The sequence below is a fragment of the Sarcophilus harrisii genome, chromosome 4 (assembly GCF_902635505.1).
Source record: "Sarcophilus harrisii chromosome 4, mSarHar1.11, whole genome shotgun sequence".
Taxonomy (NCBI): Eukaryota; Metazoa; Chordata; class Mammalia; order Dasyuromorphia; family Dasyuridae; genus Sarcophilus; species Sarcophilus harrisii.
This window is the reverse complement of record NC_045429.1, coordinates 370,522,341-370,727,340: the sequence shown is the minus strand read 5'-3', so window position 1 is coordinate 370,727,340 and position 205,000 is coordinate 370,522,341. Positions and strand designations below refer to the sequence as shown.

The 205,000-nt window shown below is 34.5% G+C and overlaps 1 protein-coding gene across 3 annotated transcripts; it reads right to left on the bottom strand.

The window, feature by feature from the left end:
- Positions 1-40,049: 40,049 nt before the first annotated feature.
- LOC100922822 (putative thiamine transporter SLC35F3) lies at positions 40,050-178,556 on the bottom strand. 3 transcript variants are annotated; one of them, XM_031966920.1, is made up of 8 exons: positions 178,206-178,556; positions 156,186-156,510; positions 67,865-68,084; positions 58,509-58,634; positions 54,620-54,812; positions 53,125-53,214; positions 45,292-45,544; positions 40,050-40,313 (listed from the first exon to the last, which is right to left on the bottom strand). In XM_031966920.1, exons 1-7 carry the CDS (start codon positions 178,279-178,281, stop codon positions 45,309-45,311), a joined length of 1,266 nt encoding a protein of 421 aa, XP_031822780.1. In that variant the 5' UTR covers positions 178,282-178,556; the 3' UTR covers positions 40,050-40,313; positions 45,292-45,308. The 3 variants fall into 3 exon arrangements, with proteins under 3 accessions (XP_031822780.1, XP_012403417.1, XP_023357831.1); XM_012547963.2 differs by lacking the exon at positions 40,050-40,313 and having other exon boundaries at positions 43,974-45,544; XM_023502063.2 differs by lacking the exons at positions 40,050-40,313; positions 178,206-178,556 and adding an exon at positions 173,700-174,099 and having other exon boundaries at positions 43,974-45,544.
- Between the last annotated feature and the right edge of the window lie 26,444 nt (positions 178,557-205,000).

Here is a 205,000-nt window from a genome sequence, read left to right as displayed (position 1 = left end):
GCTATCTCATTTTCTTGAATAGTTTGCCATGTGATCTAAAAAATATCCTTTATTTATTTTTAATACCCCTCTCTACTGATTCACTTCCCACCGCTTACAAACATGTCTATGTCTTTCTCCTGAAAAACACAAAACAAAATAACACCAACCTTCCTGTGATTCTTTTATCCCCATTATTATTGTAGTTAAATCCTTGAAAAGGCTTTCCATAGTAGATGCTCCCACTTTGTCTCTTTACTTTGTTCTTTAACCTTTACAATCTGATTTCTCTTAGTTGCCAGATCCAGTGGCATGATCCTCATTTTCATAATCCTCATTTTTTTTTTTTTGCAGCCTTTGACACTGTTGATAACTCTCTCCTTAATACTTCATTCTGTCTAGGTTTTCAGAATATCACTCTTGGTTTTCATCCTACCTAGCTGACATTTACTTTTCTCTCAGTCTCCTTTGTTAGATCCTCTTCCAGATCACACTCTCTAGGTGTCCTTCAGAGTTCTTAATAATAATAATAATCTGGCATTTATATAGTACTTCAAGCTTTTTTTTTTAAATTTTAATAGCCTTTTATTTACAGGTTATATGTATGGGTAACTTTACAGCATTGACAATTGCCAAACCTCTTGTTCCAATTTTTCCCCTTTTTCCCCCCACCCCCTCCCCCAGATGGCGTACTTCAAGCTTTTTAAAGCATATTGCAAATATTATCTCATTTTATTCTCACAACAACCCTGGGAGAAAGGTGCTATCATTATCAGAAACTGAGACAGAAAGAGATTAAATAACTTGCCTAGGATCATGTAAATAGGAAGTATCTGAGACTAGATTTGAACTCAGATCTTTCTGCCTCCAGTTCCAATGCTTTATCCAACTATATCACCTACTATGCTTATTATAGGTCATTTTTATAGAACATTTTTACCACTTCATATTCTCCAGTGATTTTTGATGGTATTTCCCCCCATAGATACAGTGTGCCCTATATGTATTAGTGCAATTTTAATCTTAAACTTCACTAAGATTTTTGGGACATCCCTCTACTTAAGAGCATTATAACATAACAAAAATCTTATGAAATAATGGTTCTTATTGCCTTTGTTTTTTATGCACAATAAAACCAGTTTCATTATGAAATTGAGTTCTTAATTTCACTATAATTTGTTTTGTTTCATTTATAAAGAGAATGTAAAAATTGTTAAGATACAGTTGTTCCTGTTGTCTGTCTAGTTGGTTATTGGATAAGGATTTTGCATTTAGATTTTCAAGATTTATAAATGGTTCAACAATATATTTAATTTTTAATATCCTGGTTTATTTGTAATAATTTCTTTTATATCTTGGATAGCAGATATTGATCTTTTCATTTTCATTTTACATACAGTTATTTGTTAGAACAGAAATTATCACTATGAATAACATGATAAAAGGAAACAATCCTGTCTTAAACCTGTTTGTAATATATGCCTAGCAATTGAATTTTTCTAAGTTGACTGTTGATAGGAGTTTTCATCTGTATTTTATGTGGTAGTTTTTTTTTTTTTAATTTGTTTGGAGGGGGGTTTGATAAAGATCTTATGTGATAAACCAATCTCTTTGAGACACACATAGCCCTCTTACTATACATTTTTACCTCATCCCTTTTTTTTTTTTTGAAAAGCTTTTATGCTAAAAATTCAGCTTCACGATTTATTCAATTGATCTTCATTGATTAATCTCTGGTATCTTCCTATGTGTGATATCAAAGATTTAGCAGATTTTTCTGCTTCAGTCCCCACCCTCTCTCTGTAAATCCTATGGCCTTCAATTGCTTTACTAAGGGGATGTGGCAAAGAGGACAGAACCTATATGTTGTCACATAAAAAAACTAGGACGTGAAGGTGGCCTCTCATAACTCTATCAGTATCTTTCTTCCTGTTATGGTCTGAATGCTCCTCTGTAATGAGGGGATTGATAGTCAGATATATCTTTTGCCCTGAAATTCTCTGTCTTTGCTCCTCTTCTCTTATACCATAGAAGTATCTAGTTAGGACTTATGTTTTCTTGCAGGAGTTAAAATATACCTGTAATAAAGGCTTATTTCTTAGTGTAACCTAGGGTTAACTATTTGCCTAAAACTCATTTGTAGACACTCAAGTTGTTGCCTATGGTGAAGGGAAGAGGTGACATGAGAGAGCTTTGGAGAAGAGAAATTTTCTTTTTCCCTCCCCTTTCTTACCTAGAGATAGGGGGAAAGACAGAGAGAAAGAGAAAGAGAAAGAGAGAGATTCAATCAAACTTCAAGAATAAATTCTCTGATTTCTCTAGAGAAATTAGGCTTACTGGAAATCAGGGACAAGTAGAAGTACCAACTCTTCTACATGTCTACTTCCCAAACTATTTTATCTTAAAACCGAAGGGAAACAAAATAATCTCTCTCTTCTCCCAAGCTATAGTAACCAATTCCGCCCCTCAAGCAAGGATGTTGTAATGAATCAGTATCCTCTTCACCAATGAAAATAATCTTATACAAATGATCCAGTCCCTGGGAATCTACACAAACATGCATCAGTATGTACACATAAACACACAAACACAAATATTTATTTTTTAACAGTTTTTTCTTTTTAAATTTTGAGCCCCAAATTCTTTCTTTCTCTACTCTTCTCTGCACAATAAGCTAGCGAGTAATATATCAATTATTCATGTGAAATCATGTAAAACATATTTCCACTTTGGCCATATTGCCAAAGAAAAAAAAGCAAAAAAAAGTGAGAAATTATGCTTCAATTTGTGCTCAGAATTTATCAGTTTTTCTCTGGAGGTGGATGGCATTTTTTTTTTTTAATTTTGAGTTCTTTGGAATTGTCTTAGATCATTATATTGCTCAGAATAGCCTAGTCTTTCACAGTTGATCATCATTACAACATTGCTGTTATTGTGCATAATTATTTCTCAGTTCTCACTTCACTTCACATTGTTCATAAAGGTTTTGCCATGTTTTCCTGAAACCATGCCCTTCCTCATTTCCTATAAAACTGTAGTACTCCATCACAATTGTATGCTACACTTTGTTCAATCATTCCCAGATTGTTGTTTCCCCTCAATTTCCAATCCTTTGCCACCATAAAAAGAATTAACACAAATATTTTTGTACATCACTGCAGGAGCCCAAAACTTTCTTAATCAAACCCACCCACCCATAACACCTCAGCCAGGGTGATTTAAGCACCACCCAAAAATTGCCCTTTTCTCCCAACACACTGTGCGACCAAATTCTCTAAGTCCCTGAACCTCAAAATTCCAAGTATCGCAGCCAGTGATACTTGACCTCCTTTGACCTCTTTGGAATCTGATAGTGCTATTAATGGATCAAAGTATAAATACAATTTTATAGTCTTTTTTGCCTAATTATTTATTATTCTCCAGAATGGGCTGGACTAGTTTAAAACTCCAAAAACAATTTTTTCCCTCATCTTCTCTAGTATTTGTTATTTCTGCAAGTGTGAATTGGTACTTCAGAGTTATTTTAGTTTGCATTTTTCTAATCAATAGTGATTTAGAACATTATTTTTACATGATTACAGATTTGAGTTTTTCTTCTGAAAAACTACCTATTTATTATTGAGGTCTAGATTTGGGGTACCTAAATGAAATTAGGGTTTAGTTGAGGTCTGGTGGCAACTTTGGGGTACAGGGAGTCAAATAGAGTTCCCCTGCAACCCCCCTTGGATTTGGCGCAAGGATACGGTGGTAAACAAGGTCTAGTAGCTGCACAAGTCCCCAATAAAGGCATTTATTGGCCTGAAAACTAAATTGATAAGAGGTTTATTATTGGGTTTAGAAGTAAGGAAATAGGTGAAGGTAGAAATAAGAAGGGCACCAGACAGAGGGTCCAGTGGACAGAGAATCCTGACATGACTAGCATGTTTAGGACCTCCGCAAAGAGTGGGGTCCCAGCGTGTCCCTTTTATAATGGGAGATTTAGCTATAGGGGTTTTTGGGTGTAGCCCCAAAGTTGGCTCAGATCCGATTGGGGGTTGGGACAAGTCTGGATCTTCTATTGGAATACAAAGGGACCAGGATTTGTGAGTCAAAGGGTAATTCCATTAACTGGTGGGGTTGGGAATCAGAAAGATAGGAATCTTTCCCACATCATTTATATCTTTTGACCATTTAACAATTGGGGAAGAGCTCTTATTTTGAAAAATTTGATTCCGTTTTTTACATAGTTGGGACATGGGACTTTATCAGAGAAATTGCTATAATTTTTTTATATTTATTGTCTATAGTATCTTTTAACAATGTAATTTCCCTGATTCTTTCTTTTAATTAGTTCCATTTTCATTTTTCACTTTTTTTACTTCAGCTGAAACATATTAGATTCTGTTCCATTCCTGTATTTTAATTTTGTATTCATTTTTCTGTTTCAATTTTGTCTTTTAGAATAGACTGGATAGAATGGACTAGTTTCTAATCCATTCTGCTGTCTACTTCCATTTTATGGATGAGCTCATCCCATTCACATTCATAGTTATGATTACTGACTCCATTCTATTTTCTTCTATTTATTCCTTTTTCTCTTTTCATGATGTCCTTTCTCAAAAGTCTATTTTGATTCTAACCACCGCTTCCTTTAATTAGCCCTTTCTTTTATTCTCCCTTAACCATTCTTTTCTTATTTTCTTATTGCCTAAGATAGATTTCTACATACAACTCTCTCCCCCTTTCTTTATCTCCCTCTATGTGTATGTATGCGTCTCTATATATTTTTCCCCTTCTTTGAAGCAATTCCAGTGAATGATGTTCAAGCATTATCCCCCCCCCCCATTTCCCCCTTCACTGTAAAAGTTCTTCTTTGAATCCTTCTTTTATATAAGAAAATTTCCTTCCTTCTACCTCTTCCTTATCCCTTCTTCCAGTGCATTCCTCTTTTTCACCTTCAATTTTTTCTTTTTTGACCATCATTCCTAAATAATTGACTCACAGTTGTCCTTTTTCTATGTAAATCACTTTTTTTTTTTTTTGCTGAGACAATTGGTGACTTGCCCAAGGCCACATAGCTAGGAAGTATTAAGTGTCTGAGGCCAGATTTTAATTCAGGTCCTCCTGATTTCAGGGCTGGTGCTCTATCCACTGTGCCATCTATCTGCCTCCATATAAATTACTTTTAACTGTCCTAGTTATGATTAAGTTTTTAGGAGTTACATATATTATCTATGATTTCTCTTTTATATTTACCTTTTTCATGCTTCTTTTCAATTTTGTGTTTGAATATCAGATTTTCTATGCAGCTCTGGTCTTTTCATCAGGAGTGCTTGAAAATCATTCTTCCTTTATTTAAATTTCCATTTTTTTCCCCTGAAAGATTATACTGCATTTTGTTGGATAGATTATTTTGGGGTTGAATTTTTGGCTTCTTTGTATTCTGGAATATCATATTCTAAGCCCTCTGCACCTTTAATATACAAGCCCCTAAATTTTGTGTGATCTTGAATGTGGCTCTATAATATTGAATTGTAGCTTTCTGGATGTTTACATTATTTTCTCCTTGACCTGGAAGCTTTGAAATTTAGTTGTAATATTCCAGAGAGTTTTCATTTTAGCATTTCTTTTAGGAGATGATCACTGGATTCATTCAATGTCTGTTTTGTCTTCTGGATCTAAGATATCTGGGTAGTTTTTGTTTATAATTTCTTGAAATATGTTTAGACTTTTTTTTAACCATGGTAGTCTAATATTTCTGAAGTCATCTTTCCTTGGTCTGTTGTCCAAGTCATTTGTTTTTCTGTTGAAATATTTCACATTTTCTTCTATTTTTTCTGCCTTTTAACTTTGATTTTTTTGTTTCTTGATGTCTCATGGAGTCATTAACTTCTTGCCCAATTCTAATTTTTAAGTAATTATTTTCTTCAGTGAACTTTTGTGCTTTTTCTTCATTTGGCTTATTCTCCTTTTTAAGGAGTTATTTTATTATATGAATTTTTGTGCCATTAGGTCAATTTTGTTTTTCAAAGTGTTATTTTCTTCAGCATTTTTTTGAGTCTCTCTTACCAAGCAGTTGTCTCTTTTCATAATTTTCTTGTATTTTTCTTATTTCTTTTCTTAATTTTTCCTCAATTGATCTTACCTATAAAACAAAACTCTTCTAGGAATTCTTGTTAGGCTTGAGTTCAATTAGCATTTGTCTTTGAGACTTTGCTTATAGATATTTTAATATTATTCTCTTCTTTTGAGTTTCTGTCTTGATTTTTCCTTCCATTGTAGTAGTTTTCATGGTCAAATTCTTTTTAGTTGTTTGCTCTTTTTTTTTTTTTTTAAAACTAAACCTATTGACTTTCAGCTTCATATTAAAGTAGATAGAGCTCTACTCACATGGGGGTGGAGAGTGGCACTGTTCCAAGCTTCAGGCTTTTTTTTGGTGCTGTTTTCAGAGTTAGTTCTGGGGGTCTGAAAGTTTCTACTGTTTCAAAAAATGGTGTGACGTAGGAAAAGGTGTGGTCACTACCTTTCTGTTTTCTTTATCCAGGAAGGGTGATTGTATTCCTGTAGCCATCAGCACACCTCTTGGCCCTGTAACTGTGACCAGATCTTCTGCTCTCCTATAGCCATAAATGCTAGCATTCTTTTCTGCCTTGGAACTGAGATCAGAGCCCCTGCTCCTTAGTGACTGATCACAAGATCTTTTCTCTACCTTGGAAGTGGGATACAAAACTACATATAGGTAATTTGTACCCATTGGGTAGCAATGGGTCATCTGTAATCTCTTTTTGACTAGTTGTCTAACTCCCTTATTACCTATGAACTGGGAGGTCCCAAATTTGCTATTGCTATCCCTATACTGCCACTGCATGTATATAGTCTGGATAGACCTCCATCCCTGTATCACAGACTTCTCCTGACCTCTTAAGTTTTCTTAGGATGGGAAAAATGTCTTCCCTGTGACTTTTTTTGCCTTTGCTGCTCCAAGATTTATTTGAAGCTTTATTTTAAAGTTTGGAGGAGAATGTTGAGAAAATTCAGTTGCCATCTTGGCTCGGCCCTTAAGTTTCTTTGGCTCTAGCTTATATTTGTCTCACTGTTTGGTCTGTATTTTTTGTCAAAACAGTTGTAACAAACCAGGATGATCTATTTTCTCAAATATGTTTCTTTTGTAATTCTAATTTATTTAATATTCCTCAAGTCCCAATAGTCACATACTTTACTACAATGAAAACATAATTTCTGTCCTCAGAAAACTTGGATTTTCTAAGGACAAGAATGAAAACCGATATATCTTTAACCAAACAGTTTTTTGTTGTTTAAGTATTTGGTAGTATTTCAACCCTGACAATCTGCCTGGGCCAAGGATTAGCAACTTTTCAGAGGTGATGCATTACATTTCTTTTTTCCTCTCAAGATTGGCATAGCCATTACTAGAAAACTCATTTCTCTTCTCCAGAAGCTGTTATGGAGTTCCTGGTCCAGTCTATCAGCATGGTTAATAATAATATAATTGATTGAGCCATCAAATTAATGGTAGCCACAATGATTTAAGGTGGATAAAAGAAGTGAGTGGGACCTCTTGGCAATGTGTACTATAGGGAATCACACCTTAATCAGTTAACATGTTAGGAACAAAGATTAAATATGTACAAGCTGGGCAATTAGATGGTGCAGTGGATAGAGCATTGGCCTCGGAGTCAGGAAGACTTGAGTTCAAATGAAGCCTCATATACTTAATACTTCCTAGCTGTGTGTCAAGTCACTTAACCTCAATTGGCTCACCAAAAAAATGTGTATAGCTATTTGAGAGCAAGAGAGTATCTAAGAAAGAGTTAGAACACAGGAATAAAGAAGAATTTAAAAAAAGATGAGTGAACCACAAAGGAAAAAAAAATCTATTACAATGTTGTCTAATGTTTGCTGAACCAATGCAGAATTTAAAAATATATAACTGGGGTCTTTATGTTCTCCTTATGAGATCCTGCAGAAGGTGGGCAAATAAAAGAATGTGGGTCCTCTAAGGTAATTAAAAACATACTGTGTTTTTATACAAAGATGTAAATCTCCTTCCCAGACTATGTTTGGAGAAGAGAGGAGGTGAGGAGAAGTCAATGTGAAGAATAGAAAACATTCTGTACTGGGTATTGTTATCCAAAGAAGGTATACTGTGGGGGTGTTCTCTGGACTGAACTACGCAGCTCTAAGAACTGTGGTAGTGGGTTGGGCCAGACACCCATTAGCAATTAAAACTGATGTGTTGTTGTTTTTCTGTTGCTGCCCACAGACTGTGCTATTTATAATATGTGCAATATTGCAAGGCAGTTGTCATAGACACCTACATAGAAACTCAAATAGGAAAAAAAGAATCCTTTGACTTGCATTACATAGCATTTTCCTGGCTTTCCTCTTATATCTCTGAGTATTCCTTTTCTTTCAACATTTCTAGATTACAGAATAATAAAGTTGAAAAGGATTTCAAAGGTCATCTAGTGTGAAACTTCTTAAGATATGAGACATGATCCCATGTGGAGTCACGTAAGTGAATGTAGAGGTTGTGAAATTATCATTGATTATCAGTAAATGTTTGATTTATATACCTATTATATATACCTATATACCTGGGGTCAAGTAAAAATTTCTCAGCCAAAAAGGATTCATGAATGGAAAAGTTTTAAGGTGAACAGGAATCCCTTCTGCAATATTTCTAAGAAGTCATCATCCAACTGTATTTGTCAGAAACCTTTTCCTTATACCAAATATTTCATTATGCTTGCTTTGCTTTTAGTACCTGTTGCTCTCAATTTTTTATCCTCTGGGCCAATCAGAACAATCTTAACACTTTAGATTGCTTTTAGAAGCAGTTAGGTGATGTAGTGGATAGACCTCTGGGGCTAGAACACAGGAAGAATTGAGTTCCAATCTGGGCCAAGGCACTTAATAGGTATATGATCCTTGACAAGTCCTTTAGCCTGTGTTTTGCCTCAGTTTTCTCATCTGCAAAATGGAGATAACCATTTGTTATCTCCCCCCTAATTGTTGTGAATAGCAAATGTGTAATGTTTAGGCCATAGCCTGGCACATAGTAGGTGTTGTATAAATGTTTATTCCCTTCCCAAGTAATATGGCAAGGTCATCAGATTTGCAGATGACAAAAACCTTATAGGAGTAACTAACAATTTAAATGATGCAAATTAAGATTCAAAAAGATCTTTGCAATCTAAAATATTAAACTAAATCTAGTAAGATGAAGTGTCATAGGGATAAATTCTTATACTTGGGTTCCCCACATCAATTTCATAAATATAGGAATTGAAGAGAACAGTGGTCTACAAGATCTGACATTGAAGGTTAGGAGAGAGATGGGATGATAATTTGAGAATGTGTTTCTTGTTTTTTTTTTTTTTTTTAGTATAGAGGAGACCTGAGCACGCTTGCAGGCTGAGGTAAAGGAGTTACCAGAGTGCGAGTGAAGAAAGAGAGACAGATACAAATAGAAATATGGAAAATATGTTGAGTACTTATGGGAGGAATAAAATGATACTCTGGCTTTCTTGTGACCAGTGCAGAATCATGTGGGACTGTTATTTACCTTAGGGAAGCTAAATAGTACAGTAAATAGAACTCCAGGTATGGGGTCAGTAATTCTTGAGTTCAAATAAGGTCTCAGATACTTATTAGTTATTTGGCCCTGAATAAATCACTTCCTTCTGTTCACCTTAGTTTGCTCATTTGTAAAATGAGTGGAGAAAAAAATGGCAAAACACCTTAGTATCTCTGCTAAGAAAACCTCAAATGGTCACAAGGAGAGAAGACTGAAATGACTGAAGAGCTAAATTATTTTCCCTGATATGGACACATTAATACAGGGTAAGATGTCTAAATCTTTTCTTTTGTAGTCCCTTTACAATATTAGCTTATTTTTAGCTTTTAGGGCAACTCAAGCTTCTTGTGACCTGTTTTTTAGTTGTCATTCTCCACAGAGCTCCTAACTGATTTCCCAATGCATAGGTCTGATCATGTCACTACCCTACTTGATAAACAACAATTCAAATATAAATTCCTTTATTTAGCTTTTAGCTAAAAAATCTACCCTGATCATACCTTTACATTTTTATTTTGCATTATTATGATGCATGAACTCTTTAGTTCAATCAAACTGGTCATCTTGTTATTTTTCCCTTGAATATTTTCTCTATATCTTTCTGTCTCCCATGCCTAGCATTATATTCCCTCCTTCTATCTACATCCCTCATTAGAATATAAGTGCCTTCATTTGGGGTCTATTTCACCATTGGTTTTATTGCTCTAGAGTCTAATGGTGGCCTGGCAATGGGGCAGTTAATAAAAGCTTGGAAAGAAAAATGCTTACAAGTGGAAAACTTTCTAAAGACTTTTTTGTTTAAGTATGTTGTTGTAAATAACTGAAACTTTCTTGGTTGAGTAGGATCTTTTACTGCTTCCAAGTAATTCAGGTGACTAATTATCATAGTAAAATACTATAGTTGTTAAAAAAAAACTCAGAAAAACAAAAAACAAACTTTATATTGATCCTAGGCTATAACTTGGAAGTTATCTTTTATTAATTTTAGATTATCTTCATAATCTAAATACAGAATTAATATTTATTCCTGTTAGGTTTTGAATTATTTGTATTGCCCCATTGTCTATTGAGTTTTATTTTGTTTTTTCTATTTTGATTTTGTTATCTAACACATAGTTAAACCTAAAAAACTAACATCACATTATGGAGATACTTGAGATACTCAGTTTAAGTCAAATTTCATTTAATATTAAACTTCAAATGAAAGGAGTCTTTGTTCCTGATGAATTAGTCCATTGAACTTTTCTTTTGGGCTTCTATCCATTTTTTGTCTCTCTTTACTATGACTGTATTTAGAGAAATAATTTTCAAAATTTTGGGAAAACTATTTTAGCAAATTATTTGACCATAAGATGCCCTAGGTCAGTATAGCTATCTTAATCCTTGATTATAATAATGATCTGAAGGATTTATACATGAAAAAGTTTTGTTTATTGGATTTTTAAAAAATTAGAGGGAATAAAGGATTAGATACTCAAGTATCATGACTTTTTTCTGAAGAGACTTGAAAAAAAATCTCATATTTTGTAATCTAATGGTGCCAGCATGAGCCCTCAGTTGCCTAGGCAATAGAGCTGGTTTCCATAGAAACCCATAGGGATGTAGCACTGAAGAACCTTAGATTTTAATGGTATAAAGAGAGTCATTTAAGAGATGCTGAAGCTTGATATAAAGTGAACATTCCCTGGTGTGATATTTGGCCTTTTATAGTCATATTTGTATGTCTCTTTACCTCTTCTTTCATCCATGCAAAAAAGGCCAGAACACTAAATGTTGCATTAAATCATCAGCCTGTCTAATGTTTTTTGTACTGTGTAGAATTCCAATGTCTTTCATAGTCACTGTCTATTCCTTACTATACAAAAAGGAAAGCTGATTTTAAAAAATAATCATTCTTTAATAAATCCAATTATATTTAATACTTTTCCAACTTCTTATCAAATATGGTAGGATTATATCCTAGTATGGAGATGATTAATATTATTTTGCTTCCCAGCACTTGTGGGCAATGTAATGAGGAACCTGGGTCCCACTTTTAGTACATATTTTGTAGCTTTTTTTTCCTTTTCTTTTTTTTTTTTTTTAGTAAGAATTCCCCATATCTCTATGAAAGCTTAGAATAGTATTAAATACTTAAAAATATTTATTGACTAAATTATTTGTGAATTGTACCTTGTATTGATAACTATTCCAATGTGATGCAATTCAATTCACTTTCAGATGATAAGCATTTATTGAGTACTTATATGTACCAGATACTATGGATAAACAAAGACAAAGAAGTGAGGGAGGAGGAAAGGGTCCCTGGTTCAAGAGACTGATATTCCATTATTGTATTTCACTAGTTAGTGAAAATAAAGGTGTATTTTTTTCCATGCAGTTTAATGGACCCCACTGAAATCTATTTATGGACCTTTTGGAGGGAAGTTGTCTTTGGTTTAATAATAATTGAGACCAATTTAGATACATTTTCTCATTTGAGGCTTTTAAAATGTTTTCAATATGTTTATTTTTATGTACAAATTTGTAAACTACCACTGTTCTTAAAAATTAAAACAAGTAAAACCAAAAATATCAACATGCAACTGAAAGTGCTTGCAATATTCTACATATGTAAAATCCTCCTCTATCTTTCTATTAGAAAAAATCAAACCAAACCAAATTTTTAGTTAAGAAAAATTTTCTCTCCCTCTCCTTTCATCTTATTAAAAAAAAAAGAAAACAAATTCCGTGTAACAGATATACATAAATTAATACAAATTTCCTCAGTGGCTGTTTATAATATGTATGTATACATGTGTATATACAATATATACGTGTAAATTATATATGTATATGTATTTATGTGTATATCTATCTTTATTCTATCCTCTAAGCCTATTATCTCTAGATAAGGTTAGAAAGATAGAGCTAGGCCTGTGATTTTATCACTTTAGGAAACTCTCAGTGTAATCTACTTATGCAGATCAGGAACCTGGCACTTAAACAACTTGTCTGTGGTCATATAGCTATTATTACCAGAAGTACTTGAACGCAGGCCTTCCTGAGTTCAAAGCTATCCATCTATCCATTACTATGTGCTGCCTCTCATTTTAAAATATAGTATAACTGAAAGATGTAATAATTGAAAATGAGAAATTTAAAATATCTTTATTTGACAATAGCATGATTGTCTACCAAGGAAATCTTAGACCAGCACTGACAAATTTAACTGAGATAATGAATTACTTTAGTGAAAAAGCAGCATCCATGTTAAACCCACAAAAGCCACTTATCTTTTTATATACTAAAAGAAACCATTAGAGAAATATCACTCGTAAAAATGATAAATTATATTAAATATTTTGGCATTTACTTATCAAAATTCTCAAAAGAATTATACAAAGATAACTTCAAAATAATATCAACAGAAATCATGAAATGAATAAATGGAAGGATATCTTCCTACTTCTACTAAGGTTAAGGAAAATATGGTAAAAATGCCAATATTTTACAAGCTAATTTACAAATTCAGTACAATAGCAATCAAAACATCAGTGAATTACTTCATAGAATTATCAAATGTTATAATATAATTAATATAGGAAATAAAAATATGAAAAATTATGAAAAAGAAAACTGGCAAAGAACATAAAAATACTATTTCTTATAATATACTTTAAATCAACAAATATAAAAACCAGTTCTGGAAAAAGAATAGAAAAATTGATCAACAGAAGAATGGGAGACACATAAATAGAATTCAATATATATAAAAGGTTAGTATTTGATAAAAAATACACTTCAAAAACAACGAATTGTAGAATTGATATCCTATAAAAACTACTAACAATGAACAATTGTATTGCAAAAATTTGTTTGGAACCCATACAATATTTTCTGATGGGACTAGTGATGTAACATTTTAAAAGATCATTAAAAACTAAGACACAGAAATAATACATTTATTTCATCTATAAATAGGGAGTGCTTTTAAAATAAATTGGTTGAAAACAAAAATCAGTAAAGATAATTATATCCTTGCCAAAGGAAAAATTAGTTTAAAATATAATTCCATAGTACAAGATTCTGATCAACATCACCTCATCAAACAGGAAGGGAATTTGGAAGGATAAACAAACCAATATGCAGAATACTTAATGACAGAAAGGGGCAACAAAGAGATGAGAAAAGGAAATAATTTGTAAACTCTTTTCACCATCAAGGTTAGCAGAGAAATCTCATTTGAAATCTACCTCTTCTATAAAAAGATGTATAGAGCAAGGAGCAAGACTTGAAAAAAATTACTTTTTACCACCAAAAAAAAAAAATGATTCAGAGAATACTAATATCTACGGACCCATATATTTCTCCCCTCTTTCTTTTTTCCTTTTAATTACAAAATTTTTATGAGAATTATGTACATATGCATTGAGAAAATTATTGATAAAAATTTGAAAAGGGAACAAGCAGGTTTTTGGCAAATAATGTTCCACAACAGATCTTATTTCTACAATTGTCTACGAGCTATGGAAAATGCAAGATTCCATTGTGTTGACTATTTGTTGACCATGGGACGCTGTGAGAATCAAATAAAATAATATTTGTAAAGCATCTGGCCCTTAATAAGTGCATATTTAATTTTTTTTTACTTAATTGAGCAAAACACTTCCTTAAAAGGCTTCCCCTTCAACAAAGTGTCTCTGCTATATGTGTCAAAAATCATGCAAGATCCTTTGAAGTTTGTAATGACAAATAACTTTGTTTGATGACCCTCTGATTGTTAATATCAAATAGCATAAAATAATATATATATGCATGCCAAAGGTATTGTCTGATATGGAAAATGTCCAACATAGAGTCCAAGTCAAAGACATTATTATTCATGGGGAGGCCCTCCAAATTCCACATATTATTTTGATTATACAGAGCCTAGAGCAATGAACTCCTTAACGAGCCCCATTTATTGTTTTTCAGTTGTATCTAACTCTTTGTGATCTCATTTTTTTTTTGGCAAAAATACTAGAGTGATTCAATTCATTTTACAATTGAGAAAATTGAAGCAAACAGAGCTAAGGGACTTATTCAAAGTCACACAGCTAGTAAATATCCTTTGACCTGGCAATACTTTTGCTAGGACTCCCCAAAATAGTATTAAAAAGAAAAAAGTCTCAATCCTTACAAATATATTCAAAGCTATTCCATTCATAGTAGCAACAAATTAAAAATTAGATCTATGTCCAACAACTGAAGAATATCTAAATTATAGTATATTAATGTAATGGAACATAATGATGCATGTAAAAATGATAACTATAGGACCTAAAAAATATGGAAAGAATCAGATAATTAGATCAGTAGAACCAGAATAGTATATGTGCTGATTATAATGATATCTCATAGCAAATAACAAAAGCTCCTCAATGTCAGGAATTATTTCATTTTTATCTTTGTATTTTTGCTACAATATTCAATACTGGAATATAGTATACACGTAAAAATATGTGTTGATTGGTCTTTTAAAGAGAAAGAAGGTGAAAAAAGGAGAGAAATGAATCAAACATAACAAAATTTGGGACTGGCCTGTAAGAGAATGTACAACAAAAGTTGCTTTTTGTTTTTGCATGTTAGTTGATTACTAACTTAATATGCCAGAGGTTTCATGTAAAATTTTATTTCTTGTTTTTATGCTGTTTTGATTGCTGTTTGGGCAGTTATTAATATATACAATAAAAATTGTAAAAATAGCATTGTTCAGATGTAGTAATGGTTTGTTTTCCTTTATGCTTGACCTATTTTAATAAAGAGCTTTATTTTTGATAAATGTAGCAGAGAACTCATGGCTACAAACTTGTAATAGCTTGAGAAAGAGTTCCATGTAGTTTGGACCATATAATCAAGGTACTACCATCTGATGGCAGCATATTCAATTTGTTCAGGTTTTGTAAGAGATAAAACTATAAATCTAAAGATATAATGTACTAAAAAATGTTATATTCTTGTTCCTTCATTAATGAGACAGGTAAGGATTATTATTCTTTGCCAATTAACTTTAAAAAATTAATTTTGCTTTGGCAGCAAATGTCTGCAAACATGAAGTCCGTAATAACATTTTAAAACTCTCAAATAGTTTCAAAATTGTGACAGAATTTTAATTTCACATACCTGTTGCAGAAATATTTGTAGTTTTTTAATCAAATAATTTCATTATAACAATAATCCAATCCTTTTAAAACATTTCCAAATATAACTTCCTATCTGTCAGTAAGTGAAAGTTGCCATGGAGATACAGAATGCAGAAAGCACCTAGGGCAAATGAATAGACTTTTACTCAGAGGTCACAGAAACTGTGGCTCTGAAATGTGATATTGAGAACCCTGGGAAAGCAATACAGATACACATAGTCTACTTATTGAAGCAAATGAAAAGTTGTAGTGTTGGGTACATCATTGTTATTATTTCTTCCAAAATCAACTGCCTTCCCAGCTAAATACTTTTTTGTACTGGGACTCCAAGATTGCTGTTGCAGCCTGGGGTGATGGGAAGCTGTGAACAGTATGATTGAAAGCAGTTGTGAAATGGGCCAGCAAACCTTACATGTGCGTGCACACACACACATGCGCACACACAGAGACTACACAACTCAGCCAAATCCTCTAAGTATGGCAAAAGTATTAATTTGCTGCATGCCACATACATCCTCAGCTTGTTTAGAATTAGTTGATCTTCATGTGGCCTCTGTAAAAGAAAAATAAATAGTGCTTACCTTTCTTTCTCTTTCCAGAGAACCCAATAGGTTCTGTACTCTGTGAGGCTAGAGAACTGTTAAATGGCATAGGTTTACAGTATCATAATGAGTTAGAAATGATCACAGGACCATTTAAAGTTAGAAGAAACCTAAAGGTTTTTGTTATCAGATCCAATCCTGTCATTTTTTAAACAGAAAAATTGAAGTCCAACATGAACTGATTTACTTAGGGGTCACACCACTAGTTAGTGGTGCAGCCAAAAATCAAAACTAAGTAATCCAGTTCCAAATCCAGTATTCTTTCCTGTTTATAAGAACCAAAAAGTAAAAGACCTTTTTGGGAAATGTTGCATTCAAAGCATAACTTGGAATCTAGATAATTGATGGAGATATTTTGATTATTTTAAAAGACATTAAAACAACCTATAATTATCTGCCTTTAGGATGCTCAGTGTGGTATTCAATGTTCAGCCTTTTTTGGTCCATTTCAGTTCCTGTTGTTTGTATGCTTCAATACTTTAAGGTGGCATTAATAGTTTCATAGTAATAAAAATTATTTTTAAAGCCTATTGGTTGCTGTTGTTGTTTTTGTTGTTTTTGTTGCTTTCTAGTATTATGGATCATCATGAAAAATAATTGTGGACCACATATGTGTGCTCTAGAGCATCAACTTTCCAACTTATACTCTTAAAGACAAATTGAGTTTCTAGAACTTGGCTTCATCTTTGCTTCAGAATTCTAGGAGTATCCCTTAAGGAGCCAGGAGCCAGTTCTCTAATGCCTGGGGCTCTTGGGTGCTTCCTAAGATTATAATTTGAGAATAATTTAGTCATCCAATTTATGTAATCAATATAAATCAATGTAAAAGAAGCTTTTAAAAAGGAGTGTTCATTAAGGAGATAAACAGTAAGAATTGTTTGTATAAAACATTCCTGCAAAAGTCTGTGATGCTTTCTCTCATAATTACATATTTACATAAATAGGCCAGGTAAAACTGGACTTAATCTTGAAGAGCACATATGTCCAAGGGGTAACTAACATTTTCTTTTCTTTTCTTTCTTTTTTTTTTTTTTTGCTGAGGCAATTGGGGTTAAGTGACTTGCCCTGGGTCATACAGATAGAAAGTAGTAAGAGTCTGAAGCCAGATTTGAACTCCGGTTCTCCTGACTTCAGGGCCGGTACTCTAACCACTATACCATCTACCTGCCCAGTAACTAACATTTTCTGCTTGTTACAAGTCTTTTTTCTTCCATCTGCAAAGTATTCAAAAAGTTCTTGACCCATATTGTATTCTCCCCAAAGAAGCAAATAACTCAAAACCCACCTATAATTAGAACCTCCCAGAAATACAAAATAACAACCTTAGTTTCTCTGCAAAAGTAAATAGTATTCGTTGAAGAAATGATTCCAGAGTTAAAAGACAAAAGAAATGAGCATCATGGAGGAAAACTTAGAAAGGGATCAACAGCTTAACAGAAGTCTAAAACCTTATCCTAATAACAAATGCCCTACAAATTAGAATGAAGCAAATAGAAACAACTAGGAGAAAACAAGAATTCTTAAAGAAAGAGAAAATAAAGGTAAATATAAGATATTTCATTTAAAAATACAACTATGCCAGAAAAAAGATCAAAAAAGATAATTTAAAAAATATAAGATTATTTGAAATCTATGACCAAAAAATATTTTGGCTAGATATCATATTTCAATAAACCATCAAAATAAATTGTTGAGATATACTAAAACAAGAGGATATTATGAAAAATAAAAGAATACAATTTCCTGAAAAAATTCCTAAAATAAATGTCATTGTCAAAATCCAGACCTTTTCCCCCCATGCTATAAACAACTAGAAAGATTTTAAATATTGATGAATCATAGTCGGGATCAAATGGGTAGACAACATGTAAACAGGTAAATTACATCCAAACACAGAAGAGCAGGCTTCATTTTACTGTCACTTTAACTCTCTAAAAAAGAGAGCAGATGTACACACAGAATTTAGTATAGGAAAACATTCAAATTAACAAATTAACACAATATGTGTGTGCGTGTGAAAGAGAGAGAGAGAGAGAGGAGAGAGAGAGAGAGAGAGGAGAGAGAGAGAGAGAGAAAGAGATAGAGAGAGAGAGAAAGAGAGAGAGAGAGAGAGAGAGAGAGAGAGAGAGAGAGAGAGAGAGAGAAAGAGATAGAGAGAGAGAGAGAAAGAAAAGTACATTCTTGGAGAGATTAGTCATAATTGCAACTAAAGCACTTAGAGTTTATAGAGCTTTCAGGTTTTTTCCTAGTACTTTACATGTTATCTCATAAACAAAGTAAACCCTTGCTTTCATAAGTAATAGTGAAGAAAAGCTTAAAAGAAAAAATGGAAAAGGTAACTTGAAATAAGCAAGAAGTAAGGAGTATGATGAAAAAAACTATAGGAAAACAGTTGGAATGAAGCAAAAATTAATTATTAAAACTGCAAACATCAATGGGATGAACTTGCCCATAAACTAGAACATGTTAGAAAAGGAGTAGGAAGCAAAATCTTATGATTTGTTGTTTATGAGAAATGTTTAAATAAGAATGTGGAACAGTATCTATTGTGCCTTTGCTAAAAACAACAACGTTCTAGTCCATCTGACCTAAATAAGTTTCATAATCACTCATAAGAGCTTGCCCTAACCATCTGCACAAGCAAAACAGAATGGATGAAAAATAAAAATGCTTATTGTCTAGACTATTATGTACAGTAGGGTAGACAATCTATAGAGTTCATATTTCAGGGCAGATGTTGCAAATGGACAATGAACCAAGTCTAAAACTAAATAAGAAGAGGAAAGTGGGAGGGATGACATTTGGGAAATTGTGGAAGGCTTTTATCTCAAGCTTCTTATTGAAACAAAAGTCTGTCTCTTTAAAAAAAAATCTATTTTTCCAGTAATACTATATGGGCTGCAATTTATGGAAAACAAATCTCTGAAAAATTAATATTGTGAGATGGCCAAAGGGCAATGGTCTGTGAATATGCTTTAACATATTATTAATGAAAATTATTCAAGATAAATAATATAAAGTATTTCATCAGAGAGGTGTACACTTACTTGGAAAAGGAAGTGAGATAGTCAGGTGTAGAGGATGAGGGATAAACAATTTCATCTTCCAAGAGATCTAGAGGAAAGTACCATTATAATGGGTAAATATCCATGGGGGATTTGAGGGAAGATATGGACAGGATACAGGTAGAAAATGCATAGGTGGGTTGTGATATACATTAATGGAGGAAGTGCTTATAGTGATGAGATTAAAGATCAGAGTATAAAAATGTATATGTGTGTGTATTTGTGTGTGTGTGTGTGTGTATTTAAATTAGCTCACTTTTATGTAGCACTGTACAATTTGTACATCTCTATGATCTTGGACTCTGGGACTTACTGTCATCTTTTATAAAATGATGGATTGAGGATAATTTCAATATTCTCTTTTAATGCAAAATCCTATGATTCTACCTGCAAGTAGAGTTAACACAGATTTGCTTGATATTTTAACAGGCTCTTAAGCCATATGTAAGTATTCATTGGCTCTAGGCAGCTCCCTTGAGAAAGAAACAGTATTTAGTTTAGCTTAAGTTAAATATCTGTCCTGGGTGAATATGATCTGTGCTACAGTTATGCTGAACATATTGTCCATCAGGGGGCATACACAGACTGGTAACAAACTCAGGATCCTGAGCTTTAGAGGAATGATTCTGATATCACTGCTTCTTTAGTGGGTAAATCCTTTCTAAGATCTCATTCCTGTTATCACAGATAGGTTTTCCTTCTGTATTGTACTACAGTGCCTCTGTAAGCTGGCTTCTCTATATTAAGTAAGTTCATTTTTGCACACATGATTATAACCAGTTGGGACTAATCCTGGGCAAAATTATCAAGTAGGCTTCTTCTCAAACATCCATTGTTTTCATGTTTATTTTATCTGCTCCATTTCTCCTAGGTTGGTGGCCCCTTGGGTATGCTTCTTCTAAGAGAAGTATATCCTATGTTCTTGTTATTTTATTTCCCCTAACTTCTCATACTGCCTTACTTTTTAAAGGTTTGGCTAGATGATTGCCTGGCCAATTTGATAATTTAAGATATCTGTGTAATGGTTTACTATTTGATGTTTTCCAAGAAAAAACTTTGTATTTTAAGGTCTGGTGGAAAAATGCCTTAGACTATTATTGAGGAAATCCAGTATGTGCCACTATTTTGTCTTGGGACAAAATAGTTCATCTTCTTTTATGTACAAAAGGGGTCCAGTGAGATTAGGGGGTTTTAAACCTTTTTATTTTTTCTGTCATGGCAGAATAGTGAAACCTATGGCTCTCTTTTCAGAATAACATCATTAAATAATTGAAGAAAATGCAAAATTTTAGATAGCATAGTGAAAAGAAATAATTTTTTTCCATCCATGTTCACAGATCCTTTGAAATCAATCCATAGACTTCCCCTATATATTCAAAACTTAGGTTAGGAAGTATTGGACTAGATTTTCTCCAAAGTTCCTTTTGGCTTTGAATCTATTATTCTAGAGGAATTTTGTTTAAATTAACAAGTGTGCCTTCAGTTCAGGCTGAGACTGAAGCTGGGCTGTATTGAGAGGCAGAGAAACTTTGGTCCACACTCCTCACATTGATTGTTCACTCTCTAAAGCTTGAACCTGTAATCTAGCACAGAGGTAAATGAAACTGCATATACCAATATTATCCATCATTGTCATTTTCTTGTTGCTACCTTTAGAATTTCAGTCTTCATTGCATGATTTCACTTTTAATTAAAGATAGTTAGAATTGATCATGTTCAACAAGATAAGGAAAGGATCATGTTTGCTGAAGTCTGTTTGAAAAAATTTCTAAAGACATTCTTAGGAGGAACAGGAAAGTGCCAAGGAAATTTTATGGGATAAAGTTTTTTATGCTGATATTATTCTTCTCTGCTAAGTCTTCCTTAATATGCACTGGAATTTTCAGAATTAGTTTCTTGACATCATTGAAGTAAAAAAGAAACTGGTGACAATCATTATAATCCTCCCTTTGGAGCATGGTTTTGGAATATAAAATATTTACAGCCAACATCCATTATGAATTCTCATCTTCATAGAGTTATCAATACAATAAATAATTCTGCTAGTTTCCTCAGAGGGTCAGAAAGGTCCTGTTTTGGGTTTTGATTTCTCCACTACACCATGCCCCTAACTTTTCATCAAAAATTCACACTGTACTCTTGCTATCAGGTGCTGAACTATGAACAGAGGTGACCTCTTAATTGATCTTTCTGTGTTTGCTCTGCCTGTTATTTGCCTGATCGATGTGATAACATCTCCAAATTTAAAACAGCTAAGTTCGAATTCCATTAGCTAATTGTGCATCTTTGTTGGAATCCATGTACAGATCTTGAGGGACTATTAGTAAAAAGGGCTTTCTGGTTTGTAAAGGATCACAGATTAAAGTAAAAAAAATACCTTAGAGGTTAGTTAGTTAATTAACCCCTTCATTTTATCATTTTACAAATGAAACTTAAGGTTCAGAAAGGTTAAGGGATTTTTGCTTAGTCACTTGGCTAGTGAGAGTTACAGAGGGCATTTAAACTATGTTTTCTTAACTTTGGGTTCAGAATTCAAACCACTGTAACAAATTGCCAAGAATTCAGATCTTTGCTCTCTCTCTCTCTCTCTACTCTTCCACTAAAGTGTCACCTTCTTTAGTGTTTATATTCTAAACACTGTTTATGTTCTATTGGTCTTCTGGGAAGGCCTCATTGTTGTCTATTATGTAGATTCATTGTTAAGGATTTTTTAATATTTACTTTGAATATTTACACACATATTATGCATATATTATGGATATGTACACGTGGAATATATGTGTATACACATATGTATTTCATATGTGTCTATATATGAGAAAAATAGAATTGTAAATCTAATTTGTGGTAAAAAATCACTGTTTAAGAAGATGCTAAACAAGTGAAAAGATAACCTTAAAGAACCATAATTATTCCAATTAGAACTGGAAAGGAACCTTAGAGATTGTCCAGTATTAACTGCCTCATTTTGCAGATGAAAAAAAAAAACTGAACCCAAGAAAAGTGAAGTACTTATCTAAGATAATTTATTAGTAATTTCTACTAGACTAGAATAATAAAGTTGAACCTGGGTATCTAGAAAGATGTGAAAATAATAAGAAAAACTAAGCAGAATGAATGGGAGAGAAGAAGAGTATGGGGATAAGACAATCAAAACCAAAAATGATGGAGTTCAGACAGAGTTGACTAAATACAATTAGCTGCTTCCTCATTGGTAAGAGCTTGCTAAGGAGCTACTCTTATTTAGTTCATATTTCCACAATTCTCTATGGTTCACAAAACACTTGTTTTTCAATTTCCCTATAGGGGAAGTAGCAGAAATATTACCAGGACGTGGTAACTGGGCCTTTCCCTTAGTGTTCAGAATTTAGAGGACAGCATTTGTATTCCCTTAGCAGAGTAGAAACAATAGAACATCATGCTTCATTAGCAAGAATAATTGGTTAAAATGGGAAGTTCTTAGATGGTAAGATCTAGGGTACGTTTCTCTCTCATATGTACTGCTCTTTTCTCCAGCTTTCAAACAATTGCTTCCTTTGCAGTGAGCCACAAGTCTTTTGATGTCATCTTTTCTGACAAAATGTGTTGTCCCATGTCCTAAGTGTTCCCTCAGATGACAAAACTCAGACCCAATGTCAGTTGATTTGCCCAAGTTCATATAGTTAAAATTCTGTTACCTATTTGACTACTTCTTAGTCTCCTTTGCATGGGTTTTCTTTGAGGTCATCTACTCTTCTTTCTCTATATTCTCTCCTCAGTGATTTTATCCCATAACCTCTAAATAGAAGAGATTGTTTTCATTTAAAACACCACTCTCCCTGTTTCTTTTGAGGACACAGCATGATCCATTCAATCACTAGTTTGTCATCTTATAACCATCCTTAACCCTTCCCTTTTCCTTTCTTCTTAAAACCATTCAATTATCAAGTCATGGAATTTCTACCTATATTGCATCTAAGAATATACCACCTTCTCTCTGCTAACATTGCCATCATCTTAGTTCAAGCTCTTCATTGCTTTTCCTGATTCTACTATTTTAGCCTATTTCATTAATCACAAAAATGCCAAAATCACACAAACCCCACCTTCCTAAGACACAACTCTGAATGTGTTACTTTCCTGTCTTTTAAAACAGCTCGATTCAAATTCCATTAGCTAATTGTGCATCTATAATGGAGTCCATGTACAGATCTTGAGGGATTATACTAAAAAAGGCATTCTGGTTTATAAAGGATCATAGATTAAGAGTAAAAAAATACTTCAGAAGCTCCAGCGGCTCCCTACTGTATCTAGATTAAAATACAAGTTATTTGGTTTGCAATGCAAATCTCTCCATAAGGTGGGTCCCAGCTAAATTGTCGGCATCATATCATATTACTCCTCTTCATATATTTCTGTTTCAGACAAGGGCTATTACTTGTGCCTGTAACAACATTCTATTTCCTGCCTTTATGTATTTACTTAAATCATACTCAAGATCCTTTTATTCCTTCAAGGTTTGACAAAAGAACCAACATTTCTGTTGCTTTTCTTGACTTTTTTGTGCTAATGATGTCTCTTTCCTCAAATTACTTTTTATTTACTTATTTGTATATGTGCTATATCCTCCCAGTAAAACATAGACTTCTAGGAAAGGAAATAGTTTAGTTTTTGCCTTTGTACCTTGAAAATACTAGATATTTTGTAAATGTTTGGGAAATTGATTTAAAGTGAGAGATCTAGAATTTGAATTCCAAGTTTAGTGGTTTTCCCATTTAAACAACGTTAGGGGAACAGCTAGATGATGCAATGAATAGAGCTGTTGTCTCTGGAAGCAGGAAGACCCCCGTTCAAATCCAACCTCAGATACTTACTAGCTGTGTGATCCTGGACAAGTCACACATCCTGCATTGTCTTTAACCTACCCCCAAACAAAACAAAAACCAATGCTACGTGGAGATAGAGAACCCCCAGGAATGTTTAAGTTTGGGGTACTGGGCAATGAAATCTCTTACAAAATATAATTTGGGTAGGGCTGAAGTTTGTAGCTATATTTCGTACCTATATTTTATTTGTCTATAACTTGGACAAATTCTTTAAATTACAATAGTTTCTTATATTTTAAATAAAAAGTGTCCAGAATTTATTATAGATGACTGATTCTCTATTGCTTTGCTTTTCCTATCATACCATTCTATGAGAGTATTGTGGCACCTGCTGTTTGTAATCCCAACCACATTAACTCTCATCATCATTTGCATTGGAAAGAAGATTGGAAAACATTTTCTTCCTTTGTAGTTAGCTAAAGCATACGTATGTGTTTACATGAGTGAACATGTTCTGGTTACCACTGCAAAATGAAGACATAACAGAGCTAGAGAAGGTACAGAGATGGGCAACTAATATGATACAGGGAATTAAAGTATTGCCATAAGACAACAAAAAGAGAAGAAATGCTTTATTTGAAAAGATAGTTGGAAGATGGATTTTCAGCTGATAGGTTCATTAAGGGGATGGAAGATGTGAAGAAAAAGTTCAATATTGCTGTCTGACCTGTCAAGTACAACTTATATTAACATGTTTCTCACTCTTTGAATATCCACTGGCCTCACTGCTTCTTTTCATTCAGGTGAGGGACATCAGATTTAGTAGGGAGTTTTTTCTTCATAGGTAAAATGATGATAATAATATTGAGGCTATGTACCATATAAGGGATGTTGTGAGGAAGTACACACTTCAAAGTGCTATATGAGTGTGAGTTGTTTTTTTAGGCCATGCAAGACACTATGCTCCATGATGTTGGTGATAAAAAAAAGATTATCATGGTCTTTTCTCTCAAGAATCCAGCTGAGGAAACAAGATATAAAAATGTTCAAAAATTTTAAAAATATCATGAAGTAAATAGTGATTCAAGATGACAAACTAAAAGTTATATTTGGTTGTGTCAAATGCATAAAAGATGTTATAAAAGACCTTCCATGGGGGACAGTTACAAGAACTCAACCAACAACATGTTAACAAAGATTCTAATAAATGTCTGAGTCACTCATATTTGTTTTCAAAGATAGATTTATGATAATAATTTGGAATCAAGTCATTGCCAATAATTACAAAATGATTGTCTTTAAGAAACCTGAAGTTATTGATTAATGAAGATTTAGCAGGAAAATGGTAGAATTTGTGCAGCATATCACTACCAGTTGTGAAAATTTGGCATCTACAATTATGTAGAAAGACATAACTGGACAGCCAAAATTATATGCTCTCTGTGCTTCAAAAGCTAACAACTGACACATACCTAAAGTACAGATACAAATCCCAAACTTTAGAACTCAACAAAAAATTGAACTTTGAGTATTATTACACTTAAAACCATTGCCTGTAGTTGCTAAACATAATATTGATTCATAAGCAAACAAAAACAAATGATGTTTTAATAGATGTTACCATAGAGAATACTCAGATCCCTAAACTACATGAAATTAAAAACTTTTAAAATATAGTGATCTAATGGAAAAATTAAAATCTTTTGAGAAGATGATGAAGCACCATGCTGTTTGCTGTGGGAGTTGTTCTAAAGATTTTTCAGTCATTCTACAAAAGATAAGCTTATATTCCAATATTTTAATTTAATTACAGAAAAACCTATCCATCTGTACAATATTCTATAGAAAATTAAACATAAAAGAATAAAGATCAGACTATCAAAAACACAATGAGAAATTAATGGTGATGATGACAGTCATTTATGTAAAAAAAATTTTGACTTGTAAAGTACTTTTCAAACATTTGGGTCTCATAACTTCCTTCTGAGATGGAGATACCAGATGTATTACTATTTTAATTTTGTAGATGATTAAATTGACAAGTTTGGTTGGATAACAGATAATATTTGAATCTGGGTCTCCTGACTAATTCTCAATCATGACCACTCAAGTTTTCAGTATTTGCATATATTTTAAAAGGTTTATAGGTAATAGAATAATTGAAAACAAAGGCTTAATGTTGCTGACTGTTATTTGACCTTCGTTGATTTTTGAATGCTAGGGTATTTTTTTTAAAGTTTGTAACCTGGTTTTGTTTAACTTTTTTGTGTTAGACTGATCATCAGAGAAGGCCAGGTGATAGGAACAACCATGTAAACATGAGCAATACAAGACCTTCCATGCATGTAAAGATCACTGTTCTTTGTTAAAAATGGAATTGAATGGGTTTCATACTGCATTACACTGTTATTTATTTCAAGTGTATTTTTCTTATTCTATCAGTATGATGGTAACTCTTTGAGAAAGGGCTTCCCTTATTCTTTCTTTAGACCTTCTACATTTAACATTCCATAGATTAAAAAAATAAAATTTAATTTTAATTTTCAATGAAGAAACATTTATTCTCTCTTCTTCCCATAATCCCCTTTCAGGGGAAGGAAAGAAAAAGAAAAAAAAAAAGATGGGATATATGTGTGTATATCTATCTATATTCTTTAATTTGAAGTTTTAGGAGAGTCACCTAAAGATTCAATCATTTAAAATATGTGCTGTTTTTGATGAGGTGACTTTTATTTACAGTAACTAATATTTCAAGGCATTAAATGATCACAAATATTTTAAGAAGATCTGTTTCCTAGACCTTTTCTTTCTTTTTCAATTTAAAACTAAGTAACTAAAAAAAAAAGTGCAGCTGTTGATTAAAATTCCACTAAGAAATCAGAACTGTCACAATTGGGAGAGAGAAATCTTCCGATCAAAAAACCAATAAAATTCAGTACAGTACAAATTACCTTCTTCCCTCATTTCAGATTCTAGCTTCCTGATAAAATAAACTCATGTACTCACCAGTTCAAAGAACTTGGCTGGGTAATATATAAAGTAAATTTAATAAAGAACAGCCTCTTATTATAGAAGGAATTTGCAAAGTAAAATAGCATAGACTCATACAATTAATGAGGATACAGTATACAGGTAGATAGAAAGGAGAAATATGTAGAATAGAAATCAAAAGATGAATCAAACATGGAGTTGAAATAAAAACAAATCAATAGATGTTTATTAAATGACTACTGCATTCAAGACAATGTTGTGGGATATTAATGTACTTAGTATCTGCTGCTCTGCTTGATTTCAGTTCTGTAGAATAGATAAGGATAAGTTAACCACTTCTAAACTCACCACCATGCTGCTAACTCAAATTCTGTTTGACTCCACCTTCTTCAGTCCTCTCCCTTCTGATTGGAGGGTTGAAGGTCAGAGTACCAAACTTCTTCCAATATCTTCCTTTACAGAGGACAGAAATTGTAATCAGCTCACTCCATTTTGCTCCTGCTGCTCTGCATGGTTTCAACTCCTGAGAACAAAATGCTTCTTCCAGAATAAGCTCATCACTCCTAAACTTACTGTCATGCTGCCAACTAAAACCCAGATTGACACCATGTACTTTAGTTTTCTCTCCCTTCTGACTGGAGAACTGGAGGGTAGAATACTAAATTTCTCCCAGTTCCTTTCTTTATAGAGGGCAATAACTGAACTCTCAACTCACTGTTTTGCATTCACTATTCCACTTGGTTTCAGCTCCTCAGAATAAGATGAACCTGCACTGGGTAGTTCCTGGTGTCTTATTTCCCACTTCCATTCACTACTTTCCTGCCTCTTTTTTTGTGTTGTCTCCCTCTTTAGACTGAAGTTCTTTGAGGACAGGGCTTGTCTTTTTTTTTTTTTTTTTTTTTTCTTTTTTTTAATTAATTGTATCCCCAGTGCTTAGCACAGTTCCTGGCACATAGTAGGCATTTAAGACATATTTATTGCTTTGGATTGGAAAATGACCCTTCTTTTATTGGCAATGGGAGTGGTCTATTATTACTTTGGGTGTGTTTTTTTTTTTTCCATTGTGAAAAAGTATTATAAAATGTAACAATCCTTAAATGGGGAAGAATTTCAGGAAGGAAAAAGGATGATCTGGATGAGAAGTTTGGGGTGGGGCATGAAATAATTTAAATGTGTTCTACTACTACTATGCTGGCAAATATTAAAATAATGTATCTTGGTCATCCTACTTATTAATATTCCCCATTCATAGGTCAAGGTGTTTGCTATAAAAGGACATTACACAAACATAAGAGAAACTTTCAATAAATGAGTAAAGTACAATGTTGGAAAAGTTTACTGGATATTATTTAAAGAGTCCATTTGGGAATTGCTGTGCCTTCCAAGAGGACTGTAAGAACTCACCTCCCCAGTCACCTAGTGAAGTCATTTAGTCTGTGTCATTAGTCTGTGAAGTACCTGGTTTTGAAATCTAATGGATTCAGAACCGATACTCCTTTGAAAGGGGGCACACTGGAGTCCAGAACTATGCAAGGATTTTAATTGAATTCTTTCTGAGTGAGGAGACCAGCCTAGACTCAAGAGCATCTACTTCTCAATGTCACACAAGCTATAAACTCCTTGTTTAATGCTTAGGTTTTCCTGAAAGCCTGTTCTTTTGTTTTGATAGCTTTCCAACATCACTCAAGCAATTTCATGAGATAAGCAGACATGCACATGTTTTTCTTTTCTGAGTTTCTAAAAATGTTTTTAGGGTTTATGGAAAAGTCTTCTGGCTACTCTGGAAATCAGAAACCTGTAAGAATCAGTAAGAATCAACTAAAACAATGAGTCATGCTAGAAAGAGGAAAATAAAGAACTGAGAGAAATGAATGAAGATAATTTTTCTTTGTATCCCCAACACTTAAAAGCTTGTTGACTCAACTTTCCTGCCATAATCATTCACTGGACTCAAGTCTAGTCTATTATCTTAGCTTTATGGGAAGCTGGAGGAATTTCTCAAATAGAAATTTAGTGAAAGGTCTAAATAATCAAGAAGAAATTGCTAAGAGCTCTCTCTGTGCCAAGCACTGTGCAGCAAGCCTACCAAAAATGAATGGAATTTTGTAAGTATAATGAATATTTAAAAAGGAAGAGAAGTTTGATTTTATGGGTGCCATTATCGAGAATAGATATGGGATTCCCTTATTTTGTGCTTTTATAATGCATTGCATCTATATTTTCATATGTTCATTAAAAAGTATCATATATTTGTATATGCAAATATGGCATATTGAATAGGAGTGCTGGGTTTTGAGAGTGGACACCTGGGTTTGAATTCTGTCTTTGATATAGTGATATGCACATAAGCAAAGTGATTTAATCTCTCTTATCCTCAGTTATCTTATCCATAAAAGGGAAATAATATCTAGCATTCATATAACAGTACAACATGACAGGTACTGTCACAAGCACTTTACAAATATTATTTCATTTGATCCTCACATTTGGGGGGTAGGTGCTATTATTAACTCCCTCTTTCAGCTCAGGAAACTAAGACACAGGTTAAGAGATTTGTCCAAAGTCATACAGCTAGTTAAGTATTTGAGTCTGGATTTGAACTCAGGTCTAGCAGTCTATCATCTGTGACACCCAGCTGACCCTGAATTATGATACTACAATCAACAAAGTAATACATCAAGCCCTGATTTACAGTTTGCCAATTTCTCAGGTTCACATTGAAAATTTGACAATTGACTTTCCTCAGTAAGTTCCAGGTGGCCTTGTTTTGCATTTGGGACTCTATGATCAGCTCTCTTAAGATTACTTTGTATACTTATATATATACTTTATATATATATATATATATATATATATATATATATATATATATATATATATACTTAAATGTATATATGTTGTATACTTCTCTGATGTCTATAATCTCCTTAAAGTTAAGAAATGTTTCAATTTTTATCTTTAGCACTTAGAAGGGAGGAAACTATTAAGGTGGGTGTACAACAGTGAGAATCCTGACACAGAGTAGGTGTTTGCTTAATTGAACTGAAATGAATCAAGAAATGCTCCAGGAAGGACAGATGAGGGAAGAAGGTAGTAGTATGAGTATTAAGGCAGAATTGAGGCTTTATCTTGTCAGCACTTAAGACTGTAACTTTTATTTTGCTATTTTGTATTTTTCTGTGGTGATTAACAATAATAATAAAAAAAAAAAACTTAGTCAAAGTAAAAGCAATAAAAAAGTGAAAAAGGATTATGTTTTAGTTCAGAGAGAAAGCATGGAATTTAAGGATTAGCTAGAAGAGGGGAGCCCAGAACTAAAAGAAATTACAGTAAAATAAAACCATAGAAGTGTCAGTGAGTCCAATGCTAGATCTTAAAGGGATATGAAAAGTTTGTATGCAGGGGAGAAGCAGCCTTTACTGGAATTCCAGATATGTTAAGTGGAATGCTGTGAGGTAGTGTAAGAAGAGTTCATTCAAGGGTGTGGTAGGGATGAAGCTCCTAAATGGGAGATACAGTTTTGTAAAGGAGGGGAAAACTGTATTCCTGAGGATACAGAATGCTAAAATTCTGGAAGAGCTAAGTAGCAACTAGACACATTGCTTACTGCTGTGTAGTAAATTGCTACTTATGTATATTTTGTTTTTGTTGTTCAGTTGTTTCTGACTCTTTGTGACTTCATTTGAGGGTTTTTTAAAAAAAAATTATTATTATTATTTTTTGGCAAAGATACTGAGATGATTTGTTATTTCCTTATTCCAGCACATTTTCCAATGAGGAAACTGAGGCAAAGAGAATTAAGGGTCTTGCCCTTAATTGCCCTTGCCCTTGCCCAGGGTCTGGGACTGGATTTAAACTCAGGTCTTTCTAGGGAAATAGTGCTTCATTTAGAGGAATTTTATTTAGGCAAATCTCATCCAGAGAATTACAATTCAAGTTCTTAATGTGTAATGAGAAACATTAGAAAGATATACATCTTAAATTTTTAGAATCAACATGGTGATAAAAGTTTTAAGCTTTTGCCCACTTCTAAATGGGGAAGGTAAAGGTGGGAAATATTGGCCTCATTATAGAATATTTCTTTGTAGGGTGCATTGAAAGAAAATTACCCAAAGAAATATAGCAAAATTTCCATTAAACTGGGTCTTCACTAATTCAAAACTACACTTGTTTTGAACCAGGGTTGGACTAGTTTTTCTTTGCTGTCTCTTTGAAAATAGGTTTACAAAGCAAACAAAATGTGTAAATAAAGAGGGGAAAGAGTATTATTTATTTTGCTGAAAGAACAAGCCATTTCTAAGCTCTTAGCAATGATCATTTACATTCAAATCATAATTGTATAGTGAAGAGATGGTGTCTAGATCTATTACAACATACCTCCTGACTCACAGCTCCCTGGCCCTGGGACTCTGGAATCATAAATGGTTGGTTTCTATCTTTCTGGCTTATTGTCCCAATGAGGAGTTCTTCAAGAAAATATATAAAATAAAGCTCATGTGTTCTTTATGCTAAGGTTTCCTCAAATGTGCATGTCATGATTCCCAGTTCCCACAAATGTACAACACTGGTACTGGGGATGGAGCAATCTTTCACCAAATGAAATTTCTAAGTTTGTTTCAGTTTCTTCAACTGAAAAATTGGGCATAATAACACCTTCTTCATGGGTTTGTGATGAGGATCAAGTGAGATAATGTTCATGAAAAGTGCTTAGCATAGTGCATTTTTACCTCTTTTCTTATAGAATCATAGATTTAGATAAGGATGGGATTTCACAGGTCATCTAGATCACTCCCTTCATTTAACAGATAATGAAAATAAGGGCCAGGGAGACTGACTTGCCCAGTATCATCCAGCTAGTTAAGAATCTGAGGTAGGATTTGAATTACTTACTGATTGCAAGCCCAGTCTCTTATCCATGATGTCCTACTGAAGAGGTATTGAGAAAGATAAGGTTGGAAAAGTAGTTTAGGTATAGATTATAGACAGTTTTGAAGGACAGGCTAAATAGACAACATCATTCGGTAGAGAGTGAGGAATCATGGAATGGTTTAGAAGAGGCAAGGGATATTATTAGATTATGATCACAGAGTCTTAGAACTGGGAGAGTCCTAGTAATTATTAAATTCAATCTCTAGGTGATCTTCGGAATGCTTTCTATAATCCCAACAACAACAACAACAACAACAAATAGCTTTTCACAACCTAGTGCCTTCACACTTCCCCATCATCTCAAGTTAGACTATAGTCAACTCAGGCAATCTTTTTAAAAGGATCTATTCAGTACTCAGTGGACAATGAACAATGGTGCCTAAAGGATTAGGGCAATCTCATCTAATGCAAGGACTTGCTGAATAACTACAGGGATTTATTTCTGAATGAAGAAATAAAAAGGGGAAAATAAACTAAATTACTAATGGTTTTTAACATGGGAGAAATAATATTTTCTTTCACAATATACATAAGTTAAAATAGAAGTAAATATAAAGAAATTGGGAGTGAGAAAAAGGATAAAAAATATGTATAGGAAGTGGTATCTGAATTTAGTCTTAAAGTATGCTAAGAAATTTAAGAGGAAGGTAGGAGAAAACATTTCACTATAGGGGAGCAGCCTGAGTTTGCCTTTGGGCATGGAACTGTGATTTATATAAGGAGTGCCAGGTAAATCATTTTGCCTAGAATTTAAGGGAACTTGAAATATTTCCAAAAAGGTAATCCTGAGCAAGTTTTTTTTTTTTTTTATTATTTTTTGCTGAGGCAATTGGGATTAAGTGACTTGCCCAGGATCATACAGGTAGGAAGTGTTAGGTGGCTGAGGTCACATTTGAACTCAGGTCCTCCTGACTTCAGGGTTGGAATTCTATCCATTACACCAACTAGCTGTTCCCTGAACAAGATTTTGAAGAACTTTCAATGCCACGCAAATGAATTTGTATCTTCTTGTGGGAACCATGGGAAGGGGCATGTTTGCTTCTTTAACAGAATTCAAAAAAAACCCTATGATTTAGGGCGACTATTCTAGATATTTTGTAAAGGATGGATTGGCGAGAAGAGGAACTAGTTATAGTCTAATTAGCTGGTTAAGGCTATATTCAAGGTCTGATATGATAAAGATTATGAGAGTGAAGAAAGGACAGGTGTTAGATATATGGAGGTATAGACAGGAAGATTTGGTAACTGATTATATATGGGAGTTGGGTGAGGGTGATTTAAGATGAGTATAAATGTAAGCTCTCAAACCTGGGAGAATGGAAGAATTTTGAGATTTTCAGTAGAAATCAGGATGTTTTAGGAGAGTTTAGAGTAGATTTAAGGGAAAGGTTAAGAAAAGGGAGAAGAAGAGGGGAAGAGGGAAGCAGAGGGAAAGGGAAAGAAGAAAAGGGAGGGAGAGGGAAACAGAGAGGGAAAGAGAAGGACAGGGAGAGGAAGAGAGTGAGGAGAAGGAAAGGCAAAGGAAGAAAAAATGTAGAGAGAGAAGGAAGAAGGCACATGACAAAGTCTTAAGAGCACAACCATATTTAAGAATTAGGACTTTGATAATGACCCTGTATTGATAACAAAGGAGTCAGGCAAGTAGTTGGAAAACTAGGGGAACAGTAACAGAAAATCAAAGGAGGAGAGGATATGCAAGAAAAAAAAGTTTATCAACATTGTCAAAAACTACAGAGAGGACAAGAAGATTGAGGACCAAGAAAAGAGCATTGGATCTAGCAGCAAAGAGATAACCACTTTAGTGAGAGCAGTTTCAGCTCAGTGGTAGGACCTGATGGTAGATTGCAAAGGGTTGAGAAGTAAGTGGAAGGAATGAAAGTAGAATAATTTTTCTAGCTGTTAGGCAAGGTCAAATGAAAATTTTCTAAGGATAGGGGAGATTTGGAAATGTTTGTTTAGGTAGTAGATAAAGGAGTTATATTTATGGAGGACACAGAGATCAAAGAACTACTGAGGGAAAAGATCCTTTTTTACAAAGTTCTAAGAAAACTCACAAGTTATAATTTATATGGAATTTTTTTGTCCTTTTTGTGTAGGGGTTAAAGCTTATAGACTGTGTAATACATTACTAAGGACTATTAGCTTTGGTATATTATAGAATATGTCAATCTTACCTCTGGTCTTTCAAGTAGTAACAAGCCCACCTTGGGCTACCAAAGGTCAATTTAGAATAAAATAACAACAAAGATTGGAATAATAACAATAGCTAGCATTTATATAGTAATTTAAGGTTTGCAAAGTATGTGTGTGTGTGTATGTGTGTGTGTGTGTGTGTGTGTGTGTGTGTATATATATATATATATATATATATATATACTCATTAGATTTAGAAGGGATAGAAGTAGTTTCCCTTGGAAGGAATCTATCATAATGACAGGTTGGAATTGTCCTGGATAGAGGTGGCATCTGATTGGAAAGTTTTATAACAAAAAGAACAAACAAGAAATTCTTTTAATGGGGAAGGAAATAAAGACCTAGTAGAATAGAAAAAGCACTGGAATGGCATTCAGAAAGCTTAAGAGTAGAGCTCCAACTCTACTATGATTGTGTACCTCCATCAGAAGAAGGAAAAATATATGGATCTCTTTACTGGTTCCATCTATGTCTCAGAGCCAAGCATACCTGTATTGATTCCATGTATTTTTATATCAACATTGAAAACAATTTTTGCTTTAAATTGTAATAGCTAAAAATACCTCATGGAATCTAGGCTTGTTGGGCCAGTTGGAAAAGATCCATTACAGAAGATCTTGGGGACTCCTAGATTTGGGGAGCTAGAAGGAATCTCAGAGACAATTTACTTCGAACTTCTTAAATTTTATAAAGAATGAGAAATTGGCATCTTCACTTAGCAGTGACTCCTAACAGTTAAGCTTCCTTCTTGTTCCTTATCCTTTTAGTCAAATAATTAATTTAATCATCTAAAAGGAAGCATTTCAATTCAGCAGGGAATTTGGTAGCTAAAGAAATTTGGAAGAGAATCTTTTGAAAATTGCACAATTCTCTTTATCTGCTTTGTTTTGTAAATTTCCATTTTAATGGATTGAGTTTCCTTAACTAAGGTCCAAATTTTTTTTTAAAGTTTGTCCTAGAAATTTGTGTTTTAGGAAGCTGCTCATATTCTTCTTGGCCACCCTTCTTAATATATTTCGCCCTTCTAGGTCATGAGTTCTTGAGAAAAGAAAATTTTTTAAAATGCTCTCCTGGCATTTAAATTTCATCTAAACCCTGGAAGCAAAGGGTTGATAGAAGGCAAAAATATATTCTTAAACTTCTGGAAACATCAAGAAAGATCCCTTGCTATAAGTAATGCCTAAAATTCACCAGATCACAATCTTATGGAATGGAGGCAATTAGAAAATTGAACTGTATGCTCTGTGATATTTTAGACAATGCTGAAATGTTTAGCTTTAACTGAGGGCACAGAACTATAGACATGATTAGGACTATGCAGCATAACCATATAACACAGAGGGAATCCTTTGTATACATTTCAAATATTTATAGGCACGTGGGGAAACCACTGTGTTACCTATGCTCAAAAAGATACATTCAGTTTGGATGTTTTTTGAAAATGAAGTGGGGAACCATAAGAGTTGAGAAAAGGAAAATTCCTTTAAAAATAGGTTTTGTTAGGAATTAGTTTCTAAAATTATATAGATCAGGAAAAAAAATCTTGGTGGTGATTTTGTATGAAGAACTTGGGTGATGGAGAAACTAGCTGCCAAGAGAAACTATTGGGGAAGAGTCTTTAAAATAATAATACCATGTAAGATACAAAATTCTTAACCCTCTGAGGTATATGAGTAAGAATTTCAGTGCTTGTATAATTTGTTTTCCTAATATGCTTCTTTTTAAAAAAAAAGTTAAATTAATTTGGGGGGTCGTATCAAAATCATTTCTGGATACCTACCTACCCCAAACAAAATAAAATATATTGTAACAAAAGAAAGAAGTTAAGTAAAGCCAATTGACATTTAATAAATGCCCAATTCTCTTCATTAATGATTAGGCTCTTCTTTGCAGGATAGTTTTTTGGGGGGGTTTACAATGTGATTTCCTTTGACTTTTGATTTGATATTCTAAATGTTTCTTTGATTTCTTACAAATAAGGAACAATTCTACATTATTTTAATAAGTTTTCTTTGGAATATGAAAAGCTATTTTCATAGATGATTAAACAGTTTCTTGTTTGATGTAAATTGGAAGTCTGTTCATTAAGTTTCTTAGGAAAACTTAAGGTTTCTCTTAAGGTCTCATTTCCAAGGTGAGTTCTCACCTTAAGAACAACTTAAGGTGTTCTATGTTTGCTTTCAGTTTCACTATATTGCCTTTCCCTAGTTTTTTTTTTTTTTTTTTTTTCTGGGCAATTTTCATGTATAATTTCTTGAATTATTTCCCCCCCACATGAAATTAGAAAAAGTGGTTCAGAAGAGCAATAAAGGAAATAAAGAAATAAAAAAAGAATAGACATTAGTGATGTGAAGGAAATTGCTTGGTTAAATCCAACAAATAGAGAATTTAGAAAAAAATTAAGGAACTCCTCAAAAAGAGTTGATTATTTGGCACTGATTTTAAAGCACCAGCCCTGAAGTCAGGAGGACTTAAGTTCAAATCTGGTCTCACACACTTAACACTTCCTAACTGTGTGACCCTAGGCAAGTCACTTAGCCCCAATTGCCTTACCACCTGTAATGGACCAGAACTCTGTACTTGAAACAAGGATTCTTACAAGGTGTTGACTCAGTGGAGTTGATAAGACAATGGTTATCTAGTTTAGCATGGTGATTAATAGTTCTCTAGTTCAGTATGATTTGACTTAATCTTACAACAAACAATGGTTCCCTAGTGATATAATGATTAATTTATACTCAGTATATTGCATATAAACTGGGACAAACTCAGCCAGAGACAGACTCAGAAGAGGATTGGAACAGACTGAGGGAAGACAGTGACTAGAGGCTGGAGTACAACCTCTCGGACTGAGACAGATTTCAAGATAGAGATCATCGTGATGTTCCTCCTGCCTCCCCCACAGAAACCAAGACACATTCCAGAGGACCTCAAGAAACCTGCCCCGGCCCCAGGCAAGGAGAGAAAACTTTGAAGGAGATAATAAAGAATTTGGACATTTTCCCTGGCTATTCTTGTGATGATTAATTACTCACCTGAAACTGAAGGCTGGTCTGGAGACCTCCAGAAAATCAACCAAGACACTACAGCCACCACCAACAAAAAACCATGAAGAAGTAAAAATAATTGAATAAAATCCAAAGCTATGACTAGAGATATAGGTAAAAGCTCCATGAAGCAAGAATGCTGAACTAAAAAATGTATTTTGGGATAATGTAAATATTATAAAACTTTCAGAAAAAAAGATGAAAAAAATTCTAACTACAGTAATTCAAGAAATTATGTAAGACAAATTACCCAGACATATTAGACATAGACTCTATAGTGGTTTGCTTGTTGTCCTTTCTCAATGAGGAGCAAAATGACATCACTATGTTAGAGTCAAGTTACAGTGTAAGCTCCAACTCCAACTTCAACTGCAGACCAATATGAGTTCAAAATGCTTTGTCACAGGTTAGACACAAGTTGTCCCTATGAACATTTGGGATGGATTCACTAAGTGTGCATCTCAAGTTTCTTCTGAGATAATTCAATTCTGCTTTGCTCATAGAGCACAGCATCTTCGCTGATGAGGGCATACCATGCTGGGCAGTGCTATGCTAGTGAATTCCATGTCATACAATCAGTTCTAAAGTTCTTAAGAGAAATGTTGAGAGTGTCCTTGCTTTTTCTGACCACCTTGTGAGTGCTTGTACTGTGTGGGTTCTTCATAAAATAATCCTTTTTGGCAAGTGTACATTTGGCATCTGAACAATGTGGCCACCTCAAAAGAGTTGTGGGAATCCTTGGTAGTTTAATTCAAGAAAGAACCTTAGGGTCTGGTATCTTATTCCAGGTGATCTTCAGAATCTTCCTAAAATAATTCAAATGGAAGCAATTTGGTTTGTTAGCACGGTGCTCATATACTATCCAGATTTCTTAGGAATACAACAATGAGGTCAACACAACTCTGTAGACCTTCAGTTTGGTAGTCAGTCTAATACATCTCCTCTCCCACACTTTTCTTCAAAGTCTTCCAAACACTGAGCTATATTCAAATGATGGAATACTCTAATCTACAATCAAAATCAGATTTGTAGGTGACAAACATCAAAATAGGATTGACATTCTGCAAATTACCCATTGTAATTATATGCCAGTCATATAGGAAACACAAAGATAGCTGATAGACAAATATGAGTATTGTCCTGTTACCCACAAAATATTTAAAGACCTACTTATTTACAATGTTTTGGGTGGATTTTCTATCAATATATTTGAGAGTGTGAAAAGACACCAAAAAGTTATGCTTCACATAGATGGAGGCAATATTCATAACAATGAGATATCAGACTGAAAAGAACTTTTTTTCAAAGGTTGGTATAGCTGTGTCCCCCAAATAATATTTTGTCTACTAGTGCTTCTACCTTAATTACTATCTTCTTTCAGATCCTAGTGGAAACAGCCCAGATTTCAGAGCCCAAGAACTGGGAACTGAGGTGCCTCTGACATCACTGGTCCTATTTCCAGCATACCCCATGTAGACACTTTTGACAGCAGCAACCTCTGTGGAGATCTGACCTGTCAGTTAGCTCTGCTGCAGAAATGGTAGCTTCTGCCTCCTTAGTAACTATAACTACTGGATTCCCCCTCCTCCCCCAACCAAAAGTTTTAGCTACAAAAATCCTTAGCATAGGAAATTGATCAATATCAATTTTGTCAACTAGAATCATATAAACAAAGATGCATTATGATGTGCTTTAGCACTGAACTCTGAGGAACACTATGCCTTTCCATCTGATTTGTAGCTGATACCATCTATATGTGTTATCTCCCTCTATAAGATTGTGAGTTCATTGAGAATAGGGATAGGAGGATCCAAGGTAGCAGAGCAAAGGCAGGAACTCAGCTGAGCTTCCCTAACATTCCTCTCCAAACAAGTTTAAAATACCTCCAACAGAATTCTGGGCTGTTGGAGCCCACAAAAGGTTGAGATGAGACATTTTTCTAGTCTAAGACAACTTAGGAGGTTGGTAGGAGAGCTCTGTGACTATATGACAGGTCTTGGAGACAGCTGCAATAGTGGCAGCAGCAGCTTTAGGAGCTCACAGATGGTAATGGGGTGACACAATTGATCAGAAAGAGGTTCCAATGGACCATTTACTGTTCTTGGATACATGACTCTGTTGTATAGTCCATATTGACTCCAGGTTGAACTCCATACTTCTAGTAGAGAGAATAGTGCATGTAGTCACTCACAAAGGAGTAGGGGCCCTGGTCTCATTTCCAAGGCTGAAGGAGAAAATAGAACAATAGTTCCAGGGCCAAAAGGAGTACTTGTGGACAACCTGAAAGCCATGATCAAAGAAAGAGGCTGGACATCATATTTCAAGAAATTATTAAAGAAAACTGTCTTGATATCCTAGAACCATAGAGTAAAATAGAAATTGAAAGAATCCATCCACTGAGTACCTCCTGAAAGAGACTCCCCAAATGAAAATTCCCAGGAATATTATAGTCAAATTCTAGAGTTCCCATGTTAAGGAGAAAATATTGCAAGTAACTAGAAAGAAACAATTCAAATATTATGGATACAAACAAAATAAGGGTCATACAAGCTTCATGATCCCCTTTGGGGTTTTATTCAGCAAAGATACTGGAGTGGTTTTCCATTTTCTTGTCCATAACATTTTATAGATGAGGAAAATGAGGCAAACAGGATTAATTGAATTGGCCAGGGTCACACAGCTAGCAAATATTTGAGATCAGCGTTGAACTCAGGTCTTCCTGACTCCTGGACTGGCACTTAGTTGCCCCTAAAACATGACTTACTTGGTTCTTAAGAAGAACTTCTTTGGTGCAGTTTCTAAAGGAATCTATTAGGATAAAGAGCCAGCCATATTAAAGTGATTAAATGCTAATTTCTCTTATCTCTGGTACTCACTTTGCAAGAAATGGAGAGGCCCATCAACACATTCTGAAGACGACAATCTGGGTTAAAACCCCAGGATCTCTCCAGGTTCTTCCTAAGTGGAAAGAAGAGTTATTTGCTTACTTTACACAAGGAGAGGAAATACAAAGAACATTGGATTTTGTATTAAAAGACCCAGGCTTAAGACTTGGCTCTGCTTGCCAGCTACAAGGCTTTCAGGGACAATCACTTAGTTTCTTGAGCTTTAGATTCCTGTATGACATGGGGGTAATGTTCCTTATACTACCTTTCTGGAAAAGGAAAGTGACTTGGAAAGAATATTTTTAAAAATTCATGGACTTCAGGGTAAGAATCCTACTCTAGTACACTGTGAATATTAGATTATAAGTATCTTAAAGGAAGTGATAGGCATGAAAGAGTTCCATAAATGATATTTAATATAAATTACTTCACAACTTCTTTCTTACCATACCATGATTTAATGATACATCAAGATTTTCTTTACAGTAGTACAACCACTAGGTGTCACTGTGAAATATAAGGTCTTTGCTCACTTTCCTACCATCTCCAATCAGAAAAAATTGGAGCAAAAAGTTCTCCATCTCTACCTCATTACTCCAGAAAACAAAACAAAACAAAACAAAAAACACACAAATTTTCCCCCCGATCTTGGACAGAAGAAGCATGGTGAACTATTCAGAGGACTAAGGGATTAGTCCTCAAAGTTTGCCCAGGGAACCTTACACAATGGTGATTTATGCCTTACTCTATCATGGTTTCAAGACACCCGAATTCTGCTTTTAAAATGTGGCGTCTATTTATGTTAGTAAACATATACTCATATCTGACATTTGGATTTATTCCTAGGTTCCTGATTTCACTGAAAATAAATCATTCATTCTTTGATAAAAGTGTCTCCTTTTGCAATGAGCATGAATTCTGACCCAGATTTCTGGAAAACATTGAAATTTATTTTATTAGATGAAGGATACAAGAAAGTCAATTTTAGAGAAAAAATCCACATAAATCATTCAGCATCACTGTGGTTCTAAAATCACCTTGGTTTGAATTAAAGGACAGAATATAGATAACTATAATTAAAAAAAACTTAGGAATTTAGATTTTTTTATAACTTGGACAAGGGATTCATGAATGGTACCATTATGAAGAAAGAGTTTGAGGCATAAAATGAATAATAAATCTTTGTTGGGAGAATGACAAAGAGATAATGTTAGTCTTTAAAATTACTTAAAAGAATCTGCTTTTTTGGCCCCTTACAATGCTTAATATGCTTTTTCTTTAGCAAGAATTAATTTTTTCTAATTATAAACCCCTTTTCCAAGGAACTCTGCCAATGCCACATTATTTGGATTTTATTATTTGTGAGTCATAAAACATCATTTCTTTTTAAAAGTATTCTAGTGGGGCAGCTAGGTGGTGCAGTGAATAAAGCACTAGCCCTGTAGTCAGGAGGACCTGAGTTCAAATTTGAGCTCAGGCATTTAATACTTCATAGCTGCTTGACCCAGGGCAAGTTCACTTAACCCCAATTATCTCAGGGGAAAAAAGTATTCTATAGTCTGGGTTTTTTCTACTTGATATGGGCTCTTCTTCAATGCAGTTCCAATGCAGGTAAATAGCCATCACATTTCTCGGTTGAACACTAGGAATTTCAATGGATGAAGACACCAAGCGTGAGATTTAATAACTTGTCAAGTTGGTGGCTATGGTGAATCTCAGATTAGTTTTCTATTCTGTTTTCTGCTTTTCCAATTCTTCCTAAAAAACCAAAAACTTAAGCAATGAACAAGTTGAGGTTCCAGCTGTCAAAGAAGATCCCTGAAGATAGCAGTAAATCAGTATAGTGGAACCAGTCATCAATAATCATTATCTGTATCATCATTAACAACAATAACCATTTATTAGAAGATTACTAACTATGCTAGGCATGGGTGATACAAAACCAAAACGAAACTGTCCTTGCTCTATAAAGGCTCACATTCTATTGAGGAGATGACATAAGCACAAATAAGTCTGGATGAAATAAATACAAGTTAATTTTGGTGGGAAGGCAGTAGAAGTAGAGGACATCAGGCAAGGCTCTTGAGAAGTAATATTTAAATGGAATTTTGAAGAAAACCAGGGATTCTCAAAGGCAGTGCTGAGAAGAAAGGGCATTCCAAGTCTAGGGTCAGCTTTTGCAAAGGCTTAATGATGAAAGATGGAGCGTGATGTGTGAGGAACGGCAAGAAGGCTAAAATGGCTCAGTTATATAATGAAAGAATAATGTACAATTAAAATAAGTAAATTGGGCAGGAATAGGAGGTTGAAGCCAGATTGTGATGGGCTTCAAATTCTATACAGAGGAGTCTGTCTTTTATTACAGGGGTAAGAAGGAGCCATTGCATATTGAACAGGAGATTCATAGAGTCAAATCTGCACTTTTGACATTTCATTTTAGCAGTTGTGTGGAAAATTAATTGGAGAAGGGAGATATTGAAAGCAGGGATCTGTTAAGAAGTCACTATAGTATTCTACGTGATGTGCAATGATAGAAAAGGAATTTTTACTCCCAATAAATGGATCATTCACATCAATCCCCTCCATATCCAACTGACCTGGTCCCATCACATAGGAAAGAGAGAAAGGGGACTTCCAAATAAGTTGGAAATTGCATTTTACATAGAGAAAACTTATTTTATTATAATGGACATATGCATGCTATGTAACATAAATTGGACCTTCACTGTTGCTTGATAGTCCTTTTACTCCATAGTGAATTTCTCATAAGGATTATTTCAAATCTTTCTGATTCTCATCATAGAGAATTTTAATTTCTTTTTGTTTGAAGGAAATGCCCTTTGAAACATTTAAAGTCTGAATTTCTCACCTATTTCTCCCTTCGTAGTCACAAAAAAAAAATTTGTATCATTCTTTACTAAAATTTTGGGGGCTAGAAGAGGTGAATATCCTCAATATCTCTACTCTAGTTTTTAAAACATCTCTTTATAATGCTCTCCTTTGCTGTTTCAGGGGCCTCATTGAATGCTTATGTGCCTAGAAGTTATTTTGATTTTAAAACCAACATCTTTTTTTTTTTTTTTTTTTTTTTTGTCAGCTATCTTCCCAAGCATCTGAAGAGTATAAACATTTCTTCGGATATAAAGAAATTGAAACTCACTATTTTATAACAAACATTTATCCCATGGCTTGGTGGAGAAGTGATCAAAGGTTGGTGGTTCCTATTGGTTTTCTCTTGTTTTAGATTACAATGAGTCCTGGAGATTAAATGAGTTATAATTTGAAGTAACAAGATACATTTAACTTGTCTATGTCCTCTTTATAGAGGACACCAAAATTCTTATGACAAGCAGAGATTCATTATGTCATGGAAAAGAATTTAGAGAGTTTTACCCATTTAAAATTCTCACTTTTCATAATCTCATGTTTTAAAGAAAGCATAAAAATTCAAAGCTATAGTCTAGAAGTCTTGAATGACCTGGTTTAAGAGAATTGGATTTTGCAGTTTTTTAAAAAATCAGATATAGCTGACAGGTATGTAATATATTTGACTCATGGGATGTCTTTTTGATCCCCAATGCAGTGAAAGAGAGGGACTTTTCTGAGGAAGAGGGATGAATATGTGTTTGTGTACCTGAAATTATGAGAGAAAGAGAGCTATAGAAAATATTTAATCTAGGACCATAAAAAAGAAACTTTACAAATGGAATGACGAATAAAAAGAGTGGATCACTAACTTTTTCCAATTTTTTCTTTTATTCATCTGTTTAACCAAACAGGTAATGGACTCTGAGTATTAATTTGCTAAAAAGTTCAATTCATGAATGCCCCTTTTCCCATGAAACAAAGAACTCCATGGTTACAGAATGCACCATTGGGTTATGACAACATTTCAAAATAATGTTTCCATTTCATATGTAACAATGTAAACTTCAAAAATAGTAAACTATAACCCCACCCCTTTTCTTCTTTACAGATCTATCACGGATAGAATTTTCTGGTAGACCTAAATTATATAAGTAAACAGCTCGTTGCTTAAAAGTTTCATAAAAAGGTTTACATTTTCAGTAAATCATTTTTAAAATATCTGATCATGAAGTCAAAGCAACCAGCAATTCACCATTTCTTAGTCTACCTTTTAATCATATTATACATCACAAACAGTATTCCTATATTTATATATATATGTACATATATAACTGGTTGTCAGCTTTGTGGTTTTGTATATTTATATGTATATTTATATAGAATTTATTTTTAAAGATCCCTACATCTACATTATAAGATGGTGCCTGGTGACTTATAATGTCACCTGGCTGCACAAAGGTAAAGATGAAAATTCTTTAGAAGGCACTGTAAGTTCTTTTGCATGATCTTAAATGGACACATGCAGAAAAAGACCAGCTGAGGCTCTGATATCTTTCTTCACAATTTCCCTCATGCAGAGCCTTTCTCTTCTAAACTGACTTCTCTTTCCAGACCAGTCACAGCTGATAGTCCAACATATGTCATCCTTTCTATTTTCTCTTCCCCACATCCTATATTCCAACCAAAACAAACTTTCAATTTTCTTTTGGTTCATTGAAACTCCATAAAATTAAGAGTAGAGCTCTGGTATAAAACAAAGTATGACTTACTCTAGCTTTAAAAAAAAGTCACAGTGTGTAATGTAATATATTCAGTTGCTAAGATTCAAAATGGCTGTCCCGGCTTGTCGTGAAAACCAGTTGCCTCGGCTTGTCGTGAAAACCTGTTGCTCAAACAATCGATACAAAGATAATCTTAATATTACATTCATTTAAAAAGAGCTGAGAGGTTCTTGTTTTGTTTTTGTTTTTTCCCTTTTTCTTTTTTCCTCCATATGCAAGTGGTATTCTTAAGTGAAAGGTCTGATGTGAAAAAAAGTGCAAGCAAATTGGACATGCCCATAAATACCGGGTGACTTACTTTAAGATACCAAAACTGTACACTTATGTACACCACATTGGACATATGTGCCCTTTTGCGAGATAAGACCTTTGAACCTTAAATAATATATTTGTTACCACTACCTCATGAGCGAGTGACATTAACGCGCAAAGGATGGACGGGTTCTTCTATGTTTGGCCTGCAGTCCAGAGCCTATGTCTCCATTGCCTTCAGCTGTCTCCTCCTTCTTCCTTACTTTGAGGCGCATGAGCAATTTGATCAACCATACATCCCACTCTTCTGGTAATAGCAGTAGGAGAAAGCCCAGGCCAATGATAACGATGGCGATGACCCGAACTCCATTGAAGACAATTTGGCTTGTATAGTGATCTACCACTGCATGAAATAATGAACTCTGGTTAGTTACTAAGTGATATTAATAACAAAGGCAGTATATGGAGTAGAGTAAGACACCCTTTCCCATTTAATTGGGCAAAGATGATAATGGAGGTGGATTCTTAACTTTTTTGACAGTCTTGAGCCTGTGTCCTCTTTTTGCCTAATTAATGTCTACCAAAGGCTATTAGAGCAGTGGTTTTCAAATGCTTCTGCTTTGGGACACATTTATTTACACTCACAAAACTTACTGAAGACCCCAAAGAACTTTTGTTTATAATGGCTATATCGGTTGATAGTTACTATATTAGAAATTTAAATTGAGATATTAAACTATTTATTAATCCATTTAAAACAATTACAAAACGAAAACATACTACTATAAATAACATTTGTTTTTGTGAAAAGCAAGCATATTTTCCAAAACAAAAGAAAACGAGGTAATGAAAAAAGTTGTATGGCTTTACATTTTTAAAAAACAAATCTTTTTAATGTTTGGCTTAGTAGCAGATGGTTGAATTCCTATATCTGTCTCTATATTCAATCTGCTGTAATATATTCTCTTTGTGGAAGTGTATGAAGAAAATCCAGCCTCATACAAATTTGTAGCTGGAAAAGGGAAGAGTATTTTAATAAATAAATAATGCTTAAGTTTTACTTTAAAAACAGTTTGATTTCATGGACCCCCAAAGGAGCTTGGAGACTCTTAGAAAGCCACATTTAGAGAATCATTACTTGAGAGGATTTTTCAGCATGTATTTTGTTAGTGTGGATTAAGGCAACTTCTACTAAACTTTGTTTAAAATAGCAAAACCTTTTTTTGTCACAAGCCCTTACATTTATGTGTTCACAATTTTACTCACAAAAATTATACCTGAACCTAAGTCTAAATAGTTATTTTTCCAGCAAAGACAAAGCAAGGCCCAGGAAGTTTAGATTTAGTCAATTTAATACTGGAAGACCTGGAAGAGAATTTTAAAATCCCTCTTAAAAATAAATAAAATAGGTTCATTTTTGGCCCAAGGGCACTGGCTAACTATAATGCCCTAAAGGTCATTATCATTGATTAACTTTTTTGAAAGCCATGGGGAGTAAGGCCCATTGAAGGCTTACATTGAAGATGGGTAGTACAAAATGAGGAACTAGTTTTAACAGCCTATAAAATTCAAGATCCACATTTTTTCAATAACCAATGATTAGATCTCTGTGATGCACACTTCCCACTCCCACCCGTTGAGTATTTTTTATTCCACATAACCTTATGAATATACTGTTCTAGCTGAGCAATTTTAGTTTTCTCACCTGTAAAATGGGGATAATAATAGCATCTATCTCTGTGGGTTGTTGTGAGGATCAAATGAAATAATACTTGTAAAGCTCTTAGCATAGTATTTGGTATATAATAGTTGTTATGCTTATATTAGCTATATTATTATTATTATTATTATTATTCTATGCAATCTTATTGTCCTTTTCAAAAAATTATAAGCTCCTTGAAGGCAGAGATTGTGCAACCTTTTATTTTTGTATTCCTAGGCCTTAGCATAGAGTAGGTACTTTACAAATGTTTATTGGATTAGATAAAAGATGATGCAAGTGAATATTGCACTGGACTGGAAGTCAGGAAGACCTGAGTTCAAATAGTCTCACACACTTTCTAGCTGAGTAACTATGGCCATATCATTTAACTTCTAATTGTCTCAGTTTTCTTATCTGTAAAACTGTTATAATAATAGCACTTTTATCTCAGGGTTGTTGTGAAAATCAAATTAGACAATATTTATAAAAGAATTAGAGCAGTGGCTAGCATGGAGTAAGTCCTTCAGTCATGTCTGACTCTTTGTGATCACATCTGAGATTTTCTTGGCAAAAATACTGGAATGGTTTGCCATATACTTTTTCAGATCATTTTACAGATGAGGAAATTGAGGCAATCAGGGTAAAGTGACTTGCTCAGGGTCATACAGATAGTAAATGTCTGAAGTCAAATTTGAACTAAGGAAGATGACTTTTCTTGACTCTAGACCCAGCACTTTATCCATAGTGCCACCTAGTTGCCCCTATGGTAAATACTATGTAATTGCATTGTATTGTATTGTGTTGTATTGTATGTACTTGTTATTACTTCACAGTCTTTTTACTTGATCTACTCTCATTAATTCCCTATCAAATGTTCCCCCATAACTATTGTTAATGTCTTCCATTTTGCAAAAACTTTTAACCTTTCCTGCAATGCTCACCTATTTTACTATGATTTTTGAGGCCACAGTGGATAAATTTCCTCATTTCCACTCCTATAGACTTAACTACCTTTTGGTATCTTGACTCCATTCTCTTCTTTTTTACCGTATCAAAAGATGACTCCATGCTCTGTGTTTCCTCTAGAATATTCCCAGAATGCATTCTCTATTCCAGCCAAAATGGCTTATTTGATGTTTCCTATGCACAACATTAATTGTCCCCATGCTTGGAATTATCTTCCTCATTTCCTCTTCCTCTTAGAATTCCTAGCTTCCTTCACTCATGCCATTTCCTATAATTGCCTTTCCTGGTTCCCTCAGTTCTTAAGACATTCCCTCACAATTACTTTACATTTTTATACATGTTTTTAAAAACTTCTCTCTGTATTTGTTATTTTATTTATTTATATTTGTAATATAGTGTACATTTATATATGTATATTTTATTTATGATATATATTTATAAAATAAGTAAATTTATGGCAGGGGTTGTTTTATTTTGGTTTTTGTAACCTTAGTGCCTGGCACAGTGCGTGGCACACAAGAAAGTTTGTTGGATTGAATGGGCTGGCCTCAGTCTAGCATCTGTTTTATTTTTTGTTGTTGCTGTTCATTCTTCATTCTCTCTCTTCACTTGTTCCTACCTTTCTGTCAACAAAAATAATTAGGTCTTCACTATCCTAAAAACAGTCACAGACATAAAGGTATACACACTCCAAAACTAACATGCCCTTTAACTTTATATCTTACCGAATTACCATTTTCTTTTTTTTTTTCCAATTTGATGAATTTTAGAATACACTTGATTTTTCCATTTCCTGACCACCTACTTATTCCTCATTCCCTTTTTAGCTATCATCTTCTTTCATAATTCTACCAAAATCATTCTCTGCCAGCCAGCCCATCCAGTATGCTAAAGATATTTTACTGCCAAATAAAATAGCTTTTTGTAAGTCTTCACTCTCCCACAATCCTTTGCAGTATCTGACTCTGTTGACCTCAATTTCCTCCTCAATATCCTCTCCCTTCTTCTCATTGACACTTTAAAATTTCCCCCTATATTTTTGCTCCCTCTCTGTATCAGTACTTTTCAGACTGCACTCCTGAGTCTCTGGACTTTCTACTATGCCCCAGAAGCCTCTGTACCTGGAAGCTTCACTTCACTCCTGGATTTCTCATATTAAGAGTGCCTTCAGCTCCTTGTGACTTCTCTCTTCTAGTTGTTTGGTTCTTTCCAGAACTTTATTTTCAGGAGGCCTTGCAGGTCAGCAATATCTTCAATTCTCTCTAGGTTCCTTTCCATAACCCTAAGATGGATACTTTCATTTCCCCATCTTTTCCCCTACCTACATTTTCAGCTTCTTTTTATGTGTTGTCTTCCCCTATTGGAATATAAGCTTCTTGAGAGTTTCTCTGAGTTACATTTTCCTCATCACTGAGTTATGAGTTAGATAATCTCAATATTCCTTTTTATCTCTATAGTCTCATGGGTATAATGTGTAGATGAAGGTTCAAAAATATAGATGTTGAAAGCAATTTTAAAATTCATTTTAGGGGCAGCTAGGTGGCACAGTGAATAGAGCACCAGCTCTGAAGTCAGGAGGACCTGAGTTCAAAATCTGGACTCAGACACTTAACACTTTCTAGCTGTGTGACTCTGGGCAAGTCACCTAACTCCAATTGCCTCAGCAGGGGAAAAAAAATTAATCTCAGCAGAGAATCTTGTCCTACTTGCATGAGAGAGGAGAGCTACATCCTGGATTCCTTGTTCTCCCTTTCTCCATATTTCAAAATGTTTCTATGCTATCCCCATTCTCTTCTACCTTTGCTATAGACTCTGAGAATAAAATGATGTTTTTCTTTTCTAAAACAAATCCCTTTACTTATTTGCAGGATCCTACCCCCTTATACTTCCTCTGCAAAATTTCCTCCTTTCTTGATCTCATTCTTAATCTCTTCTTTTCTACTGGCTCCTTTCTCGGAGTTTATAAACATGTCCACATATCCTTCAAAGATAAAAAAAGTTGCTTTTTTGACTTTGTCATACTTCCAAGTTATTTTCCTCTATATCTCCTTCTTTTCACATCCAAATTCTTGGAAGGGGTTGCTTATGTTCATTTAATTCATTTCTTCCTTTCCTACTCCTCAGTTTCTTACAATCAAACTTCTAAACTCACCACTCAACTTGGACTGTTCTCTAGCATTACCAGTGATCTATTAACTGTTAAATCTCATGGCCTTTACTCAGTCAATTCTCATTCTACTTGACTTTTCTATTGCTTTTTAAACCACTGACCACCACTTGTTCCTGGATATCTTATTATTCCTTGCCAAAATGACACTGTTCTCCTGCATGTCTGATTTCATCTTTGGCATGAGCTGTTAAACCCAGATGTCCTCCAAAACTAAATTCAATACATTTCCCTCCTTCCCACTTCATCTCAAGTTATCTCTTCTTTAAACTTATACCTCTGTCCTTTTTTTGTTGTTGAAGGCACCAATGATTTCACTATTCAGGTGGTATATTTTATGAGACACTTGATGGGATAAGAACTTGCTAACCCTAGGGAGATAAATTTTCTAATGATACCAGGGAGCTGGAGAAAGTCCAGGGCTGACTGAGAAGTTCCAGGTGCCTTGCCTGGGCAGAAGAAGAGCTTTTTATTGCTGGGAGGCAGGGAGGGTAAGTGAATCAAAGAAAACTGGGGAAAAACCCAGCTCTGAATCATACTGATGCAAGTGCTGACGTGATCAGCCTCACCCTGTATGCACTTCTCTGTAGATCTTTAAGTCTGGGATAGGCAAGATAGCAGATAATACAGGGAACTAATATGTGAGGCTGGAGTGGGCATAGAAACCCTCAAATTGGGAATAAAAGAGCAGTTAAGAGATGAGAGAGAAAATCCTTCTCAAAGGAGAAAGCAAATAGTCATTTGTGTTTGAATCAAAAGTCAGTGTGGAAAAAGGCTAAGTGGTATAGGGGATTAAAAGCTCACTTCTGAGTCAGGAAAAACTGGAATCAAATCCTGTCTCTGATACATAACATATAATATCTATATGCCTCTGAGAAAAGTCACCTCTAAGTGGCCCAGGCAATTATCTAAGACTATAAATTGCAGAGAAAGTACCAGAGATAGTTTTTCATTGGTGTAGAAATCACAGATTCAGGCCAAAAAAAAAAAAAAAAAAGCCATTATAAGATAGTGATTTTTAAATTCAAGAGAGAACTAGATTTATTTTTCCAGTTGTGGTATTTGCCAGTTATCTGACCATGGGCAAATTATTTCTGATCTCTGAACTTCAGTTACTTCAAAATGGAGATCTGTGCAGACATTTTCACTACCTATCACACAAAACTGTTGTAAGGAAACACATTGTAAATTATGACGAGATAAAAAAATGTGAACTATTATCTCTTTGCACATGTGTTAGCAGGAAGGATCATGTTGGGGTGATGGGCAATATGTAATTATAGCAAATAGGTATATAGATATAGATGTATCTATTTGATTGAGAGACATAAAATGAGAAAAAATATTTTGGTTAGAGCTGATTTCTTCTTGGGATTTACATTGTATATGTTTGCATTTATTTTACTATATAAGGTTTTATCTCTTTCTGCACGAACTTTCCTCCTGCCCCTGGAATATAATTTATTTGAGGGCAGGAACTATTTTTCTTTCTGGTCTTTAGAGCTCTATGCTTAGCACATAGTAGGTAATAACTAAATATTTGTTAAATTAAATTGTAATGTGAAATTTGTAAGCACCTTGAGGACAGGAACTGGGTCTTATTTTAGTTTTCTATCCCCATTATCTAATATAGTGTCTGGAGAATAATCATTATTGTACTGCACACATTCAGTAAGTGTTAAAGTGTCTGAGACTGAATTTGAAGTCAGATTCTCCTGACTTTAGGACTGATGCTCCATCCACTGTGCCATCTAGCTGCCCCCTTCAAGTTTTTAAAATTGCTTTTGATTTGAACCACAGTTAGAAATGAAAAAGGGGCTTTTAAAAAGTACTCCAGTTTGTTAATTATATTTCTTTCGTAAGTATATGCCATATTTTCTTTTATTATTCTACTGCTTCCTTCCCTCACCTTAAGAAAAACATCAGTCCACCTAGAGAAGTTAAAAAATAGTAATGGCATTTCTTCTAGGTTTGCAATGAAAGATTTGAGATTAGATTCCATTTACTACTAGCTCCGTAATCCTGGACTAATCATGAACCTTTTTGAGATTTAGTTTCTCTTTTTTAATATAAGTAAAACATTATTTTTCCTGACTAACTCAAGAATCAGAGGGAAAGGAAAAAAGGGAAGGAAATAAGCAATTATTAAGTACCTCGTGTTAGCCAAGTTTCTGAATTCTATCTAATCTGGTCTCAGAAACTTCCTAGTTGTGTGACCCTGGGCAAGTCACTTATTCTCATTTGCCTCAGTTTTCCCCACCTATAAGATAAACTCGAGAAAGAAATGGTAAACCACTCCAGTTTCTCTGCCACAAAAACCCCAAATGAGGTCATGAAGAGTCAAACAATTGAACAACAACAAAGTACCTTTTTTGTGCCAGATACGATGTTGGGTATTTTATTATCATTATCTCATTTGATCCTCAGAATAGTCTTAGAAGGCAGGTGATATTATTATACCTATTTTTACTGGAAGACACTGAGGCAGACAGAAGTTAAAGGATTTGTCCAGGATTACACATTTAGTAAGTTTCTAAGGCCAGAAGTCTTCCTGATTTGAGGTTCAGAATTCCAGACATTGTGCCATCTAATTTTACCAGTATAATATAAGCTTCTTCAGTGCAGAGACCATCTTAGCACATAGTAGGTGCTTAATGAATGTTTATTAAGCTCAATTTCATTTTATTGACATTAATTAAGTTTATTAAACTCAATTTTAAGCTCAAATTTAGCTTTAATTTTAAATTCAAATTTAATTTCTAGCTTGAAGAATAGTGAAAATTCCAGATTTGATATAAAGGCTTTGTATTTTAGAAAGATGCATGACTTTAACTGTTGGTTTGCATAGCACAAATCATAGTTATTAGAAACCTCTTTATAAAAAGCTTTCTAGTTGCCAGGTGCCTCAAGCTTCATTCCTACTTTGGGAAATCAAGCAAAATAAATGACAGAAGTGAAAACTTTCTAGTCTAATTAAAGTATTAAATTAAATTAAATTAAAAACATAGATTTATCAAAAACTTCAAATATCCCTATTCTTCCATGGGCAAAAATTACAATCTATTACCAGATGTAATAGTGTTTTTTTTTTTTTTTGTTGTTTTTGTTTTTTTTAATGAGAGATGTATAGAAAACTTTGTAATCTTACCTGCATTCACAGGTACACTTAGTACAACTCCAAGTGACATCAAAGTGGGATATGTAACAGCAATTCCAAAATTTAACACAATATTGAATGCTACAAAAAGAACAGAAAGCCATTCAGTTGCACATATTGACAGCATTTGGACAATAATAATGATGACAAGACCATATTTCATTGGTGCTTCTTCCAACCTTATTGGTAATAGTAGCATGGCAGTTGGGGGAAAGTTGGGCCTTTTTCTTCTGATCTACAGGATAGGAGCAGAGAGAATCTGGTGTTTAGAGCTCTATGATTACAGTTGTGTTGCTCAACTGCTGCTATTTTATTCTAAATAAGTGACTAGATTAATAAAATTAGAGCCTTCCTTAGCAGGAGTCTATGCCATCCACTGCTGGGAGGTACAAATTTTGGGGCAAATCAATGATATGAGTGTATCATATACCTTCTTCTATTCCTTATAATCCTTCTTTTCTCCTCCTTCCCCTCTCTCTCAATTTCCATTTTTATATACGTAAGTCAGATTAAATAATTAGTTTACAAACTGTAATCACTATTAAGGGTAATCTTGAAGGAGAAGATAAATCACAAAAGGACAGTCTCAGAGATAGTTTCATTTACTACTTTGTAGTGATATGAGATTATGGTGACTCAAGGCTTTTTTATATTTTAGCATCAGCTGATGAAGCTACATCTTTCTTCTCTAGTGTCTGCCTGAGTCATTGCCAAGTTACTAATTATTGTAGGGTCTCCCATGTGGTAGTCCCCTAAATTGGGGACATAGGATAATTGTCTTGATTTTTCATATGCTAGAAATGGCTCTGAGTTATCTAATTGTTGGACATTTACATTCAAAGAGAGTGGCAGATATGAGCCTTGTTGTAGTGGCTATATTTTTCTTTAGAGTCCCTCGCTGCTCACAGCTGCTTGGTTATAAGAAGAGATCAGAGTTCAAGATGATCTAAGCAGGTATATTCTTTTGATCCACACAGTTTTCCTTAAATACTGTGAGAATTGTGAGGGTACTTATAAAGAGTATTTGCTTTCTTTCTTTCTTTTTTTGAGAGGCAATTGGGATTAAGTGACTTGCCCAAGATCACACAACTAGGAAGTATAACTTCAAACTACTACCCGTCCTGTGGGTCAGATGCTGCAGCTGGGGACGTTTATCCCTCTCACCTAGGGCTATGAAGTTTCTTTATTTAAAGGCCACAAAACAAAGTTTTTGTTTTTACTATAGTCCGGCTCTCCAAAAGTCTGAGGGACAGTGAACTGGCCCCCTATTTAAAAAGTTTGAGGACCCCTGTAAGTGTCTGAGGCCACATTTGAACTCAGGTCCTTTTGACTCCAGGGCTGGTGCTCTATCCACAGCATTACCAGCTGCTCCCTAGAATATTTTTTCTAATGAGGCTAAAGCTTTAAAAAGACTTATATGTGTGGTAGGTATTGATATTGTCTATCATTGTTTTCAAGGGCTCCTAGTATGATCATAGTCACTTACTCAATAAGAGAACTGAGAATCCACAAAGGTTTCCCCATGGAATGTCATCGAAAGAGTTCCAGTATTCCACTTTGGTGAAGTAAAGAATGATAGGAATACAGGTGATGAAAAGGATATTGAATACACCCAATATGGACAAAAAAAGGGCTGCTTCTCCAAATTTAGCACTGCCTAGGAGAAGTTTGAATAAAACCTGCAAGACAAAAAAGTGATGAGCAAAAGATGTCTGTATTTTCCCCAAATTAGAATTTGTTTATAATGAGCAGAGTCCCTTTGTGAAGCTCAATAAATGATATATAAAATGATAAAATATATAAAATGATAGGACTAACCTCCATCGTAAAAACTTACCATTTCACAAGGTTTTTGCTATGACAGTATGTTTTAGAGGCTATGACTTGACCCATGGTATTTAAACTCACTTAGGTCTCTGATGAGTTTCATTGTAAAAGAGTGCTACTGCCATTGTCACCTCTGTCTACTGACTTCCTTTGAAACTCAGTTCAAATCCCATTTTCTTTAGATTTTTTCTAGTTTTCTCACTTGTCAGTGCCTTCCCGTTGAGAGTACTATCCATCTGCTCTGTATTTAATTTGCATATACATAGTTATTTCCATGTAGTTTTCCCCACTAGAATCCGAGCTCCTTAAGGGTAAAGATCATGTTTTTGCTTTTCTTTGTATCCCCAGCTCTTAGAAAAGTACTTGGCATATATTAAGTGCTTCAGAAATACTTTATGAACTCTTTGTATGTGTTTGTGTATTATAGTTCCTAAAAACAAATGATTTTCAGTGTTTGAAATTTTGGGTTAAGGGTCCTTTTGAGTTATTTTTTCATGGCTTAGTGATGCAATCTTGAGGATGTCAAGAGATGATAAACTGACACAGATAAAACAAGTATATGAATCAAATCTCCCTTATTTCAAGGGATCCCTTATAAACAGACACAGTTTGAAAATAAGTGCTATGGCTTTTACATCCTTTAACAAAGTAGTGTCATTCATTTCTATAATGGCTTTGAGAAATGGTTGGCGAGATGACATATACTGGAGATGAAAGCCAAATTTGTAGCTTCACTATGGATTCCATTTCTCAGTATTTTGGATTGATGATTTTTTATTAATTCATAGAGACAACAGAGGTTAGCTTAGCAATAGAGCTTTTCTGACTTTTCTTCATCTTGCCAATGATTCTAAAGCAGTTGTATACATTTTGAAGAATTTCAAGAGGTGTGTGTGTGTGTGTGTGTGTGTGTGTGTGTGTGTGTTTATGTATTGGGGATGTGAGGGATTGGAGATCGAGGTGACAGAAAGGAAGGAATGAGATCCAGCCTCATTTCTCCAACTACCTGCTAGACATCTCCATCTGGACTGTCTAACTAGCACCTTAAACTCAGCATGTATAATATTGAACTCTCCCGAATGGATGAACTTAAAAGCATTTATTAATCACTTACTATACCAATCAATTCCATCCCAACATGGCCTTTCTGCCAACTTTTCTTCTTCTCTTAATGGTGCCTCATTGCCTTTCTACTCCCCCAGTCTTGAAATCAAAAAATGATCTTTAGTTCTTCCATCACTGCCCCGCCCCCCATTCAACCATTTGCTAACTTTGTGGATCTTTTCAAAATTTCTCTCATATTAATCTCCTACTCTCTTCACTTATAGAGTTGCAACTTTAGTTTAGATTCTCATCACTTCTTGCTGGAACTAGTATAATCATTTCTTAACAGTCTACTTGACAAAGATCTGTCCCCCTTTCCAGTCTATTCTTCAGTTTACTGATAAAATGTTATTCTTACTGCATAAGTCCGATCTTGTTACTACTTTGTTCAGATAAGGTCAATCTCTCCCTGTTCCTCAGAGAATAAAATGCAAATTCCTTAACTTTCCCTAATTTTACTCAAACCTACCTTTCCAGGTCCATTTCATATTATTTTCCCTCACCAGATCTATAATCTATCTCAGTTGAACTACTGTTCTCTAATTTTGCCTTGTACATTCCCATTTGTGTACATTTGCCTTCTCTTTGCATCTCTACCTCAGTCTCAGAGAAAAAAAAATGGCTTTCTTTGCCAAGGCAGACTTCTCCACTTCTTCCCAAGAGCCAGTCACTTCCTGTCTCTTCTGGCACCTCATCCCATTTATAATTCCTTTTTTCTTTCCATATTTAAGCTTTCATTATTGTTTAATTATTCCTTCATGCTGCCTAAAAACATGATCAGTTAAATCTTTTCCTTAAAAAAAACCCAACCTTTATTTGACCCTGCTATTCCCCTAACTTCCATTCTATAACTGTTCTCTTTCACTGCCAAACTCTTAGAATGAATCATTTATGTTCACTCATTTGATGTCCTCAAAACCCACCTTGTTGTTGTTCATATGTTTCAGTCGTATCTGACTCTTCATGACTGCTTTGTTTCTCTCATTATATTCTTAGCATTCAGCACAGTGCCTCATATGTAGCAGGAACTTAAATAACCATTGAATTGTGTCTGTTGAATTGAAATCCTTTTCTTTTTGCAAGGTCTAGATCTATCTAGATGGTATTATGCTAAATCCTGGGAATACAGTGAAGGCCAAATTCTCAGTTCCCCTCCTTAAAGAGCTCACATTTTAAATGGAAGACAGCATGTAAACATAATCATGTATAATGAAGATATATAAAGAGTAGATGCAAAGTAATCCTAGAGGAAAAATACTGGGGAGAGATGGGAGATATGGGGGAAAATCTCCTGTGAAGGACAGGATTTATAGCTGTCTTGAAGAAAATCAGAGAAGCCAGTGGGAGAAAGTTAAGAATACCTCTGTGATTCCTTCTCTAAATAGTGTCCCCTCCCAATCCCAGGTACAAGAACTCTCTCCTTTCTCACAGAGCATACTTTGTATCTCCTATGCTCTTATAACATCCTCCCTCACATTAATTTCTTTTTACATGGGTCTATTGAATCCTCCAAATTCCAACAGATCACAAATAGACTATTATTGGTCTTCCTTTAAAGCAGGGGCAATACAAATTATTTGTCTTTTTATCTTTAGTACTTAATTTATTCCTTTGTATATAAAACATATAGTTAATAAATAATTATTGAAATCAAAAAATTAAATTATCATTAGAACTGATAAGGCAAACTATTGCAGACCTGATATTTAAATTCAGTTTTCTTTCTTCCTTTGAAGAAGGAACAATTTTAATCTACCAAGGATCAATAAGTCTTAATTCTGAAGCCAATTTCCCCCTTCTACCCTGACCCTCACTGTAACCTGTGGTCAATAAGCCTTTGCCACAAGTATGAGTAAAACTGGGAATAAGATTTATAAAATGTGTTGAATACCAATGGTAACAAACATCATGTAAGGAAGAGTTTAAATGATATTACACCACTCATTTTTACTAGAATTAGGGTGGAGAAATCCAGTGTAATCATATACTGAGTTCAGTGTGATCATAAACTGAATCCCTTTAGTCTCTGTGTCTTCTTTCAATTCTTTGACAAACCATTGGGCAAGCTATTCAGCTATTTCTGGGTCCCAAACATTTTTGTCCTTTGCTACACATAAAATGATTCATTTGAAAAAAAAATGAGAGGAAAAGCAAACAATGACTATGTGTACCCTGGTGTTGTCCACAATGAGAGCATATCTTTGTGTGGAATTTACAAGCAACTTTCATGCTCATCTCTAGGACTATCAAAAGCAAAGTCATATTCCTTTGTGGTCTACTTTCAAGAGGAATAGATGCCATGCAAGGTCCCTTCCATTAATAAGAACCAGGAAGGGTAAAATTTGAGGTAAAACTAAGGCCTTATCTTTATTCCCTAGGCCACAACTATTCTTGTCAAGGACAGCTGGGATAAATCCAAGAGACTATGCTCTACATGTATTTACCTTATAAAGAGCAGACATTGAAGCTGACCCCACCACCAATGCTATTCCTATCACAGAGTGGTTATGGAATCCATCTGCATAAGTCATCATCACGATCCCAGCAATTGCAAGAATGGCGGCCACAATCTGGACAGGAGAAAGTAAACTTGTGGTCAGAGAGGCACTGTGGAATCACATGGGTCAATTCAGGACTGACAACGGTAGTAATGAATGTATATATTGTAGTGGAAAGGGCACCAAAATTGAGAGTCAAGAGTTCTGAGTTCTAGTCCTTATCCTACCAATTACTAGACATAATCTTGCTCAGAACACTTAATATCTCTGGGCCTCAATTTCTTCATCTGTAAAAGGAGGGTAACAATATTTATATTATTTGCTTCACAGGGTGTAGGATCCTACACAAGATGGATGATCAAATGATAGATATTAAAGAATTTGAAAAATTAAAACAATAAACAAATGAAAAATATTATTGTTGCTGTGGTAGTTGTTATTATTCTTTAAATAGTAAAGGAGAAATTTGAACTTCAATTCTAGACTTACTATGTGGAGGAAATACCCAGAAAGTCCACTTCATTGATTATGAAACCAAAAACCAGGTTTCAGTGAGTGTTTACTATCCAAGAAAAAAACAAAGATCCATCTTTAATAGTGTGGCTTTTGAGAATGGAGCAGGAGGTATGTGTTATTGACAGTAAATTTACAGACCATGATAATTTTGTCATGATAAAATCTGCCTAATAATTATAGCATTTTGCAATTATCTACATCTTTCTCCCAAAGGATTCAGCAGACCTTAGGGGGACCTCATTTATCTTCTTCATATTTCAGGGACGAGATAAAGAAGAATGAGACATATGTATGGTTTCCATTTTATAGGACCCTGGGGCACAAATCATAGGGTTGCTTTGTTGTTGCAAACTAAGCAGTGGTGCATCCAAGGCTATGGATCTGGATGAAATGCTTTCTGCTTTTCCCTTCTGATATTATATGATTTTATAGGCATCCCAGAATGAGTGATATTTTGGAGAAGAAAGTCATCTTGCTAAAACCCAAGAAGGTCAACCAGTTGATAAGAACATTTCCCAACCTGACCGAAGGTAGCCAAAACTTTTAATGATAAAAAAACCAAATTACAGAGAATAATCTGTGGGTATGTATATGCAGAACTATGCAGATCTAATTTAGTCAGTATGGTACCCAAAATGCACTTAATAGGTATGAGATCTTTTTTTGTGTGTGTGTTTGGATTTCCTAATAGTTTGCTCCTTTTATAGACTTTTTTTAGCTAATAAAATTGTGAAAAGAATCAGAACTAAATGATTTAGTCTCTTGTTACACTTCTATTGTCAACCATAATCATTTGTGTAGACTGATCTACTTTAGAGGACTAGTGAACGTCATTAATCTTTGTCAGAATTTGTGAATTACTCATTCTTGTCCAAAAGGAAATCAGTCACTCGATATTTTAACATAATCATAGTTTCCATGAAAGGATAGAACCTACCTTAAGCCTACAAATGGTTCCCAATTAATGGTTATTCTAATTAAGATATTCTAATTGTCATTCCTAGATTAGGACTACTTACTTTAGTTAGGGATAATACTTAACATATATTGCAGATTCAATGGCTAATTATTTTCTGTCTATTCATTTATTTTCTATATACTTATAATCTATTTAATCTATCTAAATCTATTATCTATCTTTCTATTTATCTATCTATCTATCCACACAGAGAGAAACAGAGACAATATGTCAGCAAGACAAGAAAATAGCATGTATGCTTAATAGGCACTGCATTTTGCAAATGGTTAGTGAACAGAGTGGAGCAGAGGATGTCTTGGCTATTTGGTGGTTCCTTCTTTAGAGAATATAAGATACTGCTTAGGCTTCATTATTAGGTTAGGAATCAGTGGTGGAAAATCATCAGAAAGGCTATATTGAAAAATACCACTACTGATAATGAAAGAAAATTTTAAATGTCTTATTTTAGGTAGTTTGGTTTATGTCAAATATTTTTCTAGACCTTTTCAAACATGTGTCAGAAGTTAGAATAAATGAGACAATTCCATTGTGTGAGAGTTTCATTTAAAGACTATTGAGGACTATGAAGTCAACTGAGCCTAAATTAACTTTGCCAGAACCAATGCCCTTCTCTAGTACTTCATCATGAAACAGAAGTAGATTTAGGTTCTTGAGATTCCTTCAGTTCTTCCCAAGCTAGAAAGGCTGCAAGTTTGGACCCCAGTAATTTACTGTCTGATCTCTCAGAATCACTCTATATAAGTTTGGAAGGCTCATCACCAGACTGATCAAAACAAAGTGATGAATATTTTTAGCTGTGGCAATTCAGAGAGAAGATCTCCTGAACCTCAGAAAGAGGGGCTGCAATCTAAAAGTGTTGTGAGTACGCACACATTGGTAAAATAGCAAATTCTTGAAGTATAGATTTTAAGCAAAGACTTTCCAGGCTGATTTCCAGTAGCTGTCTTTCCCCATATTTTTAAAAAAATCAATTAAATATTAAAATTTTAAAAGTCTATGTGTGTTCAGGGTAGTGAGATGAGTTCTAGTGAAAGGTGTTAGATGGATTGCTCTGGAGGCTGCTGTTCTTTTTGCCGGCCAAGGAAAAGCAGCTCCATAAAACAACTTTATAATACCCTTTTAACTCAGGCCCTTTGGGTACAGGCTGGCAAGACATTCCCCCAGGAGAGAGATGGTAATTCACTTATTGAACACTTCAGGTTTTCCCATCAGTTGCAAAAGACCATCAACCATGGGCCAAAGAGGCAATTGATTGGGACATAAGCCATTTGCTGAGTATTCCATCGCCTCCTGTCTGTAGTTCAAGTTAGCCTATTTGGAACATTGTGGCTCTCCAGGCAACAATGTAGTGTTTACACATAAATTAAATAATTCAACTCATTAAATGAAATGGAAACTTTGGGAGATAATGTAACCTAGCTCAATGGAAACCTCAATTCTCTTCTGTTTTTTTTTTTTTTCTTTTATTAGGGTATCTTTTTTTTTTTTAAGTAAGTCTCCTCCCTCACCCCCCCACTTTAGCATTTTTTAACCAATGTGGGCAGGACATTTGTAAGCACAGCCATCTAACTTTTAACCTTGCCTCCTCCCCTTCCCTCCTTTCCCCACCACCCCAACTCCATTACCCTCATTGTACATCACTGAACTATTCCAAAGCAAGGTTTTCGGGAGATGTGGTGATTTAGCTTGCCAGCTCCACGCTTCCATGTAACAATGGCACCTAGATCAAGAGAGATGAGAGCTGTCATCTGTACTCTGGCTATGAAAGAATTAGCTTGCAACAGGAGGAAAGACCAAGGAGTGAGGCCAGTCAGCAGTCAGGAGAAGGTAGTAATCTTTTCCTGTTATCTCACTTAATAGCAGTGACCTGCTGTTTGATTCGGCAAAACCTTCAAGCTCCCAACACTAGCTCTCTACAATTCTAATCATGTAAGAAATGTAATCTATGTAAGGAAACTCTTAAAGAGGTTTGAGCCTTAGAAGGAAGTAGTCTGTCACAAAATTTAATTGTTCAAAGTCTTGCTAAAAGAGTTTTGAACTTGTAATCTGAAAATTTAGGATGAACTAACTCTGCCACTTAGGGATTGTAGCAGATTGCTTAATGCCATTGAGGGTCAGTTTTTTCACTTATAAAATGGGGATAAATATATTTGTTCTAGAGATAGGTAGGTAGTGCAGTGGATAAATTACCAAGCCTGAAGTCAGGAAGACATCTTTCTGAGTTGAAATTTGGCTTTAGACACTAACTAGCTGTGTGACTGTGGGTAATACACTTAATTCTGTTTGCTTCAGTTTCCTCATCTATAAAATGATCTTGAGAAGGAAATGGCAAATCACTCTAATATCTTTGCCAAAAAATCCCAAATGGGCTTTATCATAATACTGCTCAATTTTAAAGTTCTTTAAACTTTCAATATTTGACATGACCAAATAACAACAAATACTTGTACTGCCTTCCTCATAAGACTATTGAGCCAATAACAGAATGTGCATTGACATTATTTTGTAAAATCTTTGACAACTAAATTTATTAAATAATTTTTTGGTTAAGGCTCTGAAACTCCTCACCATTCATAAATCATAGGATCAGTGATGTTGGAGCTGGAAGGAAACTTAGAGGTGGTCATCAAATGGAATCTCCGCATTGTATGGATGACCTAACCAAGTCCTAGACTAGTTAGGTTACCTGTCCAAGTGCAAATACACATATTTTGTGAGTGAGAGTTGCCATATAAATCTAAGTCCTCTGCTGCTAAACCAATTGGATGGTTTTTGATTCTGATCTGAATTTTCAAAATATTTAGATTTCTCTTTCAAGCCATATGTTTTTATTTTTATTATCATTTACCAGTAGCAAGCTATTTTGAATGAGGATGAGATCAATTTGTCTTTTAAAATTCTACCTTATCTCTGAATTTTAGTTTTTTCCCTGAGGAAAAATTTTTTTTTATAGAATTAACTTTTTAGAGCCAGGTGTTGTATTGTAATGGAAAGGGGACTGGATGTGGCATAAGAAGTCCTGAGTACAATTTCTTGCTCTGCCATTAACTGTCTTTGTGATCTTGAACCAACTACTTCATTTCTTGGAACCCCATTTTCCTCCTCTATAAATTGAGGATAATAGTACTGATGCTTTGATTGTTAAGAAGTTTCAGTGACTTTGTGATTCAATTTTGGGGTTTTTCTTGGCAGAGATACTGGAGTGATTTGCCATTTCCTTCTCTACCTTAATTTATAGATGAGGAAACTGAGGCAGACAAGGTTAAGTGATTTGCCCAGCTAGTAATGTCTGAGACTAGATTTGAACTCATTAAAATGAATCTTCTTGATTCTAAGCCCAGTATTCTATTTCCTATGCCATCTAGATGGCCTAATACCTGTGCTGCCTATCTTGAAAGATCCTTGTGAATCTAAGCTTGTTGAAGGGAAGGGCTATTTCTTTTTTTTGTCATTATAGCTACAGTGCCTAGCAAAGGGCCTGGAATATGGTAGGTTTTCAAAAGAAGTACACTGAACTGAATTAAGGAATAAACGGAACAATATATAAATATGTGAAGGCCACATATTTATATGATAGGTACTATTATGATTTAATTTAATTCCTCATTTTGTAGCTGAAGAAAATTAAGTCCAGAGAACTTAGATAAATTATTTGAAGTCAAGTAAGTGACAAGACTGGGAATGGAACCCAGGTCTTGATTCCTGTCTTACCAGTATATCATGATACTGTCCATATTTCGCTTTAAATTTACAACATTAGCAACTATCTGACTCATCAATTTCTTCTAGGCAAAAGGAGCCCTCAATGAACCTAAAAGGTCCAAATTAACACATACAGAGAGCTGGAAGCCAAAATGACAACAAAACTGAAGATTCAAATGCTAAAAGGAAGAGAGGGATTCAGGTTTTTTTGTTTTGTTTGTTTGTTTTTGTGACTTGGATTGTTCTAGAAAGATACCCTTGCAACCTGTCTTACTCCAATGCCATAAGTAACTGGGACTTCTCAAATATTTTAAGATAAATTTGCTGCTTTTTGTGGCTTGGGAGGAAGTATTATGGAAAGCACAATGGATTTGGAGTCAGAAGACCTGGGTTAAACATTTTAGCTCTGTTATTTAATATTTGAGTGACCTTGGAAAACTCAGTCTTTCTGCATCTCAGATTCCTCTTATACAAAATCAAGGAGTTGGATAAAGTAATCTCAAGGGTCCCTTGCAGCTCTCTATCTAATGATTTTCTCCTTTCTGGAATAAAAAATTCTTAAGATGCCCTGACTTTTAGTATGGGGATGGAGCTTTATAATTGTTTTAATAATGCAGGAGCAAGCATGTTATTGATAATCTACCCCCAATATCTCTCCCATTTGATTGTGAGCAATAGAAAAAAGAAAAAGAAGAGAAAATACTATGTTGAGCCAGACAATTGTATATATGTGTATATGTGTGTGTGTTTTCTCCTTTTCTCCCCTCCTACTATCCTTCTACTCCTAACAATTCTAGAAGATCACCCTCTCATTTTTATATATAGAAGCAGCTTTTGTTTTCTTTATAATAAGAAAATAGGCACTGTAGTATCTTGGGAGGACTACTGGATGTGGCATTAGGAGACTAGGAATTCTGGCTCAGCCAAAACTAGTGTAGTAAGTACAGTAAGAACTAGTATAATATTGGATAAATTACTTCAAAGATCCATATATATATATTATACCTTGTACTTGGAGTCTAGCTGACTTTGAATTTTAGTGGGACCTTTATTATATGGGGTAATATGGAAAGAGACTTGGAGTTAGGAAGACCTTCCTCAGACACAAACTAGCTATGAGACCACTTAATTTTTTATGCCTCAGTTTCCTTACTTCTAAAATTCATGGGATAGGAATCTATAGCCTTTAAGAAACCATCTAGCCCTCAATCTATAACTCCAGGATCTTCCATAAACTTGGTCTCTTCCTTTGAAAATGAAAAAAAAAACCCTCTTATTTCTTGTACTAAGACTGCAAAAGAAGACACTCAGATTCAGAAGCATTATGGATTGCTTTGGGCTCCTGAGGTCAGCACTTAAATGGTGATGGAATGATCAGTGGAGTGTTTCAGAAGACATTTAAGACAAGCCTGACAACAATCACAGCTTATGAGACTTCAATGTCAAGTTATACAGCTAGATAGATTACATACTTTTAAGCGTACGCATCTCTTTCTGGTATATCTTGCATATTAACATGTTTTTAACAAGCTTTTCTGTTTAGAGGCACTGGAGGTAAATTTAAATTCCCAAATTAACACCAAGTCTCTCCACATACTCTGGATTAAAAACAAATCCTCCCCCCATATCCCACTGAAGGCTAAAAATAAAACCCAGTGGTTGACTCATGTCCCCACTGCGGTTAGCATAACCAGGTGGGTGTGAATCACTGATTAGGATGATGTAACTTGCTTAGTGTACTAGGAGAGAAGAACAGCACAAGGTTTGCAGTTGGCCCTTCCTAAGGTTATTTGCTTGGGGAGTTACTTCAAGGTCACTCAGTACCCATTAGTAATCTCTTAACTCCCTAGAATGCCAACTGGGTAAATGGGAGTTCTGCAATAATTTTGCAGAATGGATTTAGTGGAAAATACTTAAATGACAAGCTTGAAAGTTCAGTCAGCAGCTGCTAGGTACTAAATAGTGTAGCGAAGTTAGATTTCTAGAAAATGGAACTTAATTCAATGTATATATAGAGATATATAGATATTTGTATATATATATATATATATATGTGTGTGTGTGTGTATATATATATATAATCTATGTCTATTTATGTCTTTTTGTTTTTGCATGGCGTGAGGCAGTGATCTTTCCAGCCAGATTACTAGAGAATGTAGAAGTCTAACTAATTTTCCCTTCCACCAGAATGTCTATGGTACTATCTTCTCCAATTGAGGGAAAGTTTAAAAGCTTTTCAAGGTTAAAATCTTGGTTTAAGTTTGGAAAAGATCTCTGAGATTACTCAGTTCAATTCCTGATCTCATTCAGGATTCCCTTCTATGTCCTCTCTGATAGTTGGTTACCTAGCCTCTGCTTGAAGACATAATGTCTCAGGAAACTCACTACCTTATGAGGTTATTGGTTCTATTTTTGGATGGCTCTAATTGTTAATAGATTTATTTCTCTATCATTTTTGTCCATTGAACTTAGTTTAGGGGTTCTTAATCTGGATCTGTGAATTTTAAAAAATATTTTGATAATTTTATTTCAATGTAACTGTTTCCTTTGCAATCAATGTGTTTTATTTTATGTATTTAAAAATTTAAGGATCTAGATGTCAGCTAAAGTAGGTAAGAGCATTGGACTTAGTCAACATAACTAAGTTCAAGTTCTGCTTCAGATATTTACTAGAATCTATGTGACTTTTTGTGGTTTTGTATAATTTCTCTCAATCTTGGGCAAAGTTTTCTCAATTGTAAAATGGGAATAATAAAAACATCTCCCTCCTAGCATTATTGTGAGGATCAAATGAAATATATACAGTACTTTGTAAACTTTAAAATGCTATCTAAATGTTTATTATTACTATGACTATTTTAATGAAGAGTTTGCAGGCTTTACTACACTGAAATAAAATGTCTAAGATACAAAAAACTTTAAGAATTCTATCCTAGTTCTAACTCTTGGGGATAAGCATAATATTTAATCACCATTCTGCATCTCAATTCTTCAAATGTATGAAGAAAGCTCTCATGTCTTTCTTCTTTTCCCCAAGTCTTTCTCTTTTCCAGATTCTACATTCATAATTACTTCAGTCAATGTGGATATGACATTTTCCCTCAAGTCTCCTCACTGCCACAATCAGCTTTGGATGTGTTCCAGCTTGCTAGTGTTGCTCCTGATTGAACAAAACATTCCCGATATCATCTAACTAATACAGAACAGTTGGGGTACAATATATCTATCAATGCACTCTCAGCTTGCATTATGTTTGTGTTGTTTTGGCTATTATAACACATTGTTAACTCACATCAAACTTGTATTCCATGAAAATCCTTGGTCTTTTTTCAGTGGAAAAAGGATGTCTATTCATATATGCTGATACTTAATTATACACTAGTTATATTTCTCATAACTATTTATTAGAAAATTGTTTTTTCAATAAACTGGTTTGTAAATAATTTTTAGAGCCCTGGCTTTTAGAAATATATAATAATTTTTGGGACTTTATATCACTTAACTGGGTTTGATGAGGTGGAGAGAGAAAGTGGAACATCAGAATCAGACTTCCATTAAGGTGACCATCTTTGTAGGAATGTCTGACTCCCCTAAGGACCTGTAAATACAACTCAGGTTGGAACAACATGGAATATGAGCTAACAAGGCCTCAATTTCGTTGAAAAAAGGATTGTTTTTCAGGGAGCCAGAGTCCAGTGATTCCTAATAAAAAATGAATAGGCAAATGTTGATCAATAGTCTTGCAAGGCACAGAGAAGCAAGTTATTGATCTTGCTACACACTAGGCCAGCCAGTTGCTTGTGAAGCAGGTAAATAAGCAATGATGGTGGGTGACTGTTCCCTCTCCTGGCACTGGTACAGTGCTGGATACAGTCACAATTCAATGGTTGAGATGCTTCAAATGAAATGCTTGTTTATATGTTTTGCAAGTGAGGAGATTTTCAAGGTGCAACAGGCATTTGAATTCTTTGCCCTTTCTTCATAAGAGAAAAAAATGGTTAGTAGCCCCACTTGTGGTCCAGCCATGGGAGCTAAGCAAGACAGTGGGTAGACTTTTGTCTGATGCTATCAAATGAGGGAAGGAAAGAGAGAATAATGAACTTACCCTCACTCCCATGAACCTGTCTCTGAGAACGATCCACGAGAGCAAGAACACAAAGGCTTTGTTGCAGCAGAATAACACGGAAACATCTGTAGTATTTATTTTCTTTATTGCATGTAAGTATAGGTAGTTTGTGAGTGTCCAAAGAACGCCAAAAGGAGCTGCCTTGGTAAAAAACACCTTCACTGTCAAGCCATTATCTCCAAAAAATCGACAGCATTCTCTAAAACAATGGGAGAGAGGCAGAAAGTTATTACATGCTTGCATTGGAAACCAACACTCCTCTACCCCCACTCTTACCATTTTCTTTTCCATAGATGATGCCTTCTTCTTTAAGCTGGTTGACCTACTATGTCAGTCCTTGGCAAATTACTGTCACATTAACATGCTTGAGTCAATGTTTATTTTTTTTTTTCTATTCATGGAAAGTCTTGAATATATAGTTTAAATAGAAGTGAATCATATAATGTTGTGGCTGAGGGGTATCCTTAGGGATCATTTAGCTCAACTCCTCATTTACCCATGAAGAAACTGAGAGTGACTTGATTAAGGTCATATAGCTAGTAAGAGACAGAATTAAAACCCAAAGCTGGATTTTCTTTCCATCCAGTGCACCTTTCAATATATTACTTTAAATACTGGGATTATCTGAACAGATTGCCCAAGCCATAACAACATCATCATAAAAAATAACAGCAATGGTAATAAGAAATATTAACATTGTGCCTCAAAGTTTACAAACTGATTTACATATACATTTTACAATGTATTTACATATTATATTATACATTACATATATATTTTTGATAGGCTATAGTAAATAGAACACTGAATCTGAAGTTAGGAAAACCTGAGTTTCAAGTCACTTAACCTCTAACTGCCTCAGTTTCCTTATCTGTGAAATGGTAATGATAAATCTATCTTTCAGGGTTGTTGTGAAAACCAAATGAGATAACATTTAAATCTTTGCAAACTTTAAAGAGCTATGTAAATGCTATTATTAATTATTATTATTAATTTCTTACTTGAATCTTATAACCTTATGATGAAGATAATATTATTATTCACATTTTACAGAAGAAGAAACTGAAGCACATAGAGCTCAAATAATATGCCCAAGGTCATACAGCAAATAAGTGTCTGAGGCTGATAGAGATGTCAGATACAAGTTCAGTATGTAATCAATTATTTTATTTTGCTTATAATGAGAGAGGTGGCCAGAAATGCTAGTGCTAACTGCTTAAAGTAGTTAGCAAAATGCTTTTCTTCTCATAAGGGATTTTTGCATCTGATTCCTGTTTGAAACCATATTTCTCTGGAGTGTCTATCTTATAGAAATTTGCCTTGTGACTCTGTGAGGGTGTGTCTCATGGAATTCTATTATATTTGGTGAAATTTACATATAAGTTTTGTTGTAATGTGGCTGCTCCCATGTCCATGGATCATCAGTAAGAAGACAGATATCTCAGAGGATGTCTTTCCATACCTTCATCACCATCATAACAAATGTTTGTGAAGAGTGAGCAAGGTTTAGAAATAAATGTTATGAAAACAGAATGGAAGAAGAGAGTGATATAAGTTGGTGTTAGAGTTCCATTTTATAGAGAAGAATTATTTCAGTTTGGGAAAATGAAAACTCATGATGTTAGAAAGCAAACTTCCATGGCTAGGAGGAGGACTTTTGCAACAGAGCATGATGATATTAGCTATAATAAAAATATAGCAGGGAAAGGCATGGCCAAGGAGAAAATAGCTATTTTGATTTGCCTTTGGGGAAATTAGAATTATGGGTTTTTAATTTTTTAGATTTTGGGGTTTTTTGATGGGAAGAGGAAGGAACACAGGAGTATGTTAGAATGTTCATTTACCAGGATAATGGTACAGGCTCACAAATGGTCAGAAGTTTAGCTATATGTTGCTGATTGACTGAGGAACAGCAAAAGATAGTAGCTAAAGTGCTTTTCAGGACATTGAATTTGATTGCTATATTGCAGAAGAACAGATAAATGAAGAGGGCACAGGAAGAACCATTCTTAGAGCAGAACAAACATACTTAGGAATTGAGTGTGGCTCAAGATATTATGTAAGAATGTGGTAAAGTGGACAATGGAAACATGAGTTAAAACCAGAGCCTTTGCGAACTCAGTTGGTGTCAAACAAATCTTTGTAGCTGCTGTCAGTCTAAAATGCCATCTGCCTCCCTGCGTTACTAAACTATGGGTAACTGAGAACAGAAACACAAAATGCATTAAACTAAAATGAGGAAGAGTCTAAGGTTTTGTTAAGCTACACCTCGTGTGATATACTTTAATCAATATTTACAGGCAGATTCCAAATTCTTAGATTCCGTCTGATCACTGACATGTTCAAGGTCCTTCATCACTGAACAAAAAGCACTTTTACCACTGTTAACTCATTTGATGCTCACAATGACTTTGTGAGATATAGCAGCATAGGTGTCATCCTCATTTTGCAGATGGAAAAAATAACTTTGAGAGGCTAAATGACTTGGGGAAGCTAGTAAATGACAGAATCATTTAGTTCAGGGATATTTCAACTATACTGTGCTCAAATTATTTGCAATGACTTCCTAACTGGTCTCTTTTCATCAAATCTTTCCCTAATTTTGGAACATAGGATAGAATTATGGGTTTGGGGTCGGGAAGTTCTGAGTTCAAATTTGGCTTCAGATACTTTTTAGCTATGTCACCATGGACAAGTCATTTAACGTATTTGGCTCATTTTCCTCAAGTACAAAATGGGAATAAAATAGCACCTATCCCCCAAAGTTGTTGTGAAGGTTAAATGAGAAAATATGTGTACAGTGCCTGATACAGAGAAGTTGTTTAATAAATGTTTATTTCATTTGTTCCTTCTTTCCTATTCTAGTTCATCTTCAAATCAAGCAATAAGCATTTATTTGGACCTACTATGTGCCAGGAAGGGCAGATAGGTGGTGAAGTAGATAAGAGTGTTGGGCCTGAAACCAGAAGACTAGTTGTCCTGAGTTCAAATCTGGTATTTAATATTTGCTATTGTGTGAGCCTGGGAAAGTCACTTAACCCTATTTGCCTTAGTTTTCTCATCTATAAAATGACCTGGAGAAGGACATGGAAAACTAATCCAATATCTTTGCTATGAAAACCCCAAATGGGATTACAAAGAATTGGGCACAACTGAAATGGCTAAACAACTAAACAACAATGTGCCAGGCACTATACAAAGCATTGGGCATACAAAAAGAGGAAGAAGACAGTCCCTTACCTCAAGGAGTTCACAATCTTTTAAAAATGTATAATTTACTCATTTTTTAAACTTAAATAATAAGACACACAAAAGGGGAACATTTCCATGGATATAGAAAAAAAAGGAATTCAATATAGAACCATGCATTTCCATTTGACACTGTTTATTTTTTTTTGGAAAAACTGTGTAATAAATACTAGAAATCATTTTCAAAACTATGCTGCTTTTCTGTGTTTCTTTCAAGTTTTTTTTGTTCTCTACTGTATACTTTTTTTTTCTCCCTCCCTCCTTACCCTACCCTAAAGAAAGGTCACTATTAGACAATAATGTGTGTGGGTTTATATTGATTTATCAGTTTTTTTCTCTGGACATGAATAGTATTTTCCTTCATAGGTCCTTTGTAGTTTGAATATATATAATACTCAAAATAACTTAGCTGTTCAAAGTTGTTAGAACAATATTGCTGTTACTGTGCACAAGATTCACTTGGTTCTGCTTATTTTACTCCTCATTATTTTATATAAGGCTTTCCGTTTTTCCTAAAATCAACCCACTCATCATTTCTTATAGCACAACAGTATTCCATCACAACACAATCTAATGTAATCAATCTTTCATACTTCTGCCAAAGTGATTTTCCTTAAGGGTAGATCTTGACAGTGATCATGACACTCTCCAATTCAGTAAATTCCAGTGGCTTCCTATTGCTTTTACAATCTTTCATAACTTGCCCCTAACTTCATTTTCCAGCCTCGATGTGCATTATACTTTGCTTTGTTTTTCCATCTAGCCAAACTGGGCTTCTCTTGGTTCCTCATTCATAATGTTCCATTTTCTGTTTCATGCCACATGCCTGCAATGCAATCCTTTCTTACCCCTCTGCTTTTACTTCTTTTAAGATATACCTCAAGAACCATCTTCTCCATGAAGTCCATCAGTCTCATGTTCCAGCCTATCTCAGTGATACTCATGAGGTCTAATTAACTTCCTTGCATTAAGAACTATATAGTCAATTTAGCTTAATATCAAGTTCATTTGTATATGGCCATAAAAGACTTTATATATTTTGATTGCCTTCTTTCTTGGATTTTACATCTTATGAATTATTGGGTTCCTACACTGCTTTTCTTCCTGTGTTATACCTGTTATATGCTGAGATATCTGACTTAGTGATCATTTCTGATATGACTGGATACTTACATATTGTTGTTTCAAATAATAGCTTTTCATTTCTCCAAATACATGCAAAGATAGTTCTCAACATTTATCTTTGCAAAACCTTGTGTTCCAAATTTTTCTCCCTCCCTTCTTCCTTCTCCTTCCCCTAGATAGTAAGCAATACAGATTAAATATGTGCAATTTTCTAAACATTTTTCCATATTCATGCTATGTAAGAAAAAACCAGATCAAAAGGGAAAAAAGAAAACACGAGAAAGAAAAAACAAACAAGAAAACAAACAAACAAACAACAATAAATAATTTTGAGAGACTAAATGAATTGTGGAAGTTAATAAGTGACAGAGTGAGAACTTAAACTCATCCAATTCAGGTATATTTCCATAGTTCTCTCTCTGGATGTGGATGGCTCTTTTCATTACAAATCAATTGGAATTGCCTTGAATCATCCCATTGTTGAAAAGTCAAGTCCATCACAGTTGATTATCATATAATCTTGTTGTTGCTATGTACAATGTTCTCTTAATTCTACTCATTTCACTTAGAATTAGTTCATATAAGCTTTTCCAGGCTTTTCTAAAATAAGCCTGCTTGTCATTTCATAAAGAACAATGATATTCACATACCATAACTTATTCAGCCATTGCCTAACTGATGGACATCTACATCCATTTCCTTGCCATTAAAAAAAGGGGCTGTTACAAATATTTTGGACATGTGGGTCCTTTTCCCTTTTTTATGATCTTTTTGGGATACAGACCCAATAGAGACACTGCTGGATCAAAGGGTATGCACAGTTTGATAGCCTTTGAGCATAGTTTCAAGTTGCTCTCCAGAATTGTTGGTTCAGTTCACAAATTTACCAACAATGTACAAATGTCCCAGTTTTCCCATATCCTTTCTAGTAGTTATCACTATTTTTTGTGGTCATCTTAGCCAATCTGAGAGGTATGAAGTGGTACTTCAGAGTTTACACACTGGTTTGATGCACTTTACCTGTGGTCCAGATGTATCCACAGACCCGGTTTTGAAATCTTATTTTAAGATACAATCTTTTCTTTCTTTTTTTCTTTAAGTAGTGTTTGCTTAATAACTGCTAGGTGGCACAGTGGATAAGGTGCTGGGTCTGGAATAAGGAAAGACCCAAGTTCAAATCTGGACTCATATACTTATTAACTATGTGACCTAAGCAAGTCACTTAACCTTCTTAAGTTTCCTCATCTGTAAAATGAGCTGGAGAAATAAAATGGCAAACCATTTCAGTATCTTTGTCAAGAAAACCCCAAATGTTATCATGGAGAATTGAATGCAACTGAATGACAATAACAATCATAGGAAAAATTGTTCCAAATCTCTAGTGATAAAAGAAATGTAAATGAAGACAACTCTGTAGTTTTATCTCACACTCTGTAGATTGACAAAGATGACAAAAGATGGGAGTGTCAATATTTAAAGAGTGGAAGAAAGGCAGGCATACTTCTGGTGAAACTAAAAATCATTTTCAAATTCGGATTCCTATCCTTTGACTCCCAATACTGTTACTAGCCATATTTCTCTAGTTCAAAGAAAGAAAAGAAAAGTACAATATATACCAAAATCTTTAGAGCAGCACTTTTTTAATAGTAGAAAAGAATTGGAGACAAAGTTGATGTTCATTAATTGGTGCTAAAGAATGCTAAAGAAATTGTGTTACCTGAATATAATGGAATATTAATAAGTTGTAAAGAAATGTCAGATATGAAGAATATAGGAGTATGGGGAGACATATGAACTTATGTACAGTGAAATGGGAAGATCCAAAAAAGCTACCTATATGTATATACATATATATATGAACAAATGCACACATATACATAAAACATATATCTGTAAAATGACTACAATCATATAAATGGAAAAGAACACCAATGAAAACAATAAAACTTTAAATTATAGTTTGGCCCCAAAAGGAAAAAAAAACCATGAGAATGCTCCTCTCTTTTTTCTCTGCTGATCTAGGGACTATGGAAGTGGGACATAGCATACATTAGCAGAGAACATATGATGTATCATTTACCTTTACCATTTTGGCTCCCCACCTTATTTTTATTTTTTATTCTTTATTATAAGAGATGACTCTTTTGATGTATATGTCTGAGTTTATGAAGGATATATTGGTAAATGAAATTGGCAAATGAATTGGTAAATATGAAGGTAAATATTCATAATTGGTAAAAGATGATGGAAAAACAAAAGATTTCAATTTATTTTTTTTTTAAGTCCAGAGGACCAGCAGTTTTCTTCTAGCATGGCATTGCGAGAATACTACTAAGGTTCAGAGACAGAAGATCAAAGTTTGAGTTCTCATTCTAGAACCTTCTTAGTTGTATGATTCCTAGGAAGAGAGTTAATTATTCAGTTTCCTTTTCTATATAGTAAACTAAAAAGAGCTAAGAATCTGGGTTCATATCCTGTCTCTAATTCATATTTCCTGCATGACTTTTTAGGTCAGTATAGAATAAATAATTTGCTAGTTTTCTAATCTGTCAAGTGATAAGATTAGATCATATGACTTCTGAGGTCTTTTCTAGATCTAAATTTATGATATAATCTTTTGATTCTACTTGCATTTATTACTTTGCACTTACAACCTAGAATAGTTGGAAAGAAAGAAATTTGTTAAATTTCAAGTACTATGTAAATAAATTATTATTATTCACTGTTGTTATTCAGTTGTTTCAGTCATGGCCAATTCTTTGTGACCCATTTGGGATTCTCTTGGCAGAGATACTGGAGTAGTTTGCTATTTCCTTCTCCAACTCATTTTACAAATGAAGAAACAGAGGCAACTAGAGTTAAATGACTTGCCCAGGATCACAAAGCTAGTAAGTGTCTGAGACCAGATTTGACCTCAAGAAGAGGAGTCTTCCTGATTCCAAGTCCAATGTTCTATCTACCTAGCTGCCTTTTTTATTATTATCATTCCAAATCTTCCTTTTTCTTCTGAAAACTTTTTCACATAACTTTCTAGTGGGAAAGAAAATATCACTGGCTTATATAAGGGCTTCCATTTTGTATCCTTGACTCTGTAATCCCTAGAGAGGCTTTCTCAGCTCTCCTAGAAGTAGCATTTGTTCCTAGACATTAGTCACCAGAAGTAAATACTGTTTGTCAGTCTTGGAGGCTGTCATATCCTGGATATAAAGCTTGGGAAGATAGCTTATTTCTTGATTATTCTGCTTTGAATGACATATGGTTGTTTTGCTTCTCTCAGCAGAGAGCTGCCTTCCCATAGATTTCTCTTTCTCTCTCTCTCTCTTTCTCTCTCTCTCTCTCTCTCTCTCTCTCTCTCTCTCTCTCTCTCTCTCTCTCTCTCTCTCTCTCTCTCTCTCTCTCTCTCTCTCTCTCTCTCTCTCTCTCTCTCTCTCTCTTTTGAGACTAGCACTCTCCTGACAGATTATCACCATTCTTCATATGGCATCATTGAATCCCTTCTGGCCACTGAGTCAGCTAAGAAGATGACTAAAGATAAGATTACCTAGCTTTTCAGTGGAATCACTAAGGAGAACAAACATCAGATCAAATAGTCTGACATAAAAGTCATATAACACTGCTGTGACCAAGGTCAACATACCAATGTTTCCTCAAAAAGAGAAGAAAGCCTGCATTGACTTGTACCAGACTTTAGTGCTTTAGATGGTGCAAAAAATGGAATGATCAAATCCCTGTTCATATAGCCCATTTCGCAAACATATATTTCCTGCTTCATGTTAGGGCCAGGAATGGGAACAGGGTGCAAGCTTCAATATGACTACTGCTTTATCACTGGATTTTAGTCAACATCCTTTGTCACCATAGGCCCCATGGTATTTTTGAGAAACCTTTGCTTCCAAGGGACTCAGAAGGTGGCTGATTGAGGAAAAGCTAATTTACAAAGTTTTGAAAAACTGAAAAACTTGTCTGTCTAGTAATTATCCCCAGATAATAGAGAGGGATCTGCAAAAACTATTTACTATAATTACCTTTGGTCCATAGGAAAATTGATTGTATTTTCTAATGAGGAGGTATGAAGAAATGATAGACACTCACCTAAGTAAATATGGAGCAAAAATTCAGGTGTTGTATACTTTCTGAATCGGTTACAGACACTGAACAGAGTTAACTCTCCTTTCCCCCTAAAACTTCTAGAGAGATTTCTGATAAACAGATTCAATCCATGGAGATGATAAACTGATTTTTTTTGCCAGCTTCAATGGAGAAAACAAGTATATAATTATCTCAATGGTCAGTCCATTTCACCTACAAGTTCAGGTATAGGAGCAGAGAGAGTTCCATAGTCAAGGAAATTATGTAATTGGAGTGACTTAAATGATAAAGTGGATAGAATGTTAGACCAAAAGTCAGGATTCCAAATGCCATCTCAGACACTCCATAACTATGTTAATATTGGGCAATTTTTTTTATTCTTTTGCCTGCCTCAGTTTCTTCATCTGAAATATGGCAGTAATCAAGGCAACTACTTCCTAGGGTTGTTGTGAGGATCAATTAAGAAATATTAAAGTGCTTTGCATACCTTTGAGTATTACATAATACTATTTTTTATTGCTATTTTTTTTTTCATTTGTATCTGACTCTTTGTGATCCCATTTGGCCTTTTTTTTGTTTTGTTTTGTTTTTGTTTTGCAAAGATACTAGGGTAGTTTGCCTTTTCCAGGTCATTTTATAGATGAGGAATTGAGGCAAACAGGGTAAAGTAATTTGCCCCGAGGTCAGATTTGAACTCATGAAGATGAGTCTTCCTGATTTCAAGCCCAGTGCTCTATCCATTGTACTACTTGGCTGTCTTATTATTATTATTAATTATATCAGACCAATCACTAGGCTAAGGTAAACAAGAAGATATAGTTAACAACATGTGTGGGAGACAATATCAGAGTCTAAGTAAAGTATTCTTTGTTTCTCATTATATATGTTCATTGTGGTACATGATGATGATTGCATGCATATAGGAGGATGCTCATAATTATTTGACTATGTTTTGTATGTATACCCTAGTGATATCTGATAATTACCTTATATATTCACTGATGCTTATACTTAAGCTATTATTTTTATATAAACATTAATAGTGTTGTTTTGCCTTGTTAGTTATTCATGATTTACTTTGTAAAATTATGGTTGTCATGTCTCATAGATATGCATATATTTTTGATTGATGTATGTATTAGATCTGTATGTATTTAATCATGCTATCATTGAGGTATCTTATCAAATGATGTTCAGTGTAGTGTCATGTCAATTGTATGCAATCTTAATGGGTATTTTTTTTTTTTGTATCAGCAGAACCATAAGTGGTTACTGGGGACTCCAGAAAATCACCTTGTTGTTTTAAAGTACTGATTTTTGTATGTAGACACTCCAGTGATAGATTTTAAGCTTATCCTGGTTGATTTTTATAAAGGTTTGCAAAATTACAGCCCAAGGAAGGAATGTAACCTAGATTTCCAGTCAAATCTGTAATATTTTTCATGGAGGCTACCCTAATTGATAGGGAGAATACTTATTTGACACTGTGTGTGAGAGATAGAATTGGTAAGAGAATTTTGGAGAGAAGAGACATTCTTTATTTCTCCTTTAAGAGAGGACATTCATAGTAATAGATTTTATGTATGATCAACTCAAGGGAGGAGAAAGAGAGACTTTCTAGCAAATATATAAGAAAAAAACCATCATCTCAATATATTTCTTATATTAAGTTTATTTCCCTAGAGACTTTGAAGAATTTCCCCTTTGGTAAGATCTCAACTCTTCCATTTAAAGAGCTCACTTACTCTTGGTTGTATTTTCTGGTATATTATAATCTATAGAACTTTTCTAAATTCTTCTTGATACCTTGCTATTCATTATTTGTGATAATCTTTTGCATTTGGTGGGAAGGAGTCAAAGGCAGATATCTAAATGAAATAGATGGAATGCTGGCCTAAAATCTGGAAGAACTAATTCAAATCTAGTCTCAGACAATTACTAGTTGTGTGATTCTGGGCAAATCACTTAACTGTTGTTTGTTTCAGTTTCTTTTATTGTAAAATGAGAATAAAAAAGAACCTATTTTGCAAGATTAATAAAAAAATCAAATGAGATATTTATTTTTAAATTATTTTATAGCAACAAAAGACTTTATTGTCACAAAAGTAGATAGACCATATTTTGAGAGAGTTCAGCAATTAGAAAGTTTGAGAGAGCTTTATATTTGAAAATCTGAGGCTTTGGTCAGCTGGGTATGTGTAGAGAACAATGTACAGAGGGAAGACTCAGGATGTCTTTTCATTCTGGTAAGGAGATGAGATGTTTTAGCAAGGTATTATGAGATCAGAAGGGTATTTTGCAGGAGCCAAATAAGGAACAACAATTGAGAGGTTTTATTACTCCATATTCCTTAGATAAATGTAGTTTTGCATAGACCTGGGCTCTGACCCATTATCTTCCCCCTTTCTGTCTCTTGGGGAGAGGAAATTCTGGGGACATTATTCCTATGTAGACATAATTCCTACATATAAATATAGAAATCATATATACACATATGTATATATATATGAGTATATGTATATACTTGTATGAATACACACAGACACATATCTAGATATATGTATATAAATGATGTCCCCAAAGTCTTAGTGCAACTTTAAGCTTTAAAATTGCACCAAGACTTTTGTGATACTCAGTATATCAGGGGAATATAGTCTATACAACCATCATTATTGATTACCCATATTAACTAGGGACAGATATCAAATGAGATATTTGTAAAGCCCTTAGAATAGAGACTGGCACATATTCGGTATTTAATAAATAATAATTTTCTTCCCTATCCCTCCCCCCCCCCCAACCATTTAAGAAATATGGCCAGAGAAGTGGTGTTATGAACCTAAAATTTACATTCCTAGACCAACAATATCAAGAGAGGTAGATGGATATAATTCTAGTTTAATACCATTCATTCTTAAAAGAGAACTGAGTAACCAAATTCATAGCCCCTTCTCATGCTTTTCTCTACAAAAATTAGCCTTATTTAGAAAGGGATAAGCAATATTCCAAAGACATCTATGTCTATCTATGCTTTTCCTTGACCTACCTATCTATATGTTAAATACCCCCTTGGAGGCACACATCTTATGTGGTCAATGCACATCTTAGCTTTATCAACTCTTTACATAATCACAGTGACAACACTCCTGAAATGCAAACTCATTTCTCCTATCATTTTCCATACTGAACTGCCTCGCAATCTAGTTTGGGGAGACAACTTCGGTGAAATCATGACTGCACTTATTTGGGGTAGAGTGATGTTTTGCTAGAACCATAGGTTTTAATATAATCAATGAACTAGAAAAAGATAATATCTTGTGAGCCAAGATTTTGGAGTGGAAACAGTCATTCCTCTCCCAACAGTCCCCTTTAAAGAACTTTAAAATACTACTTCAAATTGAATTCTGGAGTGACAAAACCAACAAAAGATCAAGGCAAAACATTTTTCCAGATCAAGATAACTTAGGAAATTAGCAGGAGAGGTCTGAAACACTGGGGCCTAGCCTGCAATGCACACTATTGTAGGACCAATGGTGGAGGCAGCTGTGGCAATAGCAGCAACATTCAAAACTCAAGCCAGAGATGAATAGGGGATTGGAAAACTGGTAAGAAAGAAATTACAGGGAACCCTTTGCTGGTACTAAGTGCAGGACTAAGTACTGTGTGTAACTCTATTGCTCATATGCAGTTTTTTGATTGCAATTCCAGGGTCAAAAGAATGCTAGCTCTAGATTCTTCAGGACAGCAGCTGCCTTTCCTTGGTAAAGATCAGAGCACAGATCAGGAGAGCAGTAACCATATCTCTCCTTAGAATTCTGAAACAAAACAAACTTTTGAGAAGATACAGGGTAAAAAAAGAGAGAAGAGAATAAACAGAAAAAAATAGAAGGAAATTCAGTTAATAATCATAACTGTGAATATGAATGGGATAAATTCATCCATAAACCAGAAGATAGCAAAATGGATTAGAAATCAGAATTCAACAATATGTTGTTTATAAGAGAATACTTGAAACATAAAGATATATATACAAATGTGGAATTAGGGGCTGATGCAGAATCTGTTATGCTTCAGGTGAAGTAAAAAAAAAAAGCAGAAGTAGCAAAGATAATCTAAACAAAATGAAAACAAAAATTGACCTAATTAAAAAAGAATAGGGACATTATTACACTTTGTTAAACGGTATTATAGATAATGAAGTAATATAAAAATTTTTATAACAAGTTTCTTTGAAAAAGACATCATTTCTCCAAGATAAAAGAAAATGAATCAGATATATGAAAATTAGCTCCATTTTCCACCTGATAAATGGTCAAAGAATATGAACAGACACTTCAGAAAAATCCATCTTTTATCTAATCAACGCTAACTATAGTCATTTGAAAACATTCTCTAAATCACTAAAAGAGTAATGCAAATTAAAACCCCTCTGAGGTACCATGTCACATCTATTAGAAATGACAGATACTAGAGAGAATGTAGGGGAAAAGGTACATAAGTGAACTGTTGAAATTGTTAATTGGTGCAATTTTTCTGGAAAACAATCTAGAATAATTCCCCAAAGACTATAAAACTGTGCATACTCTTTAACTCAGCAATACCACCACTAGATCTGTATCCTATAGAGATCAAAGAAAAAAGGAAAATGACTGGTATGTAAAAAAAAAATATTTATAGCAGCTCTTTTTATGGTAATAAAGAATTGGAAATTCGGGGAGAGTCTATCAGCTGGGGAATAATTGAATAAATTTTGGCATATAATTTCAGTGGAATACTATTATCATTATGACCAAGGTGAATTTATACCAAGGATGCAAGGATGGTTCAACATTAGGAAAATAATTAAAACAATTTGTATTAAAGACAAGTGCAGCCATCTATGATGCAGTATGCTGGGAATGGATATCAAAAAGGATATTTCTCAAATTAATTTTTATAAATATACCTATTTCAAATGACAGAAAATTCAGGAGATTTAGGTTTAAGAGTAAGGCATGGGCCACTCAAGACCTTTTATGAGATAAATTAAGCCCTATCAACTAAACTAGGAAAGGATAAAGCATAAAAGTAGAACTATAAATCAATGTAATTAATCCATTTCAGTTCCAAAATTTGAAATAAAATCATGTCAAACAGACTACTGTCAGACAATTTTTCATAGTACTTAGGTATCTATTTTGTTTTGCAACGAAGATAACTAGGCCTCCTGCAGATAATAACCGTAAGGTCATAGATCTAGAGCTGAAAAAAACTTTGAAAGACATCTTAATCCAGCTTTTTAATTTATTGAGGAAATAGAGGCCCATGTGCCTTCTCCAGGTGACACAGATAATAAATATTAAAATCAGGATTTCAGCAGTAAGTCTTTTGCATCCAGGGCATAATTTTCAAGCCTTGACTAGGGAGGACTAAGTTTATTTGCTTTGGAAAGAAAAAGTCTTTGCTCCTTTTTCTTTGCTCTGAGTTTTGTGCTCTGACTCGACTTTTTTTTGTGTGTGTGTGGTGCCTATAGCTTAAATCTCTCATATAGTTATATCTAAACACAATTAAAGGAATACAAATCTTTAGATTAGTGGATCAATAAATAGATATTTATAGATTAATTATATACAAAGCACATTGTAGGTGCTTTAGTCCCTCCCCACAGCGAGCATTTAATCTGATAATACTAAAGTGCAGAGATGGCAACAGAGGCTACAAAATTCTTCATCGGGAATGGGCTGGACTAAATGGTCTCTGAGGTCCATGCCAACTTCTGAATGAAATTCTGTGGTTTACATTCTTATAAATGGATATTAGTTGAGTGATATATAAAGAAAGTAGTAAAATGAATTTAGAAGAATAAATTTTAGATTAGGCTTTCCCTTGGGACAAACTTAAATTGCATTTATAAAAAAAACAAAATTATGGCCTAGAAACATCAGTATAATCACAATAATAATTCATATGAATATAGTACTTTAGAATATATAAGCATTTTGTTCTCTAAACAACTCTTGAGGTAGGCAGTACATATATTATTTTTATCAGCATAAGATATAAAATTAAAGACATAAATTATGCTTATGCTTTCTTTTCATTTTTTTAAGGACTAGAGGTACTTGCTATAAAATACAGCAGATGTCTATATTTTGATATGCAAAAGAATGAAATGGAATTTGTAGTTTCTTGGCTCAAAAGCAATTAAGAGGAATGAGGAAATGGAAAATGCCATAAAATGAGTATTTAGAGACAAATAAATCAGCTAGAGGCTGTAATAAGAAAGAAATAGAAATTAGGATCTGAATAATCAAAACAGCAAGAACTATAATCTAGAAGTTGAGAAAGGAAATCAGGGTTAGGAAATGGATATCTGTCATCAGTGATAGTAAGCAGTATATATTCTAGTATTCTTTCAGATCCAATGAGGAGGCAGAATCTTATTTAAAAGCCTGATTGAACATCCTAAGAAAAATAAATTTTCTGGGAGAGGCAGAATGGATTTGGCAGGCAACACAATCCTGTGAGTCAAGGATGGAAATAGATATTATTTACAAGGACAATTCATCATCAGCAGCATCATCACCTTCAATCAATCAATCACTTCATCAGTTACCAAGTATTTTATTAGATATTTAATATTAAATACTTTGTGCTAGGTACTGTGCTTAATGCAAAGGAATACAAAGAAAGGCAAAAACCAATTCCCGTCCTCAAATAGTTTACATTCAAAAGGGAGAGATGCTACATGCAAAAAAGTTATCTATATAAAAGACCTGCATTAAGTTACTGTAGAGGGAAAGACTTCTAAACTAATTTTAAAACAGTTTTAAAAATATAATCTGCACATATATATATATATTTTCTCTCCTTCCTTTCCCTTCTTTAAAGCAAAGCAAAAACAAAAGCAAAACCTTATAATAAATATGCATAGACAAGCAAAACAATTCTTCAATTGGCTGTATCTAAAACAAGTTTCATTTTGAATTCTGGGTCTGTCACTTTGGTCAGGAGTTCTGGATGTTCTGGAATTGATCAGCATTCTCAAGTTTTTCAAAATTGTTTATCTTTATAATGTTGTCATTATTATATAAATTGTTGTCCTTGTACTGCTAACTTAATTCTGCAGACAAGTTTTCCCAAGATTTTCTGAACCCATCCCTTTTATAATTTCTTATAAAGTTATATTTCCCTTAATTCAAATGCCATGATTTGTTTAATCATTTCTTAATTGATGGGCAGATGGCTCCTTAGTTTCCAGGGTTTTTTGCCACCACAAAAAAGTTGGTATAAATATTTTGGTACATATATGGTTCTTTTGGGGGTGATATAACCCTCATGAGTCAGAGGATATGTAAAATTTAGTGATTTGGGGCATAGTTGTAAATAGCTTTAGAGAATGGGCTGAACAAATTCACAGTTCTATCAACAATGCATTAGTTCTTCCATTTAGTTTTACATGATTCCATGGTGAGCTATCTTCAAGGCTATTCCGCAAAATCAGAGGATTATTAAGGATTTAGAATTATAAAGGACTTCACAAGTTATCTAATATGATCTACTGACTTAATATATAATAAAAATGAATTCAGATGAAGTGAAATGACTTGCCCAAATTCACACAGATAGAGAGGAGACAAAGTCAAGATTTAATCTAGGTTTTTCTTATTCCAAATCAGTGTTATTTCTCCTGTATCATATTTGCTTTAAATTTTGGTCTTAGCTCTGAGCCTTAGTAAGTTATTTAGAAATGCACTAAGAATGGACTTACATGAACCTTATCCCGTGTTTTAGCATGAGGCACAAAAGAAGCTTAACAAATGGATATTGGTCTTTACTCAATACCTTTAAATGTCAATAATCCACATATACATATATATGTTATGGAAGTTTGTCAGATATGGGGGAAGATGGCTAGGTTTTGATTGTGGTAAATGCCTATGGAAGCCTAGAAACCAAATCTTATAGCTCTAACAAATGTGTTTATATATAATTCCCTAGAAGCCAACCATTTCCCCAAAAACTTTGTTAGTTGTTTTTTGTTTGTTTGTTTTTATAATCACACAAATAATTTATGTGGAAGACAGCTTTCTAATTCCAAATTGAGCTTTTCTACAAAGCCATACTGCTTCATAATAAAATTTGATAAGCACAAAGACAAATTCAGAAGAATAGAGAATAAATTCCTACTGCTCTTATCCTATTGAAATTTATATCTTATAAATGGTCAAAGGATATAAACAGGCAATTTTCAGATGAAGAAATTAAAACCATTTCTAGTCATATGAAAAGGTGCTCTAAATCATTGTTGATCAAAGAAATGCAAATTAAGATAACTCTGAGGTACTGTTACATACTTCTCAGATTGGCTAAAATGACAGGAAAAGATAATGGCGAATGTTAGAAGGGATGTGGGAAAACTGGGACACTTAAACATTGTTGGTGGAGTTGTGAATTGATTTAACCATTCTGGAGAGCAATTTGGAACTATGTCCAAAGGGCTATCAAACTATGCATACCCTTTGATCCAGCAGTGTTTCTATTGGTCTTGTATCCTAAAGAGATCATAAAGGAGGAAAAAGGACCCACATGTGCAAAAATGTTTGTGGCAGCCCTTTTTTTTTGTAGTGGCAAAAAACTGAAAACTGAGGGGATGATTGTTAGTTGGAGAATGGCTGAACAATTTATGGTATATGAATGATATGGAATATTATTGTTCTATAAGAAATGATCAGCAGTATGACATCAGAATGATCTGGAGAGACTTACATGAACTAATGCTAAATGAAATGAGCAGAACCAGGAGATCAATATACACAGGAACAGCAAGATTATATGATGATCAATTCTAATAGACATGGTTCTCTCCAACAATGAGGTGATTCAGACCAATTCCAATAGTCTTGTGATGAAGAAAGCCATCTGCATCCAGAGAGAGGATAGTGGAAACTGAATGTGGTTCACAACATAGTATTTTCATTCTTTTTGTTGTTGTTTGCTTGCATTTTGTTTTCTTTCTTATTTTTTTCCTTTCTGATCTGATTTTTCTTGTGCAGCATGATATTTGTGGAAATATGTGTAGAGGAATTGCACATGTTTAACATATATTGGATCACTTGCTGACTGGGGAAAGGGATGAGGAAAGGGAAAGAAAAAATAGAGCACAGGGTTTTGTAGGGGTGAATGTCAAAAATTATTTATCTATATATATAATGAAATAAAAAGCCATAATTAAAAAAATAAATTTATACCTTATTGTTATTTCTTCTAATATAAAAATAAATAGCTTAGATGTAAAGGTTTTGTTTGGAGATTTTCATAAAATCACAGAATCAGTGAATTTTCAAGTTAAAAAGTGCCCATCTAGTTCATTCCACATCTGCACTATATTTGAAAGAGGCCATCCACCCTTTTCTAGAAGAAAGACCAGATGAGAAAAGATTGAGGTGACATACTGATTAGGAGAAACTGGGTTTACAAGATATGCCATTTGCTTAATTTAGGTACCTAGAATAAAAGGGAGAATCAAAATGAGACAATCTCAGGTAGAAACCAAGGAGAAATATCTTAAGAATCATTGGAATTAACAAAAAATATATCTGGACACTATATTTTAAGAAATCTTAAATGAAAACTGCCCAGATCTATTAGAACTGGGACAAAATAAATGAACTCTACTCTTAATTGGGATAAACAAAGGAACATTAAACACAGGCAGACACACAAGTTGGTGTAGAAATACATCAAAGTTAAAAGGAAAATAGGAGGAACTAAAGAATATTAGGAGGATAATCATAGAAAGAAAATGGTAGGGAACTGAGAGAATAGTCAAAGGCAAAACAGATTCTTCATCTTAAAGAGGAAATTAAAAGGTGAGAAAAAAGGAAAGAACTATAATATAAGAAGAATAAGGGGTGCCATATTTCTTATTAGACCACTGGGGAGTGGATGAACAAATTACATGTATAGATGATTGTAATTTAATGCTATTAACTAGGTCAGAAAAAACATGAAAGAGGCAGTTTTGAAGAATAATGGGTAGGAGCACAATTAAGTGAACAAAACCAAAAGAACAAATTATTAAAAAAAAACAAACAAAAAAAATCAAATTATCCAAGGACAGCAACACTCTAAAGAAAACCAACTTTGAAAGATGTAAGAAATCTCATCAAAATTGTGGCCAGCTACAATAAATGACAAACCATGTCACCAGGGAGCTCAGATAAAGCATGAAAGATGGCTAATGATCAAGGTGATGGATACAAGTTATTGAGACACACATTTTTGAATCTGTTCACTATATGGATTCATTTTGTTTGACGATGGCAATTTGTTATGATGATAGCTTTCTCTTTTTTCTTTAGGTTAATTGTAAGGGGAATAAGGGAAATTGGAGGAGGGTTGGTGATAGTGATTCTAAAACAAAAAAAATGGGCCAATGAAATAATTTTTGAAATTCACAAAACATGAGAGAAGGAAGTTTGAAAGGAAGCACAGACAAGCATTTTTGAAAGTAATAGAATTTATTATATACTTTTAAAAAAGGAATTGATGTAAAATGGAGATTCTGTTTATATAGATAGAATCATGTCTTTGTGTTCTCTGTGTGTAGAGAGTCTCTTTTTTGATGAATCTAAAAATCTAAAATTAATTATACCTTTTAGTCAGAGATATTGTATTTATGTTGTGAAGTTAGAGAAGCCAGAGTTTTGGTTCCATATAAGAATGTTCTCACAATGGAATAGGTTGTCCCTCAAATTAGTGAAAGAGCTTTCATTGAGAGAGTTCAGACAGAGAATGGGTTTGCTGGGGACATTATACAGGTGATATGTTTACTGGACGGCTGACTATAAATAACTAGGTTATTTCTAAGACTTCTTATAAACTGAAGATTCTATGAGATTTTATGAATGGAAGGGAGAACTGCCAATGGTTAGAATCTGAGACCAACTCTAGATGGTTTTCCTTAGCAATGTTTGGAAAATTATTTTAACTTTTTATCCAAAACTGTTTTTCATCTGTGTAATGAAGTTGGTACTTCTAATCCTTTGACCTTCTACTGATTTGATTATGGAAGTAACTTGAGAGTAATAAATGCTAATATTTATATTAGCCTACTTCAATATTTACAAAGCACTTTACACATATCTCATTTCATTCTCACAACAATCTTAAGTGAGTCAACAAGATATTTATGTGCTTATTATGGGTCTGGCATTGTGCTAAGTGCTGGGGGAACAAAGAAAAGCAAAAATGGACACTGACCTCTAGGAACTTACATTCTAATGGGAGGACAGTATGTAAGCTATGAAATATAAATATAATATAATATAACATGTTATAGATAGATATAGATATACATATATATTTACATATAGATATATATCTTAAATGAAGGAAATCTGAAAAGGGGAATAGCATTAGTTGTTGTGAGACTAGAAAAGATCTATAGAAGGTAGTATTTAGTTGAATCTTGAAAGAAGCTAGAGAAATTCAGAGGTATTACTGAGGAAGCAACTCATTCTAGGTACCTGAGATTGCCAGAATAAAGGCAATGGAAGGTACTAGAATTAAGAGGAATAATGCAAGGCTTCTTGAAGAAGATGGGTTTTAGTGGAGACTTGAAGGAAGTCAAAGAAAGTAGGAGATGGAGATGAGGAGGAAAAGAATGTGGAGATGAGGAGGGACTTCCCAGGTGTGGGGGATAGCCCCACCCTTTATAGACGAGAAACTGAGACCCAGAGAAGTTAAATAACTTGTCCAGCAATAAACACCTAGTAAGTGAGGTGGGATTTGAAATTAGGTCTTTCAGATTCCAAGCATTTTGCTATATTGAGCTCTTTGATGGTTAACTTTTTCTTGAAGAAGAATTCTATTAACTAAGTTTAAGTTGATATGTTCATTTTGCATATATTAAGATCTATAGACAGAAAGCCCATCTGCAAATTGTCAGGCAGGACTTAACTCACAGACAAAGAAAGGCTCAATTTATGAGTTAATTAAGAACAAACAAGCCAGTGTATTTTTATTAACTTGAAAAACTATAGTTATTTGGTTTCTGTTATTGGTACTTAAAGTGTCTGGGTTTAAATTTCTTTCTTTTTTAAAACCTCTGTAAATCAATAAAAGAGATTTTTATAAACTAACTTCATTAATCAAGTTTTCCTCTGGAAGTTGACAGGTTTCACAATTTATGCATAAGGGTTTTACCTTTTAAGTGCTTTTCCACCTATATATAATTAAGTACAAATAAACATTTCATCTGATTGGAAGAAAAATGCTTAATATTAATAGTCTGGTTAAGTGGAAAATTTTCATCATACTCAGAGTAAGCAAGCTTCAGTTCTGCAGAACAAATAAAGCTGAGAAATTCAGAAGCAATCGGATTGCTTTAGGATCACTGATTTATCAAAGGTGCCTCCACAAAGACAAAACAAAAAACAAACAAACAAACAAAAAAAAACAAAACAAAACAAAAAAAAAACTGAGTATACAGATAAGCCTCCTAGACTGAAATGATGCTTACAAGGGAAGACCATTTGAATTTAAGGGAGATACCTTAAAACTATCACTAGAAGCAGTGTGGTACGGTAGATAGAGCCAATCTTATAGCTATGAAGACTTGAACTTCAGCTAAATTGTACAACCCCTGGCACAAACTGACTGGAAGATCCTAGAAAAATCACTTCATCTCTAAATGTTCTAAGCAACTCTTTGAGACTATAAGGTATTGAGAAGGTGCTAACATGTATCGGTAGAGGGAGTTTCTTTACCAGAAAATTCCCCATACTAATGAAATAACAGATCTAGTCCTTATCCTGTTCCTGGTACTAGTCATACAGATGTATGCATAGGACTTTTTGTTAGTACAAGAAGGTAGTTTCATGATTGCAGAAAGACAAGAACTTAGAAAGTTGTATACAGCTATTTCTCTGCCTTAGCTATAACAATACTACTAATGTTATTGATACCAACAGCTGGCATTTATGTAGCACTTTAAGAGTTACAAAACACTCTAAACATCATCTCATCTTATCCTTCCAACAACCCAGGAAGGTAGGTGCTATTATTATCTCTATTTTACTGATGATGTATTATTACTTCCTTTTACTTGGGAAACTGAGACAGACACATTAAGTGACTTGTCCAGGATCACAAAGATATTAAGTGTTTGAGGCTGGATTTGAATACAGGACTGCCTGACTCCAAATTCAATACTCAATACATTGAAATGTCTAGATGCCCAAGATCTAAGGATGTATGTATTTTCATTTGTCTACACTGGGGATTAGTTTGTTTGCAGGTATTTTACCAGACCTCATTTAACTTAGTCCCTTCTTTAAATAATTGTAAGAGGTCTCTTCTTTAATAAGTTAATCATAATGTATTTATGGAGTATCTACTCTTTGTCAAGTTCTGTGCCAGGTAATGGAAATACAAATATAAAGATGAAATAATCTTTACTTCCAAATAGCTTTTGTTCTTTTTTAAAAAAATTCAATTTTATTTAAAATTATTTTTATGATTAAAATTATATGATCATATATAGTTTATTTTTTAATTTAATAAATACATCCTATTCCTCTCTTCTCATTCATCTACTTCCCCCTTCTTCAAACGAAAAGCCTTATAACAAATAAGCATAATCAAGAAAAACAAATTCCTATTTTGACCATGTCACATATGTGTGTGTGTGTGTGTGTGTGTGTGTGTGTGTGTGTATATATATATATATATATATATATATATATACACATACACATCATACACATATACAAATAAGTCTATACCCTAGTCTATTTCATTTCTATTAGGAAGAGAGGAATTAGGAATAGAGAATGAGCTCTATTAGGAGATAGGTTGGTTTTTTGGAATCATGGTTTGCTATTTTGTTGATTAGCATTTTCAACCCTTTCAAAATTGATTACCTTTATAATGTTATTGTATAAATTTTTAATCTCTGCATCAGTTCATAAAAGTCTTCTAAGATTTCTCTGAAACCCTTTTTAAAAAAATCATTTCTTACAACATGATAGTATTCCATCATATTTTAATGTTATAATTTGTTTGTCATTTCCCATATGATAGACATCCCTATAATTTCTAGTTCTTTGTCACTACAAAGAATTATTATAAAAGTATAGTTCTAAAAGTAGTATCATTGGGTCAAAAAGTATACACAGAAAAAAAAGTATACACAGTTCATTAACTTTTGGCACATAGATCCAGATTGGCTTCCAGAACATCTGGGTCAAGTTTCAGCATGAAACTTACATTCTAATGTCTGTAAGATATGTGGTCTTGAGATAGAAACCTGGGACCCTCTATTCTGGCTAAAGTATTTCTATTTTCACCTTGAATCACTACTTCTAGCCACTGCAGTACTTTTCTCTAATTCTTTAGCTCCATTCTACATCTAAATTCTCACAGCTTTCAATGTTTGTGGTTCATGTACTGGCCTCTTTTTGAGACTCCTTCATCTGTTCAATATTTCTGATACTTTTGGTTACATACAAAGTGCTATACACAGCTATAGACAACTCCAGATGTGAGACAATGGCATAAATTACATAATTCTATGTAACTTTATCAAGGCAAGAAATTATCTTCATGTGTATGAGCTGGGTGGTGAATAGCCCACATACCCTCTGAAAGATCCACATCTTTATGGAGAATCTAGGACTTGAAGCATTATTATAGTCAATGTGTATGATTTATTTTGCTAAATAATCATTAACACTTGTAATGGTTGAGAAGTCAGTATCAGGCACAAGAAAAACATTTCCTTAAGGTATCCTTGCCCTTGTGGGAGATACATTATCTACATTTGGTCTTTCTTTGATTGATGGAGTAATCTGGAAGAAAAGACAGATATGGGCTGGCAATGGGATCAAGTATTGTACTTTAGAAATATAAGGACCATCCCAAATAGAATCAAACACTTCATCCAAGTGTACTGAGAGCATTGGACACTGGAGCTACTTAATGGATGTCAGCTGTCCCACTCTATCACATATTAGAAGCTATCAGCACTTTCTTATTCTTAGTAGCCCTTTTACTCTAGATGTAGGAGACAGGACCTCTGTATTATCACATCAGTCCATAAAAACTTGTTTTATGGGAGGAAGACATTGTGTTTTGGGTATTTATTCTCATTTTACCATACTTTTTCTCTTTGACTTAAAAAGCATCAAAATTGTTTGTTTCCCATGAGAAAGGTTGGAGAATGAAAGCTTCCTTGTCTTTGTTCTATATATATATCTCCAACAACAAGATACAACAGGGACTGCCACATAGGTGAGCAGAGATCTCCAATATAGAAGTTTTTGAGTTTTGAAAGTGACCTTAGCCACACTTTGGAAGAACAATGTCCTTTCTTTGTTGTTTTTAAGTTATGGAACAAAACTAGCATTTCCATAATATAATATGATAAAAAAATGAAGCAATAGAGATCATAATAGAAGGGAGTATTTGATGTGAGGCAGAAATTCTAGTTTTAGTCTCTATTTTGCCAATTACTAACTATCTGACTTTGGGCTCAGTTTCCTCATCTGTGAAAGATTTGATCTAAATCACTTGCAACTCAACTTAACAAACACTTATTATGTATTTTCTGTATATAAGAGAGGCAGTATGGTGTAGTGGATAGAGAGCTGGACTTTGGCTCAAAAACTGGGTTCATATCCTGCCTCTGATTCATCTTGGTTATGCGATCTGGGCAAGTTCCTTAAATTCTAAGCTGATTATTCTCAGAAGAGGTGCCAATATTCATTGGTAGAGGGAGTTTCATAATGAGGGTTCCCTACATTGCTGGAATAAAAAAATCAAACACAGAGATACCACAAACAAACCCATCCTTGCTTTCAAGGAGCTCATATTACATAAGTAAGGATAAAATATGCACACGTAATATAGACAAAACTATTTCAAGGCTGAGAAAATGCTAATAACTGTAAGAATTTGGGAAATTATTGTGTAGATGATGACACCCAGCCATATTTTGAAGGAAGTGAGCCTAGAAAGGAGTATTTTCTAGTCATGAGAGACCACTCATAATAAAGCATGGGGGTAGGAGATGGAATGTAGAGGGAACAATTTGTAGGGCAGTTTTACTGGAATGGAGGGTGTGTATAGAGGAATCACTAGCAATGTAATATACTGGCAAGGTAGACAGGAACCAGATTGTGATGGGTTTTTATTTTCTGGTTAAGTATTATATATTTTACTCTAGTGGTAGCTGGAAACAACCAGTGGTTTTTGAATGGGGAGGGAGTCTATGGTCAGTTTTTTGTCTTAGGAATATTAATTTGCTCAGACGTGAATGGGGGCTGTTTAATTTAAACAGCCTGAAAGCAGAGTGACTCATTAGGAATCTCTAGCAATGATCCACATGAGCAGTGGTAAAGTCATGAGCTAGGGAAGGAGGTAAATGTACAAAGAAAAGGGGTTGCTAGAGTTGTGAAGATAAGATGGACAAAACTTGACAGTTGATCAACTATAAGAGTTGAAGAAAAGGGTAGAATGGAAGATAATTTAAAATTTGAAAACCTTGGTGACTAGAAGAATGGTAATACTAATAATATACAATGAAAAAGGTTTGGAGGAGGGATGTTTTGTGGAAAACACGAGTTCCCATTAGACCAAGTTGAATTTTATACAGAGAAATCCAATAGGAAATTGGTACAATTTCAAGATCACAAGAGAGATTAAGACCAGATGTATAGATTTGAAAGTCATCTTAATAGAGGTAGTTATTGAACCCACTAGAGTTGATAAGATCACCAAGTGGTATAGTGAGGAGATGCGTAGATTTTTTTCTAATAATCTTTTTTTGGACCAATGTGAGATTAAGATTTAGCATTTATTATATAAAATTCTTTCAATAGTTCTTTGCTATTTGATCAGTTATAAGACACATTAAATGTTATTTATGCTTTCAAATTTAATATGGGCCACTGCTTCCCCCATCCCTGACTTTCAATGAGGAATGAATATTTTGATGGAAAGAAAAGAATTTAAGACCCAAACAGTTTCTCTTGTTGCCAGTGGATACAAAGTTAAACTTCATTAACAATTTTACTCTGAAGTACTGTAAGCATAGCTAATAGACTTATGACAATTTGGCAACTTTTATTAATAGTCCCTAAACCGCAAAAGTCATAAAGGGTTTTTAAGAAGAACTAAATACATAATGATTTATATCTGGAACACTTAATTAAGCTCTAAAAAATTCTAGACTTTATGTAGCAATCTCAATTTCTTAATAACTATAATTTTCTAATGGAGATTAATCCTCTTTGAAACTGTATGTTTCTTTACTTTATTCTACATTTTACTTAAGGCAACTTTATAAATGCGATGGGGACAGTCTACATTATCATTCACAATTGGGTATCCAAGAGTCAGAATATAACCAGAAGGGATCTCAGAAATCACTTGATTCAGCTTCCTCATTAACCACTAAGGAACCAGAGACCTAGAGAGGTAAAATAAGTTATACAAAGATACCTAATTAATAAATAACAAAATTGGGATCAAATTTTAATTTTCTCCTCTAAAGTCAAGGTCCCTTTTCCTAAATCATATTGCTAGCCATTTATGAAGCACAAAAGACCTGCCATAATCATCAGACCAAGTAAGTAACCATCATTCTTTCAGTAAATAAAGTTTTAAATTTAGATTAATGCTCTACTTTTATTCTTCCTACATCCTGATCCCTAAAATTCATTTGGTTGTTGTCTTGTTTATCCTATTTCTTCATCTCTTTCATCCAGTCTTTTCTCTCCGCTCAGGTCCTTTAAACTTGGATTGTTGCAATAGTCTCCTAACTAGTTTCCCTACTTCCTAATTATTTTCCTTACCTGCTCAATGCACTTCATTTATTTGTATTATTAGTCAGAGAAGGCAGAAAAATATACAGTCAGAGTGTTAGGGGCTACTGATAACTAATTAGATGAGAAGAAAAGGAGGCTAAGAAATTTCATTTGAATTGTAGGATATAGAACTGTTAGGAGCCTCAGAGATCATCATCTTGTCATCAGATCAAATGACTTTGAGATCCAGAAAGATAAGGTCACATGTCTTACATCACAAAAATGCTAACTGGCAAGGTTCTAATTTAATCCCAGGTTCTCTGACTCAAATCTAGAGTTCTTCAGACTTTCAAAGGAAAAACAGGATCTACTTGTCTAAAGTTATGAATTATAGGTAGTTCTACTAAAAAAAAACATAAATAAAGGAAATTCCTTTGGAGTTAATTTGTATTTGAGCCTACATTTTATTTAAGGCAATCATTGTTAATGGATTAACATGAATGAATCTAATAAATTTCACACTCCTTTAGCTACTCAATTAATATTTTTGGCTCTTACCATCTCCATAGACCAATCTGGGGGCTCCCAAGAACTCTGGTCAGGAGCTACTGGGAAGATGATGGTGACTTTAAAAATACATTGTGTCTTTTTCATGTCTTTAGAACATTCTATTTTCTAATATAACATTTGGGGCAGTGTGGTATAATGTCTATTTCTTCTAAAACTATAGTTTGCAACCCCATATGGGGTCTCATGACCTAATGTGAAATTATGAAATATGAAATCATGATTTTCAGTAAATATTTGATTTATATACCTATTTTATGTACTTATGTACTCAGAGTCATGTAAAAATTTCTTGGCAAAAAGGGATCATGAGTGGAAAAGATTTAAGAAGCCCTAGAAAAAGTGAGTTTCTCAGTCAGAAGGAATTGGCTTTAAATCCCGAATCTGTCTTTTATTTCTGGGTGGCTCTGGGCAAATCTCAACTTTTCAGTGCCACAGGCACTCTCTCTCTCTCTCTCTCTCTCTCTCTCTCTCTCTCTCTCTCTCTCTCTCTCTTGTAATTAATGAATGACGTGTATGATCTTAGGGAGATTGTAAATTGTTCTGAATATAATCTGATTACTGAAAATATATCCTACTCCTGTAAATCAGATTCTAGTTACCCTGAAGACTATTGTCTTTCAAATGTTCTGCTGTTATTTTGTTACTTCAAGTCACACAATCTATCTAAGCTCACTGTGGTTAACATTATTTAGAACAAAAGATTAGAACAAAAGGATCAATTAAACTTACTTTAAAACCCTAAATGCTACATTACAATCCTCTGTGTCCTCTAGACAGTGACAGATATACCTTAAATATACTAATTAGCAAGTTAGCAATGGGATGTGTTACTATTTTTTTTTAATTATTCATGGAAAAATCCATTAGATGGACATAAAAACACCATTCCTTTGTGCTTTTAAATGACTTCTCATGGCTATATTAGGAGAAATGTAATTTGAGAAGCATGACTTGTTTAAATCAGGCATCACTGAATTTGGGATGTGTTTGTTTTTAAAGACTTATTCAAAACTATACAATAATTATATTCCTCTGAAGGAGATTTAGATGGCTGGTTGACATAGTGATCTCACTCCTTTGAGAACCACAGTTCTCATTTAGGAATATCAATTAAATATTGAAGTACTGCTACTCAATATGTCTTCAGGCCTGAAAATGGAGGTAGCAAGATGAAAATCAATGAATTAGGATGCAGCCTAAAAGCCTGCAAAAAAAAAGCTAAATAGTATTTTTGATTGGCAGAAAGCCTATTCTTCACCTTTAATTCCTTTGAAGAAGCGGCTGGATATGGCTTTGAATGGACTTTAAAAGAAACTCAATGCCATCCTATACCTGGTAATCTATTCTAGACAAACAGATGTCCATTATTTTCTCCTAGAGCCCTAGAGGAGGGTTTCTGCCACACTGGATATAATTTGGGAAAGTGAATTTCAAACAATGGTTTAAAAAATAGCTCAGAGAAAGGATCAGGAGAGCAGGGTCTTATCAGGAGAGCAAAAATTTGATCAATGGAAGTCAGCTCAAAAGGTGTGGAATGATCTCAAGTATTAAATTCTGATGAGTAAATCAAATGAAAAGCATAAAAATAGTTGTCTAAGAAGAAAATATGATTGCACAAGGTATTCATCAGTTATCCTAGATTTTACAATGACATGTAGAGAAGATAGAAATATTAGAGAGAAACTTAGGTATGGTATGATCTTATAAAAAATTTGTCATTAATTGTTAAATTTAGAAAGAAATGATTATGGTGATGCTTTTACTTCTCAAATTTTATTTTAATTTATTGATACTTTTTGTTTTTATATAGGGGGAGGGAGAAGGAAATAAATATTAACATGTAGTGCCTAATATGTTCCAGATACTGTACTAAGAACTTTACAAATATCTCATTTGATCCTCACAACAACCTTGCAATATGGATACTGTTATTATTCCCATTTTACAATTGAAGAAACTGTTGCAAATAGGGGTTAAGTGACACAGCCAGTCAATTTTTGTGGCCATATTTGAATTGAAGTCTTCTTGACTCCAGGCTCACTGCACCAACTAGTTCAGACTTTCTAACAAAGATTTTAAAAAAGAGAGACCAAATTGTTTAAAACAAAACAAAATAAAACAAAAATTAACATACTTAATATGTCTGAGAGTGCATAGATATAGCATATCTGTAGTTCTCCCATCTCAGCAATGAAATGAGGAAATATTTTCTCAACTCTTTTCTGGCATGTATTATAATTACCCAACATCTTGTTTTTTCTTTCTCTTTCTATCTCCATGGTTGGGTGATGGATTTTAAGGACAAAACAAACAAATAAACAAAAAACCTTTGAAAAAAGCAATGCTGTAATAAGGGTAAGATCAAAGGAGAGATAAAATTACAGCTTCAGGGGGTGGATGGACCAGTGACAATGAATAGAGGAGAAGCAGAGTTGTACAATTTTCATTTATATTTTACCTTTGTTTTCTCTATCAAAGATAATGATCTTTGGATTGGGAACAATAAAACCGAAATGTGTAACAAGAAATAAATAACTGAGTTGGTTTAAGGACACAAAGCTACCCTCAGTAAGTTGACATTATTAGGCTCTGACAGACTTGTAGGTCACCTTAAGATATTTAAAGAATCTGTAGCTGAGCATGGATATGGATCTCACTGTCATGTGCTTCTTCTATAAGGTATCATTACTTCTGGAAGTAAGGAATGAGAACTCTCCTCTCCAACCTTGCTATAAATTCAAGGGAAAGTAAGCATGAGATGAGAGAGAAGGATCTTAAAGGGGGTGGATGGAACACACTTATAGACAAAGACAATAAGTTGGGGTGACTTTTATGAAGGAATCTATCCCACGGGTCTCCATCAATATCCATCAGTTATTTGGAGGTAACCCAAGTTATTAGAGGTCAACCAAAGAAGTTAATTGAGTTTTGAAGAGAGGTTCATATCCTTCAGCAATTTGCCAGTATGTCTGGCTCAAAGGTGACTTTCTGACAAAGATCCGTATTCTATAATCTTTGGCACCCATAAAATTGATCAGGTGTTCTGATCATTCCTGCTATTAACAAGAGCACTTTCATTTGGAAGAGCAAAAATTTGAATTTTCATCAGCAGGCCTTTTTCATTACTGTACTAAGCTGGCAATATTTGAACTTAATTCTAATTGCTCTAAAAACCAATCTATCCATGAGGGACTTAACAAATTGTAATACCAGGATGAGTATATTCATTGAACAGTTCTCAAAGTTTCAGTAACCTAAGAGTCAGCTTTACCTCTCCACTGTAATTGTCAGACAATCAAAAATATCCTTAATCTAATTATACAGTAACAATTATCTGGTTCTATTCCATCTCTTCCCTTTTTCAGGAGTGTTCCTTTAGTTCAGAAAACTATGATTTTCAGATTTCTAGAGCATTATTTGCTATTCTTCTCTTTGCAGACTTCCTAATAAGAATACTGGCACATTGGGTACATTCATTTAATGACTCCATAGAAAGGCTAAAAGGGAGCAATTTGTTACTTTAATTATAGTCCCTTATCTACATTGCTAATGTGCTTAGGCATCAAAAACTGAAGAGAGAAAGGATAATGTGGAGATGAAGTTGTGCTGGTCTGCAAAAAAGAAATCCATTTGTTATTTAATGTGGCGGTGAGCATCCCTATAATTGAAAATGAAATTGACTCAATGGAGAGGAACTTAAAGGTAAATTCATTCTCATTCTTTCTCTCTCTCTCTCTCTCTCTCTCTCTCTCTCTCTCTCTCTCTCTTCTCTTCTCTCTCTCTCTCTCTCTCTCTCTCTCTCTCTCTCTCTCTCTCTCTCTTTCTCTCTTTCTGTGTCTCTGTGTCTGTCTGTCTACTTCCCTCCTTCTTTGTCTCTTTCTCTCTGTCTCCTTGTGAAGAAAGACTGAAAATCAAATTGGAAAGTACTGATTTAAGGTCTTAGTGAGTTCTTTGAAAAAGACTAATTATTTGTTAATTAAAGGAAGATGATAAACTGCCAAGTACTGTGAAAATGTTCAGTTCAGTCCTTGTTGGTTCAGTTCAGTCCTTGTTGTTTAAAGATAAGAAAATTCAAATGTAGCTTTGGTATTTAAGTACACATTATCATTATTCAGTGAAAGGAAGCTGGTGTTAAAGTGGACAGAGCTTTTGGTCCGGAGTTAGGAAGAACGGAGTTCAAATTTCACCTGAGAAAGGTACTAGCCATGTGATCCTAGGAAATTCACTTAAACTCTCTTTGTCTCAGCTTCCCACAAAATGAGAATAATAATGACACCTATCTTTCACGATTGTTGTGAGGATCAAATAAGATAATATTTATAAAAATCACTTAGCACAGTGCATGGCAATACTCTGCACTACATAATGCTTATTCCCTTCCTTCCTCCATGCTTCAGAAAATATCTGAAAGAACAAACAGTTCTGGAAATATAAACAGGGGTCTAATTTATGAATTGATTTTTTGTTTGTCCCTGCTGTTTGATGATCTTTGGTTGTACTACAACAAATATTTCAGGAGTGTTCAAGTTGTAGGTTCTTTTTTCCTTTGACTCTTTGCCCTCTCTCCATTGCCATGCAAGACTACTTTGGAGTTAGCTAAGATAGAAATGTTAGTCAATTCTTTCTTCTCTCAAAAAAACTTAATCTAAATTAGTTTTCTCTCTTTCTCCTCCACTGAAGTGCTTACTGCTGAAAGCCTCATGCTAGTCTGAAGGTGACCTTACTTATCCCAGAAGTGTCAACCATTGTCAGGTCCTATCAAATTGGACAGATTTCAAGTTTTGTTGGCTCAACAACAGATTAAGTTTGAGACCTGTCATTGGAGAACCAGTCTCATTAATTTAGAAAGGCTGGTTTATTGCCAAAATGTTGGGCACAAGTGATAAATGAGGGGCAGCTTGGCATAATAGACATATGTGTTAGATCCAATTAGAGTAAGAAAGATCTGTGTTAAAATATATTCCTCATAAAGCTCTGAGATCTTGGGTAAGACAATTATCCTTTTTATATTTGTTTCCTTATTTGCAAAACGAAGGTAATAAGATTTATTTCACATGTCATTCTTGGGAAAATAATTTTAAAAGCTTAACATTCAATGGGCATATGAGCAATTTTTGTGTAAGAGAAGGCTGAAAAGGTAAGCCATAATTCCCATATACTTTATTGGCTTGTAACTTTTATTGATGCCTTTTGTTTTTATATTATAGCTTTCCCCGCCCCCATGTATACCACCGTCACTGATTCTTCTCTTATAACAAAGATAAACCCAAACCACTAAGAGACCAGATCTGCTAACATAAGCAATACTGTATTCCCATAGTGCCCCATTTTTCTAACAAGATAATAGAGTATGTTTTGTCCTTCCAGGTTGATCATTACAATTATTAGAAATTCGGCCATCTATAAGTATTTCTTTCCTTATATTACAGCAGTTATTAACTATAGTAACTCCTCATAGTTTTGCTAGCTTTATTCTACATCTATTAATGTTTCTCCCCATATTTTTTGAATTCTTTAGGCATTATTCCTTTAAATACATATGACTTAATCTGTTTAGGCATTCTTCAAAAGAGAGGCATTCACTCTGTTTCCAGCATTTTATTATTATAAAAAAATTCTAGGAATATATTACTACATATGGACCTTTAAAAAATTTCATCTACTTGGGACCATGTGATGAACAGTTATTTCTGTCAACACAATGACACAAGTACATTAAAATACTGAAAACAAGTTTTCCAAGTGGAAACAGGCTAGCAACACAAACACTTTCTAACAAAGCCAGTTTGAAAACAAAACATTATTTAACAAGGGACACAATTTGAAATATAGATTTTTAAACTATTTTTGTGATATGGACCCCTTTGGCATTCTGGTAATGTCTATGAATTGTTTCTCAGAACAATGTTTTTAAATGCACAAAATGAGCAGGATTATAAAGGAAGCTAAAGATTTCTTTATAATCCTGAGAATAAAGGTGCAATTTCCCCCCCCCCCCCATCCAAGTACATGGATTCTCACAAATCTCTCCATAGACAATTTGATGACTCGTGTACTTAAGATTAAGAATCTCTCATTTAGAGTAATATATAAGTAGAGTAAAATATCAATAAAATGTGGTCTGGATTCTTAAGGTCATAGACACATGAATTTGAGGCAACTACTAATTGCCTAAGGTAAGATTTGAATCCAGGCTACCTTGATTCCAAGTCCAATGTCCTATTAAATATATTATTCTGCCACCTATTCTACTTTAATATACTGGCTTCTATTTGTGAAAAGAAGAACCCAGTACCATTTTGATTCAGTCATTCATTTAAAGACACATTTCCTGAACATTTATTACATAAAAGGAACTGTAGGGAGTTGTTCATAATTGTGCTTTTCCTAGGGATTAATATTTTAGGTCTCCCTGGTACTGGCTGGTTGAAACTGTTATTGTTTGAGATAATATCAAATATGAAGCAAACTGAACAACAACAACTCATTTACTGTGTGCATCAGATTATAACGCACTTTTTTCATGATTCATGAGATAGATAATTTAATTGGTTGTCCTTAGAGGAATTGAGATACAATGATGTTTGATGTACTGGAAAGACTACTTGCTAAGCACATCACTTTATTTAATAAAGAAAAATCATTTTGACCTCATTATTTGAGATAAAATGAAATGATAAACTTCAGCATCAAACTATTCATCATTTGATAGAAAACAACTACTTAATTGTTATAGAAATACCTAAAGGTTTTCAGCCTGAGAGAAACAAAAAACTGAAGTTCTGCTACATAATTTAATGGTATTTTTCTATACTGCAGAGAATCAAATCTTCACATTAACAATTTTAACTGTGAGAATTGAATAAATTGCTCACTTTAGCCCACTTAAGTGACAAGGTTATAAACCCCAAACTAAAGCAATACAACATGTAAAAGTGTATATGGAATCAGAAATTGGTACTCAAGTATGGTTAGTGAGGGATTTTAGTGTAAAGGCCTTAAGTAAACCTGATATAAAACTAGGAACTAAGAAAAAAAAATACTTATTTACTTTTCATGTAGATTTGTAAAGCTGAAAGGAACTTTAGAGTCCTCATTATACAGAAGAAGAAAGTAAATCTCAGAAAGTTTAATGATTTGCCCAAAGTCACAAAGATAAACAACAAACTTAAATCCAAGTCTTTTGATTTCAAGTTCAATTGAAATCTTTTATAAAGCAAGTTCCCTAGTGTATTTAAAATGATTTAGCTCCAGAAAATTAATTTTCACTAAATTAAAAAAAAAAAAGAAATGTGTTACATAAAATGGAGTATACCTGTAATGGTCTTTTGTTGTGGGAGATAGAGAGGCTATCTTTTGTCAAATCTTCTCATTTCAAATGAAGTGCTTATTCTCCCCTGGTCTGTGCTACTAAGAGCTAAGTCCATGAGATATCTCATTCAGGTGAGAAAAAAGGTTGTTGTACTATGGGAAGATTGCAATGGATGTGCCAAGGTATTGATTATTGTCTTATGATCATTTGTATTATATTTTATAGCATAAAAAGTACTGGACTCCATCAAGAAGGTCTGAGTTCAAATCCAGCCATAGATACTTATTAAATGGGATATGATCCAGGGATGTTAATTCACTTAACCTTTCTGTGCCTCAGTTTTTTTTCTCAAATATAAAATGGGGGAAATAATTACTTTACCTAACTTTCAAGGTTGTGAAAATCAAAGTGCTTTGTAAACCTTAGCTATGTATGAGTTCATGCTTATTGTTATGGAACTTAGCTTTATTTATACCTAACAGGTATAATTTTTCTTTACACACTGGAGGAAAAACCCACTAAAGAACTTTCATAGAGCTTCAGAACCAGCAAACTGAAGAAGATGGGAAAATTGTTGTTTAATTAATGGGCTGTGGAGACCAGAATGTTCCTCCTCTTTTTCTGAGGGATCATTGCAGAAAGAAGTAGTGGGTCATGGAAGGAATAGAAAACACCAACAACAAAATCAAAAATAAGAAAGCATATAATTCTAAATAAAGGGGCAGCTAGGTGGTACAGTGGATGGAGCACTGGGTTTGGAATCAAGAAGACTCATCCTCATGAGTTCAAATCTACCTCAGAAATTTACTACATTTACTAGTATCTCTGGGCAAATCACTTAACCCTCTCTATCTCAGTTTCCCCACCTGTAAAATTAGCCGGAGAAGGAAATGGCAAATCATTTTAGTATTTATACCACTCTAGCATGCTGTTTTTAGGAAGAGTTAAGGGATTTCCCAACATTGTGCTATAGTCCCAACATTGTGCTATAGTGCTATAGAAAATTACTCTATTCAATAAGGGAAGAAACTCTGACACTTAACTGAATTTTTCCCACTCCTTACTCTTAAACTAACATATATCTATATCTCTATTACTCTATCTCTATCTTTATCTGTATCGAAACCATTTCTACATCTATATCTGTCTTTATATATGTTTTTGTCAAGGCTAATGAAATAATAAATATCAGACTTGAGAATTATCTTTGAGATGCTGTTTTTGAATTTCAGTTTCATAAATTTCAGAGCCAATTGCGTCTTTCCCTAATATTAAGAATGAAACAAAGACCTAGTTAGTTTCACCTAACAGAAATTGCATTTACCTAACTTGTTTAGCTCAAAATTAGCCCCAAATAATTTCTTCCTTTTTCTCCTCCACTTCAGACATTTTCTGAGTGTCTTCTGTGAATATCACATTATTCGAGGTGCTACAGTAATGCCCTCTTTAATTTCTCACATCTCCATCAACTCCAGCTGCTACATTTCTTTTTCTGGCATTTATTTGAATATCCTGTCAAGGGTTTCTTAGAGAGCTAAATGGAGTGACCCAGATCTTTTTCTTCTAATCTGTCAGAGATGGAATATCTTGTCCCCAAAGATGAGTGAGAAATCCTTTTCATTACAATGAACCCCAAAACAAACAAAAAAAGGTATTTTTCCCTTGTCTTACTCAATAAGTGGAAAATTACTCTATTCAATAATAAATGTTCAGCTTGAACTGGGAGGTAAGTTGAGGAATAAGCTGAATCCCCTAAAGCCTTGTGGCATCAACATTTACAGATTACTCTGCTGGGGAAGCTAGATGGAGCAGGCACTAGTGTAGTGGCATAAAGTCATAAAGACCTGAGTTCAAATCTGATCCTAGAGACTTTTTAACTGTGTGACCCTGGAAAAGTCCTGTTTGTCTCATCTTCCCTAATTGTAAAATGGGGATAATAATAGTACCAACCCCTCAGGATTCTTATAAGGATTAAAGACACAATATTTGTAAAGCATGAAATAAAATTTATGGTGTATTTACTATGTGGAAGGCATTGTCTTTATCACAAATATTATTTTATTTTATTTTATTCATTATTCATTTACTTTTTATTCATTATTTCATTCTCATAGCAACCATAAGAGGTAAGTGCTATTTTTATCATCCCTATTTTATAGATGAGGAAATTGAAGCAGACAGAGGTTAAGTGATTGCCCAAGTAAGTGTTTGAGGCCAAGTTTAAATTTGGATTTTCCTGACCCCAAGCTCAGTGCTCTATCTACTAAGCCACCTACCTGCTACAGAGAGTTCACCTGATTAGCAGATTTATATAATTTAGTGGGTAGATTTCTCTGGCATTTAAGATAATTTTAAACTTTTAATTTAACTAAAATTCCTTGCTAATACTTCTCTTAAGACTGCCCTTAATATCTTCCTTCCCACTTAAATAACAGAATTACAGTAGCTCAGAAAATGTCAAATAATTACTATCTAACTTGAAACAAAAAGAATGTGCATTCTGATATTCTTCTCATTGTTAAATGTAGCACATAAGATCACTGAAGAAAATGCTGGTGGAAACTTGGTATCTTACTTTACTGTTCTCTGAGCTCTTTGTGGCACACTTTGGAGGTATCATAACAAATATTCATACAGTGTCCCTGAGAGCAGTGATATGCTAGTAAATGCTTAACAACTGATTCCAAAATATACACCCTTAACACACTTTTAAATTAAAAAGTTTAAATATATTATTAAAGTTTTCCCCATCACTTATTTAAGTCCATAAATCAACATATAATAAATCAAGTTCTGATTTGTATGTTGGATTTATGAGATCTAAATGCTCTTACTGAAAATTTGACAATCAACTTGAGTAAGAGCAAGTTCCACTATACTCTTGCCTGGGGAGTGTATGTATGTACGTATGTATGTGTGTGTGTTTGTATCTAACCAGAATTTTCTTTCCAAAATATAAATCTGAAGCATAGAATAGTTAAATAATGTTTCTGATTAGACTGAAGGCTCCTAAGTGATAAGGACTGTGCCTAATTTCTTTTTTTTAACTCCAGTGCCTAGCACAGGATCCTGTCCATAGCAGGTCCCTAATCAATTGCTTATCTGAATTTCTAAGTTTAGCAGACTTCATGAAAGATTGATGATTCAGAGTTAGCAGGCATCTGAAAGATAATTTAATCCAATTCCCTCATTTTACATATCATATAATTGAGATTCAGGGATGGATTGTTCAAGTCATACAATAAATAAGATGATAGAATTAGAAACTACAAGAAAATTTGATGCCTTATAATTTCTCTCAACCCTCTCCCATATAATTGTTGAAAAGAAACAACATTGTTCTAAATACTCATTAGAAAACAGTGAACAAATATAATAAAGATGTTGAATATAATTTTTAAAATATGGAGTAAGATTCATCAATTCAAGCTAAAACTTCAAGAAAATCAAGAGAAAAATGTTAAAAGAAAGACATATTGAAGTAATATCAGGTAAGAAACACCAGTATCAAGTTAAGAAGGTAAGAAAGTGCAAGAAATACAATCAAATTTATAATACCAGAATTCAGAAATAAACTAACATCTAAACAAAACCCTGAAGGGTAAGAAAAAGAACTGGATATTACTCAAAAATCCCTCAAGAATTAAAAGAAGAACAAAATGTAGTTTAAAAATGCCAGGAAGAAATGATGACAAAGCTGAACAAAAAAGAAAATTGAAGAGAATTTGAAAATATTTATGGAAAATCTAAAATTGTAATTTAGAAGATGAGAGGCAGAAAGCATGTGAAATAGAAAAAGTGGCTAGACAATCACTCATTGAAATTACTGAGAAGCCATAGAGATAAAAGTGATGAATCTTCAGGAAAGATCAAAGAGAAGATACTTTAGAATCACTGGGTTCCTGGAAAGTACTGAAGAATAAAATAACTTTGTCACCATATTTCAGGAAGTTGTACAAGAAAATTTCCCAGATCCAAGTCAATCCAAGCAATATTCTGAAAATAGAAACAGGTTATAAAAACTCACAAAGAGAAACTAAACATTCAAGTCACTGAAGCATCACATCCTTAGATTTCAAAACTATAATGATAAAGGGGAAAAAAACAAAGGAAAAATCTGCTGCTATAAGGAAAATGTTATGTAGTGTGTATATATATGTGTGTACATGAATATATACATATGTGTCTGCACATATACACACGCAGAACAACCAGACTCACAAAATTTTTTTGTAAAATCAGAAATGGCCAAAGAATAAGGGATGTGATATACATTAAATTTAAAAACATGGAAACTGGATTTAAGAAACGGTTTCTGATCAAATCTAAGCATTCTGTTTGAGAACAAAAGATGGACATTTAAAAACCCCTAAGAACTGAGAAGGGCATCTAGATGGTGCAGTAAGTAGAGTGCTGGAACCAGAATCAGAAAGATTCATCTTCTGAGCTCAATCTGGCCTCAGACACTTAGTAGCTGTGTGATCCTGGGCAAGTCACTTAACTCTATTTGTTTCAATTTCCTCAGATGTAAAATGAGCAGGAGAAGCAAATAGCAAATCACTCTAGTATCTTTACCAAGAAAACCCCAAATAGATTGGTGAAGAACTGAAACAATTAAACAAGACTTTAGAGAATAAATAGAAGGAAAAAAAAAAAAACTACTTCAAAAAGAACTGTAGGAACTGAGCTAGATACATCTCTAGTGATTAAAGTTTAGAAATACATACACATACAGGTAGATGCAAATATATTGATATAGCTGTGTATCAATATGTATTTCTATCAACTCATGATTAGTTGTTATCTTAATGTATATCATCCTTCTGGATGAGGAAACTGAGAATCAGAAAAATTAAAAGACTTGCCCAAAGTCATTAACTAATGAATTCTGGAGATGAAATTCAAATCTAGGATCATAAGTTTATAGAGTTAGAGCTAAAATGGAACTTAAGAATTATCCACACTAACTTTCTTTTTAAAGATGAGAAAACTGAGGCTCCGAGAAGCTAAGTAATTTGTTTAAAATTGCACAGTGGTAGAGCAAGGATTAGAAATGAGTGTCACTAATTTCAAACCCAGCACTTTCTATTCTACTACATTGTTATGGATGAGTAGATTGGCTGGGTGAGAAGTTGGATTAAGTGTAGTTTCAAATTATTTAATGTTTCACAAATAAATTTATCACTTTAATGCAATATAGACTGAAATACCAGTGAGTTATTGTACAGAAAGAGAAAAAACCTGTTAAAAGTACATACAAAATCAAATGAACAAGAAACTGGAAAAAAATGAAATGGAACTTTCCCTTTCAATTTTCTAAATATGTTTTATTCAACATATGCTACTTGGTAATTGTTAAAACCTGTCTAGTGCAGGATTTAAGAAAAATAAGAGAAAGCATAATGTAACAGAACAGAGAATACAGAATCAGAAACAAAATATATTAGAAACTAGCACTTGATAAACCCAATTTTATAAAATATTGAATGAAGGAATCACTATCCAATACAATTTGTCAGAAAAACTAGACAATAGCATGAATCAAATGAATTTAGATCCACGCTTCATACCCTATAGTACAATAAACCTTAATTAGATTAATGATTAACCATTAAACAAATCATTAAATATTTCAAGAATAGGAATAATGTATTTATTTTAATTGTGGACCAAAAGAAAAAAAATGATCTAGCAAGAAATTATTGGGTTTTTAAAATTTAGTTATTTTTAATACACATTGCTTTATGAATTATTTTGGAAGAGAAAAATCAGAGCAAAAAGGAAAAACTATGGGAGAGATAAAAAAACAGAAAAAAGAAGTGAACATAGTATGTGCTGATTTACATTTATTTTCTTTAATTCTTTTTCTGGATATAGATGGCATTTTCTGTCCAAAGTCTACTGGGATTTCTTTAGATCACCGAACCACTGAGAAGAACCAAGACTTTCATAGTTAATCATTGTACAAGCAAGAAATTATTGTTTTTTTTTAAAGAAATTATTGTTAACAAATAGATTTGATTATATAAAAATGATTTTTTAAACAACAAAAGCCAATGTATTCAAAATAAGAAAAAATAAATATACTGGGGAAACCAAGTGGTAAATTTATCTGACAGCAATATGACATCTAGAATATATATGGAACTGATGGATATTTATAAGAATATTATTAATTTCCCAATGTATAGTTTAAAATAATTTGATTTTTTGAAGAAGATGCAAAAATTAAAATATTTTGAAGGTGCTATATAATGCCTATCAAGTAGAAAACAATTGAAAATAATAAACTTTTATGTTGGGTATGTTGTGAAAGAACTGACAGTATTACATAAATCATGTTGCTATAGTGGTGCAGGTAATACCTTGTATTCTTTCTAGATTGCACTATAAAATAAGAATTTAAAAAATTAATCATAATTTTTGATTCAGTGATATTAGTATCAGAACTATTTGCTAGTATCCTAAGGATTACATGGGTAATAAAAAGATCTCTATAAAATCATCAAAAGCTATTTTATTTGTAATAACAAAATACCTGGAAAAACTTAGATGTGCAAAGATTGGAAAATGATTGAATATATTATGTCATAGCAATATGATAAAATTGTTTTCCATAAGAAATGAATAATATGAAAAATACAAGAAAATATAGAAATACCTTTATAAAATAATAATGATAATAATATTACTTAAAGCTCCCTATGGTATCTCCCCCTTCTGAAGTCAGAGCCTCTATTGTCTGAACCATTCTTTCAGCAATTGAACAGATGCTACCTTGTGACATTTTGGATAGTTTTCTAATTTGTATCCTTCACTTAGTTTTGCATAGATGTATGTTTTGTCCCTCTAGTTCACTTTTAAGTTTCCTTAAATCAAAGACCTAGTCATTTGTTGTTGTTACCAGCATTTACCATGCATGTTACCAGCATGTTGTTACCTAGGATGATGAAGAATAACAGTCACAAAGACAGAGATGAGAAAATTTGCAGGAGGAGAGAAAGGTTAATCATGACAAATGCAACAAGAAGTTGGGAAAGAATGAGGTTGAGAAAAGACCATTAGATTTGACAACTAAGTGACTGATGCTAATTTTGGTGAGAGCAATTTCAGTTTAGTGATGAAGTACTAAGCCAGACTGTGAAAGGTTGAGGAGTGAATGAAAATAGGAAAAACACAGGGTAGTAAATAGAGACTCCCTCCCACTTTTTCCTTTATTCTTTCCTTCTAGTTAGGAGAGACTTGAAAACTAGAAAAGAACTAGTAGAGAGAAGTTAAAGATTATAGAGTAAGTATATGACTGATATAGTCTGGTAGAGAAGATGAGAAAGGGTAGTCTTGGAAAGGAGAATTGCTATATTACTTCCAGAAGCTGGCATAAAGGAAAGGAATTGGGAAATTATTTCCAGGAACTTTGAGATGAAGAAAATAGGAGAAGAGGGAGTCTTCCTTTATTTGACCTCCATTTCCCAAGTAAAATAAAAGGCAAGGGGCTCAACTGAGTGGGAGATGGATGGGAATGGGTGTGGGGCTTGAAGAGAGGAGAATATTCTCCCTTACTTGAAGAGCCAAGTAAAAGAATTACCCCCCCCCAAAAAAAAACACCAAAAAATCCAACTGAATGTAATGAATAATAGGTAATTATTCATTAATCCAATAATCATTTAAGAAATAGCAGCTATCAAAAAGCCTTATGGTAGGCCTTAAGGGAAGATAACTAAGACACCATCCCTGATCTTATTTTTTTTTTTCCTAGAGATATAAAAGTTGCCAGGCGATTATGTTTGTAAAAGAATAATTACCTATTAAAGTTATTAATCTTGCCAAGAACCTTATTTTGATATTCAAATGAATTTCATTAAAAGAAACAAAAAGATAGACTGCATGGGGAACAAAGTATAAATACATTGTTGATGTATCTTTTAATCATTTAAATTCATTAGTGTCCTGCAGTTTCCTTTGTATTATTGGTATGTTAAGCATTTGGTTCTATTAAGCATCTTTGGGAAAGAGAACATAGCATAAAAGAGAGAATTGTTCATGACAGGACAGGAAGAACTGCTTAGTTTCAAGACCTATCTCTAAAAGATATTGACTATTTGGTCTTGGGGAAAATATAATTTTTTAGTATCTCATCCAACTCACTATGATAGGTTTTTTTTAAACTAGATCTGTGGGTTGATTTGTGAGGGTTCACAAATTTGAATGGCAAAAAATTACATCTTCACTTTTCACTAACTTCTAAATGAAATTTATTATTTCCTTCGATTTTGAATGAAAGCAACAAACATTGTAGGAGAATAGTTTGGAACTATGCTCAAAAAGTTATCAAACTGTGCATACCCTTTGATCCAGCAGTGTTATTACTTGGATTATATCCCAAAGAGATTATAAAGAAGGGAAAGGGACCTGTATGTGCACGAATGTTTGTGGCAGCCCTTTTTGTAGTGGCTAGAAACTGGAAACTGAATGGATGTCCATCAGTTGGAGAATGGCTGAATAAATTGTGGTATATGAATATTATGGAATATTACTGTTCTGTAAGAAATGATCAACAGGATAATTTCAGAAAGGCCTGGAGAGACTTATACGAACTGATGCTGAGTGAAATGAGCAGGACCAGGAGATCATTATATACTTCAACAACAATACTATATGATGACCAGTTCTGATGGACCTGGCCATCCTCAGCAACGAGATCAACCAAATCATTTCTAATGGAGCAGTAATGAACTGAACTAGCTATACCCAGAAAAAGAACTCTGGGAGATGACTAAAAACCATTACATTGAATTCCCAATCCCTATATTTATGCACATCTGCATTTTTGATTTCCTTCACAAGCTAATTGTACAATATTTCAGAGTCTGATTCTTTTTGTACAGCAAAATAACGTTTTGGTCATGTATACTTATTGTGTATCTAATTTATATTTTAATATATTTAACATCTACGTCATCCTGCCATCTAGGGGAGGGGGTGGGGGGGGTAAGAGGTGAAAAATTGGAACAAGAGGTTTGGCAATTGTTAATGCTGTAAAGTTACCCATGCATACATCCTGTAAATAAAAGGCTATTAAATAAAAAAAAAATAAAAAAGAATGAGCCAGTAGACTTCACCAGATTGTCAGAGGGATTCAGGACACACAAAAAATGTAATGAGTCTCTGGCCTAAGACTATACTTTCAGAGCAAATATTGTCTGGCATTGATTGAGTGTATTGGGGGTTTTCTATGCCAGTCAAAAGTTCTGATTTTAAAAAAAGAATATTTAGACATTATTTGCTCAGAAGTCATCCTGATATAGCTACTTCCCCAGAATCATTTATGGGATGGAGTGGGGCACTACAAGTTACTATATTTTCCCTCTCCAGGACCTAGAGAGATTTGGGAAGGAGAGATGCTACCTTAACGACAGAAACTGGAATAAAGGAAAGAGAGTACATTACATCATAATAATACATGATAATATAACATTATGCAAAATAAATACAGGGCAATGTTAAATGAGAGGCATTACTGAAAGGGGGAAGGGGAGAGATCATTTCAGAAAAGCCTACCTCTGAAAATAGATATTTAACAAAAATATCAACAAAAAAATGCCCACTACTCTATGGGATTATAAAACATAAGGAACCTTAGGAAGCTGTGATAATCTATTTCTTTCAAATATGTTCCATTCAAATAAATAAATCTCATATCTAATCTTTAGCCATTCACTGCCTCATCATTCTTAGTAGTTCTGGGATACACTCATGACTGACCCACTCTTTTTATTTCTTTTTTAGTTTGAGAACTCTTGCTCCCTTTGCTGTCCTGTGATAGCCAATTGAATCTAATAATTCACAAGAGACAGTATGGCAACAAGAAAGAAAATAACAGTACATATGATCTCAAGTATTTATGGAGAATATGAACAATATGTTGAATATAGGTAATGAAAAAAATGAGGTAAAAATGATCCCATTGAGAATTAATGGGAGGTGACAAAACTGTTGGAAAACTATGGAATGTTGTGTCTTGTTCAGAGTGAATGGGTTACATTAAAAAGATGATAGAGGAGCATTTATGTAAAGAAGATAAATTTCTATGTGGAAATCCAAGAATATGAAGAGAGTAGGGGGAAGCATGGCAAAGGGAATTTGGATGGAAATTGAAAGATCAAGAAAGAGAAGCAGTATAATGAAAGGGCTTGGGTTATTTATCCTAGAGAAGACAAGATTTGGGGATGGTCATAATTGCTAAAGAGGCAGATTGGCCTAGAGAGCCTGTAATAGAATTTGGACAATCTGAGTTGAAGTTTCAACACAAACTAATTCTATGACTTCGAGTGAGCCACTTAAGAAGCCCTAGACACTTCTCTAAGACTATAAATGGAAGACAAAATGCCAATCTACATTTGTAAAGGAAATTTTTTTGGGGGGGACTCTCTATGCCAGTGGAAATACAGACCTAGATCCCCTCAAAATGATAATCATATTCCAATATTTGAAGGTCTGTCATATCAAGATATAAGGCTTATTTCTATTGGCCCTAAAAGGTAGAACTAGAGTCCATAGGTGTTTAAATCCACTTAGCCACTGAGATCCCTTTCTAAATTCTTTGAATCTGTGGATTTCTAAAGCATCAATGAATAGAATTCACTTCGAGGAAGATTTGTGATTAAAATAAGGAAGAATATCCAAAAAATTAGAGATGGGTAAAAGTGGACTGGGCTACCTTGAGTTCATGAACTTTACAACACTAGAATTCTTCAAGAAGATGACCATTTTTATGGGATGTTTTAGGATTCTTGATTCAGACATAGGTTGGACCAAATGATCATGGTGCTGCTTTCCAACTCTGAAACAATATGATTTTATGATGGAAAAACCAGACATATGTTAAAAAGAAAAATTGCTTTCCTCCTCTTTCCCTCCCATTACTTAAGGATCAACTTCATCAAAAAAACTTTAGAATTATAGAATACAGAATACTGTTTTAGAAGAAAGATATAAGCAAAGGAGTACACTGACGCTTTCTGAAAAATGCTGAACCTTTTTAGGCTCTTGCCTCTTCTTAGACAACTCAGGCTTTTTGGAAACCAGCCAGGGCTCATGTGATGGATAAGATGGATGCTGCTCAGCCTGCAGGATGTGGAGCAACATTTTAGTGTCAAGGACAGCTGCCATATTCTTCCACTTCAATGTAAGCTATTAGAGGAAGTCAATAGTAATGAATGCTTCAAAAGAAATTGATTATTGGGTTTCAGAAGGTGCTGTACTCATTTAAGAAAAGCATAACATGCTCTAATCCAAATGAAAAGCTACAGAAATAAAATCAGTGAGGTTTACTTAAAGGAAAACTGGCAAGGAATAACAAGATGATCAGATGTTTATGTTCTATTTAGCTACAAGTCATTGATAGTGTTGACCAAATTATTCATTGTGACAAATTAGGAAAGTAGAGATAAATGGCAAAGGAACAGTGGATAGGATCTTGGACTATAACAAGGAGGAAACCCAGATCCTAGTTCAGTCTTAATAATAGCTTTGGAACAATAGGCAAATTTATTTAATTTTTTGTGTCCCAGTGTTTTCAGTAGTTAAATGGGCAGATTTGGACCATGATTTCTAAGATCTCTCTCAGTAATAAAAATTTATTTCCACAAAAAAGTTGTGATAAAGACCAGAATATGAACTCTAGGTGCCAATTTGGGTCCCCTCAGCATGAGGATTTGCAAAGAATACTTTAGACTCACAAAGCTTCAGAGCAGAAATGAACCTTAGAGATTGTGTATTCTAACACTCTCTTATAATAGCAGCAGCAGCAGCAGCAGAATCTTACAGTTGAGATTTAAAAAATTGCAAAGCAGGTCAGAGGATTCTAGTAAAACAGTGGAATAAGGCAAGAAATTACTTGGCTTCCTGAAATTCTCCCATAAATAATTTAAAATAATGCTCAAGGTGAACTTTAGAGTTGTGGAAATAATTAAAAGTTCACATTAAGCCTAAGGCAACTTGTCTAGTTTAAGGCAACTTGGAGGATATTAGAATAGAAGTGACTCCTCCCTTCCAGCCAGTTTGTGCTGGACTAGAGATCTGGCCAGATAGGAATACAGATACTTGGGGTAGAAACCATCTAAAATCAACAAAGCTTGGGGCAGCTGTGTTAGCAGCAGCCTTAGCTTCAGGAACTTTCACTCCACTGATGCTATGGGGGTTAGATGGCTGATCAGGAGAAGATTGTAGGGTCCTCTGCTGGTACTAGATGTGGCTCAGGAGCACTGACCAGATGCAATCCTAGACTGTGGCTTTAGGTGAGGAGGAATGGGTACATACAAGTCTATGTGAGGAGTGGAGGCTCTGATGGCTATGCTCACTTTGCAGGAGCATGAAGTTCCTATTTTCATTTTCAGGACAGAGGAGTGAGCTGAAGCTTGCAACTATGGGAGGGATTATAGGGAGTGCATGTCTTCTGAGGTTAGCCCCACCTCCTCCAATAGGGTTCAGAAAACCACCATAGTATGGAAAACATGAAATTTAAGATATTTTACCCCATTACTTGAGATGAAAGCTCAACTAACACAAAGTTAATAGCCAAAAAATAAACTGCCAAAGAAAAAAGTAAGAGAGAAGTTAAGGAGATGAATAGAATCATAGATATTTAGAGATAATTAAATGAGAATAGAAATGGCAAATGGTATCTTTATAAAAATTGACCATATATAAGGGCATAAAACTTTATTGTTAAATGCAGAAAATTGAAATATTAAATGCATCTTTTTCAGATCACAATGCAATAAAATTATATTTTAAAAGGGACATGATGAAGATTAATTGGAGACTAAATAATACAATCTTAATGAATGAGTGGGTTAATAATGAACAAGTCATAGAAACGATAAATAATTTTATTAAAGTGATTGATAATAATGAAAAATATATACTAAAACCTGTGGGATTTAGCAAAAGCAGTTATCAGGTGAAAATTTATAGCTCTAAATGTTTACATCAATAAAAGAGAAAAAGCAGATCAATGAATTGGGTCTGGAATCGGAAAATTGAGTTCAGATCTGGCATCAGATCTTTACTAGCTGTGTTATCACAGGCAAGTCACTTAACCTCTATTTACCTCAGCTTCCTCATTTGTAAAATGGGGATAATAACAGCATCTACTAGAGCTGTTTTGTGGACCAAATAAGATAATAATTATTAAGTTATTAGCAGAGTACCTGGCATATTGTAAATGCTATATAAGTGATAGCTATTATTATTGTAATTGTTATAGGATAATTGATCACAAGACCATAGATTTATAGCTAAAAAGGACCTTACAGTTCAGGAACTTGAACCCCTTCATTTTACATATAAGGAAACTGAGAAAAAATGAAGTAGGATGACTAAGGATTCGAACTCAGATCTACATTACTACAGGTCTAGTGTTCTACTCACTTCCATAAGATGCTCTCATTGAGGACCATGGGAACTAAATGGGGATCACAATATAGTATTTTTACCATTGTTGCTATTGTTGTTTGCTTGCTTTTTGTTTTCTTTCTCATTAAAAAAATTATTTGATATTTCTTGTGCAGTGTGATAAATGTGGAAATATTTAGAAAAACTGCCCATGTTTAACCTATATTTACTTGCTCTCTAGGGGAGGGGGGAAAGGAAGAGGGAAGGAGAAAAATTAGCAACACAAGATTTTGTGAGGCTGAATGTTGAAAACTATTTTGAAAAATAAAAAGCTATTATTATTATCTTGTAACAAGATAATTACAATCAGGAGATAAAATACCAGCGATAGTTAAATAAAAATAAAGCATAGTACAGTGAAAAGAACATTAGATTTGAAGGCCTAAGACCCATGCTGAAAATGTGAGAAATCTGATGAATTACTCCCTATATTAGAATTGTCCCTTTTGAACTTCAGCTAAATTGAAGGCTGTTAGGGGCAAGGACAAACTTGAAGAGATGTAACCCTGAGTTCCTTTCAGGTATGATTCAATTGTGCACTTCATTAAAAATATAAGACTTTGTAAACTCATTTGCATGTGAAAAGTCAAGAGGAAAGCCTAGCAGGGCTACCATAGGGCACAGAGTAAGGCCCATCACTCTCCCATCCCAGTATCCCCCACCATCCCTCAGCCATTTATTTGCATACACCAAAGGAGAACATCAGAATTGGAAAAACTGAGAAATCATGAACTCCAGAACTTGCTGCTGATTGGGCAAATGATGATTATCTGATAATAGACTAGCTTTCTGAAATAAAGATCTAGGGGAGGGGGTGGGGAAATGTAATAGAAGGCCACCAAAAGTTAGTGTGAGATCTCTCAGGTAACAGAATCCTAAAGGAAGCAGAGTTGTTGAGAGAAATAGGTTATATCTTTTTTCCTTCCAAGAGTTAACAAATGTTAGAGTCCTTGAAAGAAAAAAAAATTGGAGAATTATAGAATTGGAGAAACTTTTGCTAATTATAGGGTATCTCTATTCCTTCTGAAAGAGCACAACAGCATCCTATAACAGGATTGTAGCTAGATCTAAAACTTTAGGAAATGGGGAGTACAGCTTTCCATTGAGCAGGAAATTCAGTAAATTAATTAACTTATCCATTGAAAACACTGCTCTGTGAGAAGCAAGTTTAATTGAATAGCAGAACCATTTAGGCTAGGTGCAATATAGTCTAGGAACTAAGCAATTTATCACAGCATGAGTGTCATGCTCAGTAATGGATTTCCTAAGGACTTAAGAGGACTTAAGATTTTGAATGCTTTACTTCTAGAGAGAGGAAAGGAATTCTAGATCTAGTAGTAACAGAAGATATGAACTATTCTTTGTCACATATAAAACCTTCATATTTGTCTTACTACTAATGTACTTCAAGTCTGTATTCACTTTCTCCATGGATGCTATGTATATTTATAGGATAGAGTACCCCAGGTGTATGGGGAACAACGTTTGGTAAATGTATTTTTTGCCATGCCATTTGAGTGAATGCTTTTGAGGAAAGTTAAAACTAATCTACAGGTGTTTGTTAAAGGCATGTACATTGGTGGGGGGTCATAAATTAGAGTAGTGGGGTTACAGAAGAAACCCAATTTGTAAGTATGAACACAGTTTTGGGGAAAAGCCCAGAATGAATATGACTTTAAGTACGTCAATTCACCTTTTTAGTGTTCTCTTTGATAAAATGAGGTGATTGACCAAATGACTTTTATAATCCCTTCTAACTCTAAATCTATAATTCTATTTTCTAATGCCACTGGGTCAGGAAATAGAACAACCTGGAGAAATAAAATCTAGAATTTCGTTTATTAACTGTGTCTGTCAGAAATCTGAGCTGACAAAAAGTTATCAAACTGTGCATACCCTTTGATCCAGCAGTGTTACTACTGGGCTTATATCCCAAAGAGATTATAAAGAAGGGAAAGGGACCTGTATGTGCACGAATGTTTGTGGCAGCCCTTTTTGTAGTGGCTAGAAACTGGAAACTGAATGGATGTCCATCAGTTGGAGAATGGCTGAATAAATTGTGGTATATGAATATTATGGAATATTACTGTTCTGTAAGAAATGACCAACAGGATGATTTCAGAAAGGCCTGGAGAGACTTACACGAACTGATGCTGAGTGAAATGAGCAGGACCAAGAGATCATTATATACTTCAAGAACAATACTATATGATGACCAGTTCTGATGGACCTGACCATCCTCAGCAACGAGATCAACCAAATCATTTCCAATGGAGCAGTAGTGAACTGAACCAACTATGCCCAGAGAAAGAACTTTGGGATATAACTAAAAACCATTACATTGATTTCCCAATCCCTATATTTATGCCCACATGCATTTTTGATTTCCTTCACAAGCTAATTGTACAATATTTCAGAGTCTGATTCTTTTTATACAGCAAAATAATGTTTTGGTCATGTATACTTATTGGGTATCTAATTTATATTTTAATGTATTTAACATCTACTGGTCATCCTGCCATCTAGGGGAGGGGGTGGGGGGTAAGAGGTGAAAAATTGGAACAAGAGGTTTGGCAATTGTTAATGCTGTAAAGTTATCCATGCATATAACCTGTAAATAAAAGGCTATTAAATAAAAAAGAAAAAGAAATCTGAGCTGAACTTATTCTCTATTAGTCATCCAAAGAAAAGGTTAACAACATCAACCACATCAAAATGACTAATAAAATCATTTTATGATCTAGCTTTCACCTGGTTGGCAACCAACCTGAATTCAACCTTTCAACAACTAAAACACCCACACCTGGATGAGGTATTCATTACAACTATTAACAACTCAATATTTAAGTGTTATCTAAAGCTTTTGTGGTACTATAAAAATCAGTCCTGGAAAAGTATTTTAAATATTTTACAGCCTATAAAATCTTCTTTTAATAATGACTAAATGATTTCAGTGAATGATATTTCATATTGGAATATTCATTATCTCAAAAAAAGAAAAAAAAACTTGTGTTTTTGGGTCTGTTAGATCTTTCAGTTACCCTTTTGTGTGTGTGTGTAGTTGAAGAACTTCCAGCAGCTGTATGTAGTCAAGATAAGGTGAAGAACTTCCAGCAGCTGAACTTCCAAGGACATTTAACTTCCTCTTCTGTATTTTTAGTTTCTCTAGGTCTCTGTGACCTGCATGAGTATGTTGAGTGGTAGCCAATATATACTTAGATTTTAGACATATGTATTTAACCTCGAATGATGGCATTTATCACTGTTCAAGTTACCAACATCTGGCCAATTAGTTGCCTGATGTATGGTTCCTCCCACGAATAACATCCAATTAAGGGGTGGGGGGGGCACCTATCTCTTAATGTTCTCCAACTCATGATGTAATCCTTTGTATCTAAACCCTATAAAAACTGTATACCTTATCCCCTTCTTTAGCCCTTCTACCATGAGCTCACTCTCTTTCCCTCCTTGCGGTGGAACTGCTCATTCTCATGAGAATTAATTAAATAAACAACTTTTCTGCTTTTTACTTCGAGAGGTCTCTGAGTAATCATTTTTGGATAGGATTTCTATCCCTCACAGTTTTATCCCAACCAAGAACACACATCAACAAGGTAAAAATAAGGTTATCACTAGGAATTGCAATATTAAGAATGCTTTAGACTGTACATTGTGGAGCCAATCAGTAGATTATTACTCTATATTCTCTTCTCCTCCTTTTCCCCTTTTTCTGTCCTTAAAATTCATTGTCCTCTTTGTTTTTAGGAGGATTAAGATTATTTTATTTTTCAAAATAATAATAATAAACCAGAATTTATATAGTACTTTTAAAGTTTGCTAAGTTCCTTACAGATGTGATCTCATTTGATCCTCACAATAACCCTGGGATGAATAAACTGAGGCACTGAGTGGTTAAGTGACTTGCCTAGTACTTAACTAGCAGCTAGCATTTGAAACAGTATTTGAACTTAGGTCTTCCAAACTCTAAGCCCAGCACTCTATGCCTTGTGCTACTTGATGCCTTCAAAGATTTTTTCGACTAAAATATAAAAGACTTAGAAGTAGTAAAAATATATGCCATTGTTCATGATGAATCTTGTTTGTGGCCTTGAATAATTGAAGTATTGGAGAAAAGAAAATCCTTTGCTTGGATTTAAAACATACATTGTCAGTTTTCAGGACTGCTTGGAATTCCAGGCAGACAAGCAATGAATATGGAAGCATTGTAAATCAACTTATGGCTGGCTTCATTTGTATGGGATCCATCTAGCCCATGATCTGCTTACAAATACAAGCTCAGAGTAGATTGCATTTATTATTGCTTTATTGCATAAGTTTCTAAATGAAAATCAGAAACCATCCCTTTATTCTTCTGCCCAGATAGTTTTTCTTTTTTTACCTCAGTTTGAAAAGGGCATCAATTATGATTAGAATGCCTTGGCACTGTTTGTTTGTCCAGAATGTTCAATGAGCTTTGTAGGCTATATTACTAGTTTCTCCATGAGTTCTGCATGTTAAGGGTGAAATGAATGTCATTCATACAGGAGGCATTTAGAATTGGAAAGTATTTTGCTTCCACAGAACATTACCATGAAACATTTGAATAAGCAAATACTTATTTATTTTTATTAGTGGGTCACATTGTGCCCAAAGCCATTATGCACAAAGTAAACCACCTGAAAAGGTAATTAATCAAGTGTCTGAAAGGCAAATTTGCCAGGACAATCTCTACAAAGAATAATCAGCTTGAATACTTTTTCTAGGAGTGATAATGTAATGGGAAGGATAACCAAATCCTCACTGACTACAAATACTCTCTTCCCAAGCTAAAATGTCTGAAATTCACAGTATTATCAGAAACTCCTTTAAGTATTAAAAAGCACAGAATCACACACAATCACACACTGCTAGTGATGGAAAAGAATTTAGGGACAATTTAGTTCAACCCTTTTATTTTACAAGTTATGAAACTGAGTCTCAAAGTGGTTATAAGTCTTGGCAGCTAACTATTGGTATTGCTAAGTAGTAAATAATATACCTTTGTCTTCATATCTAAATCTATCTATCTTCCCCCCCCCCAATCACAAAAATGTTCTATAGATTAGATTATTTGCTTCATCCAATAGATCCCATTTCTAGTAATTTAATGGTTGCTGGTTTTGTTATGTTCATTGTAATATGAGGAGAACATTGATTGGGAAGGGAAGGGGAAAGGTCAAAATCAAGACCTCCAATAAGTAATGTCAAATGGTGGGCGTTGGGTAGGCAAAGAGCTTAGGAAGCCACTAGGTGCCCTTATTGAAAGCTATGTAATCAGGGAAAAGGCAGAAGGTGTTGGGGCTATAGTGGTATCAAAGGAAGACTTCTTCTCTTTCAAAAGAAGGTATTTTTGTATATCCTTTTGCTCAGCACATGATTTAGCGTGCTGGCCTCTATGATCCCAGCACCTTATATTCCTTCCCTCCATTTAGCCTCACTTTACGCATCACCTTTTGGAAAGAAACCTTATGTTCACATTCAAAGAGCCAAAGACCTAGAAGAGACTCAAATTCAAATTGGGGATAATTTTAGGTGGACAGAAATGATTATCCTCTAAAGCTTCTGCCAAATTAAACCTGGAAATATTTATAAATCTACTAGTCCCAACTTTTTAAGGCAGAAATTTCAGAGGAGAAAGACAGAAAATAAGATTCTTTATAATATTGGTTGGAAAACAGTAAACTAAGTGCAGTGGATCAAGGGAATGTTGCTATCAGGAACCATAATATTTACTAATCCATAATTACAACATGTTCTCCCTGTGTACTATATAATGGTGTCATCATTAATCTAAAGAGTGTGTTAGATGTTACTCTAAACTAGAGGCTTATGGAGTGGTACACAATACTATGGTCTTATGCAGAGATTCTTACCTGAAAACTCCTATATTTTTGCCCAGTGACATGGGAGAGCATTGAGCCTCTAACTTCCTGTTTTGATGGAACCATAGCTACTATCTCCCTGCAGATCTGCTCTTTACTGAGTTAATCAGTATGTTCAGTTACTATGCATAAAGTACAATAAGAGTACACCTAGTATAAGTGTTATTTGTTTCTTCATTTTTGAAAAGGACCATTGATATCATGGATAATGTCTTCACTTGCGCATGAGTTGGTTTTCAGTGTGGCAGAGCTATACAAAGACATCAGCATCTCTCTTTCTTCTAGATATCAAAGTCCAGTGACAAGACAAAAGTTTGGATGATGGTCCAGAATGCAGTGGATGACCTTGATGTCCTCAAAATCTGATCATGCTCTAAACTCTCCCTAGTCCCTGCTTCCTTTTTAGCCATTGGAATGAATTGTTCTCATCTGCACCTTGCACCAGGGGAAATCATTACATGCTTAATGCAGACATCCCCATAACTTGCCTATTAGTTTGAAAGTTGTCAGTTACCCTAAATCTACTGACTTAGTTTGATACATGCCATTTATATACATGGATTTACAGAATCTGATTTTCCTGATTCTTGTGTCTAACTAGTAATAGATGCAGCATTTATTGAAGTAGATAAATTGCCAATAGCAGTGAGAATTCCCAGCTAATGAATACAAAGCGGTGGTTAAATGTTTAAGAGTATTCATATATATCCAGGGGTGTTGTGAGACTCAAATGAGAAAATGGATGTAAAACACTTTGTAAACTTTAAAGTATTATATAAATGCTTATTATTATTATTATTAGCCTGCAGTCCTCAGGCCTCCATTGTGGTGGTGACTTCATTTCTTGAGTTTTTTATTGCACTCATATTGAGCTCAAGCCATGCTGATAAAGTAATACAGGAGTGTGCTGATTTAACAACAGGGGTCTCAAAAAAAAAAAAAAACTAAAACAAAACAAAAGGAGTATTTATATAAAACCAAGAGCAAGCATTTTGTATAGTAAGGATAGACTAGTAGCCTTCCCAATAAGATTAGGGGTGAAGAAAGGATATCCATTATTCTAACTATTTTTTAATATTGTATTAGAAATGATAATTATTGGAATGAGACATGAAAAAAAATTGAAAGAACAAAAATAAGCAATGAGGAAACTAAACTATTAGTCTTTGCAGATGATATGATGGTGTATTTAGAGAATTATAAAGAATCAACTAAAAAACTACTTTAAACAATTAATAACTTCATCAAATTTGCAGAATATAAAATACACCCATTAAAATTATCAGCATTTCTATATATTACTAACAAAACTTAATAGGAAGAAATATTTAAAACATTTAAATTTAATTTAAATTTAAAACATTTAAAACAACTGCAGACAATATAAAATATTTGCAAGTGTTCTTGCCAAAACAAATCCAGGAACTATACAATCACAGCTATAAAATACTTTTCACATAAATAAAAACATCTAACAATATCAATTGCCCATGGGTAGGTCAAGACAAGATAATAAAAATGACAATTCTACCAAAATTAATATACTTATTCGGCGACATGCTAATCAAATTAACAAATAATTATTATTGTAGTGCTGGAAACATTTATAAAATTTGGCTGGAAGAACAAAAACTCAAGAATATCAAAGGTATCAATGAAAAATACATGGAGGAAGGTGAACTAGCAGTACTTGATTTCAGATTGTATTATAAAGTGGAAAAGGCCCTGATGTTGGGAGAAATTGAAGGAAAGGATGTAGAGGATGACATAGTGTTATGGAAATAGCAAACATGAGATTAGACAGACTATAGGAGACAGAGCAGCCTGACATGATATGATCCATGAGATCATGACGAGTCAGACATGACAAAGTGAACAATAACACATCATGAAAACAAACAGGAACTGATAGAGTGGTAGATCAATGGAATAGATTAGGTACATAATACATAATAATAAATAGAAATCTGTTGATTGATAAACCCAAAGATCTAAGTTTGGGGACAAGAATTCATTATTTAACAAAATTGCTGGAAAAACTAGAAATTGTTTGGCAGAAAATATTTATAGACCAGGGTAGCTAGGATACACAGTAAATAGAGCACTGGATCTGGAGTCAGGAAGACTTGGCTTCAGACACTTATTAGCTGTGTGACTCTGGGCAAGTTTGCCTCTGACCCTGTTTGCCTCAGTTTCTTCATCTGTAAAATAAGATGGAGAAGAAAATGGCAAACCATCCAAGGTTCTTTGCTAAGAAAATCCCAAATGAGGTCTCAAAGAGTAGAACATAACTGAAAAATGTCTAAACTAAAAGAAACCAACATCTCACACTGTATACCAAGATAAGATAATTTATTTAGACATAAAGGGAGATATCATAAGTAAGGTAGGGGAACATGGGAAAATGTACTTGTTAGATCTATGGACAAGGGAAGAATTTATGATCAAACAAGAGATAGAGAGGATTATGGGCAGTAAAGTGGGTAGTTTTGATTCCATGACATAAAAGAAGTTTTGCACAAAGAAAATAATCTAATAAAAATTAACATAAAAACAGAAAACTGGGAAAAGCAAATTTCTCACCTATAATATAAATATTCACATATATATATATGCTTGTATATATGTATATGTACAATCTATTATAGTATATATATTTTATATATACATATATACTATGTATTTATATCTTTATACATATCTCTATACAAATATATATATGCATATACCTATGTACAAATATACATACATATATGTATCTATAACTGCAAAAAGATAGCAAGATGTGACAAGAATTAAATAAAAGAAAATAGATTGCTTTTGGAAAACTATCCGTTTTTAGTTATCCTCACATTCTTGAAACAAAAACCCATTATTTTAATGTTGCTGTTTTATTGGTGTTGTTTAGCTTCAAGTTAAAATAACATAGTTAATGAAGAAATGAAATGAAAATGAGCATCAGCCAGTGGGCAATGGCTTTATAGCCTTATAGCCAGGTACCAGTCTTCATACTGTATACTTTTTCCTTTCCAGTTTCTCTTAATTCTAAAAGTTCAGAGCTGAGTTGCATAGGAAGCAGTTGTAGCTGCTCTTGTGTTTCCATGATTTGTTTGTCAAGATGGGGTAAAATACATGAAGGTATTTATGTCTCAATATTCTCAGATATTCAGAGATAATGCATCTCTTGGTTTCTTCACTATCTGGAACAAAACCACATATGTATCCTTCTAGAAATTCTCTTTTCTTCTAAATAATTATAATTCCCCCTCCCCACTTGACATCATGTTCTTGTTAATGTTTTTTAATTTCATTTATTATTTCACTCATTCCAACTTGTATTGTTTTCTTCCAGCTCTCCACTTACCAGACTTCCTTTCAAAAAAGCTTAGTGGGTGTATCATTATCATCATTATTATTACCACTAATAATAAATTGCACCTGTGAATTTTTTGCTGTAGGGGACACTCATTGGTGTCTATCAATGAAGTGCAACCTGCTCTGCAGTTTATAATTGCAGTGAATTGCTTGGGACACTGAGAGGTTAAGTTACCTGCTCAGGGTCACACAGTCATGCTGACTAAATGTCAGAGGCAAGATTCCCAGGAACCAGATTTTTTTGACCCTGAGTTGAGCCAGATCTTCCTGCTTTTGAAACTGACTTTCTATTTGCTATTCTCTGGGTTTTTCACTGAATCTTTATAGAGGAAAATGTTGGGATTTATAACAACTTCCACCTCTAGAAGGAATGCACAGATGTTACCATCATAGGTCACAATGTAAGAAGGAAAAATGAAATGGTCTACCCTGATTGTATCAATCGATTAAAAAGCATTTATTAGGGATCTCTATGTTACAGATGTTAAGAGTACAAACACAAAGAGAGGAGAGAGGGAGGGGGGGGATAGAGAGAGAGAGAAAGAGAGAGAGAGAGAGAGGAGGGAGAGAGGGGGGAGAGAGAGAGAGACGAGAGAGAGAAGAGAGAGAGAGAGAGAGAGAGAGAGAGAGAGAGAGAGAGAGAGAGAGAGACAGAGAGAGAGAGAGAGAGAGAGAGAAGCATTTATTTTGTGGTGCCGGTGCAGTGATTGGAGAACTGGGCCAGAAATCAGAAAGATGCCTTTTCTGGAGTTTAAATCTAGCCTCAGAAACTTACTAGCTGTGTGACCCTGGGCAAGTCACTTAACCCTGTTTTCCTCAATTTCTTCATTTGTAAAATGATCTGAAGAAGGAAATAGTAAACCACTCCAATATCTTTGCAAAAAAGAAACAAAGAAAAAAAAAAAAACCAAATAGAATCACAAAGAAATGAATAAGACTAATAAAACTCAGCAACAAAAATAATATGTACCAGGTACCATGCTGAGTACTTTTTACAAATATGATCTCATTAGATCTACCTGAAAGGAAGGTGATATTATAACCCCCATTCTATACCTGGGAAAACAGGCAAATAGAGATTAAAAGATTGATCCAGAATCACACAGTACTTAGTGACAGAGACTGATTTGAACTCATCTCTTTCTAATTCTAAGTCTAGGACTGTATCTACTACTCTAGCTTTTAGCTAGAATAGTACTTTAAATTTGTTTGTTGACTGACTGAATGGCTAACTAGCCCGGGGCACTAGGATTATACAATCAGAAGATTTTAAGAGACTGGATTTGAATTCATTCCCCCCTCCCCCCAACTTTAAAGCTGTCTTTCATTTTATGTTTAAGTGGTTTAAAAATCCTATTTTTTTTTTTTTTCTTTATACTGATCATTCATTTAGCAAGTCTTCTCTTCAAAGACTAAGCAGAGGGAAACTTTCACCCAGCCCCTGCAAATATGGTCACAATTAATAGAAGATGAATTTACAAGGCCCTCTTGTATTGAAACTCTCCTTTGTTTTTTTTTAGGTAAAGACATTAGAAACAAAATAAGATTTTAACTATCACCATACAGTCTAATTCAGAATCATTCTCTATGATCCTAAAAAGTGTTCTGAGACAGATACTCGGAAAGGCACAGAGAAGAACAGCTTGCAGAACAGCATCAATAGAAAATGACTATGGCTGATGACATTTTGATACTGTACTTACCTAAGTTAAATGTTTATCAAAATGGACTGAATAAATACTCACTTCTATTCTCTCTCCTTAAAGTTGAATTCAATTAGCTGATGGTAGTTGGGAAGTAATTAGCTCATTATAAAACTGTACAGGGAAATGCTGTTGTTTAAGGCTTAATATACTACATTGGGGGAAAGAAGGTCATGTATCTCTCTTTGTTTTACTTATTTATTTTTTAAAATTTTATTTATTTTATTTTGAACTTAAGAAATGTAATAAACATTTCAATAACATAATAAAGTAGAAAAAGATGACTTGCACATGAGAGTATAAGGAAATGATGAGCTAAATGAGGTTAGAAAAACATAGACTTGCATGAAAAAATGAAGAGTAAAATAAGTAGAATCAAGATAATGTTGCATACAGTATCTTTCTTTAAAATGAAATGAATGGATAAAGTACCAGCCCTGAAGTCAGGAGGACCTGAGTTCAAATATGACCTCAGACACTTGTCAATTCCTAGCTGTGTGATCCTGGGCAAGTCACTTAACCCCAATTGCCTCAGGAAAAAAAGGAATAAAAACTGCAGTGAGAACTGAACTTAGAGCTAAAAAGGAACACACAAATCAATTTCTTACCCAATGTGGAATCTTGCATATAATATCAAGCAATCAATAGCATTTATTAAACACCTAATGTGTGCCAAGCACTATACTAGAGTCTGGAGGATACACAGAAAAGATAAAAGTATCATTGTTTCTAAGAATATAGGGCAGCTACATGGCACAGCAGGGAACACTGGGCCTGGAGTCAAGAAAACCTGAGTCTGAACCCGGCCTGAGACACTCACTGTCTGACCCTGGGCAAGTCATTTAATCCTGTTTGCCTCAATTTTCCTCACCTATGAAATAAGATGGAGAAGGGAATGGTAGATCATTCTAGTATCTTTGCCAAGAAAACCCCAACAAAGAGTTGGACATAACTAAAAAATGACTGAACAACATTTTCAAGAAATTTATCCTTGACAGAAATTTATTCAATCTCTGCTCTTACACTTTAAATGACAGAGAGCTTGTTACTTGAGGAGGAAGCTTGTCATATTGTCAGTTCTAATTGCTAGATAGCTTTTCCACATATTGAGCCAAAATCTTTTGACCTATATTTTCTTTCTTCTACATAAAATCCCTTCAGATATTTGTAACATCTGTCATGTCTTCAAGTTATTTTTTCTTTGAAATAAAATAAATCTCCTTAGGTTCTTGCAAAGAGAGCCATGTAGGCTGTGGTTTTTAAGACCCTCACCATTCTCAGTATCTTCTTCTGGGTACTTTCTATTTTGTCAATTTCCTCTTAAAATATAGTATCCAAAACTGGACCTGGTTTTTCATGTCTGGTCTGACAAATGTAGAGTATTATTGTAATCCGCAGATTCTAGATACATAGGTTTTTAAACAGTTGAACTCATTAAGGAGCTCCCTTGCAAAATTACATTGGTTTCTTTAGCTGTCTCTCCCTTTCAATTCAATGCAACTTTTAGTTGTTCTTCAGTGGTTTTCAGTTGTGTTTGGCTCTTCATGACTCTATTTGGGATATCTCTTGGCAAAAATACTGGAGAAGTTTGCCATTTCCTTCTCCAGCTCATTTAACAAATGAGGAAACAGAGGCAAATGGGGTTAAATGATTTGTCCAGGGATCACACAGCTTATGAATATCTGAGGCTAGATCTGAATTTTGGAAGAGGAGCCTTCCTGATTCCAGGCCCATCACCTTATCCACTGAGCCAACTAGCTATCTTCAATACATTTTTACAAACATTTATGAAATGCCTCCAATGAGCTAGGTATTAGGGATAGGAAGAAAAGTACCTTTACCTTGAAAGAAGAAACAATATACATAGATTATTTATAATTTGCTACTAAGACTTTTCCCATTTTAGAGCTCTCTATCCCTCTTATGCCAAATTCTACTCTCTATAAAAAAATCGGCTTTTGGAAAGGCTCAGCGATATATTTATGTTAAACATTCCCTTCACTCTTACAAATTATAAGGGTAGCAAAGAAAAGACGGACAGTCATGAACACAGTGTCTTCTGTTATTATATATACTTTCTTGAAATGGAAATTTATTGTTATATATTTTGAATCCTTCATGATGTTCTGCTGGGCACATGACAATTTTTTCTTTCTTTTTCTATTTTGTTTTTTTCTTATTTTGCACTTAAGTTTTAAATAAATAAACACATTAAAAATATAAGAATTTACAAGGGAATATTGAAATGTTCTCCTAAGGTTTTCTTGTCACATCTCCATCACTAACCAGTTTTTTGTTGGTCACAATTTGTTCTGGAGTAGCAGCTTCCTTCATTCTTCCTCCCCTTAAAATAGTCAAGAAAGCAAGTCATGACATTATTTTATGCACTTACTTTCTACAGAATGAGACTCTGAGTCAATGTCAGGTTAGGTCACTGATTGCCATTATATTTTAAGCTATGTTTTAAAAAGCATGAGGAAAACATCTAAGTCTTCATCTGAATAGTTGTACAATTGGTAGGTTGTTTCTACATGATTCTCATTTTTGTTTCTTTCCACTCATTACGAAAATTTTCATTACCATGCACGTATCCTTAGCTTCATGGATTGCCACACAGATATAGATTTTTAAAATATATAACACTATTATATCTGTTCTCCTCTTATACTATCTTTCTTTTGAATAGGCATACTCTTCCACTATCTTATTTGAGTTTTGTTTTTCTTTCTACACATTCTTAATTATCTCTATGGAATTAGATATTTTCTTTTATGTTAAAATGTCAAATCCATTTTGCTTATTAACTATTATCTATATACACAGATATACTGATACCTATTTCTAATATATATACATATATATATAGCTATGTGTGGCAGTAATATATGGAATATAATTGATGCTAAAAGAATTAAGAATAAAACTACAAAGAGGGTGAAAAGAGACGTATTTGGGGTTGATGTGTAAATAGCTTGCGATTTATAAGTAATGAGAAGCTCTGAAGAAGAGCAGGATTCAAAGATATCACCAAGGAAATACATGAGGGAAAGAGAAGATGGACTAATCATGTAGTGAGGTCAGGGGATGACAGATGGACAACTAAATTGTTCCACTGATATCTTGGCAATGCCTTAAGAAAGTGAAGAATAGCATTATGATGAATAGATACCTAGTTGTGAACTTCTGAGAGGACAAGGATAAGAATCACAGAATGGGAAAACTTGGATGAATGGTGACCAGTTTTGTTGGGGAAAGAAAAAGAGGAAGGGAAGAGAAGGAAAGAAGTAGGAAAGAAGGAAGAAAAGAAGGATAGAGACAGAGGCAGACAGAAACAGACATGAAAAGATTATAGGGAAGGGAGGAAGAGAGGGGAAAGAGAGAGACAGAAAGAGACAGAGACAGAAAGGGGGAGAGAGAGAGGGAGGGAGGGAGAGAAAGAGACATAAACAGAGAGAGACACACACACACAGACAGAAAAACAGAAAGGTTGTGTAGTCCGGGAGGCAGGGGGGAAGGGAGGAAGAGAGGGAAAGAGACTAAGGAATTGAGAAACAGATCGAGAGACATAGAGACACAGAGTCACAGACACATACACAAAGAGATAAGAAAAACAGAAAGTCTACATACTGGCATTTAGACAACTGAGACAATATGGTCTAGTACAATAATCAGGATAATACAATTGATTCTTAAGGGCAAAAAAACAGTAACTTCAACCAATAGTTCTGAGAAATGCACCTATATTTCTCTTCTGTCATGATTTCCTGCAACCATAACATTACATAGAGAAGGAGAAAGAGACATGGCATGCCTTTTTACAAGAGAGCAGGATTATTGGGGTGAAGGGGATTATTGGGCTGAGATGTTCCTCCATAATTTTCCCTTTGTGCTTATGTTTCCCATATGTTGTATTGTTAGGGTTCCTCTTGGGTCAATTAGACCCAATTTAGGGTCTAATGTTTGTAATGTTTAGTTACATTACAGGTAATGTTTGTGTTATCAGTCAGCCAGCCAATTTATTAAATACTTACTTTGTGTGAGAGATATTATGCAAAGTACTGGCTATACAAAAACCCCCCAACAAATATGAACCCCTGCCCTCAAGGAGCTATTATTGAAATGAAGGAGGGGACAAAGTATGCAAGCAAAAGGATTTACAATTATTTTCTTACTTGATCCTCACAGCAACCCTAGGAGGAAAGTGCTGCTATTACCCCACTTTTACAGACAAGGAAACCGAGGCAAATTGAAATTAAGTGACTTAACAGGATCATATAGCTAGGAAGTATTTGAAGTCAAAATTTGAACTCAGATCTTCTTTATTTCAAGACAAAGAAAGATGGACATCTTTCAATACTGCTGACCACTCTTTTCTTACTACTTTCTCTCTTTTTATCAGAGATCTCCCATTCTCTTGATTCTTGGCCCTATCTCTCCATGATCCCTTCCTTATCTTTTTCAAAGATTTCTTAACCTCTTCCTGATTCTGTAGGCTTTCCAGGAGAATCTATTCTTTGGCCTGCTTATCTTTTCTCTTAATGTTCTTTTCTTTGGTGATCTTATTCACTATTATAGCTTCAATTCTGACCTCTACGGATAACTTCAGATTCATATTTCCAATCCTTGTTTCCATTCTGAGCTCTAGACTGGCACCTCTAACTGTCTTCAAGTATCCAGGCACTCATTGAAGTGCTTTCTGCCAAAAGCTGATAAATTATTGACTTGCCTTAATAATTTCATGGTTGAAAAGGTTCAATGAAGGTACAATGAAATCTGTTATTCTGAAACTAATTCTTAATCACCAAAGAGGAATGTATTGTCAAAATAAAAATTATAGCAATTTTGGGGGCAAGTGACCACTTCAGCAATCATCTGATGTATGGATTTGAGGAGGAACACCTGCAAAAGGTTCAGGACCTTCAGTTGCTGAAAAAGAATAGGAAGCTCTCAAGAATGGGGAGAGACAAATGCAGATGACTGATAAGAAGGGAAAAGGGAATTTTCCTGTAATGATTAATACAACTATGCACTGAAAATCATGAACAAAGTTGATTTTAAAGACAGAAAATGGAAATGCGGATGAAGAACCAAGACAAAAGAACATGCTTGATAGTGTTTGGAGTAAGAAGCTCAAAGAAAGAATGGGACTACTACTTAGTCTAGATAGAATCAAATAATGGTGTATACTGAGAAGGAAAAACTGTTCTACCCTTAATTTGCTTTTTTTTTCTTCTATGAAATAGGATAAGCTTTTGACTTGGAAGGATAGAATAACAAAAGCGTAATAGAAAATTGAAAGTCAAGACAAGTCAGAGGTGATACAAGTGAATTTAGCAGCCTTCAAGGATTTCAAGACAGGAAGTCTAGATTAACTGCATCTCAAGATATTCAAAGAACTGGGAGATGTGATTACTGGGCTAATATTGGTGGTTTTTAAAAGGCTATAGAGATGAGAGGTGGGCAAACTTTGAGATCATATAACTAGCAAAATGGTGGATGAATCAATTTCTCCAAACCACTTCAGACTTCCACAAAAAGGAATTATGTACCAGAAGTAATATAATTATAGTTAAATCCACAGAAGGAAGCCAGAACCCTGACAAGGTAAAATCTTTATGAAGTAACACTAAAGAATTCCAGTTGTTAAGCACTAACTCAGCAATCTCTTCCCAGGAGCCTCTATCTCCTATAATAGGACAAGAAACTTACTTCCAGGTTTGTTCAGGGACTCATTATAGGATCCTCTGATACTGAAGAACTCAAATAGAAATTCCTCCCCTCCCCTAATCCTGAAAAAAGCTTCAGATACTCACTCTGCCAGTCACAAGATAAGATAGAGGAGGAAGAAGGCACTGAAAATAGTACATCATGACTTGAGTCTAGCCTTGGGTAAGGGCTCTAAGACTACAGAGACTCTTCTTTGAATCCTTCCTCTACTCTAAAAATGTTCATTTTATTTAAAACAACAGAAGAAAAGAAGAAGGGAAGAAGAAGTCAGGATGTGATATCAATGTTGGTGGCTTTATACCCCTAGGAAACACTCAGAGAAGGGAGCAAGTTGATGAACGTAAAAGCTTCCAAATTGAGGAGGTTGAGGAAACTTTACAGCCCAATCCTGGGTGTCTGCATTGGAAAAGAGTGAGGGGCTGGAATGTAAATGACAAAAGAATACAAACAACATTGAAACATCAAAAATTATTTCAAGAATAAAAAATCTGCATGTAAGCCTAGGATACATGCTAATAAATATAAAATATTTTAAAACCAGAAAGGATGAGTAAATCACAGCAAATAAGGTGGTAGATTAATACTTCCCTTCCTCCAACCACTTCAACCTTCCACAAAGGAATTATATGTTAGAGAGAGTACATCCTTAGAGAAAATACAAATTCTCAACAAATAATATAGCACAAATACAAGTGAACCAATTCCTGATGAAATCCAGAATCTTGTAGACTTTGAATGTAGTATGTAAAAATTATAAGAAGCCCTTGAGAGAAGCAAAATCCAAATAAAGAAGGAATTAGGAATGAACCCAGATCAGAGTTTAGAGGTTTCAATGTAAAAATTTTAAAACTCAGTTATCAGACTAGGAAAAATTGAACAGATGATGGGATTATTCTCTCTAAAAAGTAAAAAGTGATGAAAAGATTTGGGACATAAAATGAATGAAGTGGAGAAAAATCTCTCTATTCATTATACTACATAGCCTCTTCCGGAGAACATCTGGTATTTCAGCAAGCATCTGACAAAACCATTGATGCTATTCTTAAGAACAAGTTGAAGAGACAGGCTTGATAGTAGTATTATGCAGGCATTAAGTCACTTTGGAACTGGTTAATAACTGGAAGCAAAAAAAAGTCATTAATGAATCAATGTCAATATCAACCTAGGAAGAGGAGTACCCCAGAAATCCATCTTTAGCCTTATGTTATTTAATATTTTTTCCCAATAACTTTGTTGTTTTTGTTGTTCAGTTTTGAAGTTGTATCCAACTCTTTGTCACTTTCATTTGGAATTTTCTTGGCAAAGGTACTGATAGCTGTTTACTATTTCCTTCTCCAACTCATTTTGCGTATGAGAAAACTAAGATAGAGGATAATTAAGTAATTTACTCAGGGTCACATAGCTAGTAAGTGTCAGAAGATGGATTTGAATTCTGGTCTTCCCTGATTTCAGGCCCAGTGTTCTATTAACTGCACCACCTAGCTGCCTTGTATCTGGGACTTAAATGAAGGCATAGATGGTAGATTACATGAAATAAAGAGAAAGTTAGGATCCACAAAGATCTTTCCACAGAATACATTGATGGGCCAAATCCAATAAAATAAAATTGAATTGGAATAAATGTAAAATTATATACTTGTATTCAAAAAATCGACTCAACACATTGACAAGAAGTGTAGATGGGGAAAGCATGCCCAGGCAGCAGTTCAATCTGACAAAAGTTATTGGGCATAGATTCTTAATCTAGGCTCCATGGACTTTAAGAAAATATTTTAATTAATATATTTTAATATAATTGATTTTTTGTGACCCTATGCATTTTATCTTAGGCATTTAACACGTTATTCTGAAAAGGAAACTATAGCATTCAAAGGAATCCATGACACACAAAAAAGTTAAGAACTCTGACCTGGGAATTTTCATAAAATGCTAATTTAGGGAGCCCCAAACTCCATTGCTAAGTCAAGCTACATTGAGAGAAGTAGAATATAGTGAAAGAAAGGTGATGGTTTATGAGTCATAGAATATAGAATAATTTCATTCAATTCTTTGTTGCTATATTTTAGGAACTACATTGACAAGATAGGCTATATTCAGCTTTTCAGCAATGAGGTGATTCAGGCCAATTCCAAAAGAATTGTGATGAAGAGAGTCATCTGCATCCAGAGAAAGGATTATGGGGATTGAATGTATATCACGACAGAGTATTTTTGCCTAACAAGTTGTTGTTGTTTGCTTAGTTGTTTTTTTTTTCTTTCTCTTTTTTTTCTTTTTGATCTGATTTTTCTTGTGCAGCATGATAGATGTGGAAATATGTTTAGAAGAATTGCACATGCTTAACCTATATTGGATTGCTTGCTCTCTGGGGGAGGAGGGAAGTGGGAAGGGAGGGAGAAAAATTTGGAACACAGAGTTTTGCAAGGGTGAATGTTAAAAACTATCTTTGTATGTATATTGAAAAATAAAAAGCTATTATATAAAAATATTATATCCAGAGAAAAGCAATCAAGTTAGTGAAAGCCTCAGCTATCATAACATTTGAGGAATGATTGAAGATTTGAGAAGTATTGAGAAGAAAAATCTTAGAGGGGCATGATCACGGTATTCAGGAATTTGAAGAACTATTACCTGGAAGAGGGAATTTTGTTTATTATTCTTTGTTCTCCTTGACTCCAAGAGCAGAAGTAGGAGCAATGGGAATTAACCGAGGACATATTTTAATTTAACATAAGGAAAAACAATTAGAATTGTCCCAGAGTGTAATAGATTGTGTGCATCAGTAGCATGAAGAGTTCCTTGTCACCGGAGACTCTCAAATGGAAACTGGATAGTCATAGAAATGATTTTTTTTTCCAGGTCCAAGATGGACCAGATGACTTCTTAGATATTGTGATTCTGATAACACCACACACTTTCTTCAATTAGTCTTCACACAGCACGATTTCATATCCTCACATCTGGGTTGTAGTACCATAGAGAGCTGGAACAGAACTCAGATCCTACCTAGTTTAACCCTTTAACTTTATGGATGAGGAACATAAGATCCAGATAGGTCAAGTAATTTGCCTAAGATGGAATAGGGAGTAAGGGTGACAAGTAAGGTTTGAAATCAGGACCAGTATTCTTTCCATTGTATTGAAGTCTCTCTTGAAGTCTATTCTAAGGTAGTGGTGTCGAGCTCAAATTCAACCCAGAGCCACTAAACCACCCATAAGGATCCCTGCAGCACATATAGTGACTTTGAAAACTATGTAGTAACATTTGCTATTACATAATTTTAATAGCTGTAACAAAATAAATGAAAATACAATAGAACATTGAAAATATAATAGATATTATACAATCTATTATACAATCATACAATGTTACTAATATTACTAAATCAGAAAACCATTTTCAACATTCCATCGTATTTTCATTTATTTTATTGCATCTTTTACAATTATGTAATAGCATAATTACATAAGTTTTTTTACATCTATTATCAATTATGTAACAACAATATTATTTTATAGCAATGAAGTTGTGTTTTTGTCCCTTCTGCTTGGGAGTGTCCACATCATCTTTAAAATAAGCATCCCTACAGAAGTATGTCTCAAGCCTTTTTATCTTCTCTTTGAGCAAGAAGGATCTTGTGTTTGTACTACATATAACTGAGTCTTAGAGGGTAGCTAGGTGGTGCAGTGGATAGAGTTGGACCTGGAGTCAGAAGGACCAGTGTTCAAATCTGGCCTCAGACACTAGCTCTATGATTTTGAGCAAGTCACATAATCCTGTTTACCTCAGTTTCTCATTTGTAAAATGAATTGGAGAAGAAAGTGGTAAAGCACTTCAGTACTTTTGCCAAGAAGAACTGAATGGGGTCAGGGCTAATTGAAATAACTCAACAACAGCTGAGTCTCAGTCTAGGAGACATATAGGACGCATAGGAAAGCCTGAACTCAAATCTCACTGTGTGCTCTTGGGAAAAATCACCTAATTCCTGACTCTCTCAAATTTCTCAACCATAAAATGGGTGTATCAATAGCAACTACCTCAAGGAGTTATTATGAGGATTAAAAGAGATAATATTTGTAAAGCACTTAGCACACTGCCTAGCACATGGTTGGTACTATGTAAGTGGTACCTATTCTTATTCTTATCTGTTATACAACCATTGAGCACTCAAAAGAACCTGTCAAAAGAATTTCTTAGTAGAATCTCTCAGAATGTCTCTGATCTTCTGATCTAATTTGATAAATAGTATCTTGCTGATCAACCTTTTCATTTATAACATCCCATTTATGTCAGTCTTTTATAAATGATGGATTCCATGGTTCTTCAGTGCATGAAAGTACATGGCTATCAATCACCAGGGGGCTAGTAATCTCAAATATCAATGTGTTCAGGGGCCATTGAATAATAGTAATTTATATATATATATATATATATATATATATATATATATATATATATATATATGCTAATCAACAGGAGGAAAGATTTTAAGACATTAAGTAAATAGCTTGGCTATTTTTTCTTAATTGTAGGTATTTACAATAGTTATTTTTTTCCTTTAGTGCTCAATGATTTATTATCAGTTTTATTATGTATTTCTCCTAAACCAGGTGAGAATTTTATCCTCTGTGTTTCAGATATGGAAAATAGAACAGAGAGAAAGCATGACTTTCCCTGTACCTCACCCAGAGTTAGTTGCAGATTTAGGAACAATACACTGTATTACACTGAAAATTTAGCTGGTTCCTTACTTCCCTCTGACAAGCTTCCAATGCCAGAAATCATTTAAGTCAGAAAAATTTCATCCTCATAGAAGGCAACTCTTGACAAAGTTCTCTTTTATATGCAGCTGCAAGGAACGTTTTCAACTTATGTAATTTCTCTCTTTGAGATGGAATGAAAAAGAAAAGAATAATTTTCTATGGGTATTCAGGACTCCATGCAGGCTAGAATACATGCAAAACTTTAATGATTTGAAATCCACAAGTCAAACCAAAACAAATTCTTCCTTTCTCATGGCAGATATGTGATGCAGTTCTAGAATCTGATGACTAACCAATTTAAAACTCGAATGGACATTTCTTGAGGCTTTTCCTTGAAATTCCCTTTCAGTTGGCTGTCTCCTTACCACTGAACCTTCCCAATGGTGGATGAAACTGTCCACTTCAGTACCAAAAGGACAAAGACTGTAAAATAATTTTCATAACTAAATCCACTTGCTGGAAAAAAAGTTTTACAATTTTAAACCATTTAAAGAGTCAAAACATCCCTCCTCTCAGCACACTGGACAACTCTGTAAGGCCAGAAATGATAGATGAGTTCGTCAATCTGCCCTTCTGATCTTTAAAAAAAACAGACTTTTAATCATCTGGAGTGATTTAGGAATACTTTTATTTCTATGTTGGCATTTCTGACTCTAGATTTAGTGCCCTATTCATGATACTACTTTCTGGTGATAGCATCTTGACATCTGATAGATGATAGTTTAATGTTTTACAGTTTACATAGTACTGTTTTCAAAGAGGGTCCTAGAACTGTCTTTAATGCAGATCAGAAATCACAATTTCAGATTACAAAGATCTAGGGAAGACTAGAAAGCAGCAATGTCTTTTTTGTCATACCCTAGGAATGTTTTTTCCCTGTCTTATGTTTACATGCATATTCTCTAGTATAGTCATATTGTAAGGTCTAACCTTTGCCCATATTGCACAGGAGAAAGACCAGTTCAGGTCCCTCAAGCAGGTATCTACAGTCAATCACTTTCCTTGAAAACTTTCATCAGGCCTTAAAAAGCAGTGACTTAAAAAATAACCAATCAGCATTATTATTAATAATGAAATATTAGTAGCATGTTTCCCACCCATTCTGAATCTGGCATGTTTAAACTAATTCTTTCATCAATTTACTTCCATCTTCTCCCTGGAGAAACTTGGAACAAAATAATACAGCTCTAATTGTACTTTTCCTGCAATGAGGGAGCTTTAATTTCCAGGGCTTTTAATTTATTTTAGTTTCTAAATTAATAATATGTGCATGATTGAGAGTAACTCATTAAATTTAAGTGTCATGTAGTAGCCTCTTAGAGGAAAAAGTACGAAGTGATCCTGATGTACTCCTAAATGTTACATTAGACTCATAAATCATATTTGTTATCTCTCTGCTTATAGTAGAAAATAGCTGAGGAGGTAAACTTAATTACTATAATTCTATTTCAACAAAGGCCACTCTCCTCCAGGAAGCCCAAGAATAGAATGTTCCACAAACAGATCAGACCTGACAGCTTTTCTGACCAATCAGAACCTTTTGTGTGGTTCTACTGGAAAACACAGGGTTTAGCCTTAGAATCAATAATTTTTATATATAACCGAGTTGCTTCCAAGGCAATTATGCAGGTTCTGAGTCTCAGAAACCCATCAGCATAGTCTGATTCATTTTCAGAGGATAATCACCTAGATTAAAGTGAACACTCCTGACATCCCCATAGAGCCTGATCTGGAGACTCACTAATGCTTGCTAGGATAAGCACCATACCCTTGTTGGAATCAGAGGTAGTTATCCTGGAACACATTGCAGGATTAATGGGAAGAAGGACTTCAAACAGTTATACTTTAATTTAAAAATAGGTTATAAAATACAAAGAATATTGTTTCTCTGGTAACATGCCTATGGGTGATCTTTGGCAATAGACTAGTCAATTAGTAAACATTTATTAAGAACTGATTATGTGTTGGGCACTGCACCAGAGATAAAAATATAAAAATCAGTTTCCCCCTTCAAGGAATTTACATTTCTGTAGGGGAAATGATATGTCTACACATATAAGTATATGCATAGTACAAATAAGAAAATACAAAGTAATTTTGGTTGAGGTTGTGAGATACATCAGAATTTACATTTGAAGGAAGCTAGGGATTCCACAGTGTCCAAGTGAGAAGGGAAGGCATTCCAAGAAGGGAGGACCAACTGCACAAAGGCACAGAGACCGGAGAGGTAGTGCCACATATGAAAAATAGCAAGGTTGGTTTGGCTGAATTCTACTTTATACAAGGGAATAAAATAAAATGCACTTGGTAATGTAGTTTGGAGCAAGATTGTGAAAGGCTTTAAAATCTTTGCCTCAAGTGACTATGGATATGAAGGGCATTTGTCCCAGTTTTGTTTTTTAAAATAAGGTATCTAGGCAGTAAAAAATAATGATGAATGTTGGAGGGGATGTGGGAAAACTGGAACACTGATATATTGTTGGTGGAATTGTGAACAGATCCAATCATTCTGGAGAGTAATCTGGAACTATGCTCAAAACGTTATCCAAATGTGCATACCTTTTGATCTAGCAGTGTTTCTACTGGGATTATATTCCAAAGAGATAGAGCTTAAGGGAGGGAAAGGGACCCACATGTGCAAAAATGTTTGTGGCAGCCCTGTTTGTAGTAGCAAGAAAATGGAAAGTGAATGGATGCCTGTCAAATGGAGAATGGCTAAATAAGTTATGGTATATGAATGTCATGGAATATTATTGTTCTGAAAGTGAAATGAGCAGAACCAGGAGATCATTGGACACAGAAACAACAAGATTATATGATGATCAGTTCTAATGGATGTGGCTCTCTTCAACAATGGGATGATTCAAACCAAAGTGATGAAAAGAGCCATCTACACCCAAAGAGAGGGCTGTGGGAGGTGAGTGTAGACCACAATATGGCACTCTCACTCTTTCTGTTGTTGTTTGCTTGCATTTTGTTTTCTTTCCTAGTTTTTTTCCTTCTTGATCCGATTTGTCTTGTGCAGCAAGATAACTGTATAAATATGTACACATATATTGAATTTAACATATATTTTTAACATATTTAACATGTATTGGACTACCTGCCATATAGAGGAAGGGGTGGGGGGAAAGAGGGGATAATTGGAAAAGAAAGCTTTGCAAGCAAGGGTCAATGTTGAAAAATTACCCATGCATATGTTTTGTAAATAAAAAGTTTTAATAAAAAATAAAATAAAAATGAATGAAAATAAAATAAAATAAAATAAGGTATCTATCAACCATGATTCGAAATAAATGATAAACTCTGCTACCCATATCTTGTTGGAGAGCTGGTGAAATTCAAGATGTTCAATAAGACATAGATTTTTAGAAATGCTCGATTTATGAATTTGTTGACAATGTATTTTTGTTATAAAGTTTTTTTTTTCCTTTTTAATGGGGGAAGGGGACTGGGAGGGAAAGAAAATAAATGTTCATTAACTGAAAAATAAAATTAAATTAAGAAAACATACACACAAATAAAGTAAATTATAAAGCTTCCTGGAATATCTGTAGCTCACAGAATTACAAACCTTATTGAAGAAGCAGTAGTTCAACACATAGCTGAATGGAAATCTACCCTACACATTGAGCTTGTGGCTCACTAATAATCATAATTCTTTTTTAGACCAACTGCTGTTAAGCTAATTTTCTTAACTACAGTACTGTATAGGGCTTTATATTTATTCCTATAAAGTCTATTCTTGTTAGATATAGATCAACATTCACCTGTCAATATCATAGCATCATAGAATCAGAGACTTCACATTGTTACAAGACCCCATATGGGGCTGTGACCCACAGGGAGATTCTCATCCAACAGCTGCATTTTATAGATTAAAAAATTGAAGCCCAGATAGACTGTGTTCTTTCCGTGGTATCATATGGGCATAAACTGGATACTCCTAACTTTGAGGAAATGGATTATGCTGATTTAACTATTGCTGTTGTTTACTTGTGTTCCACTCTCTGTGACTTCATTTAGGGTTTTCTTGGCAAAGATTCTGGAGTGGTTTGTCATATACTTCTCTAGCTCATTTTGCAGATGAGGAAATGGAGGCAAACAGGGTTAAGTGATTTGCCCAGTGTCATATAAACGTGAAGAAAGATTTGAATCAAGTCTTTGCTGACTCCAGGTCTAGTGTTCTATCCATTTCACTATCTAGCTGCCTCTGACTTAATCATAGTAAAGTTAAAGTTGTGTTAATATTAAATTAACAACATTAAAGCTTGAAGTGATATTAGAGGCCATCTAAGACAATACCTTCACTAGAAAGAGAAAGAGACTGAAGTTCAAAGAGGTACAAATTCGGAATTAATGTGTTACTGAGCTAGAATGAGACCTATTTGGACTCTTAGAACTTCTCACTACATCATCCTTTTTCAAGTGCTTTCCAATATGAGAAAAGTCATTATAATGCACAGTAGAAAGAAGAGAAGTCCAGATCCGTATAAGTGTTCTATGAAACAAATGCAAAGATGAAAACATAGTTGCTTGGGAAGTATGTCCTGGCCTTCTGGAAAGATCAACTTTTGAAAACTGTTTTAATTTTCAAAAACAAACATTAAGAAGATTTGACAGCACATTGCTTTCAAGATAAATGAGTCATCTCATGTTCCTGTCTAGCTTTCAGCTTAACTTCTAGAATAAAGTGACAGTGGTATATACCACACAAGCTCCTTACTCTCCTCCCCTCTGCCAAAACTTGCCTTAATTCTCGCCTCTTCCAAGAAATCTACCATGATTAGTAATTATGAAAAGAATGCCTGACATTCATTATAAGGATTTTGCTTCTATTTTATTTGAGGGGAGCAGAAAAGTGGGGTGGGATAAAGAAAAAATAAATGGTTGATAATTGAAAAAATAAATACAATCAAAAAATAAAGAATGCCTTCTTAACCTGACATTAGCATCACCCTAATTATATATCCCATTTCCAGGAAAACTAAAAGTTAAAGGAATAAGTTTCTTGGGGTATGACTTGTTTACTTTTACTAAGAACCAAAAGAAAAAATAAAACATAACAACAAACCTTATTCTTTTTAGAGAGCAGGAATTATTGCTTTTTGTATTATTAATAGAGAGCCTATCACACTACAGATACTTATATTCTGGGTCCAATAAACAAGTTCAAGAAACTCTTTCTACTATCCTTATACTCCACTGCCTTTAATCTGGCTCTCCTTATATGGGTTTAAGCTAGCTCACATCCTTAGCAAAGACTCAGTAACCACTTTGGGGAGTCAGAGTGTTATAGAATTTGAGATATAGAAGGAACCTAAATGATCACCTTGTCTAACCCATATCCAAAGGCAATTCCTACTACCAGATTCTTCTCAAATACTTCTCCAACATGTGCTTGGGAATTTCCTAAAAGAAGGAAGCCACCCCATTTCAATGTAACCCATTCTACTTTTGGTTATTTCTTAGTATTATAAAAATTTTCCAGCTATCACCCATTGCTCCTGATTCTATTAGAATAAGACATATTTCTTATATATAGTCAAGTCTCTTTTGTGGGGGCTTTGGCCCTAGAAAATGATGCAAAAGTAAAAAATGAGAATGTTGATACATTGAACCTAAGGGAAATAGGAGATTGGGTTCCCATGACCACCAAAAATTGGAATCTTTCACTTGATATTGCTGAAAACATATTTTTCTACATACAGTTCTTTATACAAAACAAGAATTCTGATAATACACATTTTTTCTAACACAATGACCATGAAATAACCCATAAAATGCAGTTCATAAAATGAAATTAGTAACATTTCCCCACTAATAATTCCCTAGAATTCTGTGACCTTTTGTGCTAACATCTCAATAAAAAACATTGATTCCAGATAATATTCACTTTTCATAACATGTGAAATCTATAGTACTGTTTATTTCAATAAGTTGTATAATTTTTATAACTGTATATTATATAACTGTGTATTTTTATAATTGTATATTATTGTATATAATTGAATAAATTAACAATTTATAATTGCACATTGTAAATGCTTTTAAAACTGTACTTTCTACTATATCAGATGATAGTGTGAGGGTATTATATTGTACATTCTATTGCTGGGAAACCTCTTTACCTTGGTTGCCTTCTAAAAACCAAAGGAGAAATTGTTGGTACTTCAGTAATTGCTATTGGAAGACCCTGAGATTGGAGACATCTTAATATTGCCTCTAATACTTTGTCTTTCATGGCTGGGAGATGGCATGGAGATCCTGAATTATCTCAGAGTGTGAGATCATAGTGGAAGTGAGCTGAAATTTAATCTTGAGGTTGCAAACCAGGTTGGGATCAGTAGCTTCAAAGTTTCTAGTTAGATAATCAAAAAGTCCTACAGTGATTGCAGACTTTCTGGCACTAAGTTTATCTTTTCTCACTGAGCCACATCAATGACTTTGTACTTGGATTTAGAGCCTGAAAATCTTACACTTTCCATATTGCAACACAAATCTTGAGTTTTAAAGTCAAACAATGAAAATCTGCAATGTATGCATGGAGAGTGCTTTACAACTGTAGAGTGAACAAGATCAGTAAAATGCCTAGTAGGATACCAGCTACTCTACAAACCTGCATCAGTCATACCTCTTATTTTTTCTCTACTGTGTATAGCCGCAGAAATGCCTGGTTGCCAGTGTGAAAATGAATATCTAGGTACTTATAAAATCATGCGAATGCTTGAAGTCAAGAAAGTTAAATGCCTAAATGTTGAGAACTGAATATACTTAAGACTTTATAATTGTATCTAAAGACCTCAGATACTTGAAGATAGCAATCAGGTCCCTGTGTCTTCTCTTCTCCAGACTTAGCATCCTCAGTTCCTTCAAATAGTCCTCACATATCAAAGACTCAATCCCACTCACCATACTGGTTGTCTTGCTGGGTGAGAAAAAGAAGAGGAGGTCACCATTTTATCAATACTCTCTTTAATCCATTGGTTCCAAATTGAATATAACACCCTATTTAAATTCTTGCAAGGGCAGAAGACAGAAGCATTACTCCCTCTTTATTCCTAGATGCTATATTCCTTTTAACATCACCCTGAAAAAAAAAATATATATATATATATATATATATATATATATATATATATATATATATATATCAAAGGCACTAGATGGCTTATGAGATCCCTTTCAACTTTGAAATGATCTAATTTATGTGATTCTGTAACTTTGGCAATATATGTCATTCTCTATTTATTTTTCTCATCTGAATGAAACTTGGTACCCTTTCTTCTTTGGATATTTTATTTATTGAAATAAACAAAAACAACGACAGCTGTGTGAGAAAATTAAGAAAGGCAATCCTTAGTCAAAAAAGTTATAGAAGGTTGAGATGGATGATTTACATAGGACTATACAGGAATTTTAAAGATTTTGAGGTTGGTAACTGGCAAATGCTAATAACTAGAACTTTTTGACAAGTATAAAACACTTGTATTTTGCCTATCTTGGATGTTTCTAACAGAAATATGAATTTTGTTTCACAGAGGTGAGTCATTTTACATAAAGAAATTCTGCTTTGAGGCAGGAGTCAGAAACTGAAGATAGAAGATTGAAAAAGCAGAGGAAGGGAAAAGAAATTGAATTTTATTTTGATTGAAAGGAGATAAGCTCAGCTAAGTCCATCCTAATAACTGGTTCATAGAAAAACAACTAATTGGAGAGTTAAGAAAAAAGTTTAGAAGTCACATTACCTCCCTATTCAGCTGATTGGAAGAAAAACTGCTGCTTAGGGCTGATTGGAGAAATGAAGACTCATCAGCTGCCAAGCAGGGTGGGAAAAAAGGAGGCTTTTCAGCCATTTTTTTTTTTTTTAACATATAGGACTTTTTGTTTATTTCTTTATGTTGGCAATCACACAGTATACTTGAATGGATCTGTGATTTGATTAATTTCCAGATTTTCTTCAGAGATGCAACCCATCCATGCCTAACCAGCCTGTCTAATTCTTTTTATCCCATAGTAAATCCCAATGAATACTAAAGCTATCTGCCTATCATTCCTCACTAAGGGAACAGAGCCCATCTCTTCCTGTCCTATTTTCTGATGACACTCTTTACTCTTGTAATTTTTCAGAATTTCATATTGTCTGTATATTATAATTTCTTCTTTGTATCTTACTATTGCCCTCTGTGTGATGCTTATGTTTAATCCTTCAAATGCAGTGATATTCCAAGTTGTTGTTTGTCCTTCATTTTTGAAGATCTAAAGACATAATGGATGATTCCAAGTATTATTACTATTTTAATCTACCTTGTTTTTTTTTTTTTGTTGTTGTTGTTTGTTTGTTTTTTGCTAATGAAAGGGGAACAAACCATCCAGAATTTGTCTGTTTTTATTGCCACTTCTAGTTTAAGAGTATGTTTGAATAGCTTTGCAAATCTCTAACTTGGAGGAACTGCTTTTGACTAAAATAACATAATTCTGCATACCAAAGGATGCGTTTGAATATTCAAATCAGTAGGGAAGATGTGATTTTTTTAATGCCATCCAGCAGGTGATTTTTAGTGCCAGCTATTCTCTAAGAAGACCAAGGACCTGGTGTAGACCAGAGCTGTCCCTATACACAGAGATTTCCTTATTCATATGTCTCTGTTACATTTCTGTAAGTTTGCGAGTGAGTGTTCTACTGGTGGGAGAGAATGCCCCATATTTTTGGTTGGACTATAATGTTATGATTAATCTTAATATTATATTTAATATAATTAAGACTAAGTGGTGCCATCATAGCTGATTCATTCAAGTAGGAATCATACCTATAGGGGGTTGGAAGCTGCAGTTGTAAGTAGTAAATATATAGTTTTCTTTACTACATTTACAATTAGGACACTAAAACTGAGTGGTGTTAGTGAGTGGCCACTCTTATCTAGGAACACTCCCAACTGCCAGCAAATTGATGGTATTCTTAAGGAAAGTTAGGAGAGAGAGAGAGAGAGAGAGAGAGAGAGAGAGAGAGAGAGAGAGAGAGAGAGAGAAGTCATCCTAAAAAGAACAGGTACCTGTTCATGTTCAAGCTGCATGCAACATAAGACATCTGTTTAGACTCCTTCTGTAATTCCAGGATTCTATTGATTGATTTAAAGGTAGTTTTTGAATGAGGCACTTATATCTTTATGCTATAGAGAAAGTAATGGATTTGAAACTGGACTGCTTGTTACCTCTGAGAATTTAGGTAAATTATTCAGCCTCTCAATTACCTCATCTGTAAAGTGAAGGAAACCCTGGGTGTGGTATCACACCCCTATCTATAATCTCTGCTACTATAGAGAGAGACTGAAATGGTTGCATTTCTTGATCTTGGAAGTCATGAGCTACAGTGGGTGAGGCTGTTTAAGTGCCCACACTAAGTCTAGCAACTGTGTGGTGAACTTCCCAGAGAAGAGGTGTGGGTGTGTAGAGGAGTTGGGCAGAAATGAGACCAGGCTAAGGAGGGTCAAATTAGATCAGGTTAGAAATGGAGCAAGTCAAAGCTTCCATGACGATTAACATCTGTGGCACATTTAGCCCAGGCAAGATAGGAAGACCCAGTCTCTAAAATAAAATTAAATGAAAGCATCAGAGTAGGTGACTTCTAAAGTCCCTCCCAGCTCCAAAGATACAATGCTATAAAAAGGTGATTTGTGAAATTTCAGTGCAAAATGGATGATAGGACTGAATTATTTTTAACTCTCTGGGAGTTGTGTAAAACCGCAAGCAATAAACTCTAATAGCTAGGGATTCAGGAGTGGGGAGTATTGTTTATTTCCCTTATCCTTAATTTATACCACCCCTCTTTCTCTCTGTCCCTTAATATATACTCCATTTTTTATAATCCCAACATGTCCAATTTCTTTGATCATATCATTCTTTGATCACTCTGTTTTCTGTGCCTATCTAAAACTGATGCATTTTTTAAGGCTAAACTTTAGGCTTCATGAACAAATCTATTTTATAATCACCATTTCTTCCACTAGACTCGTCTTGCTGTTGTTGCTGTTTGTCTTTTGTTCTCCAAGAGGACCGTGACATCAAGAGGGGATGCCATGATATGCAAATGAATTAGATTTAAGTGAGGGAGGGCTGTTCAATGTCAGCTACCTCATTTTCCCCTTCATAGTCATCTGAGTCCAGTGACCAGATATAGTTCAGGATGACTGGAGATGGCCCTGGAAGAAATAGGAGATCTCGGCTTTTTTAAGCTAAGATCTTCCAACAGGTCTCAGTTTGACTGAGATCTCAACCATTCAATGATTAAGACTAGGTAGCAATTGCTTCTTTGATCTAATTTAAAAAAAAATCTGATGCCTAACCTGCCATCTTGTCTTGGATGTTGAAAATATTCAAAGAAGTCTGGAGCTTTTATCTATATATGTGACTAGCTTTCTTGGTTGAAGTCAAAACCAGGGCACTCAGCAACAAAGCAAACTGCATTGATACTAATTATCATTAGGTAAATAGCTGTCACCATTACAACATCATTAATGTACTAAAATTTAAAGAAATGGCAATATAAACAATATAACAGAGCTATAATAGAAGCTTTACATAGACTGAAAATTGTAAGATTAAAAATGATAATTCATCTCCTCTTTTCCTATGGGTTGGAACATCAGCATTAGAATTATCTGAGGATGGAGTTTAGAAAGACTCCAAACAACTTGCTGCCCTATAGAGTTGGTCCAAATAAACAATCACTGAAGTTGAGACTATGCAATGATGAATAATTCTGCCTCATTTCAGAGAAAATCTAAACTTAGTTACTTGGGGACTATTTTGGGGGTGTCTGTGGGGGGGTGTGGCCTTTTATTCTATTTTACTGTATCAAATCAGCAGCTGTCTACTGGTTTTGAGGAAAAACACTCACAAGTTATATTTACTATTAATATCAACACAGGCCAATGGCACTAAAGACAGAGCCAAGCAAGCAGCATCTGAGGGCCATTTGATAAATGTATACTGATAAAAGCATCTTGAAGTAAATAAATAATGCTCTGTGTTTGATTTTTTAAACTGAAATATCAGCTTATGTTTCTAACTGAATCTTAAGCAGGACTGGAATTTCCAAAGGAATTATCAAAATAACCCTCTACTCTCCTACACACCACACATATCTCATTTCTCTTCCATATCTTTTACTGGAGATGCTGAACACCATTGTAATTTTCTACATTTCAGACTCAGGGCATTAACTGGATTATGTACTGTCTTCATACCATTTGTTTGCTTCTTATATATGGATGCCTATTCTCTGGTTATAGAATTCCTTGAGAGCAGTGATTTCTTTTGTTTTCCTTTTTATCCATTCATTTGTTTGTTTCTGTGAGACATTTGGGGTTAGGTGACTTGCCTTGGGTCACACAGCTAATAAATGTTAAATGTCTGAGGTCAAATTTGAATTCATGTTCTTTGGATTCCAGGGCCAATGCTCTGTTTCTTATTTTTAAGTCCTCAATGAATAAGAAACCTGACCTTAGAGTCAGGAAGTTGTAGGTTCAAGTCCTTTCTTTACACATATTGGCTGTGTGACCTTGGGTAAGTTACTTGATTTAGTCCTTTCTAGGATTATAAATTGTAAAGAAGATGCTAACTTACATCATAGAGAGGTTACTCTGTACTAGAAATCAGAGCTATCATCATATTTCACATATAGGAGAAAGTTGCTGTTGATTGATTGATTGAAGGGGTCAGGTCATATATGTCTATCCTTTTCTAAGTCCTGAATATGATCAAATACTTCTGGCTTAAGAATATTTATTTGTCACCATCATTATTTACCATCACGTAGGAAACTTTAAGGAAACATTTAAGAGATCCTTTAAACCTTAAGGAAACTTAAGGAAACATTTAAGAGATCCTTTAAAACTTGAGCACCTAAATATAAACTATGACCGTCTTCCTAAGTTGTCCATTACAGAGAATCATAACAATCAACATGACCTAAAGACCTAATGAGAGATGAAGGTATGACAACTGGCAACCAGTTTTGCTTGTTGGCTTGGAAGTTGCTTAAAATTAAGTCAACTTGAACCCTCAAATCTAGACTTGGCTCTCTTAAGCCAAAAATAAACTTGAAAATAAAAGATGAACTGAACATTGGAAATTCTCCAGAAATGCCTGAACTCAACAGTTTCAGTGTAGTGGAAACCATAGTCAATTATGGTGGTTCTATGAAGTGAGTTCATTAACCTGGGCATTGATCCATCCTCACCCCCAGATTCAAAGTCCCCTTGGGCCATCTCAGTGGTTTGGAAACCATGGGTTAGAGGAAGTATCAATGGATCCACAATAAGAAGACAGGATTTTAATTCCAATTTTTTAAAATGACTATCTTTGCAAACACTTGATCCCAGTTTCCACATTGATAAAAACAATAGGGTTGGAGTAGACAATTTCCAATTTACATTAATTCTCTAAATCTAAGTTTCTCTGTTTGGTGTTGGAGAATATCTGAGGGGGTATGATAACGTTGCCTAGAGAGCCAGGAAGATTTACAGTCTGAAAAAATCTGTTGGACTCAAACTTAAGGGATGGCATGACTCATTTTACCTCTTAATTTCTGGAGTAGTTCTGGTATAGAAAGTAGACTTTTGAGTAATTCTCTAGAGTAATTTACAGGAAATTATGTATTGTAGGATTCAGAAATAAGGGTTTGAAATGGATTTATTACCCCTAGTTCCAAACCAGCTTGAGGTTTTTGTGATAGGAAGACTGGTACGTCTTAGGAGAGGCAAAAGGAAATGAAATGTCATATTTCCACTTGTTTGGGTTGATTGAGTTGTGATTTGCCATTTGTCATAGTACCTGGACTAAAATGCACCAGAATTTTCCCAGCAGATTTTCTCATATTTTGGAGACAGAGGGAAAGGAAATGGAAATGTTTCATTGATACAAGGATTTGCTGCAGGCTGGGAATCCTGTATGTTGACAGTTTAAAGCAAGAAACTTGACATTAGTAATATTTCACATTTTTGCCCCACAACTTGCTGGCTTTTGTTGATGAACTAAAAAACTATCAAGAGTTCTAGAAATTAGGAATAGTTATTCCTGCTCCTACCACCACCACCACCACTACCACCACCACCATCACCACCACCACCACAACAACAACAAAACAACAACTATTACTACTACTACTACTACTACTACTACTACTACTACTACTATTACTACTACTACTACTACTGCTGCTACTATTACTTGTTCAGGATCACAGAGGTGACAAGAATCTGAAGCAGATCTTTCTGATTAGAAATCCAGTGCTCTCTCTACTACATTGCTAATAGGAATTATACAATGAGCAGGATTTAGAACTTCATAGTGGGAGGAGACTGGCTTAGATTATAATTTGGAAATGCTTTAATATTCTCTATTATTCTAAACCTTTTGCTATCAACAAGAGCATTAAAAAAATACAAATATCTCTTTAAAGAGGATATACAGAGATAAATCATGGAACATCCTGATCTTAGAGAATGAAAATGACAAACAATCCCCAAAGCAATAAAAAGTTACAGGATGAGCATAGATTGCACCATGATGCCAAAGGATATGCTTTTGCAGCCAAGACCAGAAACAAAAAATTGGTTATGCATGTTGCAAGAGAGGCAATAGATGGACAATACAAGTGGCATATGGTATCCCTGAGATATTAAAAGTAGAAAGAGTGATTTTCTACTAGTAGATCAATTTGGGATTAATGAAAAGCAAGGACACATGTCACATGGATTAGGAAGGGTTACAATATTCATCAGTTGAAAAGATAGTTTCTTGGGCCAGCTAGATGGTGCAGTGGATAGAGCACCAGCCCTGAAATCAGAAGGACCTGAATTCAAATCTGGTCTCAGACACTTAACACTGGGCAAGTCACTTAGTCCCAATTGCCTCAACAATAAAAACAAAAACATAAGTTGGTTTTCCTAATGAAATCACAGCTCTACTAAAGTATAAAAACATTTTTTGCAAGTAGTTTTGCAAGTAGATGGTACTTAATAAATGACTAATCAACTGAATTATGTGACAGACATAAATAATCTATAAGTCTCCTTATTAATATTTTAGGGATGTTAAAATGCATAAGAACTTCTGAATCCCAACTTATAAAGCAACCTACCATATGTATTTTGTTTCTATTGTCACTCAGAGTAATTAAATAGATCTTTGTTAAAGATCTACAAGGAGCAAGGTACTTAAATAAAAAAGCAAAATAAAAGCCTCCGATTCAAAGTAGTTTACAAAATTTTGAAGAGACAAAATATAATGATGATGATAATTATAATTAGCATTTACATAGTGTTTTGAGGTTTGCAAAATGTTTTCACAAATTTGATCCTCACATTAGCCCCATTTTACAGATGAGGCAATTGAGGCAGAGAAAAATTAAGTGGCTTACCCAGGGTCACACTGCTAGTGTATGAGACTGGATTTGGATTCAGATATCGACTACAAATCCATCCTTCTATTTATTGTACCATCTACCTGCCTCAAATAAAAACACATACAGAATAATACAGAATAATTTTAAGAGGGGCTGAGCTCTGACAATGGGGGTATCAGTAAGGAACTAGTGTGGGAGGTGGATCTGAACTAGATTCTGAAAGAAACTTGGGAAATATTTACTTAAGTTAAAAATAAGGGCTATTTAAAAAAATAGCAGTGGTGACAATAGTCATTATTAGAAACATGTTCACTTTTACTGCTTTTGTTCAGGGCCAGTGCTAAATGGGGCAGTTAGATAACTCACTGGGCTTAGAATCAGGGAGAACTAAGTTCAAATCTAGCCTCAGGCACAAATAACTTACCCTCTCTTTGCCTCAGTTTACTCAGTTGAAAAATGGGGACACATATGATTTTCAGGGAGTCCCAAAGAGAAGTAACATTGATAGCAGGATTATCTGCTCCATTCAGGAATCTCAAAACATTGTAAAAAATTAAAAAGGAGTTTCTCTTTCTGAGATAATTTGGGGAGTATGTCTTAGAAATGAATTCAGAGAAGTAAAAACATTTCATGTACAACCTCAATTTTTTTCCTCTCAAAACATCTCTTTCAGCAATATCAGTATGATCTTTTAAAATATTACTAATCACAATGATGCCTAACGAATGTGAAACACCAAATTGTGGAATCCTAAGTATCTCTGTATACTGTAGTATCATACATGTCACAAGCTAGCATAAAAATCTGTAATAAAGATGAGGAACGAAGAGGGCTGATAGTCCTGGAATCTACTGTCATTGGGAATGTGTTAAAGATGGAGCAATACATACATATATATACAATACATAAAAGGAATGGGATAAAGGGAAATAATGATAAGAGGGCAAAAGGATAGGGGGTGGGGAAGATAAGGGAGGGATACCTTCATTTGGTGGTTTAAATAATAGAATGGCAAGGGAGTGGAGAGAAGTAAAGTAGATGAGTCAGGAGGGACAGGAATGGGGTGAGGGGCAGAAGCAAAGGAGAAGAGTGAGGAAGAATAAGAATAGGGTGAGAAGGATAATGAGGAAATTAAGAAAGAGGAAAATAAACAAGTAATTATAGCTTAAAATGTGAATTGGATGAATTCATCCATAAAATGGAAACAGATAATGGATTAAAAATTTGAACTGAAGAATATGTTGCTTTCAGGAAATGCTATAAAAATAAGAGATAAACACAAACATAAAAAAAAATCAGGAGTAGAATTTGGTATGTAAAAAAAGGCAGGGTTATTGATCATGATCTCAGATAAAATTAAAGCTAAAACAGACTCAATCAAGGGAGAAAACTAGGGAAACTACACCAAATGCCAGCCATATTAATCAATATTGTTTTAGATGATTTAAAATAACTAGGGTTGGAATGGAATGATGAGTAGAATTTAGAAACATAAGGAAAGACTTGGACTTATGAAGGAAGATGTTATCCATCTTCAAAGAAACAGAAGACAGTGTGGAAATGTTTAGTAAGGTCTTACATATATGCATATGATTATATATGTGTATATATATATATATATAAATATCAATATCTATCTCTATGTATAATATATGTATGATGTGTATATATATGTGTGTGTGTGTGTATGTATAAATGTGTATGTATATGTATACACACACAAATATATCCTCACTTAATTGTAATCTTCTTTGATGGGGATGATGATGAGGAAAACAGTAAAGTAAATTATGCATAACTGAGAACAAAAGTAAACCCACAAAGAAAAAGAAAAGTGGACTCTGAACACAAGGTGTAGTTTTATTATATTTACTTTCTTGAAATGAAAATTTATTGTTTTGTATTCATGTGCTGCTATGCACATGGCAATGTTTTTTCTTTTCTTATTTTGTATTTATGCTTTAAATAAAATAAAAATCCCCAGTGAAACACTAAATAGGAATTATTTATAAAATTAAAAATGAGATTCTTGAGTGTAAGAAAAACATTGAAGCAATAAATAAAACTGGGAGATGATTTTATATAAAAATCCAATAAAATAGATGAACCATTGGTTAATATTATTTTAAAAAGAGAGAAGACCAAGTCACTAATATTAAAAATTGTTAAGGACAATTAATGATTGTCCTTAGTGAAGGGGCAGGTTAATTCTCCGAGAGCCTTTACAGGTATGAATCATAACATCTGAAGGAGTTGCAAAGCAGCCTTTACTAACAGAAATTCCTTGTGGATTGGGAATGAAATAAATTGGAGGCAAGAGGGAAGAGGAGAGAGGTCAGAGAACAGCAACTGTCTCTCAGTCTCTTTGTATCATCATCATCCTCTCACATGAAGAGATCCATTCTACAGATCTGAGTTAGACCTCCAGCAGCCACTGGTAGGTAGCTTCCAAATCACAACAAAAAATGAAAAGGTTGAATATACAACTAATGAAAATGAAATCAAAGCAATTACAAGGAGTTATTTTGTCTAATTATATGCAGCTAAATTTAACAACTTAAATGAAATGGAATGATAGGGATGAAATACTACTAACTATAAGAAATGATGAGCTAGTTGATTTTAGAAAAATAAGGAAAGACTTGAACGAAGCAATGGAGAATGAAATGAGCAGAATCAAGAGAACATTGTACACAGGAAAAGCAAAATACTTCTAAGAATTACTTTGAATGGCTAAGTCAATTTAAGTATAATATATACTCAAATCATCTACCTATGAAGATGCTATCTACATACAGAGAAAGAACTGACAAATAGATGCATAACATGCTTTTGTCTCCTACCTACCTACCTATCTATCTAGAGATATAGTTATCCATACACACACACACACACACACACACACACACACACGCATGTTTGAGTTTAATGATACCCTTCTCTAGGGTAGGATGAGGAGGGAAAGAAAAAAAAAAGTGCATAGCAGAGAACATAAGAAAATTTGGAAGCACAGAAAAACAGGATAGTTTTGAAAATGATGTATAGTTTTTTCAAGTAAAAAAAGTGTGAAAGGGAAATTAATAGTTTTCTGTTGAATCCTTTCTTCATATTGTTTATAAGAAATTTATACAATTTATAATAGTAACACTGTAGAAACAACTTTGTAAAATCTAAGAACTCTGATCAATGTAAATAGTTTAAATAACTAAACAAAACAAAACAAGGTAATGCAAGCGAATGCAAGTTACTTTGTACTTTAAATGCCTATCTTGAAAGGAGTTGATGTTTGTAAGTAGTCAAATGAGAATTACTATCTTGTTTTGTACTTTTGACTCAAATCGAATCTTTGATTGAGTTCTTACATGAAGGGGAAGAAGTGCTTCTGGTCTCTGATGTCTAGTTTCTTTAGATTATATATTCTTGATAAATTGTTGCAATGAAATCAAAAGGAGAAAACATCAAAGAAGTTTAGAAGCTGTTTAGTTTTCACAGCACCAGAACAATTAAATGTAACTTGTTTTGGAGAGAAAAAATAATTCCATTTCCATTTTCAAGAAAATCTCATGAAAACTTTATGGAAAGAAAACATTACTGCCATAGTGTGCATATGTGTGCAGCCCCAGACACCAAAGGCCAACAATGATCCAATCATAACATTTTTTTTTCACCTTTCCTGGGTTCTTTGTGGGATTCAGCCAAGGTGAAGTGTGGAAGAATCTTTGAGGCTGATTTCAGAGCTTGAAGCAAAGAAAAGCAAGAATGTCTTATGGGAAGATGATAATACTGATTCTCCACAGTCTAGGTTCTTTTCATTCCACCATTTCAAACCAGTGTCATGCTCTTTTCTTGCCTTTCCATGATCCATCCCACGAGAGATATTGGAGAACATACAAGAGAATTTGGATAAAGGCCAAATTATGGCAAATTTGTCTTACAAAGGAATTTTGAAGTTATGTTCCTGTGACTTCACAGGATTATAGCTATAGTACTACAGGAAGCCTCACAGGCCATTCAATCTGCCTTTCCTCCCCCAATTTACTAACAGGGAAATTTAGGCACAGTGAATTTACATGACTTGTCCAGGACCGCAGAGGTTGTAAGTATCAAAAATAGGATTTGCATCCAGGTCCTCTGTCTCTAGAGCAAGTATTCTGAAAAAAAAACCCTCTGTACTCAGAGTAAGAAAGTCCTAAGTTTGAATCCTGACTGGATTCAAAATAAGCTACTTATATTTATTATATTTATTCATTATTATATATTATATAACTATATATTATATGTAATATTATATTATAAATATTGTATTTATATATATTTATAACTGTGATCTTGGACAAAGCACATAATCTATCTTAACCTTTTCAAGGTGGGGATAATGATAGTGCCAATTCACAATGTCTTTGTGAAGATCAAATCAGATTGCAAATATCTATGTATAAATATATCTTGCTATATATCACTTTGTAAATCTTAATGGGCTATATGTGATAGTTTTTTTTATTATTTTTAATAGTCAACTAGCTTCCTATGCAATCCTTGTGAGAAGATCAAGTAAGACATGATATAATAAGCCCTTTGCAAACCTTAGACTATATATAAATATTATCATCATTATCATCATTTTCATTTTTTATTATTTACCATTAATGAACCTAAAGCTTTCCCTCTTACAGAGAGTAAGCAGCAAATTCAGATGTAACACCAAGGAGAGAATAGTTCTTTCATTGTCAGTTTTTAAAGATGAGTACCAGTTCTTATTCAGTTCCCTAAAAGCACAAGATCATGAAATGGATTAGATCGTTAAGTCCTTCTTACCTGTATCTTTGTTTTAAAGACTGTTTCTCTGCAGATTTGCAAACATGCCCGATGTAGTATAAAGGAAAGAATAAAAAGTTCCAGTTGGTGGCAAACCATGTCAGGGTAAAAGGGGCATCAAATTTCTTGAAGGTCAGCTTGGCAAGTTGTGTGGAACCTGCCCATGAAGAACAGATGCACAAAACCACTGCCACACCCCAGAAAAACTTCTTGAGCTGCTCTCTGGAGCATTTCCAACAGCAATAGCTGGCTCTCCCTCCAGTCTCCACTCCAGCTGGCATTTGAGTCTCTGTTGGGGCTGGAGAGTCCCGAGGGCGCTCATCCCCTGGAGAGAGGTGAAAAAATGAAGTGAAGGTTAATAGGGATTTGTGGACAGCACCTGAGTCACCCTTCTCTCAAGACTTTCTATCTCCATAAAGTTGGGAATGGAATAGGCTGGGGGTTGAGCAAGTGCCTATAAGCTAGAATTCAATTGCAAAAGGGTGCTGGTGATGGATGCTGTGAGAACAGAAACACTTGACCAATGTCATGTTCCTCTGTATTCAGAACACACACACATTAACTATCAATTATTGATCCATGTATCTTCATGTATGCTATTTAAGGAAGCTGCAAGAAAGATCCACACTGTGCATAAATATACCTAATTAGCAAAAAATCACACTTTTCTTTCTTTCTTTTTTTTTTAAATTTTAATAGCCTTTTATTTACAGGTTATATGTATGGGTAACTTTACAGCATCGACAATTGCCGAACCTCTTGTTCCAATTTTCCCCCTCCTTCCCCCGACCCTCTCCCCCAGATGGCAGGATGACCAGTAGATGTTAAATATATTAAAATATAAATTAGGTACACAATAAGTATACATGATCAAACTGTTATTTTGTTGTACAAAAAGAATCGAACTCTGAAATATTGTACAATTAGCCTGTGAAGGAAATCCAAAATGCAGGTGGGCAAAAATATAGGGACTGGGAATTCAATGTAATGGTTTTTAGTCATCTCCCAGAGTTCTTTCGCTGGACATAGCTGGTTCAGTTCATTACTGTTCCACTGGAAATGATTTGGTTGATCTCATTGCTGAGGATGGCCAGGTCCATCAGAACTGGTCATCATATAGTATTGTTGTTGAAGTATATAATGATCTCTTGGCTCTGCTCGTTTCACTCAGCATCAGTTCATGTAAGTCTCTCCAGGCCTTTCTGAAATCATCCTGTTGGTCATTTCTTACAGAACAGTAATATTCCATAATATTCATATACCACAATTTATTCAGCCATTCTCCAACTGATGGGCATCCACTCAGTTTCTAGTTTCTAGCCACTACAAAGAGGGCTGCCACAAACATTCGTGCACATACAGGTCCCTTTCCCTTCTTTATGATCTCTTCGGGATATAAGCCCAGTAGTAACACTGCTGGATCAAAGGGTATGCACAGTTTGATAACTTTTTGAGCATAGTTCCAAATTGCTCTCCAGAATGGTTGGATGCAGTCACAGTTCCACCAACAATGTATTAGTGTCCCTGTTTTCCCACATCCCCTCCAACATTCCGTATTATCTTTCCCTGTCATTCTAGCCAGTCTGACAGGTGTGTAGTGGTATCTCAGTTGTCTTGATTTGCATTTCTCTGATTAATAATGACTTGGAGCATCTTTTTATATGGGTAGAAATAGTTTCAATTTCTTCATCTGAGAATTGTCTGTTCATATCCTTTGACCATTTATCAATTGGAGAATGGCTTGATTTTTTATAAATTAGAGTCAATTCTCTATATATATTGGAAATGAGGCCTTTATCAGAACCTTGCCTGTAAAAATATGTTCCCAGTTTATTGCTTCCCTTCTAATCTTGTCTGCATTAGTTTTGTTTGTACAAAAACTTTTCAGTTTGGTATAGTTGAAATTTTCTATTTTATGATCAGTAATGATCTCTAGTTCTTCTTTGGTCACAAATTCCTTCCTCTTCCACAGGTCTGAGAGGTAAACTATCCTGTGTTCCTCTAATTTATTTATAATCTCATTCTTTATGCCTAGGTCATGAACCCAAAAAATCACACTTTTCAATTGATCTAACAAGTCTCCTATACAAACAGACCCCCAGAAATTCCCTTCATTGTATTTCTTCTTTAAAATCACAGTATCATAAACCTAATCAGTTTGTTTTTAGAGCAAAAGTTTCTAACCTTTTTTGGATCATGGATTCCTTTGGTAATCTGAGGAAGACTATGAACTCTTTTTTTAAAGAATAATGTTTTTGAGTTGATAAATAATATATTTTGTTGATGTTCAGTTGTTTTCAGTTATCTGACTTTGTAACCCTGTTTGGAGTTTTCTTGGCAAAGATAGTAGAATGGTTTGCCTCTCTTTCAGTTCATTTCACAGATGAGAAAACTGAGACAAACAGGGTTAGGGACTTTCCCAAAGTTATATAGTTAATAAGTGTCTAAGCTCAGATTTAAACTCAGGGAGATGAATCTTCCTGACTCTAGACCTGACACTATCCCCTGTGTCGTTTAGGTACCCCGAATGAAATATGTACAATTAGAATAAAACCTATTATTTCGAAATAAAGATGCAGTTTTCCCTCCCATTCAAGTTCAAAGACTCTCTGAAATCTATTCATGAAACACTTGAATTAAGAACCTTTGTTTAAAGGGGTTCTTGTCTCTAGGAATGAAGATAAACATTAATCCATGATACCAATCTGGCTCCCAAAATTTGGCATTGATTCATGTGCTATTCAATCAGGTTACAGGAAGGTGGAAATTGAACAATTTCTCTATTACTACTTTTTATTCATGCTGAAGATTTAAATAGCATTATTGCTTTATTCATGGCAAATTTTTTTTTTATTCATTTATCATCTTTACAGCCGTCCCAGGTTCGCCACCTAAACATTGTCCTGGAACTGCTGGAAAATAACTAAAAAAAGTTCCATATGTATCAGATTTCTTTGTATGGAATTGGTAATAGTTATATTGGCAGTAGTTATATTCATATAAATACTTCTACTAGAAGTAGAAGGTTTTCTACTTCTAGTAAAGCATCAAGTGAAAAACATAGTATCAAAATTCAGTTTTGCAAATCCTGTTTTCTGGATTACTTGCATTACTCAAAGACTTTTTGTTATTGTTGTTGTTGAGGGTTTATCGATTTCTTTGCTTGTAGCCTAAATATCCTTCCAAGTCTACCCATTTAATCAGCCTTAGGGAAGGGCTGATATAGAGCAGTATTTTGAACAATTCAGGTTGGTGTTTGGAGTGGATTAAGAAAACAACAAATTGCATTTCAGGTCCTCTTAAGTCACACATTCACTGTATGGGATTTTTTCATTGCCTTGGAACAAAAGACCAGATTCTAAGGAAGAGCTACTTTCAGGTATAAACTCAAAATACAGCATAATTTGTTTATAGATTACCTAACACTTTGGATTATCCAGTCTCCACTTCTCTCAGCATATATAAATAAAAGTGTGATGATTTAGTTGGGTAAAAACACCCTTTGCTATATTGTTTTACATAGGGATAAATGAGCATTTTTATGATGCCAGGTTTGTTGTTAAAAATCTATATCTGAGCCATAATTGGAGGAAGCAAAAATCAATGTATAAATAAAAGACTATTTTATGGTACAAGTATGTATAAGAATGCATTTTTGCTGAACTTGAAAAAAAATCTATGGCTAGAGTAAGTGTGTTTCTTGGTTTAGCTGCCTTATATTTTTAGAAGTAAAATGTATGGACAATTTCTATTATGATCTAATAAATTTATAACAACAGAAGCGATTGATTCTGTGGAGGCATCTAAATGAAGGCAGTGGGCATTAAATAATTTAATTTGCTGTTACTAAAATGTTTAGATTATAGAAGTTATTCTCTAGTGGGCATTTTTCTAGTCATTTTACCAAAAGAAATATTAAAAATACACAAATGCTAACTGTAAAGAAATTCATAGCTAAAATGAACACTCTATCCTTTTAAAATAATAATAAGTAAGTAGAATGGATTCTCATGAAAAGAGTCAAAGGAAAACAAGCAAATACAGCCCACCCCAACCATTCTCCAGGGATAGAACTTAATTCCAGTCCTAAGTACTTATTATCAGATTTATAGACGACAGGAAGCTGGAAGCAGTGACCAAAATTCTGGATGTGAAAATAGGAATTGTGTTCACTTGTGGATAACACATCTTTGGAAGGATAATAACAAGCTGGAGTGTGTCCAGAGGAGGATAACCTTAATAGTAAAGAGAATGAAGATAATTTCATCTGAGGAATTGTCAAAGGAAAAAAAGGGAAGAAAGGATGCTTATCCTGGAGAGCATGACTTCTGGATCAGTTAGAAAGACTATAGTTATCTTCAAGCAGCTTATGGGCTGTCATATGGAAGAGAGGTTAGACCCAGATGCAAATAGGTGGATGTTAAAAAGAAGTTAAAGAGGATGCTAAAGATATTTGAACTCAAATCTACATATTAATTACTCTATAAAAATATATTACATATATTATATCTACATATAACATATATACTATATTATTTATATGCTATATTACAAGTCACATAAAAGTATATATATGATATACTAGATAAGATATAAACTATATTATAAATTATAAATCCTAATAATTAGTCCAATCCCAAAATGGAAAGAACTGCTGTATGAAGTTGTGGAGTCTTTCTCATTACAGTTTTTTAAAATTAATTTATGAAATAACACTAGCATTTCCATTAAACAGTAGAAAAGAAAAAGAAGATTGCATATAAAACTTTGATATTTCTTTAAAATATATAGTTCTTATTGTCTAACTTTTTTCCTTTTCCTTTTTTTTTCTTTCTGTTCCCACACACACCCCACTACCACTGGACAGATGAAGGATGGATAGCTACTTATTGGGTATCTCACAGAAATATCCTTGTTTTAGATACAGTGTAGATTAGATGGCCTCCAGTTTCTTCCTCTGGGACACAAGTTTCTATGAATCAAAAAAAAATTGCAATGATGGACAAATCTAAAGACACAAAATTTAATCATCCTACAATTAGGTTCAAATAACTAACTACAATTACATAATGGAGAACAGGATACAGGTACTTGATCAGTGTCTTTCATGTAGATGAATATCTATGAATAAAATCCTTGACTTCAAAAGAATGTAATCAGATCCTATATTCAACTTTATCTGATCTACTCAAGAAGGCGCTCAAAGTTCATTAACCTTAGCATGAAGTTTCTAACTCCCTTTGTCCATGTGAGTATCAGATCCCATGACTCTAATACTTTTGGTCTTAGAATTGGTGAGTTAACTGAGCCCACTTGGTTGCCTGGAATTCAGTTATAATGAATTCACTTGCCTAGATACAGGCAATCAGGGAAAGGGATGGTATAAGTCTTGTTCCTTTCTTATGAGTGTTTATCTATGTATATCACATAAAATTCAATTAACTTTGTAATGATCTTAAAATGGAATGAGGATTTTCTTTTTTTTTTTCCCTTTGAAATACCAAGCCTAACCAATAAAAAGGGCATGCATGGTTAGATAATAGTTTAAATTAGATAATAGTCCATGTGAAAAGAGCCATTTAGCAGATTTCAAATTTAAAGGCTTAGTTGTAATATGGCAGGGAAAAAAAAATCTAATGTGATCTTAGGTTTCCTGAAATGTTTTCTTTCTCATTTTTGTTTCCTTTTTGATCTGATTTTTCTTGTGCTGCAAGATAATCTTATAAATATGAATATATATATTGGATTTAGCATATATTTTTAATATGTTTAATATATACTGGATTACTTGTCATCTAGAGGAGAGGATGGGGGGGGGAATTTGGAACACAAGGTTTTGCAAGGGTCAATGTTGAAAAATTATCCATGCATATGTTTTGAAAATAAAAAAGGTTTAATAATAATACAAAAGAAAGTGCAGGAAGAGGGAGGGATTAGATCCTGTTATATCCTATTTTTCTTAGGTTGCATTTTGGATACTGTATTTAGTATTGGAGACAATATTTTATGAAGTATTATGGCAAACTGGAATATATCCAGGGAGGGGAAAAAAGGATGGGTGGGCCAAGTGAAAAATCTGCAGACTAAAAATTCAAGAAAGATGGGTAAAGGAGGGAGAAGAAAACATTTAATGGTGTGGGGGAGTTGGAGGGAATTCGACATCTCTGGATGTCTTTAAGCAAAGTTGGATGACCACTTTTTATGAATGTTGTGGAGGAGATTACTGTTTCAGGTATAGTATGGAATAGATCAGAGATGACAAATTCAAATAAAAATGGAGGCCACTAAATGGCACATTTGTATTTGTATTTATGTTGTTAACTATTACCCAATTACATTTTAATGTGATTAGAGCTCAAGTTGGCTGCATGTTTCATACCTCTGCCCTACATGATTTTGTAAGGTCTTTCTGAAGATTTTACAAGATTTTATGAACTCTCAGATTTTACAAAATTGTGTCTTCTCTCCTCACCAGACTATAAGCTTCTTGAGAGCAAGGTGTTAATTTCATTATCTGAGATATGAATATGACATAAACTAATAATTCATCTCAAATTATTAGTTCATATTTTGTTATATACTAAGTTACATAATATATTTTATATATTACATATAATTCAAATATAGTACATTGCTATAAACTATTACTTAATACAATAGATTACCATGTTATATAATGTATACTAATTATGTCAATTATGAATCTTATACTATTCTATCATTAATAAATATATAATGCATGTAATACATATCATTATAAATATGTACACATATGTATTGAGAATATGTCCTTTTGAGTGTTTCAAATAAATAAATAAGCATTTATTAATGGCATATTATTAATAATATTTATTATTAATAACATATGACAATGACTATATCTTGATCATTTTTTAAGTATTCATAGCCTCTAGTATAGTTCTTTGAACAGCAAAGGCATTAAAAAAAATTATTGAATGGAATTCAACCCAAAAGATTTCAGAAAGGATCTTAACTTCTCTGACTACAGACAGAAAGCTAATTTGAATTAGAATGTCTTATATTTTTTGGAAGTTCAGACTGTCTGTTCTTTGTGATCCTCATCCATTTAAGTAGGATAAAGATAAGGTCAGGACTTGAAATGTCATTCAAGGAACTTTGGCCTAAAGAAACTCTGTCTACCAGTGCTTATAACATCATCTATATGCTGGTAGTAAGACTTGAATGACTTTGAAGATGGCTCTGTATCTACTACCCCATTCTTCCTCCCAGAATTGTATTAATCACAAACACTATTAGTCTTATTCTCCTCATCTATAAAATGAGCTGAAAAGGAAATAGAAATCCATTTATTTATCTTTGCCAAGAAAACATCAAATGGGTCACCAAGAATTTGACATGATTGAAAAATAACTAAACAACTGCAATATCATTTATATAGAACATTACTGCTACAAAGCACTTTATAAATATTTTTATTCTCATAACAACATCGGTAGTTTATTTATCCTCATTTTGAGGCAGTCAGAGGTTTAATAAATTGTTTCACAGTACTTCTAAGTGTCTGAGATCATATTTGAGCTCATATTTTCTTGACTCAATCCATTAAGTTTAAAAGCTTAACTGGTACACAATGTTAATATAAAAAATGTTAAGTTGAAGAGAAGTTATAGGTTCAAGGTGCTTTGTATATTAATTATGAATAAATTAGCTTTTAGTTTACTTCTCTTTTCTACTCCTTTAAAATTTGCCTATGAGACTCTCAAATTGGGAGTCAGTTTCATTAAATTCTGGCCCTTCCACTTCTCAGAAGTACACAGAGTAGGAACAAAGACATTTTTGTGTCCTATATCTACTCTTTTTCTCCCTCATTACACATTCTTCCTATTCTAAGATTAGAATAAATAAAATTTTAAATAGAATATTAGCAAGGAGATTAGAAGAATATATCATAAGGAAAATATACTATATCCAGGTGGTATTTATGCTAGAAATGAAAAACTGGTTCAATATTAGGAAAATTACCAGTATAATTGACTTTATCAATAATAAAACTAATAGTAATCATATGATTATCTCAATAGACACAGAAAAGACAAAATCCAACACTTATTCTTATTAAAAAACACTAAAGAGCATAGGAATAAATGGAGCTTTCCTTAAAATGGTAAGAAGTACTTACCTAAAACTATCCATAAGCATGATTTATAATGGGAATAAGCTACAAGCCTTCCCAATAAAATCAGGGATGAAACAAGGAAGCTCATTATCACCACTATTATTCAATATCATACTAGAAATGTTAGCTATATAAATTAGGGAAGAAAAAGAAATTGAAGGAAGTAAAACAGGCAATGAGAAAACAAAGCTCCCTCTTTGTAAATGATATGATGGCATACTTAGAGAATAGGCAACTTGAAATAATAAACTATGTTAGCAAAGATACAGGATGCATAATAAACTCACATAACCAACATTTCTATACTTATATTACCAACAAAGCCCAGCAGCAAGAGATGGAAAGAGAAACTCCATTTAAAATAAATGTAGAAAATATAAAATACTTGGGAGTTTAACTGCCAAAACAAATTTAGGAACTATATGAATGCAATTACAAAACACTTTTTGTACAAATAAAGTCAGACCTAAACAATTGGAAAAATATTAATTGTTCATAGGTAGGCAAACTGATATGATGAAAATAACAATTCTATTAAATACATTTATTTATTTAGTACCACAACAATCAAGCTATCAAAAATTATTTCATAGAGCTAGAAAAAATACTTGTAGTTTTGGAGAGTTTCTTGAAAACATGAATATATTAAATGACCTGGCAATGGTCACAGTTTGTATCAGAAGTAGAACTTGACTCTGATCTTCCTCAATCTAAGGCTGACCCTTGATTTAGTATACTATGCTGCTTCTTAGTATGAAGATTCACAAAATGAACACAAGATACTTGTTTTCAAGCACTTTATGTTATATTGGGAAGGGCAAAATGAAAAAGGCGAATAAAAAAGCAAAACTAACATAATTTGAGAAGGAAAAGGAAAGACTTTTTAGAGAATGTGGCATTTCAGGTGAGCCTTGAAGGAAGCTAAGATTTTTAATCAATCAACAAACATTTATTAAACACTTACTATGTGTTATGCACTGTATTAGTGCTGGAGATCCAAAAAAAGGACAAAACACAATCCTTGTCCTCAAGGAGATTATGATCTAATGGGGGAGACAATGTACAAACAAAGCAAGCCATATATAGACTAAAAAGAAGATGATCAATAAGGGGTAAGCACTGAAACTAAGAGGGGTTGAGAAATGTTTCCTTTAGAAGACAGAACTTTTAATGGAACTTGAATGTGGGGAAGTCAGTATTTATATTGGAGAAGGAAAGTGTTCTAAGCATGAAGTATAGCCAGAGAATGAGAGCCAGAGAATCTCTAAGCCCCAAGCGAAAAGATGGAAATCTTCTTTATGGAACAACCAAGAGGTCACTGTTAATGGATCTAAGAGTACATATGTTAGAGTAAGGTACAAAAAATCCTGGAAAGATAGCAGGGAAATAGTTTATGAGGGTTTTGAATGCCAAAGAGAACATTTTGTATTTGTTCTTAAAGGCAATAGGGAGCCAGTGGAGTTTATTGATTAGTAACTTATTAAGAGGTAGAGGTGAGGCATTATTTCATTATAGGCATGGAACTTGGCTATGAGTACAAGAAAACAGAGAAAAAAGACATGTGTGAACTAGACTCAGGAAATCCCCATAACCTCTTCCTTGCCTCCCTACCTCTGAATATTGACATTGGGTAAGAAGGGTACCTTTTAAGAAGACTGAATCAAGGAGAAGAGGCAATACCCTGATTCTTTTGTTTCCAGAGGCTGGTTTCTGTTGGAGGAATTCCATGTGTCTGGGATGTGGCCCCAAAGAAACCTTTTAATCTGAAACTTCAATTGTGAAAGAGAATGAAAAGTTGCATTTCGATTTGAATGGAATTTGACTCCTTTTTTTAATTTGGAAAAGAGTTTTCAAAGATGAATCTTGGCTATGAGAAGGAAATGAGACACTATGGTTTGCTTTGAAAATATGTATTTTGGTGCTTACTAAGGTGATAATAGTTGAGTTGACTATATTGGGTATATCATTGATTTTGTTCATCTAATTCTTTTGAACCTTAGTTTCCTCATTGTTAAAGGATTAGATGAGCTCTATATTTCTTTGTAGGAGTCTGACTTGGATAAAGTTGCGTAAATTAGAATTGTTTTTGTTGTAAAGCGAGTCTATAAGATCTCAAGTAGAACTAGGAAGAAAAAGGGAAGCTGTTTTTATTACATTACATGATATTACATTAGTATATTACATGATAAAAGCACTTCCTATTTATGAAGTTCTCTGGTGAGTTCTCAGCCAGAACAGTTCTTCAAAGCCTGAGAAAGATACTTGATTTCCTTTTACATGAAGTCCAGTAAGGCTTGCCTGAGGTTCCCCAGTGAGCCAAGATGAAAGCTAGAATTAGAATTCAAATTCTGATCCTAGAAGCCTTGGTTAAATCTGCTGGATATACTGCATTGGCAAAAAGCCATTTTTGTATTGTTCTTTCTTTCTTCTTTTTTAATCTCCCAAGGGATACCTGAATGACTTTCAAATGTTCAAATAGCATGCTTTCATTCATCAATATTAAGACAACTTTGTGTCCAGTACATGCTGAAAGATATGGATTATTGGCCCATGAAAAACTGAATGGATGTAGCTTAAACTTTAAATTATGCTGAAAGAGTCAGGGGACCATATCTTGAGGGAAAAAATTGATTACTTTATCTTGATGTCTAGACTGAATAATACATTTTGGCTTTAAATTAAGGGGATTAAAAAAAAAAACTCTGCTTGATATTCACATAGTAGGTATTCATTAAATGTTGACTGATGTTATAGGAACTAAAACACACACACACACACACACACACACACACACACACACCTAAAACCTAAACCTAAACGAAACCTAAAAGGGTTTGAGTATTTTGGGATGCATTTACAAAAAAAGGGAATTGAGATGAGAGTCTGCATGGACTTCCTATATGTAGAGCAAATTTCTGGCAGCTGCTTCATTCCTACAATCAACAAGTTGCTAAGGGGTTGCATGCCCAGTCATTCTTCTTGGAAGTCATTCTTCTAGCTCCAATCAGGACCTTTTCAAAAAGCAGAAGGGAATCACACCCTACAGGGACATAACAGCTGCTAGCTACTGCTCAGTGGTTTTCTGTTCAAACTGGGTAGGCACACCAGTTAGAACTAGAACAAAGATCTGAGATAAACAAATTAAGAAGAGAATAAGACAGAATGATAACTGATTGAAGGAGATTTGCAATGTATCCTTGAATTCAAATCCTATTTCAGAAAGTTAGTAGCTGTGTGAATCTGTAAGTCATTCAACATCTCTAAACTTGTTTCCTCAAATGTAAAATAATGGGATTGGACTCAATGACCTCTAAATTATAACTGAACTCACAATCTATGGAGGTGGAGTAAGGGATAGACTCCTGACTTTCAAGTCAGGAGACCTAAAATCAAAATTTTCCTCAGATATGTATTAGTTCTGTTATTATCCCACAATTCTCTTTTATTGTCCTGACTCAGTTTCCCTACTTATCCTGACCCAGTCCTGATTCAGTTTCTCTGCTTCAGTTTATAATTATCAGCTCAAAGTTCAGTCCTACAAAACCTCCCCTCCCTCTTTATCAGAATATTTGATAAAGGATAAAAGATCTTATGTTTTAGAATATCAGAATGCCTCTCCCCATCCAAAACTATCAGAATGTCAGATACCATCTTATCAAGATGCCTCTCCCCATGTCCGGGGTGCCTACCCCTATTATGTCATCCCTCTCCAGAAGCTCACTCCACCCTGTCAGAGTCCCATTCCTGCTCTCAATACCCTGATTCCTCCCTTGCCTCAGTATACCTCCTGAGTATGAGCCATGTGTATATAGGTCATTGAGAATTCAAATTGTTTGCTGGATTCTTGGAGACGATAGTCTCATTCAGCCCTGGGACCAAACCATGGTTCCATTTGGTCCCAGTATATCTCTCTATTTAATAAACTATTAAATACTCTCTAATCTCTATCTTGCCTCTGTTTCTCAGGCATTACACCATGAATAGCAATTGGTTTTGGTTCTGGCCAGAAACTTTGAGGATCTTGCCCTTTTAGCATGATATTTTGTGATGGTAAATTAGGTCATTTTTTTCCCCTCAATTCTTATCAAGCACTTACTCATTGAATGGGCATTGACTCAGTGGGAAAGGCCTTAATAATAATAAGCCACGGCCACCCACTGCATCCTGGGCCATCACCACTTATCTTGACTTTGATGACTCTCAAGGAGGAAGTGAGGCTGATGACTTTGTGCGACTCTGCCTCTCAAATCCAATGAGTAAGTCAAGACATCATCCTTGTGATGTCATTGGTTCTCTTTGAGAATGAAGGATGAACAACAATGAACCTGGATCAAACATTTCACATCTACTTGCCTCATTTTCCTCATTTGTAAACTGAGGACAATAATAGAACCTTCCTCCCCGGATTTTTGTGATAAGAAAAATGCTGACTTCAAAAGCATTCTTCCTTCCCCAAATCTTTTGCCTCCAGTTGATACAGGAATTGAGCATCCATAATGATGTGTTGAGCTTTTTTTCTTAAAAGGTGATTGGCTTTTATATCTTATGGCAAACATCATTTCATAAACTGCTAACTAGCACTTAAGAATGAGTATTTATTACAGTTAGTGGTGAGGTTACTTTTACTATAAACCATTCATAATTAGTGCAAGTCACAAACAAAACTGTTTAGCAGGAAAAAGTTATTGCTAGCACCTTTCTTGTACCCAGTCTTCTTTCTATGAAGTCATTTCAATCAATCAAGAAATATTTAGTAAGTCCCTCCCATGCCCTGAGCTAGGAGTTGAGAATACAAAAACAAAAAGAAAGAAACAGTCCTTATATTCAATTTATTTACATTTTGTGGTGAGAGACAATATGTATTTGCTTAAGGATAAAAAACAAATACATAAACATGATTTTTGACAAGGAGTGGTTAGGAGCAACAGATGGTGATTAGGAAGTCCTCATGAAGAAGCTGGCACTTAAGTTGAGCTTGAAAGGAAATTAGGTATTGTAAGAGGAAAAGGACGTGAGGAGAGCAGAGGGACATCCTTTTCCAAAAGAGGATGAGAGAAGTGTCAGTTTGGTTAGATTGCAGAATACAGGAAGGGACATAGCATATAACAAAGTTGGAAAAGTAGTTTGGTATGGATCTGGTTGTGAAAGGGCTTAAATGTCACAATTTTCAGGTATTCACTGCTCTCATTTTCTCCCATCACTGACTTCTGGCATGGACCTAACATAGTAATGGCCATGTGTTTGAGTAGTACCCCATATACTTGATTTTGCCCAATTCTAATTCCTTTTTCTCTAGTTATGGGCAGTTAGGTGACATAATAGATAAGAGTGCAGGGTCTGTGGTCAGGAATTAAAATACAGCTTTAGATACCTACTAGTTGTGTTATCCTGAACAAGCTACTTAACCTTTGCTTGCCTCAGTTTCCTGAACCATTAAAATGGGGACAAAAATAGTACCTATTCTTCAAGATTGTTGTAAATGAAATAATAGTTGAAATGAAATTTGTAATATAATGAAAATTATAATGAAATAAAATAATTGTAAAAAGCTTAACATGCCTGGCAATAGTAAGCAGTATATAAATGTTAACTATTGTTATTCTAAGAACTTTTCTGAACTGTATCCCATTACCTCACCATCTTGATCTCTGATGTAAGACAAAAAGCATTAATTAGGCAAACCAATCCTGACAAAGAGACAAAGAAAAAAAATCTAATCTTTTTATTCCTAACCTTAGATAGGGTCTTCCCTTTGAGGATAGGGTCTTTTCATATGTCAATATGAAAATGATTTCAAATTTAAGATGTTATAAAATCTTCAACTGCATAAGCCCAATACTCATGGGGAGTTTTCTGTTCTCTGCTTCTTTTCCTGGCATTTTTTTTTAATAGCTAGATATTACTACATTCCAACTGAGGTACCTAAGGAATGAATCTAATGGTAGGAACTCCAAGTTTGGCAAGAAGTCAGAGGAGCAGGTATTTTGAGCTCAAGGTGCCTATAAGTAGTGTTTCTAAAATTATTGCAAGAGGTATCATAGAGCAGTGGCTAAACCATGGTAAATAGTGTTCCTCAGGGCTGAGTCCAAATCCTGTCTCTTACATATACTTGCTATTTGCCTTTGGATAAGCCATGCTCCAGGAAATTCTTTAAGACTAAGTTGCAATGAAGGCATCTGTTTTATTGGTAGAGAAAGTCTTCATACTCAGATATTCTCAGAGAAATTTATGAGTCCAGGTCTTATGGTTATTTACCACACAGAAGATTGCCAATTAAGATGACAGAAGTAGGGCTGACTCTGCTAATGCCACAGGAAGGAAAAGTAGCCAATATTATCAAGATAGGATATATCCATGAGAGTAACAATAACAGACATGCTGCCCTCCCTTGGAACTGAGATGTAACAATCTTACTGGGGCAAAAGCTTCAGGAAGAGTTTGAAAAACAGTTGTAAATAGTAATAGATCCCGCAAATGTGTATACAACCCCAAACCAAAGGTCAACCATTCCTTGAGAATGTCTGGTGTCATAACCAATTTAATTATGCCCAATTATTGCTTCTTAATACAGGAATGGATGCTTAGTGGGAGGTTTGGGGGAGAAGTATCAGATTTGGAATCTCATTGGTAGAAAGGCAGCTAGCATTATGGAGAGAGTGATACCACTGGAGTCAGGAAGACTTGAATTCAAATCCAGCCTCAGACAGTTATGAGTTGTATGGCAGTGGGCAAGTCACCTAACATCAGTTTTCTCAAATATAAAATGGGCATAATAATAGCATAGATCTTGCAGGGTTGTTGTGAGGCTCAAACAAGTTATTTGTAAAAAATACTTAGCACAGTGCCTGGAACAGAGTAGGAGCTATATAAATGTTTATTCTCTTCCCTTAGGCAGGAAACTCCTAATGTAGATTGGTTCCCGTAATTTACAGCTTTTGAGAGTTGTCTCTAATGGCAACTTGCCCAGAGTTAAAAAGCCAATGTATGTGAGTGATAGGATTGAGTCTAGTATTCCTGATTAGGAGGCTAGTTCCCTATTCACTACACCATATTACTTCACTATTTTTATTTTTTAAACTTAATGTGAATGAGAGATTTTAAATATTGATGACCTAGGTACCTACTGGTTTTGTAAAAACCTTTCTCTCTTCCACTCTGAGGATCACAGAACATCCAAGACTTAGAAGCCAAGAGTGAGAAATGGCAATACTCACCTCATTTATTCTCCTTTGAGTCATTCATATCTTTATTCTGATCAGCACTTAGAAATGAAGATTTCATTTCTAAATTTGTTTCCTATGGTCCATACAATGGTGCCTTCATGATGTATATTGGGAGACTCATTACACAGTCTAATAAATAGTCTTTGTAAGTTGAATTCCCTCTCTGTAGCCTTGTCTCTCATCCAAACAGAAACACCACAATATGGGAACTACCTAGCATCAAGCATCCAAGGCAAAACAAAATGATTCACTGCTTCCAAAACAAGCACACAAAATGCAAATTATTAAAAAATAGAACTAAAGCCAAACTCAACATGAAGAGAGAATCATAAATAATGTATGTGGGTAATGAGTTTATTATAGAGAAGAATATGTAGGATCTTTTTTTTTTTCCCTTTTTCTTCTAATAGGCTTAAGACATTGAGAAATGGGTCCTAATATGCTAGGAGGAAAGGGATTAGATCTCTTTTCTTTCATGTTAAAGGGAAGGAAAGAAGGAAATATTTAAGTTTTTATTAAGCACCCATATTATCTCACTTGATCTTCATAACAACCCTGGGAAGTAGGTGCAGTTATTATTCCCATTTTACCTTTGAGGAAATTGAGGCTGGGAAATGTTAAGACTTGCCCAGTGTCACACAATAAGCATCTAAAACCATATTCAAGCTCTTGTCTTCTTGACTACAGGCCCAATGTACTATCTACTGCAGCTGTCTCCATGCAGCACTCTGTATATGCACAGAAAGCATATTTAATCCAAAATAACACCTTACTTATTTTATCTCAGTACATCAAGTAGAATTTGGTAAAAACAGCTACTATATTGAAATATGATTCAAGAAATCAGTTCCCATGTGGGATTCTTGTTGGGCTATAAGTTTATCAATCACAATGGGAGACATTATAGAAATCTAAATAGTGCCATGTAAAGATTACTTAAAAACAAATATATTAGTGATAAAGAAAACCCATGGAGCATGAGCAATGCTGAATTGATACCCGTCTTCACTTTCAGGGACATGTGTACTTAGAACTAATGAATTTCAGAATGATGAAGCAGTCCCTTAGTCCCCATGATTGGCCATAGGGGAAGAGGGGGCTTCATCATTAAAGAAGATTTACCATTTAACCAAGAAGAGCCACCTAGTCATAGGTTTAAAAGGGAGAGATGATTTCTACTTTTGCTTTTTTTCTTCCTATATTCTAAATATGTAGCTTGGAATTCTCTCTGAAGCTTCTTGTCCTTCAGTAAAGAGTGTCTCTCCTGAACCCTTGTAGCAATGACAATTGCTTTCACATGGCATTGAACACATGTATAGCTTAACTGAGCATAAGCCTGAATAGCAAGGCTCTGTATGTTCCTTCTGTCTTATATTTCTTTCCCTCATCATAGGCAAGAGGATGGGTTCAAGCCATGAAATGGCTTGCACGAAGACAAAAGCCTTAAGGGAGTTTTTCAGAGAATGCAGGGTTATGGGGAAGGTGAAATATCTGTTCAGCTGGACACATTTTTGTTTTAAGTGTTGACTTCTCAGAAGAGTATAATAGGAGGTATGGGTTACTACTTTCTATTTTGGTTGTAGAAAGAATAAATAGCAGTCTCATATTGAACCTTTGTATAATAATAATGGTTACCTCTCTAATACCTTTTGGAGAGACCCTAGGCATGAACCAATCCTAAGCTTTGTTTAAGTAATTGTCTTCATGGTTCTGCTCTGGGGTTGGAGTATGATGAGCCAGAAACAATAAGAAAGAATCTGACTCCTTTCTTTATGAGATTAGCTTATCTCAAGACTGAACATGGTCTGCGTGTAAACTCAGAGATGGGACATGTTAGTGGGAGAGGGTCCCTAGTCTCCTGAGTCATCAGCAGGTCTGTTAAATAAACATTTTAATTCATTAACACTTGAAGGACTAGGCATATCAATTGACACTAGAATTTCATTATAATTTTCCTTTAAAAATAATAATTTTGAACCTATATTTTTCTTTGCCTTATTGATTAAAAAATGCTCTGTGTAAGTTTATACAGCTTGATCTTTCAAGATATTCTTACATTTCAATCCTTCTAGTAAGGAAAAGCTTGAGGGTGTTCCCCAATGGGTGCAACTCCACTGTTGGTACCTCACTCACCACTCAAGTGTTTGTCGCACAGCGCATCTACAGCCATACTGCTCAGCTCAGGCCTGTTTAACAACTCCATGTCCAGCCTCATTCCCAGCTTGTCTCAGGATTTGAAGCACCTGTTCACAAAGTGGGGGAGAGGAGGCCACATTTCATAACCTCAGGCCTTATATGGATCTAAGCATTAGAGCAGGTGAATAATATCAATAGTTGACATTTATAGAATATTCTAAGATTTGGAAAGAATGATATATACACTATCTCATTAGAGCATCACAACAACCTTGTAAGGTAGAACATCCAGGTATTATTATTCCAATTTTACAAATTAATAAACTGAGGCTAGGAAGAGATCAAGTCAATTGCCAATAGTCACACTGCTAAGTGTCAAAAGTGAGATTCAATACCAGGTTTTTCTGACTCTAAGGCCAGTACTTTACCTGTTAGGATAAGGGTTCTTAACCTTGTATAGATCATAGACTCCTTTGATGGCAGTCAGGTAAAGGTTATGAACCCCTTCTCTAAATCATGCTTTTAAATACAAGCATGACATACATTGGATTATAAATCAAAACATTCTATTGAAATACAGTTTTATATATATATATATATATATATATATATATATATAGACACATGTGTATATATAAAACTATTACATTTACATATATGCATCTATATACATACATATCATATATATAGATATTTCAACATAATTGTTTCAAACATATTATGTGTGATATATATTTTATATTATTTGTATATATAATATATTCATATTATTTATACACACGTATATCTAGATGATAGAGCATCATGGATTTTGGTTTATGGACCACTGTATTAAATCATGTCATTTCACCAAGGTGTAATTAAAAGAACAGTAGAGCTAGTTCTACATATGGGACAAAGGTAGAAGGTTCTTTACAGGATATAATTTCAGGAGTTTGGGAAACCTTTCTCCTCTAATATTTCCCTTATTTATTCACTGATAACTCAAAATTACTTTAAAAAAGCTACCTATGAGAGATAATAAACTAATTAATTTACACTAAGGTCTAAATTACTGACAACAGATTCTGAGGACAGATTTTATAGAGACAGATGGTAACAGGTTAAAAAAAAAAAAGCTTTGGGTACCTGCGTATGGTGGAAGTGGTGGGATGGGGAATAGGAAAAGGGTCATAAAAGGCAAACTTCATTTACTTCATAGTTTTAGATAGTGCTGGGCTAGCAGAATAAACATGATACATATTCTTTACTTGGGGCAAGGAAAAGGTTGGCTATCTATGTCACTCTTTCACTTAGACCAGGATCACTGCCACATAGAATTTTAATTCAGTTCAATTAAACAAACATTTATCAAACACTACTGTTGTCAGAGAAATTTCTGTCTTTGACATCTTATCATGTGTTCTTTCACCACCTACATACCTTCTGCTTTTCTACCTCTTGCTCTGGGAATGGTCATCAAATTGATGCTACCATTATTTCTAAAATGGACTTGATAATTAACTGATTTATGGTTTTGTTCATCAACTCTACTCCCCAGAGCCAAAGTCCATTCTCTAACTATAATCTCCATTTAATTTTAGCCTTCCATCACTACAAGAATGTAAGATTCTTGGGGGTTTGTACTGTATTTTGTATATGTATCCTAAGCATTAAGTATAGTGTTTGACACGATAGTAATTAATAGGGACTTATTTACTTAAATGGAGTCTCTGCTATCATGAAGCTTACAGCCTAGTAGAGTGGACTCAAATTAAAATGTACTGCTCCACACATGTCATAATAAGAGCTAATACCTATAGCTAATACCTAAATTGCATGGGCATATGGATCTTTGTTTCAGACAAGGCAGTTCCATCCTTTCCTTATTCCTGTGTGACTAGAGGTTAGTCACTTGTTCTTTATGTAGGCAGGAAAAATCAATTTTTCAAGGACAGAAAATTACCAGAAATAGGAAGGAGACTTTCATTGCACTTGAGCAACACTCTGAGTATTTGGTGTCACAGGTAAGCTAATGGAGAGCATTATATTTTCCACTGAGAATCATCTGTAAAAAATTCAGTGAATATATATTAAGCAGTTTTAGGAGTTCTTAGAAGTGGCAGTTCTATAAGTGGTAGACAGAAGAGAGACTACTGAAGCATATGGTAATGAGGATTAGGAACATGTAGGCACCCTTCTTGGCTGAGTAGTGTATCCACTCTGGTTATGTAATTTCATTGCTCAACATCTTCCAGAAAGGGGACTCCCTACTTTCCTGCCATAAAACAGACACACTTTGGAAATAAAATTGTTTGTTCTCATCAGTGGCAATGATTCATAGAGATATGAAGACTGGGGCAAGGCAGCCTAAGAGTTGGATTAATTAGAATTTACGGTCATCTCCCATAATCTTAATGAGTTAATTTTGGATCTTGGATGGCAACAGAAAGAAAGCATTGACAGTCTGGAACCAGGAAAGTGAGAAGACTATAGACATGTTACATTCAACTCATTTCAATAAGCATGCATTGATATGAGGATCATTTGGAGGAAGTAGAGATATTTAGACTGAAGATGAGAAAAATCAGTAGGGTCATGATAGCCTTTTTGAAAAAAAAAAAGAAAAGCATTCTAAGTGCTTTCATGAGGAAGAGAAATCAGATTGGTTCTCTTTGGCTCCAGAGAGCAGAATTAACAGTAAATGGATAAAGCCTACAGAAAAGTATTTTTAGATTTAATGTAAGGAATAAACTTTCTAACAATTAGAGCTGTCAAAAAGTAGATTAGTATGCCTTGGAAAGTGCCCAATCCTCTTCAATGGAATTATTTAAACACAGATTGGATGATGACTTGTCAGGGATATTGTAGAGCAGAATTTCTGTTCAGGTAGATATTGAATTAGATCACTTCCAATGTCCCTTTCATCTCCAAGAATATGATTCTTTCTGACTGGTCTTGTGCCAAGTTTTTTTTCGAGGGCCTGTAGCAACTTTATATCTGTTATATCTGAAACTGACTGAGGAAGCTTTTTTTTTTTTACTGCTTTTATGAGGTTCCTTGGAGGAAAATGGAGTTGGGGAAACAATTTACCAGCTTCTTGGCTAGTGGTTTGCAATGTCATTAATACTAAAGTTTCTCTAGGCCTGCCTGCATGATGTAGAGTAGATAGCAAAGAATAAGGGAAATCTCTGTGAAATTGGTGGTGGTGATTGGTGTCAGTATGGGGATAAAAACTGAATTGTTGCTTATGGGAGAGAAAGAAGAGGATATCTGTCAGCCTTCCCATGTGAAGGAGTTCTGATTCATGAAGAGTTAATTATAGTTGTATCTTGTGGGAGATGGCCCATTTCCTTGTAAGATCATAGAGTGGAAGGAGTTAAAGAAACCAAACAGGCATTTGACTACATTTAGTCCTGTCCTTCTCCACATGAAGGCAATTTCCCTCCCCTCACTTTAGCAAAATTAGAGAGGAATCTGAATGAGACATCTCTTCAGGGATTCAGAGGACGCTTTCCTTGCTGTTCCTCCCTCTCCTCCTTCATGTATACATGCCCAGTGCTGTGAAGAACTGCTGCATTTCATAAGTGAAGGCCAATACTGTGACAGTGTCATGTAACAAAGGGTCTCCCGTTAGCCTGATGCACATAGAGGATGCTGAGGAATTCAGGAGCAGGAGAAGATTTTTTGAGAGCTCATCCCCGTGGCTTCGGAGAAAGAGGCCACGAAGGCAGAGCAGCCTCTGAGATAGCATAGAAAATCCAACTTGGAGAGAAGCCAGTTACACTCATTGCCTTGCCCATTCCTGCAGAGTTTAGCATCTGTTGGGAATGACACCAGTGTAGACAAAATTTCCCAACCATCTGATTTCACTGCAGTATCTCTGTCATCCCAACCCCCAATATCATCCCGGTCTGCCACAGTGTGGATGCTTAAAACTTAATGGCAACTTAAGGGGGAAAGTTCTCTCAGGGATTACCTGCTATCTGGTGGGCAGGTGTCCCAAAGCAGGTAGGGGCAGGTCAGCTTACTAGAGGGGTGCAAGAACTAGGGGGGCAACAAGACAGAGCCAGATGGGCTAGGTCTGAACCAAGGATTCCCTTTCCTGTAATCCCAGTAGAAAGTCAAGTATCTGCAGTTTAGCCTGCACCCCAGAGGCCAACACTCCTCCAAAATCACTGCAGCAAATCGGCTGCTCCTGAAGTCTGAGTGCGGGGGAGCCTTGGGGCGGCAGCAGCAACAGCAGCAGCTGGTGCCAACTGATCCACCCCACACAGTCCCACGCATTGCACTGCAGACTCAGGTCTCCGTCAATGGAGCAGATTTTACATTCCCACCTGCTCCCAGGGAACCTAAGGGAGGCATGGCTCAGGCCACAGTGGGCCAGGTCTGGCTGAATGAGATATAGCATCTCCTCACAGAAGACTCCCCGAATGTCTGCGGACGACTTAAGGGCTTCCATCTCCCTGAACTCTTCCCTTCTCCCCTCCCCCCCCCCACAGGGCAGTGGGATACATGCGTTACCTTCCACTTTGGTTAGAGTAAGGACCGGACTGTTGCAAGCGCTGAGAGGGGCTACCCTGGCTGAATGTTTCTTCATGATGAGCCCGTCTGCCTGCAGGAGCTCTTCAGCTGATTGCCTACATCCTGGAGCCGGCTGCAGCAGGAGTCCCTCTCCTTTCCCTATTTTCAACACAACCACTCCTTCTTATAGAAGTGTGAGTGTGGGAGCTTCTTGCGTGTTTCGTGTTTCTATCTCTTCTCTCTCCCTTTCTTTTCTCCTCTTCTCTCTCTCTTTGTCTTTCTCTCTTTCTCCCTTTCTCTCTCCTTTCTTTTCTTCTTTTCTCTTCTCTTTTCTCCCTTTCTCTTCCTTCTTTCTCTACTTCTCTCTCTCTCTCTCTCTCTCTCTCTCTCTCTCTCTCTCTCTCTCTCTCTCTTTCTTCCCCTCTCTTTTTCTCTCCCTCTCTCCCTCCCTCTTCTCCCTCCCTCTTCTCCCTCTCTTCTCTTTCGTTCCCTCTGCTGCCTGTTTTGGATACCCTGACTGTTCTCGCTGCAGCAACAGTACAGCAGCTCCTCCTTGGGCTCTCACACACGTACACACTCACACATACCACACACACTCACACAATCTCCTACTTTGAGGTTGCTATAAACCACAACGTCACAGGCAAATTCTTTCTTCACTTCAACCCCACAGCCTCATCTGCTCCACCCTAGGCATTTAGGAGTAAAGATACATCCAGTGACCCTGAAGCTCTGGGTTCTGCAGATGAAGGAGGAAGCCACCTTACAGGGGCGGGAACATTCCCCACCCCACCCCTGTCTCCATCTGTACAACAGTGGCAGCTTCTTAAGAGCTCCCAGACCAATTTTCAAAGGGGATCAGCTCACCAATGGGATGGTGGTGGACACCCACTATTTATAATATTTAAACCAGATGATTTTGCCGTTGCTGTTCATAGATAGTAGCTAGATTAGTTAGACAGATAGATAGATAGGTAGGTAGGTAAGTAGTTACAATTTTGGATTGGTAGAATTAACAATACTTCAGGCAGATTCCTGAAATAATATCTCACAGGGGAACACAAAGGAAATGAAACAGTAGGTCCACAGGACCTTCTTTACTACCAAGAGTGATATATTATCATTTTTTATTCTATAGAAAGTTGTCTTCCAGAAGGCAAGGGCAAAAAAAAAAAATTAGAGAAGCTTGGAGAACCGTTAAGTAGAAAGGGTCTGAACTAATACACCTCTGATCCCTAAGTCCTTCCTATCCATGGAGTCTCACTCCCTTTGTGAAGCTTACTCAGGATAGAGTTTCTTATTATAATTACTTGCCAAGGGGCTTGTGGATAAGAAAGATGTTGGACTTTTGTGGGACAGACATTGTGACCAATAGCATCCATTCACAAGTCTTCAAGCTGCTAGCCAATGAAGATTTACAAACTGCTAGAAGCTGTAGTGGATAGACGACAGGACTTGGAATCAAAATGTCTCATCTCAGACACTTATTAGCTGTGTGACTCTCAGTAAGTGACTTAACTAACTTCCCTGAGGCTCAGTTTCCTTCTCTGTAAAATAAGGATAGTAAGAACCTACCTCACAGAATTATTATGAGGACCAAATGAGTTAATATGTGTAAGACTTTATAAGACTTAAGGAGCTATATAAATGCTAGCTATTATTAGATGGTAATGATTTTATTATTGCATCAACATCATAGATAAGTATTGAGGGCCCAGATTATTCATAAATTCAGGGAGTTCCAAAAGTTCTAGTAAGTTGAAAGCTCTTAAAGCTTAAAGTTGAAAAATCCAACTATCCTCATCACCTTGCTTCACTTTTAAGCTGTCAAAGCTTAAAACTGTATTAAGACTCCCAAGGCAGCTGGTACAGTGGTCACAAAGTGTTTTACTTTTTCAGCCCAGCATGGTAGGAATTGAGCAAGAGATGCTATTGCTTCCCAAGTTCTTCAAATGTTGTTCCATTAATTTTCACATCTAGGGAGGTGGAAGGCTCAGGTATTTAGGAACCTGTTATAAAGATGTGATCACTAAGTATAGATTGGCCATGGGGTTTGGACAAGGTCAGGCAGTGAAACCTGTGGCAGCAGAAGCAATAGTAATGATGTCCTCCCTCACCCCCCTCAGATTTCCCAGAAGCTTTGTTGTTTCTTTGAGTTTTTTGGTCAGGGCCTAAAGGAAGTGATCTTTTACCAAAAGAGGATGCTTTTCAGGCCTCCCTTCTACCTAGAGCTCCTGAACTATTCCTTTTTGAAACCCAGTGTAGACATTACCCATAATTCATCTGAAGTTTTGTTTTGCTTTACAATTTCCATAGCTATACCAACTTAGCATGTGCCAATATTTCCATTAAAATCAGAATTTTTAATTTAGTTATCACCCTGAAGTGCATTTCAATTCAATTCTAACCCAAATCACTAATGTGTGTGTGTGTGTGTGTGTGTGTGTGTGTGTGTGTATGTGTGTGTGTGAAAACACTGAAATGAAAAATCATTTTTTCTAAAAAGGAATGATATTTTCAGGTTGGCCATGGGAGACTTTTTTAAATTCTAGAAATGAAAGAAAACAGCTTTTAATTTTCATTCAATATAATTCTCAAGTTCATTTTCTTGTCCTTAAAAAATTAAAGACAAGGTAAAATCAAATAAAAATTAATTTATATCAAACATATGGAAACTGATTTCCTCCATAGGAACATTTGGTTTCCAACAATATTCAATGAAGTATTTTTTTAAACAGTTTTTTTTTATTGATATCTTCTTTGGTTCCATAGACTAAAGCTCTTCCTATATATCTCCTTCCCCCGCTTCTTCTTGGAATATGTCATTTCTAATTTTACCTTTACCAATAATTATTGAGTATGTAAGGTGTGTAGGATATTCCATTAAATAATAAGTAAACAGTTCTACCTTTCTACTTTGATGGATACAAGATCTCTTCAGTATTAATACTTCTAACTGATCAGGCACATATTCTCCATACCTTCCATTATATGTGACTCTTACCCTTTTCTTTTTGTAAAATCTCTAGTCTAGAAAGTATTTACCAAATGCATTGATCCTTTTCACTTAGGATGGGTACCATTATACAATAGGACTGTCTATCTCTTATTCTCCATTTCTGTTATATAATCAGTTCACATTTTCTGTTCATACATATCTTTGATTACATGTAATCACTTATAATAAACATTTTTATGTTTTTCCATTTTATGATATTTAGGTGTCCTTTCTTTGCTTCTGGTGCTGTGAAAAGAAAACTAACTGCATTTGGAATTCAAAGGCTACGGTTCAAAAACTGGCTTTACCATTTCTGGAACTTTATGGAGGTCACTTGACCTGTATATGACCTTGGCCACTATGAAGCTTGGCTTTCTCATGTGCGAGATGAGGACTGGAAGAAATGGTTGCTGGAAGAAATGCTAAGGTCTTTTCCAGTTTTAAATGAGGCAATTATGTGGCACAATGCATAGAGCTCTGGACCTTGAGTAAGGAAGTTCAGAGTTCAAAGTCATCCTCAGAAAGTAACTAGTTGTGTGATTGTGGATAAGTTACTTCAACTGTAAATGGGGATAATAAAAGCACCTGGTTCTCAGAGTTGTTGGGATAATGATGATATATGATGATGATATGATAATAATGATGAGATAATATTCATCAAGCACTTAGCAAAGTGCTTGGTACATAGTAGGTACTTAATGCTTATTTTATTCCTTAAAATTTATGATCCATTATATTGACAAAGAAACTACTACTAATCTAATGCTATCTCCCCAAATTTGAGGATTTTCTATTGTATATATTGATGATAACAAGCCATACACACCCTCACATCTGGGTCCTATTGTGACAAGCTCAACAAGCATCTGCACTTAATAGATAATTAAGCAGGGTAAGGAATGAAGCCAGAGGCCATGGAACATTTTTTTTTTCCTGGGGGAAACTAACTTATCCTTTTAGAGTTTGAACTCATGATCTTGACCACAATAGAATAGCTCACCAACCAACTGAGCCAATCAACTGCAAAGTCTTGGAAAACTGCCAGGCTAGCAGCATTGTAGCAATGCAAGCTCCTCCAGGAACGCTGTTGGACTGAAAATGGATAGAGAATAAAAGACAGCAGGGTATCCAAAGAGATGGGAAACTGAAACACAGCAGCTACAGGGAAGGTGGATTGTAGGAATGCTGTCAAATACCTTGTGACACAGTTTCAACTGCTATCAGACAAGGGGGGACAGAGGAGAAATTGTACTAGGCTGAGACACCACGTTTGTTTTTTAGTAATCCCAGATAGGGTAGATCTTTTCAAGTCAGTCTCTTAAGGACTTGATACAACACAATGTTTAACAATTCTGCCTACTTAATACAGTTTCTTAAATATCACAGACAATATCACACTTCGCAAATAGTCAACACGAACAGGAAACAAAAGGCAGCTTCATAGAGATACTTTATTAAGCAAGATTGATGGTTGTGCTATTCAATTATAATTTCCCACCAGTATGGCAACCATTGGATTTAGTTTTTATGCTCATAAGCTAATAACTCTATTATCTACATAGAGTTGCCAAGAAAAAGCATTCTTGTGAATCAGGTTTTACAGATGGTAATAATATAATTAGTATAGCAATTTCCTCCAAAAAACAAGTTAAATACATGAACTAAGAGGAATATATACTGTGTAGTCAAATAAAAGTATGATACCTCATCCCTATTGAAATGAAATAAACAAGAAAACATCTTATTTCAATACTTTTATAGGAAGAAGAATTACTATTTTGTTGATAATGATTCAAAAGCTAAGATAGAAGAAATTAAGTAACAAGTTACGGAAGAACAATGACAGAATAGGAAAAAAGGATGCTTATTTCCAGTTCTTCATTACCTTCCAACTGTTGGCCCGTGTCTTATCTCCATCAGTTTGCCATTAAATTACCCTAAAACATTAAGCCTTTAAGTTGACAAAGCTGTTATGATTTCCATAATGAGGGGATGAGATCTTCACTTCAAGCCATTAGTTTCATGGAATTTTTCAAGCTAATGATAATAGGGGATGCCTCTGGACTACAACAGAAAGACCTCAGTACTGGGAGGGAAAAAGTCCAGTTCTAATCTTGGCTCTATTACTCATTAGCAAAGTGACTTTGGGGAAATCACTCAAACTTTATCACATGGATAAATTTTTTAAAAATTAAGTACTTACAATGTGTCCAGCACTGTGCTAAGTCCTGAGACTACAAATGAATGCTTGCTGATTGAATAGTTGATCGATCTATAAAATGATGGCATTACACACCCAGAAAAGAACTATGGTGTTGGAACACAGATCAAAACATTATTTTTACATTTTTTCTTTTACATAGTTTTTCCTCTTTTGTTATGATTCTTCTTTCACAAGAAGATTAAAGTGGAGATATGCTTAACATGCTATATCAGATTGCCTGGTCTTTGGGGGAGAGAGGAGAAGCGGGCAAGAGGGAGAAAAATAATGGGAATCAAAATCTTATAAAAGTAATTGTTGAAAACTATCTTTACATGTAATTAGAAAAATGCTATTAAGTGGAGGAAAAATGAGGGGGTTAGATGAAAAGATTTCGAAGCTTTCCTTCAGCTCTGATATTCAGTGGTTTTGTGAATCTGATTGTATAAATGGTAATGTGCAATGATCATAGAGAAAAACTGACCACATATAATGTTTGGGTGTTCTTTATTTCCTTGACTATGTCCTGGCTCTCTTACTACATATCTGACTGTTCCTTCTCCCTTTGCTAGATCATTATCCCTTAATTATAGGTGTTTTCTAAGGCTCTGTTCTGAATCCTCTTTTCTACTTTGTCTTTATATCCTTCTCTCTCATTAAACTCTTAATGATTCAATTATCTTTCCTATACAGGTAACTCCAAAATCCATATTCAGCTTTAATATCTCTCCTAAGTGAGCCAGTTCCAAATGAACCTTCGTTCTTAGAGGTAGAAGTGAAAAGAGAAAGAGAAGAGAGAGAGTGAGAGAGACAAAGACAGACAAAAAGAAACAGAGAGACAGCAGGCAGACAAGCAGAGAGAAAGGAGAGATAGAGAGACAGAGAGAGGCAGACAGAGAGAAAGACAGAGAAAGAGAGACAGACACAGAGAGAGAGAGAGAGAGACAGAGAGAGAGAGAGAGAGACAGAGAGAGAAAGAGAGACAGAGACAGAGAGAGAAAGAAAACAATAGACTGAGAGAAGTGTATGAATGAATATTGCAGGTTTAAAGGTTGAATGTGGTGACAATGCCTTATCAAAATGGTCTCTTTTTCTATTTTTTTCCTCATTTTTTGGGGGAGGAGGGCAAAGCAATAGGGAGTAAGTGACTTGCCTAGGATCACACAGCTAGTAAGTGTTAAGTGTCAGAGGACACATTTGAACTCGGGTCCTCTTGACTTCAGGGCCAGTACTTCTGCGCCATCTAGCAGCCCCTTAGCACATCTGTTGAATTCTGAATAACAATTCCTAGAATATCAGTTTTTATATATTCCTCATTTTTGAAACTAGTAGATCTAGATCTTGTCATCTTATTGATATAATCATAGTCCTAAGCTCCTGACCATTTTATATTTTAATATCTTAAACTAGAGCTATTCTTTTAGACAGTCAAAATATTGCAAAATGGTTCAAGATGATACACCTAAGAATCTTTTAGAAGCTTATTTCACAATGGTGAATTTAATTGAATTGAAATGGTCACAATTTACACAAACCATGAAACCAAAAGTCATGCTACTTTTTCAATTCTATTCAACTCACCAAAATATATGTCACATAAATGTATAGATATGGCTCACAGACAGTACTGGATAAATGTTCCTAAAGTTTGACTTACCTCTAAAAGAAACTGATATTTCTGATCTGAAAGGAACAGGAGATCTAAGTCCTAGTCCTTGATTTGCAAGCCATTTGACCTCTCTGAGCTTGTTTCCTCGTTTGTGAAGGAGTGTGTGTAAACTAAATTATTTCTATGGGCTCTCCTAGTTTTTAAAGATTTCAGTTTCAACGGAGAAAAAGGGGTAGAATTGGGATTTAAGCAATAGACATACTTCAGACCTGGATAACTAAGAGAAGTAGGAATATGAATTATGATCTAGTATTTATGAAATTTTCACAAAAAAGAAAATGATTTAGACAGTCAGCGGCAGCAGCATCAAAACAATTGACATTTATAAAGTGTTTTAAGATTTGCAATGTGTTTTGCATTCATTATTTTATACTCTCTTCCCTGAGGGAAGTGAGAAGATCTGGGTTGAAATATTGTCTCTGTTGCCAAGATGTGTGTGGTACTGGGTGATGAGACCCCTAATTAGATTTCATTTTCCTCATCTGTAAAATGTGGGGGTTGGACCTCTATGTTGTCTTCCAGTTCTAAATTTGTGATCATTGTTAGCTCTACAACCATAATCCTCTTGCTTTAATAGAAATTTCCCCTGAAGGCACTGTGTGACATTTCTCTCTCCCAAGAACCTTCTTCCCTTCCCTGTCACCCCTCTTCAACAATGATCACTCTTTTCCTCTTTAAATTTCCTTTTAAAATTCCAATTCTGATCCCTCTGTTCAACTGAAATTGTTGACTCATTAAGTGCCATCAGGGATTTCCTAATTGTCAAAGTTTTATTTCCCTGTCTTTATTATTTTTTTTCTTTCTCTGAATCATTTGAAAGTACTGACTTCCTTCACTTTCTTGAAATTCTTTTTTCTTTTACATTCCAGCTTGTCACGGTATCCTAATTTTGAACTTTTACTTTCTCACCTTTGACAGCTAATGTTCCTTCTTCAACTTAAATGTAGAAGTTCCCTAAGATTTAACATCCCCCCCAAAAAAAAGAAAAGAAAAGAAGAAAAAAGAGAAGGATCCTAAAGATTTCTCCTTGTTTTGTCTATTTAGATTTTTTTTTGTTGTTGTTTTTAAGAGAGGCAACCACCTTTAAGAAATTTAGTGGAAAGAAGCAACCTATGCCATTGAATAGAGATAAAACTCCTGGATGTAAATCTCAAAGTCAACTTTTATTTCCATTTGAGGTGTCTTTTGAATGATCCATAAAGAAGTTACTAGGCAAAAGATAATAAAGGTGAGAGCTTTAACAGGTAGGCCTTTGTTGAAAGAAATTAAAAGCAACCTCTTTTTGACTTGAGTTAGGAGACTTCTCTGAGATTAGAAAAGAATATTGAGATGGCAGGTATCACATTTTTAAAGTAGTCAGGAAGAAGCTTGAGGAAATGATAATCAGCTAATAACTAAGGCTAATTCAGGGGCAGCCTCACAGGTGAGTCAAAAATTTAGTTAAGTTTCGTTTGATAACAGCATGGTTTTGACAATTAATTCTGTGTGATTTTCTCTCAATTCCACTTTTCAAGCTGTGATTTTTTTTTGAAGTTTCAAAATGTGTGTTAATTATTTCCATTTATATTTGCTACCATTACTTGGAAATAAGCATGTTTAAAAAAGTGAACTGTTAATCTTTCTCTGTCTCACAAATAAACTCTTTTGATAGTTTTTTTTAAAATTTCATTGTTAATAGCATCAATATTTCCTAAGTTTACTAGTCTTGAAACTTTGGTCATTTCTGAATTAGAATTCTTTTTCAACTCCCATACTAAAGTAGTCACTACATATTGTCAAATTTTCCTTTATGAAATTATCCATATTCATCCTTTCTTTTTGGTCCCATAGTGTTAAGGACCTTATCATGAAAAGCTTACACCAATAACTGATTTCTCTACTTCTGTGCTTTTTTCATTTTGATTCATCCTTCACATTTTTGCCAGCTAAGCTTTCCTGAAACATTGTTGGAGTTGTCATTACTTTGTTGAAAACCTTCAGCTGCTTTATAACATATATAAAATAAAATCCAAACCCAAGTCCTCCATGTTGTGTCTCCAGTCCTATCTTCTACTAACTAGAAGAACCTACTTTGTGCCAGGCAGACATTGTGCTAGGTACTTTAAAAATGTAATTTTGAATCTCACAATAATTCTAGAATGTAGGGACTATAATTATCCCATTTTACAGCTCAGGAGACTGAGACAGGCAATGGCTATATTTGAACTCAGGTCTTCTTGGCTTAAGGCCCAGCACTCTATCAAGTACACACATATCTGCCATTATTTTAATACTTTTAAGATTTACAGAACATCTCCTTTATAAAGATTTGATTTCTCTAAAACACAGTTTAACTAAAGAAATTAAAGGTTCCTAAATAGGTTAAGTGACTAGTCTCAGGTATTGCATGTCAGATAAGTGTCAGACAGATTTGAATTTCCCATGTCTGGAGAGTAGTTTTTTTTTTTAATTCTTTTTTTCTTTTTAAACTGCATTACACTGTCTTCCATTCTGTTTTTCTTAATACCAAGTTTATATTATAGACAAACTAACCTAATCATTTTCCTTTGAATGTATCATTTACCTTCCCATATCTGAGAAGGAAAAAAATGTTTATTGATTTTTAAAAAATTTTAACTCCCCCATTTCTACTCCATTAATAATAGTATACAGATGATGGAGGAAAGTTAAAAATAACAGATCAGAGCCTATGTTACTAAACATTGCTGTTATCAAACGAAGTTTAACTAAATTTTTGACTCACCTTTGAAGTTGCCTCAGAAATTAGCCTTGATTAATGGCTGATTATCATTTCTCCAAACTTCTTCCAGACTGTTTTAAAAAAAAATGAATGGCAAAGTTATTACCTCAATATTCTTTTCTTATCTTAGAGATGTCTTCTAATTTTGGAGTCAAAAAGAGGTTGCTTTTAATTTCTTTCAATAAAAGTCTACCTGTTAGAGCTTTCCCCCTTTCTTATCTTCTGCTTGCTAACTTCTTTATGGATCATTCAAAAGACACCTTAAATAGAAATAAAAATTGACTTTGAGATTTATATACCAAAAGTTTTATCTCTATTTTACATTCTAGCCCCTATTATTATGCTGCTTCTTTCCACTAAATTTCTTAAAGGTGGTTGCCTCTTTTAAAAAGAAACAAAATCAGAAAAATTTAAACAGGGAAAACAATGAGAAAGGTTTTTGATGGTGTTCAGCTGTTTTTCTGCTGTGTCCAACTCTTTGTAACCCATTTTGGGATTTTATTGGCAAAGATACTAGAATGATTTGTCATTTCCTTCTCCAGAGGCAAACAGGATTAAGTGACTTGGCCAGGGTCACACAGTTAGTAAATGTCTCAAGCTGTATTTGAACTCTGATAAGTGTTCCAGATTCTAAGCCCTTCTTTCTATCTACTGGACAACTTTTTTTTTTTTAAATCGCATATTAGGTATTTTGGGATTTCAAAGTACAGTCTGTAAACTGAAAAAAAGCAGTTTTCAGAAATGTTTCCTTTCTCCATAATATAATTGTTCTTCAGAATTAAAAGAAGGAAGGGGTCTTAAGGCTTATCTGACCCAACTTCTCATTTTACTAATGAGAAAAATGAGTCTCAGACACATGGAAAGATTTGCCCAATTGCATCATAAATAGTGAGTAGAACAGGATTCAAACTCAATTCTTCTGTCAGCAAAGGAAGCATTGTTTTCACGATATGACCTTGTCTTTCCATGCCCCATTTACCAAAAAGTCAGAAAATTGTTTCAGAATAAATTCTCATCTTCCTGTCTCAAACAGCTATGTTACCATCGACCTGCTATTTCCTACATACCAGACCTGAACTGTTTCACCATGTACATGCAGATTCATGTCTGAGGAAGTTAATTCACTCATCACTGGTGATCCTCTTCTAGAGCCCCAACCCATCTGATTGGGGACTGAGTCTAAATTAGACTGATTAAGATACTTACCAACTATTACTGCTAGAACCAAACCATGCTTCATCTTTTCACCTATTTGGCTATTCAACCACCCATCTTTTATTTGTCTGTTACTCTGTTTCTCCCTATCTAGATTAGTATCCTTAACACCAGATTTTGACCATCTCTTGCTATAGGCACAGTAATCAAATCTGAAATGTTATTTCTGGAAAGAGTGCATTAAATGACTACCTTATGCATCAACTTATCATCTCTGTGACCTCTAGGACAAGGTGCTCTTCCTTGGACAATCTACCTTTATATGTGTTCTCTTACCCTATAAGAATATAAGTTCTTTGAGAGTAGGGACTGCCTCTTAAAATTTGTAGGGTTAGTACTTAACAGAGTCTGGTCTGTAAAAAGTGCTTACACATATTTTCCATTCATCTACAAGGGCAGACTTTACCTGAAAGTGTTAATGTTAATACTTTCCTGTCAAAAGGGTCACTGTGAAAGAATTTCATTTAATGTTTCTCTTTATAGGGGAATAGGTTAAGGATCATTTGGTGCCATCTCAAATATACCATTAGGCTCATAGCCTTCAAAGAAACTATTAAAATAATTCATGTCAAAAGAGAATTGAGGTGATGGGTTCATAGTCACCAAATCAATTTTTCATGTTTTCTATAAATTATCGTGCAACTTTTATAAGGTGACCCAAAGCCAAAAAGCTTAGAAATTTTATGCTGGCATCAATTCCTCTGAAATGCTTTATTCCTCATTACTAATTCCTCTTAATTTCTGCCTTTGTGGATTAATTGTGGTTGGAAAATGGACAGGGATGTTTAATTACTACTCTTTGTAATATAAATTAGATGATGATGAATGGGTGGGTTTTGTAATTTTAGCATTATATTCTGCAAAAACAAAATGAGACTAAGTAAAGAAAATAAATAGCAGAAAGCACACAATGCATTTTTTGAATAAAGTTAAGTGAAGAAGAGATGGGGATCTTAAAGGATTGCAAGTTAAACATAAGTCAATGGTGGCAGCCCCAAATAATAATGCTATCTTATTCTGCATTAAGAGAGGCAAAGTACCAAGGTCTACAGTTATGATAGTCTTGTTTGATCAGGGTAATTGGGTTCAAATCTGAATACCACATTTTGGGGATAATGAACAAGCTGGAGAATTGAAAGTTGGAGGGAGTAAGAACATACCATTTAAAGAATGGCTGAAGGAACTAGGGATGTTTAATGTGAAGAAGAGAATACTTAGGAGGCACATGATAACCATCCTCCAGTATGTAGAGGAGGATTTAATTTTATTACTTGGCCACAGAGGGCAAGAACTAGGAGATATGTGTGGCAGACAGGTGAACTCTAGGCTCTGTGTGCAGAAAAACTTGTTAAGCATTAAAACTACTCCAAAGTGGGATGGGCTGTAGCTTTCAAGTTCAATGAGTCAAGTTTTCTGTTCTGATTATGACTAACCAGCCTCAGTTGATAGATGATAGATTGGTAGAGCGATAATAGACAATGATAGATAATAGATGGATTGAATATTTGTTAAGAACCTATGCGTCTGGCACTGTATTGTGTTGCTTCATTTCTTCCAAATAAAGCCAGTGCTCTCACACATCCCCACAACCCTAGTGACTAGATTTCCTAACCACAAACCCCAGAAGCTGGGTTCTTGCTGCTAAAACTTATTTCTTTGTTTCCCAACTAGATGTCTATCATTTGTCTCTTTCCCCATCAATTGTCTTGTCCCTCCTTACATCAACACCCTTAATGTCGTTCTTGCATTGTGCTTGGTACTCACTTGGCTTATGTGATTCATCTTGTTTGTTGCCTTTGAATTGATCTCTCAGCATCAGATTCATGTTTTGGACTCCCGTATACCAGATTAGGCAAAGTCTTCTGGTTTTTCTTCTCTGTTTAGAACTCTAGCCTCTGCTCTACCCTCTGGGACTGACTAGAATTAAATTTTTGTTCTTTCCCTCTTAGGTGCCACCTGAGCCATAGCTATTATAGGACATCATGACTAGGTTATAGAAGAACATGAGTTCAAGAGACTGATACACAAAGAGAGATAGGATCTTGTTGTCATAGACAAGTGGTGGGTAAGCCTTAATAGAAGTCTTGGGGAAACAAAATAGTAGCTCCCATGGACTGAATATTAATTGAATTACTTTGCAAACTTTAAGCTTCTCAGCAATTTCTCCTCTCTAGCTATTATTCCTCTATCTGTAAAATGAAAATTAGATTAAATTTGATAAAGCACTTACCAAATGTTTATTATGTAATAGGTATTGTTTTAATTTCTGGGCATACAAACATAAACAAAAAAGAAAGACTGTACTTGGAGAATTTACATTTAGAGAAGATAATAATAATTTTAAAAAGGAACTCAGAAAATCAGGAGTTGAGGCTGGCTAGAAGAAAGAATGGATGGCATGGATGCTTCCTCAAATGGAGATTCCAAAGAGAAACTAACCAATTGGAGGACAAAGCTCCAGGAGTGGAGGTATCTCCATTTGGGTGTATGTGGCAAAGCAGTCTGGTGAATCAGGAACTGATCTGCATTAGAAGGGGAAAAGGTTAGAGTAGATATTTTCTAAAGCTTAGTTCAGCTTTAATGTTCTATTTTATGAAATTTTAAGCCTATATATGAGTATTGCAACTGACTCACAGAAGATTCTGTAAGAACTTAACCTTTCACGAATATCTACTCAAATTCCTGGCAAGATCCTACTTTAATTTAAGGCACAATCAGAGCAAAAACACATAAAAACCTTTACTGAATCCATTTAACTAAAAGACAAAATACCCCAAATGAACCCAAGGTTTTCAACATTCAAAGCACAGACAACTTTGATTTATTTACTATTCTGCAATATCAACATAGTCCCACAGTTCTTTACAGTAATAAATAGCGCAATGATGACTACTACTACAACAACCCCCCAAGACAAAAATCAAACAAACAAGCAAAAATCCAAATCCAACATATTGTTTTAATGGTTAGCAAGGTATGAAAAGACCACAAATCACTTGAACAACTAACAAATGGATTTTTAAGCAACAAACAAATTTTTACCACCTAGAAGCTTTTACCATCATACAGCATTTGTATTTTCAATAAGAGAGAAAATGTTCCAAAATGAACATAATGATCTCAAAGAAATTGGTCCTCAGGCCCTGGACAGCTCACTTTCTACATCTGGAAGGAATAATTCATAGAGTCTTCACATGCTTTCAAGTACAAATAACTGCACAAGATAAAAAACCAAGTTTTTCAGTCTTTCCCAAGTGTTGAATTATTAGATTATTCTTTCATCATGCTACACATAAAACTTGTTTTGTCCAGATGTGTCTGCTCATATTCTCTTTTCTCTTTCTTCCCCCTCTCTCTTTCTTTCTCCTTCTGCTTTCTTTAGGAGAGGGTTATATTTGGAATAAATGTAAATTTATTCAGGAAAGGAGAGTGTTAAGGTGGGTGGGTTCAAAATGCCTAAAAGCAAATAGCCACTTGGATATTAGTTGATTGGACTCCAGGAGATATGTTTGTCTCTTTCTCATGGGACCTCCACAGACCCTAAGCCACAGGGCCTGGCCAGCTGCTAGAAACTGCATTCTATTAGAACACAGAATCACATCTGTTCAAAGTGAAGTGTTGCCAAGAACACAGAAGCTGAGGGTGGGGATGCTGCCTTCAACATTCCTGTCTGTGTAGCAGGGGATGCCAAACATGTCCAGGCTGCTAACTTTTTTCATCCTGAGCCAACTGGTCCATTCTTGTGCTTAGCAACCAACAAAATGGGGGTGATTTGTGGAAACAGCTATCAAGACAAGTAACGATTGCACCTAGGTAGCTCTGTGAAATCAGGGTGTCAGGATTGATTTAGTATTTAATTGGTTGAGAAGGGAGAAAGGCATTTGGAGTTTTCTTGACAAAGATTCCAGAATGGTTTGTCATTTTCTTTTCTAACTCATTTTGCAAATGAGGAAACTGAGGCAAACAGGGTTAAGTGTCTTGCCCAGTTTCACACAGTTAGTAAGTGTCTGAAGACAGATTTGAATCAAGATGAGGTTTTTTCTTTCTATTGACTTAAAACCATCCAGCTTCTCAAAATTTTTCCTAAAATGTGGCTTGCCCAGAACTATATGAAGTATTGTGGTCTGATGGGGGAAGACTATAATATGTCTATGTTATCACTTCTTTTGTATATTTATTCACTGGAGTATGATTTTTAGAATTTCATGTATTTTTGGAATACTAATCAGGAAAATTCATTTTCCTGAGTTCAAATCTGGCTTCAAACACTTACTAGCTGTGTGACCCTGGTTCAGCCATTTAATTCTATTTGTCTTAATTTCCTCATCTGTAAAATGAGTGGGAGAAGGAAACAGTAAATCATTCTAGTATCTTTGCCAAGAAAACTCCAATTGGGGTCATAAAGAATGGGACACGATTGGAATGACTGAACAACAAAGACTGTAGATCCATTGACATAAAATGTTTACAATTTGATTTATGAACAATCTTCAAACCTGTTCCAGTCTCAAATGAGTTATCTAACAAATTATCATGTTGAGACTGAGTTTACCATTACTATTCATTACTATTGATTGTCTGAAGTAAAAAAAAAAAAGTCCAAATTTAGAGCCTGACTAGCATGACAGAGCCATGTGTGTCTCTGGACCATTGACCCCTTTCCAAGGTTGTTTTGGGAACAAAAACAGCTACCATAAAAGACCCAAAGTAGGTGGAAACTGGTTAAATGAGGCATATGCTCAGCATCTCCAATATTTCTCATTTTTTAACTTTGATTCAAACTGATCATCAACCTTGAAACTCTGTTCCTGCTAATTATTTTCCTCATTATCTCAGCCATTTTGATTTTATCCTTTTGAAGAAACTTTGATACTGATCTATCCTTTGATTTATTCTTGCAGGGGTTCAAATTTCAACTCTGCTTGTTACTTCTAGGTACGTGCTACTATTTCCCAGATGGATTTTTAACCTACTCACTCTTCCTGGGCTATTTTGGGAATCATTTAATATACTGATCCCCTTTACCTCCAGATTATCATTTGTGTTAAGTAGAATAATGAGAACATGTGAAGGATCTCTGATTTTGTTGGTGTAGAGAGTGATCTTGATATGTGAACCAAAGGTACCTCAAAAGTAGATTACAGTCTTGTTTTCATTTATTTTTCATTCTCCAAGAGAAACATGACATCAGGAAGGTGATTCCATCAAAAAGAACCTTCTGTTTCCAGTAGCAAAACATAAATCAAGATAACTGGTGATAATCCTATTTACAAATTGGTAGATAAATCCTGGGGAGTTTGCTTGAGGCAATCAGAGATTATATTTGTCTTGCCCAAGGTCACAAAGGAAATGTAAGGGGCAAGATTTGAAGCCAGGCCTTCCAGTCTCCAAATCCCACAATCTATCTTCCTTTGTTACCAGAGTAACAAATTTACTTTCCATTGTCAACTTCCTTTTTTCCCCCTTGCCTCCTTTAGTTGCAGTCTTGGTCAAAGTTTGTTGAGAACAGGATTTTAGACTCAAAGTGAGAGAACAGAACTATTGCTATGTGATTTGAAAAATGTTACCTATTGATGTTCTGCATGATTCATTTTTTAATTTCTAAAACTATTTATTTAATTTTCACTTTTTAAAGCTTTTTAAAAAAAGCTTATTAGCTTTGTGGATTCCAAGTCTCTCTCTTAGTTCCTCTTCCACTCACTGAAGAGGCAAGCAATATGTTATCAATTATGCAAAACATGTTTCCATGTCAGCCCTTTTGCAAAAAAAGCAAGAAAAATAAAGTGAGAAAATTATACTTTAATTTGCACTCAAGAGTTCATCAATTCCTTCAGATGGAAGATAGCATTTTTCATTAAAGACTATCAGAATCATTTTAGATCTCTGTTGATTAGAATAGGCAAGTTTTTCATAATTGATCATCATTACAATATTGCTGTTACTAAACCAAAAGATTTTACTCACTTCATCCTTTATAAATTCATATAGTTCTTTCTAGGTTTTTTTGAAACCATCTCCCTTATTCATTTTTTATAGCACAATACTGTTCCATCACAATCATAATACTACATCTTGTTTGTACATTCTCCAATCAATCAACATTTCCTCAGTTCCCAATTCTTTGCCAAAACAAAAGAGTTAATATCATTTTTTAACATGTAGATCTTTTTTTTTCTTTTTCCTTGATCTGTTTGATATATAGAGATTGTAGTGGTATTGCAAGATCAGAGAGTATTCACAGTTTATAGCCTTATGGGCACAGTTCTAAATTGTTTGGAACACTTTACAACTCCACCAACAATGCATTAGTGTACCAATTTTCACACTTTTTTTTAAACATTTATCATTTTCATTTTCTGCTATAATAACCCTTTTTAAAAAATAAATTTTACATTGACCTTTATCATTAACTTCCATTTGTTCCACTGAAAAAAGATTTTTTTGAAGGCAATCAGGGACAAGTATCTTGTTCAAAGTCACATAACTTGTGTCTGTTGCCAGATTGGACTCAAGTTCTCCTGATTTCAGTTCCAATGCTAACTGGTCCTCCTTCCCATTCAAATTTTTAAGGCACCATTTTCTTCAGTGAAGTTTTGTCCATCTTTTTCCATTTGGCCAATTCTGTTTTTTAAGGAGTTCTTTTCTTTTGTAAGTATTTCATGCTTCTTTCATCATTTGGCCAATCCTATGTTTTTAAGGCATTACTTTCTTCAGTATTTTTTTGTACTCCTATAACAAGGTGTTAATTCTCTTTGCATAAGTCTTTTGCATTACTCTTATTTCTTTCCCCATTTTTTTCAACTGCCAATTATTCCTTTTTTTTTTTTTAAGTTTTCTAGGAAGTCAGACTTAGGTTATTTTAAATTTGCAATAACTTCTCTGAAGCTTTGCTTATAGTTGTTTTTATGTTTTGTGTTTGTTGCTCTTTTCTGCTATCAGAGTAGCTTTAAATGGTGGAGTCCTTTTTTGAAATTTGCTCATTTTTTCTAGACTTTTCTTAACTTTGAACTTTATGTTGATATTGGGCTCTGTTCACCTGGGAGTGGGGAGGCACTCTCTCATGTTTAGGCTTTTTTGGGCTACTGTGTTCAAAACTTTCTACAGGACTGAAATTTTTTTGTGTTTCCAAGGTTCTGTGAATCCAGGGAGAGGAGTGGACACTGCTCTCTTGGTCTTCACTCTGGGATCTATCCAGAAAAGGCTCTTGCTTAACTAAAATTGTAAATGCTAGGACTTCTCTTGGCCCCAGAACTGTAACCAAGCCTCTCATTCTCCTACAGTCACAGGTGCTAGTGCTCTTCTCTGCCTTAGAACTGAGACCAGGGTCCCTAATCCATAGCGACTGACCACAGGTACACTTCTCTGTCCTAGAATTGTGACTCAGAGAATGACACTAGAATTGCCTAACAATTCCCAGTCCTGATCCCAATGTCAATTTAGGGTCCCCTATAATATCTTTTTGACTAGATGTCTGATCCCCTTCCATCTCTGAAAGTTTGTGAAGCTGCATTACTTCCCAGGCATGCTACTGGTACTGCCTCCATTCCCTGCCCTGCAATTATAATTTTCTTTTTCTGGCCTCTTAAGTTCTCTTAGATTAGAAAAATGTCTGGCTTTGGAACTCCAGAATTCAGTTCCAATTGTTATTTTAAAATAATTTGGATGGAAATGTTGAGAGAGTTTGACTGGATTGTTGCCTTCATCATCTTGGCTCCACCCTTTTCTGAATTATTTGCTGACCATAGTTAGTCTAAAGTAAAATTTTCTTTACCCTTTTGGTTCAATGCATATACAATGCAATATTCAAATACAAATACACTCCCCTTTATCTATATCTATCCCACTGGTGCTTATGAAATCAACAAATAGAACGCTCTGACACTACGTTTATTTTTGGCCACAACTCAATTTCATGCTCTTACCAACTCTTGATTGGACAACATTAATGGCCTTCTAATTAGCCACCTTGTTTCAACTATCTACCTGCTGTAATTCATCCTTCCTACTGATGCCAAGTAATATTCCTAAAATAGAGGTCTACTCAGCTGGATATAACTTGTACTGATTCACATGAGAGCTGATTGTTAAATTTTTAGTGTGAGAATTTATAGCTCATAAACCAGCAAATGCTACTGATTGATTGATTTTTTTATTGTTTGGACTTAAGAAAGTGATGGAGAAAATTAGGGAGCACTGTGCCCAAACTATTCATAATAGACAAAAATAAACCAGAGACTTGCATGTAGATCTTGACTGATTACCACAAGAAATTTGTAAGCTAGGATTATTGGATGATCCTGACATAAAGTTTTCAGAATATTATGTATGTCCAAAGTTACTTAGGCATTTATTCAATAATATGAGAGGTTAGGTAAATGCACAACCACAGATTTGTTGGTACTTGTAATCAAAGACTTAGGCATATAGACTCTCTTTTGCTCCACTGCTCCACTGCTTCATCCTAGTTTAGCAGAATTATTGACTAATGAATGCCATAACTATTCCCTAACAAAAAGAAACCAATGTGCCATGAATGTGGAGTTAGCAGAGTGCATCACTAAGTGCAGTGCTGCAAAAGAATGAAAGAGCTAGTGAATTCCCAAAGTGTCTGTCAACAAAATCTGAAGAGTGTTCAGTGCCCATATTCTTAGAATCAAAGACTTTCAAACTGCAATGGAGTTTAGAGATCATTTAGACAAACTTCCTTATCATTCAGTTCCCATTTTAATTTTCAAATTTCACAATCTTTGGATTCAATGTATTAAAAGTCAAGAATATTTTAAACTGTTGAAGACACGCAAAAACATGATTTAATTTTCTTTTAGGATTACATGCTCTTGGAGAAACATTTCTATATTTAGAACAGGGATTCTTAACCTGGGGTTCACAAACTTTATTTTTCATATTTGATATGTAGATTTCAATATGGGCAACTAAGTGACAAAATTGATAGAATGCTGGGCCTGAAGTTATGAAGAAGTACCCTCTTTTGACATGTAGCTTTTCTTGAATCTTCCCCATCTGCAGTTGCTAGTGAATTTTCCTCAAAATGGCTGTATATTCATTTTGCATATATCTATATGTACATATGTTATCTCTTTGGTTAAAATATAAACTTTCTGAGGGAAGATAAATTTTGTCTTTGAAAACATAAGGAACAAAGTATTACATATTTAATTTTTTTCTTTCATTTACCATCTCATAGCCTTTAAAAATAAAAAAAATATTAAGTGTTTACTATGTGCTTCTAATAATTCATTCCTATAAACAGAAATATCAATATTTGAACATTTTCTAAAATACTTTTATTAGATATAATAAAAAGAATAAAAGTCATATACTTCACACTAATTCATGCTTGAATTTGGTTGGTTTGAGCATGAATAAGATGGGGTGGGATTACTGCTTGCTTTCCATCTTTGTGCAAAGCAAGTAGAAAACTTTTCATTAATTCTTGTTTTAGATGAAAAGATAGATCAGATTGCTATGGGTTTGGAGTGAGCTGGCTGGGCCTGGGATGGCTCACTAAGGACAAGAGCCAAGTTTAGCATCTGTCACTTGCAGCACTCTAACTCACTCCAAATACTTGGATGGTAGGCCAATCAACTAAAATCCCAGTTGCCAATGGGAACTTAATATGGGCTGATATAGAATATTCGTCAGTAGAAAGACTCTGATTTTATATTTTTGTATCCTGAGACACAAAAATGACTATACCTTTAAAAAACGGTGTCAATAACTTCATATCCGATATTTACAAAACTTTTTACCTCACTCACAAATTCAGAAGCATTATTTGGAACAGTAATAAGATGAAAAAAGTAATCCATAGAGGAATCAAATTAACAGGCCTTGTTTTTGCTTGGAGATAGTTGAAAAAGAATTACCATGGGTTGGAGCTAAGATGGCAAAGAAAAGGTAGGGATTCATTTGACTTCTTCCCTAAATCTCTCCCAAAACCTTTATATAATGTCTCAAAACAAATTCTAGATAAAAGGATAGGGCAAAAAAATTTCCAGTCCAAGACAAACTAGAAGGTTGACAGGAAAGGTTTTTGGGTGCCAGAATGAAAGTGGAGCTCAACCTAGCACAGGATATTCCCCAGAAAACTAAAAATCCTTGGGAGCAATTAATCAGTGATGGCATTGGTACTTTCTGGACCTTTGAGCCAGCATATGGTAAAGGGTCAGACAACTGATCAAAAAAGATAATAGAGGACCGTTTGCTGGCATTAGGGACAATACTCTATTGCATTGCACACACTTGGATTGCAGTCCTAAGATGAGGAAGAGCAAAAACACACCAGAGCTTGAGGCTGAAGAGTTGCTGGGACTCTGATCATAATTCCAGAGAAGAAAAAAGTGCTCGTGATTGCTCATAGACCAGTGTGCAGGCCAGAAGAAGCCTTGAAAAAAAAAACCCCAAAATGTATGGGTCTCCAGAATTATCTCTGGAAATGATTGTACAAAAACCCTGAAGTTTAGGGCAGTATATCCCTCAATCTGGAAGCAAAGCCCTACTTTGGTATAGAATTAAGTCAAGAAAAATGCTGAAAAATGAGCAAACAGCAGAAAACGACTTGGACTACAGAAAATTAGTCAAAAGTGCTATATCCAAAGCCTCAAAAAAAATATGAATTGGTCTCAGACCATGGAAGAATGCAAAATTAAAAATATATATATATATATATATATACATACAAGTGTTAAAGGAAAAATTGGGAAGAGAAATGAGAGTGGTGTAAGAAAATCATAAAAAAGTCAACAACTTGGTAAAAGAAACATATACCCAGACAAATACTGAAAAACATACCACTTTAAAGAATAGGCTAAATGGAAAAGATATATGCAAAAATTCCCTGAAGAGAACTCCTTAAAAAGCAGAACTGGCTAAATGGAAAAAAAAGAAATATAAAAACTCTCTGGAAAAATAATACCTTAAAAATTGGAATGGGGGGGGGGGCGCAGCTACATGGTGCAGTGGATAGAGCACCAGCCCTGAATTCAGAAGGACGTGAGTTCAAAACTGGCTGCAGACACTTAACACTTCCTAGCAGTATGTCCCTGGGCAACTCTTCCTAGCAGTATGTCCCTGGGCAACTCACAATTGCCTCAGGAAAAAAAAATGGAATTGAGAAAGCAAAAGATAATGAATGACTTTATTAAACATCAAAAAATAATAAAACAAATGCAAAGAAATAAAAAATAGAATAAAATGTGAACTATTTTATTGGGAAAGAATTGACATGGAAAATAGATCCAGTTGAGATAAATTAAGAATTGTTGGATTCCCTGAAAACTATGATTGAGTCTGGACATCATCTTTCAAGAAATTATCAAGGAAAACTGTTGTAAAAGAAAAGTTGAAAGAAGTTACACATTACTTCCTTAAAGAGATCCCAAAATAAAGCTCCCAAGAATGTTATAGCCAAATTCCAGAGCTCCCAGGGCAGGAAAAATATTGCAAACAGCCAAAAAGAAATACAACTAACAGATTGCCTAGTAGGTTATCAAGCAATTTTGTTGTTATTTCCATCATTATAAGCATTGTAACAAGTAGAAAATTTCCAGTTAGGATATCATAAGACTTAGCAGCTGTCATGTAGAAGACTTGAAATATGATGTTCCAGAGGGTAAAAAGGCTAGGATAACAACTAAGAATCACCTACCCATTAAACTTAATATAAGCCTTCAGAGGAAAAAAAAATGGATATCCAATGAAATAGGTGATTTAAAGCATTCCTGATAAAAAGTCCAAAGCTGAATAAAAATTTGACTTTCATACAAGATGCAAGAGAAGGACAAAAAAGTAAATAGGAACAAGAAACTATAAGAGACCTGATAAAGTTAAATTGTTTTTATTCCTATATGAGAAAAATGATACTCCTAAATACTATCTCAGCCTTACGGCAATTAGGAGGAACATACATAGACACAGACCATAAGTATGAATTAAATAATAGGATAGGTTTTAATTTCTGGGGATTGTGACATTGAGGTAAGCATGTGTTGAAGTTAGCCATTTTGTGGCATTTTTCTAGAGGCTACTCTGAGCATATGGTGGTCTGGCTGCTGGAGGTTACCTCTTTGCCCAGAGCTACTCCAAAGAACATGATAGTTTCAGAAGTTGGAGTCTCCCAGCTCCTCTGACTATGCTAAGGCATATGGAGTGCATTGGTGATGGTGTTCACCCATTCTGTCACAGGGGGCTCAGGATTTCCTGCTAGTTTGCTGAATTGGGTCTTGCTATTGGTTCACTAGGAAGCTTCCTGTCTTGGACTGTACACCATCCTCCTTTACCTAAGTGAGATAGCCCCTGTCTGCCAATTTTCCAAATTTCCTGAGCTAACGTACTGTTTCACACCATCTCCTTCCTGGTTCAATTTAGGGTGGTCTTGAAGTGCTATTTATGGTTGCCCAAAGATGAACATGGAACAGTTAGTCACTAAGCCTCAGTACATGCCAGATACCACCACTAGAATCCCAACTCAGCACCAGGTAAGCTACCAGATCCCTATAGCCTCCAGCACTACCAGCTACTTTCCAACTTATTCTCCCAGCATAGTAGCAGACATGAGAGTAAGAATCAATGAAACAAACCAAAAAGAATAAAAAATGGAAGGAAATGTAAAATCCTAATGGGAAAATTAACTTTGAAAATATATTTAGTAGAGACAATATCAGAATTGTTGGACAATCCGTACAGCATCTTTTAAGAAATTATCAAGGAAAATTGTACTAATGTCCTAGAACCACAAGGCAAAATAGGCATTGAAAGAATCTACTGATCACCTCAGGAAAGAGATCCCCAAATAAAAACTCCAAGAAATATTATGGCCAGATTCCACAGCTCTCAGGTCAAGGAAAAAATACTCCAAGAGACCATTTAAATATTGAGGAGGCACAATGAGGATGACATAGGATTTGGCGCCTGCAACAATAAAGGATTGGAGGTCATAGAATATGATATTTTGGAAGACAAATGAAATAGGGCTGCAACCAAGAATCGCTTGCATGACAATATTAAACATAATATCTCAAGTTAAAAAAATCCTTTGATGAAATAGAAGGATTTCAACTTTTCATAAGAAGAGCAGAACTAAACCTATAATATGACTTCCAATATCAAGACCCATGAGAACCATAAACCATATTTGCATCGCTACAGAGGAAGATGATAATTGTAATTAAAAAAAATTATCACTAATAGAACTAGAAGGAATATACACAGACAGAAGGATATAAAGTGAATTTGAGAAAATGAGAAAGATGTGTATAGAAGGAAGAGAAAGGTATAATGGGGAAAATTGTTCCACATAAAGAGGCCCTAAAGACCTGGTATAGTGGAGAGGAATATGGGAGGGTGGGAAATGAGCATTACTTGAAATATTTTCTCATTAAAATATTATTTTTTAATATTAACTCAAAGAGATAATATTATATAAAATCAATTGAATATAAAAGCCTATCTTTCCCAAAAAGAAAGTAGGAAAGGAGGAGATTAAGTAAAGGGATGGAGGAGGAATGAGGAGTTAGAGAAAAAGGGAAGATCAGGAAGGTGACAGAAGCAAAACATTGGTGAAGAGAGAAGGAAGAAAGGGGACAAATGGGAGTAAAAATAAGATGGAGGGAAATATACAGGTAGTTATCATAACTGTGAATGTAAAAATTAGAAGAGCAAGGAATAGTCTATCCATCATGGGGAGAGGAAGAATTCATGATTGAAGAAGAGATAGAGAACATTACAAAATACAAAATAAATAATTTTTATTGTATTAAATCAAAAAGGTTTTGTACAAACAAAACCAATGCAACCAAGATTAGAAGGAAAACAGAAAGATGGCAAATGATATCTATAATAAGTGTCTCTGATAAAGGTCCTGATTCTCAAATATATAGAGAATTGAATCAAATTTATAAGAATACAAACCATTTCCCAATTGATAAGTGGTCAAAGGATATGAATTGGCAGTTTTCAGAAAAGAAATAAAAGCTATCTATAGGCACATCAAGGGCTGTAAATGACTTTTATCAAAGAAATGCATATTAAAATAACTCTGTGATATCACCTCATGCCTATCAGATGCTCATGTGACAAAAATGATAAATGTTGGAGAGGATTAGGGAAAATTGGAATATTGATGCATTATTGGTGGAGTTGTCAACTGAACTAATCATTCTAAAGAGAAATTTGAAATTATGTCCAAAGGGTAACCAAACAATGCATATCCTTTGATCCATCAGTACCATTACTAGGTCTGTGTCCTAGAGAGATCATTAAAAAGGGGAAAGGATCTACATGTGCAAAAATATTTATATTACAGCCTGTAATGGGCTGAAGCTCGAGTTGATGCCCTGAGGTCCCAAGCACGAGAGGCTAAATAGTAATTGGACCATACTCTATTAATACATATTCTTGGAGAAAGAATGGCCCCCCACCCACTCTTTGTGCAAGTCCTGATGTGTTATATAGGAAATGACGATTTTGGTGGGTGGAGACAGAGGTGCAGGAAGAGAGGCAGAGAAAGACTGCTGGCTGGGTTCACAGCTGCTCACATTGCTAACCCCCCTTCTCCTCCACAGAGAATAAAGATCAAAGATTTTCCCTTAACCTGAATTCCTGACTCCGGCTGATTTTAAAATATGCGGTCATCATGACAGCCCTTTTTGAAATAGCAAAATATAGAAAACTGAAGGGATGCCCATCAATTAGGAAATGACTGAACAAGCTATGGCATATGAATGTAACAAAATAGCATTGTGCAATAAGAAATGACAAACGGGCAGATTTCAAAAAAAAACCTGTAAAGGCTTGTACTAATTGATGCAAAGGGAAATGAGCAGAACCAGGAAAACATTGTGCATGATAACAGCAACATTGTCTAATGATCAACTTCAAATGAGTAAACTTTTTTCAGCAACATAATGATACAAAGTATAAAGGACTCATGAAGAAAAATATTATCCATAATCAGATAAAGAAGTGATTGACTCTGAATGTAGATCAAAGCATACCTTTTCACTTATTTTATTATTTCTCATGGTTTCTCCCCCTTTTGATTTTTTTCTGTGACTAACATGGAAATATGTTTTACATGATAGCATATTTATAAACTATATCAATTGCCTATCATCTTCAGAAGATTGGGAAAGAAGGGAGGGAGGAATTATAACTCAAAAAAGTCTTTTAAAATTAATGCTAAAGTATGTAATGGGAAAATATAAAATACTATTAAACTAGAACAAAATAACACACCATTCTAGACTGGCCTGGTCAGTCCTGGGTTAATGGGAAAAAAAGAATATAACGGGACAATTATTTTATTTATTTTTAATTGTCTCAGTTTAAAATTTTTTTAATGTCTTTTATTTCAAAGTACATGCAAAGATAATTTTCAAATTCACCCTTGCAAAACCTTGTGTTCCAAATTTTTCTTCCTCCCTTCCCTTCTCCTTCCTTCTCTAACAGCAAGTAATCCAATATAGGTTAAATATGTGTGATTCTATTTCCACATGTATCATGTTTCACAAGTAAAATCAGATCAAAAAGGAAAAAAATGAGAAAGGAAAAAAACAAGCAAGCAACAACAAAAAAGTGAAAATACTATGTTGTGATCCACATTCAGTCTCTATAGTTCTCTCTTTGTATGCAGATAGCTCTCTCCATCAAAAGTCTATTGGAATTGGTCTGACTCACCTCGTTATTGAAAAGAACCAAGTCCATTGCAGTTGATCATCACATAATTTTGTTGAGGTATACAATATTCTTTTGATTCTATTTATTTCACTTAGCATCAGTTCATGCAAGTCTCTTCAGGCCTTTCTGAAATCAGCTTGCTGATCATTTATTATAGAACAACAATATTCCATATGCCATAAGTTATTCAACCATTCCCCAATTGATAGGCATTCACTCAGTTTCCAGTTCCTTGCCACTACAAAAAGGGCTGCTACAAACATTTTTGCACATGTGA

Excerpts from the sequence above, each read along its gene's own strand:
- LOC100922822 (XM_023502063.2), bottom strand. The coding sequence starts at position 173,781 with ATGAGGCTGGACATGGAGTTGTTAAACAGGCCTGAGCTGAGCAGTATG. Across the intron at positions 58,635-67,864 it reads ACAGGTTCATGGGAGTGAGG|ATTGTGGCCGCCATTCTTGC; the intron begins GTAAGTTCATTA and ends TCTCCTGTCCAG. Across the intron at positions 53,215-54,619 it reads ATTCTCAGTTCTCTTATTGA|CATTCAATATTGTGTTAAAT; the intron begins GTAAGTGACTAT and ends TTCTTTTTGTAG.